This window comes from Phaethon aethereus, assembly GCF_964289735.1.
Source record: "Phaethon aethereus genome assembly, chromosome: 2".
Taxonomy (NCBI): domain Eukaryota; kingdom Metazoa; phylum Chordata; class Aves; order Phaethontiformes; family Phaethontidae; genus Phaethon; species Phaethon aethereus.
The window spans coordinates 38,059,394-38,347,751 of record NC_138582.1 but is presented as its reverse complement, the minus strand read 5'-3'; the positions used below and the strand labels follow the sequence as shown (position 1 = coordinate 38,347,751).

General features: G+C 41.2%; 2 protein-coding genes across 7 annotated transcripts; one reads left to right on the top strand and one right to left on the bottom strand.

Annotated features, from left to right (window-relative positions):
• Positions 1-83,997: 83,997 nt before the first annotated feature.
• Positions 83,998-147,843, top strand: SULF1 (sulfatase 1; the record flags this gene model as incomplete). 6 transcript variants are annotated; one of them, XM_082014647.1, is made up of 19 exons in its annotated part: positions 83,998-84,169; positions 89,721-89,960; positions 101,727-101,878; positions 103,898-104,067; positions 114,747-114,897; positions 115,901-116,076; positions 116,631-116,759; positions 117,023-117,079; positions 118,068-118,197; positions 131,527-131,743; positions 134,757-135,003; positions 136,802-136,898; positions 136,984-137,078; positions 137,474-137,539; positions 137,992-138,164; positions 140,431-140,573; positions 140,665-140,788; positions 141,676-141,709; positions 147,020-147,050. In XM_082014647.1, the coding sequence occupies 19 exons, from the start codon at positions 83,998-84,000 to the stop codon at positions 147,048-147,050; spliced, it is 2,604 nt and encodes an 867-aa protein (XP_081870773.1). The 6 variants fall into 6 exon arrangements, with proteins under 6 accessions (XP_081870773.1, XP_081870771.1, XP_081870775.1 ...); XM_082014645.1 differs by lacking the exon at positions 141,676-141,709 and having other exon boundaries at positions 147,020-147,843; XM_082014649.1 differs by lacking the exon at positions 116,631-116,759.
• A 14,014-nt stretch (positions 147,844-161,857) lies between these two features.
• Positions 161,858-234,607, bottom strand: SLCO5A1 (solute carrier organic anion transporter family member 5A1; the record flags this gene model as incomplete). Its single annotated transcript, XM_081996760.1, has 9 exons — positions 161,858-162,303; positions 163,585-163,649; positions 165,306-165,547; positions 169,150-169,309; positions 182,165-182,363; positions 187,167-187,331; positions 195,401-195,627; positions 200,001-200,133; positions 233,653-234,607. The coding sequence occupies 9 exons, from the start codon at positions 234,605-234,607 to the stop codon at positions 161,858-161,860; spliced, it is 2,592 nt and encodes an 863-aa protein (XP_081852886.1).
• Positions 234,608-288,358: the final 53,751 nt, after the last annotated feature.

Here is a 288,358-nt window from a genome sequence, read left to right as displayed (position 1 = left end):
GTAAGAGCTCGGTCGGCCTGTCCCCAAAGTGCATGGTGATGGTGACACCACACATAGTGCAGTCATTTCTCAGGTGGTCATTGCTCTTGGTTTCCCTCTTACACAGGAGGCTAAATGCAAAGGGAAAAATTGGGCGACTGGCAGAGCATCCCAGATGGCATCTTGATGTGTCCAAAAGAGAAGGCAGGCTGGTCATCCTCTGTTATTCTGTATTTCATCACCAGAGTATCGGGAGATTAATTGTGTTTTCAGCTGACACTTTCCTTTGAATTACAGAAGTCTTGGTTAAAAAACTCCTCCTGTTTATTGTGTAACACACACAGATGGCTGTAGTACAGTGTTTTGTTTTCTTATAGCATAGCGATCTTCTATAGTCAGCTTGACGCTTGATGTGTCCAGCAGTAGAAAAAAGAAAAAAAAAAAAACTTAACAGGAGCTGATTAAAGCCCCAGATATACAAGTGTTTGTGAAACACGGATTTTAATTTAGATCTTCAGATATTTAAGGAGTACAGAGTGTTTGTTTCTTCTAGTAAGATTATAAGAATTATTTCAAACTATTCCTATTAATATTCGTCTGTACCAGTTGTATTTATAGAAGGCACACTTTTCAAATCTACATGTGGCCAAGAAATAAAAATTTCCTTGGTTGACATTAGAACAAACAAATGATCTCCTGGAATTGTTTTCATGGAAATGTGAGAAAAGCTTGCTGGTTACATCATTTACATGAAATCTAGAACACTCTAGATTAAAAATTGCTATGCAGTCCAGTTTGAAACAGGGATATGAACAATGTACAGAGAAATGTGATAACCATTGGGGCTATAAAACCAGTCTTGTTTTTGGCTTGGATGTTTAATTATTTATACAAAATAGAATATTCCCAATAAGAGACTAAAAACTTGGCAGCAGAGAATAAAAATGTATTATTCCTTGACAACCTTTTGAAAATCTATCTACAACTGGCTGTAGTATATATATTTGAAAATTGCAGAGTTGCAAAAAATTCCAGTGCACTGAACATGCTCCATCCTCATACAGCTCTGATATGTCAGCTGGGTCAATCATGTACCTTCCCAGAGCTGCAAGAAAGGTACAGCTCTCCCTTGACATTATTTGATATTTACTAGACTGGAAAAAAGATTGTGTATGAATTTAACATATTGCTTGCCATAAAAAAGGAGAAGGAGGAAGAAACAACCTAACTAATGTAGAAAACTGCAGATTTTGAAAGAGGCAGGAATAAACATGCAAAACAGGTGTCTAGATGAATGAGATTTATAGGAGTCAAAGGACACTGTGGCAGCTTAGAAATAGAAGAGTGATTTTAAAAATGCCATAACTATGAACCTCACACCCCTGACTAGGAAATAAATAACCATCAAAGTATATTTTTCTTCTCCATATCTTAGTAGCTGGTCTACAAAGGGCATGATATTCTACTCCATTTCATTCAAGAAACTGGGAACTCAAATCTGCTGTAGGCTTCTGCTGGGGAACATCAATGTGTTGTCAGTTTTTCCATTTTCCTTTTTTCAAAGAATGGGCAAAGAAACAGGTAGATGTTACCAAAACAGTTGAAACCACATAAAATCTCAGGCCAATGGCTCCAGCCAGCATGATTTTAATCTGAGAAACTTCAGGATTCTCTTGTATATCCCCAACTATAGTCTTGTATGTGACCCATGCCTTATTAAATGACACCTTAATTTCAGAACTTCTAAGTGCTTTGAATACTTGATCATTGAATCTAAATGTTCTTTTAACTTCTTTTAACTTCCTTCTTAAAAAAAACATCAAAGTACAAAACATATTTCAAAGACCCAGTCCTTTATCAGCAGTTAATAGCTCAGTTCTGCTGTGCATACGCAGGCAAAATCCTCATTGAAGTCAGTGTCTAAGTTCAGAGAGTTCCTTTTCACTGTATTGCTTTAAAGAAGTATGGAATTGTTGTCCCAGAAAGTGTATGGCTCAAATTAATTTGCTACAGCAGTTAGGTTCAGGGGCTACAGCCTGGAGACTGGTGGGATTTATGATTGGGTGGGTCCATCAAAGCCATATGGTCTGGGAAGCTTAGGAAAGCCAGGGTAGATCTGGAAGAAAACTGGAGGCAAGGAAGGAAACTTGGGTGCTGTTGTGGTGACTTAGAAGCAATGCAAAGATGGCCCTGAACTTCAACTTCCAGAAAACTTCACATTGTGCAGAAGCAACTACATATATATATATGTATATATTCTGTGTTGGGGTGAAGCTGCATGGAAATGCTCACTGAAAGGTTACGGCAATTCCAGCAAGGCACGTGTTGCCATTTGCTTAGCAAAGAACAATAAGGGACCTCACCCTCCGGCCAGCTTTTGGCCCTGAAGACTGGCAGGTTGTCATCCCTTTAACTAAGGGTAGGGAGGGGTGCTTGGAAAGGGGAGATGTGCACTGTGTTCTCCCCAGCTGCAGTCCACCATCATGAATATCGTGCAGGGAAGCAGGGTATAGCTAGAGTCTGCAGTGCCTTCAGCAGGGAGGATTTAGCTGCAGCCTGCTGAGATGCTACCCTGTGACCGCCTGTAGCTACCTGCTCTCCATGTCTGCTGGAAATAGCCTCTTCCCGCATTTGCTATTTGGATCGAAGGTCGTTGGAATAATGAATGCTGAATTAGTCTTAATTCAGACACATTATGCCAAGCACATGGTGAAAGTGATTCAACATGTTAGCCCAAGACCACAGTGGAAGTGAGCTTTGCCCGTCGAGCTGGGCAGACGAGGCGTGGACCCGCTGCAGTTTCTCCCGCAGGCTGCTGCCCAAGGCAGCTGCCTGTGCTGTCAGTTCTCTGCCTTCGCCCTGGAAATTCCCGAACGGAGGAGGCAATTTCATCTCTCCTTCAGGGCAGTAACTCCAGGATAGATTCCCCTGCAAGTGTTTGCTTAGACAGTAACTCTGGGTTTCAACTGTGTTTCACTCAGCAAATTATATTTAACACCATAATATGAAAGCCATGTTTACAACATGACGACAGATATTCACCTCCATGGCAAGCACTGGCTCGTTGCTGTTTTACACCACGGAGAGCAATTTTTAAAGGGAGTCAATTCAATTGACAGATAAATAAAACCAATGATACATATAATCTTCTTAACATTATAATTGTTATTAACCTCATCTTCTTTCTGTAAATTACAAAATTTTTCTGAAAATAAATTTTCATGCAATCTTTTATATCTACTAGAATGTGAGACTAATGCAATTATGCACGTTATTTTTCATATATCATACATAATACATGTCTTCATTTTTCAAAACTTGTGCTTATTTTATAACTTTTCCCAAGTGACTCTAATTGGAAGCACTGCTTTCATAATGACCACATCTCAGTTTAGGTCCTTCTTCAACACTCAAGTTAAAGGACTGCTTGTGGAAGACATTATAGGGTAAACACTTGCAGTCAGGTGGATTAACCTGGGTCTTAACTGTAAATCACCTTTGGAGTTGGCAACATCTTGTGCTCTACACCAGAAAACTCCGAGGAACCTTTTCTACAGTAGCAATAATATACCTGTGAAATTAGTACAACAGGTACTAATTGGACCTGTTGGAGTGGGTCCAGACGAGGGCCACAAAGTGATGAGAGGGCTGGAACACCTCTCCTATGAGGACAGGCTGTGAGAGAGTTGGGGTTGTTCAGCCTGGAGAAGAGAAGGTTCTGGGGAGACCTTATTGCAGCCTTCCAGTACTTAAAGGGGGCTTATAAGAAAGATAAGAGCAGACTTTTGAGCAGGGCCTGTAGCAATAGGACAAGGGGTAATGGTTTTAAACTAAAAGAGGGTAGATTTAGACTAGATATAGGGAAGAAATTTTTCCCAATGAGGGTGGTGAAACACCGGCACAGGTTGCCCAGAGAGGTGGTAGATGCCTCATCCCTGGAAACATTCAAGGTCAGGTTGGACAGGGCTCTGAGCAACCTGATCTAGTTGAAGATGTGTCCCTGCTTATTGCAGGGGGGATGGATGAATGAACTTTAAAGGCCCCTTCCAACCCAAACTATTCTATGATTCTATGATTATACTTCCAAAGTCATATAATTATTTTGTGATATGTTTGTCTTTTTGGTTAATGTTTTTTTGTGTGTTTGCTTGAACTGATCATGGCGATGCTTTTGTTAAAGTTAACTGTGGACTGAGGCTTGTGCTGTGCAGTATAGAACTTACCTGCCTTTTCCCTCTGAGAAAACATTCAACTCCTGTCCCACTTCATGCACCATTTCCTGAGTTTGAGCATGTGTTTTCAGGCATGTAAATGGCTGTCCTTGCCTTACTGAGACATTGACATGAATATCCCTGGAGGAGCAAGGAAAAGCTTGAACATTGAAATGAGCCTTGGAACTGAAAGTTATTGTCTCATTCATTTATTTGCTGGTGGTGTGTGTGTGTGGTACAAAGTTTTAATGAATTCTGCAAGTCACACAGACTGTATATGAAGCTAGGTATTCACATACAGAGAAATGTTTATATACTTTTAGTATGAGCTTAGTATTGAACGAGAGGTTAGAGATGAATGTTATTCATTGGTGGCAAAAGATATCTACTTCTACTTAAGAAAACACATGTATCTACAATCTTGCTTGTAAGCTCAAAGAATTAATTCTCTGTGTAGATCCCAAGTCACTTGTATGCATGCTGTAATGCTTCTGGATGTCGTCTCATACCCTACCACAGGCTCTGTTCTGTCCTCAACCCTCACTGCTCACATTGCCATAAATAGGAAAACTCTTCATTTTTACATTCCAATGGCCTCTGGAAGAAAAGGGAAAAAAAAAAAAAAGAGGAGAGGAGAGGAGAGGAGAGGAGAGGAGAGGAGAGGAGAGGAGAGGAGAGGAGAGGAGAGCAGAGCAGAGCAGAGCAGAGCAGAGCAGAGCAGAGCAGAGCAGAGAAGAGAAGAGAAGAGAAGAGAAGAGAAGAGAAGAGAAGAGAAGAGAAGAGAAGAGAAGAGAAGAGAAGAGAAGAGAAGAGAAGAGAAGAGAAGAGAGGAGAGAAGAGGAGAGAAGAGGAGAGAAGATTCCCAAGGCCTTTCTAGATTTCTTCAAAGTGAACTAACAATCCTGTGTATCACATTCTTCCCAGCTTCCTCTGATCTGAATGCAGTAACATGCACAGAATAAAGCAGAATCTGAGACGTGACTAAAGCAAGTCTCCTAAAAGGGGCCACTCGTGTTCTTCGTGACAGGAGGAGATGGTATTTTCTTGGTCATGAGTTCCTGTGGTGAATTACTTTGGCTCAGAAAACACGTATGTAGCATCTTGCCAATTCACCTCCAGCGTCACCCTCCAGCACTGCTCCCGATTCTGCTAGGGGACTGAGGAACTCTTCTTGGTGGATTCCTGATGAAAAATCGGCCAGTCCCCTTAGTCTTCTTTGTAATGAACTAAGCAGATAGAGTTCCTTAAGTTTCTCCCTGCAAGCTCTCTTCTCTGACGCTTGATTTACTTGTTCAACTTTTTCTGTATGTAAATGTCCTTTCTAAAAAGGTCACCTTCCAGACACTTACTTGAATTTTACTATAATTAGTAATAATCGTGGGTAAATGTTTTAAACTCAGTGGTTTTGGGTGTTTCGTGCTCTGGGTGCTCAACGTAAGAGGACATAAAGGGGCCTGGAGCTTATGGAACACATGCTTCTCCTTTTGAAAGGTCTAAAACTTATTTGCATACCAAACAGTTACCTCTAGTACTGACAACAGTGATCAAAAAGTCACATAAACAATGACAGACTGGGGAAGAAGCCTAAGTTTTGGATATATATATATGAGGGCAATTAACAGTTCCTATTAAAGATCCCATGGTACTTCTCTTATTCACTGAGACAAGACCTTATTTTTTTAAGCCTGCATCTGAATGACCCAAACACAGTAATCATGGATGCGTGTAATTTTTTCCCCTCCTCCTGCTTGATCCCAAATTTAAATCATAATGCTGAACTCATGACGTCACTCTCAATCATTTCCACATGGCTTCACTTGTAGGATCAAAAAGAAGGTGAAGCTCTCTTGTGTCAGCAGAAAGCTGATTTGGGGGATGGCAAGATAATTCAATGAAATTTCCAGTAGTGACAAGAAGACTTCAAAGAAGCCTGCAGGTAAAGTACTATTCTTTATTCAGTAAATATTTGTTCTGCCTCAAATTTACCATGTTGGTAGAGGTTCAGTTTTAAAGGGGACTGTGCTGGTAAGGAGATCCCAAATCTTCAGACGCTCCGGTTCCTTTAGAAAATCTTTCCTGAATTTAAAATCCACAGGTGAATTCTAGAAAATAAACCTTAGTAACAAGCACGGTAAGGTAACGGCACGTTGGGTTGCCCAGCTTCATACTGCCATTTTCTCTGGTACGATAGTTTTCTAAAGGTGGCATTTTGGCTCCGATCGAATGGAAGGGCAAAGGTTACCAAATGTGAGGCTGAGGCTGCTGGAAAAGAGAAAAACCGCTACAATGGTGGGGAAAGGCAGGCCACCAGCGCTAAGCACGGAGAGATGTGGGAAACCGGCAAGTAGGAAGAGGATGTCATTTTCTGAGAAACCAGGAAATGAGCTCTGTGTTCAAGCATTTCTATTTATGGTATAAAAATTGCAAATATCGCAGGAGATATTTGATACTGAGATGAGGAAATATGTGTCAGGCTTTTTAGTTTTAAGCCTTTGTCTTTGCACGGGCTGCTTTTGTTCAAGGAAACAACAATGGAAAAGTAGGGATTTGGAAAAAAAAAAAAAAAAGCTTCTGCCGCAGCATTTCCCAAACTGTTTTTCCTGTGCTCCTCTCCCAAGTGAACTCTACTGTTTGTGACCCTTCTCTCCCCCTTTACTCTCCAACTCATCCAGCATCCAGCATTCAGGATTACAAGCCGCTCATCTCTGCTTGCAGCCCTGCCAATACCTCTTGTACCCCCCCTTCTTTCCCAGAGGGTGAGTCCTAGTTTGGGAACTGCTGTTTCCACTGGATTTCAGTTCCTGGCAACCTATCTGTAAAATACTTTGACCAAAAGGGAACTGTTCCCCAGAGACTGCGATGCTAATTTTGCTGTGTGGCACTGGTGTGAATTCAGAGTAAATCTCCTGGCTGCACACCAGCGTTGTCCTGCTGGGCTTGTCCCTAAACGTGTAAAATGAGAAAACCTCTACAACGCAGTTTCTGAAGTGTAGCACCTCACTCTTCTGCCCCTAAGGTTAGCTTCACTGGTTAGCAAAATGTCTCTGGGTTCATTTCTGTTCTGCTGCAGCCCAAAAACCTTCTCCCTCTTCTGCCAACAGCCTTTATTAATTCAGATACTTTTCCTTCAAGTTTCATTAGTCCTATGTTTTAAAGAAGAATTCAAGCATTACTTGCGGAGGGGAAACACAGCTTTCACTGCTCTTTCTGGAAACGTGCAGGCATAAACTGTGCAAACCTTCTATGCCAGGACCTGTCCCAGAGCTAGTTCTTGTCCCATGCTTTGCATTTACACAGGTGGCTCACGAGAGCCACGGGCACGCTTGCCTGAGTGAGTGGCTGCACGGCTCCTGGGAGCCATTTGCTCGTCCCTTATGAGGCAGAGGCAACAGCAATGCTTGGCACTATTTGTTTATCTATCCAAATATAGATTTTAAAGGCTCACTATAGTAACTTGACTTCAAAACATCGTGGCCCCAGAATACCAGGTAATTAAAACAAATAGACGATTTCACAGATTTTCTGCTCTTTTGTTCAAAGGTTTCTGAGTTACTCAATCATCTCCTCTCTAAACCAATGTATCCTTCTGCCGGTGTCTGTTTATTATTTCAAGGCTAAAGCATATGTATCGAAAACAACAGTGAGATGCTTTGGGGGGAGCATGAAAGTGAAGGGAAACAATTAGAAGTTGTGACCTCGGTGGTAACGCTAGACATAAGGCACTTGCCTGGCCCACGCTCGTTGACCCTGCAGGGGGGACACCAGCGTGACAGGCACCCCATTCCTTACACCACCCTACGTCCAAGACCCATTCAGCTTCCGTGCCACGCAGCGAGGTTAGGAGGAATTGTTAGGTGTCATCATGGCCGTTGTCATCTAGGGCACCTCGCGTGCTTCCTCTTTCTGTCAGTAGGTGAATTAGGATTATAGAGGGAGATTTTTTTTTGGCAGAAACCCGAGAGCTGCTTCTGGTCACCGGGGATAAGGCTATCATGAACAAAACATGTCGCGGTTCCAAGCCTATGCAGGCAAGAGGTTTTTGCCACCGGCTCTGCCCGTGGCAGAGGATGCGAAGTGGCTCCGCAGGGGCCGTGGAGAAGACGTCCGTCACAGTTCCTGTCAGGCCAGCACTTGAACTTGCACGACATGTAGGTGATTGCTAAATTTGTTTCCGAGACTGCTTGCAGTATACAAAAAGACAGTGACAGAACTGCACAGAAATGCGATCTGATGGAAAACCACGGTGGTTTTCTACTTTTTAGAAAGCTTTTGCAATGTGTTTAGATTGTCCGCCCGGCTAACATAGCTGTGATTGCTAATCCTTCACTGTCCTTAGCCGGTGTCCTTGATACTCTAAGTTAGCTGATATTTTTAGAAGATTTTAATTTTTGTTTTCGATTATGCAATTGATAGCTCACCAGATATTTTTCATGTCAGTATGATTAAAACGCTTAATCCCCTCAGAGAAATTTGCAATGATTTAAACCACCGTTAGAATCTGGCTTTAAGATTTCAGAGAGTAAAAAGCCAAGTAAATTTAGGAGACAGCAATTTTTCCAAAAGTTTTTTTTTACTCTCCTAAAACACTGGGACAGATTCTTTGCAGAGGCAAACTCGATGCAAGTGCTGTACCCATACGGGGGGTGTCTTCTGCATTCGTACAACTGGGGTGCCCCAGGAGCGGGGTCCCAGGCTAGCAGAGAGTTTCTAAGCAGCTGAAAGGACTAGGACAGCAAAGCGGCGGCGTGCCCCGTCCTGGCGCTGGGGGCGACTGAGGTGGCACGCGTGGGTTTAGGAAGAGCCAAAGTGGTCCGGTTCTCACCCTGGGAACAAGACCTGAGGCTTAAGTCGGGATGGGAAGCACCCTCAGCAGCGGCTGCTGCTTTGGAAACGTGAGCAGAATTAAACTCAAGTTAAACAGTCTTCAGAAAACTCGGCAAATGAAGGGCCTTTCCTGGAAGGACTGTAATGTAGTTCTGCTTGTGGAAATAAAGCGCAGAAAACACAATCTTTGTGTTCATATCAAAATATGAAATTATCTAATCAATACATTATGTCCATAAAGGCATTCTTTCTGTCATCATTACAGCAACTTTCTCCACATTTTTCAATATATTCCTGACTTTTCACGGATCAATATATAGTGGAACTTATGTTTGTTCATATCTTGATTTAATAACTATTGAGACGCATTAATTAACCATTTTTGATTTGCCTAGGTGAGATTCAATTTTAGGCCTGTTTCTCAAAAGTGTTATTGCTATCACTTCTTTTTAATATGTACTGTATTGTACAATGTGTATCAGAACGCTTTCCAGGGAGTTTCTGTGGTCTAAAAAAAGGTATTTGTGATTATTATTATTCAGAATATAAAAAGATGCTCTGTTCTTTTTGCCTTTTTTTTTTTATTCTCTTGAGATATTGAAATTTCAGAGTCAGAAAGGGCTTTCAAGTATATGGGAGTCAGATTCCTCTTTGAAAATTAATAGATAGTGATTTTCAAATCCGAGGGGCCTGCAAAGAGTGTCTGGGCTGTTAGAATGAATAGCTAAGTTATATGTACAGGTGTTAAGTGTTATTACGTCAAAGGGTGAGTGCAGGAAATGAGATCACCCAAAGGTACGACAGGCACTGCAATATTAAGACCTGGGTACTGCAACTGTATTTATCTCCTGGTTTGAAATCTTCCCCTGTTAAAACCACTCATTAATTATTCTGTTCAATGCTGTGAAGGAGACCAGGCTGGGGTGGAGGGATACAATGAATTCGGACGGAGTTTTCAATTAAAATCCACAGTCTGTTCTGTTTCTGATAATCTCTAAATTCTTTTGAAGAAATTATCTTTATAACTGTGTTTAATCTGTTTTCAAAACAGGCTGTGAAATAGCCATTGTGTATGCACCTTCTGTTTTTATAACTTCTGTGCTTTGATATTGTAATTGATGCAAGTGGGTGCAATTAAATCTTTATTTGGAAACTTGCACCAAAGCAAGTCATTCAGAAAAAAGCCACCAATGTGCTTTGACTCTGGATTCTCACACATATTTGCACTTACAATCAAAGCTTTTGTTCTGTTAAACTAACAAGGGCTGTTTAGCATAAGAAAGAGTTAACACAAGCTGCCTTAGGTTGTGCTAATTTCAGGAATAACACTTGAATGGGAAAAAATCTGCAGGAAACTATGCTGTCCCAATAAAAATGACCAATTTTTATTTTAATAAGTAACTCATCACAAGTAGAAGGATTTATTGTTAAATATGACCAATGATATGCCAACGATTACTGTCATTCAGTGGTCAAATACCTCTCTCCTGATTTTCTTAAGTTAAAGAAAGATCACAGGCAAGCAGATGAGATCTTTAGCTCAAACTACTTCTAAAATAGTCAACAAACTCCACTACTTTCATTTGTTGGGCTTTTAAGTCAGCACATGAGACAGGCAGTGATCAAGATCTGCAACTAGCTTTACCGCATGGTTTGTTAGCATGTCTTTATTATCAGTGCTGTGACACAATTATTGATCAGCTATCACATTACTACGTATGATTCAGGTACTGCTGTCTTAAAACTTAGCTGTGGATTCATCTGCGTGAAAGGATATTTTGTAGAAGGGTAAGTTCGATTTGTTCCAGTGAAACGTTCTGTCTGCTTGGTCCCACGGCAGGGCCAGGCTGTAAAAGCACAGAGCTTAGTTCAGGCTGTCAGTTGCTTCATGAAAGACTACAGGTCAAAAACTTTTTTCTTTTGCTCAGAGACTCTCAACTAAGAGGAAAAATCTTAAATGCAGTAAAAGATAGTGTGTATATGTGTATATATATAAAAACTGTAATTTCTTTTTCTTCTCAAAAAGTTCAGGTAGACCATTTTACCACCTATGAAGCAAAGTCATGATAGCACATAGTGAGTGCAGTCAGGTTTAAAAACCCTTACAAGCAGATTTTAAAAAGTCTATATTAATTTATCTGGAAAATACCATCTTGGCCTTCTTGAGACCCAAAGAAGATGACTTCAAGAGGACACTTTTTGGCAGAATACATCTCCAGCATCTCCATACAGATCTCCATCATCCAGCATACAACTCCAAGGCTATTTATGGTGTTCCCATGTCAGGCTACCTTCCTGACAGGAAAGGTAAGCCTCCTCATGTCTCTCAAACAAATATGGCAGAGACACTAACCTCAGTCTAAGTCTATCACTATGAGGAAATCAAACTCAATTCCACTGAAAACTTGTTGATGAGACTGGTTTAAATAGCAGCTGGGCTAGGGCCTAAAAAGAGTCCCTGTTTGCTGATGATTGCCTCTTGAGGTAATTCAGCATCTCAGGGACAGGTTTCATCTCCTGTAGTAGGACAATTGCCCATTAGCAGAGCGCTTTCAGTCTCTAGTGCCGTCCTGCAGGAGATGACGGTTGTAAAGCTTCTATAGTCTGACTCGCCTGAAGTTTGTGTGAGTTCCAAAATTTGATTTTAAGATCAACTTCAGGCCACGTAAGATGAAACTGTCTCTGAAAGGAGACGTATTTTCTTCCTTCTCTCCCTTGGCTGTACGTTCCTGTGCCTTTTCTTGTGTCAGCACTAGCATTTTCATAGCTTTATGGTCTGATTAAGCCTGACTGAAATGTAGCCATTTTAAAAAAAAAGAAAGTGGTCAGCTAATGTTTATGTACAGGAGTCAGCAGGAACAAGAACTGGGAGGAGCAGAGCAAGGGAAAAGGATGGATTGTCACTTCCAGTGGTTTTTCTGGATGTGAACCTGCCCTCTGAAGCTGCATCATCTGCAGTTGGAGTGCAGCTCATAGCTGCCTCTCTGGAGCCAGGTGTTGGACTGCATGTCAGACCACAGCCCTTACTACAATTCCTTTGCAAATTCTGATTTTTCAGTGTAAAAGGGACTCTCTGACAGCATTCAGTTTGAAGAAAATGTTAGAAAGGCCTTAGATTTATTAAAGTGTGGAATGAAAACAAATTTTGAAACTAGTTGCAAAATGGCATTTCTGTCCTTTTTTTAGAACCATGTGTACAGCCTTGGGAGGATAATGAGCTAACTATAAAAAATATTCTGAATTCCCTACAACTGTAGAGAAGTAAGAATGGCTCTGCCTTTTATACTAGTCTAACTAACCAGGTTCCAGCTTCCCACTGATCAGATACCAGAATGAAGGAAGAGGAAAAATATTTTTTCCTCCCTTCAACCAAATGTGGAATTCGAATAAAAACAAAATAAACCAGCCAGGCAAATATTACAACTTCCTGCTCCAGTCCTTTTAAAATTCAGCTTCACTGACACAAGCTTGGAAAAGATTCAGTGCCCTAAATTACCACTGAGAGTAAATAATAATTATATTTGCCATAAGAGGAGGTTTTGGGTAAGTGTCAGCCTAAGGACAGCAGATGGGACTAGCTGTTGGGAGTTTCCCTTTGCTGCTGCAGGAGCTTTTGCTTGGATGGAGAGAGGAGAGGAGAGGAGAGGAGAGGAGAGGAGAGGAGAGGAGAGGAGAGGAGAGGAGAGGAGAGGAGAGGAGAGGAGAGGAGAGGAGAGGAGAGGAGAGGAGAGGAGAGGAGAGGAGAGGAGAGGAGAGGAGAGGAGAGGAGAGGAGAGGAGAGGAGAGGAGAGGAGAGGAGAGGAGAGGAGAGGAGAGGAGAGGAGAGGAGAGGAGAGGAGAGGAGAGGAGAGGAGAGGAGAGGAGAGGAGAGGAGAGGAGAGGAGAGGAGAGGAGAGGAGAGGAGAGGAGAGGAGAGGAGAGGAGAGGAGAGGAGAGGAGAGGAGAGGAGAGGAGAGGAGAGGAGAGGAGAGGAGAGGAGAGGAGAGGAGAGGAGAGGAGAGGAGAGGAGAGGAGAGGAGAGGAGAGGTGCTACTCAGGCCCATGGCAGCATCAGGAGGAGCAAATGCTTTTCCAGACAGACTTCCATTTTTCCCCTTTCAGTCCTGTCCCTTTCCTCTCTCCTGTGTCTCTTTGCCTTTAGTGGTCACAGTCTGGGAATTGCCAAGGGACTGCCTAAGCAGAGACAGGGAGCATAACTGCTGTGTTAAAGGGCAATGGGAGAGAGTTGTGGGTACCGAGAAGGAAAGGGGGAACCCATGAGGATGAATAACAAGATCCTCCTGTGCCACAAGAGTTTGAGAGAAAGTGCAGAGAGGGCAGACTGCCAGAAGGGTCAGGAATCTCTTTTCTCACCCACAGCTTTTCAGAAATGTCACAGCCAGCAGGCTCTGCAGCCCAATATCTTTTTTCAGACTGTCTTTTGTGAAAACCTCTCTGAAATGCATCAAACCATCTTAGCACCCCTTTCCTGCAACTATTCCCCTAAAACCTTTTGCTAATGCCTCCAAAAACTTTCCCCTTCTTTGAAGACCCTCCAACTCCTTGTTGCCCAGCTTGAATGCTCTCAACCTCTTTTGCTTCCCTGAAATTTGACTAATACCTTCTTGTTCTCCAAAGTACCATGACCTTTTCCATCCTTTCTCCTGAAGATCTTTCTGCTACTACTACAACACTGAATTTTGCCTATCCTTTCTTCATCCTTGGGACAACACAATTACATCTAGTCAATACAGCCAAACAATCTGCTGCTCAGTAGGCCTCTCAGACGGCATCACTCATACCTGTCTGAACTATCTCTGCTTGGAAAGAAATGACATCTCTCTTCTCTTTATCACCCAAGACCCCCATGAAAATCAATACAAGACCCACACCTGTTCTTGGGACTTTTGTACATCCAGAGGGGTTGTTCTGACCTGCAAAGTAATCATGATGCCTTCCAACTCTCCATCCCACATTAACAATTCACTCTTGGCCTTTTTCAATATTACAGTTCAGTTTTAACTCTGTCCTCACTTTTTCAGTTTTCTCTACAATGAATTTTTTTTTACTGACACAAGATGTGAGCCATAGATGCTTTCAGGACGTGAACTAGAGGTTTTGGCAGTAGAGTAAGGATATTCTGGGCTTTTGCTACCTAGAAGGGGAATGACAAATGGTTTGGGTCAGTGGGATAAGCATATTAGCTTTCTTTTTTCCTTTTTTTTTCCTTAAACTAACTGGCTACATTTGAATAGTTATCTGAAGGTCATGTTTATAAACATACTGTTTTATGATGTTTGTATTTGTTTTTCAATCTATGATGTCTTTAATTTCGGCACAGCAATGAGAATTTAGATGTTGAATTATATACATATAATCCTATACATACATCTATTTTATATTTGCACATATATTTAATTCTACATACCAATATTATCTATACAAGTCTACACATACTTTTTTAGGGATGGATATTAGCATTTAAGTCATTCCCATGTGTAGGAGGAGGTACTAGTGGCACCCAAGACAACACTAGGAAAACTTGGCTCCAGCAAATGCATTCTCTCATGCAATGAATACTGCCTTATCATTCTTTGGTGACTTGGGGCTGTATTATGACCCTAGTATGTGCTTACCTTAGGTGTTATGACTATGTCAAGGTTTATGGTCAAGAGGGCCTTGAGTAAGTCTGCCATCTATTACAGCTGTATTAGCCTACCTGTTTACTTGTAGGTGCTTACGTTAGGTGCCAATTTCCTTGAGGTTTAATTGTCTTAGCAGGTGCAACTCTGAAGTTAATTATATGTGAGGCAACCTAAGCATATTGGCCTGTTTTCTCAGTGAGAACAGAAGTGAGACTGAAAGGTCCCTGCTACCATATAAAAATTGCTGTACAGAAGTATAGCTGGTCTTGCAATGTGTCTGGTTCTTTCTGCTCCCAAATATTCTCATCGGTATGTCTGAGAGAAGATCACAAAGGGGTTAAATGAAATATTTTCCTAAAGTGTTATGGGATTTGCTGATGCTTTGTTGTTATAAAAATAAAAGGGCTACAGGGGCTGTTGCTTCCTTGACTCGCTAGGAAAAAATGAATCTGTATGTTAAACTACGTGTATTCCCACGCTCTGTCTAGAACAACATCATGAACATAGGTTTTTTTAGGCAAGTGGCACCTTGACTATGTGCAACATTAGAGGCATACTCAAAGAGGGAAATGGTAAGACTGAATCTTCATAATGAAAGTTTTACTGATTTTGGCGAGTTTAACCTAGGAGTCATTCAAGTCCTTCATTCTTTGTCATTGCAATTTTTTCAGGCTGGAAGTTTTGAGTAAGGGTGAAGATGAAAATTGTATAAGAGGGAGGGATTTAAAGATGACCATTGGTCATCAGTTTACTAATAATTAACATTAAAACCTATGAGACATTCTGGCTTCTAAATTGTTGGCATTTTTTCAATTTTTTTTAAGTATTGGATGGTTTACCTCAATTTTTTTCAGTAATGAAATTGAACTCTGTCCAAATATGTGAAGTCAGCACAAGTTCTGAGAGCACATTGCTCGCTGAGTTCTCACACTTTAAAGCCTTATCGAGTCCATATATACTCTCCCCTTAGTGCTTTCCCTACTGCTGAACAAGGGATCACCTACCTTGTGCTGACTCGTTAAGTCTGTTGATTTTCCTGCCTGTATTTGCCTCTATTTTCCAACTGTCTGGTGTGTTGAGCATTTCCCAGACTCACTGATCACTTGTTTACTGTGCTGGAGTTGGAACTCTTGGCCAACTGGCAGCTGAGAAGGGAAGAACCACAGTTTCTCAGTGCGTTAAATCGTCATATTAGGCTCTAGCTTGGAAAAACTTTTGCCGACTTTTTTTATTTCTTCCCTAAGCATGACATGACAAACACGTGGGGTTTTCATTTGTTGGGTTTTTTTTCTTTTTTATTTTGGGATGTTTAAAAAAAGTTTAGCAATTGACAAATCTAACCAGCTCTCCTGCTAGGGTAAGAAACATGTCTTTTTTTCATTATTGCATTGGCCTTGCTTGGTACTGAATTACTACACAACCACTAATAAGGGAGCTACCTTAGAATAAACAGTAACTGAGGAGAACAAGTATTTTGGGAGGGCATGTAAGTGAAGCAACACAAATTTGGGACTGGTGATCATTGCAACCATTAATCTTCTTCTGGGGCAAGTGATAGCGATGACAACAATCTGACAAATTGTAAAGCCCTGTGATGAATTGAGTCAATTTTGAACTTTTGTCTGTCTCACCTGCACTCTATCCTCTGTTCTAGTTACCCCTCAGGGGAACTATTTTTAGCATTGCAGACCTGAGAAAAATTGTAGTTGGGTATAACTTCCATACCATACTATTGCATTTCAGGGAAGATGGAGGAGGGCAGGAAAGCTTCCTTTAAAAATTGAAGAAGGCTAGACTCTTCCATCACACAACAGCTATGCTCAGGCAGCTAATCCTGAACTGCACTCAATGCGTTTCTAAAGCAGTCCTTTTTACCTAGCATATGCATGGTTTCATACTGAGCGAGTACATGTATATGCCTATATACTTTACCCCAGAAAACATGGAAATTGTTCTGGGACACCTGAACTAGCATCCACACTTCTAGGATAAAGAATTCTGAATTTTCCTGTACTTGCACTGTATGTAACTCACTGAATCTTTCAGTATTATTTGCACATTAACCTTATTGTATTTTTACACAGAATACTCATTGTTGGAATATCATGTTCAAATGAATAGGTTTGAACAGGCACAGGGAGAAAGCTACTCCAGTGGGTATTTGGTGGTATGTCCTACAAGTTATCTATTTCTTCTTCCTCAGGCCAGGGTTTAGAAGGAAGAGTTGATCTTTAACTGTGACAGTCAAGTGTCTCCAAGTTTGGTAGGTGTGCTCCAAGAGTCCAATGAAGCAATTCAGAGGACTGAAGGGAAGGAATGTCTGACTCCTGAATCTTGCTTGGCCTTGGGCATGAGCTTTCAGCATGGGGAAATGCACAGAGGTGCCAGGGGAATGCTTTTAAAAGACGATGTGTCTGTGGAATTTAGGTAACTCCAGGTTATGAAACAGCTGAGCAGAGTTTTGCACAGGGTATAGTTTGGGTATCCAAATTTTACATGAGCCTATGTCTGACTTTGGAATGCCTAGATATGGAGAAAACCAAAATTAACTGCTGACTTCAGTAGCAGCTGCTGTATGCTCAATACTTTTGATGAGACCATTTTTACTTAGGTTCCCGAATAGAGATTTATGAGCCAACCTTTAAAAATCTTAAAAGGAATTAATCTCTCTTATACTACCCATGATAAGGCCCAAAACCTACCAATGTCTAAATTCTTAAAGAAAGAACAGCTGTACCACACTGAATCAGGGGTATACTAGGCTTGGCACCTTCCAATAGTGGAAAATAGTAAATGCTTGGGGTAAAGTGTAAGAATAGGACAAGCACAGAATGATACTTGTCCACGATCCCCTCCAGACGGTTCAGGGATTCCCTGTACCACAAGTCTGTATTTGTATTTAATTGCTGTGAGTAGACTTTTTTCCATGAACTTGCCCAAACACTTGAATACATGTAAATTTTTTTTTTCTCCACTGCATCCTGCAGCAAGCAGTTCCAAGTCTTCACTGTGCTCCATATGAAGAAGTGTATCTTTCTGCGCTTCTTTGAACCTGCCATTTGCTGGCATCTCTAGAGAGCAATATTTGTTGGTAATTCCTTATTTTCCTTCTCTTTGCCACTTGGGATTTTAGAGGCCTTTTTATTACATCTCATCAATATATCACCCAAGCTCAACATAAGCTTCTGCATGTGTACGTTTTAGGATAGAATTTGACCACAGATTTATCTGTGGATTTATAGTCACATTCTAGAACCTCTCTTGTTCCTGTATAAACTCTTCAAAACTAATTGAATCCAGGGTAGACTTATAATGATTCCAGGAAATAAAAAAACAGATTCTATTCATATTGGCAGCAGAGGTAGGCTGAGGTTGCTGCAGGAACCATGAAAAATCCACTTTAATTACTTTTGAGAGCTAAAAATGCCAAAGCTGAGAATTATTTGAGGTTCTTGAGCAGAAGTACACATGTGTGAATGTGTACATATGTCTGCACAGACACACAAAGCTGCCAAGGCCCTCAGTGCTGGAGGAAAGGTGGTGAGTTTCCTCTAGGCAACGCCAAGCGAAGCTCAGTGTCCTGGCTTAAAGATGCTGTTGGCTATCATGGAAACTAATTTGGAGATGATAGGTAAGGGACATGTTAGCTGTGGAACAAAACAAGTGTGACTATTTCTCGATATCACAATTACCTATAATTAATCTTGCGTATTAGGATTGTCTTCAGTTACTTGCGTAAAGCATTATTCTCTTTGTTACAACTCTTATCAGAGTGGGGTCAGTCTGACCCTCACAGGAGTTCATGGGTTTGAGAATCAACTTGAGAACCTGTTTTATGATGCATTATTTTAACAGTATTTCAGGTACAGCTTTTGCAGTGCAGCTTTCATTTCAGCCTTTAAAACCTAAACTCTTTGCAGATGGCAGTCTGGGTAGAGGAGAAGCAGCAGAAAAGCCTGTTATAAACTGTCACAGCAAACTGAATCTGGCTGCAGTCATAAGAGTAGCGGTTAAATTATCCCGCAACATCAGGAGGAGCTTTTATGTGAAAACATGATCATGTGCAATGTTTAAGGGCTATTGCTAACATTGGTTTTGGAGATGAAAGTTTGTATTTCAAGTTGTCGAAGAGTCTTTGAAGATAAGTGCGTGCGCTCATGTGTCTCTGTGTGCAAAACACACAATTAGGGGTCCTTTTAACCATGTCGATTTTACACTATTGTGCCTTGACAGGCATCAGCAGAGGCATCCCTGACTTACGCAGGCATAAAAAATAACAGGACTGGGCCTATACATCATATGAATGCCCAGTATCTTGTTTAGGTATATTTATACATGGATATAACACACAATATTGTGTAAGCATACACACAGCACAACAAAAAAAAATTGTACTGCACATAACTGTCGTTCATGTTGGTAAGAAGTATCTGGAGGTTAAACCCTGTTGAGTTTGCATCTCATCTCACCAATATGAAATAGAGCAGCCATGAGCTGAGATGCGTTTTAGACAATGAGTCAGTACACAGGATGATATAGCACAACTTTGGGGGCTTTTTGATATTCCTGATCCACCTCTGATCACTATACATGTTTAATGCAGGGTTGCTAATACAATACTGGTAAGAAGTACAGCTAAAAAGAATGCACATGAGTTTAATAATGTCCCCAGGGCTTTCCGAGTGTGTAAGGTTATCCAGCCTGTTTACAGACCACAGTCTGCTAGAATAAAACAAAATCAAACCAAACCCTTGCCCTGAAGACATAATTGGCAATGTTAAGAATCTCACAATACCCCAGGGAGGGTAGTTGCATCCCTACTTCACCACATATTATTGTCAAAAATATTGTTTAGTTGTTTATTTATCTGGAATTAGCAGATTAGGGAGTAGTGGTGTAGTGAATACCCAGCATCTGTGAAAGCAGTTTCAGTTTAATAGGCTGAAACAGACACTATATAATCACTTTTGGGAAGAATTTGAGCAAAGAGAGTTGTGACTACAGTTTCTTCTTCTTTTTCCTTTCCTCTCCAGGTCAGCTCTGATAGCAGCTAACTGGGCACAAACCACAGCTCTTTAATCTCACTTTTTATTAGGTAATCACTTTGCCACTAGTGATTCAGAAACAGCCTTGTGTAAGGTATTAAAGAACAAGTAAGCCAAATCTGCATTTCAAGACTCTCATATGGCTTTCATATAGCTGGGTAGAGTGTCTTTTCACAATTGCAAACCTTTCTTCAAGTTGGATGTTAACACTTTCAGAGTAACTTTTAATGCCAAAACGACGTTCCTCCCTTTCAGTTCAAAGAAAACACAACATCTGTCATAATGTGAAATGTAGATTTAATGCAAGTGTCAAGTCAGGCACTTGGTAATGAGGTAAAAACCCTTGAGATTTTAAGTCTCTCTTCCACGCTATCCTGTTACAGGGAGGGGAAAGGAAAGAACTGTTTCTTTGGCACTTTGCAGCTTTTCTGTGTCCCTTATCTATCCTTCCCGGACATCTTCTGTAAATTATTGTATTTTTCCTGGCAGTGACCCTGAGAGGGAGGAAGGCGTCATAACGCTTGCTCTGTGGCCGCGGGAAACTGAGGTACGCACTAGCCACAGTCCAGACCTGCCGAGGCGCTGCCCCAGAGCCCCCAGCCCGGGCTGGGGGGGGCGGCGGGTGCCGGGTCCCGAGGGGAAGGGGAGAGGCAGCGAGCCTTAAACTCTCGGGCTGCATCCCTCTAGGAAGTCCGAGGAGACGCGGCAGCGGCGGAAGCGGTGGGGAAGCGGGGGAAGCAACAGGCTGGTGGCACCGTTTCCCGGAGGAGGGCGCGGGAAGCCGGCGCCAGGACCGGGGGCCGGGGCCGGTGTCGGGGCGCGGCGCGGCGGCGGGAGCTGTCACGGCCACGCCGCGGGCGCGGAGGGGCTGCAGCAGCCGCGGCGCTGGGCGCGCCGGGAGGCCCAGGCGTTGACACCGAGTCCGGGGAAGCGCGGGCTCGCGGGAAGGACTTGCAGATATCTGCGCTGCAGAAATAGAAATATTTGCCCTTTGGATCTCCCCTCTTCTCCCCGCCTCACCCCTCCCGGTTTTCCTCCTGCCTCCCTCCGCCATTCCCCCAGGAAGGCTGGAGGCAGCCACGGGGTGATCACGGCACGGTAAGGAGTTTGGGATTGCGGGATGCAGATGTCACAGCGCCGTGCAAACGACTCCCGCATTAACATTTGATCAGGATCTCAAACTGCATCTTTTATCCCTTTTAGAAAAGCGTCTCTCAGAGGAGATTGCCCTCAATAGACCCGCCATAAAAAGATTTTAGTGTTGCTCTTGTGCTTCTGTCCGTCCCACTGTGAGGGGGTCCCAGTGGTCCCTTGGGAATACAAGGAGTTGTGAGAAGTAACACAACTGGCCACCAGACTAATCCACTCCCTCTACCTTCCCGCTAGTACCTCCCCCTTCTGCTCTTTTTTTCAATAGCAGCCCTTTCTCAAAATCTCAGGTTACTTTGCTAAAGAGTTCTCAGCCCTATCGTTTCTGCCCTTGTCTCTGCCTCCAGCTCCTTAAGAGCCACCCAGCCCCAGCGATTGGATTGGGCAGCCCGTCCTGACACACCACTGTGCTGAGTGCTTGAGGACGTGTTTCAACAGATGGTTGGGGTTAGTGTGTGTCATCACACTCGAGTGGGGATTAGGGGAGAGAGGCAGCCTTTGCTGGAGCTGTGTGGTCTTCCCCAAGTGTGAGCTGCAAGCAAAAGAAGAACTACCTAGCTTTGGGGGAGAAGGGGGAGGAAGCGTTTCCAGCAGCTCAGAGGGAAAAATAAAACCCCACGCTCTGTTCAGGTAAAGTAAAAGGCACCTCATGCCTCTCTCTCTCTCTCTCTCTCTCTTTTTCTTTTTCTCTTTCTTTTTCCTTCACGGTTTTCAGAGGAATGCTAGCACAGCACACTTGTCAAAAGCCAGTTGCTGCTGCTTTATCAATGCTGCCATTGTACGGCTGACAGATAACAGCGAGCATAACCTGATGCTTGGCTGTCTTCATGGAGCTAACGCTCTTAACGCAGCTAAGGTCACGCTTTTGGAGGTGTAGATGAGAAAATCTCTTCTGGAGCCGCGTATCTTACCACGGCGGGTGCTCCGCTCCCCCTCTCTGGCAGGCATCGCTCTCCTCTCCCGCACACACGTGCTGTGCCCGCACCTCCCGTGAAGGGCAGGAGGCAGCCGGATCACGGCTGTTGCCGTTTCTTGCGGGTATAAATGCCCCTGTGTTTCAACAGAGTCGTGGAAACTGCGTGGTCGGGCGTGGGGGGAGGAATCGCGGCAGAGTATTTCCTAGGTTTTGAGGAGGATGCTTGAGCAGTGTGCAGCCTGTCCGGGGCTCAGCTGGGAGGCAAAGCAGAGTGTTTTGAAAGTGCATTTGAGATGTCTGTAAAGTTTGAAGACTCCTTTATAGAGACCTGGCTGGGCTTCTGATGATCGGTAGAGAGATGGTTTGGCTTACACATGGGCTTGAAGTTAAAGCGAAAATCAGGAAAGTCGGGAAAGGCAGCGTACAACGTAGAGCTGCTGCAGCTGCAGCAGAGCAGATGGATGTAATTCATTTGCAGATCTGTTTGTGAAAGTTTTACAAGTCATTGAAAACTAAGTAGCATCACTATAATGGATCATTAAAGTCTCGCTATATTTATAGATTCTAAACTAGCGTTCTGAAGTGTTAATTAAAAGTAAGCAAAAAATTTATGTTTAGGAAGGAAGAAGGGCAGAAATGTAATTAGAAATTAGTTATGGAAGTACTCTGCTATCATTTTCATTTAATTTGACTATTAAGTTCATTGATGTCTGGAGCGGGGGAAGCCCGGCAAATTAACTAAGAAGTCAGAAATGTCATCACTAATTCAGCTTATCAGAGAATTAAGATGTTCTCATTGTTTTACTCTAAATGATCTGCATGGAGAAACTAGAGGATGGGTTATTTTCCTTTTTTAAAAAAATAAAAGATTTACTGTGTGTATATATACTGTCTTCCTGTGCAGAGTAACAAAATGATTTGTTTCTTTCTCCCTGTAACAGATCTTCACACTAACTCTCACATACCTGTGGTGCTTATGAATTATTGGCCTCTTACTTGTGAAAGAAATCTAACACTGTCCTCACCATTTACAGGTGAGATATTCTATAAATAATACTCTATATAATATGTTCTGAAATAAGATCTGTTTAGTATGCTGAGCAAGGGGATTTATAGCTGGTGCTTTGTGATTTTGTCATTCAACTGTGTAACAATGCCCATAAAACCATGTTTCAGGTTGCACATATATTTTTGCCTCAAACCAACTTTTTTGTTAACTTTTTTTTTTTTTTTTTGAGCAGGCTATTTGGTCTCTTTACAGGTTGTTTTCATCCTGTATTTTAAAACGCACCCTTCAGTAAGAATGTGTCCTCAGAAGGGACCCACAGCCATTTCAAACAGAGAATTAGCTAAATCCCTAATATGACTGCATGACCAGACCAGGACGTATGTGAATAAATTTGACCATTTTGATTTTTCTCTCAGTCCACTTTTTCTAATTGTAAAAAGTGATGGAAACTTTTGAAAGCTTAAAAATTAAAAACAAAACCAAGGAAAACCCTCAATGTGACCCTGTGTTAAAAGCTTGCATGCCTTGTATATTGGATTTCTCCTCTTCACTTCTTCCATTCTGTCCTGTGAGAAGCCCAGTAAGCCAGTTTCGGTACACAGAGGCTTAGCCTTCCAGCAAAGCTAAGGTGCAGCACTGTGAGCTGGGCAGCCTGCTGCTCTCACAGCCTAACTGAAACGCAGCCCTCTCTGTGGGTATCATCAAATCACAGATTGGATGATCTATAAGAAAACATATTTTTCAAGAAACTACATAGCTAACTACACATGCCCAGCTTGTTATTGTTTTACTAGGGAAAAAAACGTGTTTCTCTAGCACTGCCAGAAAATCTTGCTCAGAAACTAGGAACAGCAAATCATGTTTTTCCTTCCTTTATAATGATGGGGCTGTTTAAAAGACAATGCCCACGGGGCAGTCCAGCTTCTTGTCAAAATGTAATCTACTGTTCCAGATGGTAAACATTCAAAGACATATTTATGGTGACTTCTACATACCTTCCTTTGACATTGGCTTTTTTTTCCCTGAGAGCACTTGTACTGGGTACACACATGAAGTTCCCATTAGCATCCTAGCAGCTGTAAAAGTGTTCAGAACTCACAAAGATGTTCCTCACAGTGAGGTAAAAATAATCTGAGGAAAAGATCTGAGACCAGTACAGACCTCAGTAGATCCACGATATGCTCAAGGTGAAAAATTCCAGAGGTACAAAAAGATCCATAAACTACTGCATGAAACCTGTAATACATTTTTGTTGCGGTTAATTCATCTTTGCTTGATATGGAATGCTGAACATACCAGGCATGTCTGTACTATCAACTGTGTTTGTGATGTGAGGGAATCTGCACTGCGCAAAAGCCAGTGGGTTTCTCTTTCCTGCAGCTAGTGAAGACTAGGTGGTATACAGATTGTCTTCAGAGAGTTGTTTTCAAAGTGTCACCTTTTTTTTTTTTTCCCCTCACTGCTCCAAGCAGTGAGACAGAGCCCAGGAAAATGTTTTCCAGCCAGAATGTGTTCTGCCCTGAATTGTCTTAATTATGTGTCAGTTTATTGCTTGTCAGGGGCTTCCTCTTCTTAGCACTTTATAATCGAGGTGGGTGAGCTTGTTCCATCATAATATGCAACTTCAATTTCTGCTGCTTGGCATGTCTCCTTGGCCTTTCATTGATTTTTGTCTCCATTTCAGAGGAAAAAAAAATTAATTATGATTGGTGTAATTTCACATTGAAAAAAAACACCCCTTAGTGAATTTCCAAATACATCTTCAAAAAGTAGGCTAAATGAGAGGTCATTAGGGGAAAAAATGCATGTAGAAATCCAGAAGTATCCTAGAGATGGCAAGCATCAGTGTGAAAATTACTGTAACAGCTCTCATTCCAGTCAGGAACTGATAAAAACAGTTTATTAAAAATGTTGTGATGCTGGGGACAGTGTTTCCAAATGTGGAAGCCATTATAAAACCCACACTCAATGGAAGTTAGACAACTATGGAAAAAAATATTTTGAAAGATTTGCAAATTCTCTTCTGACCAGATCACTTTATTGCAGACTATTTTGACAGTTTGCAGTTTATTATCTAGCTTTGTTTAACTCACTGCACTCGATGTTATATGTTTGCGCATGCAGGATCAGGAGTTTGAGCCTCGTGTAATGGCAGGACTCATTCTTACCCAGGCGAGACTGGACACTTGTCGCAGATGTCATGGGAGTCGTGGGCTCCATGATTTCCTTAGCTTTAGAAAGGGCTTTGGGGGATTTGTCTTTGAGTGGGAAGGCAGACTGATGCGATAACAATTGAGAAAGCTCCTTTCTGAGTGCCTTGAGAGTGGCAGTGTTCAACAGAGAACGAGGGTCCCGTGACAACTCTGCGGTGACACAGAAAGAATCCAATTAGTGGCCACTCCTGCTGTTGATACTAGAGCTCTCCTAAAAAATATCTGCCGTTACCACCCTCATTGTAATCCCATCCACGACACTGATAATGGGATCAAGAGTGTGTTTTCAGAATGCCTGTTTAAATTTTAACTGCTGTCTTAGGACGTTTTGGGGATATTCCATTAGAAGGCACTGAATAGCACAGCTCACGAGAGAGCTACGTGACACACGTGTCACCCACTAGTTGTCTTTCTCATACTAGATTTTTCTAACACCTCCATCACAGGTAGAGCTGCTGTGAGGGGGCTACAGATGGAGTAGGGGGGCTGGGGGTATATGTACATAGTGAATACTCCACTGAGTTGCGGCTGTCCCTGCACTGCAGTTACCTGTAAACCTTGTCCCCATGCAGTTACGTGTCTGAAAAGCAGCAGGAGAAGGGAGTGGGAGGTCATACAATCCCCTTTGCGGTGCCCCGGCAAGTCAGCCCGCTTCTCCCATTAACAAGTCTGAAATCATCACTCTGCCTTCCCAGCTGGACCAGTGACATAATATTCCCCACTGCCCCCCTCTTTTTTTTTGTCTTTCACTTGTCTTGCTCCGACACTAATTCGCCATTTCCATATGATGGAACGCGGTAACTCTACTGCTGTTCTTACCAAGTAGGGCACGTTCAACACTGTCATGTGCTTGTGGAGGACACTCTAAAGTGGAAAGACTCAAGGCCTTAACCAGCGTCACCTCAGAATGAGACACAGTAATATATGAATTGCGAGACCAGACACTTTTTAGCTGAACTGTCTTAGCAGATTTCAGTTATGTCAGTAGAATCCTTTTGAGAGCCCCTGCAAGATTTTTGCTTTAGTATTGCTTGTTCACGCTCAAAAGTTATTGTTACCAAGTGAGAGTAATTCCTTTTTAATTTTCTGTGTCTTAAGACTTTTATTTGCTGAGAAAACTAGTACTTGTTTCATCTTCTGGTTTATGCACTGCAAACAGCAGATTTGGTATCAGTGATTTCCCAGAACTTTAATTCCCACTTTCAGAATCTGCTTAAAAGGTTTGGTAAGCCTTTGTTACTCTGTGTGCTCTATTACTCCTGGAGCTCTGAGCCTTCCCAGCCTTAACCATCCCTGTTGATTTGGTTACAGTGAAGTATTTTTTTAACACTTGACCTTTTCACCTAGGATTTTATCATGACTTTCTTAAAATTTTGTTTTGATTTATTTTATAGCAAAAATTAACGTACAAGTGACTATAATTCTACACTGTAATTTTTATAGTCCCCTGCAAAGCTGATAATATTTATGCAACTCCAAACAAAAAATACTCCTTTTCACCAATTTTATCACAGGCTAGTGTGATGATACCACCATTATATTCTGGAACATTTCTAGATGTGGTACCGTGCTATGGAAATCCAGACCCTTTTGTAGATCAATGCTAGATTATCCACAGAATATTTAATGGAGTTTCTAAATGAAAGCAAAACACTGAAAGTCAATAATTTTATGTTCTAAAAAAAAGTCTCTCCTGATGCTGACTGAGTGTAATTATGGCACTGCATGTTGCCTTTTCTCTGTGATGTGACTCTAACCCATTTTAGCAAGGAGAGGAGCTGCTCCACAGCAGCTGTATTTTTGTGGTGCTTCACAGGAGGTGAACTCTCTTTGGAAAGCTCACAGAGAAGATGGGGAAGCCTTTGGCACTAGAGTTCTGGAGAATAAATGTAACAGGGAGCTGAACATAGGGATTGTTTTTCTCAAAAGCATCCATAAAAACAGAATAGTGGTCTGTTCCAGTATTGTAATTGCAATGTGCCAAGATGTTCATTATTCTAGCATGTGCGCTGTTTTGTCTGTTTTCACTTAAGACCAGAAGAATGTGTTACCAAGCCCATAAATGTCTGCAGAACTGCCAACTCTCCCGACTTTTATCAGTAGTCTCATGATATTTAGCCTTCTTTGCAAAGCTTCAAGTGTTAGGGGCAAGATATAACGTGAGAAGTTCAGATCCCTCCTTTCTGTTTTTTGGAACCTAATCCTCCTGGTTGCTGAGGAAGCTGACTTGCATGCAGCTCCAGAAACATGAAGGCAACTAACGGAAATCCCAAATCTCACTATGTAAATGCATGCAGACTTTGTGAATAAGGTGGGTTTGTGTACGTTACACCTCACAATTAAAAAAACCCAACTTTTTTTCCCTAAGGTTTACCATAATCAGCTCCCCCCAGAAATTTCTGATCATTTGTCTGATAAGTCCCATTTTGTTAAAGAGGTTTTGTTGCAACAGGGTGAGGCTCCTTGACTCCACTCAGCCAGTGGAATAGCTTGCTGCCCTGGAGAAACCTATCCTTGATCCTCCCAACCTCTGCCTCCAGCTGTGTGTTCCCATCTCCTCCCTCATGCCAGGTTTGGCTCTTGGCTCACCTCCTGGTATGCCAAGCGAGCTCACCGGAGCAGCGGGAAGCTGCGTTGGCTGCCTGCCTGGTGAGTTGTTTCAGCTCAGCAAGTGGACTGAAGCTCCACATGGTGCAAGTGAAGTGGTTGGAGCCGGTGGGTCTGGGTGAGGGGGAAAAAGGTTGGCCACCCCTTTAGGGGGATGTGAGCTGTAAGATCACTCAGCTACCTGGTGACACCTCACCCTGAGAACCAGGGCACTGTGTGTGTCTACAGGGGAAGGTGTGGTAATAGACACATGCGACTGTGCCCGCGTTGCCATGAGCAGAAGGCTAAATGCGTGCTCTTTTAAGAAAAGCATATCCATTTTTATGGAGAGGATTGCTGCAGTGTCACTCAGAATACAGAAGGGCCCTGCTTACTGTTTCTGACTTTTTAAATCAACAAATAGGCTTTGGAGAGAAGCTAGTAAGAAGTGCGGATAGAAAAGAGGAAAGAAACACAGGTGCCTGCTGAGCTGCTGCTTTAAAAAGGTGAATGAGATTCTGAGGGTGAGATCCAGTCTGCACAGCCAAGGCACTTGAGGTGCCCCTGAGTCTTAAATACTTATACAGCAGCTACCTAAAGGCATGTTCCCTCTCTAATCAATGGAAAGAGTCCCTCTGAAGGCCTCCAGGCATTGCGGTTAGGCAGGCAGGATTTCCTCCTGGAAACCTTCAAAAGCACCTGCCTCTTTCAGTTGCACATGTAGGGATGGAGCTTACCCACTTGCTTTGCACGGATTTCTAAGGAGCTTAAGCTGGAGGGCCTTGATATCGTCTTGAGTTTCTCGGTTGGCCCACAGATGAGCAATGCTATGGATAAACACCGTCTGTATTTGAACAGCTGTGATGCAATTCCTACGCAGCTCTTTAAGGTGTCTCCTCTACTTTCCACAGAAGAAAGCATGAAGCAGGTCTTTCATTTTAACAGCAGGAGCTGCGATTCACTTGAAGAGACTTGGATGCTCATTTTAGATTAGATGTAATTGAGGTACTGACTGTAGAAATGGAACACTGTACTCATCCAAAGTGTCATCTGTTTCAGTGCTGGGTTATGCTGACAAGAAAAATGCATAGCCTTTTCTTTCTAAATTATATAAGTTACAGGAAAATGTTTTTAAAATCACTCACTGTTGTTACTTGAAGGAATGTCTCAAAGGTCTGTGGGGCAGCTAAAGGTTAGGGACATCAGAGATGTTGGTGCATGCAAGCACTAAAGGTGTAGCAAGGAATAATGGATGATCTTAAAGGGGTATGATGTTGGGCAAAGAAAAGAGAAAGGAAGACAGAACTGTAAAAGGTTCAGTACCCATGTCTCTGGATTTAGCTATGCTAAACCTGTTGAGGATTATCTCCTACTGACTTGTCTGCCTCGGGGCATGCCAGTCACAAATTAGAGAAGAGTAGTGCAATAATAAACTGAACGTGCTGTAAATAACCAGCACAGGGTACCTCCTACCTATTCCTTTTTCCAAGGATAAACAGTAGTAGATTTTAGAATAATATTCGGGTTTTGGTAACCTGGTAGCAATAAAGAAGTATGCACTAAGCCAACCTTTGTAGTAATTTTTAGCAAAGATTCCTTTGGTGTAATTTCCCACTATTTTATTGAAGAGAATAGCTGTAATACCTGAATTTCCGAACATGTAAAAGTACATGTGTATTTACCTTGTTGTGATGTCTTTTAAATCTAGAGCCAATTTATGAACTGGGAATGTAACACTATCTGCTTGGCCACCGTTGTGTAAGATTTAGGGAGATCATTACCGTAGTTAGACCAATAAAAATGTTCTGAAGTTAACCCAAGTTTATCTGCCAGGCATTCCAGTAGTTTCTTTTATCTCTGTATCAGTAGAGGGTTGGCATTTCTTATCTCACTGGAAACTTCAGTCCATTGTTGGTATATAGGCTCACAGAGGAAGACTTCCTGTGCTCTACTGCTCTGCAATTCAAATCCTAAGCACAGTAGGAAGCTGAGTTAGTTTTTTGGTTTCTTTCTGCTTGGTATGGAGAATTCCTCCAAAGCATGGATCCTCTGAAGTGAGGAATAGTAAAATGAAGAGACTTTGAGGGATGCATGGTCAGGGATCATCAGACTTCTCAAAAAAATAACAAATAGTTCAGCATAGAAAGATGAGCAGCCACAAAGATGTGTTGAAACAGGTACGTCCCTTTTTCAGGTCTTTTCCATCTACGTATCTCACATCCAATTTTCCTTTCACTAAATTGCTGTGAAAACTTTTCTTCTCCTCAAGTTTTGTACCTTTTTGCACCTCAGCAACTAGTGAAAGGTTTGAGATGCAGTATAACCATATCTCAAGAAATAGGCCTGTTTTACAGATACTTATTTTGGACTTGGCTACCGTGGGTACCTTTAACATAAAAAAGAAGTCTATCAAATCCTGTGCATCCTTTAGAGTGGAGAATAGTTGCCAGCATGGGCTAGAAAAGCCAAGTAAAAGAAAGGTATAGTTAGCTAGAGCTGACGTTCATGCTGTCTTGGACAAGTGACATTGTGCAACCATATCCTGACCTTGTCAATTTTGAGGAACACTGTCTACCTTGTATGTAAGCCTGGAGAATTCACTGCTCTTTCTGGCAGCGGGACAGCACGAGCAATGTGAGAAGACCATGTGTGCTTTGTTTATTGCTCCTTCTGTGTGCCGTGTAAGAACCCTTGATTGTTGTCAGAAACTCATGGGGTTATTGGAGAGAATCATGTGTGAGAAATCAACCTTGAATGCACCCTGTGTGGTGAGCGAGCTCTGCGGTCATACTCAGGAATATACCTACCATACTGCTGACTTTCTGTTGGTTCTCCCTTTGGATACTAGTTCAAGGTTGCTTTCAATGAAGCTATTTTCTACATATTCTCCACTGTTTACTGAGGTCATTGACATGAGCATCAGCAGCTCCAGTTGGGATCAGTGATGCTACTGCTGTGACCTGTCTGCTTCACTCCTCTGCTGGAGATTACTAACAGAGTGCATGCACACACCTCAGAAGCTCCAGTGCAAAATCCAATGCAGAGCAACTTTTTAATTTGGCACAAAAATATTTGGCCTTCAGTCAGAGACAGTTCAGATAACAAGCAACAGCAATTCAGCCATTCTACATTTGCTGCACTGATACAGCTGTATACTGAACTGTGACACCAGTGCTACCATGACAGCGGAAAGGAGACACAGACATGGGGAGCATGAGTGTGTTGAATCTGGTAGCTATTTGAATTATTCACTGTTTTTTTAGTATCCAACTACCTGCAGCTGCCAGAACTTCCACTTTTCCCCTGCCTGAAATAGAAGAGTATGCTGGGTTTTTCAGTTTGGAATTGATCTCTGTAATGCATGTATTTATAGGTCTGGGCTTTTTTGAAGTCATACCTTACTGTCAAAGAACTCATCTTTAGAAAAAATGTTGCAGATAGTTTGGATGAGAGCCTAACACAGGGAAGAGCAGGTCTCCAAGAATGCCTCACCCCTCTCTTCCAGACACCTTGCTGTGTCACATCTGGTATGAAATGAGGAGTCCATGTGTCAGCCCTTATCTTCAAAGCTCTGCGTGGGCCACTCATTGTTTGAAGAAGTTCTCTGCCCTGCTTTGTCATGAATCATCGACATCTACGCTTAATAGGAACAATGTTACTGAACAATGGAGGATGAAAATTCAGGTGGGCAACGAACTACTATTCTGACACTATAGATACAGGCATCACAAATTAGTCTGAGTGAACAGGCAACTTCTAAAACAGGTAGTGGGAGTCTGAATCATGACTGACAGATCTCCTGAAGGAATGTAGACCAGATTTGGCAAGCGGAGGATGGAAAGAAAATGCATTCTCTCCCTCTCTTAGTGGTGTTTCAGTGTGCTTCTCGCACATATCTATTGATCCATCCACATATCAGTCTGCTCAAAGGTATACTTATCTCGTCTTCCAGGAGAAATCCTGAGCGTGGTATTGCTCAAACATTTCTAGGGCATTTACCATGTATCATATTCTATTGTTCAATACCTATAGTTGCTGTAATGGACTTGGGAAGGTGGTAACATCAAAGAGGACCTAATCTGTTTTTTCAGCAGTTTGGAAATAACATACCTGGAGACGTTAATTTTGGTCTTACTTTTTTGTAGTGCTGGAAGAAAATTCTTTCTTCCTTAGAAGCCTCATGTAAAAAAAAATCTTCTACTTTGGTAAAGCCACATATGCCCTGGGAACCGTCCAGCTTAAAGTACATGCACATGGAAGTACAGAGTATGGAAAATTACCTTGGGCACCGTGTATTACATAATTTGCAAAGGCTAAAGGTATTATTTCTCTTGTGCTGTTTCTTACGTGTCCTTCATATTTTTACCCAGTTTGTATACAGTACACGAACTGTGTTCCATTTACACTTTTATCTTTTGATGTTCCTACTTCAAGATATTGCGTTCAATGCTGTCAGGAAACTGATTTAAATGAAAGTGTGGAGTGATGTGAAATAGTTGTAATGAAAGCCAAAAGAATGTGAACTTAATCTTTTTCATAGGAAGTTTTGTTCTGTTCTGTCCTGTGCCCTGCTTAAACACACTGGCCTTTTTTGACCTTTTCCTTGATGAAGGTTAAGTGGGAAATATCTTGGCTGCAGCCTTTCCAGCTTAACCAGAAAGATTTTCCATAGTTCATGTTTACTTTCCCTGCTATGGGCATTCATCTTTTCTGAAGCAAAATTGTTAAACTGTATTTTCAGAGAGAAATTAATAGCTTGTGGCTATGATGATGAAGTGTCAAGCCTTCCTCTCTCACGTCCCTAGCTCTGTTTTGCTGGTGAAGATTTTGCCAGTCCTCTTGCTAGAGATTAACAAATCTCAGGAGCAAATCTCAGTTTGCTTAATGACTTCCTCCCAAGCATCTTCTTTATTTGCATTAAGAACAAATGTAAAGAATTCCTATACTTGCAATTTATGAACATCGATTGCATTGCCTCTGCAAAAACCTAGAAACATTGCCATGTTTTCTAGCTCTGTCTGGGCATCTTTTGTGCCCACTGTAGCATACACAGAGTGAGACAGAATGCTCTCAGCTAGTGAGGGGGCTGCTGCCCGTCCTTGGAGTGCTGGCTTCACAATGCTTTGGCAGCCTCCCTGTAAAAGAGTTTCAGAGAGAGCAGGATCTATGCCCCCAGGACACTGCTGCTTTTAATGGAAAGGCTGTTGTGTTCTTCAGTTGTCATACTCTTGAGAGGAGAAGAACTAGATCTGAACCTGTCTCTTGCCTTCAGTCCCAGTGGTACTCATCGCAGAATTTTGCAGTTTGGGATGTCTCCATTTGTTATTCCACAGTAAATTGTGCTCCATGGAGCTTTGTTATGAGGGACACCACAACGTGCAGTGACAGTGCAAGAGCTGATTGTGTAGTGCAGGGAAAGAACCAGCCATTCTTAACCTCAAATTTCATTTCGGTTTAGTTCTCAATTTAGTCAAGCCACTTCTTCCCCCCCACAAAACACAATCACATGATTAGCACTATGTTCTTTCATAAATAATCTGTATGGGGATGTTCAAGTCAATTCTTTATCCCTCTGTCAAGAATACGGGAAGTTACCCTTTCCTATGAGGAGAAGACACTCAACCAGGCTCCTCACAAACAGATTAAACATTTCATATACTCACAGAATGGGCACTGTAAAATTCAGGCTGGAAGGGACTCAGGAGTTCTTAGGTCCTGCTGAAACTAGGCTCAGCTATGAGATCAGATCCAGGGCTTTATCCAGTTGGATCTTGAAAATCCCAGAAGATGGAGAGTGCACAATGTCTCGGTCAACTTGTTCTGCTACTTGACTTTGTCACAGGGAAGCAACTTGCTTTTATTTATATCCAGTTTGACTCCCTTTTGTTTCAGTTTATCCCCATTATCTCTGGCACTCCTGCCATGCTCTGCAGTCTCCTGACAGAGCCTGGCTCTATCTCCTTTATAACCTCATTACAGGTACTGGACAGTTGCTGTGCGATCCCCCCAAAACCAACTCATTTCGAGGCTGAACAAGCCCAGTTACCACAGGTTCTTGCTGCAGGGCAAGTGCTCCATCCTCAACTATCTTGATGGCCTTCTGTTGGACTTGTTCCAGTTTATGATTGCTGTTCTTGTACCATGGGTCCCAAAAGTGGGCACAGTACTCTAGGTGCCATCTAACGAGTTCTGAGGAAAAGGAGGTGATCATTTCTCTCAATCTACTTGCTATACGGCTCAGTTCAGCCCAGGATGCTGTTTGCCTCCTGTACTTCCTGAGCACATTGCAGGCTCAGGTTCAGTTTGCTGTCTAACATGACCCCCAGGTCTTTCTCAGCAGAGCTGCTGCCCAGCCAGTCCATCCCCAGCCTATATCACTACAAGGAGCTCTTCTTTCCCAGATACAGGACTTAGTATCTGCCTTCACTGAATTCCATAAGGTTCCTGCTGACCCATTGCTCCAGCCCACCTAGGTCCCTCTGAATGGCAGCCCTCCGTCAAAGGGATCGACTGCTCCCTTCAGTTTGATGTCATCCTCAAACTTGATGACAGTTGCTTATTTTGCTTGCAACATTTGTCCTCAAGCTGTCATTTTCATTATTTACTTTGATTTAAGTTTTATTCTTGATTTTTGTCCTGGGTTCTCAGTGGCTCTGAGTAGACTGGATATTTATAAAAACCAGTATATTAAAGTAGCCCTCCATTCCAGCTTGTAATCTGTTCCTGATATATGCAGTTGTTCTTAATTCACCTTTAAATAGCTCTTCCAGTCACAAAAAGCTGCAGGACAAATATTTCTCCAAAATATATTCACACGGGATGGTCCTCTTCCTGTTTTTGGCTAGGTCACAGCAGACATCTTTAAGAAGGTGTCTTTCCAAATATCTCTTTCAAATTCAATGGGTTTCTGTGCAGCCCAACTAAACATAGTGTTGAAGACTATTATTTAAAACATATAAGCTAAAACCATGCAAAATTTTTGTTTTGAGTTTAAGTTTTATATTCAGGTATGGGTTTTTATTGCCTTTTTCAGAAGTTTGAGAGGACTTCAACGATTTTTTTGAGTCCTGAAATAGGTAGGTTTCAAACAACTGCAGCCCACAGTCTGGAGCCCTGAAAACCGCCTCTAAAATTTTACATCTCTTTTCGTCAGTGGTATTGTTTCCTCTGAGTTCCTTGCTGCTCTAGCAATGCTGCCTTCCCTCATCTTCGTGTTACTTAAAGTTCCTCCCATAACTTCATTGTTGATTCGCAGTAATGGTGGTTCTTATACGTCTCTGTAACTTTAGAACTGCTAATTAAAACAATCCAATTTTAGTCCAACATGTGTTATCTTATTGATGCATGTGTTGTCCTTATAAAGTTATTTTAAAATTTTATTTGTTGACGGATAAGGAGTTAACCAACAGAGCTGAAATTCATGAATTCAAAATGTACAAAGTCTGAAGCCATCCTAGTTTAGTGATTATTCTGGGTAATTTCATTTCCCAGTCAGCCTGTCTGATTTCTAACCTGAGTTTGCTCATACCTGCCCTCTTATAAAGCTCCGTGCTGTCTGAGCTCAAGAGCTTTGTGAATGGCACTGAACATTCAATTCATTCAACACCAAGCGTATAATTAGGAACACATAAATTCTACCAACCGCTGGTAGTATTCTAGGAAACATAATTTTAATTCCTCCTGTCATAGTTTTGGGGCAAAATACCTGAATCACTTTTTTAGTGAGAAGGTTGATGGGCATGTGAGAGGAGATCAACAGCTGACTTGTACATTATGCAAGTGACGTGACCACCTGCACCGTTCAGCCAATTCTTGAACATTTCGAGTGGAATACATATTTCCTGAAGCTTGGTCCACTTCTGAGCTATCTTTTGTCACTGTGAGGAAATAAAGAGAAAGGAACTTCCATGGATTTTTATAGGGTTGCAATAAAGGGGAAAACTTGTTTCGGATACTTGTTTATAAGGTTTAGCATTGAAAATACTCAACCTAAACTTTAGTAACATTTACTTCTTAAAACCTGGTTACTCTCCTGCTATTTTTGACCTTTTCACTGAATTGAGTTGCTAGCAAGCATGGTCTGATTCAGTTTTTATGCACCCTTCTTCATTATCCATCATCTTGTAACTTCTCATAGGTAACCAACATGTGATAGCAGTCATCACCACCTCTGAAATGAATGGCTTATCTACAATGGCATTTATTGACTTTTTAAATCAGTGCAAACTCAGTTGTATAGATGCATTGAAATGGGCTCAGCATTCCTCAAATAAATGTAACATTGGACCCACGCCAACTTTGCAGCTGTGTGGTAAAGGTACTCCAATAGAACAGATGTGTGTGTGACCATTCTCATCTGGAGAATGTTTCTAGTTTCTTTGGCAGTGCGCTTTCAACCGTAAGAGCTTTGACCATATAAAGGTTGAACACCTCCTAGAACCTCCTCAGGAGAATGAGTTCTCTATTTCTGAGCAAGATAATTTAGAAACCCAAGATCTGAGATAGAAGAGGTTTCCTTTTTGCTAGCTAGTTAGGTCTACTCTTTGCTTAGCAGGTCAATGGGTCTGAAATGCAGTCTTAGACTCCTCACTTGCAGCTTGGAGCCTCAACACGGATCTTTATTCTTCACTGATCCGTGATCTCTGATGAAAGAGAGAAAATTATTCTGATCAGAGAGATTTTAGAATCACTTCTCCCAGCTGTTGCCCTGTTTATCTCCTGGAGATTAGAGGTCCCACTGCAAATAAAGCTGAATGTGCTCCATAGCATCTCCTCAACGATTCCAATCCATAGCTCTGCATCTTGATGTAAATTGAAGTAACCATTTTTAAATGTTAGTTAATATGCTGAGTTATAAACAAGAAGCACGGGGGATCTCTCCCATCAGGACAGTCCTCCCATTCTACTGTCTCCATTACTGGATCAGTTACCTTGGTCAGAGATGGAGGTATAGAAAATGGAACAGCTGGAAGAACTAAATTCTTAATTTAACAAGATACGAGTTTCCAAAATCATGCATCAGGGCCTTGAGTTTTACTGATGTCTTGATATTGTACTATCCTGTATACCATGATATTAAGGGAAGACTGCTGATACCAATTTTCCATCTTTTACACTTCAGGAAAAGTTAACATGTACAATACAAAAGCTGAATGAAAGAAAGTAGACCCAATTTTTTTAAGATCTGAAATAGCTTTTCTAACTAAGAGCTTTCACAGTTCTTCATATTGCTGGAGAAACTCAAAATATATGTTTTTAAAAAATCTCCTTGGAAGAGGAGACTTAATGTAGCTAAAGCTTGGCCCTAATCTAATTTAGATTTTGTAAGTAGGATGTGGAAATAAAATTGTGTTAATAAAAACTAGTTCCACCATCATGTTTTAATAAGGGAAGTGAATGTTTGTTCTTCGTGTGTGTGTGCGTGGGAGGCACAACAACAGAAGTAAATCCCTGTATCCCTAGTGTTAGAATATATAACATAGTTTTCACTCTTTTGGACATATTTTACTTCTGGATTTGCCCATTTTTCAGTTTGTGATAAGGACATCCGTTAGTATAACAAGTTACACAGATATGAGAGAAGAGGCGCAAACTATAGCTCCCAGCCAATCCACAAGTTCTTTTGCCTCCATCTGTAACCTAGCTATGCCAATATGGTAATACAAGATTTCAACAAAAGAGGATTTTTTTCCTGAGAAACAAAATTTACTAGCATTCTGTATTTTATTGAGGATGCAAAATATCTCTGGTTAGACTGACAAGTCACCTTTTTAACAGTTAAAAAGATATTCTAACTGATTACTAAAGCAGTGTTGCTTAAAGATAATGGTGTAATAGATACAAACTCATCCCATAATTCCTTTAACCTCAGTAAATATATTGCAAATGTTTGGTGTCTGTTGTGGTAACATAAAGCAGAAGTCTTAATTAGTCTAAACAAAACAATTACATAGGAGAGCTTTTAAGTGTGTTTCCAATTTCAGAAAAATTTCTCATAGATTTGCCTTATTTTTTTTTCCACATCTTGAATCAGACATGAGCGAATGTGTTTGTATGTGTGTGTTTTCCCCAAAGCACTGAGAAGAATGTCGTGTGAGAATTATCTTTTCCATTCACAGTCATGCTGCTATTTGGTCACATTTCAATCCACTGGAAGGAAAAAGAAGGTAGGGGGAATTGAAAGCACAGCAGAACTGCTTAAATGAGTTCAAACTTCAATGGTACTGCAACCCTTAACAGAAGGCAGAGCTCAGTTGTGTCTATGGAATGGTTCCACATTTCTCAAAAAAAAAAAATTTAAAAAGCAATGACATTAACAAGATAACACAAAGATTTATTACTTATAATTATTTTTATTTCTTTTTCAAGTGAACTTGTGCATTCTTAAAATCAGAGAGGCAAAGTTTCCAGCAAGTACTCTTCCTAGTCTCATTCCTTGCCTTCAGATGTTTCCCTTTCTTAAATTGCTCCTTAAATATTTAAATTAAGGTCATCTCGCTTTTTGTTTCATTGATTGTAGTGACACTCTTCTTTATGTTCAGAAGGCGATAAGGAGTAGTCAGGTTTCAAGTCACAGTGACTTTGTTATTTTAAGTGCTGAGATATAGGAAAAGCCTGCTTTATTAAGCCCCTGAGTTATTTTTCTGTCTGAAACAACCTTGTCTGTAGTTTGTGTTTCTTGCTAAACAAAAGGCTGTATTTGTCTGCCGAAAAAACCGGCCAGAACAGTAAGGCAAAAGGAGATGCTGATATTTTACCAACTAAGAAATCGCACACATAACTGGGGGCTCATTAACCCCCACCAAGTCACATCTAAGAAATTTCCTCCTCCACCTCCCTCTTCATGTGTTTTGAGTATCGGTTAACATTTTAAGTCTATTTTGACGCTGATAGAGTCTCCCAAATACCTACACTGAGATAGATAGCCTTTTAAATGCAAATTATTTGTTTTCTTCTCCCACAGTTGCATAGCAGAAACACAGGAATACCTTACAACCTGAAAGGAGTTATAACAGTTTGTTTAAAAGTTGTTTTTGAGGAATAAGTGTCTGTCAGGTTCAGTCTATTTCAAGAAGATTCTGCCAAGTTTTTGCTGTTTCTAAGATCAGTCATGTTTGCTTCTGCTTTCTTCAGTGATTAATTCCACTGGAATAATGATAATAGGAATATCCCGCAAGCCTATACATCTGTTCAGTATTGGTACACTTACCAAATCAAACCTTTTGGCTAAATCAAAGTAGGAAAATTGCAAGTTAAATGTAAAGTGGCTTGCTATATCAGAGCTGAATTGAGGCTTTTCTCTTCTTTTAGAATATTTTTTGTATTTTTATTGCTTACTACTTTGGATTCATGTGTCAGGCTGACACTTTTTTCCAAATGGAGGATCAAATACTATGGCAATTTTTTAGTCATTGTACACCAAAATCATGATGAAAAATTAAATGAGCAGAGTCTGTTGTCTCAGGAAAAACAATATATAGAGATTAGTTTTATTTAATTTAAGGGGTTTGCTCACAACTGTTAAGAGCAGTATTTCACACTTCAAAAAGGTGACACCAAAAAGTTTTCTTCTCCCCTGGTGCTGAATTGCCCCTTGCATGTCCAGTATACTGATGATGGAAGTGCTTTTAGCAGGGAATCTTTAGCAGTAAATGATGGAAGCCCTTTAGAAATTAGTCTGCTGAGATAATCCCATTGAGTTACAAATATCTAAAAGCATATGATACCAGTTTTAACCGTCGTCGTTTTGCAAATAGAGATGTATTGATCTGCATAGGCTGATCAATTGCTTTTTTAAACAATAGATGTTTCCATTGTTATGACAATACTGCTGCATGAGTGGTGAAGTCAGTAATGTTCATAAGTTGCTGGCATTTGGTGCCTTTTTGCCACTCTGTCTTCCGAATCTATTATGAGCAAGGCTAGACGGCATGGTAACAGTGCTGGGCAGTGGGAGAGCTCTGTGTGTGCTGGAGATCCCTTATGTGTCAATAATGGAGCTGCAGTTCTGAGAAATATTTGGATACATCCTTATTCAGAAATAGTTCTTACAGTGCCTACTGGAGGCAATGAGAAATACTAGGCCAGAGCAGAATCGAACGCTTACATAAATTGAGGTTGCTCAGGCTGCTCTGCGATCATTCCTATAGATGTTCCAGCAAAAAGTATTGGATAGCTGGAATTGGATGCTCTTGTCTGTTTATTGGCATTTGTGATGTCAGTCACCAAAATGTTTTTCAGGTCATTCTGTTTTCAGTGATTTACAACCTCAATCACCTTGCTCTTGCAACTTGTGTGTAGAATATTTAAACCCTGGAAATGCAAAAGCGCTTCATGCACACAGAAATCACTGCATTCTCCACTGGAATAAAGTTGTTTCTGGATGAAATGGGAAGCTGCTGCATAAGTATATTCTTATGTCTGAGGAAGTAATGAACATGCCTTTGCTGAGTCTGTAGAAAGATGTGAGTCTACTATTTTCCTGTTTTCTGAAAGATCTTCTTTCTGGCATGAAACTGAGTACGTAAATTCAGGACTGACTCAGAGATGGAGTGAATCACACACAACGCTCCCTGTAGTCCCTTGGGTCTTCCTTGGAGGCTTTGTGACTGTTTCTTTTGTGAGCTTAAATAAGATCACTGCAGCCCCAGGACGTGGTAACAGTCATATACTACCACTTCTGGAATGATTCGGAAAACTCTTTATCATCAGTATGTCCCAGGAACGGAAAAAAGTCCTGCACATAGTAAACCCTCCTATGATTTATTGGTTATCTGTGTTACACAGGAAGGATTTCTCTCACTGTTACACATAAACATACACTCCCCCAAATCCCCAAACAATATGGCATCCAGCAGTATCTAAACGCCTGCTGTTCAAAGGCAGAACAGTAAATACTAATCTTGCATTACAGCATGCTGTAAGCCTTTCTTTTCATGGGAGGCTGTTAAGTCTCCATCTGTACCACAGGTTGAAAAGTGTTGTGGCAAGGTTCCTGACAAAGGCAGTATTCAGAATTTAGGTAGTAAATGGTGCACAGAAACCTGAAGAAGAAAAATGAAAGAAAGAAGAAAAATGAAAGTGTTCCTCCAATTTCTTTAAGCACAGCAGCATTTAAAGAAAGTAATGGGTCCTTTTTCCATAGAATAAAACTATGGCATAACATTCTCTCTAATGTTATGTCATAATGAACTCATTTGTGCACCTACTGGAAAGTATTGTATTTTCATATGCTCATGAATGTGGAAAACAGGGATCTGGAAACTTTGACAATGGTAGCTACCATCTCCATGTGTCTTTTTCTGCTCTGTAATGGACTAGTTCAATGCCCACTAAAGTAAATGGAAAGGTTCCTGTTGCTTCAAGTGGTTGTTGGATTCATTCTTCTGTATATCATTCAATGGCTTATTTCATCGTCACTCTGCTTCATCATCCAATATTTTTACCCTTTCATATGTGTAAGAGAGAAATCCCTAAAGCCAAGTTTCACTCCAGCTGGTGCTATTAGGTGATTCTTGATTTCACCTTATCACATGTACTTGAAATTAGCATCCTAAGTGCAGTGGTGAGCAAGAAAGAAGAGGTAAAAAAATCATGGATCTCTTGCAATGAAAGAAGGAGATATTTTAAACAGGGGAAAAAAAAGCTTTTGTTCTACCATGCAGTCAGTTTATTGATTGTGAACAGCGATGATTTGAGGATTCTTTTTTAAACATCTTTCCTCTGATTGAATTCTTCTAACCATTGTTCTCTTCATTAGCTTATTTTCATCTTGATAATTTGTTTTCTTTATTTTCTTTGCTATTACATTCTTGGCCATTAGAAAACACTTCCCTTCCAAAAGTTCTTTGCCCAATTTGTTTCCCATAACAACAACAATAATAAGAAAAAAAATTACTCTTTTTTATAGCAAGTTAAGGGCCAAAATCCATCCTTTGGTACCTAAACACAGTTACCCTTTCAGTGGGATTTGCACTCACATAAGTGAGCCTAAAAAGCTGTCCCATCCCTCCATGTAACTACAAGTAACTGTAACAAAACTTAGTAAGACTTCATTTATGTTTCAAAATTGCAGGAATAATTTGATTTATCATCTTCTTGTGTTTACATACCTATCCCTTCACATTCTCTCATACTGTGACTAATAGCTAATCTTTCATTGCATCCTGTGCTTGAGACTTGGTCTAGTTAATACAGGAAGTGGAAAACCGTCAGTTGTGACTTCTTGGCCTTTCATTATATCACAGATTTTGCTGGGGGAAAAATTGCTGTAACACTACCGTGCATTCAGCCAGGTCCCGTGGGAAGGGGCCTGGTGCACCCACCCATCCCTAGCGCTGGGCACCCAGGAGTTACTGCACTTGGAGGGTTGGCAGGGCGTTGCTGGCTCCTATGGTATGGTCAAAGGAGAGCTTATGTGGCCACTGGGACAGATAAGTTGTGTTGAATGTGATTGACTGTGAGAGTGCTTTTTTTAATTCCAGGCCTTTTGGCCCAAGCAATATACATGCCCAAGAGTGCTGAGGGTATCCAGAGAGAAAGGCAGGTCTTCATTAGTTGCCCATAACTTTATGTGACATTAATGGTGAGCAAAAAGGTTCAATGGTAGCTAGTGAGAATCACAAAGAAACCATTCAGTCTGATTATCCTAGCTATTACAGAATTGCTAAAAAATTGGAATCTGATCAACAAAAAATACATTATTAAAAGCTGGAGAGACCAATCTCTCAAAGAAAGAGAGCAAAAGATGTGTATTAGGTAATACAATAATAAAACTATTTTTCACGTCTCAAATTATTCCATACTTATGTAGTTTTGTTGTACATTAAGAGTGTTCAACCTAGATTCTGGGCTTAAATTTTCAAGGTGAAATCCCAGAAGACCGATTGGTTTTCACAGCCACTACCAACTTGAAAACCTAACAGCACACTGGTTTGTTCTTTGATTTATTAGGAAGCAGGCTTAAGTGAACTTACTGTCTGGAATCTAAATAAGTCTTGCTGGATTTCTGCTCTGCACCTGCAGAAGCAGCTTTAGAGAGCTACTGCCCTCTGTAGAGACTGTACACTATTGGAATAACCTTCTCAAGAAAAGAATCAAAGAAAGACAATTGTTGGTAAATGAAGAAAACTGCAGTAGCAATGTACTTTGCTGTAACCCTTCCCTGCTGAAATTAGAGGCAATGGTCCCAATGAGGCTTATGGGACAAAAAAACAGTAGTCTATGCAATGTCTTTCTTATTGAGCTGGAATATATTCCTAGAAATAATGTATAGATACATGCAAGCGGTTTGTTTTTTTTTTCTTTTAAAATATTATTAAATTTATTGCTTAGAAATTGTTATAACTTTCTATTGGTTTATTTATTACAGAAAAAAAAAGACTGAACTGAGGAAGACGGGAAAAATAATGACTATATTTCTTTCTTGCATAAGAAAAAGGTAAGATTTAGAGGACAGTAATATTGCAAATACTTATTTATAGCATAATAATAACTATGAGGTATTCTTTTAAGTTCCCAAATACTGGCAGCCTTTTGTTTAAACTTATCCAGACCTTCATAGTCTTGGCTTCCTAAAAGCCTGTGATTTAAAATTCACAATACTTTCTGATTAACTGAGACAATGAGTCCACTGCCAGGCACTGTATATGCCACTGTATTGACCGGTTCTGCATTTGAGAAACAAAGGTTACATTTAATTCTGTAGCAGCATATTAGGGGTGTATATATTTCAGGTTCCTTGATTTACACTGTCTCCATTTTGTATTTGCTGAAGGGATGGTTCATTCTTTCTTTTTTTTCCCTCCCACTCCATTCTCTGGAAGCTATAACTGTCCCAATTTTTCCTGGGATTTTTTTTTTTTTTTTTTTTCAGTCCCAGGTACCCAGCTGTGCATGAAATAATGCTCCCCATATGTGCTCATTGTTCCCATTGCTGGTGTCTGTGCAAGTCACCAGAGTTTTCCTAATAAGGTTGGGTTTGACCTTTCAGAAGTTCTCAAATGAAGACTCTAACTGCGTTCATTATCCTCAAAACAGATAGACTTCCTTGCCACTGCCCTTATAAAACAGCTGTAAGAAACAGTAAAGCTTGCTTGTTCCAAAACCAAAGTCAAACCCCAGAGCTGCTCAAGAGTGCGTAAGCATTAGGCAGCCAGGCTTTGGCTGGCCCTTCCAGAAGGGCGGTGTGCCAGATGGAGAGAGATGCTGAAGAAGGGGAGTAGACAGGCTGACAAAGAGACTACACAGCAGAGAAAACTAAATCCCAGAGAGATGCCTTGTCAACTGATGGCCTGGCTTAGGCAGGAAAACCCTGTCTGGTGGTTTTAGTGCCCCCGTGTCCGAGGTGAGGGTTTCATGATGTACCTGCTGACTGCTGGGGTGGTGGTTCTGCTCCTTTCTTGTGACAGCACTGGCAGTGCTGTGACAGCACAGGGAGCCAGATGACAGAGCTGACACATCTGAAAACTAACCTGTTTGCTGGTATGCTTCTGGCTGGCAGGATTAATACTTGGTCAGATTAGTTCTTTCACCTGGCTCCCCTCACCCCAGGTGTGCTGGCACGTGCTGGAGACACGATGTTAGGATGGGATGGAAGGTGATGTCTCTTCTGTCAGAAGCTTGTGACTAGTTGAGGCTAAGGGAATGTAAAATTACAGCTCACATCAACAATATATGTCCTGTGTTTATGAAAATAAATGAAACAGAGCTATTTTTCTGTCAGTGAAACTTTCTCCTGGCTGGTGTCACCTGTGAGAACTTGCATCTTCATAGTAGCTCAGGTCAGAAGAAGACAAAGTAGATATGAACTGATTGGTTCTTGTCAAAAGAAGAAGATGAGTGAACAATTTAGATGAATATAGTAGATTTGTTATTTACATTTCAGTTGCCTAAACCCAAAATGGACTCATTTGTGCTAATTTCTAATAATAATTTCATTATTATTAATACAATAATTTCCTTATTTAAATTTTATATCATTTTAGAAAAGAACAAATAAATAAACTAAGAATTATAAAAGCCAAAACAAGTATCTCCAAAACTGAAAATTCTATTAAAATATTACAAATATTCTCAGAAAATATCCCGACAAGTTACAGAACTTAGTGATGGACATCTAGATATTTGAACCATCCATTAGAATCTGAGGCTGGAGATGTAAAAAATTTGTTAGCCAAACAGTAAGACTATGCTGAACGTGAAGATATACATTTCTGTTAAATTTGATAGAGCTTTCCCATAGGGAATATAAAAGGAAAGCACTTTCATTTGATTTTGACAGCTAAATAAAATATAGGTTATCATTTCTGTACAGTTATTTTACAATAGTAGAAATTATTCCTTTTTTTTTTTTTTTTCATATAGCCATAAGTTTTCTCAGCTGTATTAAAGCACTGAAAAAGCAGGTACACATTGATAGGTACTTTAATAAAGAACAAAACACAAGGAAGTCAGGTTCTTTAAAAATTAATGTATGCTCTCTAATGTTTCAACTATGGCAGCTTGCTGACTTGTAAGCAAGGTAATTAGACATGGATAAACTTGGATCTGCAGGGTGATTCAGCAAAGTAAATAGGAATGAATAAGTTTCGTTTTGCAAACAAATTCTAAATCCAGTATGAACAGAGCTTGTGTTACAACCAAATTGTGTGATTCCTAGAAGCTATAAGTATTAATGTGTTTTCCCCTTTTTCCAGGTTTTGCCTATAATAAATTCACTGAGCAAGACATACAAACTTCTGTCCAATGCTATGAAAATTAACCAAGGCACATTAACGGCAGGAAATCTTCAAAGGTACAAAAATAAAATGCTTATTCAGTAATTAATTAAACCAATCAAGCCATCAGCATGTGCTACATAGCCTAAGTATTATGTTGGGTCAATAATTAAGCTGTAGTAAATCTTCTGGAGGTTCTATCCTGCCAAACTTTAAAGACTCAAGACTAACCCAAGGACCCTTAACATTTTAGTGAGCCAGTAAATGATTACACACATAGCTTCTCAATCTAAAGTTTGCTACTATTAACTTTCTATTTTTTAAGATGCCCAGAAATTGTATGTTTTGTGGTTGTTGAATAATATCCTGTGAACAAAATGTATGCCTTTCTTGAGCCTAGGAAAAGGAATATTTGTTAGGCTTAAGTTATGTCAAGATAAAAGTGCACTTTTCCTGCAGGGAAAGATATATATTAAGCAAAAAGTAATGGTTTGGAATTTTCCCTTGTTTATGTGAACATGACAATTATGAAAACTTGAAGCTAATCTCACTGTATGCAGCTGGTCATGGTAAAGAAAAGCACTACGCAAGGTGTCTTATGCAACTCTGACAAAGCAATTCCAAAAGATCTGCACTAGTTATGTGCTTTCAAGACCTGGCTATCTTTTAGGTGGAATTAGGAGGTCACAGCAAGTTGTGTGGGGACCTTGTGATGGGGGAATTATGGCACTAGGCTGAGTATCAAATCATATGTCTCAACAAATAAAAATATAAAGCCACATGACAGAGCAGAGAGCAAGAAGCTTGAAATGCTCTGAGATGATTTTTTTCCCTCACCTATATTCTATTCTGTCATTTTATTTTACATAAAATATTTCTGGTTAAACAATTTGCAAATGCATGTGATTTAATAGCAGGTATATAAGTGGCAGAGGCAAATTTGAGTTTAGAATTAAGACATTACTAGGAATGAAAGACAGCTGGTATACATCAATTTTATTTCACGTGCGAGTCTTTGTATGGAATTTTGTTTGGAACCAGTTGCTATTTGACATGTTAGCTCATAGTTTATTCTAATTACAGAATATTTACCAGATCTTCAGATAATGTTTTGTAACAATTAGAATGAATACAAGATTATTCAATCTGTTTTATCATCCCTCCAGATGTGTGGCTGTGTATTGGTCCCATATAAAGCACGTAAAGTTTACTTGCATACAGCATATCAGGATATCCAGGCTGTCCTATAGCATCAATCTAGTCATTACCTCCAGTTCCAGCTTGATGTTCGCTCCCCACTTTATCTATATTTTTCTGGATTTATCTATAGGTTTATCTCTATTTTTCCTAGGTTGCTCTTAAAGAGGTTAACTAGAGTAAGGCCAAGAAAATGCATGCCTTAGATTCCCACAGAAGTGGAAATTATGAAATAACATGATTTAGATGAGTGATCTTGCTTTTGTTGAAGAGAATTAATTGGATTATTATTTGCAGTGCCTTCCAGTTCTATTCAATGAAATGACAAGTGATCATTTTGGTGATGTTCCCAGTCTACCAAAGGCAGGAAACACAAATAATTTTATGAAGGACTTTATATTTGAAGACTTCCAAGCAATTTTTGCAGATCCAAAGGTCAATATTTTTTTTAGAAAAAGCTTAGACATTGTTCATTTAACCTGAAACTTTAGAGGTTCACTCTTCATTGACAACTTCATGTGCTGTTATAGAGACATTTCTCAAGAAAAATTTATAAACATACTTTTTCTCTATAAATTTAGGGTCATGGTATCTCCAACAATGAAGCTATAACTGTGAAGTATGCATAAATGTAATTCGTATTTGTCAGTATTAGGAATGCCTTCAGAATATTTATTATGAAATAAAGTATTATCACTTGCACCATGGATAAAATAGTTGGAAAGTTCCAAGAAAAATGAAAAGGCAGCGTTTTGACCTAAAGCTTAACATTCATGTCTCTTATGTATATAATCTATTAATGACACTCTCCGTGCAAAGACTTTCCTGGCACATTATCCGCTGACATTCCAAAAGCCAACTTCAGTTAATTAAGTTGAATACAACTTAACCCTTGGGGTCAGGTTTTTTAGAAATGTAGTTTCATTACTGCACATACATGTATCCCAGTCCAAGCTCGAAACAGGCTAAACAGATCCCAGTTTATTTTTGGGAATGGTAAGAGCTTGAAAAACCCATTTCGCTTCATCTGAAATGAGCATGATCTTGAAACAAGAACCGGACGGGCTTGCATTACGGCATTTCACTCCAGGTTACAGGGCTTAGGAGAGTGAATCTGCGTGAGGGATCTATAGGTCAAGAGTAGCATGCTGACCAGTGGTGTCCCCAAGCAAGAAACCTGGGTAGATGATCAGGTGGGTCCCCCCCCAGAATAACTCAGGAAAACCCCAACGGGCAGTAGGTTGTTAGGAGAGGCTGGGAAGCTAAGGAACTGAGACATACAGCAAGTGCAAGTGACATTTTTTTACAGTTCACTACATCACCTTTCATTTTCCTGTATGCAGACTGAGGGCACAGTCACTGGTCTGTCAGCAGAAGGTATAGCTGAGCGACCTGCTAGAAGGCATACAGCAGAACTATGATCGTTTTGTAGGGTCTCTCTGTGCTGTGGTATTTCATTGTTACTAGCTGTCTACACAGATTGCAGCCAAGTCATGCTGAATCTGTAACCAGGCAGCCTTTCTCTAGCCAGGATCTTGTCAAGCATTTTCATCTCCTTGTCTAGAGGCTTTTTTCTTTCTCTCCTGTTAAAAGGTCACAAGGAAATACCTACCAGAAATAAGGAAGTCCCATGGGAAAAATCCTCTAACACAGGGGTACATCTCCGTGTGGCATACACATGCATGTTTAGACATGCACCCACACACAGATTATCTGCTGAGAAGCACGTGCTAAACTATGTGCTTCTGCATCCCTCCCAAGTGATCTCTGCCATCAGTGACCTTAGTTCTATTTCGTTAGTATATTCCACTTTTGGAAACAAAACTGATTCATTCTCAACTCTTTTTTACTCTCATGCTGTCAAGTTTCTCAGTGTGGAAAGAGGATTACATAGAAGGGGATTATTAGCTGAAAGATAAGGGGTTTACCCCATAAATGCATTAGCATAAATGGCTTTTAACTACAATAGATACAGCTGATAAAATGAGATATTCCAAGGAGACACAACTTTTCCCTTTCATTTCCTCTCTATTTTGTGACTTTCTTGCCCACAGCACTTTTCTGATCTAAGCTGGTAAATGGGTGCCCTTTCCATTGTTTTTTTCTTCCATTACCCTCTCACACATAAACCTTTTCTATGTTTTTCTATATACACTGTTGATTAAGATCCACAGGGAGTTTTTTACAGCCTGTCAATACAGTAGCATGTCTGCAATCTTGGAATATTCCCTTCAGAATCTGTGAAAGTGAAGATTCTGGGATTCGCTTTTAGTGTATCCATAACCTACCACATGTCACTCATATGAAGCAAGAGGCACTTGTTTGCCTTTGTGGCTGCTCATCCCTATTAAATTAGTTCACACCAGTAGAGCTCCAAAGAGGAAATATGAGGGTTTTCTCCTTTGTTTCCTCCTGCTACTTAGTGGAAGGGGTTCTCAGCTGCTCATTAGGTTGATTCGTTGGTTTTCTTACAGGCGTATTTCTCTCTGCTGCATGCCTTAATGAGGAACAGGCAGTCAACAGTTTGGTGGGCAGGATGATGAGAGTGTGCTCAGGAAAAGTGAGATGGGCAAGAGAAAAATAGATCCAAAAAGCTTCCTTCCCGAAGGAAGGAAGGTTCCTGCACCAAACTGAAGGCAGGCACTCAGTACACGAAAGCATACTCTTAAGCTTTCAAGATCAACCTTTCAAAATACCACTCTCTGGAAGTATTTATGAATCTTTTCCCACATTTAGATGGTGGTTTTTTCCTGTAAGAGCCAAGTCACTTCCTTCCTATCCAGTATCAGTTGTATTACCATGCCTTAGTGGAGAACTGGCGCTATGCAAAGGCGTCAAAATAAGACATGCATGGTCTGATAAAAATACTTCTAATATTTCATGTAAGGCATGTCTTTAAAGTGGATTTTGTAAAAGAATTGTATGTGTCATTATTTCCTCTACCCCTTCCAAATATTGCCATTCAGATGGATGCTTAGGAAGAATGGAGATGTTTTTCAGCCACACACTTCTAGTGCCAGTAACTTGATCTAGAAGTATCTCACTGTTTTTCTTGCAAAAATGCAGAATGTCTTTATTAGGAAGTAGAACTATAGCATCATTAAGATTGTAATGATATAGTCAGAGAGTGGGAAAAAAGAATACTAGAAAGAAAACTCTTTTCTGGCTTTGTGTCTTAAGACCAGAATGACAAAAGAAAACAGCTAAAACAAAACCATACAAACAAATAGAACTGCCTAACGTGACATCAGTGGTGAGATACAGTAATATTAAATCTGTAAATGGCTTTTGAGTGAAGTATATGGATAAGATTAACACTTCTTCACAGAGGATGTTTTTGGTCATCTAGAAAAAAATGACATATCTGCAACTGCTTAAATCTACTTGCAGTGAGAAAATCACTTGGACATGTGTTTATATATGTATATGTGCTATTGACATAGCAATGAAGCAGCCTACTGACTCAGGGCCAAGAAATACTAATGGGAAGACTTTCCAGCATTTATTGTTGCCTTGTAGATTTACAGATCTAAGACATTTCTTTGCGCATTGTTGCCTCAATTTGTAATTGTTTTCCCTACTGCCTCCTCAATCTCTTCCCAGAAGGAAGAAGAAAATGGTCTATTCTCTGTGGCACATGAAGGCCTGATAGGTTTTGGTCTTGACAAGCAACCAGATTATGTACTGGTGAAGTGCACGCTCTCATCTAAAGAAATACTGAGAGCGAGGATACTACTTCTAGGGAAGAATTCAACCATGTTTTACCCTTTATTCCTCATGTGGAAGAAAAATATGTGGGTTTCCAGACAATTTGGCGGTTCTTAATATATAGGAGTGTGTACAGACGAGAGATGAGTTGGACATGAGAGATTCTGTAAGTCAGCCATCGCTCCCTTCTCAGCTGCTTTGGTGCTACACTGCAGTGAGAAAGCTGGTGCACTAGTTAGTTGATTAACCTAGGTATGTAGAGAAATTTAAGATTACGGAGTGCTTGGATAATGCAGTAATGGGGTGCTCATAAATGCCATAGAGAAATCCCAGGCTTCACGGCTCAGCAGCTGTGTGTCACACAGTGGGCATGTTTGTCTCTAGGAACTGGTCCTGGAAGCTGCAGGCTGGTTCCCACTGAAGGAGTTCTCAGACCCTTCAGTGATCAGGTCCAAAGCTTCTATGGGATTTTGAAATCCTGTGAGATGTAAATTAAGATCACTAAGGCAATAAAATATAACCACTGATTAACAAAGCAGGTCTTTATAGCCATTAATTCTATATTTATAAATAGCTGGAGACATGACTGAGTGACGGTGTTCAACCATGCAACTAATTGAAAGCAAATAAATATATGATGACACAGTAATTGTAACTGAAACAAAAACATTCTTCACCAGCATTTTGAGATTCTTATACACACATTAACTTTTTCTTTTAGGTAGGAGGCCTTACCCACAACTTTTCACAGTTTAAATAGTACCAAGTTAAACCATCATGTACTCTGTGTGTTCCTGAATATTTAAAACTGGGTAACTATTGAAATCATACAGAATACCATAAGACAACAAAATAATACAGTTTTTCTACGGAAACTTGGACTTTGAATTTAGGTTGTGATTTTGATAAATTTGAAAATATCCCGACTAGTGGTCATGATGCCATGGAAGTGGTGAACTGTGTTTGCAGGGTGTCGTGGTTTAGCCCCAGCCGGCAACTAAGCACCACGCAGCCGCTCGCTCACTCTCCCTCCCACAGTGGGACGGGGGAGAGAATTAGGAAAAACCTCGTGGGTTGAGATAAACACGGTTTAATAGGACAGAAAGAAAGAAGGGAACAATAATGATAATACCAACAAAGGAATGTACAAGAACAAGTGAGGCCCAATACAGCAATTGCTCACCACCCCGTGATCGACAGCCCGTCCCCGAGCAGCGATTTCCGCCCCCCGGCCAACTCCAGTTTATGTACTGGGCATGACGTCGGATGGTAGGGAATATCTCTTTGGCCAGTCTGGGTCAGCTGTCCCGGCTGTGTCCCCTCCCAGCTCCCCGTGCACCCCCAGCCTCCTTGCTGGCAGGCCAGCACGAGAAGCTGGACTGTCCTTGACTGCTCAGCAACAACCCAAAACATCACATTATCAACAGTTCCTCATCCCAAATCCAAAACACAGTCTCACACTGGCTTCTGTGAAGAAAACCAGCTCTATCCTGGCTGAAACCAGGACAGTATCCACCCCTTATTCCATACCATTTACGTCATGCCCAGGTCCTATACTTTTCAATACATTCCAATTATTCATTATTACTCTTCCTGTCTTTTAATATATACACACAGATATCACTTTCTTAGTCTATGGGCCATCACTTTAAAATGTCTATGGAGTTCAGTCAGTCCATGACTCTGGGCTTCATCCATCATAGCAGTCTCTCAGGGCAGGGGAGATGGTATGTGGTGTTGGATTGTCATCTGGCACGGTCCATGTCCCTGATCTGCAGGTCGAAGATGTCGATCTCGAGGGATTTGTTGGGCGCAAGCTGCTGAAGCCAGTTCTGGTTTCGTCACTGCTGCACGTTGCTTGGTTTCAGTGAAGCTCATTCTTCATCAGTCTGGGTGATTCTTACTATAATACCATTGATATGGTAGATAGCAGCCATAGTAGTAATGTCATACTGAACAATTAACATAATACAATTCAAATCATTAACTGTTTTCACCCAAAATCAAGTCTCCTTGAGGTACACATCGGACTTCCCCATCCTTCCGCATTACCCACCAAGTGCACCCAGGTCCCTGGGCAAAGGCAATCCCACGAACGGGTTTGCCTTTTCCTAATGCAGGAGTAACCCAGACTGTCTTCCCCAGCATGTTTCTCACATGCACCACAGGGACTTTATCCCCTTCTACAGTACGTAGAAGTTTTGATTGGGCAGGGCCGGCTCTATTAGTAGATCCCCTAGTGTTGACTAACCAGGTGGCTTTGGCTAAATGTTTATCCCAATGTTTGAATGTCCCATCACCCATTGCTCTCAGGGTAGTCTTTAACAGTCCGTTGTATCGTTCAATTTTTCCGGAAGCTGGTGCATGATAGGGGATATGATACACCCACTCAATGCCGTGCTCTTTGGCCCAGGCGTCTATGAGGTTGTTTCGGAAATGAGTCCCATTGTCTGACTCAATTCTTTCGGGGGTGCCATGTCGCCATAAGACTTGCTTTTCAAGGCCCAGGATAGTGTTCTGGGCGGTGGCATGGGGCACAGGGTATGTTTCCAGCCATCCAGTGGTTGCTTCCACCATGGTAAGCACATAGCGCTTGCCTTGGCGAGTTTGTGGAAGTGTGATATAGTCAATCTGCCAGGCCTCCCCATATTTATATTTCAACCATCGTCCTTCATACCAGAGGGGCTTTAACCGCTTGGCTTGTTTGATCGCAGCACACATTTCACATTCATGGATAACCTGTACAATAGCATCCATGGTCAGGTCCACCCCTCGATCCCGAGCCCATCTATATGTTGCATCTCTTCCCTGATGGCCTGAGGTGTCATGGGCCCACCGAGCTATAAATAATTCACCCTTATATTCCTGTGGGTCTGATGTGCCAGGCCATCTAATCCACACAGTCCAATAAACTCGGTTGTCCCTCTCCTCCGCCTGGCTGGAGGCAGGGCCCCTCTAATCCTGCTCATAGTACTCGTTACCCACTTCTTGTAAATAGGAATCAGAAGTCCCTTCAAGAGGATCAGAGGTGAGATCAGCTCTTCTATTCTTTCTGGGAAGCTGCCCACTGGAAAGTGGAGCGACGATTTTCCTCGAGGAACCTGAACCCCCTTTTGTAATTGTTTTTCCTTGCAGCTCGCGTACTCGTGCCTCTAGGGTCGAGGTAGGTTTTCCATCCCACCTCCTCATGTCCTCTCCGTAGTCACGCAATTGAAACCACAGGGTGGCTCGTGGTGTGTATCCTCTGTATCTTCTCTCTTGAACAGAAGAGCGCTTACTCCTAATGGCTGAGACACTGGTCCGTATGGGTGGAGGGTAGGGCATATCCTCTTTGAATTGCCGGAACTCCCGGGACAGTTTCTCTACAGCAGAGACGCAGGTCCGTAGGGAGGAAGAGAGACTTTCTTCGTATTGCCGGAGTTGGCCAGCCAATTCATCCACCGTTGGTCTCTCTCCGTCCTTCCAGGCCATTACTGCTAATGAGTTGGCATATGATGATGGTGCATTCCGTACAAACTTCCGCCACATAGGTTGCGTGCAATTGACTTCATCTGGATCTTTGGATGATTGTCCATTGTCCAAGTCACCATAAATCACTTCCAGCACCGCTAGCTCCCTCAGGTACTGGATACCTTTCTCCATGGTGGTCCACTTGCCTGGGTGACATAGAACATCTTCCTTGAAGGGCTACCTTTCCTTCACACCCGACAGGAGTCGTCTCCAGAGGCTGAGGACTTGTGCACCTTTTCCAATTGCTTTGTCAATGCCCCCTTCCCTAGAAAGGGATCCCAGCTGCTTGGCTTCCCTACCCTCTAATTCCAGGCTACTGGCCCCATTATCCCAGCATCGGAGCAGCCAGGTGACAATGTGCTCACCTGGACGACGGCTGAAATCCTTTCGCATATCTCGCAGTTCACTCAGGGATAGAGATCGGGTAGTTACCGTCTCTTTTATAAGTTCTTCCTCTTCCTCCTCTTCAAGTGATGACTCGCTCTCTTCCCTCTTCCGTGCTTGTGATGGCCCTGCTTCAGAGCACTCTGCCTCCTCACTCTCTTCCTCTGGCTCCTTCTTAGCAGAATCTTCCTCCTCCCTTACTAAACGAGCTGACTTCCGCTTCCAAAATTTCTTCTTTTGTACAGGGGCAACTGATACCGGGATGGGCTGGTTCTCTGGTTCAGCTGCAACAGTCTGAGTAGCTACAGTGCCTGCCGTGGGGGTTGGAGTAGTGACAGCGCCTGCCACAGGGGTTGGAGTAGTCACAGTGCCTGCCACATTGCCATCAGACCCAGAGAGCCCCTCTCCCCTTTGCACAGTGTTAAATAGGGTTCTGTAGGCATGGGCCAGGCCCCAGCACATGGCAATGATTTGTGCCTCCTTGGAACTGCCAGGCTGACAGCATACTTCTTCCAAATATTCTGCTAGTTTATCAGGATTCTGCACTTGTTCGGGAGTGAAGCTCCAAAACACCGGAGGTGCCCACCACCCCAGGCATTTGCCCATGCTGTTCCACACGCCCTGCCATTCATAACTATCCAGCCTTGGGGCAGATCTCCGGGTGATATTCTTAAATCGCTTGCCAACCTTAGACAAAACCGAAACAATGTTCCCCAGAAGTAGCAATAGAGGTATTTTAACTACCCAAGGGTGTTCAAAATACGGAAAAATTACTGTGATGAAGGAGGAAACGTTATGATAGAGGGTATCAAAGGTACCATTCTGCATTTCCTGCATAAAAAACCTTTCAGAGGCAGAAGTATAATTGCTAATCGTCTCCACAAGACTGTAGCCAAAATACAGTAACGGCTTTAGTACAGAGCTCAGATGATACCACATTGAGCTCAAGGTCAGTGCTCTAAAAACAAAACTCGCAGGCGAGACATTACTAATCATTGCAGAGTACAGCAGCCCGCAGAAACCAACACCGATCCTTAACATGTACAGCAAAGACGAGAGCATGATGCAAATCAAATAAACTGATATTGTGACCTGCAACCGTTATTATCTCAAGCCTCGTGCCCCACGTTGGGCGCCAAAAAGGACTGTCGTGGTTTAGCCCCAGCCGGCAACTAAGCACCACGCAGCCGCTCGCTCACTCCCCCTCCCACAGCGGGACGGGGGAGAGAATTAGGAAAAACCTCGTGGGTTGAGATAAACACGGTTTAATAGGACAGAAAGAAAGAAGGGAACAATAATGATAATACCAACAAAGGAATGTACAAGAACAAGTGAGGCCCAATACAGCAATTGCTCACCACCCCGTGATCGACAGCCCGTCCCCGAGCAGCGATTTCCGCCCCCCGGCCAACTCCAGTTTATGTACTGGGCATGACGTCGGATGGTAGGGAATATCTCTTTGGCCAGTCTGGGTCAGCTGTCCCGGCTGTGTCCCCTCCCAGCTCCCCGTGCACCCCCAGCCTGCTCGCTGGCAGGCCAGCACAAGAAGCTGGACTGTCCTTGACTGCTCAGCAACAACCCAAAACATCAGCACATTATCAACAGTTCCTCATCCCAAATCCAAAACACAGTCTCACACTGGCTTCTGTGAAGAAAACCGGCTCTATCCTGGCTAAAACCAGGACACAGGGTCTCATGCTTCTAATGTTCTAGAAGGATTATATTCTGTGATGCTCAGAACAAACATAGTGGTTGGCCTTTACACCTCAAGGTGCTCAGCTGGATCATGATGAATTTTTAACCTTATGAAAGAAGAGAAATACTTTGAGAATATTTTGGGGGGATCATGGTGATTTTTGTCTTTTTCCCATGATTTCCTTTCCAGTCGCTACCAATGGGTGTACTGAAATCTTCTGCTGGATCCTTGCTGAGAGACTTTTCTCCTAGTCTGAATATCGTATCACACACATGGCACAGGTTGGGATAAAAATAAAAGGAGGTGATGCAGAGGTGAAGGTGAAGCATAATGCTGAAATACAAAAGCAAAAAAGGTCTAACTATTACGTTGAAGGATATTAACTGGAATAGGTGGCACATGGGTGCTTATAGGTGTTTGTTGGAAGAAATGGTGACTACAGAGAGCCGAGTGGATCTGTCTCATTCCAGGAACAGTTCAAACGTAGAGCTGTTCTCATCGAGCTTTCAAACTTCTGAAAAATTTCTGAAAATTTTTATTAAAGTGCAGCTCTGTCATAAGACCAATATCATGAGATTCCCATGTCTTCTGTTTTTCATGATGATTATAGTGAATGTATTAAAGTTACACAGTTTGTGCTGTCCAGCAAGCAATTTTACAAACATAACTTCTATCTTATAAATCACTAATACTAAAGGTATACAGGCTACATTAGACATTTTCCTTTAGCAAAGATTTGCTGGCTACAAACTTTAGATGCCCTATATACAGGTACTCATTAGATTATCAGCATTATAACATCTGACCGAGCTATTTACCTCTGGAGGATTTACTCCACTGTGTCTGACAGGAATGTAATTAACTATTGAGTTAATACACAAGATAACATAAAATCTTGCTTAACTTTTTAATATTATTGGCCAGAAGGAGATAAAGGGGAAAAAAAGAAAAAAAAAAAACCAAACCTAAAATTGTCTTTTTTTCACTGTTAAAGTTTTGTTAAAGTTTTTCTGAAGTTTGTTATTCATTAAGCAAAGATTGCTGAACAGGAAGAGGTCACTTTGCAAGCTGACATTTCTATGTCCATTCTTGATGAGTATATCAAATAGCAGCAATATTTGATTAGAAATTAGATCTTTACAATACAAACTTGAAATGTGTATCCCTTCTATCTAAATAACAATATAAGAGACTTCTGGCTTTTATGTTTCACTGATTTTTTTTTTTTCTTTTTGCAGATTTATGTCTTATCTATAAGGTATAATAATAAAAAAATAGATTTTCAAGTAACACTGTTACTTCACTATATGAAGAAAATAAGAGGGATCATTTCACCCACCATTGAAATGCAGCCATTTCAGGGATGTGGAATTTTATTGGTGCTAGCAAACTAAGCAAGAGTTTATTGAGGAATAGAATAATATGTGCTGCTAAAACTGCACAGAAAAAATAAGCAGGATAGAATGCAGCTACTTAATTAAAATATTTTGTATATGTCTTAGAGATGTTTATTTTAAATAATGGGTATTTTCTTTAGATATGTGAACTCAAATGTTGTTTCTATAAAGGGAGATGTTTGACCTTCTTCAAGCTATAAAAGAAAATTTGTGATTCTCCTAAGTCCATATGCCCTAGATTAATGTTAGTGTCAAACTGATTCTACATTAAGCTCATTTAATGTACCTCTGGGCTATAAGATGTTACTTTGCCAGCAGCAAAGGTCACATCTTTTCAGGTATTGACAGTGCAAGTAATGACGAGTTGTTTCTGTGTTTGAGTGGACCAGGGTCTTTTTAGCAATGAATTCAATGAATCTGGCAAACTGTAGCCTCTGCCCAAGAGGGCTCTGTGCCTTTCAGCATACAGCAGAGGGAATTATTAAACCTCCAGCTCTGAAATCTATAGCTTCATTTAGTTCAGACCTCCCAAAGGAATTTTTATGCCTTTAGCTAAATAGCAAACAATTTTGAATCTGACTTTACCTAGGTAGCAAATTTCTTCTTGCTCATATAAAGGAACAGAAAGAATCATTTATATATTTCTTGGGTTTTTAAGCACATTTTTTGTTTTAGTATATTTAGGTACAGTAGGTCAAACTAGCCTTACAACTGCAGTTATAAAAAACAAAGGTCTCTGTGAAACTTTGCAAGCACTGGTCTTAAGGAAGGAAGCCTGATCAAATAGCTGAAACTCAGGAGCAGAGCTAAAGTTCCTGGCTCCTTCCCAGGCTGTTGAGTGACATAAGCAAGTCATGTGACAATACCAAGATTTACACAATATTGTGAGTCATCTTGAACAGGTAATCAGAAAATGCATTAAGAGTCTTAGATAGAAGCTTGACATATCCCAAACATCCATGGACTATACATGGCTTCTCCTGTACATTCTAGTGGCAAAAAATGCTTGGAAAAAAGTTTTGTCCTCTAAGGCGAAAAGCAACAAAAGGTGTTAATATTATGACACTCTGGGAATAGAATTTGCAAAGTATTATCAGACACCTACTAACTGTGTGGTAGATTTTTTTTCTCCTAGACTGGGATCTGAGCAAGGGGAAATGGAAACAGCTTATAGGGGACAGCAAAGGGATGGATAACCTAGATATCTGTCTCTCTCACAAACACAGAAACCTTCGTCAGGGCTACAGTCAGGGTTCTCTGGGCAGCAGATACTTGGAGCATGGACTCATGTCCTCAGTCTCAGTGCTTGCTCCTAGACCGTTTATACATTATCCCAAAATTGGCATTTGATAAAGAGCAGAAAGGTCTCAAGAATGCCAGCACTCTGTTCCCCCATCAAGTAACCTGCAGAACGGATCCCTCCTCCTTCCCAGCATATGGATCTTGCCTGGAACAGCTTTCCCAGGAGGGGTAGACTGAACCTTTTGTCACCATTGCCTGGAGACTGAGGAACTCTCCTGGGACTGGAGCTGGACGTCCAAACATAATGAGGAGGAGGAGGGCTTGAATCTTAGACTTACAGTTTCCTGGTGGATCCCCAACCTCCTGTGAATTTTCCATGGCCAATGTGTGCCTCACAAATTGGGCTCCTCCGGAGACTTATGCCTGCTTTGTTTCTCCCAAACAGCTTTAGCTAAAAGGCAGGATCTTAGGCAATTAGTGCAACAAAGACAGGGTGACAACTGAGCAGACCCAGAAGCCTAGCATTAGGTTTCCAAAGAACTTTAGGTATCTTAAGCTGTGCAGCACGATAGGTATGGATTATTTTAATTGTTCTTCTGAAGTTAAGCTCCTAAGTTTCTCTGAAAGGGCACTGATGTGATTTGTTGCATGCTTGCTGAAAAGCGCATTGTTTCATGCTATAGTGACCCAAGTATTGTTAGAGATTGTTCATTTGTTCACATGTGTGTCACAGTTCCCAGAGGTGTCCATACAGGGGTTTAACTGAACCTGATTAGCTTAATCAGCACAGACTTGTGCATGGACATGCCTTTCTCACATCTGTGCCATTTGTTTCACTGCCTCTCTTCTCTCTTTCCTCTCGTCACATTTTCCTTACCACAGTTTTCCTAACTTTAAACAGTTCCCTGAACCCTTTGCTTTTTGTTCTTTTTGTCCCAGTTGCATTTTTATCTTTGTAGAAAACTGTGGAAGATGAAAAAAATGGCAGATGGAAGATGAGAGTAAATATGACCTGAAAATGCAATATAGTTTGCCCCCAAGCTCTTCACAGCAAAATTTGGGATCTGGGCATCTTCCTTAGCTTGCTTAGCAGAGCTGAGCAGAGGAAGGAGAATAAGGCACTGATGACTATGATGGTATATTAGGCTTCAGGAGAAAGTAAAAGAGCATTAGAGGGCAAAATTGTGCCAGGCTTCCCATCAGAGTAGCACTGGGTACTCAGGCACAGCTTCCCTAAAGCATAAGGAAAACCAGTAAGTGAATATTTTTATTGTTGCAAGTGAAGTCTTATGTTAGTGTCACTCTTTCAAAGGCAACAGTATTATATTTGCTTATATTGTTAAAATTCAGGATTACAATTGATGGTTCCGAACACAAAGAAGCATCCATTTTTTTCCTCTCAACAACAGATTACAGGACAGTAATATGCTTTTTCTACCCTTATGAGGAAATAAGTGGACTGAGTTTTAAATGCGTGTATAAGAAAGGAAAATAATGCACATATATGTGTGCGTATCTGCAGGTAGATATAAAGACATATAATCTCTAGCCTTGTTTTGTCGTGTTGATCGTTGAGTCCCCAGACACAAGCTGGGAAATCATGAAAACTTAAGAAACCCTCCCCAGTGTGACTCATCTTCTTCCTCTAGATGTAGATGTTAGCGTGTGAATATCTCATCTCCCATTATAGGCAATAGCATTTGAATCAATACAGCCAGTGGGGCTTGGAGAGCTGCACCTGGGCAGCCAAATAGTTTCCAGGTTCCCCTAACTGTACAGACTAGATTCCCCTCTGGCTGTCGTGGGAGCTTAGACACCTACCTCACATAGTGACATGACATTTTGAGAATTAAATCTAGGTTTCTACAACATGGAGGTGAATCACACCCAGTGTAATTATTTAAGTAGATGCAGATGTACATGTGAAGTAAAGACAGTGATTGGATTAAAACTGCTGTGATTTTAACATGAATAAATTCCAGCCTATTCTGTTATGTGGCCCTCAGGGATAATTAAAATCCAGTGTATGGCTAACTTACTTTTATGTGCACCTATCAGAAAAGGGATATAGATGCCTGTATTCATGAGGCAAGTAACTCTAGAGTATCTTTCTCATGATTAAGATATTCAGGGTGCTCAGTAAGCATTTAGTAATGCTAACTCCTGTTAAGCATTACATAAGTCAATTACACTTATTCATTTCCAATGAAAATATTAAAACCAGAAGTTAGAGAGCTGGTCCTGTAGAGTCCAAACAATTCCAAATAATGATTAGTACCATAAAGTAAGAGCACTCATCGCCTTCAGAAGTTGTTTAGCACTAAGCAGGCTGGAGTCCTCAGGGGCACATTCATACCTTGAGAGAGGATCAGCCTACGACCTAAGAAGCACTGACAAGTTGTCAAAATAGACCAGAAATGATTCATAGATTTTTGTGCTTGATCCTGTGCATAAAGGTGAATCTGACTATAAGTAATAAAATTCCTTCCTTTAAATAATAAGATTCAGTCTTGTTTTTCTGTGCAAAACAAGTTGCTGACAGCCTAGAAATAAAGAAGGGTTTGAATTTCTTTTAGGCTCAGAGCTCTTGAATTTTTCTGTCTCAGTACTGCCTCACCAGATATGTTGGTTATGCACCCATTCAGCAGCAGGATACAGTCAGCACTTGATTATCCATGTGTTGCAGATTATTCATGCCACAGATATTAGCTGAAGCTCAGAGCCGCATGAATGTGGCTACACTGCTTCCAGGAGCATCTCAGCTCCATAACCAGTACAGCTCTTTTGCATTACACAGAGCTGGAGTTAACAAACCCATATAAATCTTATCTGGCTCCATGGTAAGACAGTTCCTGGGAAACATAGAGGCTCTTGATGGTGTCAACCTGTATCCAGCTGGCTTTATTACTTTGGGCTCAGTGCTGCTCTGCCAAGCCCATAGTGTAGCAGGCATTGGTGGCAATCCTGAGGCTGGCAAGTGACGAAGGTTGGGGGAGTGAAACAGTTGTTTCTGCACCATGGTCTATTTTTCTAGAGGAGGAGTTTGAGGTTTATTAGTGGCAGCACAGTGCCGCAAGATTCCAGACACCTTGTTCAGTTGTTTGTTTTTTTAATTTTAACTAACATCTCTTTCTGAAAGGTGCCAGGAGGAGTTGCATAGACCTTTGTTCAGTCAGAGAGGTCCATGCGTTCCAAAATCCGCTCTGGATATCTATAGATTGAGGGGGTTTTGGTACTTACTTAAGTTTAGTAGGACAGATGTTTTTAAGTTGTCGGTAAGAGATTTATTTTAAGGATGTGTATTCATTCCTAAACTGTACTTCACATCGGGACACTCTAATGCATCAACCCTGGACTGACACTCACACTGTGACCTGGGTAACTCTTGAAAGCTTATGCGATGAAATAGTGCTCCAGCACTGATTCTTTCAGTTTCTCCAAAATTTTAACATTCATACACATGTATACTTTCTTCATATGACAGTGAGACACACATGTTCTAGAGTAATTTTGAAAGCCTAGCCTCAGATTTATTAAAGTCTTAGTGGTTTATGATGGCTGTGAAAGTTGCTGCAGTTGAAGCACGCTGTTTCCAAACCTGATGGAAGCACTTACAAATTAAGTTGTTCTTATCTGCCCTTGATTTTGCCTTGCCAAAAAGCAGAGAACTCTGGACAATAAAATTGTAGGATATTCCCTCAGCTTCTTTATGATTGTGTATTCATTTCTTTATTTTTACTTTTCTTTTCAAAAGTCCTATTTCAAGTAGTGGAGTTTCTGAAACTATAATGTTAGCTTGTGTGTAAATGAAATCCAGAAACCTCAAACATGCTGTTAGACAATGGAAAACTGAGATCCATGGACAAGACTGAAACGTAATTGGAGAAAACGTAACAAGAAAAATATCTTAATGGTGTGGAAGCAAAGGTTTCTATGGGCTGCAAATATTTTTAATTTCTATAGCAACTTGTCATCAAGACCTTTCTAAAAATATTAATTAACTGAGCCTCATAATTTGAAAGGTGAATAAGAATTATATTGGGATGGTTCTGTTTATCACTGGAATACAGTCTGACCAATTTGTGATTAATATTTGACAGCATATAGCCCTCGACCCAGATGGTAACAATCGCATGCAGCAAATATTTCTAGATTATAACTGTAGACAACACTCTGACCCAAACTTCCTAGACATTTAATGTAAACAGTGGCAAAATTAAGACACTGCCTAAACTGCGAAGGAAACTACTGTCCGTATTGTCTGTTAAATGCATTGAGAATTTCCATAAATACAGATAGTTCCAACCACGTCTTGCTATTTGCCTGGGCAAGTCCCTTAATCTTTTCTTATCAAAACAAGGACCAAAGATGTGCTATGTGGAACAGATTCTGAAAGCTCTGTAGAGCCAGGAAAATCTGTTGCCTGTGACTCCAGAGAAAGCTTCATTAAGGACATTTGGTAAGACTTCAGTTTGCTTGTATTTCTTTGAGCCTTTCTGCTAGAATTATTTGAACTGTAACAATAATTGCCTAAGTTTGTCTACATGAGCTAAGTCATTTAAGAAATTACTTATGAAAGTAGTGAATTTGATGAAGGTATAAATTAAGCTAATTAATCATCAGTTAATCACAGCCTTGTATCTAGACAAGCAACAGTCTTGCAATATGTGGTGCCTGGGGGCAATAAGTAATGCTGTACCTTGCATTAAGCTTTGGGGGCATTGCTTTTTTTTATTTCGCTGTGATCTTGCTAACCTATAGACGTACTATAAATTCATTAAAATGCAAAACCCAATGTATTTTGTACAACCTCTGCCCTTCCAGTAGTGTAATCCAGATACTGTATTCTTCAACAGAATTTCCTCAGCCTATTGGAAAAAGAATGTCCAGACTGTAGGAGTCCCTGTCCCACAAACACACCGCCTATTCTCTGTTTCATAAACATGCATCCTCCCCTAAAGCTTCAAAAACTTTAAGTTTATCCAGCAGGTAAACTAATCTATCTCTAAGGTGTCCCCATTGCCGAACTGTAATTCAGGAAAAGAGGTGATCTGTTGGGTACAATGCTCAGAACCATTTCTTTGCAGATGAAAATCAGTGCTTATCACACAGTCCAGACAAAGCTAACCAGAGCAGCTTTTGTTAGGGCGTCATTTCTGCCCTGTAACTTTTTGAATCTGCTGTTCTGCAGCAGCTTGACAACCTTAGTGTGTTGCTAACTCATAGCCCCGCGTGCTATAGTACTGTAGCTGAGTGTTGATGGCACAAAGGTTTTGATATTGATAGTGGGGTTTTATCCAAGAGGAATGGTGTCACTGGTTTTGTAATAGAAAGCTTTAAAAAAGCCCTTGTGGTCTCTGCTGTTATTTTCACCTGGGATCTAATTTAAGAGCAGCTCAGCGTACTTGGCTTTCACATGGCAGTGATGTCCTTTTTCTGCTGCCTATGCTTCCCTGCCCGGGGAGCTCCTTTCAGCTCACCTGCATGGACTTTCAGTGCACCTGAGTGAAACTCTTTCAGCTGCCTCTGTGGCTGCTTTCTGCTGTGCTTGTCAAATCTAATTGAAATGTAATAAAATTAACAGGGCTAAAAACAGAGCAGCAACTAGGAATTAAGAAGCTGATAACATCAGTGTGGTCAAATGTAATAATCGAAACAAACCAGTAACATTTCACTTCTCGAATGGTGGCTTGTTTGCTACACTATACCAGTTCCTGTGTTTTACCTGGTCAGTTGAAGATCGAAGAAATGTCTCTTTTTCAGGGGATGTTTCAGTTAATTCATACCATAGCCATAGGCAAAATTCCTCAATGCGCTGTATTTTACTGTGAGAATATTCATGTTCTGAAGTCAAGTTCAAATGTTCAGTCACTTCAGCTGTTTGAACAAACCAATTGTTTTAACATTTCAAGTCACTTTTTAACAAAGTCTATTTCTATACAAAAATGCTCATAGTTAATTCTTGAGTTTCCTTTTCTAGGCCAACCACACTGAATTGTTGAGCACCCAATGAGTAGGTGCAGTAATATGAATGTACAGTAAAAACACATTACTATATTTACCTTAAGCAAATTAACTGTATAGGAGGCAGGATGTCTAAGAAACTTAAGGCTCTTATGTCATGTAAAGCTGTAGTAGCGATACCAATGTTCCCAACCTTGCCAGCACACAGTAAGAAGACAAGTCTTTCTGTTGTCTGGGAGAAGAAACAACTCGTCTGCCTGTCTCCCTCGTACTCGTTTTGACAGGGCAGAAGGGGAGTAAAGAATAGGATCCTCACCAAAACGGTTACATGTGTAGTGCATGGTGAGGGAAGTCTCTCTCATGCAGGCGGGACATACCAGCTCCTGTCTTGGTAAAGGTGACTGCAGAGCTGGGGAGAAAGGCTGAGATTTCAGCTTCGTATGGTTCTGTGGCTTCTTAGATTGGTCCCCCCTTTCCAGAAGTGAGAGTAGTATATTGTAAAGAAGAGAAACATAGAATTACAAACTTGTAATTCTATCAAAATGAAAAGCATGCTTCAGAAACATATAGCTGGCGTGGCTATATAGGAGTGTTCCCTCCTGCTCTCTATCTTGAAAGCAGGCACTGGGGAGCATGGATTAAATGATTAAATCAAATCAGCTAACTAATTACATTAAAGTAGTAAGTTGGATAAAATTATTTGGTTTTGCTTTACAATGTTGTGAAGGCAAATTCCCTGCACAGCTTCACACATAAAGTAGGAAAGACTCTTATTTAACGGGACTTGGCCACAGGAGTTGTGCAAGGGATCAGAGCCAGAAATAGCAGTCAGAAAGAAATGATACTTCAGACAAAGTGGAGCAGTATGCCCTGACAGTTTTGCCAAATTTGTTAATTTATTTTAATGATTTTTTAAGCACTGAATGATACTTTGTTTTAGTGGAGGTAACCTGCCCAGGCTAGCAGGCTACATGACACTGAAGTCATGTTTTGATTAGCATCAAGATTCCTACATGCCTAAATCAACTCATTGTGCAAAGGTACAAGAGCCAAAAAAACTAATACTCAGAGTTAATGCTGTTTGGTCATCCATTCTCCAGTGAGGCTGGAAACAAAGATGAGTGTGGTGCCCTTCCCATTGCATGTCACCAGAACTCTTGTCTTCCTCAGCCCTGAAGAAAACACATTTTTAGCATTACCAACTCTTTCTGCTTTATCAGACATGTCATTTTTGGCATCATATGATTCTAGGAAAACTTATCTCTCATTTGGAAGAAAAAGTAAATGTTCTTTAGGATTTAAGATTGCCAAAAAAACCTTTCAAAATGCACAGCCATAAAGGCTATGATGCCAAAAGATAAGTAACATGAACACAGCATTTATTGTTTTTTAAAATATCGTTATTTTGAAAACAGTTTCTGGATATATCTTGGGGGCTTGATTCATACCTTTTTTATTTAATGCTTGCTGTTGGCAGGAGTAGAGTTTCTTAATTTTCCAGTGGTTCTCCTGTCTTCTGCTGTTCAGTAACTTGAACATGTCTGTCATTTCCATCTGCACAGATCACCTTCTCTCTTTAATGCTACTGCTACTGTTGAAGTAAGTGAGAGTGTTGCCAGTAACTTCAGAATGGAGCTCAACAAAAATATCTTTGGGGAAATTTGAGTCCTTTGGACTGTTTCAGACTGGACCTATTGTGCAGCATGGTTAAATCATTGTTATTCTTTTATTCCCTCTGTATAAATATAACAGCATTATAAAAAACTTTTTGAAGTCTAGTATAGTGTATGGCATCACAGGAAGACTAAGGATGGTCTTCTAAGCTGATTAAATAAAACCAACAAGAGTTGCAGGAGGGAAGGGAGGAGGGAACACACTTGCTCGCCTGATCTGAGATGTTTGCAAAAGCTGCAGCAATTCTCCAACAGTTAAGGATTGAAGTTTCCCTGGTGGACTGATGACCTTTGATGTGATAATTGCTGGTTTTCCTGAGACTCTGAAAGAGAGCATGTATAGTAGGGTTAGAAGAAAAAGGGATAAATATTAATGAAGCATTGGATTTTCATTCAAGAACAGCGGGAGCCAAGCAGTTAAACGCTCCTTTTCATCCCATGAAGCATGATAGAAACTGAGATCCCTATAATATTTGCCACATAACTTACATACCTTAATCTCTGAGCAGTATTGCAGTGTTGTGTATCTCTATGGGTAAGAGCTTATTCTGTTGTTGAATAGAGTATTCATTCTGTTATGTTTTCATTCTTTTGAAATTGTCATATAAAATTTAATTTTAAATGTTATTTTAAGTATTATTAAGTTTTTACCTCCAATGTAACACATATGTGTAAGGGTATTAACTTTCCATTATGGTGGCCTTAGAACTTTTATTCTTCAGGTCAGGCTGGGTAAGGTGCCACTGGGCAGGAAAAAGGTGAAATTGTTATCCTCCTTTTGTTGGGATCCACATGAAAGTTTCTACCCTTTACCTGAATCCAGATGGATCCTAAGTTACTACTTTTCAGCATCCTCTTGCACACAGTTCACCACCATCTGCTTGATCATAGAAAATAACAGGTAAACGTGCTATAGTTAGTATGCAGTTTGCTTCCTATCTCAGAAGCTGGGTGAAAAGAAAAATATTTGCAGAGCAAAACAGGGACAACAGAGTCCATTGCTTACTGTGAAGACATTTTATTTTTTTTTTTTGTAACAGAGATTCAAGTGTTTTATTTACCTGGTGAAGTTACTTTCTTCTGAAGTTAGTTGTTGCTTTAGTTAGTAGGTGAAAAGATACTTAGAGTTTGCCAAAAGGCTTACCATCTCCAGTCAGATGTTAATTTGCATGTCTGTCATGGCTTGGAAAAGATTAAGTATTAGCCTTTCTTCTAGCATGTCGTTCGTATTGTGCTGTTATCTTGAAGTATTTTAAAGCCAAATAAAATTGAGATTTTCAGACTGATTAGCGGGTGTGACTGCAGAGGCATTTTTCTATTCAAGAAATGTCTTTGTTATAGCAGCCATCATATCTGACCTGCTCCCTAGGTCAATAAAGATGAAGGGCTCTCGGTCTGTTGCAGAAGGAACTCATTGTGGCCCACAACTGGGCCTGCTTTCATATGCATACACTTACTGCCAACCTAGCAACATACATGTTCTCTTCAAATGATTAATATAGCATCAAATGAGACATACTGTTTCTCTGGAAAACATCCTTGTAAAGCTGACTGAGATGGGAGGTTAAATATCAAAGGGCTAACACAAAGGAAGGGAATGATCAAACAACTAGACTATTTTGTGATTTACATGGGTTATTTTGCTGACGATTAAGTAAAGAAAAACCTGCTGAGATGAAGAGTAAGCAATTACACATTGAGAAAACTCTCATACTTATTGCCTTATTAGTAGTATTCATAGACTCAGAGACCCTCCACAGGGTGATCACTTGCTAATTCCTTACAGCCAACAGCTTTGATGTGCTTACATCATGTGATATTCTTGGAGGAAGGGAAAAGGCAGGGAATATTGACTGAACGCATAACCACTGAGCATCAGAGAAAAATTGTGGAATCTAGGAAACATTTGTAAATAAAGAAGTCTGCATGCTTATTAATGGCTGTATCCCATCTTCAGCTGTCAACATCCTTTCCTAGAAGGCTAGTTAATAAGAATAATATGTTACTCATAACCACTGGTTATTGCAAGGTACAGAATAATTCACAAAAATGATAGGGAGATCCTTGATTGTCGGCACAGACAACAGCAATAATAGTTGGCTGTGGAAGTAGAGAAACCTTTGATTACTAGACCATAAAAGTTTCCTTTTACTGAAGTTTGTATAGAAAAGACGTGGGAAAATGATACTTAGCAAACATTTTCACCACAATAGTAATTCCTTGTTCCTCCCATCTGCAATATGGCTTCTCTTCTGGTAAGCAACCTTGCCTCTATGCTGACGGTCATTTTAAGGTCCTTTCCTGCTGCTAGGGCACAGGAAAGGTGCTTGAGCAAAAATTAGGTTCAGATGTCAGTTGATATTGTTAGATAGATTCAGAAACAAGTCTAGTAATGCTGGATAAAAGAGAACATCTTACCTGTGTCTGCGCCAATAATGAACCAAAACACCAACAGATGGTGACTACTATTCAAATGTCAGCAAGTGCTCTTCCTTGGCACAAGCATGTTGTGAGGGCTTTTTTCCATGACAGCAAGTAGTCTTGGGACCCATGAACAAAGTATCAGGATAATAACAACAGCCTGACCATGGGATCAGCAAGTTCATCTGCTGGCACAACCGTACTAACTTACAGTTGTTCAAGATGTGCTACACTTGCTGCAATGGATGACATGACCAGTTAACAGATGATGCATTTGCCAGAACAGAGCAGCAAGCAATATGTCATATTTTAGTCCCCACTGTATGGTCATTACCAAAGTCTGAATGCCCTGTAGATTATGCAATTTAAATGCTCTCTGTCTTTAAAGAGTGAAAAAACATGGTGTTGAGGAGCATTTACATGTAGAATGTCTGATGGTTGCATATTTATATATGACAGAGAACCATAACACAGATGAAGACTGTAACATGAACCTATCTGAAAATTTTCCATCAGTAAATAAGCAAGTATCAGTAATTTTTTTCCAGTTCCCTTACTTAGCTCCTAAGGTAACAGACACTATACATTACTGAAGTAATACAGTCTGTCTTATATTCCTATAGTATAGAGCAGTAAGTGAAACCATGGTTTTACTTTGAATATTCACACAAATATGTCATTGTCAGTTTAGCATTTCTCTTAATAATTTCTGAATAGTGTGTGATCAGTTTACAAGTAAAGAGATGAATTAAGTGTAAGACAGTCTTAGCTCAAATGCAAGGCTGATGAACGGAAACAAGTCAAGAATACATCTTCAAGGAGGCTTACCTGGATGATCATTAAGCATCCAAGCTCGTGGTCCAGTCTAGCTTGACATGTCATCATCCATAAATAAAAGTGCTTCTGGCATAACACCCTCAGTAGTAATATCATCAGGTTTTAAGGGAGGCCTTGGACTTACAACTGTTGTCATTTAACATCATAGGGATGTATGATCTGCACTATGTGTTTCTTTTAAGGTAGAGCTGGCCAGAAGATGACAGTTTCACTTTCAGGGATTCAGATTTTTTCATTTCACGCTGCAATGAAAACAAAAGCCTTCCAGTGTTTTTTGTTTTTCTTTCCACAACATGAAATTGTATTGAAATTTATTTTCAGATGAAAAGTTAAGGTTTTCCATCTGGGAGTAAACAGAAAGCTTAGCCTGAACTCCAAATAGTTAAGCTGATCATTCTCTGTTTTAGTTTCAGTGATAATTCATTGATACCAGTGCTAATCAATGCGCTAATTATTTGACAGTGAATCAAAGAACTTAGGTGAAAGATGTTACGTAAGAAAACATGCAAAAAGACTGAAAGTGTTATATGCAACATAAAGTTTACAAACAGAGAATGACACGTTAAAAATGTGTCCCAAAGTCCTATTTAACAGGATATTTCCATAACATATGGCATATGGAGTAGCTCTTCAGCCATGAGCCTTAGGCAGATATTAGATGCTAATTTGTGACATTCATCGCAGTATCGAGGCGATACATATGATTCACGCTAGTCAATCAGCTGCCTTGGTTTTAAGCAATTTCACGCTAAAAAGAAAATGTAATAGCAAAAGCTCTTTGCTATTTGGTTACGGTTATTTGCTTCCTAAAATTGCCTTCCCACTGTGTCCCCACCTGTAAGCTAAAACCTGTATCATTTCACTGTTAACAATTAATGTATATTTTGTATAGAATGCTGAACTGAATATTAAACCGTAGAAGATGGAATAATTTATAATAAACAGACCGCTTTTTATCATACTGGTAAAGATGATGATTTGTGACATGCTCCATTCTACTGTACTGGAATTTTTTTTGTTTGGTTGTTGTTGTTTATACCCTTCCAATAGGGTGCAAGTGATTACACCCTTCTAATAGCCAGTGCTCTGGATTTATCCATAACAATTTCCTGATGAAATGTATTTGTCCATTGCAACTTTTAGAGCACTTTTCTGCAGTTATAGATGATGCGTTTGGGTTCTCATTCAGCTGGTTAGATACTTTTTCAGTCATTTACAACTGATGCTGTCGCTGCCCGTGCGTGTCATGCCCACGAGGCACGGCAGGCCCTGCCTGCCCTTGCCCACCCCCTGGGGCCTTCCCCTCCCTGCCCGCAGCCCAGGACACCATTCCAGCCCCCCAGCCCACCCATGGGCCCATGTCCTAGCCCGGCCTGGGCTTGTCCTGTCCCCAGGGAGGTGCCCAGTGCCCAGGGCTGGGGCTGCCCCGGTGCCCCCCAGCCAGTGCCCTGCTCCTGGCTGGGCTGGGACAGAACAGGCTGCCAGGCCCTGCCCAGCTGCTCCTGGCCATGGCCCACAGGGCCCACGCTGTGCCCTAAAAATGTGGTTAGAAGTGTTACCTCAAACACAGGAGGATTTCATTCGCAGGCACATAAAAATTACATTAGCGAACGTAGGAAACGCATGCCAACGCTCAGGCCTTTCGCTGTATGTCTTTGCCAGCTCTATTCCATGAAAAGCTGAATACGTAACTCAATATTGTAATAAAGGCCTAGTTTTGGGAGAGAAAATCATGCAAAGAAAGAAATGTGTAAGAGTTTTGCAAACACTTCCAATGTTGTGATAAATGCCACTGACCAGGGGACAACGGAGCCTTAAATATAGGAGATAATGGAAAGGAAATCCGGTGCCGTATGATACTTTAGCATAATACATCTTTCATTCCTGATCCTTTCTCTCTCTTTATACCCTGAAACGTTTGGTATATTTTTGTCCGGATTTTAACATGTCTATAACCTAAAGATACTTTACCAGCTAGGGAAGAGGTAAGTTTCTAGGGGTTCTCAGTAAAATGGAAAAACAAGAAGGTGGGGTAACCTGAGGAGATGACCAAGCAGTGGATTATGCTATGTGCCGTATGGGTGCTGTGATCCCCGTCCTGCAGGTCCGGGGAGGGGATTTAGGGCATGTCATCTGCTTAAAACCACTCTGCTTTTAAAGGAGATGCTAAGGACCGTTAGTTAGGAAATTTTATAAAAGCCCATTATAAAATTGAATAAAAGAACAGAGGTAGGAGAATGTCGTATTTTCAGGGTATCCTCCTTTCTGTAGCTTGGAAGTCTTTTGCACTGCCTCTCTGCTTAACACCACCACCACAGCTAGTGGTTTTTCTGATCAGCGTTCATGCTTTTCTTTAGGCGCAAGTTACAGTTTCCAGGTATGCATCAGGACACTACACAGGAATAACAGAGCATTTCCAGCCTGGAAGTTTTTCTATGTTACCGTTTAGTGTGGAGTTCTTTTGCCATAAAGGAAAATGCCTGGGCCGAAATCAGGGGGACATTATGCCACGAACCTCCTTGTAGAGTTTTTCAGAATCTTCTGTCCAAGAGGCATTTGCTCATCATTGTAAGGCATGGAAAGCACCTCTAATTTTGGAGGGCAGTTATCTGGAGGCTGTGTTAGTCTAAGAAACCTGTGACCCTCTGTCTCAAAGAGTATCTGTTACTAGGAGCTTATGATCAGAGCTGCCTACATGAGTAACCCTTACTATGGGGAAGATTCTGCAGGAACAAATGCAAGTTAATAACTTCATTCCTACTACAGAAAAACTCCGGGAAATACATTAATCAATGTGATGTTAGTAGATCATAATGATATCTTCAAGTATAATCTGGGTTTTAATAGATTTTAAGGTACTAAGAAATAAAAAAGATTTTTCAAATCTAAAACATGCAGAGCTGGTTATGATTAGCCTTTTTTTCCAGGAGATTTTTCCTATAAAAATGCTTTTTTGTTGTTATAAACCTTCTGTCAAAATTCCTAAATTAAATCTTGAAATAAACACATTTTGCAAATTCAATGCCATTGTAAATAGAGGCTTTGGAAAATTATCATTATTCACCATCTGCAGGTCTGTGTTTAGAGTTTTGTAGTCTTCTAAGAAACTAATAAGCAGCCTGAATGATATTTTCAGGAACAATTGGAACTTGTTGACAGCACTAAAAATTTGAAATTCCATATTTTAAAGCAATAACTCTTTCACATAGTAAGACAGAGGATGTAGCATTTAAACTACCTGCATTTAGACTTCAAAATCAGCCATACGGGACAGAAGGAGTCCCTCTGGAAAAATATTCATTTAACTCCTGATAAATTACTCATTTTTGCTTGTTTATTCTAAAGGACAACATACACAGAAATGTATTCATGGCAGATGAATTAGCTCTTATATTATGAGTGTGCAGTGTGGTCAGTGTGAAACATTTACACCACCCAGCTCATCAGAAACCAGCCAGATCATTTGTTTCATTCCAGCTGTGCTCTTTACATGTACATGGGGCCTGGGACAGAGGAGATTTCAAATCTCTCTTTTCTCATATATAAAGTTGCACTTCTTTTCCAAATCCTGACTGTTTTAATCACTCTGTTTTCTTAACAACAAAAACAACAGCAAAAAACCTCAAATGATGTCTAAATCTGTTTTCATTTCTGCTGAAGCAATGACCACTGAAATAATTGGAAGACTTCTCCCCAGTTCAAAGAACTTTGGCCAGCCTGTAACTGTAGCAAAACCAGCATTTTTAATAGCACTATACATTTCTGGTCCTGAGAATAACAGAAGAAGTTCAGAAATAATAAAAAATGGAAAAACCATGTTTTCAGTCCATCCAACTATTAGAAAATCTTTACTGATTCATTCACTTTACAAGTGAAATGCTCTGTGAAATTTTTTTTTCACTTCGTTCAGCTCACTTCTCCCTCTTTAAACAATAGCAATACCTCTTTAAATAAATATTAAAATGTATTTGACTCAGCACTTGTTAGCATCTAACAGTTCTGTGTCCCAAAAATGGGAAAGACATCAATAAAGTGGGATGAGTTCAGCAGATGGCCGTCAAGATGGTTGGGGGTTGGAGCCCTTGCCCTGTGTGAAAAGGCTGTGGGAGCTGGATTTTTCAGCATGGAGCAGAGACAGCTTCGATCTAACAGCAGCCCCCCAGTGCTTACAGGAAAGTCACTAAGGGACTTTGGGGGACAATGAGTCCCATTCTTGACAGCCATGTGTGGCAGGAGGACAAGAGCCAACGGACATAAACTGAAAAAAAAGAGGTTCAGACTGGATATAAGGAAAAACAAATTTCACCCTCAGGACAGCCAAGCAGTGGACCAGGGCTGCAGAGCATTTGCAGACCTTGGGGGTTTTCAAGTCCTGACTTGGTAAAGCCCTGAGCAGCCTGGTCTGACCTCACAGCGGAGCCTGCTAAGGACAAAGAAGTGGATTCTCTATATGTTGGTCTAAGCATTCCTGAATTGGGTCATTGACGCAGTTTATGAGACACCTTTCATATAAGCACATCTCATCTACATTTAGGAAAAAACCATCCAGTAAAGCAAGCATTGGTGGTTTCCCCACAATAATCACTGTAAACTGGGATACCTTTCAAATTCCTTCCTACACAAAATGAAGAAAAGCACTACAGTTCTGTCCTTTGCCTTTCTATCTCTTCTCTGTTGTCTGGGAGTGATTTCTGATACATCCCGGTCTTTCCCATTCCTGATCCATGCTGCATTATTCAGAAGCTTCTACCTAATGATTACCAATTTCCATTCCTGCTTTCCTTCTCTGTGCATTATGGACAGTCAGATGCTGGGACATAAGGTGGACTGCCTGCTCCACCACTACTAGAGAAAATAATTCAGTATGATGTGCTGTGTCAGGCTTCTTAGTACAATCTTGGGTCATAAGCAGGCTTACAATTAACTATGTATAAAGATATAAGATATATATATCATTTATAAAGATGGTATAAAAACATGTCTCCTCATTGCTTCATTTCTTCCCATAAATAGGAACCTTGCCTAATAAGAAGTGCATTGGAAATAAAAATATGTGTGCTTGAATATATTCAGCTTCATCTTCCATGCTTTAAAACTGCTCTCTCATCTACAGAAGCCAGGCTGTGAATTTGAAAGTACCTGTGTGTGCTCTTGAAAGATGAAGAAAGTCTTTCCGCAGGCATTTTCACTTGGAAAATGAAGGCAGATTTATATGCGCTACCCCTTCAAAATGTTTTCTGAGATAAAGTTATTCACAGAGTAATTTCAACAAGTCATTCTTGAGTCTCTTAGATCTCAGACTGAAGATTACTTTCAAAAAGCTCTTTGAGAACAGATTTCCAGAATTCAGGCTGAGAGAGTTGGTATTCCTTGGACAGATAAGCTGTATATGGTATATTCTGTCCTTGAACAGGCAAGTGTCACTCTAGTTTCAGGCTTTTTTGATAGGAATACTAATTTTCAGATGAAATTCAGAATCCAGGTGCTTTGTACAATTTTGGCCTTTTCTCATGTGCCACTGATGGTTAGCTTTTTTTTTTAAATATTCAGCAAAGATCTTAAAGCATCCCTGCACCAGGGTCATATTGAAGAGCTTGCAGGAGGTTGTTTTAAGGAGCTGAGCAGTCCCGTTGAACCCAGCAGACACATTCACATTGCACACCCGAACACATATACCAGGGTCTAAGTAAGGACTTGGATGCCTGATTTGGCAGTAAAAACCATCAGTTGTAGTCCTTGCTCATATTCGCTGCCATTCCCGTGCAAAACCTTTTTCACCTGGTAGGACATGGCCATGTGGAGATGACTTTCTGAGTCACCGCATGATGGGTCAGCTGCAGGTCACTCTGGGAATCCCCCCCAAGCCTACGCAGCTGTGTGCTTGAGTGGGGACTGTGGGACGGCAAGGTGACGGGAGGCGAGGGGACTGGAAAGATTACTGAGATAGTAGACGCGAGTCCCCCGTGTTCCTGGGCTGGGGCTGTACCTTGTGCCACCCCCCCCTGCCGCCCAGGTAACGCAGCTTGGGGAGCACCGGGGGCCTCCTGATTACAAAGACGATTAAAAATAAGATTGACATCAGAGGTGATGTGCTTCTCGGCATTGCCTCAAGTCAGTGCAACCTCTTCGCTGACTAGTCTTCATGGAAAAGCATATGAAGCATCTGGTCTTTGTAACAGATTGTTTTGCTTGGTCTCACTGTCTGTTTACTATTATTAGTAGGCTGGTTTCTCTATAGTACAGGTTTGTCAGGGAGGAATGTATTCAAAATCACATCTCTTGGTCTGCAAGGAGCTTTTACATATATATCACCGAAGGTAAAATTTATACTGTGCCAGGACTGGAAAAGCTGCTTGACAAAGAGAAGCAACCTAGTAAGGAAGATCTTGCTTAAAAAATGGTACTCAGGACCCGATCCATTGAATCTGTTTTAGTAGTCCTATTAAATTCAGTTTGAATGTATTGAGAGTAAAACTCATTTGACTATAATGGGACTTCTCAAAAAAAAAAAAAAAAAAAAAAGAAAGAAATTATTAGTCTTGAACTCCAGACCTGGAAGTGAAAGAGAAAGTCAACAGACACTATATGCAGTTGGTGGTGGGTCTATGTGCACATAAGTACACCCACTGTGCATGTAAGCACACAAAGTACTGATGCTACGAATAAATTCATTTTCTGCTCTGTAGTATAATAGACTTAAGTTTTTCAAAAGCACTCACAGGAACTGCCCGACTCTCCTGGTTAGCCAGGGGATGGCACCTATCTAAATTCCTGTGATGTTTCTGAGTAGTTGATCCCTGTATGTTCTAGCTAAAAGTACATCTGAGATCCTCTCCTAGGAGTACAGGTGCTCTATCTATTTAAATATATACACTTATATAGATTCATACTGCCAGTTCCTCATGCTTCAGCCCTTACCTAGACTCCTCTGGTCCCCGTTAGCTCAAGCCGCTTCCCTTGTGCACTCAGCAAGGAGAGTGGCCAGAGCAGCTGTGCATTAGGCTCAGTTTCCACCCAAGACCACCCACCCACATGACGACACAACCTACCTTAACCTCTCCCTGTGATAATGGAGGTGTGTACATTACCGTGAGGAAATGAGCATGTCGTCTGTCTTCTCCTATGTATGTAGATCCATAGATATGTTGTGCTAAAGGTGCTGTATTCATACTCAAGATAACCATGTCCATTTAGCTAGGAAAACAAACTGGTTTCCAAATAAAAAATCAGAATTCCCTCATTCAAACAGAGTTGCATATCTTTGAGGGGAAATAAACGTACCTAAGAAGGAAGCTTTTTAAATTGAAAGAGTTCTCTATCTAAAGGAGACGTGAAAAGCTATGCTCTTGCAGAATTTCTAAAGCCAGTGGACTTAAATGGGAACTTAAAGAAACGTGCAAACTGTGTTGCTGTTGTTCACCTCTGTGATGTGATATGATATCCCAGCTCAAGACTGCTTACTGGATCGTTGAATGGTCAGTGTGTTATTGTACAGTATGTTTTCATAATGCCCCACACTGCTCACGTGAGCAGGGATATAGAAAAGATAGGTGGTTTTAAAATGGAAATTTAAAATTACCTTAAATTCCTTCATACACAGAGGTTACTCTTTATATTTGAAAAATACTTGGAGGCTTTTAGCAATTATATTACCTCGTAGCTGGAAAGCCACTTTCTCTAAAGATAAAAAAAATCTGATATCAGAAGCCTGTTTGGGGGCTAGTACACATCTAATTATCTTTCTCGGTCTTAATTATTCAGCAAGAGCTAATAAACTGCACGTATCATGACACTCATGTTTAATAAGCATATAAATTTAATTGATTTTTTTTCCTCTCTTTGAAGACTAACAGACTTGGAATTCAATCACAAGGCAATGGCATTATAACTTCCAATATAACATCAGGTTTTAATAAGCCTCCTGTTTGCTGCACACATGTGCTTAAGACTGCCTGGAAACCAAATCAGTAGAGAAAAGGGATTACTTTAGATTACTTTGAAATGTGCATTGTTTGAAATGGCCTCTGGTGACCAGCTTTCATGAATGGCTGATTTTACTTGTGGGGCACGTCATCTGGCTCAATTATACCAGGCTCTTTTGTATGACAAGTGCACTTCTTGGCTGTGTTGAAATATGAAATTCTAAAACAAAGTAAATCAGATGGTGAGAAACAAATTTAAGTAACTGTATATTACTAGAAGTTTGTAACTTAGCAGCAGGCACTCTTCTTACTGAAAAATATGCGGGAAATTTCTTTTAAAACTTTCACAGATTTGAAGTTAATATAAAAATATTATTTTTAATTTTCTTTAATGTTTTGTTCAACTATATTAACAGCACTAAAATCAAAGACATATTTTCCTTTTCTCAAAGACACGTAATTTCTCCTACAGTTATGTATTTTTAAAATGTTATTGGAGTTTGTTGTTTTACTCATACGAAAATATGAAAAGTTGGAAACTTGTACCTACTAAGAATATCCCTTAACCTGTACAAAGTTATAAAAGTGGGTTAGCAAGTGTGCATTATACTTTCAAGTCACTGCAGGCTTTTTCCTTTCCTGTCTGTAACTGTTTGCAAAATTACAATGTAAAAGCGTAATATAAGGTTATGATTCTCCCTGCCTGCAATTACTTTAAATTATAGTTACTTTAAATTAATCTAGCCTGAGGCACTGATGATGCATCATTATAATACACAAATTACATTTGGAAGGTGAGCAGATAACTAACTGATTAGTAAAGTGTGTTGGAAATCCAATAGATAATTATTAGATTAGACCCAGATAGGAACTACATTCTTTGTGCTCACTGCAAATCCTATACTTTACAACTAAGATTAGGGGATTAACCTTTAAGAAGAGATGGTAGGTCTTGCTTTCTCCTGATTCCTGCTGTACTGTAAATGTGTTTCCCATGGCTGCGGGCTCGATATTCCCACAGGAAACTGACCTGCAGATTTACACGGTCGTGCCTGGTAGTCTGAGATTGCAGTGTTTGCCTTTTAAATACAAGATAGAAGTGTAAGATGTGAGAAGAGCATTAACATTACTAAACTTAAATCAGTCATCTGTCAACAGCTTTTTCCACTTAAGTGCTTCACTGTATTAGTGAAATTGAGAGTTGTTATTGTTGTTGTAGGGTGTCACAACCCTCTAGTCGTCAAAGCAATAAGATTTGAGAGATTTAAGACCTCTGAACCACTAGGTCGCTTTGGTGCAGATGAACATGTCACCTCCCTGACCTTTTATTATGTAATTTCAATCTGTCTGCAAAATTTTCATGCAATTACTAATCTCATAAAATTACTAATTTTGTTGGGTGTCTAACTGCACACCTGCTATGATTCAGACTATGTGAGACTTTGAGAGGTCCATCACCCTTTGACATAAACATCAAAGATTCACAGAAGCTGTATGTGTGTGGCTGAGAAAACCCCTTTCACTCTCTTCCACCTTGGAGTTTCCATGTATGCAAAATGCTCATGAGTACAGCAGCATTGCTAGGTGGACATATTTCACTTTAAAAAAAGACTGAAAATGGTAGATGTGAACCACTGAATCTGACCTTTGTTGGGGCACTGGTGTGTAGAGCCGCCTCCACATGATGCCAACGGCAGTGATTTCTGGCACTACAGGCAGACTGTCAGATTTTGGAAATTATACTGACTGGGTGCCCACCAATGTGACCAATATCCAACGTCCTATTGGAAATTAAAAAGCGCTGTCAATAGCAGATACCCTGCTCTGCTTTTTATGACTGATGAGAATTCTTCTTGTTGTCCTTTACCTTTCTACTTTTCTTATGGAGAGTCTGATTTTAAGGAAACAGAAAACACTGGGGTCATAGTCCTGTAAAAAACGTTCATCAAAGCTAAAACTTTCAAGTCAGCACATCATAGGTAAAATACATAAGAAGATAGAGCTCCTCTGCTTGGGGTGAGGAAGGAAAGCTCGTTTTCCTGTGGTGATTGATATCTGAGGTTATGTTTGTTTTATCCATTTTTTGGTTTTATCCATTTATTTATCAGAGAAACCTGTAAGAAGGAATTATCCAAGATGATCTTTTGCATAAAGGAAATGAGGCAACTTATCACTTGCAATGACAAGGCCTTCTGCTTCTTTTCTCTACTTTTGATATATTTTTGTGCAAGTTCCTAGCACTTGTCAGCAAATCTCAAAAATGTCCTAAGTAGCAAAATGTTCGTTTGTGGACTATATCTTAATTATATACCACTATGTCAATTTTTGGAGCAGGGAAATCTAAGTACAGAGAAATAATCAGTAGGATACTGGATAGTAATGAGAAACAAAACAGTTAACCACAAAATTGTTACTGCATTAGGAGTTTCTTGATTTAGGATCCTTGTGCTACCTTACATTCTCAATTCATTGGGCACATTTATTGCTAAAATCAGGGGAACAGAGACTGGAATTCTGGTTCTCAAGCTCTACGATCACAGTCCACATTATTACTAGTGGTATTATTATTACTGCTGTTTCTTTTATTGGCCAGAGTTGATCCATTTTTGTTTCTAAGGAAAGGCCACTAAAGCAGCGGGCCTTAACCTATGACTTTGGATGATATGCTGTCCTCACTGCTCATGCTCAAAAGAAAACACCACCACTATGGTGCAGAGAAGACAAAGTTGTCTGCCCTTTGTTGACACTTGGTCGTGAATTACTGATGTGAGTCATTGCATAGCCCATGGTATTGGGGGACGGACATGTGTCGAGTATCCTCACTCATTATCCCCACGTTTGATTTCAGGTTTACCAACAAGAAAGAAAGATGTTCATGTAAGCCAGAGGCCCTATGCAAGGATATGTGGAAGCTACATTTGTTAGAATATTAAATATAAAGAAGTCATACACCTTTAAAGCTTATAATGGAGTATACTTGTGGATACTCAGTGCCCTGTTTCATAAACAAACTGTATGATCATGGACAGATTTTTATTGGCCAAACACAAAATGGCACTTCAAGTGAACATAGTAAAAAATGTGGACATGAAAACAAAGTGGATTTTCAAAGGAAAAACGCTCTTTTTTTGAAAACTGGCTAGGTTTTTTTTGTGCTCCAAATTAAGCCCTTTCAGCCAATGTACTGAAAAATCCTAAACACTTCTTGGACAAAATTAATATAAAATCTATGCATAGTTTCAAAAGATACTCTTCTGCCTTTTGCTTTTCTTCCTAGTCACTGAAAGGTATTCTCTTAAGAGACATAGAAATAAAATCTTCCTAGTTTTCGTGCCACATCACATGAAGTGGCACTGTAGCCCTTCTTTGCAGTGCCCTGCCAATGTAATTCAAGTTTCACAAGTAATTAATTCTCCATGCCAACGAGTTCTTGAACTGCCTGTTATAATACTAGCAGCACAGAACTGACTGAAGAACCAAGTTTTCAAATTTTATCCCATGAAAAGTGAGTACAAACCATGAATTTGTGCTCCACTGAAAAAAAAAAGAATGACAAGAAAAAATTTCATCCAGATGAGGAAAAATAGTTTCTTTGGATTTCTCTGGTTTCATTTACTACTGACTATGTTTCAGTTGTCATAGGTATGTTCTATAGGAAAAATACAATTTCAATTTTCCAAATAGCATATATAGATGTTATGATGAGCACTTGTTTACTTGACTAGGGAAAAACATTTTATAGTACTGTCTTGATTTCTGAACATTGCACAAAAAAAATTAAGTTTACTTCCCCATGTGAATTTGAAAAGGTCCCTTGTAGAATTTCGCCTATTTTCATCTATTTCTCAAGACAAATTACAGTGTCTGTAGGGGCACTTGTGGACTACCAGCCAGTATCCAACACAAACACTGCAGCCTTGTCTTCCCTATCAAGCCTACATTTTGACAGTTTTCTTCATTTCCTTCTAGATCTGGGAAACAGGCTGTAAGAGGGCAAGTTGTCAAAGATCACCTTATAATCAAGATATGTCACATGCAAAACTGAAATAGTTATGAGCAACAAAAGGTGGCATTACTGTGTTCTCGTGCAAGAACCATTCAGTGAAACTTGGATAATTAATTTTATACGTATAGATCAGTCCTGATATTTTCCTTTATCCATCATGGGGAAAAAATTAGAGTTGGAAAAGAAACCCTTCGTGCTCTTTTTCCTAGAAAAGACTTGCCTAAGGTGGCCCCAACTTGCTAGAGCAAAAGGATTTCTTAAAACCAGTATAGCTCAAAGAGGATGAAATGAAGAATACTTGTTAATGTTCATTTGGATGAGAGTAGATTTTATTAGCACTGAGGTGTAATTGTCAGGAACTTGCAGTTTCGTACTCTAGGGGATTATTCAAACACGCTGGTGCCAATGTTTGCTCAGTGCCGTCAGGATGACTGCGCTTTCTGGGTCAACATTGTCTGAAAAAGTTTGCTGTACGGTACAACTGAGGTAAGAAACTAAACATTGAGTCTCACTTCACGTAGCCTTTCATGCTTTGTGAGGTGAGTCAAAGTTTTGCTATTTAAAGATCAGACATTTAGAGAAATTGTATTTCTGCTTTTGCACCAAAAGCATGTGGTGTCTGTCGTCTGTCAGAAGGCTGACTTCTCCGGTAACCCTGGTCTTTGGGGCTTTTGTCAACTTTTCTGTGACTTAGAACAAATACATGGAAATAGAAGTTTTTTTAAAAGTCAGTCCAGGCTAATTACAGACTTCCAGTTTTCTTATCTGAATGTTGTATAATCACCGAAATGGCATTTAACGTTAAATGCCGATGCCCTGTATTGGCTTTGCAGTGCTCTAATGTTAGTCAGAGGCTGGACTCTGTTTGTTGGTGCAGAGACAATGAAAGACAGGATTTCTCTGCAACAGACACTTGGATTTTCCTTTTAAAGACGTTCACACTCTTCTGGTGTAATTACAGCCTGCCAGAGTGAGGAGCATGAAACTGTTTAGCTTGCGAAGCTTAAAATAAAAGGTGTATGCGAAAACAAGAACACGATCCTTTTTCTAGCAGTCCAGCACCAAGTCCCATCCCCTCCCTCTCCTGTGGCTTCTTTCCCTGAATTTTAGAACACCTTCCTATTAACGCATTTTTAGGTGAGTGATGGGGCTCTTTTTGTCTTCTATGTTGCTCCCATTAAACTATTTCTGCTTATTAATCTGTTTGTAGTTAATGTTGCATGTCTGAATATGAAGTCTCAGGTGTGGGTGCACAGATGTCCTCCAGCCTAATTACATAATGTGCACCCCAGTTCCCACGCAGGCTCCCCCTTGGGCAGACCTCTTGAAAGTTCTTGGGCTGGAGTGGTTTTGTGGGGGCTTTTTACTGTCCAGTGTCACCGTGTTTTATCCATAGTCCCAAAATAAAAACAGAAGGAATGTATGTGGCAGGTCAGTACCCTGGAGGGAGCAGGCATGACTCCGCGGTTTCTTTCCACACCTTCCTTTTTGCCCCTAGATATCCTCTCCCTTCCTTTGTGTAGCAGGATGGTTTTGTGGAGCTTCAGTCAGTATATGCCAAAAATGCTACGGTGTAAGTGGCTACCCATTGCTCCCCGGGCCAGTCAGTCATTTTCAGTCACAGGTTTAAATCTGCTGCAGCAAAGCCAAGCCTCTGTGCTTGCATCAGGTCTTACAAAAGCAAAGTTGTTGACTGACAGGCATGGAGAGGGGGTTCTGGTAACGTACTGAGCCGAGTCTGGAAGCGGAGTATCGAGGACAAGGCTGTGCCACAGGTACTGTGCATTATCGATGAGGCACTCGGGTCTGTCGTTGATTGATTGAGGGACAGTTACGCTCTTTCACAATGCTGGGTAAGATCATCTGGACTGTCACTTAATACGAGCTTTCTTGTCAGTGGGAAGATGACTTTTCACTTAGTGATCCAATGCAGATTGCAAATGACAGCCATGCTCTGCCCTCTGCTTTGTAAGGGTTTAGTCACTCGTGCAGGTGAGTTAACCTAAAATAGCTTTATTGCTTGCCAGGTGCCATACACTGGAATTAACCCTTATTCTCAGAATCTCAGGCTGACTGTAACTGTTGGAAAAGCACCTGCATTTGAGGACGTGATATTTATGTCCTTTAGCAGCCACGGTGCCATCTAACTGCTGCATAGGTATGGTATTAAATTAAGCAGGGGACCTGAGAGGAATGCAAATTTTTCCAACTCTTTTCTTTCAGGAGAGAAAGAAGCTGTAACAAACAGTTCTGGGGACTTCGAAGCACAGCCGCAGCACTGAGGTCTTTGACTGACAAGCTTCTGCTTTCTCCTTCTTACAGGGCTCCTCCTACAGATGTTCTGAACACGTCTGCATCCCAGCGATTTCTTACTGCACCCAGGTACTGAATGTAAGGAACAAGCTGCATAAAAAGAAGTGTGGGGTGTAGGAGAAGGAGCACTGTGCGGAGTATACCAGAAGTCATGCCTGTACAAAATGCAGGCAGTGGCATGGCTTCAAACAAAAATTATTTGAGAAAGCGTAGTTGCATAATGACCGATTTTATTCTTAGAAAATGACAGAATAAAGCTCTTATTCAACAGTATGGCTTATAATCATGTTAAATGGTATGTGTCAGGCTTGACTACCCTAAGTGTCATCCTTTCACTGTGTGACTGGGAGTTTATTTATTGCTTGAACAGAATTTCTTTTCCTCCCTACAGGTCTTGAAAACTAGAGCTCGGGCACTTCTGGATCTGTCTTTTCATTGAAATACTGGAACTACTATGAAGTCCTCTTGGTTTGCACTCATCTTGGCAGTGCTCAGTACTGAACTGCTAACAAGTCACTGTTCCACCGTCAAGTCCCCGAGGTTCAGAGGACGTGTGCAGCAGGAGCGAAAAAATATCAGACCAAATATCATCCTTGTACTCACAGATGATCAAGACGTGGAGCTAGGTGAGAAACTATTGTTATTTGCTACTTCATTTTGTCACATGTCTTTCAGTAATTTCTGCCGAGCAGAAAGTACTTTAAATTCAGAGAAGGTACCGGTCCTGGAACAATATCAGAATGTGGGACAAGTTTGGAAAATTAGTTAACAGATATTATTGAATAGCATTCATCACGTTTAATTACAGGAAAGAGATGCTTAGCAAAATCCACCATGGAAGGTTTTAATCACCACCATAAAAGGATTTAATAACACATGCAAGGACATACAGGTGAAAGACTTGCATGGAGAGCCCTTTTTCACTTTGTGACTTTCTGTAGCATTTAAAAACTTGAGCCTTATGAGGCTAACCTTTCCCTCAGTGCTGTACAGGTGAGTATCTATATTCTCCACGTATTTGTCACATGCATGTATGTCATCTGACGTGTTTATGCACGTAGACAAACTGGTCTGGTTTCAGGACATAAGCTTAATATTTCTACGAATTATTAGAATGTCTAAAATTCATCTGCTTTAAAACTATGTTGTGTGTAGAAAAATAGGATAGTTTTGCTTTCACAAGTATGCTGAATATTTGAGCACAACCTGGACATACCAGCCAAAAGTGATTTTCACATATTTTTCTTAAGGTGGAAAAAGTTAAAACACTTGGATGATGTTCCAGGAGGCCTTTGAATGTTTTCCATTAAGTAAGTTAGAAAGATATTAATGGTAGTTATGCATATAACTGATTTTTTGGTTCACTGCCCAAATTGAAAAATCAAGGAGAGAAAGAGGATCATTTTAAGTTACCCCCAAGCAAATATTTCAGTTTTGGGGGTGGCAGGTAAGATCAAAAAGGTGAAAAAATGGCAAATTGATTTGAAATGAAATCTTGCATTCTTAGTGGTTTTTAATGAAAGACATATTTTTAATAAAAGTAGAGTGAATTTCTAAACAAAATGCCACATGACAATGAAAAATCAAAATACTTGATTTCAGAAAACTTATAATAAAATAGTTCATTTGTTCTAAAATCACACACTTTCAGCCAGAAAGTTGTAGACAAAAAGTGGTCTAGATGTAAAAGCAATCCTTTAGTTGCTAGCATTTTTGTATTTGTCATGATGCAATAATAATTTTCACAGTCCTTCAGGGTTTTGAGAACATAATTAATAAACTATCTTTTGTGACCGAGAGTTAGTGCTTTTATGCAGCAGAGCTCCAAGACAAGGCCTTTAGATTTGAGCACATCTTATCTTTTTTCTTTCTCGCTCTTTCAGACATCTGCTCTGTTTAGCCATGCTGTGTAATGAACGGCTATTTCTGGCTCTATTTTTGGCCTAAAATACAGCTATTACATTAGGAATGCATTCCTTCTCGATAGAGTTGTTCTGAAAATTTCGTTAAAAGGGTCAAGACCATTTTGTGGTTAGAAAGAGCCTACTTTCTCCAGGGCACTGGGGAAGGTAGGTCAGCAGACACATGCCTCTCAACAACGTTACCGACCTGCTGTCTTCAGTCTTGTGAGGGGGTTTGCAAGTGGTGAAAGAGGAGGAAGGGTGTGGCAAGCCACTTCTTTATTGTGGAGCTCCTCTCTTTGAAAGCTGCTCTGGATGTTCACAGGACGCTCTGGCTCCTATTAGCAAGCTTTGAGCAATAGCCTGGATGTGTACGCATTCCCACTGCATCGGATGAAGACACAGGTTTCCCCTTTTCATAGATCATTTCACAGGAAACAGGATTCAGCCCCAAGACTTACTGTACTGTATTATTCACACGTCTGCTAATAAATCATTCTGCTTATTTGAAAAGTAAAACCATACTGTTTTCCATGTGTGGATTATCCCCTTGCCCTTCAGTGATTCCTGAGAAAAATCTGAAGTTTCAGAAAGGTCGGTGGGAAGTAACACTTTCTGCCACAAACAGAATAAATCTTAGGCATGGCTATCCAAAAATCACAAGACTGAAAGTCTCTCAATATGGATTATTTGCTATTGTATTCCCAGCATGAACATTTCTAAAAGCTTTTCTAAATGAATGCTTGAATATAAAAGCATATAAGGTACTTTATAGACTTCAATCAGGAAGGATTTGCCTCCAGAGCATGTATAAGCATTGAACCAAAATATTCAGCTGCCTGAGTGCAAATGATATACAGGGGAGTTATCCAAAGTAAAATTTGCAAGAAGCAGAGAGCTCACATTTAGTTAGTGCTCAAAGCATAGAAGTATGCCCATCTTCATATCGATCTGCACCATCCCCTTGAGTTTGGCATTCTGAATGCAAAGAAGTTCAGCAGAGATGCTGTTTCATACAACTTATCAGACAAAACCCAGAAATTGCGCCACAACCTCAGCCAATTCCTATCTATGCTGGGAGGAATGTGGCACAGAGGAAGCATCAGCTGGTGGATGGCAACTTAAGCAGCCTGGCCCACAACTCTTGAAGAAACTCAGCAAGTACTTGGGCTCAGAAGCTGGGAAATGACTGGTTAAATTGTGCCTCAGTGCACCTTCTTTTCCCAACCGAGATCCTGAGGGTAGAAAAATAGCTGCCCAACACTGAGGCAAATGGACATCTTGCTCAAGGCGAAGCACCAGAACCCAGAACTGCCCAGAACTGCTGCCCACCTGCAGACAACATACTGCTGCTCTTCAGGACAGTGGCCCCAGCTCCCACTGAGGTCAGGTCTTTAGTCCGTTCAGGCATGAACACAGGTATTTCCAATTTTTTGCTCACTCTTTAGTCTTTCCCCCTGTCCTCCAGCTTCTCTATCACTTGCACACATCAGTACCTCAAACCATGACCCTCAAATCATTCTTGTAATCCTTACCATGAATAATAGCTTGTATGATGTCAGAAAGGAGTCAAGACTAATGACTACGTTGGTAGTTCCAGTGTTTCTAACCCAGAGCCCTTTGAGATGTCAGAGAAGTGGGAAAAGGTTTAAAAAAAAAAAAAAGTGGGAGAAATCCATTTGAGACAATTACTTTTTTCTGTACCCTTGTTTACAGCCCGGTGCACCACCCAGTGAAGTCCATATAAACCATCCACTGAGTATTGCAGATCACAGGATCATCTAGACACATCATACCAGGCTTTTTTCCTGATTTGCTTTCCATCTTCACCAGAAATTTCAAAGCACTTAACAACACGAGCCGAAAAAATGGGGATATGTGCTGAGATCTGAGAAAGTCCATCACCTTCCTGGGGCCTTGCTTATAACCCAAATAAAGACAAGGTGGCTCTAGTCATCCCTTTGTAGAGATGTCCACCTGTGTTACACCTGGATGAAAATCCATAGCAACTTTAAGACTTGTGATAAAACCTTCATTACCAAAAGTATTTCTTGATACATGAGAATAGACTGAGAGGTGACACCGAATTTCTCGCCTGACAAAACTTGCTAGTGTCTGTGTCCAAAGTGTATCTGGTTCCCCTCAGGTGCTCCGCAACTGGTCACGTAGAGCGCGAGCATCCTGCTGTCAGACCGCGCCTGAGTACGTGTGCCCTGAAGACTGTGGGCCAGATGGTAAAGAGCACGAGCTGTGAAGAGAGCTACAGACAGCAAAAATTATAACTTATATCAGCAAGTTTTATCTCCCACTTATGTTTTGTTTTCCAAATGAGGAAGTCTCACCTGCTTTGAAGTGCCTATTCCAGAATTTCCAGAGGGGCTAAATCTATTACCAGTGTCAGTAAGTGCATACCTGGAGGAAAAACTTACTCATAAACAGCAGGTTTGCAAGAGCAGAGGGCTGACCAAGCAGAGGAATGAGGAAGCGCTCTAACAGCTGCTCATTTATAATGCATAGAGGCATGAAAGTGCACATCAGCTCTGCTGCTGTTACCGTGCATTAGCGTACCTGACCAGCGCCCTTTCCATCTGAGGACCTACAAGCACCTTACAGCTGAGCTCTCAGTAATAAACTGTGACATTTCAAAAATGGGAGATCTATGGCCAAAAAAAACACCCAGAACAAAAACTGATAAGAAAAAGCCAGCCTGGGGTCTGAGATAGAGACATGTAGAGTGAGGATGATCTCCCATTTGACTTTTACTCAACAGCTCAGTGAAATGCTCCCACTCATGCAAATGGAGACCTTTTGTGTTCAGCGACCTCTCAGTTACTCTCCTACTTCTCTATATCTCTAAACACATGGGTTTTGTCTGTTCAGGAAAGCATGAATGCAGACGCTCTGCATTTAGAAAAGAAGGACTGTGAAAGAGGAAGAGTCCAAAATGATGGTGACTTATATGCAGGGTGTTAAATGTATCCTTAAAGATACAGGCGTTGGCACTGCACCAGGAAATGCTGAGGAGCTAACTGCCTCTTCCTTTTTTTAATCAAACAATTTTGGTGCAAAATATTTCATAGTCAGCCCTGACTCCTTAGCCTCAAAACAAAACAGAGCATGCTTAACTTTAACTAGTAAAATCATCTGTAAGATTTTACTGCTTACACCTAGAGTTGAGCCTCCTTGGCAGTTTTCTGGTTTTACAGACATGTCTTTCATGATTAAAATATTTATTTTTTTTAATTTGGTTTTCAAGTGACCCAAACAAAACCACAAAGAAAAACTCTTATTGTATCAATGGAATCAATGCATTTAAATTTAAGCCCACTGCTGTCAACTCTGCAAAATGAATTGTAAAAACAAAGGAAAAAAAGAAAGTAGAATTCCAGAAACCCCTTTTACCATCAAAATTGTGCAAGTATTACAATCCGCAAACACGTTTCCTGGATGCATACTGCTATATCCACGGTTCACACTGACCCTTCAGTCTCTGCCCTTCTGGATAACAGAGAGAGCAAATTTTGAGCTGCTCAATCTTTCTGCAGTCTGAAATCTGCAAGCTCTGCCTGCCTCACCTTGTTGTTCATGAAGATGCTTTGAAGGATGCAAAAAATGTCTTTGTTCTTTAAACTGGATCAATACAGTTTCTTGAGAAAGGTGCTGAATTTTGCCAACATTTTTGCATACAGATTAATTGCTAAAAGCTGATTTTGAGCATAGTGCTTCAGTATTGGAGCCTGGCATGCTGATCCAGGGAAACTTTCCTCTAGAAAAATTATTACTGAAATGTCTCTCCTTCCCTATCTCTCACTCTCTCCCTTACCTTCATCCTCTCTCTCTCCTTCTCTCTTTCTGACAATCTGATAAAATAGAAAGAATTGTGACAGATTAGTAATCTCAGAAGTTTACATATTTTAATGGAACATTGTCTAATGTCTTTGTAACACGCTGTTTTCCTACAGCAGTGTTTGAAGAACTATTGATCTATAAATTTGATACAGCTCTAAAGCTTTAATATTGTATTTCTAGATTAGTCTGTATTTTAATTTTGTTTTGAAGCCTGAGAAAAATGTATTTCTGGAGTCCTGAAAAATATTTTTGGTGATATAATAAAAATCTTATGTTTTCTCCTAAAATTACCTAAGCTACGGAGTAGTACAGACTGATCTCCAAAGGCAAGCTAATCACCGATACTTTACTTTCAATGACATAGTTGCAGCCAATATATTCTAACTATTTTTTGCAGCACAGTGATGATCAGTACCTCTTGTTGCAGGGTCTTTACAAGTGATGAATAAAACCAGAAGGATTATGGAGAATGGAGGGGCATCTTTTATCAATGCATTTGTAACCACCCCGATGTGCTGCCCATCGCGGTCCTCCATGCTGACCGGGAAGTATGTGCACAACCACAACATATACACCAACAACGAAAACTGCTCTTCTCCCTCATGGCAGGCTACTCACGAGCCACGTACCTTCGCCGTGTATCTTAATAACACTGGGTATAGAACAGGTAAGAGACAAACCAGTAGCAGTTCTTTGTTTAAAGTGAAGATGACAGATATTCAGTGGGTCTCAAATCACTGCCTAAAATGAAGCGACTGTTGTCCCAAATTCGGTTTACAGAGCAGAGGTTTCGTGTTATAGAGAGGGAGGGTAGTACTGCCTGCTAACAGTAGACCCGCAGCTAACAGCCACGTCAAGAAACTCACTTGTAATGGAGCGGCGTATTTTCACGTTTGGATGTCCCAGGTGGGAAATAAGCTGTTGGGCAGTTACACCTAGTGCAAAAGAGGTGCATTTTAGTGGCATTGTGGGTCTGAACTGGCAGTTCCAGCCGTGATTATGGTCAGTATTATGGCCTGCTTGCGGACAGCTGCTAACAGTTATGGAAGAAGATGTCAGGGCCAGGCTAGGGACTGGTGCCAAGGACCTCACAGGAGCGAAGTGCCTGTCATGGGAGTGAAACAAGGTGAATGGTATAATTTAAACTTTGCCATGGGGCGATATTTCATTTGCATTTTCTGAAAAGGAATAAAAACATGCCTTTAAGAAGGATTGTTCTGCTGTGCACCAATAAGATTTGACAGTTTTCTTGTAAATTCCTGGTGGTTTTCCGTAGTCAGGAGATCCCTTTCCTGTCTACAAAGAACTCTTCTTATTCCTCTCGTCTGCGCTTCTGCTTGATGTAAAACCTGATTCATTTCTGCATCACCTATCCCCTAAGATTCAAGCTGTAGACACGTTAGGCTCCAGACTGACTTCCCCTTCGCAAGGTACAGGAGTTGTGCGAGGTCATCAGGGTGCAATTTGTCCAGAAACGTCGTTCGACTACAAAGACTCCCCTTTACAGGACCAACGAGGCACAGATCTCAGTGCCAACTGCGTTCCATACAATGTAATGTGCAGCAAAAAAATTTGTTTCTATCAGCGGCTTAAGCACAAGAACGAATTGCTTTCAAAACACATAGCAGGCGAATGTCTCCATGCTGTCTGCTTGTCCTAATTCTCTTAATGCTGCTATATCCAATGCCTTAAATTTATCTGCCTGTTTGCCATCTTTTCTTCACCACACAGCTTGCTCTTTTTTCTTCCGTCTCTCTGTATCTATAGTTCTGGAGAGCTTCTACATCCTGTTTAAAAAGCAAAAGCAGATAAATATTTAACTTCTTTGGACCTGGTGTTGGCTCTGACACATGCGCTGAATAGTAGTACTTCAGTCTCTATTAAGCTGGTTTCAGTGAAGTTGCCATCTGAGTACAGCGCTGCTAAACCTGAATAAGGGTCGGTGTCAAGGCTTTGGAGGAGAAAAAGAGGGGAGAGAGAATTGACAATAACTGCTAGAAAAGGTGCTGAATTTGCCCTAAAATATAAGCTTTGTCTTATGGCTTATGTCTCAGAAATCCTTTATGCTTGGTCGATGGCTGCTTCATGTGGGACCTGGCTTTCCTGTTCCTAAAAAATTTGGTATTTTATTGATTTATAATCTAATACTTGCACAAGTGAATGCCCCATGCATAAACTGGACAGCTCTGTCACTAGCCCTTTCTGCCCGTCTGAGGGTAAACACTCTGCTTTGGGTATATCTTCTGCACTGCCATGTATTATGAAGGCGTGTGGAGATGTCTACTAAATGCAGACTTGGCCCTATTAAATGGAAAGGAAAAAGGTGTCAAAAGAAAAGGAAAAGGAAAAAAAGCCCTCCAAAGGCAGGCAGAGAGAGCACCAGCCCTAAAACTCTTAGGGCAGTTGAGTTTTAACAAAGGTCAGGAAGGAGAAAAAGGAAATGGAAACAAGTGAAAATACTTGTACAAAACCCTGATTCTGACCAAGGTACATTGTTTGACCCTATAATAATATGACCTTAAAGAATTTATCCATTTACTCCTTGTAAGATGAGCCTACCTTCTAATTACCCCACAATTATTTTTGAAGTGGCAGCTTAATTAGCAGCAGAGCTTATAATACATTTTTCAAGGACAGTGTTGCCTCATTAAAAACTCATCAAAAGTCCACTAACCAACTAATAATCTACACTTCACAGCTAGAGAGTTTAGTAAAATTGTAATTACTCAAGAATACCTGGGAGTCAAGAGTAATTGGGAGTGGAAAAGAGGGAACTGGGGAGAGTGACTGCATATCACATAGGCTAGTCGTGACTCTGTGCTGATATTGCAGACACTGTGGGTATCTACCCTATGCATTTCTCTGTGTTTTGAGAGGAAATCAGTATCTTCCTCAGTGGGAAACTGAGGCAGAGAAAGAGAAGTGAGTGACCCAAGGCCACTCACAGTTTGGTGGCAGTCCTGATAAGGGACTAGTCCAGAGAGCCCCCGTCCAGATGAGACAATGTGCAATACCTCCAACATGGTTCTCCATTCAAAATGATGAGGATCTGACCCCCACTTTTGCACAAGGTTAAGTTATTATATAAGCCAGTGGGAATAAGGGGCTGGGGGAGTGATCATTGCCAACATCTATAAAGTATGTGCTGTCTAAACCTGCCACAGCCTTAACTAAAACCTCTATACTGCAGTTGATCACGTGTGGGCAGACTGCTTATGAGGGGAGTCCTACTGAAGCCATGAGGACACCACACAAGCACAGCAGGCCATTTAAAGAGAGCTCTGAAGTGTGCTTTAAAAAACTGTGGTCATAATTAGAGCCCACTGGGAAAACTTGGCAAAAAAAAAAACAAACACAGAATGTTTTTTTTCTCTTCTTTTTCTGATTTACTCTTCTACTCCTGTTCTACTCTGATGTGACCTAATGGAGATGTTACATTTCACAGAAACATCCCTTTATGAAGATTATATGTCAGGGCTAAATCATAGGCATGTGCTGAGGGCTAGCAGGGCAGACGGTATTCAGAAATAATACTGCCAAATCAAAATAACCTTTGCTTCTAGTTATCATTAAAAAAAATCCCCAAACAATTAAGGATGCTGCAATGTTTACGGTTTCCCTTACTCACAAGCTATATGTTAATGCAGCAAGGAGTCAGCTGCACAGCTTCCTGATTGTTGAAAGTCCACAAAATTGGTAACACTAAACTAGAATTTGTAGGAAATAGCAGGTAAGACACACTAAATAGGTAGAAAGAGAAAACAAAGCAACACTGGAGTTCTTCAGTGAGACGAGACATTTGTTTTAATTACATAGGCTCCGGCTGCTCATATTGGGGAAGAAGAAGGGTCGCTCTGTAATCACTTTGATTGTGATTACAAAAAAAAGCTTGAGAAATTTTCTTTCATCTTGTAGTTTTTAATGTCAGTAGACATCCCTTCAGCTATTTAGATTCAGAAATATTATTTATAAGATTATTAGATGCAGGAGTTAGAGGTTTTGCTTTGTGCTTTCCAAAGTATTGGCTGGTTATTTGCTGTTCTTTCAGTCCTCCCTGCAGTACTGTTGAGGTCTCTTATTTTCTTTACCTTCTCGTGTTCTGTCCCAGCCCTGCAGCACAGAGCCTTGCCTCTCAGATGTGCCCGTCGGTGTTGTCGGTTCACACTGCCATTCACCTACACCAACACGAAGGAAAACTCCAGGCGTGCACCACCTCAGCCTTGGCTTCCCCCAGTAGGAAAGGAGGATTGTGCTGCATCTTAATAACTAAGCAGTAGTTGAGCATTATCTTAGTATTTTAGAAGACAGTCGTGACAGCAGCACAGCCAATATCTGGGAGACATAAATATAGTAGTAATTTTATTGTTAAATAGTGTGTCACACTTTGTATGCTGCAGGATTTTACATTTTTACCAGCTGAAGTTTCATCCCTTTGCAAATATGAAGAGAAATGTACGTTTAAAATTCTCACCCTGACTTAAGATGCGTATGCTTTCAGAGCCCTCTCTGCTTAGTGATGCCTTGTAGAATTGCTACCTTCTAATCCTCGCTCCTCTTAGCCCTTCACAGCCAGCGTAACTGTGCAGGAGAGAACAGGAATCTGCCCTGGCTCAGCGACCGCTGACAGCCTCACAGCAACATGCCAAACTCAAGACCAGGCTCTCCCCTTATGGAATCCTACCTGAAAGAACAGAGAACACCAAATTAGTCAATTATTTGCTTACATTTTTTTAGAATTGTCTTTGGGAAGATGTATTTCCCAATATTTTATTTCTTGCCTAGAAGTATCAACTGGCCAGAGTAACATTCAGGTTTCATGCATGCAAATGCTTGCATCTGTAGAACTCAAAACTTAAGAAGTGACTGGACGTCAAGATGTCACTGTCATCTGGCATGTTTTCACATTGGTCACAGACTTATGTGTAGTGATGAACAGAAATGGTCACTTGCTTGACATCTAGTTAATATGCTTAACAGTTCACATCAGCTTCTGATGTGTGTCAGTTGATATCTGCCACTTATGGGCACATTTGTTAGTGTAGTGACCAAAGAATTACTAAAACGCCAAGATGACAGGAGACTGAAAGCTAAGGAGTATTTAAATCTGTGCACCATTCCCTTCTGACACACGGGGACAAGTTAATCTTTCATAAAGGGAGCAAAAGTTATGCCTCCTGAAGGTGTGGGCAGACAATACGTTTCCTCTGGAGGCAAAGCCAGTGTGTTTCCTGTTCACAGCCTTACAGTACAATTCACTGCCAGCACACGCTATTTTTAATCTGCATCGTTTCAGTGACCTAATTTGTATCCTGCCTCATGCACCCTTTCAAAACAGAGAGGGTGACAGAATATGACACAGGGGTGGGAATGAGTGAGCAGGGAATGAGTCCTGGTTTTCAGAATATTTCTGAAGTGAAAATAAAGAAAGAGAAAGGGAGAGCGCGTTAAGCTTTCAGGTTCGTTCTGCATTGGTATAAAAAAGGTCGGGGAGCATCAAACATAATTTCACTTGTAAATTTTGTAAATAATTAAAAATATGCCTCACTTTTCAGAATAAAATTGTACTTTCAGTCAAACTAGGAAATGTATAAATAAAAGTGAAATAAGCTGAATATATTAAAATAGTCCACAAAAAGTGACATGTAGAAGAGGGAAAAGGCCACAAAGGATAACATGCAGGATTTTCTATTCTATGGTATCATGTGAAGTGAAACTTTTTTTTTTTCTGTCCATGAAAAAACACAGTATGTCTGCCTACTTATGCTTAAAACAGAATTCTGTGCTATTAAATGTTGCACAGAAACCTGTACACTAAAAGATTTTTAGCAAAGTTATGCATTCAAGTGCTTCATTTAGGAAAATCTGGGTAGAATATTGTCTGTGCAACTATTTAATCTCTTGTTCATGTGGCTGAATGGTAGTCTTTAACTACTTAATAACATATCACTTTTTGTAGGGTTAAATTTCCTCGGTTTAAAAAAATACACCAGTTCTATAAAGAAGCATGATGCTGGCATCTGCATCAGCAAGGATGGAGGTTTCAGATCTGTAAAACTCTACTGCTTTCTTACCGAGTTACTGAGTGGCTTTTTCTCACATATATGGGGACTGGGGAGGGGCAGCTATAGGTTTTCAGGTGTCTGATGAAAGTAAGACACCACTGAGACTCAGGAGTCCTTTCCAGGTGGTGTTGTGTCCTCCTCGCTGTCCAAAAGTGTACATTCTTCTGCACTTCTGGCTCCCTTCATCCTACCGCATTAGGCAGAGCAATCTCCATTCTTCAGTTTTCTCATCCCAGTTTTCTGTCCCTGCCAGACCTCACCTCATCTTCTGCCCTGAGCCTTGTCCCTCAGCCTGTCTGTCCTCAAGTTGTTCCCACCCTCCCTCCCCTCCCGGCGTCCAGTCAGTCCTTGACAGACACGTCCTGTTCCCACCACTTAGCGTTAGTGATCTCCTTTCCAAGCCTGCTCAACAAATCTGCTTCTCCAACCCCCTTCGCCATGTCAGTCGGCTTCTCCCTCCTTTCTGCACTCACTGTCCAGTTTCTTGGTTGACATTGCCAGTCCCGCGCTCCCAAGCCCCCACTGCTTTCCCCTCTCTCTCAGCTCCTTTGCTGGATCGCCTGTTGTTCCCCAAACAACTTGTCCTCATCTGGTCACCTCCCGCCCTCTGCATTTCAATCAACTTTCTCCCACATGACACCAGTCCCCTTGGGAATAAAGTCCCAAGGTGCCCAGATCCCCAGCACAGGCAAACTTCAAGGCTCTTTTCAAAACTGAGCAGACTTTGGACAGATTTTCACCAGGTTAATCAAAGATGCCTCCTTGACAGAGAGAGTCCATCATGTCTTTGGCAGAGTGCGTGCTCTCAGCGCAGAGCATGGAAGTGCTATCAAATGAAAGCTCGCATAATTTTTTTCAGATGTTAAACATAATTCCTTTTCCATTACTGCAGTTCTCAAAGATGGCTACTGTTTGGGCTAAGAAGTTTCAAAAAATTCAGCCTGAGGCAGACATCCAGTGTGGAAAATTTCAGTCCAAGTATAAGAAAGTTATAAGCAACTGAAAACAGGGTCTTATAATGAGAAGTGTCAGACAACATCAATACTGGAAAGTGCTACCAGCTTGGCCCATAATACAGGCTTTGTTAAAGACATCACACAGGCTAACGATTGCTGTATCGAGTTATAGGCTAATGCCTTTTGCAATTGCTGAGTTATAAAATCTTTGATTTTCTTTTTGGTTACAATGGTAAACCTGGCAACAACTGGGAAAGACCCACAAATCTGGAGAAAAAGCAGAAAACCTGAGGTTTTCTACTGCGGTTAAGTTACAAAACTGGGAACTGCGAAATCTGAATAATATTCTTGGCAATGCCACAGGTTTCCTGCATGACTTAGGTCTAGCTAAAGCTTAACCTCTCCGTGCCTCAGTTTCCTCACCGCATTTTTGGGACAGTGCTTATTTCATTTCCTAGGCAGTGCTGGCATGCTAACCTGGCTTTCTGCACTTCAGTGACGTGATACACTAACCCTCTGTAATTTTTCAATAGAAGGAAAAAAATCAAACTTCTCGGGTTTGAATCGATCGCTTGCATAATGGGAAGAAAACAAGGAGGAATTTACTGGAATAATCCGGAAGTTGCAGTTTTGTTGGGCTCTGTCCCCAGAAGCACAGAATCACTGTGTGTCAGCCCTGAAATGTCATATAAACAGTGCTTCGCAACTCCTGTAAATGGTTTCCTGACTTTGTAAAAGGAAGTGGGCTGTCTACTTAAAACTCTTGTCTGGGTCACGGTGACTAAACCCTACTGCAGTATGCCTTTTTAAAGGTTTGCATTTGTCTTAAATCGGAAACATTCCCATAAACCTCAACAAATAACGAGGGCATAGAACATAATATACGTCCTTTGATCCGTGGAAGTGCAGAGGTGTCTCGCCAGTAGATGTAGCCCAGTTCACCTGTACGTTAATCCACTAATACTGACAGGAGTTAGGGGACTAATTCTATTGTGTAATACTGTAAACATTAGTCATAAATGCTTGTAGAAAATACTGGGGGAAAAAAGTACCGGGAATTACGAGAATTTGAATCGCCTTCAGCTATAAATATCCTGGCTTCAAACTCTATAGGTCTCCTGGGTCAAATTCTCGTTGTCTTGCACTCATTGCAATCCCCCTGGATCTCTTGGTCCACTTCAGGACTCATTAGCTAATTGCTAAAGGGAAAACAAAAACCTATATTAAGGCATCTATTCTTGTAAGGTAACATACGTGTATTTTCTGCACCCACTTGTGAGAAACATAGATGTCTGTATAGCTGTTCACCATGCCATGTGTTGTTGTTAGCATAAACTTAATTGAACATACTTGCACAGAATACAATTATTCTGATTAAAAAGTAACAATGTGTCCTGGGAACAGTTAGCAAAACTGCCAGAATGCAGATAAAACCTGTCTTATTAAAATGCAAAAATTGGCATTTATCTTTCCTGTTACCCCTTTGGGGGCCATTACATGCAATAATGAAAAGACGTCCCTTGAAATGGCATTACTTTTTAATGAGGCTTTTACCCATTGAGTCATAATCTCCATTTTATTAATTATAAGCAGAAATGGCTTCCTAAGCCCTGTAACTACTGAGTGCAAGTGGCTTCTAAAGCTGAGCATTCCCAGTCAGTACTCAGACTTGGGTGATTCAGCAAGTGTTGGGCTGCAGATAAGTTAAGGATGTGGGTTCACTCTACAAGCCAAGCATGTGAAGATCCAGCAAGGACATTTGCACATCACAGTGTCAGCTCCTGGGCAGTTCCGTGACATGTTCCATAGTGCTTTAATTGTTCACAATCCTCTGGTTAACAAAAAACAACTAGGACACCCATCGTGATTACTTGCTGATTATTATTTGGTCCCATGGAGACTACTTTGCTTTCTTTTCACTCTGGCACTTGTCTTCACTCAGAGTGTGAAGTGCCAGACCCTAACTGCTGGCGCTGGGCTCCAGCTCTGACTCACTTGCCCTAACCTATACTCAGGGGTACTCAGAAAACCCCACAGCAAAGGGACCACACTCTTGTGTTTCAGTAAAAGCCTGTCTTTTCCCTTCATCTGTCTAATTACTCATGTCCTCCTGAGCTTTTGACCAACAAACCACTCTTGGTTAAAGCAATTTGGCAAATATGATCCATTATCACGGCTACCGCTGCTTCTACTAGAATTCAGAGCTTTGCTATACATTTGACACGGGAACTGCTTTATTCTGCAACAGGGGGAAACATCTATTTCTGCAAACTGTCACTCAAGGAGCTGCTTAAAACTTGACAGGTCTGAGATTATTTTTATGATAAAATACTAAATCATTGCCAACACAAAGGTGAATGGTTCAGGCTGTCAATCTGAAATCTCATAACATGCACTGAAATATGGGGTTCAGGGGGCCAAAGGGGAGCTAACAAAACATTATTAAAGTTAGAAAATTAAGTAATCTAAAGCAAGGAAATTCCAAGATGAATTGGCCCCCACCAGCTCCAAGCCTCCCTTTCCTTTCCCAAATTCAGTTTATCTTTTCTTGTCCTTATGCCCCAGGTCATTTCATCTCTGCATTTTATGCTGGTGGCTTTCTCTCAGGTAATGCCTGAATATCAAAAGAGCAAAGAGAGAAGGAGAGAAAGAACCTGATTGTTCTTTGTTTTAGTGCCAAAACTGAAACTCTGGGGACTTTCTCAGGTCCATAAAGGAACACCCTATGGTAACATTAAACGGAGAAGTTCTAGTAAGCCTTTCCTGATCATCTGTGTGCTACAGTTTTTCAGAGTCTGTCCATTTTAAGACAGATTTTCATAGCCACCTCTGTTATTTACAAAGGCAATACATCAAAACCAAGAGACACTAGAGCTTCTTAGAGAAAAGCTTGCCAATTATTTTTAAATGGGCAAACTCATTTATTTTTCCCCAGCCTTTTTCTTGGAAATGCTGGACTGTTTGGCTAAAATGTTCCATAGAGCAAAATGCAGTCTGAGTCAGATAGCATGGAAACTATCATCACTAATGATTGAAGTTTGGCAGGACTGTAAATAACAGAGTTCAGGTCTCAGTATTAGTCAATCTTAATTATAGGTGGGGCTATCAAACCATCCTACATGATAAATTGCCGTAACTTCCATTTCACAGCTTGAAAGCCTCTGATCTTTGTGGGAGGCGTGTTGGCAGTAGAGTCCTTTGCAGATGAGCTCAGCACGCGGAGGTTCCCCAAGGTCACGCAGTAGCTGCTGGTGGATCTGGGATGGCATTCAGGAGGGCTGACTTCAGATCTCCCTTGTAACCACAGACTGTCCTTGGTTTTGCTTGACTCGGTAATGCTTCCTCTCTCTCAGTCACATCACTCTCACATACTTTTCTTCACTGTTGTCTCTCACTGACTTCTCTTTCCCTTATTCTCTTTCCTTGGCTTCCCTTCCCACAGTATTTCAGCCTTTACCCTTACACGTTCCCTGGACATCTGACTCCCTGAGAGTTTAACACTGTTTGGCTGCCTTAGAGGAGAGGTATGGTTTCCATTCTGGGAGGCAACAGTGCTGGGCACGTATTCCCTCCCCACAGTCACCCTCCTCACCTCAAACTTCTTGACTTCTGGTTGGCCTCAGGAGAAAAAAAGGAGAGAGGCTGCATTGCTTTCTTAGTGGCTGTGGGAGGAAGAGCTGGAAGCCTGGTCTAGTGTCTGTAGGAATTGTTTATATATCACATTCCATGTGGTATAGGAAAGGAACATCATATATGACTGTAACCTCTGCTTAGTGACATTTGGCAGTTATATGTTTCGATTGCACCATATTTATGTTGCCTCAGACAAGTCTTAATTACAAACGTTTTGATTCTTCCACCAGTTTTCCCAGGAAGTTCACCATGCCCACATCAGTCAGATCTGAATTGTTTAAGCCTTTCCACAAGTGTGTTTTTTTGGTTAGGTTGAATGTGTCTAGGTTGAATGTGAGGTTTTCCAAAGTGACTTCACTTCCTAGGAGGAAACAAGTACGGGGGTTTGACGTGTGTCCCGAAGCCCAGCTGAGGAAGCGACACTGGGCAGCAGCTCTCTGCGGGCAGGCCTGGCTGGCCAAGCCGGGGCTGGCAGCGAGGGCAGGGGCTGCGCACCACGAAGGGGTGCGGTGAGGTGGGCAGCTGTTGCCCAGAGGAGCCCTGTCCCTGCAAGGGGAGAGGTCTCTGCCATTCGCTCCTCTTCAGGGGTGTCTCGTTCTATGAGCGCCGGGAGTACCTTTGTGCTGACTGCTGGGAACATGGGCGGCAGAACTGCTGGCACAGGTGACCCTCCAGGGGCTTGTAAACCTCAAGAAAATTAAAAATGCAAACAATGAAGTTACTCAGTTACCCCAGTAACTTGCTGGGACTGAGCCGGAGCTAATAAATCCCTAAAAACCCAAGTCGCAGGCTCAGTCAAGTGTTTTGTCACCACACCACAAAATGGTGACTTTTTTATCCAGGCCAAAGACCATACACAAGCAGTAAAGAGCTTCCATACTCATCTGTCCCTAGAAGCAACATGGCTGCATTTGCCAGGGTGCCATGCCAGCAGCAATCCACCCTCCCCAAGCCAGCTGGCCAGCTTTTGGTGTCTGTGTACCTTTGGCACAAGTGATTCACAACTCCCAGATAGCTGGGAGCCCACTGCGTGGTGAGATTGTTTTCCTTTTTACTTTTTTTCCAGAGGAATTGGCAGGACCACCTGCAGACCCTCCTGGGCCCAACAGCAAAGGCTGAAAGTTTCAGTCTGAGTGGGTTCTGACTTGTCACCTGGAGCTAATGGAAAAAAATACACTTAGTTTGGCAGGCCAGGTAGAGGTAGCTGATCTTTGTCTCTTCATTAGTTTTGCCGTAGAGAAGCTGTGGTGGCAAAGCAGGGTGGGCATTCCCTCTTGCTCTACCCAAACATGGCCCAGCAGGACTAAGATCTGGACTTCCCAGACCTTTTATCAAACCAGCAAATGTAGCCAGGTTGCCAAGCCTAAACTTTCAAAAGTCAGAAGACGAGCTCTAAAACATCACAGGACTTGCTTAAAACCACAAGGTGTTTCTTAGATGTTTCCTCTGGGCACTGAGTTTTTATTACATTTTCAAGTGGAAACCAAAAGAAACATATTCATTCTAAAAAAAAAAACCTCAAAATATTTCACGTGAGATTCCAAAAGATTAAGAAGAAAACCTGAAGTCACAAAGGCTTTCTGCTCTCATAAAAAATCTGGAAATAACTTATTTTAATTTCAAAATCCTTTAAAGTATAAAAGGAACATTTTTGATAAAGCAACTCTGACTCATTCTAACACATTTTATCTTCATTCATGCATGCTTTTGACTCAGACTAAAAGACTTGGATTGCAAAGCCTCATGTGTGTGTGTGTGTTGTTTTTTTTTTTACCTTCACAGCTTTTTTTGGGAAATACCTCAATGAATACAATGGCAGCTACATCCCTCCTGGGTGGAGAGAGTGGGTTGGATTAGTGAAGAACTCTCGCTTCTATAATTACACCATTTCTCGCAATGGTAACAAAGAGAAGCATGGATTTGATTATGCAAAGGTATTTTCCAGACACATAAATGTTGCACCATTAATCCATATAAAAACCACTTTCAGATAACTAGTTAACCAGGTAATTAATTAATTAACCAACTACAACTAAGAAATTGAGATGTCATTTTCTCTCCAGAGCATTGCAGATGAATTTCCGCATGAGAATATTAATCACGCAATGGAAGAAAGTTTCCGAGTGCAGCCTGATTCCTCCCTCCCTCCCTCCCTCCTTCCCTCTCTCTGCTAGAAAGGGACGGTTCAGTGGCAGATGCCAATTGTAAACAAAGGCCATTCCCCCAAATAATTGTGGCCCTTCTGCTACTGATCTTTAAAGTTAGCTGAGTGTTGTCAGTTATTACCCACATAAGAAACATTAGTTAATGCTGTTTTCCATTAGACAGTGCACACCAAAAAAAAAGGCTGTGCATCTGCGGTATCAGGCTCCGGATATGGCTATGAGAATAGATAAGCGCGAGGACACGGCCATTGGAAAACTTCAGAGCTTGTTCTGTGCTCTTGACAAAGTTTGGAAAGTATGCCAAGGTGACCTGCCCACTGCCATGAAGTTTCTCGGAAAGGCTTAGGAGTGCAGATTGCAGACTTTCCAGCCTGCAAAAAGCAATCTGGAATTTCCTCAGACTGTAGCTCAAGGAAGATGATACAGATGTTGCAGCTGTGGTTTCTGACCCATGTAATGAGATTTTATTGGAAGCTCACAATGCCTGTTTCTGATTTCCCCACCCGTAGAAATTACATGATACTGATTATATATTTATATAGAGTAAAAAAGAAAGAAAATAAAGAATATTGGTTAGTTATACATTCCTTACACACCCTGGGTATGTAGCTAGAATAAACAGGCAAATAGGAGGGGAGTGGATGCTTTGGGAAAGCAGTCATACAGGCATTTCACTTGAACAGGCCACAAAACCAGAAGTTATCACAACATCGGTGCCTCGCGCTCACTCCCCGCTTCGCACACCAACAGGTCGCTCGCCAGGACTGTGGCAGCCAGGGCGACCGTGGGTGCTCCGAGCGCGCTGCGGGAGAGGGGAAGGGGCAGGGGGGACAGGGAGCGGCAAGCGAGGAGGTCACAGCTGGCTGGCTTGTCCTAGCACCGACATGCGACACAGACCTTGTCCCTCGGGCTCTGCTTTTGCAGCTGTTCGGGGCCTCGAATCCACAACATATGATTAGTCATGCCTGGAAGCGCTCGAAATTGCAAACATTGTCTCAGCACTTTCTCAATGAAGCTCGCGCTAGACCTCCAGGCCAACAGTGAATGCTCCAAGGTGGCAGGTGGTTTAATTTAAGTTTTCATCTTTTTTTCTTAGTTCCATTTCCTCTCTTCCCTTGTAGGCTTCCATTTGCCACCTTGGCTGTGGGTTAAGCCAGTTTATTAGCGAGTCACAACCTTAATCTCAGCAGCTGCACTGCTTAAAGTTGCACAATTAAACCAACAGAGCCTGCAGGAATTCAACTGCTCCCTGCATTCACATTTGCAATTTCTTTGATAAAGATTTTTGCAATCTGTTGCCCGTGGTAGCTTTCTCCGACTTTGTACATATGCAGAAGTATACTCTGAACAAAGAGCACACAAGAAAAGTTTATGTGAGCAGAAAACCAACCTAAGAGTCAATGCTTTCTTGCAGTTAGCAGCCATTACCTTGCAAAAGTGTTTTACCGGTGCAATTCAAGAAAAGTATCTTCGTCAGTATAGTCTGTCATTTTAAATGTTACTGAGCATTATATTACAAAATCTGGTAATCATATTTACTTCATGCCTTCTGTTGTATCTGATTTGCAAAATGCTGTCTCATTTTATGTGGCATCGCCTGCTTAAGAAAGTAATTACTGCTCAGTCTCCCCTATGCGCCCTCGAATCATACATCTCTTTGATGGTATGTTTTTACTTCCTGATCTGAGCTTTAATGAGGACTTGAAAATAACATAATAACATGATAGTATGTGATCTAATTAATCATGCACTTTGTAACTTTTGCTTTGTGTTAATCGTATGTTCCAGGACTACTTCACAGACCTAATCACTAATGAGAGCATTAATTACTTCAGAATGTCTAAGAGGATATATCCCCATAGGCCCATAATGATGGTCATCAGCCACGCTGCGCCCCATGGCCCCGAGGATTCGGCACCGCAGTTCTCAGAGCTCTACCCCAACGCTTCACAGCATATGTAAGTCAAAATCACACCCTGCCAGACCTGCTCCTTGTGTCTACTTCTTGTGAGGTATTTGTTTATGGAGAGGTTGTAGGGACAGAGAATTGAGATATAAAAACCCCTAGTAAGTGGTGAGTGTTTGCTTGTTTCTTTCACTGTGCTTGCTCCTTTCGGGGACGAGAGTGACGGCTCTGACCATTATTAAAACAGAGAGAAGCTCTTTTCCTCCTGGGAAGTTGTGGGAGATTAAAAGGTCAGTATTTGGCTTTGTAAGGGCAGCTTCTTACAATACCCTGAAAATATGTAGACACAGGTCAGGATCTGTTGGAAAGATATTACTTCCTTCGTCTTCCTCTAAGATATGTGCTTCCTGGGCTCTGACTAACTGAATGGACTGAGAGTAAAAACACTCTTTTGTAGCTTTTGAGTGCACCAGATTTGTTCATAGACTAGATACTGGCAGATTTCCAAAATAGCTTGTTACACTGCATTTTTAAATAACATGCTTAATCTTTTCTGGTCATTACACTATAATGAAAAAAGAACTCTTCATTTTGTTTCTAGAACTGAAGCCAACTCCAGGTAAAAATCTGAGGATAGTCCTGGATTCCACATCTTTCTTTATACCTTGAATATCCTTTTCCTCATAGTGAGGTGTTAGGGAAGCTTTCCATTGCCCTTCTGTCTACATGGGCATGAAGACCACTCTTCCCATTTGTGCTTAAACAACATCTTTGCACCTCTTTCCACACAGAAAAAAGCTTAATAAAATATTTTAGCTGGATTGTACATTGATTTGTGCTCTGAAAATGAGGAAGAATCAGCTTCATCACACAGTGGAAAAGCTTCTTGGTCTACAAATTGCATTTTGGACACACTGCGGTAGCTCACACGCAGGGATGTTTTTTGTAGTTACATTAACTACTTTAAAATTGCAAGGAGTAGCAGTTACTGCATAACCTGATCACTAGTTGGGCCAGAAAGAGATTTGCTATTCATGGCACATGGTTAAATATTTGTTAGTTTGTATTTTTTATCCTCTTATTGGCTGCTACTTTCTAGATATACCACTTTCCCTGACCTTACATTCTTAAGTGCATTTTTCTTATCCTATATTTTCAATGATTCCACATTCCTGAGACTAGACTTCGCAAGTAATGCAAGACAGTCAGCAATGTTTCATACTTATTTAGATTTTCAGTATAATTTCTACCTGTATACAGAAGTGATGAGATTGGTGTTTTAGTTTGTAAATATTCACTTGAAATTTGTTCTTAAGTAATCATCCTGAAGAATTGTTATCACCTTTTTATGTCCTAAAGGTAAAATAAGATAGACATAAACACTTAAAACCTGTCATATTGGGTTGTATGAAAGAATTTTCTAACTCAGAATCCTGAATTATATGTTCCACCAAAAAGCAGCAGGGAATGCTTTGGGAAAAGAAAAAACAAGAGAGGATCCCTTTTCCCTGTTTTTTCAGCTTCTGAAAATCACCAGTTTGGATGAAACATCCAGGCCACTGTGCCCTATTCTCTTTCCATGGGTCTGATCTCTTTTTGAACCATGGTGGCAACCCCACCATGCTGGGGCGACAAGTTCCACAGTGTCACCCTGTGCATTGGGGACAAAGGATCTCCTTTTCTTTCCTTCTAAACCTGGAGCTTCCTTGTGCCACCGGTGTCCCCTACTTCCCATCCTGTGAGGAATAATGAATAGTCACTATGTTAAATTTAATGGGCCTCTCTCATGTCTTCTTTCAATCACCCCTTTTCATAGCAAGAGCGTGGTATCTATTTGTTCCTGCCCTGTTCAACAGATTGCCTCCCGTTTAGTGGCACAGATTGCCTGGCCTCAGGCAAGCCATCCTGTTTGCTGGGGGACTATCCATCATACAGGAGGGTAGGATTCAAACTGTTTCCGCTTAGCTGTGGGGACCGTGTCTGGAAGAAGAGCACTGAATCACTGTATCTTGCCCTACCTCTCCCCAGGCCAAAGCAACTCATTTTAGGCTTCATGCTCACTGTCTTCTGATAAAAGAGTGCTTGTAGGAACTTGCATTGGTTTATTGTGCTCCTGACGCTTTCTACTGCTTGGTGTTTTCAGGCTAGTGTTTTCTAGCTTGTGCTGCTAGAACCAATGGCTTCAGTTAGTCACCAAAATTTTAACCGCCTCTCCTCCTTATACAGGTCGCATGTCACCTGCAAAGATCAAGCAAAGGCCCTAGTTATCTGTTTGCGGGCTCAGTTTCATTTGAGTACTTGTGTAAACTATTTTTATTTGCGTGGACTCCTGGGGTCCAAATACCTTGCTCTGCTAGGCTACTTGTGAAATAGCCCAGAATATGAGACTCAGCTCTGCTTCTTCTTGTTTTCTGGTGTTGTTGATTTCTTGGCAACCTTCTTGCAAAGTGTTTTTTCTCTGGCGACCTCAAGAGATCCTTGCTGGGTTGTTATGTGTTATTGCACTGTCTGACTGCATGTGTTAGAGTTCAGTCTGCAGACTAAGAAATGAGACACATTGAAGATAAACTGCCAGTTTGGGTGGCGGAAGCCTCCAAATAACTGATTTTTCTAGCAAAAATATTAGCAACATGCTCTAAAAGATATAAGAAGTTCAGTTCACACAGAAATATTTGGTGCTCCCTGTGAAAACAGCACAAGAACAATAAAATCCCTCTTGCCAAGGTTTGTGTAACTTGAACATTTAACCCTTAGGTTTTCTTCCTTGGTGGTCAAGCACCATTTGAATCTCTTTCTTTCTGACCTTGGGTGACAGCCATCTGACCTTGGATTTTGTTTTTAAAAACGTAGTTGCTATATCATGTTACTGTAACGCCTACCTCCAACAAAGAAGGGAAATCAGGTCAAAAGCTGCTTGCTGGCTTTACAAACTAAGATGGAAGGTTATACCTACAAACCAAGGATTAAGATAGCCTGTCAACCACATGTGAGGGGAAGTTTTTCTTAAAAGGACAGCAGCTGAAGCAGATCCTTAAGTTACATGATGTTTCTTTGCTGGTAAAGTACCTGTCATTTGATTGAAATACTGCCTTTATAAATTTAAAAAACACAGCAACCAAAAGTTTGCTTAGAAGAAGTTTTCCACTTGCACATTTGAAGAGGGGAGTGGCTACGGCAGGAAATACTCCAGTTCAGGGAGAGTTCTGCCCTCAAATGTGGATGTCTGTTGGTCTCATTTCCCCATTTAACAACATGGAAAGAAGAAAATGAAATAAATGCAGCAACAAAGTCCATAAGATTTATGAAAACCCCATCAAATCCAAAAAGAAAAAGAAGAATTACATACCGTCGTTACCTTACAGTCCTGTCCTCCTCAGCATAAACAACCTGTTGGAGGGGCATGAAAAGTCTTAGAAGGACAAGAAAGGTAACGGTGTGTACAGTGTTTAATCACTGATTTTAAGTGATACCTGTTAATTCTCATTAGCTCCAGTTTAACATGAAACACAGACTCTATCATACTGGAACCAGCAGACACTCTCTATTGTTTTTAAGCGTCCATTCTCCCTCCCACTCTCCCACCTCTCCTCTCCTTAAAATATGTCCTATTTCTGACACCTTAAAATATTTCTGAAAGTTTATGCTGGCTGCCATCACCATAATGAGTGATATATTTTCTGAAAATAAATCATACTAATGCATGTACTCTAGCTGTGCCCAGAACTTATTTCTGTGGAAGAAAATGGGACTGGAGAAGATGTACTAGATGAAAGCAATACATAGATCTTTGCTGTGGTAATGAACATCATCTGTTGGGGAACGAGGTTGCTAGACCTTTGGAAATGCTGTTATTAAATATGAAGTTATGACACAATAGATGGCTCTCTAGGTGTCCCTGGCAGCTGTTACAGGGGAATCTTGTTCCATCAGAGAGCTGAGCGGGAAAGCTCTGACTCAAAGGATGCTCTAATGAAAGTCTGAATTCTCAGTTATGCTCAGGGCCTCTGGCACTTTAACTTCTCTTTACCTTCCAGTGCGAACCAGTCTTAGGGGAACTGTGAATGAGACCTAAGCTGTTTATAAGCTGTGAAGTAAACAAACATTAGAAGCAAAAATCCGTGGGAGGCAGGTTTACTGAAGAATGTAAAAAATGGAAATCTGAAACACTGCTGGCTGGGCTCAGTTAAAGATCCTTGGGCTGGCAGGAGGACTGACAACCTGATTTTACCGTTGCCTGGAAGCAATCCCATTGCCAGGCTAAAATTCCTTGGGAGGAGCAGCTAGAAATGGTATCAGGGAAGAGATCGGAAAACTTCCCAAAGTAATGTCAGAAAAGGTACATGGTATGAAAGGCAGAGCTTTAAATTTCCATTTAAAGATAGTATGAAAGGTGCTGAATAACCAGGCAGTAGCGGTGTGTTTGCAGTAGTGAAGCATGAGGAGCAATGCTGTTGCACCTCCGGATCCCCAGAGCAGTCTTAGCTGGGAATTTGGGGTGCGAGATGGCTGCATTCAGGGTGCCTTCTAGTCACTGAGGCTGAGTCTCAAACATCTGCCAGGTGCAATGGTATTTCCTGTAACGGGGACACTTACCCATTAGAGAGGGATCATCCATTTGCATCGGTAATAAATCTTGACATGCCAGTGTGTCTTGTCACTGCTGGCCTGAGGCCTGCTTGGACTCCTGACTTAGAGATAAATGGTCACAATCATCACACGCATCATTGCGAGTGTGACTTTAAACAGGAGCAGGAAAACAGTGTGATATAGGAATGTGGTAAGACTCTAGTTACACAACTAACTTCTGCAGCAGCAACAAATAAATTTTCCAAAAATAAAAAGGTGTTATATTTAACGGGTAGCAACTTTTTTTCTCCTTTATTACAAAATATAGCAGTTGTTTTACACTTCAGGAGTGAAACTTTCATACCTCACATCCCCATATATGTAAATATCCCTGGGTTTAAAAGATTCCCCTTTTAAAAGGCAGTGAAAGTAGAGACAGAACAGTGAAAGTCAGCTTGACATTAATATTGACCATGCCACTGGTCATGTTTTTTGGACTTTTAATTTTGCCCGGAGCCTAGGCTTTCTGCTTTCCAAGAACAGTGTCTAAACCTAGAGGTCTACTTTACCTGGAAACAAAGGATTTGCTTCCTTTGTTTATTTACACTTTTTCTGAAGAAACATGACCACTTATGCAATGTTTGCTAATTATATTTCAAAGAATAATATAGGTGTTAACTTTGTACAGAAACTATTCATTTTTCACAATGAGTTTTACCATAGGTATTATTTTAATTATTTATTGACTTTCATTTTTATGAAACAAAAATGTTCCTGGGGCATATAAGTACTGTATTATTTTCACTAACTGGAGGACTCCCAACCCAAACAGAAGATTAGCCAAACACTTTTGGGATAAAAACCCCTGAGAACGCTATGGAATTATTCAAAACCAACATTTTAGGCAGTATTTTTGTGAACAAAATTTTTTTTGTTGAATAGAAACAGGAGGGAATTAGGAGGTTGTAAATAGAGGCAAATGCAGATTTTTAGTATGAGCAATTGAACAAATGTTTGTAAACGTGCTCGTTTCTTTCCAGGTTAACCCATCTGTAACAGACATGTATATATTTAGATCAATTCTTTAGAAAACAAACGTTAATTTAAAGTTGCACTGAATTCTGGGAACTCTTAAAACATGCTGTACTCCGCTTTATTTCTTTTCCACACAGATACCACAACTGTGTAAACAGCATTAGCCAAGCTGAATCTGCCGTTCTTTTCTTAACCTGTAAAATATCTTTCTGTAATAATGATTTGCAGGAGGGCTGCATTCCATTTGTTTCATTGAATATCACACAAAAAGGAGTTCAGTTGCTAGTAGAAGGCAGTAGAATTCATTTCTGAATGATTTGCTGTTTGAGGACCCCATTTCAATAGGTCCTCAAGTATAAGCATCCATTGTTTTGAGTTGTTGGGTTTTTTTATTTATGGTCTAACTTAAAGTTATTGTGGTACTTTAGAAACCAAATAAGATGCTTTCTCTATTTGGAAGTTCAAATTTAAATATACAAATATACTAAATATGTTATCAGTAAAAGTAATTAAAATGTGTGATATGAAACGCTGATTGTTCACGTAACTGAAGGTTATTGAGGCCTTTTGGATTCAGGCCACGAAGCCGAATGTTAATATAATTCCTTTCCTCTCAACATAACTTTAAGTATCTATTTGAACTGATGCTTACAGATAAATAAATGATAGATTTCATGGTGAGTTTTTCTTTAAAGATAAAAGTGCATTACTGCTTGTAGATACTTACTCCTTCCATAACCTATAGAACTCTTTATCACCACCACTATGGGTTTTCTTGTTGCAGTTTAACGGGTGGTAAATAGACAGTGAATTTCCATGATGTAGCATGAACACAGCAATGCACAGTGATGCAGAGACGTTAAGCGCTAACAGAGGTCGAACCACAAGTCATTCCTTTCCTGATGAGAGTGTAATCTAAGGCTAGAGAAGGCTAATACTAATTTACTTTTTTCATTTTTGCAAATGTGTACATAAAATGGGATGATTTCTCTGTAAATTTATTCAGATAGGTGAATGATTATGAAATCTCAGGGTCAATTATTGTTCTCATTCTGAGAATGTGTTTATGGGAGAGTGTCTGTCTGGGTTCAGCCTTTGCTATTGTTAAGTATTTGGGATTTTTTTGTTAGTTAAACTGGGGGTATCAACTTGAAATTTTATGAACCTGACATCTTTCAGTGTCCCACCCAGTGCCAGAACAGACCTGTCATGGAGTGCCAAGCAGTCTCTATGTAGTAAGTTCTGCACAGTATGTGTTGGACAAATGTAGGCAAGCAACCGAGCAATCTGGATTTGCCCAAGCTAGTAGAGCCTACAAGAATGACAAATGCTATACCTTTTTAGTAGAGTACTCATTTCTCTCTCAATCTGTACCCTCTCTACAGATTTAATATTCATGCAGTATGTTTCCGGTCATTTTAGAATAGCATGAATGGGAGAACTTTTTTATGTTATATATTTTTGTGACCTGTAAAATGAACTCTCAGTCAGTCTCTGGGCACACATTCAGAAGTCCAAGTGCTTTACTATTTGCTGATCTTTACTGCACTCTGGGGCAGCATCTGAGCTGTTCAGGGGCAGCCCCAGCAAAGACCAACAGGCAGGTGAGCAGTAGCTGCTTGCCAGACTTAGAGGCCATGGACAACCTGAAAATAATGGGGTACCTGGCACTGTCTGCTGATCATGGATCAACAAATGTGCCCAAGACAAGATAGCCTCCATGACTGACAAGAGGCAACAGAAGACATGGTACCTATCTTCTACCTTACATTCCCAGTGCTAAGAGGAATCAAGGAAATGTAGAAGTTGGTGTTACTTTACAGCAGTACTTGCCAATACAGAGCAAAGCTGTTCCCAAAAAATGGAAGAACAGAAACAGTGACAGACTGCCGTGATGACTTTCAAGGGCTTATAACAGCTGAACATTTAGTTGATATCTCCAACTGTTTCAAGAAAAAAATATTGTGATAAACAGTTATCACTGACAGGGAAGAGGCCTGTCTACTTGGAAAGGTTCTCAGAAATTAGCAATATCTCCCCAGAATTCCTCTCTCTTGTGTGTGTTTGTTTTACACAAAAAAGGTAGCAACGTCTGAGGGCAATGTCAAATCTTGTGCCTGGCAAGCAGTGCCGTTCTGATGGATTTCTGCAAGGCACAACAAACAAGGGTATGCAGGAAACATAGACGAGCTGTGGGGTTTTTGGATTCCTTTCTGTCTCTTCCCCAGTACTCCTTCTACTCCACTTTGGACCCATTTCACATTTCTCCATCAGTCACTGGCACTGGATATTTCACAGAAGGTCGTATGCCTTGAATTGTCTAGGAGGAAAATTCTGCTCACTCTCTGCCTGCTAGTAGCATTTCTCACCCAGAAAATTCAAAATGCATTTGGAAGGTGTCTGTGAAAGGTTTTAACCGCCCTGCTAAACCCTTGAGTGCTGCTTTTAAAGACTATCCATTATGTGGAGGAGGCTTCTCACAATGGCCTGGGAACATGAGACCTGAGTCTGCTTCGGCAGCTGGCTCTCCTTCCTGGCACAGCGGCAGGCTGTCACTGCGCTGCCGGCTGAGCGCGGCTCACAGCCACCTCATCCCTCCGTGGCCGGGGCGCTCAGGAGTCTGCTAGAAAAAAAGCAGTGTTTTGCTGAAAAATGCTTATTAATCAAAACTGAGCTCTTTCATGGGAAAAAGTCTCGTTTGACAAACTTCCAAAGAAACGGAGGAAAGTTTGCACTGGAAGTATCCTTCTTTTCTGTCGGTGTCCCTAACACCAGATAGGTGACCAAAACTCCTAAGACTTACTTCTATAAGGTCTAGGGCTCCATTGGTCCATCTGCTAGGGCTGTTGGCAAGCCAACAACCTAAAGGGCTGTGCTCTTGGGCTAAATTTCATTAAATTTGTGGTAGTATAAACACTCCTTTTAAAAATTAGACTTCAACCATGGGAAATGTCAAAAATTTTGACCTTTCAACCTGGAATAAAAGAATTTCCAGCAGAAAAGGGTTTCTAATTTATGTTTATCATTGCTTAGTAAGGAGCTAACCTTTCCATACTTAATCAAACGTTCACAAATCCTGTGATACCATTGTCTCACTTCTGTTTTCCCTTGAGGTTAATTGTTAAGTAGGTTAGACAAAACTAGCTGTACGTACTAGAGACATATGTACCTCTGAAATGCTACCTAAATTCTCAAAAATGGTCTCCAATTAACTGTGGACTTCACTTACTGTAGTTGACTATTAAACAAGTTTACTTAACAGCTATGTAGTTGTCCATTCAGCCAATTTTTATCCTCAGAATATATAGTTATAGGCTATACATACTATAGCTGATATAGTAAGATCAACTGCGCCAGTCAAATCAACTGCTTCCACCATTCTGTCATCACATGAAACCATGTCAAGAAAAATGAAACCTAAATGAAGGACTGGTCAAAGGTGTGACTTTAAGTTATCAGTATACCATGTTCTGATATTGTTCAGCGCTACCTCTTACAAAAGGACAACTACACATAAACACTTCTGTGCGGAAAACATACATTTTGCACATATTAAAATTATCAGTATCTAAAGAGTATATTAATATTAAATTGCATTTTTGTTATAAACCGAAAAGAGAACCGTAGGAATCAAATTAATTCAATCACACAAAAGCATTTTTTCATTTTCTATTTACATTTATATTTCAAAGGTAATGCTGCAATAAATCTATCATGTACTGCAGTGTATTAGAAATGGGGGAAAAAAAAACCCCAAAGAACTTCATCAAAATGGCAAAGCCTAGATTCTGCACGTGTCAGAGAAGGAAATTGCTCATACATTGGTGAAACCATTGCGGGACATGGATTTTGTCTGGTGTCTCTTCACCTTTTAGTTGTCATGTATGCTAGGTATAAAAACAGGATTGATGGAGAGCTTTTGCACCATGCGTATCTGTACAGCAAATATACTTGACATATTTTTTGCAGTACCTTTTCTTCAGAGGTGATGTATCTGTGAAGGTATTCTTGTTTCTTATATGATATACTTCAAAAATTCACCAGCTATGGATAGAACACCTCTCTTAAACCTTCCCTTTAATGTTTGTGTGAACTCCTAAAGCATCATTCTTTGCTTCAGTAGGACTCCGTGCTGTAGTTCTCATCTAGTATCGATAGCAGTATTAGTTCAATATTGTTGTCATAGTTTATGTTATGCTGGTAATGCACTGTGCTCTGTATTCACATTAAAAAAATAACACCTCAACAGTATTTAGTGTATAAATAAATGTTATTTTGGTATGGGCAGAATTTGCGTATCTACCACATCACTGGGTGTCACTGGGATGTAGCTCAGGTGAGGGCCAAGGGCAAGTGATGGAGACTGAACGTGGATCTGGACTCAAAGGCACTGGTTGCAGCACTTTCTCAGCTTTCTCCTTCAAGGCCACAGCATGGCTTCCTATCAGAGCTGACCCTGTGCCCAGGTAGCCAGCCCCAGGGGGATTGCACTCAGGATCCTGGCAGTGCCAGCACTCACCTTTGGTGATGGGGAAGGGAAAAAAGTCAGTGCTTTTGCTCTTTGGGGCATCTTGAAAGCTGGTAACACTAGTGTTACTGTTCTTATCTTAGTACTGACTACTAAATGTCTTTATCCCACGAGAAAATATCTTTCTTGTGAGTTTCATTTAACTTGTGCTAATATAAAGGTAATTTCCCCACTGGAAACATCGGGCAATTTACATTAATGCTAAGGGGAAGTACTCATCTTTGATCTCTGACTTTCTGCGTTTTTCTACTTACCTTTATGGGATGCATCATTCAGATAAGCATTTTTAATTATTAGATTCTTTTGAGAAATACGTTTTGGCATATCCCAAATATTAACATGGATCTGATAGTGGTCTCTGAGCCTGAAAGAAAGCTCAGAAAGCAAGTGGTTAAAAAACATTGAGGAAGTGATGTATGAACCAGTGAAGCTTGGAAGCCGCTGAAGTGATGTTTGTTGGTATTTGACATTAGAAATACCAGCTACGACACGAAATACGTGATTTAACTGTTTGTTGGTTATTCCTGTGTTAGAGGAGTTCCCACCTTCCTCCAATGCCTGTGACGCTGCACAATTTTTCAGATCTTTTCTTTTCCTCCCAGCACTCCCAGCTATAACTATGCACCAAACATGGATAAGCACTGGATCATGCAGTACACGGGGCCCATGCTGCCTATCCACATGGAGTTTACAAACGTTTTGCAGCGCAAAAGACTTCAGACCCTGATGTCAGTTGACGACTCTATGGAAAGAGTGAGTTCAAGAAACTACTGTGAATACAATCTTATTAGTTGGCAACAAAATTAAATTCATTCCTTCTTTACCTTCACCAACCACAGCCTGGGGAAAGGCCTTGGACTACAAAGAATTACCCAACATATCCCCAGTAGAAATGAATTCTGGTTTTCTGCAACATAGTTCCAAGCTCCTCACTTGCTTCTTTTAATTGCTACTTGAATAAATGGTGATTTTTTTTAAGGGAAAAGTCACTGGGCCTAATATAAGTCCTGGTATTAACAGAAGATGCATCACCTGCGTGTACACATGGGTAGACACAGGTGCACACATGACAACTTCTATTCATTTCACACACTCCCTTCACAGTTCATCCTTCAGCTGAAATCTGGGACCTGGCAAATCACAGCAACTCAGGTGTTAGTCTGCTAGTGTTTGCAGAAGTTAGGCAATGCAGTGTACAGCTAATTATAGGTAACGTGATACATGAACTATTAGGTGTACTTTGCATGACTTTTTGTTCAAAAACCAAGCACCATGACCAAAGTTCTTCCCCCAGAGAGATTTCTTTAAACTTTAATAAAAATTTACAACCTTTTCCCAAGCCCACAACTGTAAGGCATGAGAAAGTTGTAGACTAACACAGTAAATCAAATCTGAGTACCATTTGCCATAAAGCTGTAGCAGACTTTTTTCCCAAGCTGTGTTTGAGTACACAACAACTTTTGGACATATTTATGCAACTAAATTAGTAGTACCATATTTTGCTATTTAATTTTCTGAATCTGTTTAATTTTCCCCTCTGTCAAATGCAGAATTTAACTTTTAAGTTGAATTTTTGAGCACCGCAATAAAGACAAGATGTAAAAATGTCCATCCCCAGAATGTCTGTTTCAATAACCTCATCGATGTCTTGTTTGGTTCTGCGAATTTAAGGGAGTAAAATGATAGTTATACATGATTATGCACAAAACATGCTTTGCTACATTTAATTCAGAGTTTTTCCTATGCTGTGTTGCAGTTATACCAAATGCTTGCAGAGATGGGAGAACTGGAGAATACCTACATTATTTACACTGCTGACCATGGCTACCATATCGGGCAGTTTGGACTGGTCAAGGGGAAGTCAATGCCATATGACTTTGATATTCGTGTTCCTTTCTTTATTCGTGGTCCAAGTGTAGAGCCGGGATCAGTGTAAGTTCTCTTATGTCTCTAGCACAGCTGTTGAACCTAATGTAAAATGTTTCTAAGAGCATGTAATTATCACTCTGTCTAGCTTTATTTCATAAAGGATGCCCTATTATTGCAGAGCAATGAGTCTTATAAAGAGGCATGTTTTCATTTTGCATATTATTAATAAGTGATAATGCAGATGAGAAGATTGTATAATGTATAGTCCTGTAGGGTTAGGCTTTGGGTTTTGCTTTTAAAAAGTAGGTGCTCATCTTTACTGCTGGTTTAGCAGAATGGATGGCGTCATGCCTTCATTGTCAATGAGATAAGAGTAGTGTGGCTACTGCACCTCCTTGTTTTTTTGTGCTTAGCTTTTTCTTTGTGATGACAGCCTGCAGTACTGGCCTGTCATTCTGAGTTGTAGACTTCAAAGGAGATATTCTAAACTTAGCACACTGTAGAGGTTTACATCTTCAAAGCCCTGATAAGCATTTATTACTGTTCTATTTCCAAGAGAATGTGAAGACTTGCGTATCAAACACATGACAACTATGACCTTTTCTGCTGATTTGCAGAGTGCCTCAGATAGTTCTGAATATTGATCTTGCTCCAACAATTCTGGATATAGCTGGACTTGACACGCCTCCAGATATGGATGGCAAATCTGTCCTAAAGCTTCTGGACTTGGAGAGACCAGGAAACAGGTGGGTCCCAGCACTATTTTTTTTAGCCAGTTCAGAAGCAAACACCTAAGTAGATCAACAACTGAGTGGAAAAAGAGATTCTGTGAAAATGAACTGTGTCATGCCAATGACCACAGCTTTCACATTTGAAGAGTCTCTTAAATAGTACATATATAAAATTGCAGGTATATATAAGTGGAGAGGTGTTTTTTCAAAAATAAATTGTTAACACTAGCAGCGCTATACATAGGTGCCAGCAGTAAATATTATTATTTTGCTTTCAGGTTTCGAACAAACAAGAAGACTAAAATTTGGCGTGACACATTTCTGGTGGAAAGAGGGTAATTATTAGGGGTGAGAGAGTTTTGGGAGACCCTGCCTGCTGGGAACACTCTCTTATACATCCTTTCCTTTCTGCTCCCTCCTCTTCCTTTTTATGGTCAGTGAAGTAGTAAATTTTGCAAGCAAAGTTACAGGCCTGAATTGTTTCCTAGTTTCCCACCACTTTGCAGGCTGCTGTGCTCTCAAATTCCTACCTCAGAAGAAATTTGAAAGCATGCTTTTCCGGTGACTCTCCTAGCCTTTACCTCCTCTTTGTCTGACATTGTACTTGTGCCCACTTATGTCATCATCTAACTCATTTTCTTACCAAATCCCTGTTTCAAATCCAGCTGTGCAGAATCCTCTTATCAACTAATTTTGTATTTTCCATCACATATCAGAAGCATTCTTCATTTTTGTTCTGCTTAAGAAAATACTTATGTGTAAATGGGATTTATGACTATAACTGCTCCTCTTTTCACTGATTCGTCTTTACACCCTCTCACATCGCTTATTACTGCTGTGAAAATTTTCTCTGGGTAAAAATTTTATAGCAATTTCCTTGTGGCATTTTATGGCTTTACAGATTATGGAAAACTTTTGTGATGTAGTACAAAACAGTGCATATAAGACACATTGTAATATATAAGATAAAGCCAAGCTAGTGCTGAATGAGTATGGAAGCTCTGTAGTGTCTTCAGCTGGGCTTTTCAGCCAGGTGAATACTGCTTCAGCGTGTTTTGCTTTGTGAAAGAACATACGTTTATATATGAATGGTGCTGACCTGTATTTCAGCAGCCCTTATTTCTCTTTTGGTAATTTCCAGCAAATCACCTGAGCCTTTTTTTCAATCATGGCCTACACTGAAGGTCAGTAACAGAAATGTGGGGATTTTTTTTCCCTGAGAAGACATTAAATCTTCAAGTGGCTTTGCTTTTCCAGTTAAATTCATCATCTTCAGAGTTTAGAAGAATGTATTTTAAGTAGTCAACTTTATTTTTTTTAAAGCAAATTTCTACGCAAGAAGGAGGAACCCAACAAAAACAGTCAGCAGTCTAATCAGCTGCCAAAATATGAGAGAGTAAAAGAATTATGCCAACAAGCAAGATACCAGACAGCCTGTGAACAACCAGGACAGGTAAGCCACAAGCAGCTGCAGTCTTCTAGGTGCCACAAGGAAATACATATTTTTCACTATGGATCAAAAGAATTTGAAGAATATGGCATTTGGAAGATAGCTAAAAGACCATTGTTCTGAATATCTTCAGAGCAAAGAAAACCAGACGCAAATTGCTCTAAGCAACGGCCCAATTTAAGGCGTTGGAGGGCTGGTCTTTAGTTTGCTGTCTCAGTACAGGGCTTATGGTAAAAATCCCATGTTCAAATATAACATGAGATGACTACTTTTTCTTTGATTCAGTGTATTGCTAAATATGCAAGGCAATTCAATGATAATTATGAATAAGGGAGAGAACCTTCTTGAACAGTGAAAGCTTGTACTCACTGGGCTAATTCAGAATTACTGAAGCAAACCGGTTAGTCCTACGGTTACACATTTCATTTGCTGGGATGCACAACTGGACAACACACTTGGTAATCATCATGCTTTATCGTTTATTGAAACACCTTTCATAGAAGGGTCCCCTGGCTCAGAAATGCTTGCTGTTTAAGTAAGTTCACTGTAAGGATTTAGACGGTGATACCCATACCCAAGCGTTACTTTTTCTTTTCATAGCCTTAATGATTGCAGTATAATGCCTGACTGGTAGGAATGTCTCATTGCCTGCTCATAAAACCAGAAGCTGCCGCACGCCTGACTAATATGCTTACAGTTGCAGCCCTGCCGTGCCTGCACAGGGAGCTAAATTACGAAAAAGTGAGTCCGACTCCAAATTGTCTTCAATCCGTTCTGAATTAATGCTATACCTATGGCAACATATGAAGACCAGTTTACTGGGGAGACATGGCAGGGAGCTGTGTGCCTTCCCTCCGACACCACCTCCAGCCAGGCACATGCGGGGGCCCCAGGAAGCAGCTCGCGCCGGCCCTGCCGTCTCCCCCCAGCCCTGTCCCCGCACGCCTCCCCGCAGGAGTGTGAGGCGATTTCTCCCAGGCAGGCGCTTGCGCCTTTCCCTCAGATGTTTGTTCAGACCGCCGCAGCCGGCCGTAGGCCCGGCGCTGAAATATCCCTAAGCTGTTTTGAAGGCGAGCATAAAGCCTCGCTGTGTTCCCCTCCCATCGGCAGCCACCCATGGTGCTTCACCCAGGCCGGCAGAGCTCCGCGCCGCAAACCGGAGGGTGCTGGGGAGAGCTCGCGCATGTGGGGGAATGCTCCGTCCTGACCTTTCCCCTTCCCATTCATCAGAGCGCAGTGTTACGGCAAATCTCCGTTAATCCCGGATTGGACTGGAATATGTTTTGGCTGGCACATCCTCGGTCAGGTCCTCCGCCACAGCTCTCCCCTCACACCCGCTCCTTAAACGCAGCCACTTTTGAAGGGATATACACAATATCGCAGTATCACCCAAGGGCAAAGTTTTCAGAGTTCAAACACTGCCATTGTAAACACAGATTAAATTTGAAAAACTGAACATTTTTATAAAAACTAAAGGAGATCAATGGAGTCATTTAGACTATCAGACTTTAAAATGTTTAGTTTTAAAATACAAAAATATTTTCTTTGTAATTATTTGTTATATTTATTACCTCTTACACCAAAATCCGGGTTTGGAATAACTTTATTTTTCCACATGTGAATAGAAAAGGTTAAGTGTCCTGACCAGATATCACACCTGAAGCAGTAGCAAACATTGCTCACAGCCCTGTTCCCAGCCCACGGCGATAGACTCGTCTTTCCATCCCGTATTGGTGAATCCTGTTCGATCAAAGGGCAGCGGGAGAAGGCGCTGAGCCAGCAAGGAGCTTATGAGAGCAATGTTGTTTGATAGCAGCTCTCCCACCTACAAACTCCCATCAAGGTCCTTTAAAGGCTGAAGATACATCAGCTCCACAGAGCCCATCAGCCATCCTTCATGGCTGAATGAAGGACAGGGCTGAACTGACCTTTTTAAGACCAATTTTCAGACCTAGCCACCTGTGTATATAAATTATTTTCTGAAACAAAGAGACTAAAGTTGTCCCTGGTACTTCTAACATCCTGAAGGCTTCTTGCAAGGATGCAAAAGTTAAATGTGCCTATAGAAACCTCCTATGAGACAGAACAAGGGCAGTTTCTCTCTCGGGGACAGGCTATATGCAGTGCTTACAGGGAAGTCAATGGGAAAGGGTGTGAATTTAAAGAGCGACACTGGAAAGAACGTGAACATCAGCAAGGCATTGCGGTGTGAAATAACTGTCCACAGGATTTTTTTCATGTAGAAAAGTTCTTAAACAAAATTAAAAGCCAATAGGCCAAATAATTTACTTAGCCCAGATGGTTTCCAACGTGCAATATGAGGCATTGTAGTTTAATAAGAGGTTCCTCCAGCACATTTGCACCTCCTGGAAGAGAAAAAGAGGAAGTCTTGTTATGTAGGTCTTAACTTTGTTTTATCTTTTGAGATTAGTATCTTTAATTTAAATTACATAGGTGCATATATAGAAAAAATCTGCATTTTAATAATGGTGGTTTATAATACTTCCTACATTTACTCTAATCGGTTGCAGTTAACATCACTTAAATTAAAATCGCCTTCACAGAATAAGTGATTGCTGACAGTTTTTTAAATAATTAAATTACTGTTCTGTGGGAAGTTGTTGCTAAACTTCTGGAGCTCAGGATAAGCATTTGGTGAATTAATACACCAATGTACTGTCTAGTACATTTAGAGCTTGTTCTTCATTTTAGTTTACTTTAGTCGATACCTAGTTCATTTGAAACAGAGAACACAATTGGGAGTTGAAAAAGAAGAAAATTTGTTTTTTCTGTATTAAAATGAGGTGTGATCCTGAGACCTGCTAGTTCCAAAATCTCCAAGGATGAAGTACTCAGGAAAATAATTTCTTCAGCTTATTTTCTATTCAATAAGTAACACTAAATAAAAAAAAAAATAAAAAAGAAAAAAGAAAAAAAAAGAACTTGGCATAATAAAGACACTTTTTTGAATTAAAGGTTTCAAAATTCCAGTTTTTTTCTACGCCCAATCTCTACCCAGAAGCAGGTAAACATGAAAAAGGGGGAAAAAAGGAAAATATTAAAGAGCTGTATGATTGTTATAATTACTCCAGAATTTTTAAAGTTCTAAATGACTGCTAAAATGATAGGAAATTTAGATTATAGGTGACATTTAGCTGCATATCAGCAAGGTTACCAAAAAAAAAGTTTTGTTTCATTAAGAAAAAATAGTTATAAAATGCATATGCAAAATTAAGTTAGACTACTTTCACCATTATTTCTTTTTGTTTAAATTTTTTAGAACCGTTGACAGATTGCATCACTTCCATGGTAAAGCACCCTCCCCTTGCTAGTTTTTCATAATCTCCTTCATGGGAGGACAGTTTCTAAAAGTGCACTTGCCTCCTTGAGAACATATCAGAAATGAGACGTGCACAACTGTACGGGTATGTTCACTTTTGAGATATGTTCAGCCAGTCATTAACTTGGGTCAGCAGTGAGCCCTTGAGGAGGAGAGGACCGCGCCTGCTGAGCTGCGTTAGCAAGAGCACAGCTAACAGGTCATGGGAAGTGAATATGCGCCTCACCTTGGTGCTTGCAGGCTGCAGCTGGAGCGCTGCGTTTGGGTTGGGACCTCCGTTAGCAGAGGGACCTTGGTAAGCCAGAGCAAGTCCAGTGGAGGACCCCAGAGAAGGTCAGGAAGTGCTGAGGAGGGGCAGAGTTTTCTAGCCCGGAGAACAGAAGGCAAAGGGGGAAACTAATTGCTTTCTTCAACTAACTAATGGCTAATTAGAGAGAAGAGAGACCCAGGCACTTCTTGGAGGTGCACAGCAAAAGGGCTATCGGCAACAGACAAGTTGCAGCAAGGGAAAGCCTGACTAGGTGTGTGGGAAAACAAATGGTACTGTAAGAGTGATTAAGCACTCGAGTCGAAAGAAGCTGTGGAAGGTCCATCCAGAGTTACTTTCAAAACCTAATTATGTTGTTCCTACTTTGAGAAGTAGGTTGGACTAAATGACCTCCAGATGTTCTTTCTAGCAATTGCACATGCTCTTAATTTTTTGCTTCCTTAATACCTGGACTTGAGGATTTTGTGTTTTCTTCCTCCTCCTCAGCTTTCTCACTTGGGAAGTGCTGCTAATTTTGTCCAACCTTTTGAGTGAGTTATGGGTCACCTGCCCATATCATATTTGGTTAAGGACTAGATTTTGGCTCCCGCCCTGACCCAGCTCTTGACCTGCGCTTACCCACAGCACAGCTGGTCCCGTCACACTCAGGCCAGGTTCACTCCCCCTGCAAAGGGAGCAGCAGTGGGGTGGGCTCTCTGCTCGGCTTTGGGGCTTGGGGTGGGGTAAAAGTTTCCTTTGCGATCCCTCCTTCACATCCCAGAGAGTGCTGCAAGAAATTATGATGGGAACCGGAGGTTTCCTTCATAGTTTATATGCCAAATTTTTCACCAGTTTATGTGGTGTAACTTACTGAGGTCACCTGATGGAGCCCAGTTGGTTTAGTAGTGACTATTGATGGGTTTTAGCACTTAAATGGTTTGCAAGGGTTTTTTTATATTTCACTGATACATATTTCCCCTCTGAGCTTTACTGTAATAAGGTACACAGTACAGAAACACGTATTCATCTGCAACATTACTACCCCTGCTGTTGTTTTAAAATGGGAAACAGGGCAAACTTTTAACTAAAACTCTGTTAATTTTCCAGCAGAGGAGATATAATTGCATGGGAACAAATATTTCTCTGGATTAATACAACCTTATCATGACACAAATCTCCTCTCAGATTTCCACTGAAATAACCTGAGATGAGAATATATGTTAGTTCAGGAGTTTTAGAGGCAAACAGCTCTTAAATCCTCTGGCAGGTTGTTTTTTTTGAACTCACTCCATATTCTCACCCATGAAATTCTTCTGGATACTTAGCAAATATCAAATAAAAGCATGTTAACTGTGTTTTCATTTATACTTTTTCTTTCTTCCTTCTCTTACTTAAATGTGTAATTAATGAGTTGAGTTAATTCATAAGTATTTATTCTTTTTCTCTCCATCAGTCTGAGTCATATGTGCCTCTCCTGAGGCATAATTTTTACTTCTGGGACTTAACACTGTTTCCCAGATAGCAGTCACCTTTCGAGGTCTTGTGACTGATAGGCTGGGTGTTCAATCCATTATTTATAACCAGTATCAAATCCATAGCCAAACATGCATTTTTATCCTCTTACAAAAATTACATAAACCACAACCTTATTTTAAAATTTTCCCAACAGGGGAAAAAGAAAAACCACCCTCCCAAAATGAGGACGTGAAGTTTTGTGTTTAAAATTTCAGCTCTTGGGTTGGATGACTCAGCAAGCAAATCCAGATGCAGGTCTGTTGATTTTATGGGCATACATCTCCTACCATCTGCTCAGCACTACCTGCCAGTTTGTGAACAGCAAAGGCCTGAAACTTGTGAAGATCTGTGGCCTGCTGCCAGCTCCAATGAGCACTGGCAGTGGGCAAAATGGAAAAATGTGTCGTGCTGCCCATGTTCGTATGACATGCATGCCCATGAACTCAAACCGAGCTAGACAAGTACAAAGCCATAGCCGCAAACCTTCTTTGGGCTCTCTTTTCAAAGACTTCGTCTTTAGAAATGCAGGATATTGTGTTTCCTCCTGAGGAAGCGTATCCCAAAACTGCCCTAAAGAAATAATGTTCCATTTGGAGAATACGCCTGAAGACTGTACAATGAGATTTTAGTTAGATTAGGTCTCAATGTATTTTGCAGTGATTTAAGGCTTTACAGGTGGTCACTGGAGACATGTTGCTGAATCCAAGCATCAGCTCTGCAGTAAATGTGCAAGATTTTTCTGGCTTTGATCCAAAGAGCATGTTATGTAGTCTGTACATACCTCTTATTTCTCACATATCTTTCACCATTTAAAAATGTAGCATAAGAATTTACTTTTATTGTTCATATTCATATTTATCACATTATCATATCAGCATTCAGTCGAAAGCATGTCTATATGTAATGCTAAAAGAACACTTGCCATCAATCAGCTTACAGATAATATTGTAAAGGAAATTAGAGTGGGGCTTATTAGGTGTAGTCTGGTTTGGCTCAAGTATCTATGTTCTCATAAAATAAATATCACAGACCATACATTTGTAAAGGTCAGCTTTATGACCAGCTGCGGAGTATGAATAAAAACACATAAGCTGGTAAGAGCTGGCCAGAAGTGTCAGATGGCTGGCCAAAAACTGACAGCCAGACCCTGAGCACCCACTAAAACCGAACTAAAATTATGATATGGTATTTAAACATCACACATGGATCCTCCCAGTTTCAGAACAACCTCCTGATGCCTGCAGGAGTAGAAAAGCACTGGTGATTAACCTCTTTTACCAGAACATTGGTTTGAAGCTGGCTTTTCTTTGCCACCTGCTCATTGATGCCACCTTTTCTTAATCATAATTCAGCAGAGCATCTATACACAGGCTTAACTGGAAGCATATGTGTTTGGGACCAGTCATGTGATTAAAACTAAGTACATACTTCCGTGCTTTAACTAACAGCTCTTACAGCTACGGCTTTCTTTAGATGCTGTAGTCGTCCCTCATAGTTGGCAGAAACATGCCTGCAACATAGTTGCTCAAGAATTCATAGGAATTGCCAGAAATTATGTTATCCCTTGTTAAAATACCACTCTGTTTATGAGTTAAAATCAAATATGAAGATAAGTTCCTTTATCTCTAAAAATAATCCTTCGAAGCATGGTATTTCATATTTCAGCCTAAATATTTCACATTTCAGCCTAAATATTTAAGTTGCCTACTAAACAGAGGGAAGCTCTTTCCAGATTTGACAATTCTTCAAATCTAAGCAACTCTTAATTTGATGGACTAGCTCTATTCTGGATAAAATCCAGAGATATTCCAGTTCGGGAAGACCACTGGTTCCACCGGTTTCAATCTCTTTCAATGCACGACTGTGTTCAGCATTTTTACCACCATCTTATCAGTGTTCCCTAACAGAAAAACTTTTTGGTAGAATGACACTTAGGAAGCAATCTTGTGTACCAAAAATGTATAGACAGAAAACACAGATTATGCAAGAATCATTTTTAGCACTTTCTGTAGTATTCCTTTAAGGTCTTATTTTTGCAGAGTTTCCATTCTAAAGCATCCAGTGAAAATTAGTATAAATTAATTCCTCTGCAAACTAAATCTGTATGACCCAGTAGTAACAGATTATTACTGGTATTCCTATTTATAACTGAAAATCTGAATTTATCCTTTTCATTAGCCCTTATATGTTTCGACCTGAGAGTCGATGTTTATTGGATAATAACAGAAGTATGTTGATGTTGTGTTGTAACTACAGACAAGCTAATAGATTTGGTAGAAAATGCTATGGAGGTTAAATATTTGATGTCTCAACCTACATGCCTACACTTCTAAAGCTGACAATGCAGTCCATGCATTTTTTACTGCTATAACTGTGACAGTTAAAATTAACCTTGTCTAGATGTCAAGAATGCAAAATTGTATGCTCTGTAAACTTCATAGGCAATTTTCTCTTTCTTCCTTTTCTTAAACATTGTGAAGTAACTCAAAATTGGAAATTTTCATATAGTTATTTCTGTTATACAATGATTAATTTCTTCATTCTTTTTTTCCTGCAGTTCTGTCCCTGTGTATTTAACTGAATGTATTTCTAAAGTCTGTCATACCTTTCCCCCTATATTACATCAGTTCTTATAGGACAAATTGCTTCCCTATCTGTTGAATCACTAACCATTGCACTTTTGAGGAACAATTTCTCAGGGTGTTAGGCTGTATATAAATAACCATCTTTGAATATATTCACATTGGTAGACTCCGGAGCTGTGCATGTTTCAACAGAAGGTGATCCAGTTATGAGGGAGTGGTGCAAAAACTGGGACCTGTCCTTACGTGTGGCATCAACCCAGTTCTAAACCAAAGGAGGAGATTTTTCTTCCACGAAAATGCAGCAATTCCAAATTCCCTGAGCGAACCTGGCACACCATCCCTCTTACACAGCTGCGCTTGCGTGCAATGTTCAAGTACTGCTGAGATGTAACAACACAGATTAATATTTTCAGGAGCATTTAGGAGCCTCGTCAGGGTTCACGACTGCTCTGTGGGAGTGTGTTGAGGACATGGCCTTAGTCCGTAAACATTTCTCAGTATTCAGGTCTAGTTCAGCAGAAGTAAACTGCTGTTGCTCTGTACTATTTACCATGGCCAGCTAATTATGGGGCACTTTTCAGCATGCTGTGTGACATGGCCTTTTTTAATGGCACAAAGAAAGCTCAAACAGGACTCAGTTCTTATTGTGGTAGCACAGCCCAAAACCAGACTCCCTTACTGGTATTATCAGATCAGGTCCCCTGACACTCACCCATATCTGGTTACTGCTAATAGAGGAAAATGGTATGCACATACACAGCCCATGATGATATTTTCATCTAAACTGTTTTCAAATTTAGAACATACCTTTCAAAACAGGAAAAAAGGGAAATGAGATCTTGAGGACATGTTTAAATTCATGAAGTCTTCCTTTTCATGCCTTATCTTAACATTCCCTAGGCTGAGCAATAATACCCACAGCCAGTCATACATCAGCAAAATGAAAAAGCACCTGTAAAAATATTGTTGCCGTGTTATATTTCTGGTTGCATGTTTTTCAGGGTTTCATAGCTTTGTGATAAAATCTGACAAGATATTTAACACTGAAGTGTCTACGGCAAATACTGTGTAATTACGTTTCATAGAAACCCTTAGCTTGTCTACTCTTAAGACACCTTTCATGAATTGTCTAATTAATTTTCCTTGTATGTACGGGGGCAGGAACTCTCTCAAAGCTGTCACAGTATATTAACTAAACAAAGTTAATTTGAAATCCTGCTTAAGCGGATATTTACAGTGCAGCACATCGTAATGATTCATGTTGAATGTATATTTTTATGCCTTAATTATATTCAGTAACTAAATAGACTGACTTAATTTCTAGGCAGTGGCACAAACTGATTAATACCAGGAAATTGAGACCCAAGGTAGTTATCGAGTCATTTGCTGTTGTCTTGCTCATGTAGCTCTAAGTCACAGGTGGAGTTGTGCCAGTAGCAGCGCAAAGCAAAGCCACCAAGTACAAACAATACCCTTTTAACCACCCAACTTGCTCCCCTTTGCCTTTGAAATTACTTTATAAGGGCAAAATTCTATCCCCAGAAGAAAATGCATCATGCCAATGACATCATCCGTGGAAAAGCTCCTACTGCAGTCCTGCTGCAGTCTGGTGCTTGCCTCCCCGCTGAGGAGCAGGCACGTGTACTTATGTGTTTACACTTCAGGTTTGGCAGAGATTGAAGCAGCTTGAGCTCCCAAATGATATAGAACCGAACCGAACCGAACCGAACCGAACCGATCCGAATAGAATAGAATAGAATAGAATAGAATAGAATAGAATAGAATAGAATAGAATAGAATAGAATAGAATAGAATAGAATAGAATAGAATAGAATAGAATAGACCTACGACAATCATCCAATCCAACTGCCTGACCAAAAGTTAAAGCCTGTTATTAAGGGCATTGTCCAAATGCCTCTTAAACATGGACAGGCATGGGGCATCGACCGCTTCTGTAGGAAGCCTGCTCCAGTTTGACCACTCTCTTGGTAAAGAAAGCTTCCTAATGTCAAGTCTGAACCTCCCCTGGTGCAGCTATGATCCATTCCCATGTGTCCTATCACTGGATACCAGGGAGAAGAGATCTGCACCTCCTCTCCACTTCCTCTCCTCAGGAAGCTGCAGAGGACAATGAGGTTGCTTCTCAGCCTCCTTTTCTCCAAACTAGACAAGCCCAAAGACCTCAGCCGCTCCTCACAGGATGCTCAGTCCTTTTACACCTTCACCTCTCCCAAGCTGCCGCTGCAGTTTGCTGTCGGGGCAGGGAGGGCTCTGGGGAGACCTGGCAGCCAGAGCACGCGGAGCCAGCCAGCACCCCGAGTGCACATGCAGAGCACCCCTGCTCTGTTCGGGGTGCCTGTAAACCAGCAAAGCCCCTCGCAGCGGGGTGGTCCCACCAGCTTTCAGCTGCGGGGTTTCAGGGCTCCATTGGTGTGGGGCTGTTAAGGATCCTTTTCCACGTTTGTTTCCACCCTGAAGTTAAATCGAGGCTGAAGGAAAACTGGAAGTGGGGAGCTGAGGTGAGAGGGAAATAATTGCTGGAGGGTGGGTGATGAAATGAGATGAAAGAAAGAAAAGATGAGTCAATGACAGGGAAAAAGGCTGAGACAGGTTAAGTTTCACAACATGACTGACACAATATAACAGCTTGTTGCAGCCAAATGGCAGGGTCCTGCTTTTCCTCTCCCCTTAGTTTTGTGTTGTGGTTTGTTTTTTTTTTTTATAATTCTGAGTTAGTCCTCTTTTCTCCTGCTGAGGGAGAGAATAAATCAGCACAGGGATTCCTAAGTCAGCATGCGGACAGAAGCAGGGACTGTCCCATATTCCTATGGCAACAGTGAATTGACAGATCAGCTTAGGTGTCTTGTGAAACATCATCATGAGAAGAAGATAAAGATGGGGAAAATAAGAAAACATATACAAATTAAAATTTAATGAAGACATATCTTGTTTGTGTATGTGCCAATATTTTTTTATTGATGGAGAAATGAGGACCCAGAAACCAAACCTAATAGTCTGGGTTTCAAATAGTTTGGTATTCACAGCATGAAGGAAGGTAGAAAACAAGGGAGGGGAAGGAGCAGCACATCAGTCAGAATCTTCTTTTATGTGCATTAATGCATTTTATAGATCTAAAGACGAGCAGAAGGACCATTATGACTTACTGCATAATGCATGCTCAGAGGCCAATTACACTGGCATGGGCAGGGATTCAGGAAAGTTAGTCTAGAAATTCCATCTTAGAACTCTGAAGCATCTTTATAATGACACTTTTTAAAGTAAAATTTAAAAAAAAAAGAGGAACTGTGTCACATTAAATCCCTTTTTTAAATAGAGAACTATTATTGGCTTGTACTAGACAGGGAGTCTTGTTTCAATGTTAGTCATAATACTGTTAAAAGTCATCTAAATGGCCATTGAAGCCAGCCCTGGAACCTCTTGCTATAATTAATGTTAGACAAAGCAAATACTTATTTTACTTTAAAATGGTGCGTTTGGGACTCATTAAAAACTAGTGCCATATGTTTATAAAAGTAACATGTACCCAATAAACCCAGTAAATATAGTGGTGCAGTCAGTTCTTGCCCTGTAACAATCTTTTGCTGCAGTAGGAAGAGTGCAGAATAAAATCCTGCAAAGCTTTATAGCTCTCTGACACCTTTACTGATAGAAAGTCACCTTGCCACTTGTTGGTATAGGTTTACACTGAAATTCTGGGCACGAGTGTAATTTCTCAGGCAGCCATCAGAAGTGTGCAAGTCTATGGCCTTTTACACGTGGTTTACTGTTCTGGGATCAGAGTCATGCCAGTCCACGGGCAAGGTCTCTGAGCATGGGATCCGCCTTTTAGCTCAGCCCACGTGTTAAGCCAGAGAGTGCTCCCACGCTGCTGCAGTTCACAGCCACATCAGCTCACTCCTCAGGTCAGCAAATCAACCCCAGGCTTAGTTTTCTTTCTTCATTCTTCAGTCAGCTTGACAGCACCCCCAAAACAGTCCAGAGCAGCCATTAGTTAATGGAAGAGACTTACCGAAATGTGCATGCTCTGATATTAGTGTCCATTTCCAAAATTAATTTGGGGACTCCATTAAGACCAGCATCTAGCTGTCTTGCTATTATTAATGAGGCAAGAGAAAGCTATGCTATTCAGTCACGAAAACCAAAAAAGGACACATTATAGGGAAACTTAGCTGAAACTGCAACTAAAAGGCTTCAGTTATCAATAGCATTATTGGGTTTTGTTCTCTACACTACCCAGCTCAAATAAGTCATTGCTATGTATGCAAACTCTGGCCATTGTGCTTAAGATGCACATGTGAACAAAACTCACTGGGTAACAGTCATTTATAGTTGTATTAAAATTATAAATAAACAGCTATTTTTAGTTCTCCCTATTGTTATTCAGACTACAACTGACTTGAAATCTTCACAAGCTTCTTAGCTTGTGTAGGGTGTTGCGAGTGCCAGCTATACCCCAGCAGCCATATATGGCAGGCTTTGGACACGGGCAAAGGAGCTCTGATCTGTCAGCACCTATCCATGTTTTTTAAAAAAAATTACATTTAGCTTTTTTAAGACAGTTCAGTGTGGAAAGGAAATTCAAGTCCCAGTTGTTTTTTAATTTGAAACGTGAAGACAGTGGGATCCACTGGAAAAATCCTTCTGGAATCTTCCATCTGGCTCAGTGATGTTGATAATCAAGTCAGACAGATATTGTGCAGACAAACTGGAAAAAAATGTTTCCTCTCCTTCTCCTGCACTTGCTCTGATATTCAGCATGCGTACGATGCTTTTTACAGGTACTCCTTCCAGACTGCACCTTTTTCTCCCAAGTCTGATACAAATCTCAAGACTTAGGTATCCAAAGGAGTTTATCGAAGCTAATTTATTTGTTTACTGTCCCTAAGGTTCTTCCCCTGCTTGCACCTGCTGGGTATAGGGAGGGTGTCTGGGGGTATTACGCTTTCAGGCTTCTCCCTTCTCACATAAAATATAAAAAGCCAGCAATGTTTGCAGGTCTGAGCGACATGGCTTGCAGGGACATGTCTTAGGGTGCAGGTCCTAACTCTGGCCACCAGTAAGGAAATAAATTAGATGTTGTTAGTGGTTTATGTATTTTTCTATAAATCACATGCACAATTTGTCCTTCTCTTTCCAAAGAACCCTACAACTGAACCAGTTCTTCTTCATCTGTGGGGATTTTTTATTTTCCCCTGAATCATGTTAGAAATTCCAAGTCATAGAACAAAGAAATAAAGTTTGTTTTTTCAAAGAAAAAAAAGAGTTGGTGAAAACAGCCCTGACAGCTGTACTCCATGGCTCAGTAAATCAAGACTTTTTACTTGCCCCTTCCAGGGATGTGTTTAGTCTAGATACTCTTGATTTATATATCTTTTTTGGCTGGGTTATATTTTTTATGCAGATTTTCAGTGATTTCATTCAAGCTTGTGTTTGCCTAGCATGAGAGAGATGTTGAGAAGAATGTGAGTGAATTTAGTCCCTTAAAGTGTTTCCCTTCTCAGTTTGTTATTTAAGGGACTGCTTAATTTTTAAAGAAATTTGCCTGTCTTATTTTTCAATTCACATGGAAATAGCAGGGATGTAGAAGGCTGCTGGGAAATTGTCTTCATTTCTCTCTCTCACAGAAGTGGCAGTGCACGGAGGATGCTTCCGGCAAACTTCGAATTCACAAGTGTAAGGTATCTAGCGACATACTTGCCATCAGAAAAAGGACCCGCAGCATACACTCCCGGGGATACAGCAGTAAGGACAAAGACTGCAACTGTGGAGACACTGATTACCGAAACAGCAGGACCCAAAGAAAAAATCAAAGGCAGTTCTTGAGAAACCCTAATGCGCAAAGTAAGTGTTATCTGATCACTCGGACTCAGAGGCAAAGAGCAGTGGAAAATGGTTAGCAGAGTGCTGGTTTACCAGTATACTCTTGTTTTCACCTCCATGTCTAATCAATATAACCGTAATTGGCAGACAGGTTCTACATAATTGCATCTATAATAAAAATAATAGCAACAAAAATTCTCTTCTGCTTCACAGTGAGGAATGTGATGCTGCTGGTGGTGGTCGGTGGTGCTTGGTGGTGGTAGTTAGTGGTGGTGGTGGTGGTGATGGTGGTGGGCGGTGGCGGTGATGGTGGTGGTGCTCGGTGGTGCTCGGTGGCGGTGATGGTGGTGGTGCTCGGTGGTGCTCGGTGGTGGTGATGGTGGTGGTCGGTGCTCGGTGGTGCTCGGTGGTGGTGGTGCTCCGGTGCCACCTATCGCGCTTCTCAGACATGACAACCCCGTGGCATCTGCGGATCAATCGGTGCCGTTACTTGCTAAGATGGCTAGAGCGAGTTTTTTCTTGCATCGTTAACACCGAATTCACAGGCTGTTCGGTAATATCCCAAAGACACCCTTTACGCGATGCGCTGTGACGGCTGTCGGACTGAAATTCTGCTCGGCTGTGACTTTCCGGCAAGTCAGTACCGGGATCCCCGCAGGGACACGAGTGAGATTGCAGTGTCCTCTAGTGGAGTGCGGGCTGAAGGGCATGTACAAGCGGCTTTTAGGACAGCAGTACTTGGATTTGTTTCTGCTAATGATTTCCACAAAAAAAGCTTATTTAAAGAAGACATTATTTTAAATGGAACAAGTATTTTCATATATCTGCCCAGCTATGAAAGTGATGTTCTGTAATTATAGCAATACAAGCTGATCTGCATTCCAGACTTTATTCAAGAGCAGGCTGTATTCTCCTGCTCTCTGTCTAGAATACTAGACCAAGGAATGAAATAAAGATGGGCCTTCAAAACCAGAAGATAGTGAAGTCGTATGAGAAACGCAAAAGTTAGAAGATGCTGCACAGATGTCTATGAAATAAGAAAATAATGTCAGTATAATTCAAAATATTTCCGGATTTAAAGCCTCCCCCACTCTGGATGTGAACAAGAATCTCTGGTATTCTTTGTACATTCAACCACAATATTGTCTGTCTTAAGTTGTCTCATTGTTCAGACTAAATGCTGCCTTGATATAATTTCTTCCATTTGTTTAGGAGTTTGACAGTGTGTACAGGCTGACCTCTGCTGAAAAGTCTGCAAGTCACAGACTGCTAGGGCGATTCTCAAACTGGGGAATGTTCCCTAAGTGATATTTTCAAGGGGAGATACCTGTCCTGTACATTGGAAAGAGAAGGTGTCACCAGGGCACAAGCAAGGGCTGAATGAGGATTGCAACTGGGAGCGAAGTGGCTTGGGGAGAGAAAGAGGGGAAGTAGGGAAGACATCTGAAGGGGGCATCAGAAGTCCATTTGTCAGGATTTTCTTCTTTACAACATTCTTATTCATCATCCCTCCTCCTCCTCCAAATCTGCCTTAGCATTCATCCAAAGTAGAGCAGAGAAAGACTCATGATGATGAGACATAGTTAAGGGAATGAGTAGTTCAGGCCTCAGTTTTTAGATGACACTTGAATAAGATGTTTATGTGTTCCAGACTCCTTCAGTGACTTTAATTAATAAGTAGTACCATCAGAGACTGCTACAATGCCAGAAGTTGTCTCACCTGACCCTATGAATCTTTCTGCATTATTTTATGAAAGAGTAATATGGTTATAAATCAGAAAGCTGCTTTGAAGCTAGGGGTTTTTTCTCTTCAGGAAGATGAATGTCTTCACTGACTTGACTGGGAAGCCTTTTTTTTCATCTGACAGCAGGCAACCACTGAAATGGTTTAGAAGGGCAGGGTGGTTTGAATGAAGAGTTGAATGAGGCTCATTATCTGCACTTCTAAAAGGTTCTTGCAGGAGAGGTTCAGTAGGAGTCTCGGAAAGACACTGACATAAAAACTGCAGTAGAACCGACACTACCTTCCAAAGGCAGTACTTTCTTACAGTTCCCGTTTCGTTCTACTGCATGAATTATTCTTAACTGTTAGGTGACAAAGGTGTGCTCAGCATAGATGTAACTAACGGAAATGCCCTGCAACTGATTTTTACAAGCTGAATTATGTATATATAGTGCTCTGTGTGTGGGTTTGCTAGACAGAATACGCTCTGGCGTGTTATTGACTGTGGATTGTATCTACCTGATTTGAGACAACTGCATTTAGCAAAAGAATTAAAAAGTGTAAGGCCTTCCAGACTGAGCCCAAACATTAAAAAACCCTCAAAGAGTTAATCGTCTTAGTTAATCTGACTCATACACCGTAACTAAAAGAGCTGTAACCGTACAGAGCTTAGAGCTATCAATGGGTAAAAGTGACACAATAAATCTCCCTGTAGCTCTACAATGCAGCAAGTTTTTGGAGGTCTATGACTTGTATGCATAGATACATATGTGTGTGTAGAAGTATATATATATGTATAGATACATAGACACTGATACATGATGGATACTTGCCCTTCTAATGCCTACCTATAAAAAGGAAAAGGTGTTATCCTTTTAAAAAGTGTTTTTTGTTCTAAAGCGTAAGTCAAAATTATGTCACATGCCAATTTACAGGTGGTGACCTTGTTTCACAGTACTGAATGGTTTAATTTTCTAAAGTGATTTCTAACCCTCTGATTTTTTGAGTGTTTTTTCTAGATACCTGATTTCTAAGATATTGATTTTATTTATGAATATAGATGCTAACTGTGGCATAAGGTCAGACTAGCATGAAATACAAGCCTTGAAGCAATCAAAATTTCATGCTACATGTGAAAGCGTGGGCCCTGACATATCAAAAAATCATTAAATAAGTTTCTGTAAAGCTACAGAAAAAATAAGCTGTTTTTACTGAACAGCATTCTTGCTCTTTGGACTATCCTGTGTGTTCATGGCATGGGTCATGTAGATATGTATATGCAACCAGGAATGTTTCTTTCTTCTGCTTCAGAATACAAACCCCGATTTGTTCACACCCGCCAAACCCGGTCCTTGTCTGTCGAATTTGAAGGTGAAATATATGACATAAATCTGGAAGAGGAAGAACTGCAGGTGTTAAAGACCAAAAGTATCACCAAGCGTCACAATGCTGAAAATGAGGAAGAAACAGAGGAAACCGATGGTGCTCCTGGTGATGCAATGATTGCTGATGGCACTGATGTCATAGGTCAACCCAACTCTGTCAGAGTGACGCACAAGTACAATTGCTTTTTCTGTGTTTTTTTGTTCTTAAAATGAAATCTTTGTTTTCTGAGTGTATTCTTTCTCTTTACATTTTTTATGATTTTATGGTTACAATATTTAAGAACTGAACACTACCGTTGGAGATTTTAGGTGAACCTGAGTTGTATTTGTTAGTAGGTGGAATCATTTAACTTTAGTATATGTATTTTAAAGGGAGGCATCTAGTTTAGGTTTTGTTTCTGAGGAGGAGTAGGCATCTGCAAAGGGAGATTCATCCTCCATATCAAAACATGCATCTTATGATGGCTTAACCACCTGTGAAGCTGACACTCCTGCTGTTCTTTATAAAGCCTAGGCTACCAGCTTAGCACAGAGGCCTAAATTTGAGACAACTGAAATCCCACTCTGCATGAGGACAGATTAGACCAGTTCCATCATCTTTCTTAATGCTTAGTTGTTTGCAGCCACTAACATTAGCTAAGATACATTAGACCTGTTTATCCCTGAAGAGACCTGCAATCATTTTTCCATCCTGGAAGATGCCTAGATTGCAATTTTTAGTCCTACCCTAAATCTCAATGAAAAAGCAAAAATATCAAAATACTTTTTAGTTTAAAAAAGCAAATATGATTGATCTGAAAAGCCAGACAGATGCAGGAAACAAAAATCTTTTTATCATGTTTAAAGTATAAATAGCATTTCTCTCTTTTCTTTTGTTCTTTTTTTCTTTTCAAAGAACATCAAGGAAAACATAAAAATTAATTTTAAGTAAAAATTATAATTTTCTTACATTGATAATTTCCAACCATGGCATTAATAAAGTCTTCAATGGCTTTCTGGAAAAGTTATTATTTCTCCATAACATATTTTGACTTTGACTGTATTGCTTTCAGAATTCTTTGAGTGAGGAAAAAAACATAATAAGAGAACATTGAAAGAAATAAGCCTCTAAATCTTCTTTTCTGCTATTCTTCTCAAAAATTAAAAGAAGGGTTCTGATGAAGCAGGACCCAAGAAAGGTTGTGTCTATAAAATTGGAATATTTCCTTAATTAAGGAATTTCTCTTTGTCAGCGTGGAGCTTTTAAAAGGCCAGACTTGTAGTCTGCTTGATTTTCTAACTCAGTCCACCTCCTTGGCCTTCCAGGTGCTTGTTTTTTTTTCTTGGTAGAGCTGGTTTTTTACACACTGGTGTGCATGTTTTTGTCATTGCACCACCTTTTAACTTGAGTGTTCTGTTGGCTTTTTTATAACCACTTATTTGAAAACTCTGCTCTAACTTTGATTCTTATTGATCTTTATTGATTATTTTGATCTTTAGCCCATTGTATGTTCTGTTCTTGACTGCTTCGCATACTTGGAAGGTCGTGTTCTTTACTGTTTCACATCCTTGCCACTCACATTCATGTGGCAAGAGGAATATAGTTCTCAGCAGTTGGTTATTAAATAAGAAATGGCACATTTGGTTAACAAGAGGCTTTAAATTCTGAACAGATATCTATTTCAGTTTCAATTTCATTTCTGATTGGATTAAGAATCTCCAAGATGGCATTGCCATTGCATTTTTGCTTAGCAAGCCCAGAGCATCTGACATGGATTAGGATTTTTTTTTTTTTAATTTTGCAGAGAAAACAGATTGAAGCAATTATTAATATTATTAAGCCAACATGAGAAGACCTTGTAGACTTTCTTTATTTCTTAGCAGAGTATAACAAAGAATTTATTAGGAATGTTAGAAGAAAGAGAAGAAATTGATAGGCAATTGGGAAATCACTGACCTTCTTTTTCCTATTTGTTAAACTCATGTCTACAGATGTTTTATTCTTCCAAATGACACTATTCACTGTGAGAGGGAGCTGTACCAATCCGCCAGAGCCTGGAAGGACCACAAGGCTTACATTGATAAGGAGGTGAGAGGTATTTTAAAATCTGAGTGAAGTCTTTGCACTGCTACCTTTTCAAAGAATATCTCTGACTTGGAAATATTCTCTGCAGATTGAAGCTCTCCAAGACAAAATTAAGAATTTGAGGGAAGTTAGAGGACACCTAAAAAGAAGAAAACCAGATGAATGTGATTGTAGTAAACAGAGGTAAGAGAGATGCCATTCAACACTGAAAGCTACACCAATTGCTAAGACTTACACATTTTCCAAGTTTTTTGAGATGGAAAAGAAAGAACATAGGTACTGTAAGTACTCAGTTAGATCTTTTTTAAGAGTAGAAGCTACTGTGGATCAAAAGAGAAATGTTAAAATTTTAAGATTAAATATGTTTGTATTCTACTAACATATTTGAACCCAGCTGTAGTTTTGCTATGATCTAGCATAGGATCACTCACACAGATACAACGTCTTTAAATGAAGTGAAAATTGTAAATCATTCTGCGTAGTTCCTTAAGCAAATATCAAAGATGGTATGTTTCTGGCTTGTTTTTGTGTTGAAAATGGTTTCATGACCTGATAATTCCTAATAATTTTCCCTGTAGCTATTACAACAAAGAGAAAGGGGTAAAGGCCCAAGAGAAACTCAAGAGCCATCTTCACCCCTTCAAGTAAGATTGTTATTATCCTCTCACTCTCTTAGCTGGTGACTAGAGAAATATAATTTTGGGGGGGTGGGTTGGGGGTTTTTTTTGTGGAGAAGGGAAGGGAGGAGGTGAGGGAAAGAAAAGGTCACACATAGCCAGCTCTCACAAGAAACCTTCAGTAGTTTTGTACAGACTTGTGAAAGTTTATGGATAGTATATTTAAAACCTATTGATAGAAAATGGATGAAATTAATAATTTCATGACTGATTAAAAGATCCATTTAAACCTAAATGCAACGGTGCATCATTTCTCATGCTTACTGAAGAGAACACCTTGTCATAACAGCTGGGATGGAAGCTGAGCTAGAAGAAGGGCATATTCTCAAAAACCGGAAAGATGTAAAAACTGCAAGCGCTGTTGTTAACCAAATAGAGACTGTTCTCTGTCAGCTGTGCCCAACTTTCTCTCTGAACAGAGAAGCAGCACAGGAAGTGGATGGCAAACTGCAGCTGTTCAAAGAGAACCGGAGAAGGAAAAAAGAGAGGAAGGGGAAAAAGCGCCAGAAGAAAGGAGACGAGTGTAGCCTTCCTGGCCTGACGTGCTTTACCCATGACAACAACCACTGGCAAACAGCACCGTTCTGGAATTGTAAGTCTTACGTCCACGTGCAGACGTGATCTAGGTTATTCTGCTGTGTTACAGATTTTCCACTACACGCAATCAGGGCATTATTTTGAAGAACTGGCACTTAGTAATGCTGCTGCTGTTATTCTGAAGCATGAAGGGAGATTGTCACTTGACTATGCTTGTAATTGTTGCATTACTTATATGAAATTATCACAAGAGGCGTGATGCCGAACACTGCAGAAACAAAAAAGATAGCTGGTCTCTAAAACATAGACTTTCGTAACCAGCCACTGAGATTTCTGTCATTCCTTGGAGATTAAGATGACCAAATATTTCATAGGAATTTTAACTGGGTTTCCAGTTATTAATAATAACCTTGTTCTTCCAGTTCTCACAAATCTTTTTTGGGACTTGACCTTTAATGTTGTCACAAACTTCAGCAGATAAAAGGTCTACTTTAATTTTATTATTTTGATTTTAAAGTGTATCATGAACAACTTAACTTATTGTGAAAAAAATACAGATATCATCCCTTATGAATTCTTCCCATTATTCCCATTTTTTTTATATTCTAAAAGAATTTAAAACTTAGAACTGTAGAACACTCATTCAGTATATAAGAACAAAATATTAGAGCTAGAAAATATTTTAATTTCCTTTAAACTTCAGGATATATACATAACCATCCTACTGAGGTATGCTTCAACATTTCTTGGTCTTCAGCAGTAAAAAAAAATACCTTTCTCATCTTTGGTGATGGAGGAATAAAAGTTGTTGAAAACTTTACTTTCAAAAACTTCAAGATCAAATAATGATTAAGTTACAATGTATTTGCTAAGAACAAGTTTTCATTTGGAGAAAGTTGTCTCCTAGTGATAATCCGCTTTGATTGCACTAGGACTTCTGCTAATATGCTTTTTACGTTTTAAGATGTTCCTAAAACAGTCATATGCATGATTTTTGCTTTAAAGACAACAATTAAATTGGCTTATTACTTTTTAACTGTGGAGTAACAAATAGTTATGAAAAGCATTCTCATATTGCTGTGCATTCTGGCAATGTTCCAGCAACAGTAACGGGGTAAAAAAATGTTCCTTTGACGCAGTCCATAACTTAAAGAAGAGATAATGTGTTATAATACCATCACAATTTTTATGAAGTTTGTTCAAAACATTGATACTGTTTACAGCTAGTCACAGTACTAATAACAAATCTAAATAAACATCTAAGCCATATTAATATTTTATTACTGGAATTAAAGAGACATTCTTCTACAGCAAAACTTTGTTAGCAGTTTGTTTGAAAATTAAGAGAGAGAACTTTCTTACAGCTTTTTCTGCTAGCAAAACAAGATTGTAGACGAGATATACCCAGGTCTCCTCTATGGCTGCTCCCTTCAGTGTGACACCTGGATCCAGATATCTTCAGTCTGGAGCGGAAGCCTGCTCTAGGTTTCCCCAGGTTGAAAAGTGGAAACAGGATGAAATCCAGTTGCACTGCTTGGAATTGTCCTACAAAGACCTGACTGAACGATCCCATTTCCCTCTTATTTGTGTATCAAATAAATGAAATGAGGGATTGCAGTTCGAACCAATAGTTAAGTGGTTACCTTAGTCAGTAAGGGAAAGCTGCTTAAAACGAGGCATAGGATTATCCATCGGTCTTCCTTCCCACCTTGCTTCTTCCATCTTTCCTGCGTTCAAGGTGCCAGGCAAGTTCCCTGCTTGCAAACCCATCTTTTCATTGCCTGTTCTCTCTCACTTGCCTCATTCCTGTACACCGCCTCACGCTTTCTTGACTGCTGTGTCATTTCCATCTCACTTACGGTATCAGCTAGCAATTTGACCTTCCTATGTAGTGCTTACGCTTCTGTAATTTTCTCTGGTACTTGTATCTCACAGGCTCTGCTAGGTTAAGGTTACTTACTGTTGGGGGAAATGGTACCCTTGTACATAGTAAGCAATTCCAGTCAATCTTGTGTACAAATCTTAAGGATCAGGATTTGTCCTGTTTTGTAAAGTCTGAATTCTTCTCAATCCCAAGAAACCATGTAAAGCTCAGAACAGAATATGCATCATTAACCATAGCATTCACTATCTTCTGCATTCTCTAATTGTACATTTGTGAAAATTACGTTAGCAACATTTTTTCTGTTTTAGATGGGAATCTAACAGTATTCAAATAGAAGGTTTTTTTTAATTGAGCTAGAATTTAAGTACATGAAAAACTATAGACACTAGTTTCACGTCTTTCACTGAAGACTAATAACTTGATTCTTTAATTACAGTGGGCTCTTTCTGTGCTTGCACAAGCTCGAATAACAACACTTACTGGTGTTTGCGAACAGTTAATGACACCCACAATTTTCTCTTTTGTGAGTTTGCGACTGGCTTCTTGGAGTATTTTGATATGAACACTGATCCTTATCAGGTAAACCCCTTTCCCTGTTACCAGAGTCCTCTAGGTTTTTTTCTACTTCTGTTAACAAGTATTTTTTTCCCTCCATTCCTCTTTTTCTCAGTTGACGAATACAGTACACACAGTGGAAAGAGGCATTTTGAATCAATTACACATACAGCTGATGGAACTGCGAAGTTGTCAAGGTTATAAGCAGTGCAATCCAAGGCCGAAGGGACTTGAAACAGGTACAAGAAAAATAGAAGACTGTTTATTTCCATTTTATTCATTTATTTTTATCTGCCTAGGTACTAATTGTATCTACGAAGTGTTGCTCTCCTATGTGTTGCTCTGAATAGTTCGGAACGATCTACATACACCATCCCGCATGACCAGGAAGCTTCCTTGCAATTTTGCACAGGTTATTCTAGACAGATATTGATGGCAAACAAGATTTGGCAGAAATGCTGCAGAAAGGTTATCATGTTATTTGATCTAATCAATAACAAGCATATGCAGATCTTCATAGTCATAACTTTTTTCTTTGTTGCAGGGTTTATTTGGTTAGTTTTGCCTCCCAGTAGCAGGCAAGGTATTAAATTCTGTGTTTATTTCAATTGCTGTCTGCCTATATGAACAACCTCTGGCTCTACACCACAAGGCTTAACATTGCAAACTTCTAATCAGCAGTAGTCCCCTCTGTTTTTGAGGAAAGGAGTATTTCTTTACAAGGGTTTCTGAGTACAAAAATAGCTGGTATTTATACTGCATAAGCCTGGAATTCATTACATTTAAATTTGGTTGATTGAATATTGTGATTTTTTTTTTTACAGGAATATTCCGTTCTACATATTTTGTGTCGTTGCATCTTTGTATCTCTTTCTTCACCTAAAAATGTTTCTCTTTTTTACTATATCTAATTGTTTGGGGGTTTTATTATTTTTGAAAAACAGTGGTTTTTCAGTTCTTTGATATAAAACTTCCAGGAAATCTTTGTTGGACTGCAGCTCTGTCTTTATTTAACACAGTACATTTCTTTTTAGGAATTAGATGCTGTGCATGGAAAACTACATTGTGAATGGTTTTACAAGTTCTAAACACTAACAAAAGTTACTCTTGTATTTTCCTATATCAGGAAATAAAGATGGAGGAAGCTATGATCCACACAGGTATCCACACTTTTTTATTCTCCTCAGCAGCTTCTTTCCAAATAATTGCATGACTCCAGCCCATTTCAACTAATGTCTGTATCTTGCCATGTTGCACACAGCATAGCTTTTGATGCATGCATTTTCTAACTACTCTACACTGAACTTGGCCATTGTTTTTTAGCTCTACCATTCTGCATTTAACGTAGCTCATTGCCATAGCAAGAATTCATATACAGCTCATATTTCATGCCTATATTTCTTTGATGTTTACACAGGGAAAATGACACAAAAAGAATCACCTCTTTTGGGTTGTTTTCCTGTTGTTGGGTTAATTTTTATTGGGTTGGGGGTTTTGCTGGTTTTATTTAGGAAGTCTGTACAGCTGCTTTTTAAACTTAAACCAAACGTGCTTAAAAAGCTCTCTGAGGTATACATATCCAAAGAGCTTAATCAAACCTATAGAAGTAAAGTAAAAAGTTCTCACTGGCTTTAGGAAATGTTGGCAGATGTTACTTTAAGGAAAATCAATGGTCAATGTGAGGGGCATGTTCTCAGAAGCCAGCAGGAGACGGTTCAAATTAAGTGTGGTAGAAAGATGAGGCTTCTTTGGGCCAGAGGGGGTGATGCTTTCAGACAAGATCACATACACATGAAACGAAATTTCTTAAAAAGTTTGTAATATTTGAACTGAGGAAGGGCACCAGGTGAGGTTTTTTATACCGAATGCTTGAACCTGAGGAATACAGAAAGACTGCTGTTTGCAAGTGTATTTATCATACCTACATGTTTATCATGCAAAGTCCAGTTCCTCCTGGAGGAGGAACCTGCCAAGCATAAAGCAAAAGCCTGAAGAAACTGAAAAAACTCACGTCCTAATAGTACTGCACTTGCTGTTCAGTGAGTAATACTTGTACTCAGGGGAAAAAACAGATTAGAAGTCTGTCAAGTGTCATATTCAGGCTTGATATCGTCTCATGGAATATCAGTTTTATATGTTTTCATCTCCATGCATTTTGGTAGAGTAGGTCCTGATATACATTATTTGCCTGTGACATAAACTGGGTCCAAGGAGTATACAAGTCTACAAAAAACTTTTTTTCACAGGGTCTTCTGAAAAGAACTTTGTCATTAGCTCCCAGCAGCCAGGGAACAATTAGGAGAATGTATTTCAATATTTTATAGATCACAAATTTAAGCAGTTAATTTTTCCTTGCAGCCAATTTTGTATTTTCTCACTTGAGTCGTTCTGGGATCTAAGAAAATTATAAGCTTTCGTTTGGTTATATCCCAGTTGTTTGCATTGCTTTTTACAGGCTGGTGGGAACTGGTTACGACAATGGCAGAAAGTAATCCCTGTAATTATGCTTTTAAGTCTTTCATTAGAAGACATCCTTGTAAGCATTGCTCATTTTAACTGCAGATCTAACAGAAATGGCACTTTGGTATTGTAGGATTGCATGAAATAGTAGAACACACAGGATTAATCTTCAAATTATATCTTGCTGCACTGTTTAGCTATGAAAACATTTTAACTTCTGATACCAAGTCAGTAAACATTCTGCTGCTAGGATAAATAGCAGGTATAATATAACAGAAGTGATATCGCTCTGTGCCATTACATTCCGGTCACCCAGTTTCTCAGTATACACAGATGCCCGAATTCATCATTTTGGTTTAAGCCCCATCCTAGTGGAAATTGCTGGGGTTTTTTCTAAGACAAAACTTTTTAAAAAGTAACAGAAAACATTTCTCAGGAATCATTAAAAGAATCTCTTAGAGGATCCTTTTCTTGATGCCTGCAGAGGAATCAACAGAATGAGAAAGGAGAAGCCCCATGCTACTAAGTCATCTGAACTTAGGAAGCCCCTCAGGCTTCCGTCAGACCATGTAGTTTCTCCACTCAGACCTGTTTCCAGTTGAAAACATCCTGAGTTAGTACAGCACTATAGGTGTTCCACATACAATATCCGGACAACAGGCCTGTATGGAAACAGCCAGTATAGTGCTGTTTGCTTAACACATATGGAGAGAGCTTCAGCAGGGAAGGACTGGTGTCACCTGTGCCCTTTGACAGACAGAACATGATTCTGCAGCCACAGTTGATAACAAAATGTGGGAATTGCACTCTTCTCCCTCCTCTCCTGCTTGTCTGACATTTTTCAAAGCCACTAAGGAGATGATTGTACCTACTTTTCTTTAGTCGTAGTGGAGATATATCCAGATCCTTTATTAGTTTTGAGACAACGCAGCCACAGACAGCATTGTGGGACTCCAGGGTGTGGTAACTGGAGAATGAAGATTAGCTAATTCTTGATTTTAGAAAAATTGGAAGATTTACTGTGAAGAATTAGCAACATTTTTCTTTTGGGTCTGTGACATAGCTGAGAGTTTCCAAAATATTGATCAAGGAAACCACTGCCTTGCTGTTACTGAAATGCAACTCATCTGCACTTTCCTGTTTCATACCTGGTCGTAATGAGATTTCTTACAGGGCGAAACCTTTTCTTTCCTCTCTCCTTCCCCCTGTATACTTCAATTTCAGTGGGAAACTTTTCACACTTACTGCCAAGTTGTGGAATTAAGCTGTGAGGTGACTTGCTCAGTCAACCAACATACAACCAGCTCTAGGACCTTAAGACTTTGCTTTATTAATTGTTTAACATGTATGAATACATGAATACAAGTAATACAAGTAATACGTGAAGAATACATGAATACAAGTAACCTCTGTCCCATGTGTTTAAACAAGTTATTTTCTTCTGTTTGAAATGAAGATCACAGAACAATTCCCAGTGCCTTCCCAGCTGTGAAACTCCTCTGAGAACGCAGAAACAGTGACACATTTAGAGGGGAAATTATAGATCCAGCATGAAGGAACATGTAGCTCTGACATTCTTTGAGCTGTTTTGTAGGAATGCAGCAAACTCCTTGCTGATCTTACTTCTCAGTAAGAAGAAGTAACAGCCCCGTTGCCCTGCTGCTGAGGCTGATGAGAAACCCTGCTCCTCTTCACTGGTCCCCAGACCTCCCCGCTGCCCACCCTGGCACGCAGGCTTGCCCAGCTCAGCACCCTGTCCCACTGCCCGGGACAGGCAGCAGAGACTTCTCTGGGCCCCCAGGCACCTTTCTGACCCCTGCTTTGCCCCCCTTTGCCCCAGTCCCTCTCTAGACCTGTTACTGGTCAAACGGCAACACTCCAGTTTCTGCCATTACATACCAAACCACTTTGGCCACCGACTTATCTACAGCAGTTTGTTTTCCTATACAGGCTCTGATTTGGGAAAGAAAAAAAAATTATAAAACAATCAATACAAATACTAACAGAGCAAAATTTAAATATTGTCACATTTGCAGTGTGGATAATATCTTAGAGGGTTTGGTGACTAAATTCCTCAAAAATGCATACCTTTGTGTGATGTTTTCTAGGGCCCTCTATATCTCTAAGCTCTTGAAGAGTAAGACTTTTTTTCCTTGAAACTTCTGCAGTATTTAATTATTTTTTGTTTCAGGAAACAAATTATCTATAATTTGTCTTACGAAGATGGCTCTCGTGGTCATGCCATGATTTCATTTCTCTTGTCTGCTTCAGGAAAAGAAAGAAGGGAGGTGCTCTATCAATCATAGCTGTCCTATTGGATCCAAAAAGCTTGTGTTGCCTCCTGTAATAGGGAGTCTGCCAAGTGTTTGCAAAAAAAATATTTCTAGAACTTGCTTTAAAAAAATAAGATATTTAAATTTTATGTTGTAAAATATTTACAGCTGTTGCATTAAGTGAAGAAATATCAATTAAGATCAAAGATTCAGGTGTTTCCAAGTAAGGAAAGTGGTCTCCCTTTAGTGGGAGGCCCCACATCTTAAGAAAATCTCGATTTTTTTTCTGACCATAATGGTATTTTGCTGACTTTCCATATGGTGGACTAAATAGCGGAGAAACTCTTTCCACTATGTAACCCAAGCTGGCAATGAAGCAAAGAACATAAGTTATGATAGATACAAGTTGTATCTTCTGTTTTACTTGAACAATGAGAAAGGCCAAGTTAAAATGCAGACAAATTAATGGAGATGCCAAGAACCCACTGTAGGGATGAAGGGCTCACTATATAGATCAAAATTTGTGCTCAGTTCATGCTGTTGGACTATAGCCATTTGAACTTCCAAAGTAATTACTATTAGCCTACCTGCCTGTACAATTTTCAAAAAGAGAATAAGTCATCTCGGTGAACTAATTACTAAATACTGCTTACAACATCATTTGTAAGGACAAATTTGTCACTTTTCCTGACAGGCTTTTGCATTACCTGATTAGTTTTTCCTTGTAGTCCACTTTGTTGATAAAATCTTCAGACTGAATATAGTCTTGTGCAGTGAATTAAATAGTGGTGTTCAGTGCTACTTGTCAATATAAAATTTCACACTACATTTGATAATCTGGATCACTGTAGGGACTTTTTAAAATCTTTTGGAAATGAGTTTCCGTCATGTCTTTGCTTTTCCTGGCTGTGATCAATATAAAATGCAGCTCCATTGTTACTTATAGACTTATATGTATGCCCTTTATTCAAACTTATTATTTGATAAAGCTGTTAGACATTTTCTTTGAAAGCTTTTTTTTAAATTAAAAAAAAAACAAACTTTAGGAGGTTCTATATCTATGTATAATTTAACACTATTTTACAGAGTGGTGCAGTCCTATAGATTCATTCACACCAAGTTTTTACAGCTTTTATTTCTCCTAACTGGTCCATGTAAATTAAAATGGATGTTAATGTTTACGAAGTAAAATATTACCTTTGGCTACCATTTATGAAATAAAACGTGGCTGGTTGGTTTGTAGACCATATGTTTCAAGCTACCCAGACACCAAATTCCTGTGGGCATTGCTGAAGTCACTAACGGCTTTCAGAGTTAGTCCCATGTTTTATACTCAACCATTGTTTGTTTATTCTGTATTTTGGTGGAGTGTTCAGGAAAGACGAATGGATTATTCATGTATTGAAGCACCTTTCCTGCCTCGAAATATCAGAGGAAAGACTTATCTCTGACTCATCACAAAGCCCCATTAGACCAGATTTTGTTCTTTTTTATTCAGTCCAGGGATGCAGCAGAAGACAGGGAGTTTCTTGCTGTGTGTTCAGCAGGAGCTGTGAACACACCTGAGCCCAGAATCATTACTATGATGACAGAAGATGTGGAGCGTCTTACATTTTAAGCTACATACGTTATCAATAGTGGTGCTTTCAAGCAAATTGGAGTAGAAATACACGTGGAAGCTTCGCTTCCACTTTTAAGCTGGTGTTCACCATTAGGCTTTGTTCTTTCTTTCAACAGAGGACAGTTATGGGATGGATGGGAAGGTTAACCTGCCCAGTTTCAGTGGCGACATCGACTGGCAAGGACTGGAAGACTTGTACAGCATGAATGAAAGTGTATATGAATACAGATACAACTATAGACTTAGTCTGGCTGACTGGACTAATTACTTGAAGGATGTAGATAGAATGTTTGCACTGCTGAACAGTTACTACCAGCAAAATAAAACAGAGAAGGCTAACACTGCTCGAAGCAACGGGTTTGAGGACGAATCATCCACGCCATTTACCTCGGTGGAAATGACTTCTGCTGAAGAATCGAGCGGCCTACCTACAGAAGAGTTGCAGCTTATTGTGCCAACAGACTTTGCAGCCCTCGCTTTGAGCACGGTGAATTTAAGTCAGGAGAGGAAACTTGAATTAAACAATGATATTCCTGAGAAAAGTCGTTTGAATGACGCACACTGGAGAAATAATCATCAAGATGAAAAATGGATGGAGGATAAAGATTCGGACCATTTTGATATGGATTTCAGTGGAAATGGTTTGATTGAGTTGGAGTCCCGGCATAGTTTCATGCTACAACCCATCAGTATTCCTCAGAAAGACACTCAACAGGACAGTGTTGCTGTGGAAGATGTATTTGAAGATCAAATATATCTTCCTGTGAGGTCTGATGAACCCCTCGTTCATGAGGCTGTAAATGTATCCATTAGGGATTCATCTATTGGTACCCAGAAAACAGGAACTTTCTCGAAAAAAACAGAACAGAGTCTTGCAGGGGAAACTTCACAAATCCTACATGTAGAAGGCAGTGCCTCATCTCCACTCTCCTTGGATTAGATCAAGTTGTAAACCGTTAAATAAGTTCTCTTTCTTATTAGCAAGCTAATAAAGGTAATCATGACAACTGACATTCCATGTTTATTGTAGATACATTTTGCAGCTAAATTGAGCCCAGTTCAGTATTTGTCTGTGTGCATTTGTTTTATTCACACGCACATACTTTCACTGTAATTCTCGCCACTGGGAAGGAAGATTTCCAGTTTTTAATGAAAAGAAACACTGTTTACTTTCAACTGCAGTAGCACATTCTCCAAAAGCTAAAAAACATTTCTTTGAAGAGGATGTTCAGGTTACTTTCTCTATTTCCAAATGATCCCACCATGAATGAATGTTTCAGTCCACCCCATCTCTCTGCATAATGTCTTTTTCATAAATTATTTTAACCACTGGAAATTCCTAATGTCACACTTTTAAGTAAAATGCACTTTTTAAATCTGTATGCCATACCGTTTATGAATCTGATACCTTACATGTTCTTAGTTTGCTCGTTGTCTCATGTAATTGTGAAACCAATAAATAGATGGGCAGGAAAGAGGTAATCAGCATGGATTGTGGAAACAGACTCTTTGAATATTATTTTAGCAAAAATATTGCATGTTTTTGTTATTTTGATTTAATTAAATTTACTCTCAGAAAGGTATGGCTCATGATTGTTAACTGTAGGAGGATTTGTTTAAATTGGATTGTTCCCCTATACGTTGATATTGTCAGTATTAAAAATCCATGAGGTTTTTGGACCTTTTTTTTTTTTCTGATACTGGTAGAAAGGTTTACATCAATACATATATGCTTTTGTCACCACATCTGATTTTTGTCATCCTGAACAATATCTTGAAAACATGATTATCATTTTGAGATTTAAATTCTTTTTGTTTTGAACAGGCATTAAAGGGAATGATAAAATCATGTTAGATTTACATTATTTTAGATACAAAAGGCAAAAAGGTAAAAAGGTAAAAGTAGTAGTTTAGATAATTTTTCTTGTTGTATTCTAATTTTTTTCTTGAACTTTACCAAACATTAAATTTTATAAAGTATATACAAAAATTACTTTGAAAATCTGTATTACTGAAAAGTTAATATCTTCCCTTGCTTTTTTATACATTTCTAAATAATTAGCACAACAACAACAAAAGAGAATTACCTCAAACAGGTGTAATTCCATAGTGTTCAATTCACGGGTGTGTTTCCTATCTGTTACATGTTATTTAGTGTAGTGAGTATTTTTTGGCTATTGCAAGCACTGCAGGTTAAACTTACATTCATTGCATTGTATTTTAAGTTGAAATTTTTTTAAAAGGAGATTCTCTTAGTAGGATTTTAATAATTTTAAGAAGCAGTCTTTTTGATGGACTCTGTACATATGTTAAAATTACTAGCTCTTTATCTGATGTATGTGTCGGGCTGATTGATAGAAAAACGTATTTATGGTCATGAATGATGCTCTTTGTACATAGGTTTTAAGTTACTAGGATACAGACTGTGTTTTTAAATCTTGTATAATATTTCTGTGATACTTTTATAGAACAATTCTGGCTTCAGGAAAGTCTAGAAGCAATATTTCTTGAAATAAAAAGTGTTTTACTTTACCTGCTTCAGAAAAATCCAGGTGATCCAGTTTTCCTCCTAATTAAGAGTATTTTAAAAATAGATTAACAGCTTCAGTTTTAAGAATCCACCCACATTTAAAGCAATGGGTAACAAAACAACACACTACATTCTGTTAGTTATAAATTATTTCTGGAGATTGTGAATAATATATATTTTTTGTTTAAGACGTGCTGTGATTTTTTTTTTTTTTTTAATTCCCAATTCATCTGAGCCTTTCTTCCTTGAAGTCAATGCACCGAACTGCACAACTGCTGGTTCCCAGAAGTAAAGCAATGTTACATGGTGCCACCTCCTGCTTTGCTGCTTTCCCTCCTCCCTGCAGAGCTCTCCCTCTGACAGCAAAGTGCAGCAGACCGGACACGCAGGGCTTAACGAGAACGGATCACAGATCTCTAGTGTCTCCTCGCACAAGAATCTTCACAAAAGGGAATTTAGGTTTCAAGGCAAACTCTCTCTTACTTGCGCTGTGTGCTTCTTCGGTGGCCTGTGAATAAGATTAGCTTCATAAGCTAAAGTCATCCTCGGAACCTATGCTTCTTGAACTCTTCTTTCTTCTACGCAGTCCTTGGACACTGATGCTCCTGCAGACGTTAAGTTACAGGTGACATTTGTGGGAATCGGGAAGGGAGATCAGTGGTTGACCGAAGTGTTCAAAAGTCAGTTGTTGCAATGCTAGACCCCTGAGAGATGTCTACCCGTGGAAAGCACATCAGCAAACACAGGGTGTATTTCAAAACAAGGCGCCAAGCAGGCTGAGCCAGTGAGTTTGGGAGAATTTTAAGGACAAAAGTAAGGTCCCGTACAACTACCATACCTTTGTGCAGGGAATTATCCAGTACCAACCACATGCTCTCCATTGGCTCTTGCATTGAAAGCAAGATGCTTTCTTCTCTTTTAACACATCGGTAAAGATAGAGAAGGGAATGGTGCAATAGTGTGGTCCACCCATTCACCCCGCTTGCGCCTCCTTCTTTATGTGGGAGTTTAAAATACTCAGGAAATGGGAGAGATCGCATCTTTCCTCAGCTTGAAAGTGGTCAAGCTTTCTTCTTCCAGGACAGTGCCCTGTCTTCTAAACTATCAATCAGAAGCTTAGGTAGTGCCCTACCTTCTAAACTAGGTGGGAGCCTTTTCTATAGCTCTTTTATAGGAGTGTGGATGGAAAAAACATAAAAGACACTCCTTTTGTAGCTAAGGGGTACGGGGAGCAATAAGGTCTGATCCTTGCCCTCTGGAAACATGTAACAAATATAAAACCAGACCAAAAGAAAGAGGCCAAAACTGTCATATCCCTAAATAGGTGTCTGAAGCAGTGTGTTGCTATCTCAATCCATTTTGCATTTCTTTCTGTACAGTACTTCTTGTCCCGTAGCTGGGGCAGTTGAGTCCCTGGGCAGTGCATGCTGTGACTGTCAGGAAGCTCTTCAGGCAGTTGCAGGCTCAGGAGGAAAGCAAATGCCTAAATCTCACATCATGAGCTCCTCATAGCAGACAAGGGGAGAGCCGAGAGGAGGACCTTCTTGGCTGCTTCTGAGCTGCAAAATAATGGTAGGCATGTCTTTTTTGAAAGGCAGTACATACTTATCTACTTTCTGAAGAGGGCCTGGAGCTGGACAGGAATTACAGGCTTGCACATCTTTGGGAGGTGTCAAGGTTATGTGAAATGCTTCAATCTCATTGTCTGAAGGTCCCGAGTACAAAAATGGTCAGAGGGGTGGAACAGCTCTGCTGTGAGGACAGGCTGAGAGAGTTGAGGTTGTTCAGCCTGGAGAAGAGAAGGCTCAGGGGACACCTTCTTGCAGCCCTCCAGTACTTAAAGGGGGCTTATAAGAAAGATGGGGACAGACTTTTTAGCAGGGCCTGTTGCAATAGGACAGAGGTGATGGTTTTAAACTAAAAGAGGGTAGACTCAGATTAGATGTAAGGAAGAAATTTTTCACAGTGAGGATGGTGAAACCCTGGCCCAGGTTGCCCAGAGAGGTGGTAGATGCCCCATCCCTGGAAACATTCAAGGTCAGGTTGGACGGGGCTCTGAGCAGCCTGATCTAGTTGAAGATGTCCCTGCTCACTGCAAGGGGTTGGACTAGGTGATCTTCAAATGTCCCTTCCAACCCAAACTATTCTATGATTCCTGTGGGATTTAAAAGAAGGCAGCCAGTACTGCCCTCACGCCTTTGGACTGTGTGAGACACTTTCTGAGATCTCCTACCAACTTAAAGCCTTCAAGAAAAGCAAAGCTTTGTTTCCAGAACTTCAGGCACTTCTTAGTTGCTGTTCTGGGTAAGTAAATCTTGTTGTTCCTGACATATTATTGCATAAAGCTATAAAAAAAATGTTAAGGTTCTTGGATAACATTTATATCATAGCATCATTCTGGACTTCAGCCACCTCTAGGTTTATGTGACAGCTGAGTGAAGGGTTTTTCAGAGTGTAGGTCTGGGCATAGACAACCCCACTCTCCCCACCAAAATCCCTTTAGATGCCAGCAGCTGTCTACATTGGCAGTCACTGAAGTGCAATGGGAGAGGATCTGTGTAGTGAAACAGTTGGGTCCAAGATGCCAAAAGCTGCAGCATCAGCCCTGTTCAAGGAGGATCTGCTCAGGTCTGGTCTTGAGGCCTGAGGACCAGTGGGTGGCTGATGCCCACCAGGTGTGATGCTGTAATAAAATTTATTCCTTTAGTTTTGGCAAAAAAAAATCCAGTTTGTGTGCTCTGACACCATTTTTCAGTGAGAACCCACGCACGGTAAGTGGGGTGCAAACTGGAGAGTCATTTAAAAAAATGTATGTCCCATCTGAAGGGACGCAATCACAGCCTGAGCACCTCGGAGCTGCTGGGGTAACTCCACTCCTGCTGAGGCAGCAGATGTCAGTGCAGAGCCACACAGCAGTGCCTCTCCTTGGCCCCTGCACCACCCTGCTGGGCTTCCAGCCCCTGCCAAGGTAGCGCATCTATTCAGTTTTCAACTAGCAACAATACCCTTAATGTGCTAGAACCCTCCTGATGATAACTTCATCCACAGCACATTCCTTGATTTAACATGTCTACTCTTGGGCACTGGTGACTTTCAGGGGAATATGCAAGATGCCTTTTTGTGTGGTTATATGTTTTGGAAATGAAAACAGAAGTCTTACTTTGAACTTGGAAGTCAGACAGGATCTGGACCCCATAGATTTCTCTGCCATCCATGAAATGGTAGCTCCTCCCCGATTGCACACGTCGCCTGAAGCTGCGCTGCTGGCTGAGGACTTCAATCTGTTAGGTGCTGTGCACGGCACTGCAGTTTCTGACTGTGGTCTGAAACCAGATGCACTTAGATACCTCAGAAAGACAAGCTGTCTCCTGAATCAATGCAAATTCAGCTGCCTCATAGCAGCAAAGTTTTTTTGGTCCTTGCTGGGGTGTGGGGGCTTATAGTATTCACACTACACCAAGCAGTGAGGAAGTTTCATAAAAACAAGCCACAGTTCATCCAGCCATGAAAGATGCACTACAGGTCAAACCGCTTGGAGTATGAAGGCTCAATAATGAAGCATTTCTAGAAAAATATATTCAGTTTCAACCTGCTGTTATTTTGACCTTGAAAGACCAGGCTGCCTTGGGACAGAACTTCCATCCATGGATACATCTATACTTTTAAATAAAAGTGAGCGCAGAGAGTAGAAAACCTAGCTCCAAAATCAAATTGTATGAACAAGGTCACATCCACACTGCTAGACCAGGCTGGCCCCATCCATATTATGCAGTCCTTAGCCCCGGGTCTCCCTTTGGTTCTGTGCTGATGTTCCTGTGGACTCAAAATACAATTCCCATTTGTTTCCATTTTTCAGTGTCTGTGGTAATACACGGCCTGTGTTGCAACCAGTAGAGCTGCGGTGGGTGCTGCAGCCCCTGCGGCGTTGCATGAGGACACGGGGTCCCTGACGCACACAGCCTGTGGTATTGGGTGGCTGCAGGACCGGGGGGAACCAAACCTGGCTCAGCCACTTCTGACATGTGGAAGCCCTTCCCCACAAACCACATGGAGGTAGCTTGTTGGCGTGGTCCAAATCAGAGCCAAGGAGTGAACTAAGCCCTAAGCAGTGATGACCTCAGGAGTCCAGTCCTTGGGTTTGTGCCCTGGCTCTCTTTTACTGAGCAGTGTAGATGCACATAGACTCATACCATAGGTATTTTTTCCAACTGCCAATATCTATTTCAAACAAATTTGTATTTCTTAGCATATAACTAATACCAATCAAATTTAATCCTAGAGGAAATTGTGGAATTTTACAGTTTACTTCTCTGTGATCAATACTTAGTTGTGATTTCGTGGTCGCTGAGTTCGGTAGAAATACCGAGTTTTGTCTGACTACACACTAAAAGACCAAATACTTCGTCACCTAATCCAGAATGTTTGCACAGCAACCCACGTACCTTTTTTGTCAGTGTCTTTTTTTGTCAGAAATAAATGACACTTGATATGCTATTTTTTATTTCCAAATATCAAGTATTCAAGAGTTTGTTTTGTAAACACGTTTACAACAGATGCTGACAATAGATTTAATTAAATGATGTGTTACACAGCTTTAAAATTATTCTAAGCTCTGCTGAGAAATAAATATCAATTTAAAAACCCCATACAGAAGCCTAAAGTATGCAAAACAAACCGCATAAACCAATTAGCCTCTTTTTACCACAGCACAGCACCCACACACTCATACGGTCAGACATACTCTACAATTTTCCTTAATACTCTACATATTTGCTTAATAATGAGTTTTATTAAAAACTAAACAGTTACAGGCAGTGTGCCCACGCCATGCTCCTAACATACTACCCAGACTATTCGTTGCTGTTCTGCTTAAATCATTTGGTAGAGGTATGCACTGCAGCCAAGAGCAAAGCTCCCATTTGCTCAACTATGGAGAAGAGAAGGTTTTCTCTGAGGAAAGCCTTCACTCAAACATGCATCACACTGACTCCAATTTTATTTTTTTTTTTTCTACAGAAACTCAGTTCAGGATGATTTTGTACCATTTTTTGTTTTGAAATTTCCCTCCATGTTTTCAAATATACCTTTGTTAAAGAGGTAAAATTTCTGACCTATCAGTCAGAGGTGTACCTCTTAGTGCTACTTAGGATATAGATGCCTTCTCTGCATGAGCAGTCCAGGCACAATAATACAAAATAATTACTTTTCAGAATTCAAAATGGAAAGGAAAAATTTTGTCTTCAAGACTTTAAAACAAAAACCCTCTTTTTTAAATCACAGATCACTTTAAAGTTGACCAGATTTGGCCTTTTTCCATTGCTAGAGCTAGAACGTGCTCTTATTCTACCCTTCTCTTTCTGGTATACCATGGAAGAACAGTAATATTTCAGATCCGAGTCCTCATTTTAATTAAAACGCCTACTAATGTTGCTTAGTTAAGGGGTCCCAGAATTTAGCCCAGTGTTTCTTGTTATGACTATAGAATTTCTTGTCAGCCTCTGCTTAAGCAAAGCAACTAACTGAAGTAACATGTTACAGCAGGATGAATACATCCTCCATGAGATTTCTGTAGTCTGTATAGCTTTTACCTTAGCTGTTAGCGCTGGGCCAAATCCTATACTGCCTCCTGAAATTACTTTCCCACAGAAGAGCTAGGTGGGAATTGGCTCACCAGGAATTACAAACACTGTCTTTGCTGGAGCAGTCCAGACTTTAAGAACAAAAACACATGCAGTTGCATCACTGACATGCCTTGAGTATGTCATTTGAGTCATAGTGAATACATCATCAAATACTTCAGTACCTATTAGCACCACAGTGTTGTTTAGTCATTTGTCCAAAGATTATCAAGCTGGCTCACCCTCTCTCGAGGTGAACAATGTTTTGGATGCTTTTTGTAGCCCTTCATGAATTCCACAGCTTTTCACCTATTCTATGTCATGAACAAAATGTTATTACAGGTTTACATTGTGACAACTGGTTTGAGATAGAAAAAATAAGAAAATACAGTACACACAAGAGATAATGTAACAATTAGAAGAGTAGAATGGAATCTGATTAAATAAGCATCTATTTCATAACACTTGAAACCAAGAAAAGTTTGGAACTACTTTGAATTTTCAGTGCTAGGTCTGTACTTCAAAGGTTGGATTAAGCCAAAAGAAAATAGCTTATCTGAAGGACTGGAGAGTGTCTATGGTGGGTTTATGCTAAAAACTACAGTTACTAACTGTAGTTAATGTAATGTATATAGCTATGGGATATGGATAGTGTTAGCTGTCCTCCTTAATTTATGTAATATATTCCGTGGAAAGGATAGGGAAAATTTCCTTCCTGAGGATCAGGTAGTCTTTCAAACCTCTGGCCACATAGTATGTATTTAGTGATACTCAGTGTAAAGGAGAAGAATCATGTGAACCCTGGCCATACCCAGTCCGCACGCTGAAGGCTCCACGTCTCTACTCGGCAACAACGTTTGAATTGTTGTTTGTAAAACAAGATGTTATAAAAAAAATTAGAAAGCCCTAATTCTATACCAAAGAATGAATCTACCACCATGATGTCGACTGTTCATCTTCTAAGCACTCTGAAGGATAAACATGTCTATAAAAACAAGTCCAACATGTGACAAACCTGAAATGTGTTGATACAGGTTTAATCTCCAAGGGGCAAACACTCTGTCCAAAGCAATGCTGATTCAGATTGTAGTCCAGATAAAACTCCATTACCAGGTGTTTTAAGCCCCTGGAAGGCAACCACAGCTGGATGGCTTCAGCTGGGGAACCCAGACACTGCAGAACACAGCATGGCATCTCCTATGCCATTATAAAAGACACATTATTGAAAAAAACAGAAAAAGATAAACTTGTTTAGGAAGTATTTTTTCTTTGATATCTGAAAATGGTAGTAATAACCAGTGAACAGTATAAAAGCTAAACGAGCACTTGATATCACTTAGTTCACACACACTTGCTAAAGCACCAGCTTGTTAACATCCAACCCAAGGTATTGGCCCAGTTCTTCAGCCTTATCATGGGACTGATGAGGCTGAGAATCTGGCTCCAAAATAGCAGTAAGACACTTTGGACCTATTTATCACCAGTTTTATGTCAATACAACATCAAGAAGAGCTGTGGTATTACACACACAGAAAGTGTAGTAAGGCAGCAATAATTGAGGCATTTGGGGGAAAAACCCGCAAGAACAGTGCAGGAGGTGCTGACCCCAGTGCAGGAGGTGCTGACCCCTCTCCCAGCCACGCTGTCTGCAGTTACACAGAGCAGGCAGTGCTCTGCTCCGTTTGTGCGGGATACTGAAAATTTGTCATCTGAACCTCGAGGTCCAAATTCTGTGAAGAGGCACAGTCTGAACCTACAGCATTACTTGCACAATTTTGTTGGCTTTAAGGTCAGAAAGATGCCCTTATTTAATCTATCTTCCCACATAACACACAGATTTTCTGCCAGAAATTCATAAAGTGAATGGCAGGAAGACCTAGAATGTATCTTTGAGCATGTCCACAAAATATTTTGTATTTTAATTATATTTGAAAATGAAAACTTTCCTCCATTGCCAGATATATAAGTAGCCACACGCAAATGCCACAGGGGAGTACGCGAGTGCTACTTTGTGCTATTCTGGTTACAATGGTCACTGAATTCATGCGGAAAAAAACTCAGCATGGAAATTACTCTTTGGGTAAAGGAACTCCTTTCTGAATGCAGATGGAATTCAGTACAATACTTAAATACATGCATTATTTTCAAGTGCATTACTTAAGCATACAAACTTACACACATATTTAAGTGTTCTGCTGGATCAGAGCCATAATGAATGGTTAATGCTATTAATTAATAAACTATTTTTAAAAAAAGAAATATTTTTGAGAACACTACACTTGAGTGTTTGTGACTAATTTAGGGGCTTTCAAACTTACATTTCTAATACCTAGGAGTAGATTTGTGCCCTCACTTCACTTACAGAACTGTAAGTTCTGAGGAACTGCATGTTACTACATGCCCTTTTAAAGATACAATGGCTGGTCAAATAATTAAATATAAATTGCACTATAATATTCAACATGTTTCTTGCAGCTGCTCAGACTGTACTTGAAAGGACATAAAATGCCACCAGTTCCAAATTCTATCATACTATATCCAGTATGCTTATGGGGAAAAAGTGAGACCAAAACCACAGGGCTTTTGCCTAGAAATACAGAGTTCCACTCTCCAGATACTCCAGCCAACACTGCAGCCCCCAGCTCTACAAACCACCTCCAGAGGGTGGTGCACTCACAGGCACTCAAGGTCACGGCTACGCCCTTTCTGAAGTTTTCCCCTTTTTGAGGAAACAGGGATGAATGGGAGGCCAAACAGGGATGACTACCTGTTCAGTCAAGTCCCTATATTAGGGCTACTTCTCCTCTCATGTCCCTCACTCTAAATCAGGAATAAGTGGTGCAAGCAAAATAATTTCTGTCTGTCCTTGTGACAGCATGATGGCACTTTGTGGACTTGGAGTTCATCACTGGGTGTCATTGCTCCATGATATCCCTGGCTGGTTAATTGCAGCTAGATGACTTGGGTTTGCTACCGCTAGCAGCCTGTGGGTGAGCAGGACCCCTGCTTTACGTTTTCATGTGCTCACTGCTAACCAAACTTCAGTGTTTGGGGAGGAAGGTGGCAGAAATTACAAGTTAATGGAATTCTGTATTCTATGGTCAGAGGACTTCACAGCAGGAAGACAGCATGGCCACTTTCACTGGGTGATAGATAAAGCTCCTTTTTATTTCTTGTGAGTTGCCTTAGCACCACACATCAATCACGACTACTGCTAGGGGTGCACACAATTTCTCTGGTAATTCTGCTTCCTTCAGCAATGACAACCTCCGAAAATAGCGTTTGTTCAGCAGGTCTCAGTCCATATTTCAGTTAATGTTGACAATGTTGGAATTGGCTTCTCTAGAAAGTTAATGTGTTTCCCTTGCATGCTTTTATTGGCTTAGTTTAGACTGTTACAACTTACTCACTTCCTCCTTCAGGAATCGATCAAAAACTGGCCAAAGTTTGGGTTTTCTTTCTTTCAGAGGATGCTGATTTAATTAAGTGATTTTGTAGAAATATATTCATATTGTCAAAATTATCTATATCCAAAAATACTAACAAATTTGTTTGAAAAGTAATGAATTACTTTCTGTTTTGCATATAATCTTGGAAGGAAAATTAAAAGGCTATTGAAAAGTATGTAAACAAGGCTTTTTCAGTATTTCCAAAATGAACACCTTTCCCTCTACATTCCAGCTTCTCAAACATTTCAGAAAATGAATGTTTTTAGAAATCGAAGTGTCAGGATTTCCTAAAAAACAGGTGGTCTCCATTCCAACAAGCTCTGAATTCCCTTGAAATCATCTCAGAAGCTGCAGCAGTTGCAGATGTGTCATTTCTCTCACTCATTCTCTGCCATCAGTGTCAGACAATCCTACAAGCCTAATCTGCTCTCCCTTGTTATTCGCATGTAACAGAAGTGCACAAGGCACAGTAGATCAGCATAGATGATTCATCTCCAGCCTTTTACAATTCCCTAAATGCCCCGTTTCTGAGGTATTTGAAAAGATTGTCACTCTTCACCTCATCCCATGCTGATTAAAATGGGTGAGTGATTAAAATGGATGGGTGATGGGCTGCAATTACTTTGTCTTACTACTTTGCATCAATTTTTGCCATGGCACAAAATTCCTGGTGCAAGAAGACTTTGAGATTGGAGCAAAAGGAGACATTTTTATCATCTATTCTGACCTCCTATAGTAAAAAAATATACCTGATACTTTTGAGCCAAGAAAATTTATTCCTCAGGATGAGAAGTGTAGAAGCTAGCATCTCAGGTGCTGCATGCTGACAGAGAATGTATTGTGCCTGGTGGCTGCACAAGAGAAAAAAATTCTCAGGCTTGACCCCAAAAAGCTATTAATATGTACAGAATAGTAGGAGGTGATGAAAACAATATTCCTCTACATTGTAGTTTGGGGTAGAAGCATCAGAATTTGCAGTCAGAGAGAGCAAGTGTCATTACAAACTTCATAAATCACGGAATCATAGAATCATAGAATCCTTGGGTTGGAAGGGACCTTTTAAGGTCATCTAGTGCAATCCCCCTGCAGTGAGCAGGGACATCTTCAACTAGATCAAGTTACTCAGAGCCCCGTCCAACCTGATCTTGAATGTTTCCAGGGATGGGGCATCTACCACCTCTCTAGGCAACCTGTTCCAGTGTGGACTGAGACATTCTGAAATAAGCAGCCACCATTTCAAGCAGGGGAACCAGCCCCTTGAGTAGTCCCACGTGTGGGTCAAGGAGAGCCAGGGGATGAAGGAAGGCAGCCATCAAAGGAGGAGAGGGAAATCTACTCTTCCCAGGACAACTCAATGGATGCCTTTTTTAATTTCAAGGACTTAGTTTAATTTCTTTAATTTCAAGGACTTGGTTCCATATAATGTTTGATCAACTTACATATTATAAATTAAAAACTAGACCAGGACTCTTCTGAACTCTGTTCAGAAATATGTAGAAGTTTTGCTTTTTCCTATTTATTTTCATGCAAGTTATCCACATGGCAAAATCCAAACCTGACTATCACTGAGTCCTCTTAAAAGAGTGCTTTTAACTTCCTAAACTTCTAAGACTTCCCCTGCAGGGCAAAATACAGCTTTGACTTCCTAGTGTCCACCTGAAATCATTCTCTGCCCTTTGAGACATCATTAGTACATCATAAGCATGGCACTACCAATCCTCCAGAGCAAGAAATGAAATGCCAAGTACATTTGATTAGAAAGTCTTAGCATGTCCTGGGGAGAAAACGAACTACTGTAATTTGGAATTACAGTAAAAACGAACTACTGTAATTTGGAATACGCAAAGACCACATCATAACCTGTGGCTCTACGGTTGCAGATAATTTCTATTCTTAGCAATTCCCCTGGAAGGGCAAAGGAGAAACAACTCACCCTTTACCTTCACAGAAGCTTTCAATAAGGCTGAGAAAAGGAAAAGTGGCCACATGTGGGACAAACCATACAACTAGGACCTCCAGACCTGTCCCACCAGCCTGCCCACCACCAGGCAACGGGAGAGGCAGAAGTGGGGCAGAAAGGAGAGGGACCCGGGGTCTGAGCTGGCACCCCCTCCCCAGCTGTCCTCGGTGGCAGGGAGCACAGGACCCCGGTGGTGCCAGGAGTGACGGGGAAAGCCTCGTGCCGGGCACTGCGGCAGGCAGGCTGCGTGCCGCCCACTTGAAGGGTCTCTCTGCTCACTCCTGCAGCAGGCAGTGAGCGGTGCCAGCCCAAGTCCTGTGCCGTCGCTGGCTGTGAGGTGTCCACCGGGTCCCAGGCGGCCACTCAGACACGAAACGGGGCCATCAGCTCTCCCTCAAGATTTTTTCACCAAAGCTGAACTAGACTGGCATGTGTTTCTGAAGGACAGCCAAGCTCTTCCTATCAAGCTATAACTGGCTATTTTCTTCTTCAGGAGAAGTATGGATCTGGTGCTAGTAACAGCCATCCTAATAACTGCCTGCATCGTTACAGAAATGAGCACATACCTGCTCTGGTATGTGTGTTTGATTCCTACATCTTAATATTATTACAAATTAATACTGAGGTTTTTTACTCCAAGCATTATACTTTCCTTGCCTGTGTACTTTTGTGAAGAATTACTACATCCCATCAAATGAAAATTAATGCACATTTTGACAGGATAAAGATATTACGACTCCACATTTGCAAACGTTACCTGATGCATAACTTTTGTATGGCTTAACATGTTATTAACAGTACTTTAAACCTTATGTCCTTTTTTAATTTAATGCTTATGTCTGAAAATAGCCCCTTTCAAATTCAGTTGCAGTAATGTCTTTAAAAGCAAACTTCAAACTTAATTTGCTGCACATACAATTATCCAAATAAGTTGCATAGTTTAAATAAGTTCAGTTGTGCTTTGTAGCAGAACTCACAGTAATTACTTATCTCTTAAAAATATAATTTGTGGATGTGAAGTTGACGACACATTTAAGCATCTTTGTGATGTCTAGACATCAACGATATGAGGTTCTGTCACTCTTCCACTGACTTCTGCTGTTCATAATACCTCACCCTTACACTGATATTAGAGCAGAGCATGGACATTTAATGGACACATCTGAAATAATTACAAACACAATTTGTAAAACTCCATTGTTGGGAGGGGAGAAATGAGAACTTGGGTTGGTTTGAGGTATCCAGCCCTCAGAAACATACTATGGTTGTTTGCATTAAGCTTTGTTGGTTTTATCACGTGTTACATTTAGATTAAAAATAGAAGGCACAGGTGTTTTACAAGGCGCCGTAATTAAGTCAACCAACAAAACTAAATCTTACATTACCAAGCCACGGGTCTATATCTCAGCAGTGACTTCTTCCAATGCATTTTCATTTGAGGAATTTATTGCTTCTAAAAAAGGGCTGGGGTATGCCTGTGCTACACAGTTCATTCCTTGTGCCACACTGATGTCTCCTCGGGAACTGAAGGTAGGGCAGGATCTAGTCCGTACATAGTTTTGTTGGGGTCCAGCTTGGCCAACCATCTCACTCACAGTGTTCACCGGCGAAGCCCTCCATCTCTGTCTCTGCAGTTGCTCTTCTTTACACTTAATGGAATACCAGGCCAGGAAAATAAAAAAGAATCCCACAAACTTGAGAGCAGCTGCCAACCCAAAGTAGACAAAACGAAACGAGGTGACGTCGTATTCCCAACAAGATCCTTGTACGCCACAATCCTGTTGCCAAAGCATGCACGTGGTGTCAATAACAGCCCCAAAGTAAATTGGAGTGGGAATGTAAGCTGAAATAAAAATAGCAACAGAAATGGTATGTGTTAGCATATAGTGGAAAAATTCAAAGAGACTATATGCCTTAGACAAACAGGTAGAGGTCAACAAGTTTTGAGATTTCTACACCACTGTTCTCACACGTAATGCAAAATAATGGGAAACCGGTCAGCCTACCTTCCCACCAACACTACTTATCCCACACATGTAACATGCCACAAATGGGAAAGAATTCAAGCAAAGAAGACAGTGCAGCAACACCTTACAACAGGTCCTGCTTCAATCTGCCATCCTCAGACAGCTCTTCTTGAGTCACATGTCCCCCAAGAGAAAATTCAATGTTGCTCTCAGGAAATAAAATATGAGAGAGGAACAAAATATGACATTATCTCCCGAGCCCGACTTGCTGCATATCCGTTTCCCATGAGCTGGGAAAGAGTCGGGGTTGCTGCTTTAAATTACAGAGAAAAAGCACCAAGGACCCCAAAATGTTTCTGTTACTGAAGATGGATAGAAGCGATGAGACAAATAACATTTTAAATTTTGTTTTGAAGACATCTTCCTCAGAAACAGATTTTAACTTCTAAGGCTGCTACAAATGCAGCCAGCCCACTGAAGGCTCCTTCTTTCCCTGGAAATATGACACCTTTAGGACGTCAGAAACTTCCTTTGTCAAAGAAAACTTCCTCACTGACCAGATGCAGCTGTAGGGGCTTCTCCTCTTGTTCTCACTTAGAATAGTCCTTGCTTGCTCTATTCACATGTTTCATAGTAGCTGAATACCTGGAGTGCTCTTTATAGGCAGGATTTTAGAAGGTCAAGAGCTTGAAAGAAACTATTTTGTGGAATAAAGACTTAACATGCACCTTTTTTGCTTTGAAACATTTGAAATTAGACATTAAATAACAATTGCTTCTTATTTTAAAAAAAGCAAAGTGTTATTTTTATTGCTGAAAGCAACAAAAATATCTGCTTCTAAAAAAGAAAAAATCCTTATAAAACAATCTTTAGTAACTGTATTAATTTTTAAATAGAATATTTAAAAAACTAAAAATATCTCTTTCTGGGACAAAGAAGTTGTTCTAGAAAGTCAGTAACAAAAAAACCCAATTAAATGCATGCTCAGCTACAATGTTTTCAGAAGCTATTAATTTTAGGTTCCTAATACAATTAGTCAGGCAATTAGTGGCAGATTTATGGAATTTTACTGGTTTTATGGTACATTTAAACTGAACATGGCAAGCCTTTTGGAAACACTGTGGTTTATGGGAATGCTGAATAACTGTAAGACTTACCAAGAGTTCGCAATAAAACAAACTGCATTCCTAGCGCAAAGGGTCGTTCTCCATCTTCCACAGACCTAGCAGGTGAGAATAAAACTCCTTTCAAGAAACAGTCATAATTGATAATCATTGTGGTATGTTCTGGCTTTACCTTCTGGCTATTTTTTCTGAACTATAATAATCTTCATCTAAATTTCTTCCATTTAGCTTCTAATACTGTTAACTCTTATTGTTAGGAAAAAATATAGTTAGTCCCTCCTGTCCCTGTTTAATCAAAATCTCAGTCCTATCTTTGAATCTTTCTTCACCTATGTTAAGCCTGAAGAATTTGATCCAAACCCATTAAGGAAATTAGAGAATCCACCCAAAGTTTTCATGGCTCCTCATGATAGTTTCCTATTATTTCATACAATCTCTTGCTTTATTTTCTCAATCTTTTTAAGACAAATTAGAATTAATGGAGAATTAAATTGCTGAAAGTCTTTTGAATTTAACAGATCTCTGTGTAGCATATGCACTTTGGAGCTACTTTAGGAAAAATGTCAGTAGAAACATCCAAACAGTCCTTTTAAACACTGTTCCTTTTCAACACAAATAATACAAGATTTTCCCCATTAGTTTCAAAGGAAAAATGACAAGCTTTCAGAAGACTAAACACAAAATAATGATATTCCACAATGTAACTACAATTTTAGTAAATCACAAATTTTCTTCTGATTTAAAAAATATTTTTAAATCTTAACCTAGAGGTCTGATATTAAGATAGGCAGCTTTTAATGACACTGAAATATAAGATAAAAACACACAAAAAATACTGCAGCCAAAGAAGTACAGCTGTAAAATCAAGGTTTTGAAGCCAAACACTCAGAAACTGAGAAATCGGGGAACGAACTTGGGCCACAACCGATACCTATGGGTGTGCTTTGTAAATCCTGGTAAATAGTGGAGTTACCTCATTTTCCTCTAATTCTTCCTCCTCCTCTTTTAACAACAGCAACATGTATTATAAAAATACAAATTTATTTTAGCAGTAGACCATATTCTCTTTTCTCAGCTCACTTTTCTTTAAAAATCAGACTGAAGTTCACTAACAAAGGTTGTATTTTAAATGGACAAAGACGTTGTAGGGAGTGATAATGCTTGTCAGACCAGATGGCAGAGATGGGAAAAGCCAATCCAAAAACCTGAACACTTTATTTTTGAATGGACAAATAAATGACACTACCTTTCCCTACAAAGACTGTGTTGTCCTCTACCCCTAAATGACCACGGTGACAACACAACTACAGTACAGTGCTTAAAAGTTCAAAATTCTTGTGAAGTAAAAAAGGGACAATTCAAAAATGGGCACGTGGCAGGAATGAACAATTTTAAGAAAGACACAAGGATCGTTTTAAAATGTCCTCTCTTTTTTGAACTAGGAATTAGTCAAATATTAATTTTTTTATTTGCATTTGCAAATCCAAACCATTGCTTTCAGAAGGTTGAAAATTTCTTCAGGAGTAATCATTTTCTTACATGATGCTTTTACTTGTTCTCCCCTTGTATCACCTGGAAATCACCAGGCACTTCATGTTTCCTAAAGTGCATTATCATGTTACATATTCTAAACACAAGTAAGTTTCACCCAATTCATGCCAGCCCTATTCTATTCACTTTTTAAGGATGAATAAGCTTAATGTTTGACTTAATAGCAGGCACAGCAAAAATACTTAAAAAACCTAAGTTCTCACCTGAGTGTCACTATGATCGCTGATGGTTGGGCACACGCTGTTATAAGGGTAACGATGAAGAGAAATATCAGGAACGGGATAAGCGTGTTGCAGGTTCGATCGCACTTCCCAGAAACAGCGTAGCCGTTCTCATTCAGGTAGGTTTTGACGATAACCAGCCGGAGCTGACTGCGCTGGCCCACCGTCGGTGGAGTGATCACCTGGCGACTCTGGACACAGGCACATTCTGTGTAATTTCTTACCTGGGAAGAATGAAAAAGAACATTTCCATGTGAAATATTCGTGCGAGGAAGACATTGCACAGATGCATGGTACTACAGTCCCATGGTACTTCCAAATCCGGAATCTTCTGCCTCTAGCATCATTATCCCAAGTACAAGAGAGTTTATCACTCCAAGTATTTTTTTAAAGCTGGCCAGGACTCTCCACGATGAGATTGCCTTTCCATTGCTTTGTTTAGGCTGAGTTTAAAAAAAATTCTGGAATGTTTTTGGAAAATTCTGCCAAAACAATTCAATCACTTCTGATAGGGAGGCTAGAGAAAAGAATTGTTTCTATTGTACTACAAAAACTGTGAGGAAATGCTCTTTAAGCAGCACTGATAATGCCATATTCTGCAATTTGGCAGGCTGTTCATATTCAGGAGGTGTCTTCTGCCATCCCAATGGAAGTCTACCCAGATTCGATTAAAGAGCAACAAGCTGCACTTCTCACTTGGAGCCCAGGACGTTCCAGCTGGATGTAGATGGCATGTGGAAAGGAGCAAAACCACAGAATAAGGGGAAAGCAGAGACTTAAACAGTGAGACTGGAGGACACAAGGGATTCCTGAATGAACAAAGAGGCTGAAATTAGGATAAAGAGACTGAATAAAGAAGTGGCATTTCATAGGCAAAGGGGGACCATGATTTGAGCAAGGTGAGGGAGAGCTAGATCAGAAACAGCCTCCTGCCACATTTATTCTACTACTGTTTTCAACTAATGTAATGGCAAAGGGGTGTGCAGCAGCTCAGAATACTCCGGCACTAGAGAAGAAACAGGTCAGGACCCATGTGATGTTTATTACAGGAAGGAGCTTTTAGTTTCAGTGTTTGCACTCATAAAACCTAGGACCACACATGCACAGAAGCTACAAGACCATCCTAAGGTTGCAAATTTAAGCACTTGGACATCAGGAAATACCCAAATTATAGCTCCTTGTCAACTTTAATGTATACTTTTGCATGTGTTCGTGTTATGACGTAGCCTCACATTTCTTTCCCATGGGATTTAGCTGACCATCTTAATAATAAATCAATTTATCCAGTATTTTATCTCCCATTTTCAAAATGTGGCTCCAGGTATTTTTTTCCTCACACTAAACATATACCGCTACAAATACAGAATGACTCATATTTCATATGGATTTTTCTATCACACTCATATAACTTAACTCTTCCAAAAAGGAGTAATTTATCTTCAAAACAATTATGAGATGAGGCACTGATGTTGTTAGTTCTATTTTGTAGCTAAGTAACTGAAACAGATCAAAAGTTTCACGAATGTGGGTGGCTAATTTGAGACAATTAGAGTCCTTTTTTTCAGAACATTTTCCATTATATACCACTTTATATATACAAAACATAACTTTTCTTGCCTTCAGATACAGATTTAGGCAATCAGCACTTCTACAAACAGCACTTCTGGTTAATGCTCACGTCCATCATCCAGAATATGAAGACTACGAGATTAATGACTAACTGGGAGAAGTTTTAAGTGACTTGCCCAGCATCACTTAGGAATGGAGGCAATGACAGAATCCAGTTTCTCAAAGCAGCACTCCACTCTAATATCACATGAGTATCTGCTTTCTTCCTACAGTCCCTCACCTTATCTCCTTACTGCTTCCAAATGCAAATGCCAAGTAGGCATCCTATGGAAAATAATCTTCTTTATTACACAATCTTGGTTCATCACTAGAGAAACCAAGTCTGTGTACTAAATGAGACAGACATGACACAACAGAAATGCTAGAGTATAAGAATAGATATAGATGAAACAGGTATGAACTGCACACTGGCATTCTTTTCTCCTACTTCCAACTTTTAAGTGGTTAATTTTGAAAACACTATATGTTATAAACTTAAATCCAAACGTCATAGGTTAGGAACATTTTGTGTTATACAGTGGCACATGTTCACATTTGTTGTTTTTGAAAGTATCCTACATAAAGTATTATTTAATGAAGAAATGCATTTTCTTACCAATGTCAGTCCTATTCTATTCACCATTAGCTACCAAGTTAAAACTTCAGGCCATGAAGGATCTTTTCTTAAATCATAAGAGGAAATAGTATGTTTCAAATCTATAGTGAAGAACACATAATTCCAAAGTACCTCCCTACTAAACGAATTAATAGTGCCAGTTTGACAACAGGTGAAGTGGAGCAAAGATCAAACCTATCTCTCAATCCGGCAAAGCACAAATAAGATTTATACAGACACTGAAAGTTAACTACAGGCTTACATCACAGGCTTTTCCAATTGAGCCAAAGCAATTCTCTACTAAAAAACAGCAACATACTCCCAAAACAAAAACTATAAAGGAAATTAATCTGTTCTCAGTGGCATCTATGTACGAACCTGCATTTTCAGACCATTATCCAGTCAAACTGAGAAAGCGCAGTGCTGGACCTAACATCGTCCTGCAGCACAGGCTGGCTCAGGACTGCAAATCAGGAGACTGATACATTATGAATAAGATTTCTGGAAAGCACAATCAAGTCCTGAGAAAATCAATGTTTACATTGCTTCCTGTCTTTCTTAATTACTCTTTTTTAAAAAGACAGTTCTATAACAGAAGAATTTGAGAGTTTGTTTTTTGTACGAAACAAGCACAACCATGATGCTTTGTTGGTATTTAGGTCATATTCTACTTTTCAACTGTTTTCTTCAGGCTAGTCCTTGAAACTGCCAAATTTCCATACTGTAATCCAGCAGGATACCCCTCCCCAGTCCAGCATAACTGGAAGACTGGGTTGCAACAGTCTTGTATTTTCAAGGCAGAAAACATTCCAAGAGGCAATGTATTTCCATTAAAGTGGATTATTAACATCCCTTAAGTTCTGGTTACTTGAGTTCAATGACAATCACTTCATTTAGCCTGGAACAGGTTTACAGAAGGGCTATGAGAATGGCCAAACTATTTTACAAGAGCAGAATAAACAGGCAGTCTTTTATCTTTATAACACAAACAAAAGACCTATCAATACACTGGTGCAGGTCCAACAGCTACTTATGCAAAATGATGAGGCTGATATAAACACCAATGGCTTTAAACAGGCCATAGCTAAATTTAAACAGGAGTTTAAAATACTTCCAACTACCTGAAGAGTTAAGGTCTTCCATTCAGAGAGGGAGTCAAAAAAAAAGAGTAACACTGCTCTTAAGAGTAACATTGATGAGCTTGTGGAAAGACAATATGACATGGCTGCCTATGTTAGCAGAAAGCTGAATTAGATGACACTGACTCAAGGTCCCCTCTCTGAGCCCTGCAGGAGCAGCAGACAGGCCACTACCATCAGGGTCTTCAGAGTCTACTGGAAACACCAGCCCTCCCCATGGTGTGGCACTTCGCTTGGTACAAGTGAGCTTGTGCCTCAAATTTGTACATAACTGAAAGGAAGGGGAGTGGAACTGTGCAACACCAGCCTTTCAAAACATGAGAAGACTCATGCATGAGTCAGCAGCAGAGCAACTTCTCCAGACCTTAAGAAGGGGGATGCTCGCACTAGAAACAGAGCAGTCCTGGATCTGCATCAGTCCCGAGGGGCTATGTGTAGGTGGGTGGGTGGGTGAAGCACTTACCCCTGTGCTATGGTTTCCACCATTGATGCAGCCAGCTAGGCAAGGATTAAAATATGTTATTCCATCTGATCCACAGACAGGCTCGTACTCATGAATCTTACATCCACAGTTAACATTACAGCTCCCAGTCAGATTCCTGTGGGCCATGGCAAGAGTGGGACTGAAGGAAGGAAAAAGAACACGCTAGTAGAGCAAGCACACATATCCTGCTGTTCAGAGGGAGAAAACATCCTACTCATTAACTCTGGAATGGAGAGTTGATTATCAGAGAAAGACTGCATTAACTCTAGGTTATGTACATGATTTAAACAATATAGAAAAACATCCAAGGCATGCCTGCCATCAACTAAAAATATAATACAAAAATAATACTGGAGTTTAAAACTTGTATCTTATTTGCCCAGGTAATAGTTGTATTTTTCTCCTGTTTTCTTCCTTTAGGAGTTAAGACACCACTATTTTATATGTCTATCCTAAGCTGTAGCAATTTGTTGTTGATTACTAGTGAAGGGCTCAGTGACAAGATGAAAGCATTATGTGAACTAACAGGCATCTCTTCTTACATACCAACAACTTTTCAGAAAACTTAATACTTGTATTATTTAAATGCATATGTGAAACCTACAGGAATCTCTCTAGATCTGGAAGAGTGCTGTGCTGTTACTAAATGTCTGTAAAAGAGCCACTACTCCGCTTCCCTGGACCATTCCCCAAAATCTTGCTAAAGCCCAACTCTCTAGGTCCTCCCCAGAAGAGTTTAATGGTATGCTCAGAAGGAACTAAAGGGAATTTCAAAGCTGAAGGACACACACCCCACAAAAAGCAGGCTCTTCACTATCTATCGCTGCTGCTCCAAACAAGTGGTTGAACAGATCTGAACTGCCACAGCAGGGAAGTGCATCAACTCTTCACCTCTTCACTGGCAAGAGCCAGGCCAGCCTGGGCACGTCTTCACAATGGGATGGATGTGCAAAGGGACCCCAACCAAGGGAGTAGCTCACAGCACTCATCTGAGCTCCATGGCTCCTGTAACTGAAGCACTGCACTGAGGCAGCTACAGGTCTCTCCTGATGCAGTCTCTCCTCTAGCTAGCACCTCTGGGCCCTGTCTGGAGAGAGCAGGTCATTTGGAAGTAGTTTTGGTCTCCCCAGATGGCAGTGCCCCAGGTGCTGGGGGTCCCAAAGCAAGAAAAACTCCTAAGACAGAACCAATATCTGATATCCCGAGCTGCCAAGGGGCAGCCAGCATGAACTGCTGAGTGTCAGTGTTCATGCTGAGTGTCCATGGCTGGAATTGAGATTTTATAAACACACAACCCTACTGTGGATCTACTTTACCATATCAGTACCATTGCAGTTCAATCCAGAAGTGACAAAGGCCTTAGTAATAACAAAGTCCATATCTGTAAGATCACAGACTTTTCATCAGAAGGTGATGACCTACTGATTAAATGGTGCTTTTTGCTATCAGTAGAAGGAAACCAACTTTGGTTACAACTGACTGCTGGCTGTCACCATCACAGGTTTTGACTCAGGTTGACGAAGTCACACAGTCACCAGCCCTACTTCACTTCAGCCCTGCCCAAAACAACTCTCAGGTCACTTAAAAATGCTCAGCTTTGGGCACAAACCCTGGAGGAGACACCCAACTACTCCCTGCATGGAAGGAAAGCCCAAGGTGACACTGTACTTTTAACATTCCTGGGTAGGGTAAGGGCTTGGAGTACAAAACAAAGGAGGAAAAGCATTAGCAGGCAAAAAGGCAACATCACTGAAAGAAAAGAATAGTAAACACCCCTACATAACTGTATATACAAATTCTGATTACAGAGAAATGGAGAGAGTTAAAATGAAAGAGTTAAGGAAAGATAAAATGGATACGAGCGTGTTCCCAAATTAAAAACAGACTGGCATAACTGGAGCCAGTGTATATAGAGCTAATATCAGAGGACATAAGGTGTCAATCTCTATTATTATCAATAGATAATAATCTAGAAGCTCCTCATTAATGAGGAATTAGTTGATTTTTCCTATTTTTCTGACAAATAACTGGTTTGAAAAGTCATTTACTTTTAATTGACATATTTCTTGAAAACCTCAGGCTAGTTTACCAAGAGCTATTATACTACCTTTGACCCCTTCAGTTACTAGGATTGCTCAGATGAATTTTGTAGCATTGCTTTTTTTCCTTGGCTGGCTAAAGACTAATTGAAAACTTTTTTTTGTATATGTACATTTTCTGTGAAAACCTTTAGAAACACATGAAAATGGCTGTTGAGACCACGGTTGTCTCTTCACCAGTATCCTGTCTCTAACAGTAGCCATAAGATCCAAAAATCTTCTAAGCCTGATGTGTTTTTTTAGTTAATAAACCCCATTTTTTTCCCTGTACTTCTCCCATTGAGATTAAATTTTTTGCATCTACAACATCCAACAGCAAGGATTTTTCAACAGTCCACGGCCTGTTACACAAGCTGTTGTTTCCCTTGAATCTGTGTGTTACTAGCTTTATCTGACAGCCCCCACTTCTACTATTTTGCTTGTAAATTCTGAACACATGAAGGCTCCTGAAAAAATAAATTCAAGAGGTTCCTATGGCCAACATGAAAATACTTGCAAATTCTGGTGAAATCTTGTCGTTGCAATTAAATAAATCATATCTAATGTTAATTAATCTAATCTAATCTAATCTAATCACATTTAGTATTGCCTGAAGGCATTATGCCAGAAGTACCTGAAGGTATAGACATAAAGTATTACCTTTTATCCATGCTATTACTGAACATTCTAGCTCAGCTACCAAAAAGAAAATAACTGTTCTGCTTAGATATATATGCAGACACACCTTGAAATGCAAGTTATTTTCTGTTGTCATTATACAGCCAAATTATAAAAAGCATGAACTTTTAAATGTCCCATATTATATTTACACCTATTTTTACTACACTTGCCATGCTCTCTGTCTTGTTTCAGGTTGCTAAATTAATTTAATAAGTGGAAAAGCAAGAGTCTGCAGTGTGGTTCATTGCTGATTCAATTTTCTGCATCTCATTTGGAATTTCATCTGGGTTTCAAACACTGTCAGCAACATGAATGCATTAAGCCAATGGAACAGTTACCTGAATGACCTTATTCATACCAATGTATTTCCAAGTGGTAGGGCTGGCTGAGGCTAAGGACCCTAGCTCTTACTTCCTAAATACCTTTCTGTCTAAAGAAATCATGGCTCCTGAACTCTGCACTCCCACTACCTCTTCACTGTGTAAGGCAATTCGAAGCCACTGAAAACTGAAAAGCAGCTGATATCAACGTTTTCACCTGAAGCTTCTCCTGTTACTTAGGAAAACCCGCATTTTATTATGTTACTTTCTGTCATAGCTGCACTCTGGGCCTGTAAGTGCTATTTTGTGTCTCAAAGTACCCAAATGTTAGGGACCACAATAGTCAATGTTGCAACGCACAAGTTTTTCAGAAGATAGAGGGCCAGTTTCAAACCACTTATTTTAAGGGTTGTAATTTGCAATACTTAAACATGAAAGTTTTTAGTCCTTCCAGGTGCCAAGGTCAGAAAGGCAGGTTCTGTAAGAAATCAGGACAGCTGGCCCTTCTGAAGATCTCAAAAAACTCAGACCATGGAAGTGAGGGCCTGACCTCCCTCCAATGACTTTCTGACTAGCACCCTGGCCAAGGGAAGGTGAGATGGGAGCCGAGAGTGATGGCAAGACCAGATCAGAATTGGGTCTAGAGACAACGATCACAGCCAGACTCAGTCCAATGATCATGCAGCAAGTCCAAGAGGAAGGAAGGGTAGGCCCTTGCCGCCAGCTTTCACAACAGCTCTTAGAAGTGACAGAGCTGACCATGGACTCAGACAGCTGAACTCTGCAACTCAAGTGATCAAGGTCCTAGAAGTGTGGGGAGCTGCACTCTGCACCCCGACACCGTACAGGAATACCAGTGCCCGCTACAGACAGCTCAGTGAGTTCCTAGACACGGAGCAAAAAGCTGCCCCTTTGTGCTGATAACCTTCTCCAGACATACCACACTTCATGGACTTATAACAGATCTCTTCTGAAGTGGAGGAGGAAGCTTCTTCTTCTTCATCAGCTCTGCATTGCCTGAGGTGGAAACACTGGGGTTCCTCCTCAACCTGAAAGGGTTCAAACCTACATCTCCTTTATGATGTTCTTATCAGCAAGCTGCAGAATGGCGTCTCTTTCCATCGTTCTTTTCCATCATTCCCAATCCCGTTCGTCTCATCAATAACTAATGCCATATCTACAAGCAACACCTGGAGCAGGGACCAGGACTGAAGTTGTTTCTTCCAAGGGAAATCTCCTTTCAGAAGGTTTTAAAGTTAGGTTCCTCTCTTGCTTTTTTTTCCTTCTTTAGCATCTCTATACATTCCTCACTTTTTCTCCTTGCTCGTCCCTTGTATCCACCATCCATTTGTGCAGTGATTGTGGTGCTCTTGGGGACATCAGGAGTTCAGAGTCAGATTCTCTCTGACTAATACCTGGATAGAGGCTACCACAGAAGGTGAGCAGCTTTTGTAGCAACCAATTTCCTGAACTCCTAGCAAAAACACAGTATCAGGCAGCTCTTTCCTCCTCCACAATAACTGTTAAACATAGTGGCCAATGCTACTAAAGTGCGTATCAGTGGGAAACACACATACATCCCTTATGGATTTGGACATATTTCAAATGCTCCCTTTCCATCTTTGAGTCACAGCAGCTTAAATACCTGCACTTACCTGGCTCCCTAAAACCACACAAGAGTCTATGCTTGGTCACTTGGAGGACTCTGGCCAAAATACAAATAGCTTATTTCACTTCAGTAGTCCTTGATAATAGGTAACTATACTAATCTCTGAGACTGAAGAGTCCAAAATATGCTTAATCTGCATTTTGGAAAGAATTCACATACTTCAACCATGTCCCGAAGTCCTTCTTCAGTCAATGCACTCTTCTGCCTTCTCCACAGCAGTCACAATGGCAGAGACCTAGTTTAGCTCTGAAGACAGGGCCATGCAAGTCTCTCATCTGCATGGTTTTGTGACTCTTCATAGCTAGAGTGCATGGTAGCTGAACAGTGAAGAAAGGTGGTGCTTTAAGAATGTATTTTTGGGTTTTTTTTTTCTTGTGGGTTTTATTACAGTGGTACCAGAACCTTTTGGTGTGTCATTAGCTTACTTCGAAAAATTACTTTGAATACTCCATGTGCCACCTTTCACCAGTGTTTCACAGACTGCAAGATGCTGCAACTCATGGCTACAGTCACACTGGCCTCAATCCACAGAGGGTCACAGCTTCTGGATACTCTCCCAAGAGGTTGGATCTGCCTAGCTCCGTGACACAAGGCTGTCCCTCCTTCCTCTTCCTGCCTGATACTTTTAAACTAGCTGACATTTTTTTCACAAATGGAAGCAAAAAGTGTCCTTCATTGCATCATTTATCCAGTATTCCACTAATTAGATACAAAAACCCAGTTCCAAAGAATACTGAAGCAATGCATGCATGGTTGAATGGGATAAAGAGGAATGTTTGCAGGAGTGAAATTTAAAGGCCTTTTCCAGAGACTAGAATATATGTCTGAAAATCCCCGAGTCCAGGAGATTACTGTGCCCTTTGCCTTCTCACACCTGAGTGGTAAGTGGGGCTGCAGGCACCATCCTATTTCTGCCTGTGGTCTGTGTGCAGTCCAGTCCAGAAGACCTGAATTTCTGAGAAAAAATGCCAGTATGAACCCTGCAGAATCTGCAAGACCAGACAGAGACAAGTACTGAGCTCTCTTGGGGCATGAGTATTTGCACATGCGCCGTAAGCAAAAATCTTGCCTTGGGAATTATGTTGGTATGCACAACCTCTCCACACCGGGCACCACAGCATAATATTGAATTAACTGTGCTGCCTTGTTTGCCCTGCTCTCAGTATTGCTCAATGGTGCCACAGAGAGGCCACTGCTGTGAAAAACTAGCTCAAGTATCTCTGCCCTAAGCAGAGCAGGAGATATCCAAGGAATTTTAGCACCTCCTCAGCCAGGCAGGAGCTAAACAGGAATCTGGATTGGGTTTGTGGCTGCATCCTCGAGATCCTGTCATGGTTGCAGAGCCCCACGAGGGCTGCTGTTGGCTTGTCTTCACATCTGTAATGCAGGGGCAGGACCATTGTGAAGGTAAACAGCTAACATCAGACTTACTGCATCCCAGCTACCCCGCAGACCACAAGGGATGTTCTTCTGCTCCTGTCTTCCACACCCAGCTACATCCAGAGTTGGCTCAGGAGCCACTCTACACACAGCGACTGTCACCCGTGCTGTCCGTCACCGCACCGCCTGTCGTTAGTGACACTAAGCAGTACGACTGCTGCTTAGTGGCTTCCACTTGACTCATTTTTAATGTATTTATGCACCACTATTTGCTTTTGGTGAATATGCTTGTCTTTCCAGCTGGGCACTTTTGCAGCTGATCAAATGTTACTAAGTAGCTCTTAAATATTTATTGACTATCTAATGATCACACAAATCAGGTTCACAAATTTAGCTCTTGGCGCTACTTTACACTTTATGGTCTGGTTGGATGTTAACCAAAGCCTTTCTGAGTGTTTTCTTTCTTGCGCCATAAACAAGCAAGGCACAGTTTTAGAAACAAGTTGCAGCATGAGTAGGAAATTAAATATCCAGGACTGATATTGGTTCTGTCGCCTTCTTAGCTATCAGCTGAAACTTGATTATATCACACTGGATTCCAGAAAGCAATATGCAGCAACACGTCATATACCAACAGGCAGACTTTTCCAGTAATCTCTCAACAGAACCTTTTCTCCGATGGAAAACACCAAATCATCAAAACATTCCTCAGGAACGTACTGATTTCAGCAGCACAGTGACAGAAGTTTTTCACACCAACAGGAGAGGCAGCATTTTTGGAGTTTCACAAGCTCCTCGGCAGCCTGCTGAGCTGGATGTCCCAGATGCCGGAATGCTTGGGGTAAGCAGTGGCTCCCCAGCCTGCCCGGGAGACGCTCATGCCCACGTCCCGGCTGCCAGCAGGGCTCTGCCACCCTGCCCCAGGACAGGTCCGGGGACAGCCCAGGCTGCAGGGAAAGGCACAGCTCGGCTTCCCCTCCACAACCCCTCCCGCCCTGGGAAATGCATTCTTCTGACCTCTTATCCCTCCACCACGTAAAACCCTTCCGGGCAGCAGATGGGTCGTGTTGCTCAGCAGGCAGGAGAGCCCGCTCCTGGCCCGCTCCCGGCTCGCTCCGCTTACGCAGCTAACTCGCTTCAGCTGCATCGCTGAATGTTACCATGGGACAGAGGTTAGGAAAGCAGCTTAAAAATAAAAGTGAATGAAATCAGGCATGCCAGAAATGCGAAGCATGAAACTGGAAACTGAACTGAGACCACTGTGAAAATTTAATCTCAGGAGCATTTTTTTGTTTTCCCCGGAAGAAGCCTTAAGTTTACAGATATGCAAAGAGGCTCAAATTAATAACAAGCTACTGCAAGCTATGTATCTCCAGCTTTCATCACCTTTTGTACCTCAGCAAATCTCTGTACGGTTTACTGGGGGGGAGGGTTGTTGTTGTTTACAACAATGCCTTGCATGCAAAGAGATTTTTTTTCATCCTTTCAAGAACATGTAATACACAAAATCATCTATTACCTCTGTTCCCAAAAGCTCATTATCAGACAGTTATAAGAGGTTCAAGCTTTCATCTTTATTACCTTCACTGTTCACCCATAGTTTGTTCCTCCTTCAGTGGTGGGAAACTAATGAAGGATGAAGGAATTCAGATGCTGGGTTGATGGTTGGACTTGATGATCTTAAAGGTCTTTTCCAACCTTAATGATTCTGTGATTCTGTGATTCTGGAGACATGAAATCTCTACTGACACATACCTATGTAACCCCATTTTCATCACATGTGATCTACCATATAGCATATATCATAACACATTTCTATGAACACTCCTCTCAGTAGGAGATCATTTTTTCTTGAAGGTACCTGTTTTTCCAGCAATAAATTGAACCAAAGTACTCTACTAACCCTAATCAGACTCTGGGAAGCTGCCTGCTCCCCACAAAGGAAAACAGAGCATTGATCCCTGAATAGTTGCACAGCACATGGCAGATTTACCTGCATTGGTCAGAAAGAGCAGGCTCTTATGGAAACCGCACCGAAGCTAGTGAGTCCTGCTCGTGAGCTGGCCTGTGGGAAAAGCGGCTTAGTTTCAATGCATGCACTGCTGTAGACGCACAGGATGTCTGAGAAACAGCTGCCCCGCTTGCTGCTACCCCTGAGCTGCCAAGGACGCCCGTCAGGCACGGGAACACTAACAGAAACCAGCCCCAAGCAACAGCGTTTCCTGAACTATTCTTTTGATTACAAACAACGCCGTCGCTCCTTTCATTAACGAGGTTCAACTGCAGGCTTGCTAAAGACGTATGCTGGGACAAAACCCTGACTCTCATCTGACAAATTGCATTTGTTCACTTCTCAGGGAGACTGTTCTGTGTCTCCATGACACGATGCTGGTAAAGCTAACAAAGAGAAGACCTTTATTAGATGTCACTAACTATAAAAGAGACTCTAGTTCCTAACATTTTTTTTTTTTTCCAAAATCCTGTTCTCCTCTCCAACTATTACTCTGTGGAAGGCTTGTGATATAGTAGTGAAGTAAGAAAAGGGAAAGTATAAGGCAAGATTTATTGCCTGGAATTTTTAGAGCTGTGACCTGTTATTTCAGATACCCAGGTTTGGACTGAAACCTCATTGTGCTGGCAGTCAATGCACACATATTGGAAAAAAAAGGTGCACCCTCTTCCCATGAGGTTACAATATAAATGAAATGCAATTTAAAAAAAAAAACAACAAACAGAACAAAGCAGTGCCTGACTACATTTTGGTAGAATGTAGAGAATCGGTTTGCACATGGTTTTATTCGTATTTATTTAGATCGCTGTAGTAACCTAAAGGATGAAGGAATTGCAAAGGAAAGGAGATAATCCCTCATCATACAGTTTCTATAATCTTAATACTGGGCTATATAATAAAAAGGATTATCTTAGTTTGATAGCAATATTTTTGGTTTGGTATTGAAGGCCATTCTGGATGGTAGAGATCTGCAGCGTCGTTGTTGGCAAGCAGCTGGAATCGCAGCAATGACGCAATTTATGTGTAGCTGTCAAACAAGGGACCCTCTCACTGTGTTAGTTGGATTCCTTCTTTGTTTTTATTGTTCTGATCCAATTAGTCACTGCTTTCAAGTTAAGAGATCCAACTGCCTAACTGGACTTAAAGAGAGACAAGAATAACAGAAACCAAAACCAGTGGTACAAGAGGAAGAATAGGAGATTTTTTTAAATGTCAAGTGCCTCAGTAAGTCAAATGCATGTTTTAACTAAACCTTAATTGCACCAAAACAACAGAAAGCAAGCAGAAAGGGCCTGTTTTGATTCATTACATACCAGAAAAATGAGAGATGGAACTGTTCTAATCCAGGAATCTGTCACTATGAGTAAGCTCCCAGGGAGCCTGTTTTACTTGCCTTGTATCACAAAACATGGAAGAGACAGGTCTACAACCAAACCAACCCAGCTGCTATCTGCTATTTCCCCTTTATTCAGCACTGGTGAGGCCACACCTGGAGTGCTGGGTCCAGGTCTGGGCTCCCCAGTACAAGAGAGACATGGGCGTACCAGAGAGAGTCCAGCGAAGGGCCACTACGGTGATGAAGGGACTGGAGCATCTCTCCTGTAAGGAAAGGCTGAGAGAGCTGGGACTGTTCAGCCTGGAGAAGAGCAGGCTCAGGGGATCTCATCAATATACATAAATAACAGAAGGGAGGGTGCAAACAGGACAGAACCAGGCTCTTTCCAGTGGTGCCCAGTGCCAGGACCAGAGGCAATGGGCAAAAACTGAAACATGGGAGGTTCCCTCTGAGCATCAGGAAACACTTTTTCACTATGAGGGTGACCGAGCACTGGCAAGGTTGCCCAGAGAGGCTGTGGAGTCTCTCTCCTTGGAGATCTTCAAAAGTTGCCTGAACAAGGAGACAATTCACTGATTCAGGACATCCCATTCAGATGCTGGTTATGGTGCAAGAGAAGGGATGCCGTATTGTGGTTTGATATAAGGCTCCTTACACTATGTCTAAATATCAAACATGCCTTCAGAGACAAGGCTGGGGTGCAGAACAACAGGTCCTAAAAAGCTGAGATGCAGAGATGCCCTTGACCTTCCTGATAGCGAACTGCTGGTGACACAATAACAATGGCAAAACTGCTTGTGCCCAACATAAAACAGCAGAAAATCTTGCGGATGTATTCTAATCTGTGTATGCCTCCAGGTGCCATCCACTTCCTCACAGCTGGTAAAGTTAGAAAAATACTGAGTTATGAAACACACTGAATTATGAAATATCATTGCCTACTTTGCTAAGTACTGGTATGTGCATACTTCTATGTTAACTAACACGCAGCTTACCCTTCTCTGTACTGGTTTATGGCTCAGTTTATCACAGAAAAAACCCTACTTTTTAAATGTAGAAGAAAAGAACAGCAGAACTGAACATGTTTGTCCAGAGAAGATTCTCCTGCAGGTTATGTCTACACCGCCCAATGCAGCTGAGATCTCTGAGCTGCTGCCAGCACAGGTAGCTCAGACATCAGACCCAGCATAGCCATGGTAAGGTAGAGCATCATGCAAGACATTCACTCTGAACCAAGTAGCCGTACTGCTTCTCCTATCAGATCTAGCCTGTTGAAGTGGCTTTGATGGTCACAATGCTGCACTGCCTTGGAACTAGAGAATGAAGTATGTGTTTTACTAAACCTCAAAATGAAAGCATGCTTTTTTGTTACATGAACAATAACATTCTTAGATGTCTGAGTTGAAGAGTTGCCCACCAAGTAAATGATTTGAAGCTATCAAATGATTGACCATGAGGATTAGGAGAATGTTTATCATGTAGATATTCAAGCTGCATTTATGGGTAGTGCTGCTTCTTTATTACCATTTTGATAATAAATTTGTATTTTATCTCTGCATTAAAACAAACACATAGGGCTCGGGCTGCAAACTCCTGAACCATGCTTTATAACATGCTGGTGTTTCTCAATTTCTGACAACATTACAGTTTAAGCATACTGATTTTTATACTGATTTCAAATAGTTGATGTACCCCAACGCTTTTGAGAATTTTGCCATTACCATCTCTCACCTCTTTTCTCAATAAGAACAATTAGGTAATGGTGTAAAGAAGTAATGCTACTGCTGTTACTTTCAGAACAGCTGTGTGAATAGATGCCTATTTCGACTCATGCTATGTATTTACTGCAAATGCTATTGCTTCCTGCAAAAAAAAATCAGATACTCTTACAATTCCAGTGTGAAGGTTATGTGTAACATAGCAATAGTTTGCCTTGCCTTCAATTTAGAAATTGAAACAGAAAACTACAACCTTCTCATTAGCCAGTCAGAGACATTCTGACTTGCCATTCAGTTCAATTAACTGCTATCTGAAATTTATGTTTTAATTCGTAATGATTTTCATTTCTTCATCTATGCCCACAGGCTGTCACAAACATCAATAGAAGGTAGACAATCAAAGCATTCCACCCCCTTCCCATCCCTGTTCTCTCCTTCTTCAGCCCACTATGCTCAGACGAGGATGTATCACCATGCTCCCCCCTCTACAGTCAGGCCCTCTGCACTAAGCTTTAACTGTAGGTATTAAGAACACAAAGGAGTAAACCAGCTTTCCATCAGCTCGTGACTTTTAGTTGCTGTTTTTCCTTGCTCTAGGATCAGGGTTTGACAGCAATGTAGTAACACCCAGCAACATGCAATGCAAAATATCCTCCGTGTAAACAGAGCCTGTTTTCTTCCTCCCTTGCTTCCCATTTTTCCTCTTTGTTTTTCACTTGTCTTGTTCACTGCCCCACTGTAGTTCTGTTTTTCCCCATTTGATCATCTCATTTCCTGCTCCACACTTCTTCTACACTGTCTTCCAAACCTCAAAATGTTAAGAGTCCAAAGCTGAGCCTTAAAAGCAAGATACTCAAATGGATCCGATACCCATCAACCTAGCCATAAATAAAAGGCAGACACTGTCTCAGATGTAAAAGCAAAGGGAAAAACATCACTTCAGACAAGTTCACATGCTTCAAATGCTTATTCTGTTCTTCTGTTTAAGCTGTATGAAGAAGGCAATTTTGGGGAAAAGCTGATGTACAAAATAAGAAAGAAAATAAAAGCTCATGATCAGGCTTCTGAGGAATTACCTTCCAGTGAAACACCTTCTCACAACTTTTACCACACTGTCTTCCTTCCAAATATCCCTCACCTTTTTTCAAATGCCCTTCCGTGCATTTCTTAATGTGACAGCCTAAATCCCTCACTCCCAATACCTTCCTACATCCACCATCTTTCATGACAGCCTGCTTCATTCTCAATATATCTTTAAGGGTTATGATCTAGTTGCTGTCTTGATGATGACCCAGCAAGCGCTGGAGGACATTCATACAACTAGTAAGGGGTTCAGAAGCAGCACACACCACTAATGTCAACAGCACATGCCCAAGTGATTCCTCTCAAATAGAGACTGTAGACCTAAAACACTACTATGATGATAATAAACGAACCTATTCAGAAATAATGTCTATAATCCCTTCAGTATTTTCATAATTTTCATGAGCAGAAAAGAAAACATTTTGAAGCACCAACTAAACTCTGAGCAACCTACAGAGGATACTGTTCCTATTTTCATGTAAAAATCACTGAAGCCTGTTCTAATGCATTTTTCCATCCCTTGAAAAGGTGGGGTACTACATAAGCTAGATGTAAAACCAAAGGGCCATACAGTAACAGCATGTGTTTACAAAACTCACCGAATTCTCATCTGAACGTGTGGCTTCTCCAGTACATCAGTCATCAGCATTTTTTACGTTTCTTTATCAGGCTTATTAGAAAAAACTGTTTTTGCCACAGATGATTCCAAGATACTTACCCAGTCGTGTAAGGTATATTTATTCCCCCTAGATTAATGCTTTCACATCCAACAATGAAAAGAGTTGAAAAGCACAGCAGAGAGACACCACTGCAGATCATAGCCAACTTTGCAGACTCTCTCGCACCAAGTTTCAGTTTTTTTATAATGTAGCCGCCTAGGACAATACCAACACCAGCACTAGGGACAATAATCACACCTGTGGGGAAGAAATTCGAGCAACGTTAAAACAGAACCTACAAAAATGGAATAAAACATAAATATCGATTTAATTCCCTGATTAGATGGCTGCAAATGCTGTACTAAGATCTCTACTGTCTGCTAGCAAAGTGAGTCAGACTTTTCAAACCTCTGGAGTGTTGTCAAAGAACTAATAAAAGCCTCCTTATGATATTACCAGCAGCCAAAGCTCTATAAGAGAACTATTGTACTAACAGGCAGAAACGTTGCTTTGTATTTATTTTAGAATGGGGAGAAGGAATACACATTACTCCAGTTCAATTACTGAAAATTTGAAGAAATCCAGATATGGACACGAATCTTCCTCTTCCTACTCTCATGATTAATTCCAGGGAAGCACAAGTGTGCCCACCTGGGAGTGCGTGCGTGAGCCTGGCTGCAAATTCTGCCTTCTGGATACTTTAGGCAAGTTGAACAGCACTTTCCTACATCAGCAGCCCCATTCATCTCAGCACAGCCACGTGAAGCGTAAACTGATCAAACATGATGTAAGAAATTAAGATACTAGAATTAATATTTAGGATAAGTTTAAGGCACAAAAGACATGCCTACGAAATTTCTGTCACTCTGCTGCTGCGGTTATAAGGTGGCGATTCAGCAACCCGTCACCGGGCAGCCCTCACTTCCCAGGGCCTGAGGTGGTTTCGTCAGTGAATGTCTTGCACTTGTTGCTTCCCTTGGCTTTTGCTTCTCACTGGTAGGTGAGAAGGTGTTTAAATAAGGTCTTTGCTAATACAGATGCATTCCACATAAATATGGAATTTGAACAACTTTTGGCAGCTGCCTCTAGGGAGAAAAAGCTAAACTTTATAATCCAAATTCCTAAAGATGTTGGTCTTCTTTTTAAAGAAGCCAGTAAGATTATCGCTTGCAAACATCTTTAAATTATTGCAAAGCACTCTCATTCACTGATAACTTGTCTAAAGGTGAAGGGGACATCATATTTATCAAAATGTTGAGATCGTGAAAGTAAAAGTAAGAGGTAAAAATAGTTGCCACCTTAATTATACTGCCATCACAAATGGCATTATAAAATAAAATGTCATTTCATGAGGAAGATTCTTAATAATAACCCTTCATAGACACAAAATCAGTCTTTCTCATAAGAGCAGAATTTAAATGTGTAAGTCCTTCTAGGAGAATTAAATGATTTTCACAAAGTTCAAAGCTGTTACCTCTCTGAAGCTGTTGTATCTCTCACTTTCAATGACTGAATATGAATGAGGGAAAGAAATAATGCAAATCCTCTCAGTTGCACTGAAAATGTTCTCTCTGGGTGAAAATGGTAACTCAGCCATCTGAGTCTACCAGGCATGTCCTGCTCTACGAAATCTGTGTCAGAAATCTGGCAGACTGGGATCACTTGCAATGCCTTCTAAACCATCCCTGTCAGGCAAACCATGGACCAAATCTGTGGCTACAGCAGTTATAAGAACTAAGGATCTAGCCCAGGTTAAGGGCTTAGTGATGATAAATTAACCTCAGCATTCTTCTTACTTCCACCTTAGCTTTGAGTTCTTAACCTCTTTTGGACCTGAATTTACCTTTTCTTTCTTATTCTCCAGAGGACACATATATTGGAAAAGCCTTTCACTAGAACTGAGACTGTGTGTGTCTACATCTAGTACATTGTCAAAACTGAGCATGTAAATATTTTGTGAGGCATCCGGTTAGTGGTTCTTCCATTAGTGAGTTATACTGCACTGCTGTTTTCATCCATCCTCTGCCACACCATGAAGATCAGGACATAAAAAATTAGGAGACAAACATGAGCAAATTGCCTCGCGCTCATTCTGGAGGATGGAAAGGTAAAGGAAAGCCTACACAGAAGAAGTATAAAGACCAATTCCTCCATGCAAACTGAAAATGGAGATGGAAAAATTCTCTCTCTGGGAGGAACTGGAAGGGCAGGAGCAGATTCCACTCTTTGTGGTGAAGGCAGCAGGGAGAAGCGCTCATTCCCTCCTGTGTGTCAGGAAGCCTGACAGGTTCCTTTGCTCCGAGTACAAACTCTTCATCCTTCTGCTGCGCTCTTTCCACAGGGGATGTGAAATCAGAAGTGATGCACTGTCAAAGCAGCACAGCGACTACAGTGCGCTTCCAGGTGAGCTTCCAGGGCAAAGCAAAGCGTGTACGTCTGATCAGGACATTCATTCTTCTTTTTCAAAGTCATTGAGAGGAATAAAGCTTAAGACCTGATACTAAGCTGTTGTACTGAACTCTCCTTCATTTTACAATGACAGTTTGGCTTACAGTGATTGTGCGTGTGCCAAATACACTCCTGGGTACAGTGCTCCGAGGCAGTATCGGCTTTCAGTCAGCAATTTTCAAGCTTTGTCCTTTTTGCCGTTGTCAGGATGCTGCAGCACTTGAGGCTTTTCACAGCGGCAAAAGATGATCTTAACAGGTACTAATAGTCTGGGAACAGAAAACTGCAATATCTGCTAAGCGGGTTACGCTAAGGGAAGACCGTGGAGATTTTCAAACCAATTCTGCCTGACATATTACACCTTTTCTAAAACTAAATGTAGATCCAATCTGTTTGTAACCATTTTAGCAGAAGTCACCAGAGTGGTGTTTTATAATATACAGTGTGCAGTTCTTCAAATTTCAAATTATTTCCATTGTAACTCTTTCTTACAGGTAAAACTGCTAGCAAAGAACCTGAAAGTTTACCCTGGATTTGTCTAAGATCTATCTGTAACTTAGAGTCAAAGACCAACCTTTTTGGACTTGAGAAAGCCTGAAGGCTGAATGCCAACTGCTCTGCACACAAAAAAAAATTCCAAACAAGACAAGACTGCAGCACAAGCTGCACAAGTTCAAGACATGAAGTTTGGCACATGGCATTTTTGCTGATGATTAATGCCAGGTTTGTTTAAAAATAGAAACAAACTGAGACTGCTTATGAACTGAGATGGAAATGATGAATAGAAAATTTACATCAGTCACATGGAGAGATTCGTCAAGCACATGTACTCAGCTGGCAATGTACATATGAAGTATAAATGTAGTAATATGAGTAACATGCAAGTCCTCCTTTTGCTAACCAGAAGTTTGTAAACTGGACATGTCTTTTACTAGATTAGCCAGAGCAATCTAACACAGAATATCCAAGTCTCCTTTTCCCATTTTTCCTACAAAAAGAATTTATAAAATTATTAACAACTGTTGACTTTAATGCTAAGTTTAGGAGCTGGGGTTGTGGAAGCAGTGACCACTTGTCCGTGTTGCACATCCCTCCTGAGTTATTTCATCTTCTTTTTCTCATTCGTTATAATAGTCTTTATCAAGCTATTTATAACAGGCAAAACAATACATTTTAATAGCTTCACACCCTGGACAGGATCACATCATTTTTTCCTCTTTTAATGTACTGGCTGTTGAATATTTTGTCTGGCAAGAACGTTTCTGGTTTATCCTGAAAACGAAGCAAGTTATGGAGCAGCAGTCCCATCAAGACTCATTACAGCAAAACTCCTATGCATGTGTAGCTGCCTTAAGCTTCAGACAGAATCACAGTCCCATCAATCAATGTTTCCTCCTTATATACAGAATGCAGGGATTTCATGCCCTGAAGAAAATCTCAACCCAGCAAGCTCTCAAACAGAAGTCACCACGTGGTGCTTCTGATGTTTCCCCTCAGCGCCTCTAGAAAGACTCCTCACATTTCTTCCAGCCACTGCAAGCGACAAATGATTCCCGTGTGAGGCCTCTGGGCCTTTGTCTCTCTTTCTTCTACCACTTTTTGTCTTTTCCTTGACTGATGCCCCTGGGCAGCTTCAGCCCATACTTAACCCCTGTTCCCACAATCCACTATCCACTCCATCACTGCTTCTCAGGTACAGTATCTGGAAGTATGGGGGAGCAAAGAACTAATCTACCAGTTAGCAGCTATTCTATATGGGAAGCACTATAGAGAAGGCAGAAAAGATGCTTAAAAGCACAAAAGAAGAAAGAGGTATTGAGACAAGTGTCTTTGATGCAGCTAGGAGAGAAGGGAGATGATCTGCATGACATGGGCCCCAATTCTGCACAACGTTTTGGCCCCTTTCTCTGGGGAAGTTCCCATCCCTCCCTCCTAAAAAGCAGTACAAAGCTTAAAATTTTATAGTTTGTAGCTCTGTTAGAATTTGGACTTGGCCGCACATTGCCACAGCAGCAGGGGAAGCGCCACACCTGCAAAAGAGGGGCCTCAGACCTGCAATGGCAGGTGGGAGAAGATTCGGGGAGCTCTCTGGCTAGACTAGATCATTGCGCACTCAATGTTCATAAGTAGATAGGCAGAAGACCACCAGCCTGGAGGGGAGAGATAACTGAAGGATGGGACAGATAAACAATACGTCACTGGGGAAAAAAGAAAGATTAGGATATTTTAAAGATCAAAGAGGAACTAAAATTCACAGAAAATAAGAACAGCTTTAAAATATCTTTTAAGGCACACAAATCACAGTAATGCCTATGGGTTTTCTAGCTTTGTTTTGTTGCCTTTTTGCCCCTTGAAGACCATTCACGTATTAGAAAATATCTGTTTAGGCTTATATAAAGGACCCCAGCCTTTTAACAATATAAACGGGTTCACATTTTACTAAACACATGTAGCAAACATCAAAAAACAGCCTGAACATCTAGCCAAATGCACAAAGCTGGATCCAATCACCTGTTCTAAAAAGCATGGGTTTGGTTCATTCCTGTATTGATTCATTTCTTTAGTCAAAGAACGCCAACCATTTCAACGTTGTACTACGTGGCAATGCCTTACCAGTGTAGATGCTGGCATTGGAAGCTGGGATGCCAAACTGTGACTCGATGAACTTGGGAATGAAGGTAATAAAAGCTGTGACAATGGCACTCTCAGCTGTGTATGACAAACTCACAAAAAGGAATGTCATGTTGCTTAAGATCCTGACAGCTGCTCTTGGAAGCTCTATAAAATGACAAAAATTACAAACAAATGTTATAAATAATGAGTGAGAAACAAAAGCAAACTGAAACAAAGCAAATTGATTTTCTTTGAGATGGGCTGGCAATAATGGCTTGCTAGCATCTGGCTACATTTGCTAAGCGGAAGGGAGAGTGCATATTTGGGATTGCGGTCTTCGCTGTCTGCTCTTACCCTGTCTCACTGCATTGCCCTGGGTCTGCAGTCCCACTTTTCACAAACACAACTGAGGTCTATTTTAACAAAACCATCTGAAGAAACAGGGTCTACATAGTAACACTATAGAGGAAAGGAAAACAGCAATAAAATGTAGTTGTTTTGGAATTATTCTGATGTCTTATTTTGAAATTTTCTATGAGATAACACATATCACACTGCTGAGCCAACAGTACTGAGTTTTGCATTCCACAGGAGGAAAATGGATCACATATTCCCCCTGTAACGCTCTGCTTCAAGGACCATGTTTGGAAAGCTGGGTTAATAATACTGTAATTTGAAAAGGGAACCAAAAGATTTTTAATTAAACATTTTTCTTCATGGTTTAAAAGTATTTACAATAGATGCAGACAAAGCGTACTGAAAAAATTATGTCAATGGTACCAATGAATCTCAATATATCTTACATACAAGTCATTTAATATTCTCAGAAGGGATAAAACAATCAATTAAAAATGAGAGCACATCATTAACTTAAATTGAAAAAGTATTCATAGATGTTGCAATTATCCTCAAATCAAATATCAAAACCCCATGAAATTCAGCACTGTAATTAAAAGAAACATTTAAATACATTTAATTCCATCCTGTAGTGATATAAAATTATCATCACAAGATGATAACTCTATTCAAGACTTAAATTTTTTCAGATTAGATGACGTGATTTTAAACTTTTTTTTTCCTTGAGCTTTTACCAAGATCAGATTTTCTGTTCAAGTATTATATCTCACCTACTATGGTTTGGGTTTTTTCATTTGCTTTTCACTTCGTACAGAAATTGAACACTGCTTGAATCAAAGCCCATTGAATTCAATGACAAGAGCGTCCATTAGAAAAACAACATGTTCAGTAAGAACTCCTATTTTATTGATATTAAAAGTTGTCAAGTCAAAAATCTGTCTCACTTTCTCCATTGACTCCAGTAGGTTATCTGTATAAAAGGAAACATAATTTAGACTCTTGTCATGTCAAAACTTGTCAGGCTACACATTAGCACCTAAGTTGTCTGACTGCATCCAGTCTTAGCGTATGCCAGTCGTCAAAATTTATACTGAATTCATTATGAGTACAGGGTTTATAATTTTCATGTAGTCAAATACTCTCTTGCTGCCTCTATAAAGAAACATAGTAAATGCTAAATACAAAATCTGGTGGAAGTAAGTAATGAATAAATCATATGAAGAAGCTCTCATACATTTAAATCTTAATGTTTTTTACAGCCTACAGTTTTTTTGTTAAAAAATGTGGCACAGAAAGAAACCAGATAACAGGAGCATGAGACAATATAGTATCAACATGAATCTATGGAAACTAACGCAACTGTACACCTTCAGAAGCTACATTACAGGAGCAAGTACAAAGATAAAATAGTGTAAGTATTTATTGGCAAATATGCTGCACGTTCAAAATACTGCTGATCAAAATTTGTCTCATTGTTCAAAAGGAAATGAAAGAGAGAAAAAAATGCAAGATCTACAATACCATCAGATGTCAGCCCTCAAACCCCATCAGCTTTGGCTTTGTGTCTATTTTGGGGTTGGCTTGGGTTAGCTGATGGGAGCTTAGGTGCGGAAAGAAACCAAAGGGCAAAGAGCCAAGATGCTCTAACCCAGCTTTTGCAAAGCCTCTCATGGGCTAGAGGATGCAGTTTAAGAAAAGGGCTGCCCACAGGGCTGCAGCAGGGCAGCTATAGCAGGATTTCCCCAGGGACAAGGTGCAAGATTGAGTGCTTCGCCCCTGCAACAGCAGCAAGTGCTTATGACCGTGCTGCTGTGGTGAGAGGGGAGTCAGGAAACAGAACAAGGGGCTGCCAGGATCCGTCCTGCTAGAAATGGAGCTATTCGGTGGGAGCTGCTCACCTGTGCTGAAAACACGTGGAATGAAATGAGACAGTAACTTTCAGAAGACTGGACATCACAGAGCAAAATATCATTTTATGAGGATGATGAACTAAGTGCTCTTCGTAGAAATGAACTGGAAGTCCTTGGCCAAGGGCTGAGTCCAAGATCTTTGCTAAATCCATTATTTTAAAGTGCCTGGTCCAAATATCATAATACCTGGTAAGGTTTGGCTCTTCCTGGTAAAACTGAACTTCAGGAAAAAGTATGATTTAGAATTTTCAATCTAAAGATAGTGAAGAACTAATTAGGTAAAGAACTGCAGAGCTAACATTTTGCTCTGGTGTTCACATGTAGAGCTGTACTTTCTGTTGACTCCTACTTGCATCTCATCTGAGCACTCACTCTAAAGGTCATTATTAATTTCAAAACTAATTAGTATTTTCAAATTGGGTTTCTACTGATAACTAGATAAAATGCTTGGAATAAGCGTAAGTTCTTTTACATCCACGTGAAGGATTCTTCAGGGAACAGCTCTGCTGATTACTGTAATTTTTGGCATGAAATAAAACAGCGATTATTCCTGCGTGCTGCCCTAATACATACCACCTGGAGCAGTTGAGATTGAAGCTCTTTATGACTTATAAAGAGCAACTGTCTGGCATACAAGGAAAAGTTGCTATATAATAAGAAATTTGCAAATAAAAATACATATTCAGAATTAGGCTTTCCCTGATTTCCTCCCATGGTTATAGACAAATCCCGTGTGACAGAATCTGTATTACACTTATCAATTTAAAAACCTATAATAAAAAGGTGCTGTAAGTATCCCGTGTCTTTCAACCACACTAATTCTAGTAAAAAGCAAGAATGCTAAAAACTTTAAGGATCCTTTGTACTACATAATCAATCGTGCATTTAAAACATTTCAATGTCACATTATTTTTGTGTGACTAGTCATAGGCCAAGGCTTTGGTTTCAAGGCCATTATTAAACCTGTCAGGTTCTGATTTTTAGGAGGTTTTCAAAAAACATCTCTTGTTTTTTCAAGCGTGCCTCAGAAACAAATCTATGAGAACTTGCAGTTCTCCTCATGCTGTCATTTGAACAAATAAAGCTCTATCGATTACATTCCTAAAACTGAAATTATCTTTAATTAGTATGGCTGCAAACACATTTACTCTTCTGTGCAGTAATACAAATCTCAGTCATCCTCATCTTCTTTCTTTTTTTCCTTTAAAAAAAAAAAAACTGATATGTAACTAAGCATAAATTGAAACCTGCCTTGCTGGACTGGTTTGCTAGTCTACTGGCAATTTTCTCCCCTTTATGGTCTTTGACAATATTTTTTCTCTAGTCGTTATTCATTTTCTTTCACTCATGCGCTAGACCACTGCTTGATTCATGGTAAGGGAAAAGCATAAGAAAAATCTGCAAGCAATACAAATATTTGTAAATACTGCTCTAAGCAAAACTCTTAAAGCACTGTAAACAGAATTTCAATAAAAGCTCAAATAATTCTGACTTCATCTCCTTTTCATAATTTAATGTATTTTCTTTTATCCCTGCTCCTGTGCATCTAGCCCAAAGTGGTGCAACGAATACAATCAGGGGAATAAACCATTCCCATCTACAGCACTGTCCTCTTGTAGTCTACAAGCGACGCCCCTTGTAAGGGTGACACAGGTGTTGGCCAAAGGACCTCCTTTCTGCTGGTGCTCCAAGCCTGGACAGCACTATCCAAGTCCGCAGCTTTGACGGAGGCTGCCTCCACACCGAGGTCTCAGGGGCTGCTTCTGCTCTCGGGCCAGTACAAAGCAGAGCCCAGATCTGAGAGACAGAATTTCTGACTTGTTTATCAGAAAGGAGATGAACCTTTTCAGTCACACACGACTACTTCAAATATATTCTGCATGGAGCTAATCACTAAATTCTAGAATAATATTTTGCCATGTATTTCATTTCATTATCTACTCACATACCATTTAAACAACCTCATTCAACTCAATTCCTCAAGCATTTTCAGGACATGCCTTAAGTACCTGGGCATCGTAGAATCGTAGAACAGCCCGTAATAGCCCATCAAGAGTAAGGAGGTTCAGAGTGAGTTTGATGTGATTATTACTTTTGCTAACTTGATTTAGAGCAGCTCCTGGAGGATCCAGCTCACACTGCTCATCGCTGCATGGGGCCATGCCAACCTTTTCTATTTTGAGCTCTTCAAGATGGCCTAAGAAAGGGCGAGGGGGGAGCAGCTCGCTCAAGGTCAGTGGCACAGCAGGATCTCCAGCCCACGGTCTGCTGAACTCTCTGGCGTTTACGGTGCCCACCAAGCACCCACGCACACAGACCACTGTCTCCTCCTCCTCTTCTGATCCCTGCCAACTAATCTTTGGGAACTGCAGAAACTCCAGTCCGGATCCTCCATGGAGCACTTCAGTGGACTTGTGCTACAACCACGAGCCCCTCAGGACTTTCTTTTACCTTTGCTGATGCCCTGACAAGCGTTGTTATACTGTCTCAGTCCCCAGCAGGGTCTGACTGGGAAGGGCACACGACAGCTGGCAGACATGAAAAGGCAGACAGGACCGTTACAGATTTAAGAAAGGGCTGGGTTCAGAGATAATACTGGTTTACTTATATGTATGCAGCGACAAAACTCAAAATGTTAAAAAAACCCCAAAGACTATAAAATACGTGTAATTAATTAACACCCTTTGGATTAGATCAGCACATTTTAGGTAAGACATACATTTGCTTTCTTTACACTGCTCCATTATCCAATTACACAGTCTATTTCATTATAGTTGTAAGTAAAGGGGACTGCAGATACAATTTCCATGGTACAAAACCTTAAGGGTATCCATGTAATAAATGCAAACAGTAGTTTTTTCTGCTCACGTTCATGATTTATCTGCATGTATGGGATTGAACCGCCGCTGCTTCATTATAAATCTCCTCTAGTTCATGTTAATTACACTACCTCTACTTCTCCCAGTAAACTACATCCAATTTCCTTCCTCCTGTGACCTCTTTAACGTTTTATTTAATACTTTTGAAACATGCCTCAGAAATAGTCTTCCTCTCATGTTGTTTACTTGCAACATAAATAGGAAAAGACTGAATTCCAAGCCCTTGCACCTCGAAATATGAGAAAAAGCAAAGCTATATCTGTATTTTCATCTGTTCCTGGCTCTACCATAGGCCGAAATAAAGCTCAGGTCACTGAAGTTGGAAGCTACTTGAGGCTGGAGCCAGTTTTATTTTATTTCTTCAGCCTATACTGCCCACCATGGCAGGAAAAAGGATCTCGGCACTCTCCCGTCATGCCTTTTTGATTCCTTTTCATTCATCTAGAGAACTAACTTACATGAAATTAGGACAAGTTACAGCACAACAAGAATCATTTTGCTGAGTTCCCAGGTAAGACAACGTCATACCAGAAGATCAAAAAAACCATTTTTTTTGCTGATACTTTCCTTACCAAAGCTGCACGGATTTTACAGATTTAACAGCACTGACCTCTGTCGTGGCAGACTATGACATCACTAATATTTATTAGTACAGAACAGAAGATGTGACCTACTAAATCATCAGTCGCCCGGCTACTGCCTAAGTGGAGTTTCTGCCTATCATTCCATAAAAAGATGAAGCCCTGACATTCAGTGGTTAGTATAAAATGTACATTGCATCTCAGAAGAAGGAACGCTAAATGACTTTTAGACACATGCGATCCTTTTTTCCTCCGCATTGTAAACGAAATTACCACAATCAAGAAGCTTGAGGCATGATCTCATTCCATAAAGCCCACTTAAACTTGAAAAATAATTAAATGATAGTGCATTCCTGCTGCAGGACCTCTTTGCGGGTAAATGACACCTAATGGGAAAGCTATTACCAGCTTATAGCAAAACGCTTTTCTCTGTGCTATCTGAACTCGCTTGGTATCTTTCTGACATGTGGAATACAATGCTGCTTTTCACTGTTCCATGTGGTGAAGTTTCTCCCCTAGAGAAAATAAAAAGCTTTGTATATGAGAAGGTATAATTTGGTGGCTCCACCAATATATTAATATAGAAGTTTGTAGAAGCTATGGAACACATTTAGGCAGATATATATATGAAAAAAAATCATGCTAAAATGAGATACAGTAGTTTTTATTTCCGTGAAAAAAAACTACTAGGAAATATTCTCCTAAGACTATACTTGTTTCTGTGTATCATCTGCTGTGCCTGTAGTGACAAAACATGACCTAGAAAGTGAAATTATGTACAGAAATGGAATTTCTGTACATAAATTTCCAGCCATCAGGAAACTCATCCAGATGCAGAGTTTGTCTGAATCCCTGTATCTTTTCCAGACACACCTACGGAATGACATTGCTTGCAATGATTAGGAAGGAGCCCAGCAGGGACTGAACTCCCCTTTCCCAGTTCCCTAAATTAGTGAGAAAATCTTGACAGGAGTAGCCCTGAACTACTTTTGCAACCAGAGACCAGTAGATTTGAAAGCCAAAAAACCACAATAGGCTTTATGGATTTAGGAGAAAACATTAGGTACAGGGACTGACAAATGCAGTGAACAAGAGTTTTCAAAGAAGGAAATACATAACATGCTTGTCTTGCTTCTCCAACACTTTTTCAGCTACTTTGCATGGATGACTAGACCATATCTCAGACTGAGAAACAAAGGCAGAATACAGTTCTGAAAGATCTGATATTGCAGGTTTACCTTGTTTGCTCTGCGCTTCGATTAAGGTGCTCTTTTGTAAGCTAATAAAATCACCACAAGCAAATTATGGTTATGGTCTCCTTTTTTTTCTTCACTTTCACAGAAACTACCAGTAACTTTAGTAACCCTGACAGTACAAATGTAAATGCAACACAGAGTAAACCGCTATGCATGTGGGCAAACATTACTTAGAATTACTCTGTCTTTAGTCTAAAACCAGTACACTGGTTTTGCTGAGCCTTGCCTATCCACTATAAGGCGTGATCATAAAATGTATCATTAAAAAATCTTTCAATCATTATATCCTGGACTGATATCCAATGAAAAAGTAACACTAACGTTCATGTCAATAAACTAACGCTTACAGTTCTGACTTCAAATTACTTCTAATGGTACAAATGACATTTCATGATTTCTCTTAGTCCCATTGCATTCTTCAGGCTATCATAAAATGGCAGAACCAGCATTCATATCATGGAATCCAAGGAGGACACAACAGCATTGACAACACAAAGGCATTAAGGTGCATTCATTCTTGTTCTGTACTATTCAATATCATGACACTGTTAAGCCTATATTGTCAAGTCCAACTGTATATGTTTCACATTAATTAATTGTTAACAACACTGCCCTTCTTCCCAAGGCATTTTATCAATGATTACTACTTATTGTTAGATTTCACATTAATGGTTTAGTTCTTGAATAAAATAAAAATCTCTATTACTTGTTAATCATTTAATCTCTTCTTGTTTCAAAATTAGCACAGGTTTCATTTGTCCTAGCTTTTTGAAAATAAATAGCTTGCAATAGCTTGCAATGAAAAGCCAGGAAAAGCATATGAAACAAAATCATCTTTCTCAACTTAGTCAAATGCATGAATGTAATTTAACTCACATAGTAGATTTCTTATATTTGTTTCACTTATATTTTAGAAGAGTACTTTATTCTATGAAGGACAGCTTAAAGCAAGTATGACAATTACAAACTGTAAGGTGCACAAATATGTCTGCTAATAGAGGTCATACAACTACGTGAAATAGGCTACCTGTTTGTTACAGGTGCACACTAAACACTTCAATAATTTAAGTGAACGAATGTCTTACACTCATCATTGCACTCTGTAAAGGAGGACCATCTGTTAAAATCTCAATAGCAAAACATAATATGAAATACAAGATGTCAAAACTCTGCCTTCAATTACACCTATACAACCCTAGATGACCCTGCATACAAAATTTAAAGCATTTAAAAATTAAAACCAAACTTCACCTTTAACATTCTTTCCAAATCCCATAGAGGCAGGAACCGTACTCTCTGCTTGTAGTTTGCTATTTGTTTTCTCTTTCATGACTTCATCATCGCTGGAAACATCATCAGAGTTCATCTTCTTTTTCTTTTTCTTTTTTTTATGTCGAGGAGGGAGCTTTTTCGGAAAGGTAAACATTGGAAATATCACAAGGAGCATTGCAATGGCACAAAGGAGAAATCCACTCCACCTAATGCCAGGAGACAGAAGCAGAAATGAAAGCCAATGCATTACATGAAATAAACTGATTATTACAGGCTGTAATAGCTAGAAAGACATATTGGCAAAATATGGAACACTGACATTAAGAGTAAAGGATTGGAGTGGGGGAGAGACTTCACTGCACTAAAACCTTTAATTAGAAGATGTTTCTGTTGGCTTGTCTACTGAAAAAGGTATTTATCCAGAACCCATCAAATATGAAATAGTGTCAGCTTTGAGTTCCCATAAATTTCCCATAAATTGCATTTTTAAATGAAGACAAATTCACATGTGTGTGTAATCGTTTCTGTGGTAAATGGTTATGCAAAGGCAAACACCAAACAAACAGTTATGTGTAACACCATTTTTGTCAGAAAAATTGTGTAGGAAGCTTTTGTGGGGCAAATCTAAGTGACTGAAAGTTTTGACTAGTTTTGATATTATGTAAACAGAAAATCCTCCATTCATTTTAGCTGATGACATACACGGATTAGAAACCAGACTTTTAGGAGGATTAGTCAGCACTATCAGACACGGAATAAATCAGCAGACTGTATAAAAATGTAGTAACATCCCTTTCAGGATCTCAAAGGCAGAAGCTGAAAAGACACTGATCAAAGAAACAATCTGTGGCAGTAATACGCAGAAATCTGAAACACCCACTCAGTGGGAAACAGCAAAGGAAACGGGGCCTGTGATGCAGCCCGAGATGCAAATCAAATCCAAAGGGACCATTATGGCAGCATACCGAGTGCTGGAGATGTCACAAATGCATCAGTGGATGCAATTATCTCCACCATTTACACTTCACATCTTCCTGGAGAAATACCAAAGAATTGGAAAACAGGCAAAAAAACGGTATCAAAAATAATAAGGACACCTACAGTGGGAAATTAGAGGTCAGAACAGGATCTGTATTAATTAAAAAGCCCTTGATTTTCTGTCTGCTGAAGTCAAAGAAAATATGCAGGAGAATACCTCAAAGGCATCTGCACAAGCCCTAGGACCTCAAATAAAAGCAATTAAAGCTAAGGAACGACCAGACAGTGCTGGAGGAATTCCTTTAAACTTCTCGTGTGGAATGCCGATGAAAGACTATATGGGAAGATTCAAGTATTAAACAGATTCAGAACCAGGCAAACACTTAGAAAAGTGTCAGCAAAAGAAAATTTGATTAAAAGCACCTGACAGATCGCCAAGGGCTACTCCACAACTAATGAGATCCCTACATAGCACGTTAACAGTTCTCAAAGACAAGAACATGATGGATGATTTCTAACAGATATCCCTACAGTTACCACATTTGAATAAAAAGCAGTTTTAAACATTTGATGGGCTGGCATAGACAGTTGGCCTGTAATTTAGCCCAGAGCACCTAGAGAAAGCCCAGATATGCAAAACCCAGGAGCGCAACCCCAAGTTCTGTGAAACTCAAGGAAGAATCGGATCAGAAATAACCCTGAGAAATAACCACATACTTTATCAGGTTTCGCAAGGGATAAACCGAGTTACCTGTCCTGAATATATGCCATATACCTCTTACAAAGGAATAGCTTAAGTAAAAGATAAGCTTTACTGCAATTTTTGTTGCCATATATCATAGATGCTGTACTCATGATTTTGTCTGTAATCATTACCTCCTTTAATAATGGAATTTTTTCACAGGGTCCCTGCAATAAGTTAGAAGTCTTACAGCTATAATAAAGGAAAGATGGGAATTAGACATCAATTCACTTCAAAGGAGACAAGGCTGAGAAATCTCAAAAATGACTGTCCATTAACTTACCTCAACTGCACCCTACTTTTAAAAAGCATGTCAGCTGAAGTAAGTGCTAGACTAGTCTTATATTTCAAATTGTTAGATTACATAAATAAAAATAAACTTGGCTACGTGGCACTTCCTTGCAAGGAGAAACTGTCACAGTCCCAGAAGACAGATTTCATTGGAATGAAAGTCAAAGTCTACACTTCCAGAGCTCTCTGCAACCGGGCAGTCAGTGCGTAACAAGGGACAAAGGACCAATCCTCACACCGTGAGAGTCTTCATTTTAATGGGTAGATAAAGCTTCAGAAAGAGAAAAGAAAGTGAGGCACAGATGCTATGAACACCACCAAACTTTTATGAGAGGCCACCACAGATTGTGAAACAAATTACCAGGGATCAGATAGCAGGCTATATTTCTCTTTACAAATTAAAGAGAGAAAAAATTGAGAGCACCAAAAATGAAGAGAGTAATACAAGGACCTGGAAGACCCTTCAGGGAAAGCCAGTCTCTACAGGTTTAATCAACATGATGGAAAAAGGAACCTTTGAATGACTTTTCCTTTTCTACGCTGGCTAGAATACAGCTCGCCTGCTGAGATCCTGCGACAGCTGATTTCCTGCCCTTGCTTCAGTCATATATGCATCACTTCTGTTGGCATCCCTTCATGAGCAAGGACAGGACAGGCATTTTTTCACCTGATCTCTCTTACATGTTTGGCTATGACAACATGGCACGTATATCAAGCCAGCTTGAAATGAGCAGTCATGGCTGTCCGTCTGCTGCAGCACAGAGCCTGGCGCATACGGCCTGAGAAGCAGCAAGCTGATCTGTCCCATGCTGCTTTGGTTATTTCACCTTCACATGAGCTGTTTAAGTTAAAACTCACACGGATATGCCCACGCTACAAGGCAGCTACATCAGTGGTTGCATTATAGATAAAGTCAAAAGAAAAGTTACCCCACGTTCGTATAGCCCCACTGATTCCAATTAAGAAATATGTTTATTGGCCTGTTCATGACTTCTGTTAAAAAGTACTGAGTGGGTGCTGACTACCCATTCTGACATCCTTAAAAACACATGCAACACGAGTTTTATGAAGAATGTACAATATTTTGCTTTGATTTCAAATCTTTTATTCAAGAATAGTCAAAGCACGTTTTTAAGACTGCAGCACATAAGTCCTTTCTGTGAGATAAGTCAGTGTATAAATGAGAGCACAGAGCTGTTAACCCCAAGGTTAACTGAGCACTCAGGTTTGCCTTTCACTGAAAATTTAGCTAGATATTCTGTGTAGCAATGCTTTTGGACTAAGTAAGACAAATAAAGCAGTGATAATCTCCAAAGGTTTAAGAAGACTCCAAAGAGAATTTTTTACATCAAGCTGTCAGGAGAGATCACTGCAGGATAAATGGAAATGGATACAGTCTGACTGCGATGGCGCAGCGACAAACACTAATCCAGCGCACAAGAAATGACACTGCACCCTACACATACAAAGGTCTCCTGCTGGGATAATGAACTTAAATCTTTTCTGGGCTTGCATGAAAAGTTCAAGGCAGATCTATGAATTATCTGAGAAAAGCCAGTTAAAGCCTCCTCAAGACCTCAAAGAGGTATTTTCCAAGGAGGCTACATATCAAAGGCTGCCCAAAGACATCAGCTAATGCTTATGGCCACTGCATCTCAGCGCTGCTAGAAGCTGACTATTTACTAGAGAATAATGTGACCCTTTACATCATCTACTGACAAAACATGAGCCATCATCCTGAGAAACAAGCCTGGAAAGGCCATGTTCTGACCCCACTCTATCTTCTTCTCCTAGACCAGGATAAATGAAGTCTACCATTGCTCATCTGGGCAGCAGAGCTCAGCGTTTCATGCTGCCTGTTTTAGAGAACCAAAGAAAGGATTAATCCACCTTCCAGCAGGAACATCTCGTCCCTGGGAAGCTGTGATCCTTGATGGCCTCCTGCAACATGGCTATTCTGTCCTGCCATCCCTGTGCTAAGCACTGTTAGTCAGCACCCACAGTGGTCAGAGCCAGTCCCAGCACAGCCAAATGCAGGAGGTTTTCCATGCAACGTGCCCATGCACTTCTGCAGAAGCATTCCCTCCCTGTCAGAGGCTAGTGTGTAGCAAACGACAGAAACCTCCTCTTCCTTGGCCTCCTTCTACAACCTCATACTATCCCTCAAGGGATATGATAAAGGGTGCTTATAAGAAAAATGGGGACAGACTTTTTAGCAGGGCCTGTAGTGATAGGACAAGGGGTAATGGTTTTAAACTAAAAGGGGGTAGATTTAGACTAGATACAAGGAAGAGATTTTTCACAATGAGGGTGGTGAAACACTGGCACAGGTTGCCCAGAGAGGCGGTAGATGCCCCATCCCTGGAAACATTCAAGGTCAGGTTGGACGGGGCTCTGAGCGACCTGATCTAGTTGATGATGTCCCTGACCACTGCAGGGGGGTTGGACTAGATGACCTTTAAAGGTCCCTTCCAAGCCAAACTATTCTACAATTCTATCATTGCCCAACCTGTCTCAATTCCCTACCAACAATTTAGTGGGTAGTTTCGAAAAATGGTTGAGCCTTACCAGTTTCCAATGAATCGGGGATCACTCTGGTCAATATAAACAGTTGTCCTAGGATCAACATAGAAACCAATAAGAAGTCCTCCTAGTAAGTATCCAGCTGCAGGACCAAGCGCTCCCATTACGTACATGATGGCTGAGGAAATAGAAGATCAGAGTCATACATCAATAAAATAATGTTTCATTAGCTATTTACAAATAAAAAACAAAAGTAAAAGATGCCACTTAAATCAGGGAGTTTTATAACCCAAAACCTTCAGAGTCCTTTTTTGCATCCTTCAGAGGCAGCAACTTCTGCATAAATAACATATTGATAAGAAAATTACTGCTTTCTGTACATTTTCAGTCAAATCATGGATGGAAGTATATACTACTTTTGTATTTTGGATGGAAACCATACTTGACTTTGACAACATTTTTCATATTTGGTAACATTTCCTTTAAATCAAAACAAAATTTAACACATAAATAGAAAAAATATAATTAATGGTAAGCAAACAGAAAAGCAAAGGATAAAAATTGTCTAAGACACCAAAGAACAAAGTGCAACATAACAGCTTAGTTTCCATCAGACTAACACTGGATTTAAAAGAACCATCGAAGTTAAGAAATCAAATATTCCTACTCCAGAGATTGACAGAATTATGTTTTTATCTGTGTTGCCATGAACTTGCCCGTTTTACATACTGACACCAACAGACCATATATACTGTATTTCCTATAAGACTCCTGCCTTGTTCAGAACATTTGATCTTTTAAATTTAAAATTTTAATGCTATTTTAAAAGAAATTTCCTAATTTAAAAAGTGATTAAAATGAAAATAAGTTTCTTGTGTGCAACAACACAGACACACGTTTTACAACATTATCACTGCCTGAACATTGGATTATCACTTGGAATAACAAAGTAGGAGATAATAGAAGGTTCCTATCTGCTGTGTCTTCTACAAGATACTCTTCAGACTGCAGTCTCCAGTCCTGGTACTTCAGCCATCCACACCAGGGTATGTGTGAGAAAACATCGCAGGTCCCCTTTGGCTTGCATGCCAGCACTTTCAGGAGCAAGGGAGAGACAGATGGAAGACTATATCTCAGCATGGGGCTAAGATGCAACTGGACCTGGGACCCAGGAAAGTTTTCTGCATCTCCCAATAGAGCTATAGATGTGAGACACCAGCAGGAGCAGACTAAAACATCTGGTCTGTTTGCTGACAAGAACTGAGTGTTGAGATTTAGGAATCCTGTTCTCATTTCCAGGTTTTGAAAGGTGGATAATTTAAAGGCTGTCATTTGTCTTGTCCTTAAGTTCTTGCCACACCTTTCCTTTTCTACTTCTGCAAATCCCAAAACAATTTTTGAACTAAGCCAAGGACAGTTATCCAAACCTTGAATTCAGACACCTTTTACAAGAACCATATGATCTTGACTACACCATCAAGACCATAGACATCTTCCAAAGATTTTTCTCTTATTCTCCTACTCCACCTCTTTCCTTCCTTAATGCATCCTGCAGTACTCATCCCTTCTAGGATCTTCTGCCCTGCTTCCCGTACTGTCTGGCTGTAAGCACAAAAGGCAAGAGGGGTGGTACGGGATGGTCTCTGCTCATATCTCGTACCACCAAAACCCAGCTTCCAGCAGCACACCACCACCTGCTCAGGTGCTGCAGACCCACTATGCAGCACATGAAAAAACAACTGATTATCTAAGCCTCTGAAAACATCACCTTCACTGCAAAACTCTCTCTCCACATGGTTTCTGTGGACCTGTCACTCTCCGTGGCAGTAGGCAGACTCCATCCTTTTTGGCCCCATCCTCAATCAGACATGCTGCGTCCTAGACTGCAGCAGCTGAGGAAGCATAACTGAGTTATTAGGGCTTGGGTTTCTGCGTTACCAGTTATAGTAAATTATACCTCACAGATAAAATAAGCAAAAAGAAATCACAAAATCTGCCTGATTAAACCAAAATAACTTGTCCATTTTCATCTTATGCTTTGAAAGAAGAAAAAGAAGACAGAGAACGTTCTCATGAGTAAAAAGAGGCTGCTATCTGAGAGCTATCTTGCAGGGAATAAAAAAAATTCACAGAAGCTACCACAAAAGGTAAACTGCCTACAGTAAAAAATGCTTCCAGGCTATAAATTGATTAAACAAATTTATCACTTTCAAATTACTCTTTCTTAAACACATTTTCAGTTTTTATGAAACTGGAATTTCAAATAATTAGATTTTGCTGAAGTCCCTTTTGCATAATGGTTTCCAGAACCATGTTCACTATATAATTTATTCTAGACATGTTCCCTTCTGGATTGATTGTAAACAATTCTCTGTATGCCTAAAATGTTCCATCAGACATTGTAACATTGCTCCCTAGCAGTAAGCGGTTCAATAAACCCCACAGAAACTGTTACTTGCAAAATCCACATCATGAGGAGGGAGGGAAAAAAACCCAAACTCCATCCACTATAATAAATTTTGTTCAATAGATGTTTGCCTGGAAAATTGATTCACACAACTACAGCAAACTCAAGTCTCTAGAAAGTTTACAGAGGAAACACAAAGGGACTAAAAGAGTGACCTAATCCATTCATTTCGGTACTCAGAAAAAATACTTATGCCGTATTTATTCAGCTTCAAATCCACCACTGACACAGGCAAAATGCAGCAACTGCTTAGGCTTAGAAGCACTACCCAGATGGTGTATTTTGTACACCTGGTAACTTCAGAGGTTTTTCTTCATCAGCAGAAATACTGTACAGTAAAGATAAAAATAACAGTGTATGCTGTTCTCTGTTAGAGGAGGGAACGCTGTTAACCATTTCAGAAGTATTTTAAAAATACTGCATGCTGTTCAGGCTTCAATTTTTTTTTTTAATGTAACTTACAGGCAACATGCAGCTTTCTGGATCTTTCAGAAAACGGAAACCACCCACATGGCTGGTCCAGGGCAGAAGGAAACCTGTGAGTACCTGAATGACTGTCATTTTAAGACACCTTGCAACATCTTCCTCAGCATCTAGTAATGGCCACTATCAGAAAAGGGACAGCAAGTACAATAAACTGATTTGGACTTCTAAAACAGGACTAAAGATAGAACATGGCAAGTAAAAGATTTTGATATTTCAAAATGAGGTACTTGAAAAAATCTGCCCCAAACCTCCAAACTTTCCTGTGGAAGTGAAGCCATCTCCAAAGAGTCACCTTGACAGGATGCTCGAGGGTCCTGGACCACTGAAATTCTGGTCACAACCCTCACAGCTATACACCTCAATGTCCGTGAATAAAGAGGTTCCCAATTCCCTAAAAGGCCACTAAGATTACTGGATGATATGGAAAGGAAACTAAACTGGAAAGAGATTCAGTCAGGACATCATCAAAACTGAACCCACTTCACAAATAAAAAATTCTATGGAGAACTGTTCCGTAATTTTTTCCATTCAGGTCACTAGAAGGTCTCCAGCTTCTGCATGAAAAAGATTCCGAAACATGTAGATGATGTAGAAGCACCTTCCTTTCAACCTCCTACCTGGCATTTCAGCTAGGTCTTTTTGGTCCTCCCTCTTAGGGCCATGATCTGGGATCTTGATCTAGGGAGTTGCACTGATTCAACAGCTGATAAGTTTCAGCAACAGAATTAACAAACATTTTTATCAGGGGACTTCCTGGAGTACTGTGATGCAGAGGCAGGCCACATGGTATCCAGACGATTTTCTGAATTGCACTTAAGGAAATCCAGGATCTGTCTTTTAACCTCCCAGCCATAACCTTGACTGGTGCTTACATTTGCAAGTTGCCTTCAAATTTTTTTGTCATAAAAAGCTGTGTTATAAAATAGCAGTAATATCTCCTTTCCCATGATAAAATAGATATTATGTACATTCTACAATTTATAGCTCTACTCTAAATAATAAATAATCTTCAAAAAATATGGAAACTATTGTTAATATAGACATATGGGCTACAACATTCACCTGATTCTCTTCTGATTGGTTTTCATTGAAATGAAAAATTGTACTTCTCAGAGTTACTGCATTAGCCATGCCTGTTCAATGCTAGCAAGTCTCTGAGTACACTTCTCTGGAAACGTGGGTCTTCTGGGAAGGAGCATCTGCAGGTCACCCACTCCTAGCTGAATTAGAGCCATCTGAGAACGACTCATTACATGCAACACAACCAGCTTAGACTGGACCTTGCAAGAGTTTTTGCCCAGAAGCCTGTCACAGCTTGCTGCTGCTGTGATGTAGGATCTTAAGTCTTCAAACCAAAGCACAGGGTAGTCTACTAAAATTACATGGCATTTAAACAAGACAATTCCAAAGACCAAAGACCTTGCAGATTCTTTAAAGTTTCCTTTTCTCCGAAGAACTCAGTGTTGTGGGAAGGAGTTGGCATTAGCAAGCATACTTCTTCCTCTGGGTGCATCTTCTCTTTGGTGGCGAGGGATAGCCTTTCTCAGCCCTCCCAAACCTGGTCTTTCAGGCCATAGTTCGACCTCTGACATAGACTGGTTCAGAAACAGTTAGTTAAGTGCCTATTTGCCCCCATGATATCCAGCCATGGTTATTTTAATTCCTTTGAAGTTGTGTACCTGAGGAGCTTCCCTGCCTCACTGAGTATGCCCTCAGCATGACCTATTATCTTGGGCACAACACCATACTAGCAAGGCTGTCTAGTTTCGAAACTGCAGCTGGCTATGGCTAGCCAGGCTTAGCCACAAACATCCATCACAGTGAAGATGTTGGATGAGAGAGTCAAAAGGAGTCAAAGCAACAGTAATTGAATTACACATGGAATTTACCTACCAAAGTAAAATAAGATTAAGCAATGTCATTCTTCTCCACTGAAAAGTTTATCCTGGGACATGTTGCAATGAATGTTGCCATTTTGGCAAAATGATAATATTGTCTATTGCTTCTATTCATAGGAGATTCTTCTTCAACAGAAGAAACAGAAGAAAGTTTTACATACAGCCTATTCCAGCAAAGTCTCTGTGACGACAATAAGATGGACTAAAACCTCTATGGGTCCCAAAACCCCTGTGTTCAGATCACATGCATGAAATAAATAACTTTGTTGCCAAATATTTTTTTTAATCTACCCACACTCTAAAAAACCACTGAGACAGAGGTCAAAAAAATACTTTGAATGCCCTTTTTCTCCTCTAATCACACCAAATGACAACTTCAATAAGTTTTGCATGTGGGAATATGTAACATGTGTCCCTGTGGCATCCTCAAATGCATACAATGTTAGCTTGTGCCTTTTTATATTAGTAATGCTAGTTCCAATTAAAGTTGCAAGCATCTTATTGTGCCTAGATGAACAGAAAGTATACAACATTAGTGGGCTACAACAGGCTGTCTGGCTTCTGGGGTCTAAAAAATCCACTTTGGTTTAAAAAGTAAAAACAAAGGCATATATTGCTCAGTCCCTCTCATCTCCTCTGTGTGCACACACATGTCACCATGCAGAGTTTATCACTGGATGAGGAGGAACATTTCTGAAAAGACTCCATTGTTCAAATCTTGGCAGCACGTCACCGTAGTACAACTGTTCATTTCATACATGTGTAAGGCAAGCAGAATTTGACCTTTATTCTATTTTCAATGAAAGTTTAGAATTTTCAAAATCTGCAAAAGCTACAGTGTGCATTCTGGAGAGGCTTATATATATATACACACACACACACATATATAAAAAAATAAAATATATGTATGTTCTTTCCTGTCAGAATAGTATGGCAATTTTAGTAGATTTTGCGTGATACTTTTTAGTGATATAGAACTATAATCCTTTTATAGCTGTAGATTTCAAATTTTTACTCCAAAAACTTAACTGCCATTAGCATGAGGGTATTAATTTGGAAACAGAGATACAAAAGATAAAATGAATCCCCCATAGTCATGGAGTGGAGTGGGAAGTCGGGAAGTCCAGAAGTATAATTTACTTCATCAAAGCAAGAACTCAGTGTCCTATCTGCTGAACAGCACTCATCTTGAAAGAACAGCACAAGGGAGCGTAAAAACAACAAAAAAAGAAAACATTCATGTGAATTTCCAAGAAAAGCCCTGTGTTTATAGGTTACCTGTCTACAACCTGAGGAGTGAGATTTAACAGAAATGGCAAGAGAAACCTTATATAATCCTGACTGCATCTCTACATGTCAGGAAATTTAGGGAGCCACACAAAAAAAAAAGGCAATTATGGGGTTACCACCTGGAATTTTGCAAGCAAAAGAAGCATCACCATGCTATGGTACCACAGCATCCTCTCTAATCCATATTTCTTTGGAAAGCTGAGCTACGCTGTCACTGGAGAACAAGCAGCGGGGGTATTTCTTTAGGGCATAGAGCAGGTTTTAATCTCCCCCACAGAACAAAGCTGCCAGGCACAGGTTTCAATGGGGAACATGTCTTCGCTCTCCCCCATTCCTCTCATGTCCCATCCCCATGATGGCGTAGCAAGGAACAAGCATAAAGCAGCCTTCAAAGAAACATTGCTCCCATTCATAAAAGCGTATTTACCTCATCCTGTTGAAATTCACTCACACAGAAGCTACCCCAAAAAACAGAAGGTTTAACCACTTTTTTGAGCCTGAGGACACAAAACTGAAAGGATTTGTGAGCAGAAGCCAGGCAGGCTTCTCAAAAGCTTTTAAGTCAGGAAATCAGTTCACTTCCTTCTTTTCTTCATGCACACACAACCAAGTCTATCTATACGTGCTTTAGGATTTTTTCTTTAATGTGGTTGTTTGCTCAGGAAAAAACAATGCTTTGAGCATTACTGCAGTTCAGATAATAATGTACAGTTCAAATCTTTAAATCATTTCCTTTCAAAATGTATTAGTGTTACCATGACTTCAAAAGTCTCTCAGATCCAGTGCTCCACTCAAAACAATAAACAGAGCCACAAAACTACTCCAGTAGCCTCCCTTGATGTTTGTATAGAATATATTTGTCACTATTTTCAAAAGCAGATTTTAGTGACCTAGGAGATAAACCTTTAGAGAAGCATAACCAAAGCATAATCTTATATGCCTGGCATGCAAACTAAAATGAATGGTCCAGTTTACCACTCCATTAAAAAATGCTGAAAGTTAAATTAAATACAAATATGTCCAGTGACTTGCCAATGCCAGATGAAAAGCACTACACTTCTCTTTTACAGATTTATTACTAAGATATCACTTGTATCAAAACAGGTATCATTCCCTGGCTTAAACACGCAAGCTGCTTTATGTTTTGTATTCTCCGTTTGTGGACATATTCTAAAACATTACAATCATTATCACAGGATCCAATTCTAACACCACAGAAAAAAATAGGAAAATAAGCCCCAAAAAACCAAGCTGAAATAGGCTGCCTGCCTCAAAGTGTACCTCTCATATACACTGTCACTGCAGTGCTGCTCCCAGCCACTTGCTATGCTGTGGAGCTTTAGTGACTACAAAGCAATTCGACTTAAATCAAAATTTCACAGGATTCAGCACTTGCCCTTAGGTTACGCTATGAACAAGTGTGTGCATCCAATCCAAAATCTGAAAACACTGAAAATATCAAAGAAGAAAGGCTTGCACTTGTATCATGTTATTTCAGCCTTAGAGATACTCGGCTTAAGAAAAGATTGCGCCAGGAAAAACTACTCCAATGTTTAAAATGCAGTCTTTACTCCTTTATTCTAAAACCTGAGAACTGTGTAGGAACCCAAGGGGCTGTCCCATTCTTTAGAGACAACTGTTTTGCTTGGAAACACAAATATTATTTGGTGTTTTTTTCTCCAAAATCTGTCTTTTCTCTCTTTATATTCACCTATAAATGAACATTTGCTGATAATATTACCAAGGATGATTTGTGGTTAGTAAATAAATATGAAAAAGACACATCTACTGTAAGAGTTTAGTGAAAATAGCTGCAATTTCCTAATGCAGTTTCCATATCAGTGTGGTTAACTGAATTTAGACACCATGCATGAGGAAATTCTTAGGTCGGATAATTAAGTAAATCAGGCTTTATCAGTTTTATCAGTCCTTAAACCAATTCTAAGACAACAACCTGCTGGTGATGGTATTCCAAAAGCACATACAGCTCACTCTGAGCATATGAAAAGTCCTCACTGATGTGAATCATTCGCGTGACCAAAGATAAGCTTGTCTACACTTGCATGATCAGAACCTAAACTGAAAACAAAGACGCTCTGACGTTCTTTCCACGCACTAAGAGGCACTGGCCCCCTAAATAGATGTTTTTTTTAAAAAATAGAAGTGTCAAGAACTACTTAATTGCATGAATAAGAGAGCAATCAAAACTGTCTGTCTTAAAGCTCCAAGGTGTTTTTCCACACATAGAGAATTTTGATTTGGAAATGTGCTGTTACTGAAATTTAGCTCTCAGGCCGATGCGCACCCTACTTGTGCTGAATGCAGTGAGAATGCCCAAAGATGCACCAAAAGGCAAAACTTTGCTCTTGGCTATTATTTTCTGGAAACCAGTTCTCAAAAATACCTCCACCTCTTACCTTCAAGTTTTTCAAATTTCTATTAGTATGTTGCATTATAAACATAAGACAACTTAAGGTATCCCAAGAAGGTCACTAGCTGTGAGTTCCAAAACCCTGTTCAAAAGAGCATGTTTCTTAAAGATGTTTTCTTTTGTGAATACCTTTAACTAAGGGAACTAGGCAGAGACATTGACCACTCATGTAAACACCTACTGAGTGATGACTCAGTCCCTTCTGAATTCCTGATCTGTCAGCATCCCAACGTTACCTTCAATTAAACATCACAAAAAGTAATGTTCACTTCCATGCAGAAGATGATCTACTGTATATGACCACTAACCTAAATCCTAAGCAAAGTACTACTCCAAATTATTTTAAAAGCCTTTAACATCCCAAATCCAAGTAGTAACTAGTTAGGTAATTTCATTGTTTTATTTCCCATTCATTCAAACACTGAAAGCTAAATCCACAGTGGTGACTTTATCATTTGCATTAGTAGGACCTTTTAAATTAGCAGGGTTATTCTCATGAGGCAGACAGGAGTTGGCACTTCTGTCCTATTACTCAGTAATATTCCTAACAGAGGACACTGAAGCTGTCGGCTGTCTTTAAGAGATACTGGAGCAGCCTCTTGACTCACAGTCATTCTTTCCATTAAGTCATGTCAAATAGGAATATCTCATCTCTGCCTTCTAATTGCTTGGCTTTGTTTTTTTTAATGGTTTGTCAGTTGAGGCTACATATACACATTTAATTTTCATTAGGGACTATCCCCAGGCACGTGCTTACAGACTCTGTTGATCTCAACTTCTTAAAACTAATTTTCATTTCTTTAGTATTACTTCTAACTAAATTGGATTAAGTCTGGGTTGCTCCTTTGCATCTCTCATCCCCTTTTCTTTAGGTTATCATAACTGAAAAATGTCAGACTGTGAAAGCTGAAATTTGGCCTGCAAGCAGAACTCACCAGGTAGATCACTAATAATCAAATATAAGAAAGACACTGAAATATTTTTAAATTCTGTGATTTTAAAATTGCAGTGAGAAAGCCCAGGTCCATAGCTACAAGATCAGCAGAACCTATCCCAGAAGAATATTTCAGAATACTTGTATCTGTCGCAGATTCATATCATGTTCAGGCAGTGTAACAGCATAAGCAGACAGGATTATATCGTTCAGGTCCTCTCGTTTCTTTTTGCTGGGATAATGCACCCACTCCCACAGGAAAAGCAGGGAAGAGCCTGGTGAGATTTTTCAGGCACAGGATCAGATTTTAGAGTATGCCATCACGCACCATGGGAAGAACCAGGAATAAGTACCAGTTCTTTAGCAAAGTCTATGTACATTAAATACCTAATGTTTATGGATCTGGGCTTTACTGGTTATTGTGCACAAACCGGGTAATGGCACACATAATATCAGATTTTCACAGGCAGGCTTGACACACATTGTGTATACTTCATCATTATCCAAAACTAGACCTTTGTGCCTAGGAAAGAAACTGTGAGAAAGAAAGAGATAGACCAAATATCCACTGAAAGAGAAGTTTAGGTGTTGACATTCAAAGAATTTCTATATATATATTCACTTTTCCTTTCTCCCACCAGCAAGACAATGGAACAAAGAAGTAAAGAGGGAAATTACTTCAATCGTGTTCTCTCAAAATTAATTTCCTTTCAGAAATTGGTTTCTGCCTAGGAGGCACAGGTTAATTATTGAAAAAGTTGGTGATCGTTTTTCCCTTGACTACCTTTTGCTAATAGATTGCAAAGAAGGGCAAGCCAAATAGCATTTCTTCTTGTTTTCTTTGTAAATTGCACTTACATTTTCATCTTTCAACCAAAACAACAGGAATTACAGTTCATTACTCATATCTGACTGAAAATCTGCCTGTAAGCAAATGCACATTATTCAAGTAATTTTCAATGACCCTGTTAGTTTTATTAACATTTACTGTGTTGCTAAAGAAGTTATTTTTCTACATTCAAAAAGGATAAAAGCTGCAATAGCCTGAATAAATAAATAAATAAATAAATAAAGTATTAAATAACAATTTAAGTTAAGTAAAATGCAGAGCCATATACCCATATTTGAAACCATACTGAAAATATTATTACAGGTCAAAGAGTCTGAAAAATATTTCCATCCATGTGTAACAGTTATATATAGCAGAGGCTGTTTATTTTGGCTACGGGGCAACAACATCATTTTATGAAAACCTCCAAAGTTTCAAAATTTGCTCTTTATTCTCATAAGAACAAACATTGTTTGGGCATTTTCACAGAATTGGAATTATACTGGAATATTTGGGTTTGGAAAAAAAAAACCTTGAGCCTTGGGTGCTCTCTTTCTCTGTGTCTCCATGGAGGGATCATAAGATAGACATGAGAGTTCATTCAACTCCATGTTCTGCTTGGAGACAGCAGAGTTTTTCACTGTAACATCAAAATTATTTTCTTCACCATCCAAGTACAGCCTCCTCCAACAACAAATGGATGATGAAAACAACAGGCTTCCCCTGTCTTCTCCACCACTGCCCACAACAAAAAGCTTTTGGTTTTGACACAACAGCAGAATGTTCTTAATGGTTCTAGTCACAACTTCTAATAGAATTAGGGCAGGCGAAGTAAAATGACCTAGAAGGAAATGGTGCTTAGTCAGACAGCCAGATCTAGATAGCCAAGTCTTAGATCTTGGACTGATTTTATCTAAATGCAAGGAACCCACGCTATGGCAAGCCTAACCATGGACCATATGGCCTTAGTAAGAGCAAAGCAGAAGAAACTTCTGTATATCCCTGACCTTCTCGGGCCCTGACTTGGATTCACTGAGTAGAACTAAAAGAGTCCTGGGATTCAAAATTTTAAATTAAAGAAGAATCGCCATAACTGGACTTGCAACACAAACATGAGCAGTTCTGTCCAAATCAACTACTGATATCAAAGACTTATGTCAAAAGCCTGAGAAGGAGCTTTGGCCAGTGAGAAAACACCATTCTAACATCTCTACTTACTGAACAACCTCAGGAAATAACTCTGAGTTAGGCAAAAGGTTATCTTCACCCTTGTGTAGACCCCCCAGGCAACAGAGAAATGTCACCAAGAAATGCCCCAGCATCTCCTTCCTCCCCATAGTAAGGGTGCCTATGGAGAAACAAGTTGTTCCCACACTGCCCTGGCACTCCTAAAACAGTCCCATGAAACAGGATACAGAAGCACAGAGCTGCTGCTGTTCACCCCTGAAAAGGCCCTGCCTAAACCCAACAGATCACGGGATGTGAATCGTCACGATATACAAGACATTTAGAGAAAAAGGGAGTCTCAGAGAGTCATAGAGAAAAGAGGGGAATGCAGTTTTGAAAGAAAGCAAAAGGAAGGAAATTCTGTCATATTTTCACTCTGGACAGAAAACTACCACAAACACTATTTTTTAGTAACAGGCTGGTTCTATAAATACATACAATTGCTTAGCCAGTTTTAGTTAGGGTCCTGAAAGAAATGAATACCTGTCTCACAGGAAGAAGTAGATATGGACATGCAAAGTCAATAATAAAATGAAAAAATAGGAAAATATTTTAGTTTGACATTATTACATAATGTGGTTTATATGTGTTGGTTTGGTTTGGTTTTGTCTGTCAAGTAAAAATAACCTGATTTTTTGAAATGCTAACCTGTATTCCTACGTAAAGGTCAAAATAATGCAATAGAAGTTAAACATTTCAACCTTATCAAAAGTAAATCATTTTTATACATGAAAAAAAAATTAAATCAATATATTCTAAAAATCAGATTTAATTGAGTCATAATTTGCCAAAGCAAAACCATCAGAACATCTTTATCGGTACTACTAAACGGCATAGTTTAAAGACAAAATGTAGCATCGAAAAAGTAATTACTCTTACAAAAGGTTCTTATTAAAAGTAGTATTATAATTAAGAGATAAATTGTCACCATGATTTAGGGCTCCATTTGCAGCTTACTCCCAATCACAGTAAGGCATGTTAATATATTAATAAAATATAGAAGCATTACTAACTTGCAATGTTAGTATTTCCAACAGAAAATCATTTACATTACAGGGATCCTTCCAAGATATTTCAGAACATGATACATGGTTGATTTACAAAAACTGAAAAATTTAAAATCAGCTATAGTTACTTTCACTAGTTAGGTAATTTGATTATTCAGCTGACATGTTTTGGGGAAAACTGGCCAATATTCTTTTGTTTAGGCTGCAGGTTTTTTTAAATAAAGCCTGTTCATTCTGTTTCTTTCTCTCTTGTGTGAGTAGAATTAGACATGACAGCTTTGTTTCCTCAACTACTTAGATTAGCAGATTATTAAACATACTGTTATTCCCCAATAGTAAAGATGCTCTCACATTTAGCAGACAGACGCGAAAAATGTGATTGGCCAGAGGCTACGAACAAATGAGTTTCAGTCAACTAGGCACACTTTTGTAACAGTAACTTTTGTAACAGGGGTAATTAACTGTTGGATTATTGCTAGGGATGCGGCAGACTCTCTTTAACTGCGAGTGGTTCATTTTAAGCTAAAAATTTTTCTATAAATAGAGCTTTGCATAGGAACAACACTGTAATGAAATCTGATTCAACACAGATGTCAGAGTAAATGAACATAACGGTCCTTTCTGGCCCGATAAAGCACGAAATTATACAAATTCTCTTTTCAACTGTAACACAGCAGACCTTACAGACACTGTCAGCATCCTTCATAAAAAAGGATACCAAGAGACAAGAAACATCTTCACCTTTCCTTCCTGGCCATGCTGCCTCAAGACATCTCCAAAGTTCTTACCCAGGGAAGGGAAGGACCAGAGCTGGCTCCGTGCCCTTTACACTTTCCTCCGCCATTTGAGTTGAGCATTTAGCAGAGGTAGCCCCGGAATGGACAGCAGCCCTCCAGGCTGTCCTGAGCCACCCTGGGGCATCCCTCTCTGCCAGGCTGGCTCTGAGAACACCGAAGAGCAAGAATGCCCTGGGAAAACGGGAGCTGGTGCTGATGCCTAAACACATAGAAACTGCTCAGCCAGGCTGAGGAAATGAGATATTAAGTACCGGTAACAATAAAATATATTTAATGGCTTAGACTTTGCTTACTCAAGTGACTCAGTGGCTCTTCTTTCTAGTATCTTTGTCAGTTTGTATCCCTTTTCATAGAGAGCGTCGTTTTGGTTACTTACATTAGGAAGATTCAGCTGGAAGATGACACTTATATACACAGTCTGCAAACTATCACAACCAGTTTACCGCAAGTAAGTTATTTGTTGAAACTTAAGGCCTAAATTTTCAAGGAAAATTAAATTTGAACCCTAAATCCCACGGAAATTCGTTGAAAGTCAGATCCCTGACTTGCTTAGGCTCCTTGGAAATCTTAATCTCAGTTATTAAATTACTCTGACACAGAGAGAGAGATTGACATGAATGATACTGGAGTTGCATGGAACAACCATGATTGCAAGTGTTACCAGTGGTCTCTGCTGCTGCCAGAGCTTATCCAAGTCTAACAAAAATTGATCTGGCATTTTTCCACTCTATGGGAGGTTTTTACAGCACGTGACAGAAGAGAGATGCCTTCACACACTGCTGGACTCTTTAACTGCATTTTCAGATTCATACTGATAAGTTTGCCAACAAAACAGGTGGAAGTACACAGGTCATAGGCAGACAAAAAGAGTAAAATCACCAAAAATCGTAAACACCTAGTACTCCTTGAAAGAGCAAATATAAAGCATGCAATACATTTCTGGATTGCATGTTATACTTAACTGTAATTGTAATTCATTGTACTGAAAATTTTAACAAACTATATTGTCATGAGATTAATTTATGACAGTATATATTATAAACTCAATACAGCACTCACAAATATTATTAAACACATATACTTGAAGATACAGTGTAAGCCTTAGTTTTGCCTCTTGTGAAACAATTAAAGGTATAATGTCAAAGTTAAAATAACCAAATATGAGAACACTAGCAAAAACTCCTAAATTTTCAATCACTGTTTAAATAATACTTGCTTCTAATAAACTCAATAAATAAAAATACAGTCTACAATAAAACATTTGCCTTAAGAACAAAAATCTCTTTGGTTATCAAATTCTCTTGAACTAAAAATGTTACATAAATTAGTTGTAAGTTAATATAACATGCTTAGATACACATTTTTATACCATTACACAGGTAATTATATTTCACAGAATCATAGAATCATTAAGGTTGGAAAAGACCTTTAAGATCATCAAGTCCAACCACCAACCCACCACCACCGTGCCTGCTAAACCATATCCTGAAGTGCCATGTCTACATTTTTTTTTAATACTTCCAGGGATAGTGACTCCACCACCTCCCTCGGCAGCCTGTTCCAATGCTTGGCCACTCTCTCAGTAAAGAAATTTTTCCTGATGTCTAATCTAAACCTCCCCTGGCACAACTTGAGGCCACTTCCTCTCGTCCTATCGCTGGTTACTTGGGAGAAGAGACCAACACCCACCTCACCACAACCCCCTTCAGGTAGTTGTAGAGAGCGATAAGGTCTCCCCTCAGCCTCCTCTTCTCCAGACTGAACAACCCCAGTTCCCTCAGCCACTCCTCATAAGACTTGTGCTCCAGACCCCTCACCAGCTTCATTGCCCTTCTCTGGACACACTCCAGCAACTCAACGTCCTTCTTGTAGTGAGGGGCCCAAAACTGAACACAGGATTCAAGGTGCGGCCTCACCAGCGCCGAGTACAGGGGCACAATCACTTCCCTACTCCTGCTGGTCACACTATTTCTGATAGAGGCCAGGACGCTGTTGGCCTTCTTGGCCACCTGGGCACACTGCTGGCTCATGTTCAGCCAGCTGTCAACCAGCACCCCCAGGTCCCTTTCCGCCGGGCAGCTCTCCAGCCACTCCTCCCCAAGCCTGTAGCGTTGCATGGGGTTGTTGTGGCCGAAGTGCAGGACCCTGCACTTGGCCTTATTAAACCTCATACAGTTGACCTCAGCCCATCGATCCAGCCTGTCCAGATCCCTCTGCAGAGCCCTCCTGCCCTCCAGCAGATCAATGCTCCCATCCAACCTGGTGTCATCTGCAAACTTACTGAGGGAGCACCCAATCCCCTGCAGCCCCTGGGGAAGCCCATGGTGAGGCCGGCTGTGCCCCTGCAGCCATGGAGCTCCACGCTGGAGCAGATTTCCACCTGCAGCCTGTGGAGGACCCCACGCTGGAGCAGGTGGATGCCCAAAGGAGGCTGTGACGCCCTGGGAGGCCCACGCTGGAGCAGGCTCCTGGCAGGACCTGTGGCCCTGTGGAGAGAGGAGCCCAGGCTGGAGCAGGGTTACTGGCAGGACTTGTGACCCCGTGGGGGGACCCAGGCTGGAGCAGCTCATGAAGAACTGCAGCCCGTGGGAAGGACTCGTGTTGGAGAAGTTGGTGGAGGACTGTCTCCCATGGGAGGGACCCCACGCTGGAGCAGGGCAGGGTGTGAGGAGCCTCCCCCTGAGGAGGAAGGAGCAGCAGAGACAGCGTGTGATGAACTGACCACAACCCCCATTCCCCGTCCCCCTGAGCTGGGGAGGAGGGAGAGAAAATCAGGAGTGAAGTTGAGCCTGGGACGAAGGGAGGGGTGTGGGGAAGGTGTTTTAAGATTTAGGTTTTATTTCTCATTATCCTACTCTGATTTTGATTGGCAATAACTTAAACTAATTTCCCCAAGTCGAGTCTGTTTTGCCTATGATGGTAACTGGTGACTGATCTCTCCCTGCCCTTATCTCAACCCATGAGCTTCTCGTTATATTTTGTCTCCCCTGCCCAGCTGAGGAGGGGACTGACAGAGCGGCTTTGGTGGGCACCTGGCATCCAGCCAGGGTCAACCCACCACACTTGTCATAACTTCCTCCTCTCCTCAATCAAGCAGCTCACCCATTGCATTACTGAGGTCACCATATGTTATATTGGAATGACACATCCTTGTCTAGAGGCCAATTCTAACTACCAAAACTGTGTAAACCCTTGTCAAACATGTCACGGCTGCTCCATTTGCGCTCCTGAACAACACAGCTACTACAACTTTGCTCATCGCTTTGTAAGTGCTTTGCGGAGATTTTCTGAGCTGGAGACATACTTACAGAACCAAGACAAGATCTTGTTGGATCAGGTGCAGTTAAATCACCATCTGCTAACTCGTATAATAAACTACTCAGGCAAAATGTTTCTTTCAAAACAGACAAATGATAGTAACACAGCATTATGCTTTTCAAACACTAAAACTGTTGCGAAAAACTTAGCAACTAAAATATCAAAACACTGCAGTGACAACTCCAGCAGAGATATGGCAGCAGACTCAGGCGCTTGTTCTTAGCAAATATCGGCAAGAACCAAACTAAAATGTTACTTCTCAGTTTCGCATGTGTGAAACTCTGTAGAAACTCTAACAGCATGCATCTCCTTTTCCTGAGGAGGACCAATTCAGAGATACCACCCCAGGATCTTATCTTTGGGGTATTCAGCACATGGCTGACGGGCACTGCCTTCCCTAGCCATTTTTATGAATCCATTCCTTCATTTCAGCTGTGCCTCTGTAAGTGTCCAGAAAGAAATCTTTTGTTCAACAGAGTATTTTATTATTTTTTTAGTTTCCATATAATCACAGAAATTATGTAATGTTTCAATCATAGAAGAACTGGCTCAGGAGATGAAATAAAAAATAAACTATTTGCATAAGCCTAAAAAAGAAAACAAAAAGTAAAAAGCTTTGATCACATTATGTTCTCCTTTACATTGATGTGATACAGAGAAAAAAATCCATGGAAGTCAATGAAATGTCTTCAGATTGTCACACAAAGAAACAAAATTAGAAAATAGCTTTCTCTCCTTATTGCCCAGTTTCAGAAATATCCCGAAGACTCTCGGGTGGAAAACAGGAGCACTGATTTGGGGAACAGTTATTTACTAACTAGTTATTCAGTAAGCTCACCTGAGTCATACATTTTATAAGCCATCTTTACTGTTCATACTTTATTTCACTCAAAACAAATGAAAAATAGAAAAATCGATTTCTGCAGAGATTTTGTTCTAGGAAGCAAACATTCCCAACAATTCTAATAGTTCTTACTATTAGAATTAGTTCTTACTAGATTCTTACTATTATTATAATTACTTAATAGTTACTTAATTCTTACTATTAGAATAGTTCTTACTAAATTCTAATAGTTACTACTATTGATTGGTTTAACTTCCTCTCCAAAGTCCTCTGCTACTATGGAACCATTGCACAGCCTTCCTAGAGGTTCTTCTGCCAGTCACCCCTACCATGGTTCTCTCATGCCTCAGGCTGAGGCTGTCATCACATGATTAATACTACTTCAGATATCTGTGTTAGGAAAGACGTAAAGGAAGACCAATCAATCAAGTTGGAATTTTAAATGGAAGTTACACCCCTTCTGCGATTCAGCTTAAAAAAAAAAACAAACGAAAAGCACATGCATAAATCTTCATTTCTAGCCCTGTGACACTGGAGATACTAATCTCTGCAGAGGTGCATCGACTTTGTTTGTAAGAGGAAAGAGAAAAGCCAGGCTTGAAAAAGAGACGCTTCCACCGCAAACACTTCTGCAGGACCACCTACTTCCACTTACTGCCGTTTCTAAAAAATACAATACATATTGAATTGTCTCTATCTTACTAATTCATTAATTTTTAAATGGAAATTCTTTGACCTTCCATTGTAAGAAGAATATATTTGGAATCAAAAGAAATACCTTACTGTGCTATAACATCCATCTCCCTATGTGCTGCTCAGTGGAAGGACAGCACTTAATCTCAAAGGTTACTCTACACTAATTTTTTTTTTTTTTTTAGATCAGATTCGTCATCACAGTATCTGAAAGCATATTACAGTCCAGACACTTCAGCATGAATTTAATTTCTCCTGGTTCTCAGAAATGAAAATGAAATGTTTGAGGTAAGGCAGAACAAGGTGGGCTTGGCAGTGTCCTGGAGAGATGTATGCTTGCCTGTGCAAATGCCAGGGACAGGCTTTTTAGTAGAGCCTGTTGCAACAGGACAAACTAAAAGAGGGTAGGCTCAGACTAGATATAAGGAAGAAATTTTTTATGATGAGGGTGGTGACACACTGGCACAAGTTGCCCCAAGAGGTGGTAGATGCCCCATCACTGGAAACATTCAAGGTCAGGCTGGACGGGGCTCTGAGCAACCTGATCTAGTTGAAGATGTCCCTGCTCATTGCAGGGGGGTTGGACTAGATGACCTTTAAAGGTCCCTTCCAACCCAAACTATTCGGTGATTCCATGAGAAAAACTCCTACTGCAGAGCATGTCCGTTATGGGGGGTGATCAAGCCCATATCATCTTTTTTTCATTTATCATTTTATCATTTATTTTCAATATCCAATATAGCATAAAACCAAACAGGTTTTATACTTAGCTGCTATTCTATACAAGCACCACATTAATGAATGGTATATTAATATTAATTGCAATATTACCTTGCAAATTTGTATTTGTAAGTGTGCAAGAAGCGTATCCATGGATAATGTACTGTTACCCATAGAGTGTGAGCTTCAAACATTCACAATAATAGAGGGGAAAAAAGTGCAGAGAAAATATTCCACTGAAAGATGTGCAATGAGGAAGACATCATTTCAAATACAAAATTAAAGAAAAATCCTCTCTTCCAAAATACTAAAAACACATGAGCTACTCAGCTAAACACCCCTCATTTCAAGAAACTCTATGACTAAAGGAGTGAAAGTTGCAAGCAGTTGTTAAAAATTCAGATGTTTGCTACAGCTGCTTCTCTTCAGGGCGCCAGAGAAAACATCGCTGGCAGCCTGTGGTTCAGCTGCCGCGTGTGGTTCCACCCGACGTGCCGGGGAGCGAGTCTGCAGGCTGCTGCCCTGGCTGTCCCGCTGTCCCCCTTCTTCCCACGAGGGCCAGCGGCCACGGGCAAGCTACAGGAGGAAGCCAATGCAGGATGAACCTGGCCCTGCCTGTGGGGGAGAGTCTTCTGTCAGAGCAGGCAGGAGGTCTGATCCACGCTGTAGTCACAAAATCCTTGAACCCAGCGCCAGGGAAGCGGCAGCAGCACGCACCCGCAGCGACGGGAAAGGAGCGGCGCGGTAGAAGACTTCCCTCAAGGAGGACGCCATGCTGACGTGAAAACACATCTATCTGCTGGCTGACAAAGGCTAAGGGACAGCCGTCAGGGAAAATGGCCTCCGGGTCCGATTCACGTTAACACTAACCCTGTTTTTGGCATGATATCAACAGCATATCGATGCTATTAAAGCCCGTAATTCAGAGTTCAACTCCTTATGCTCATTTACCAGACCTGTAAGCTATTACCATGGTACTAACAACGTTCAAATGGAGAGTCCCAGATGACTAAGGAAATGAAGTGCTATACACTTAAAAATCCATCAAAATAGGAAAATCCAAATGCTTTTGTTCAGGTTTGTTTTTTTTTTTTTTTGTGACATAAATAACCATTAAACATTGTGACTCTAATCCAGTACTTCTGATTTATTCTTTGGAGAAAGTAGAGACTAATTACCTTGATATGTAACTCTTAGATCATACAGTAATGTGTAATAAGAATATTTTAATCACGCAATATCTGCAAAATCTGAACATATGTAGTAACAATCAGCGCAATACAACAATATGTTAAATGCAATGTGATGAGGAAGCCTGCTCTCAAAATGGAACAATAAAGCTGTTTGTACAGATAACCATCAGTAGAAGAGGTGGCATAGGGTTACCTAAACACAGGCAATCTCTAAACAAAACTGAAAAGTCTGTGGACGGCCCCTTACAGTTATCCAAATTGTCTGTGATTACAAGCACGCCTCAAACTGGATTATATTAGTGCTCCTGCACAAAGAGTACATCATCACAGAGATCATCTTTTTATTAATGCTCACTGCTGAAACCCATCAGGAGAACATTTATAAAATGTCAAAACAGTTAAGTCTGAATCCACAGAGCTGGTATTCTCAGTGGGAGCAAATGGAAAAAATTCGTACTCTCCAGCCTACTAGAATCTAAATATGTCTTGAACAGTGTACTGAATGAGAACAGTTACACAGAGAGTGGTCTGCAAACCAAATGGGACATTACTTGTATTTTCTACCCAAGAATGAATGGAAGTTGAAATGAATAATAAGAATTTAGAATTAAAGAGCAAAAATGCATCTCAAAATGTCAAGCTATGCAAATAAATATACACTGATGGCTAAATGTTTTTCCATCAAAAGTACTTTTGCCATCAAACTCAGATATAAAAATGATACCTGTTCCCAAACTGGTTTCACAGTGGAAAAAAACCCCTGTTTTATTTTTCCCTAATTGGTTTGGTGACTTGAGAAATGTTCAGTAGAAGACATGCATTTTCATTATTTCAAATTACTTGGATAAATTTGGTACAAAATCCCAAGGGGATTTGTTACCTGTTTAAAAATGAAAAAGCTTCACAGATCTCATCATATCATTCCCATTCAATATCAGGTGTGCCTCTTTATCTTCAGGGGGAATACGAACGTGCCATAGTTAGTTGTAATTTATTAACTTTTCTGGAAAGCTTTTCTGAATCTAATGTTCATTAGATGCCAGACTTGAGAACCACAAGACCAAGGCAGCAGTAACCTATCATGACTCTGGCCTCCATAAGCACAAAAGCATTAGTATTAATTAAACGCCTCCAGACCTTCCTTTCTGCTCTGACTGTGCTTGCTGTAGAGCTAATTGCTTCTCTCCTCCAGCAGACACTTATCGTGCCTGCCCTGCTGTGTAGCAGCCAACTTCATGTTTTCTAAATGGGATGAACAGCCTGCAGATCGTAACTCTGATTGCTTCAGATCTTTTCAGGGTGCCTCATAAGACAGTTGAAATGTTTTATGCAGACTAAGTGATCTTACCGTTTTTCTTCATCTGAATTTTTCACATTAGGAAATGAGATGAATTATACAACTCAAAATCTCTGTGGCCTTTTTAAAGCAAGTACATCAATTAGAAAGATGAATAGAAAGGTCTTGATTGCAGCTGACATTACAATTGTGAAACATTAACATTTCCAGCTGGAGAGAAGGACTTAGTTAATATAAAGATTAAGAAGTACTAAAGAATCTAGGAGATACAAATGACAAATATGTTTATCAAAAAACCAGCTCTGAACTGATGACACTGACTTGTGCTCTATTATTACTTGCTTCACAATCCCACGTAAGAGGATTACTGTCTATTTTGGCACTATGTATAACAACAGTATACAGCACATCACCAAGGGGCTGTACAAAGAGGCTGCCTCATATCATCACACCCACACATATATTCCTCAAGTCAAATCTCCTACATCAGAAAACCACCAGCTGTCAGTTCCCTGAGCTCCACACCATTTTGTTACTCAGGAAAATGAGGGGGGAAAAAAGCAAAAAAGTCAAGAAGTCTTTTGTTTTCAATTTAACAGGAGTGCAATACGTCCTAAATTAAGGGCAGAACTGTATTATTTTCCAGTCCTCTGCAAATAAAAATAACCACGCTGCTCCTCACACTCTGTATCCTGATTCCGTAGAAAAGCAGCAGACAGCAGTCCTAAGAGCATCCAGAGACTCTCTGACATAGTCACAAGAGTGATGCTACTAATGCCATGCTACTAATTCTCCTAATATCTCCAGACAGGACATGCAAACTGGGATTAATAATCCAGCACTAGAAGACTTGCTGAGCCCAGCAGTTGTACTTTGGAGAAATCCTAATGCTCAGGCCACAAAATAACTGATCTGAGCATCTTATTAAACTAGACAAGGAAAATTCACTACACTTCTAATACACTACACCATTTTTTTCCTGTCGGGCATAATTCAAACAAAAAGCAGCTGGCTTGTAGTGTAGGATGCCTACCTGCTAATATAAACCTCATGGCTATCACACTTCTCTAGCACGACCATTCAGCAGTCCTCTCGCTGTCTGGACATCTTCTTCTCCTACAGGGAAGCGGTCAACCTTACCCAACAGATAGTAAAAAATTTCAGTATGCCAGCTTGGGCAAACAATAAGATGTTGTTTCTCACATACCCTGAAACTGTGACATACGATAGATCCCTTTTTCAGTCTTTGTAATACTCAAGATAGGTATGAATACACACTACATCTCTGAGAATTAAAACATGGGGTTTTCTTGAAAGCATTGCATTGTATCAGACCCACGGTACACTCTTCTTTTTGTAGGATTTAAACTTGGAATGTGGGGATGCAAGGGAGGATGAAGAGGGAAATAAGGATGAAGGGATGTTAATTACAGATCTATCTCATCATAAATAGCTCACTTTTGCCTTATCCAAATACTTAAAATATTACTACTTACCCAAAGGAATAATAGCTGCTTTAACAACATCAGTGTAGGAGCTCTTAAAATTATATTAGTTCATATATTCCTCTGTTTTTCTCTGGTAAATTGAATCTTTTAAGCTTATTGTAGGCTGATAAGGCACATATGTACCCAAGGCTTCTCACTCACTAGGTTTAAAAGCTTTTTTAAACGCCTTTCCCATTAACTCCCCTGGAAAATACTAGTCAATGAGTTTTACCTCACTTCTCATAGAAGGCTGATCTTCTTTCAATTATCACAAATTCACGGGTGCACTAGCCTTACCCACTCCTTTTGTTTTACCTTTCAAGGCGAAATGCCTCCCTACTTGCTGTCTGTGTCCTACTTGCTTCTGAGTGTATCCAAAGCTAGTGCAAATACCCATAAACTCAATAAGCACAATAAATGTCCACATCTAAGCAAAAATCAACTGCTAACAAATATCAAGTATGGCAAGGAGCAAAAGTTAATGAGGAAAGGGGTTTTTTTTATACTGCTGCATAGGCTCAGTCACAGAGGTACTCCTAAATATACTCTTTTAGAAAAGTGCTCATCTTCCTTCTCCCAGGGCTTCTGGAGAAGCCATGGGAGTAAACATATGGATCCTATTGCCTACTTTGCTTCTGCAGCCAAAGGAATTCATACCAGCCAGCTATGTCTTCGCCATTATAATCACTGGGCCATTAAAATATGCAGTCACTGAGGTCAATGAATATACACAGCTTCCACATACCAAAAGAGTGCAATTGCTACATAGGAACTATAATTTAGAGTACAGCTCTTCCTCCAAGAATCAATTTAGTCCTCAGCTATGCTTTTGAAAAATTATTTACAGTATGGCATTACATTCCAGTGATGTACTACCTAGTTCAGAGACCTTTCACTCTCCTTGTGTAACAGGACTAATATTCCTCCAATAATAGAATGCAGGTGTGGTAACAAACTAACGCCTACTTGTTTCAGACAACCCCAGAATCCCACTTCCTTTCCTCAGTCATGCTATTAGCAGAAGAAACATAGTTTCCTGAAATTCCTATTTTAGGTCAATTATATAACTTAGCAGATAAATGCCTGAATTGGTGTGCATCAGCACTACCATACTGCAGACTCAAAAGCTCATCTGTTATCTATATTCCCCCATGACTATAAAATTTCCCTACGGATACCCTCACTATTTCTGTCACTAGACAGCTATACTAAATCAAGTTGATATAAATTGCCCATCATGTTTACAGAAATTAAAGACTCCAATATTACGTAGTGGTCTTCTGCAAATTTTTTACTTTTTTAAATGGGAGGGTTATTACTGAAGCTATTTGCACTCTGAAGCTTACACTCTCTATTAAACCTCTTTTTCATTCACTGGGTTGAAGTAACAAATGGAAATGTAAATTCAGATTAAAAATCACAAAGTGGCAAACTATTTTGTTATTATTTTTCAAACTCCAGCTACTGAAATGGCAGGGATCGATGAACAGCGTGGAGAGGCATGTTGGGCAAAAGGGGGAAATGCTGGGATGGAGGGGGAAGAAAAGCATGAGCAGAAGCAAAGCTCCTCTGTTCTCTCCATCTCCAAAACCCCCTGGCCTTGCCAGGGGCTTTCCTGGACTCCACAGATACTTACAGCAGCATCTTCTGCCCTTCCCATGGGCTCCACCTGGAACGGGCCCCAGCAGATGTCCCCTGCCCAGAGCCCCTCTGGCTCTGCACCCACCGCCCTGGACCGCACCGAAGAGGCACTGCCGGTCCCACGCCGCTGGCACTAAACCTCTGCTTCTCCTTCGCCTTTCCTGGTTTTTCTTCAGCTGAAAAGTCCCACCTAACCAGCATTCTCAGGGTATTCTGCTCATGAATTTCACGTGGTTTTGACCTCTGAGCCTATGAGCTTATTCTTTGGGACCTTTGATGGAAATGGTAGTGTTTTCAGTTGTCTTGCACATAGCAAAATCTACCGAGTCAACAGCTCAGCTGAATACAGCAATTTCTCTTTAAGTACAGGGAAAGCTTCACACACAGCAACATCAGAGAATATCTACAGAATATTTCCTTTAGATATTTTAGATGCAAATGAGGCTTGCTTGACACATTCTGTTTGAGTAATCACAGGTTAGCAGCCACCACAACGTGCTCACAACTATTTCCCTGTCAACACTGGTTTACCTACAAAAATGCATTACTTAAAATGACTTCTGGGGAGGTCAAGTATTCAGATTTTAATCTAACCAAGGACTGAAAAAAAGGAGAAGTGGGAACCAAGGTGTGATTGAGAGCACTGGACTTCAGGAGCACACTGGCACCTTTGAGTGCCTACATGACACCTGAATCAACAACTGTGAACAAATCTGTGACAAACGCTGAGGTAAACTACAACTTGAGTATGGAGCAGCAAATCAGAAGATACCAGAAGATACATTCAGCTAATATATGGATTATCTGAAATACTGTGACTCTACAGGATAGCTTAATTAATCCAGAAAGGAAAGGATACAGTCACAGGACAATCCATCCAAGATCTACTTTTTATCACTTAGAAGCAGCTGATTGAAAACAGACAGACAAATATGGAAAGTAATTTCTAATTTACAAAAGCTTACTAAATTCAAACAACCGAAAAGCTAGTAGTTGGTTTCAGAGCAGCATTGGATTTTAAGAAAATCAATGCTGAGGCACTCTTGAGGCCTTAATTCCAATCCTCTAAGCACCAAAGATAAAAGGCACAGAGGGTAACCATCCCACTGAGGTCCTAGTGTGAATGGTGCAATGCAAAGAAAGTGCTAACATCAATATATGCAAGGAAAAAAATGGGAGCACTCAAAAAATATCCCAGCAAGCTAGCGAAAAGAAAGCAAGCTGCTGAAAAGGAACCTGTATTGAAAATGGAGAAGAGAATCAAAGAGGAACAGCACAGGAGCATAGTGGACATGCAGTAATGCTTTGCAAATACTTCACGTGATACAGTTCATGTTTATTTGCTTTGAATAATTTTCTTATCCACTATAAAAATATACTTTTTTTTCCAACTGCATCTCCTCCAAACTCACCATAAAAGTAATTCATACCGGAGTACAATGTCTTTCACTGGTGTAATCTGTCTTTGCTGCCAAATAAGCTGTTTACCTACATGAGAATTAGTGCTTTCAGATTGGACTATCAAGTCTAATGGCAGCATAAAAGAGCACTCGAGTTTCTGCGTTCACACTTCCCAATTTCTCAGGTAAGAACAAACTCCCTGTGGCAGAAGAGAAGGGAAGAGGAAAGACCCAGGTTCGTTAGCTCACCCGTTAAACGCCGTGCAGTGTGCCTGAATTTCTGGCCTTGTGACAGCACAAGAGATGCCCAAACTCCCAACTGTTCAGTGGCAAAGCAGGACACAGCCCATACTCCTCCACGCTGCCGGCCACTGACATATTCTTTCCCATTGTAGGAAATGTCCTATTTTTTTGGAAGGAGTTAGGGAACTGATCTGGCTGACTCAAGTGAAATTAGCTTGCATGCACACTGCAGAGCTGTCTGCTGTCATAACTTTGCTAGCTCCAGCCCGTGTGCCCAGAGAGTCCAACTGAGCTGTGGGAAAAGCATGGACACCAGGCCTCAGAAGGCCAACAGAGTTGCTTGCTCCCTGTGAAGTGCCCTCACTTCTAGAGGTTCCTCAGTGAAAACATTTCCCTCTTCTGCCTGTGCCACTTCAGCACCTTCAGATTAGAGCCCTAAGGACTTCCCGCGTCCCCTGTAGCTGCTGGGGTTGCAGAGGCACCCTTGGACTTGGAGCTGAAATTTCGACAGCTCTGGAGACGATTCACAGGAAGGCAGGCGTGTCCTCAGAGTCCATGTGGCACCGTCGCATCCATTAGCGGCACGAGGCAGAGCTAGCACTTACTTCGATCCCTACAGTCAACAAAGGCAACAACTGCCAGAGGGGACCAGGTGAAGTATGTGCCATTTTTGCATGGTAACTGCTCAACTGTTTTCAAAAGAAATGAAAAAGACATGTAAAAACAACAAAAAAGGAAAACTGAGCTCAGGCTTCTCAAGTAACAAGCATTTTAAAACAGCTATCAGAGTGAAAAAGACTTAAAATAGGATTAAAAAGAGAGCGTGGGACTAAAGAGCCTAGTATGTTTGAGTTACTTTTCCACTCTCTTAAAATCCATGGATGAAATCTATTCACCTACTTTAAAAATCAGAATTTTTAGATGTTGGCCTTCAGTAGGAAACAGCAGGTCAAGCCTCATTTATATAATTGCCTGTGTTCCCTGCACAGCCAAGACCGAAAGCTGTATGTCTCTGAATGACAGTAGAGAGAAATCCGTTTGTTGACCGCATAAGCACTTTCACAGCAATTAAGTTCTCCCAGGTGAGGCAGCCACTGAATGAAAGTTAAGGGAAAATGCATGAAACACTAAGCATCTCTAATCCGCTTGCAACAGGAGTAGTTACGGTGACCCTTTACAAAAGTCAGGGTATCCAGCAGACAGCTAAAGTTTCCAGCCCCGGGGTAATCAGACACTAGATCCCAAGCTTTCAGTTCCTGGGAGAAGGTACAAACAAGCTGTTACTTAAAGGCCACTTTCACGTCTAAGTTTCCAAGCTTCTCCGGGGACCACGGCAGGTTCAGACACTTCGTCTGCCCAAACCAGCCCTGCAGCAGAGCTCGCCAGAGAAGAAAGGAGCTGCTCTCCAAGAAAACACCATTCCCAAGATCGAGCAAGCGAAAAGGGCACTGTCGGCCTCAGAAGCAAAATGCTAAGCATTTTGACAAATGCTAAGCAAGGGAAACAACTGAGCCTGGGACTCAGGATCCAACCCAGTTTTTCTCCTTTAATATAAAAGGAAAGAGACAATCAGGGAAGTATGTGCATAAGGTCTCTTCTTTCTCCTAAGAAGGGCAATGCACATTTTGCCAGTTATTTCAAGCGATATGTCAGTACAGCTGCTTGTGAACAATGACATAGCTCATGGCAAGGACACAACGGGAGAGATGCAGAAAGCATCCCCAAGGCAGGGCAAGTGAAGGTATATCACCCATGACATTAAATCCCGCAGGCAGAAAACTTCAGAGGAAAGGCTGCCCCCACCTTTCATTGAACTCAGTGTATGCACACATTGCTTACACAGACACAGAACCCCACCTTCTTTAAATGCCTGAGAAAATTATATCTAGGATTATAATATGAAAAAAAAAAAAACCTATCAGCCCACCTACGGAGCCAGAGACTAAAGTGGAGAAGAAAAGCAAAATTTATCTTTCTGTTTTGTCAGCTATAGGAAAGGGCAGTAAGACTGCATAGTCCTACTTTAAATAATTATCTGGAACTGTGCCTGCTGCCTGGTCAGCTTTTTGACAAAAAAGAGGTTACAGAAATGCTAGAGAAGTACAACACTGACGCCTCTGAGTGCTAAATCATCTGTGTGGCAAAACAGTATAATCCATATGCACAAACAGACCCGCAGTCACTTCACCTGGACCTCAAGATGCTCTCTATGCCCAGCGCTCAGCCAGCAGCGAGCTCTGCCCAGCTGAGTGTGCAAATGAAGCAAGTGTTTGTACAAAAAATTGCTGATGGGCCAGGTCTTGGTGTTAGCCTATGGATAAACAAAGATGTGGCTTTTACTCAGATAAACTAAAATCCTGTATTTGAAGAATAAGCTCAGCACGCTGCTCTTTTACAAAGGAAATACAGCAAGCAATAAAAAATGCTGGTGAACTTTTTTGCCAATTTCAGCTTCAATGTCGTTTTGCTTCAATTTTTGATTCATAGAATCCTGCCTCCTCACAGGCATGTTGTAAAAATAAATGTACTATGTCTGTAGGGTTTACCAACTATAGGGATCAATGATGAGAAAACCCTGTAGGAAACTAGCCTTTTCGGATATCGTGTAGCAGGAAGCATATTCAATGTAAACCACAAGTGGTCATAGGCTGAATGATGACAATAAAATAAAAATGCTGGTCAACCATTTCACGGCTTCCAGACGGTCCCTCCTGTTAAGCTAGAAAGTTGATCCTGCCTTGGAAAACCTCAGTGATCTTGCAGCATCCATACAGAAGACCCAATGCCCTCAGCAGGCTCCAGCTCCTGTCCTCCAGTGGCATCCGTAACCCCAGAAGAATCCAGCCCAAAACGAATGAATCAAAGCGGAACTAAAATCCAGTGCTTCCCATGCCAACACCCAGGCAACAGCATGTCACGGAGGCTCAGTTCGTTCGGCAGCTAGACTCTGCCCCAGGACCCAGCCGGCAGAAGTCGTGGGTTTCTGATGGGGTACATAAAGCTACTTCTCCTGCCCTCTCCTTCCAGGTGAGACTTGGGTATAGGAGTAGATTTGACTAGAAATACAACAAATACAATCAACGTATATACATATATATACACACACATATATACATATACACATATATACAGGCTTTGGGGATGTCTGTAAAAAGACAGGAGGGGTACACAGAGCACCCAGCTGTAAAACACTGGCAAGAAGGTGATTTCCAAGCAGAAGTGAAATAGTTTACCTAATGCTAGAAATGGCAACACACAACATGATCCTCGTGAAAACAAAGCCAGAGTCCAAAATATTTTTGAAACTAGGCTAAATATTTATTCTTTTTCCAGGTTAGGAAAGGATTTTACTTCCCTGGCTCTCAAGCCATTATCTATACCAACCCCATTCACACAATGCATGAGCATTTTTCAGCTCTTATCTCATAAAAGCTTTACCTTTGCATTTTGTAATTGCAGTTTGTTCCTAGAACTAGGGAAAGTCTGCATGAAATTAAACTGACTTAGACCCTTTTCTCGTATCATATTATAACATACCATATCCTAACCAGCCTATAGCATTCTGGAAACTGAAATAAAACATCCTTAGCACAATGACTAATTAATCCACTAGTCATTTTTGGGGGTACAGGTGAAAGCCATTCCTGACTGCTAAAATATTTGCATTAACACATACTTCTGTGAAATCTAATATTGCCTTTCTATGCGTGAATTTTCGAAGTACATTCCTTTTTTATTACAATACCCACTTGCAAAAGAAGCAAAATATTTTAAAATTATTCAGGCACTGCAATGCCACTAATAAAACTTTCTTTTCCAAGTGCCACAGTTAATTTTAAGGAAGTGATTCATGATACAATCACAAGGTAAAATCACATTCAAGATAAACTACTGGATCCCTACAAAAAAACGCAGTGTTTAGAAAAAACACACTGTGTTTTAAGTGCTAGAATTTGACAAGTAGTAGAAACACCATCAAGAGTACAAAACAAGACTCATTAAGTTCAATGCAACTCCAAATGAAATTGCAATTAATTTATTTAATTAATGAATTAAAAGGAGAAGCTGCACACATCAGGCAACTGATGACAGACATGCTTCGGTACAGCTGAGCACAGAAGGGAGAGACTTTAGGAGATGACAACGACAGCTTATTGACTGCCCAGTTTTTGCAGAAAGTGTGGAACTTCCATTTTGGATTAAATGTGATTAAGGGAGCCGGTTCTTATATTTCCCAGGCACCTGTTACAATCATGACTTGCTTCCAAGCCTGATGTCATACATTTTCTCAAAGTTAGCGTCAAGGCATCAAAGCATCGCCAGGTTTAAGGGGCAGGAGGACCCGGAGGTGGCACTGCCTTCACAAGGAAGAAACAACCCGCAGAAGAGTGAGCCGGCACATTGCTATGCAGGCAGCCCAAATACACATCCCTGCTTGGCACCTTTGTCCTACTAAAAACGACATACCACCTTGTAAACTGGCGTCATGCCACCCTGACAGATGGACTTAAGTGTGGGCAGCCAAGAGACTATGTATAAGCATCAAATATGTTTTTTGAGAGCAGGACTTCCAGCCAGGAATGTTAAAACAGCTGTCCACATTGAGCTTGCATGCCTACACTTAAGAGGATATGCTATTGCCACTCGAGCTCTGAGCTGGATTAACTTGGAAAATAAGCCACAGCCACATAACGTGAGTTTTTGCAGAATCAGGATTAGTGATATTCAGGGGGACTTTACTGACCTCCTATTAGTGGACACACAGGGTTGAAGAGCTCTTCAGTTCTGCAGCTTGGTGGAACTTTTATCATGTGCATGCGTGTAAACAAATGTTTCTCGTCTGAACACACCTTTATGTGTTACTTTTCTTTGGAAAAAACAAACATAGAATGCAATACCAGTCATGGTTACAAACAAACATGTTAGTGAGCTTCCACTTTGTGTTAGAGGATTCTTCTTTTTTAAATTAACATATATCTGTGCGACTGGGATTTGTTTCACTGGGCTTTCTTTTCAACACTCCAAGACTTTTTGTTTGCTCATGCCTACAAAATACATACATTCTACATTTTGACATCATTTGCATAGCTTGCCCCAGTAATAAAATCACACTGCCTTGAGAAATAGGCATTGCATAACACAAGGTGTGCAGTGCCTGGCCTGCAAAGCCATGCCCTGGCCACCTCTATCCCGTTCCTGCTCCTGCTGGGCTGCCTGCCCGCCACAAATCCCTCTCCTCGAGGACATGAAACATTCCAAACCACTGAGAAGCTCAAGAAAAACATGTTTGCTCACATCAACATGCCAAACAATGCTCTTTTTCTTTTTTACCATAGAACTCAAGATTTTACTCCTGCCCCTCAAAAACTCATTGGCCTAAGTTCAAAGTGAGGTAAATATTCAAACCTGAACAACTTCAAAGTTTCCTCAGAATTTCACACTACTTAAAAAATATAATACCAAGTCTTCCACTAGCAAGCAACACTGCTTCTAGCCCTGAGTAGCTTAAAGACTGAAAAGAGGCGACGGTACATTTTACTTGATGTTTAATGCTTTGCATTCATTTTAGTTCTTCTCCCTGTGGACACAATCAGACCGCGGGCACAAATTTTTCATGTACACAGTAGCTGGGTACCTCATCTTTACTCTTCTGTATCACTACATATGAACTTCAACTCTACGAGGGTAGTCCCAGCATAGACCAAGGCTGCCTTCAGTGCCTGGTGTGTACAGGGTCACATACAGTCTTCCAACAGCTGCTGGTGTCTTTTACCTTTGTTAACTTTAAGGCTGATCTTTGCCGCAATTAAAAGCTACTTGAGTCATTTTATTACGATTTCCTGTGCTAGAAGCACTTCAGTGGTAGGCATCGTTTCTCCTGCACAGTGAGGATTTCCAACCACTGACCTTGCTTCCCTCTTCGGCAAAGACTTCTTCCTCTTCTCACACCGTTCATCTCTTTTTACTCTTCACTCCTCACCTACAGCATTTCCTTTTTTTCCATGTTTTTGAGGACTGCTTGAAATCATCTATTTGCAAAAGTTTCAGCCCCCTCCCTTGCTGCTCCAAACTACAATTACTAACCTCAGCAACAAGATGCTTTGCTTTTTCATACTGCCAATAAAGTTGATTCTAGGTTAACCTAAATTTCCATACCACTTAACCTTTCTCAGAGGGGAGGAAGGGAGGAAAAACACTTTGTCAGATATTTCATCAGGCAGATTAGCAATGCTGTGAAAAGAATAGAAAAAACACAGATAATACCTCTCCCTCCTTCCGGAAAACCACAGTGCCTCAGATTTCCTCAAGACACCGCACATAGACTGTGCATGGCTTTAAAACAGTTCAGGGAACAGTCAAATTGCTGAAGAACAGATCAAAAGGAATATCAACACTGATCCAGATCACTGATTTTGCTTAATGAAGTAATGACACACACCCCACACGTGTATTCCTTTCATGCACGTCTACTTCACATAGAAATTATTATCTCCACGGTTATCATAAAGCTGAAGTAAAATGAACTGCAAATGGTAATGCTGAGCATCCCAAGCCCCTTGGCAGCTCTCTCAGCCCCGTAAGTGCTTCTCCTTATTTGAAAAGAATTTGAAGGAGTACACGAGGTTCATTTCTTACAGAATCATGTAAGATACGAATACAAATTCAGGTAACAGTCAATCTTAACGCATTAGACAAACTATCAAAAATGTATGGTGTTCGTTATCGCGTTCAAACTCCCAAAAAGTTTAGGACCCAGTTATCTGAGAAACCCCTTTCTCCCATCATAGTAACGACTGTCAGGAAGACCTGTCTGTACCTGCAAAAGCCAGGTGCCAGATCGGACTCTCATTTTGTTGTGTCCCTGGAGCTCGGGTAACCAAGCTCTTAACCCTGAAGGTGTTTTTATAGTCAATGGTTTTTTAACTCATTCCAAGTTCCCAGACGATTTACCGAGGCTGGGCAAAATTCATGGCTAGTTAAAAATAAATGAATGCTGGAAAAGTAAAATGAACGTGCCAAAATTTCCCAAAGTGCTTATAAAACGCTAGCATTATAGATAGAGGCTCTCGGCTAAAGGCACACTGATCAAAATTTAGAAATATGTAGCTTCTGTATTAGTAAAAAGAAACTTGAAGGGGCAACAGCTAAATTCAACATTACTTTCTGAAAAAGTCACCTCACACCAAGTGCTGAAAAGCGTGAGAGAAGCCGACCTTCTCTGCCATCCCGTTCCCCGCATGGAGGGTGCAAGTACAGCCGCTTTTACATGCTCTGCATTAGGTTCACCTGTTCCTGCTGTTCACCACACCACAAAAAAAGGGGGAAAGAAGCATTTTAAAATAGGAAAGCCTGGTAATTCTTCTTCAAAAGTTCGCTTCAGAAAGGAAGTTTAGCACAGATGTTCAGAAGGAACAGGGCAGAAGTACCTGTAACTGGTCCCTCAGAGAGATCTGGGGTTCAGCCTTGAGAGCACCCTAGTACTTAGATGCCTTACCTAGGTAAAGCGAGGCGTTTTCTTTCTTGACATTGTCATCTAAGTAGGTTGGTCCCAAGGTATAGATGGGTGTCGAGCCCATGCCAATGAGGATTTGGGCACAAATGAATAAAGCTACATAGAGAGAGTGGTCGTTTCCACCAGAGTCCTTGACACAGGCCGGCGAGTCCCACTGCTCTTTGGCAGTGCCATTGCCAGTCACGCACAAGCCCTCGTTACTGACGGAGGAGTTCAGTTCCTGGATCTGGTACGGCGGAGAGATGAAATGAGGTAACGAGAAGAGCGCAGCCCCCAGGGCAATGAAAAAACCCCCTACAGCCAGCCAGAGAGGCCTCCGGCCGCGGCCCCCGAAGTAGCTGATGAAGACCACCACCACTAGGCTCCCGATGTCGAAGCAGCTGACCAGCAGCCCCGACTCCGAGCTCTTCAGGCTGTATCTCCGCTCGATGGTGGTGATGACGCTGCTCAGGTAGCCGGAGACCATGAGGGACTGGATGAAGGTCAGAAAGCACATGCACACCAAGAAGAACCGCGAGTCCTCCAGCACGGCCCGCAGGCACGCTCTGCCCGGGGGGCCCGCCAGCAGCAGCGGTGGCGGCGGCAGCGTGGGGCCCGGGGACACCCCTGGGCCCGGCGCCGCCGGCTGGCCGCGCTCCGTCCTCCTTGGGAAGCTCCCGCCGTCGCCACCGCCGGCGGGGGGCCGGGCAGTCCCCGCGGCGGCGGCGCCCCCGCCCCGCCCGGCCTCGGCGGCCGCTCCCGCGGCGAGGCTCGGCGGGGCGCCGCCGCCGCCGCCCCCGGCCGCCAGGGGGGAGCCGCGCGCGGCCCCGCGGCCGCGCGGCACCGCCCCGCCGAGCGCGGGCAGGCTGCGGCCCCGCGGCGCCTCCGCCCGGCCCCCCGCCGCCGCCGGCCGCTCCGCCCCGGGCCGCCGCTGCGCCGCGGTCCCCGCCGAGGCCATGCTGGGTCCGGCCGCGGCCTCAGAGGCGCCCGGCCGGCTCCATCGCCGCCGTGCGTCGAGCGCGCCGAGGGGCCCGGCGGGAGCGCAGCATAGCGGGGAGGGGAGGTGGGAGGGGAGGAGGGTGGCCCTAGCCGCGGCCGCCGGCCGCCCCGCCGCACGTGTCAGCCGAAGTCCTTTGTGACTCCATCCTCCCTCAGTCTCGCTGAAGGGGCCGCCCGCCCGCCGGGGCGGCCCCGCTGCTGGCGGCTCCTGCTCCCCGCCGCCGCATGCCCGCGGCGTCGCGCTCAGCAGCCGCCCGCCGGCGCCCCGCCGCCCGCCCGGCCGCCGCGGGGGAGCGCCGCCCGCCGCGGCTGCTGCTGCTCCGCCGCCCGCATCCTCCTCTCTCCGCGCCGCCGACGCCGGTGACAGAGCTTCGCGGGGGTGCTGCCGACCTGCGGGGCGGAGAGCAAGCACGGGAGGTCAGCGGCGCTGGCCCCAGGGCCCCCGCCGCCCCGGCGTCTGCCTGCCCGATCCCGGGGTGTGCGTTGAGCCCCTGTGAGCGCCCGTCGCCCCGGGGACTGCGTCCTTGGGGACAGCACACGGATTTACATAATAGCAGGGGCGGACATACCCGTCCGTAGGCCTCGGCTAGAGCGCGACCCTTTTATTTGGCGCCGGATGCGACAGCCAAAGGTCGCCATGCCAAGCCTTTTATTTTCCAGCCTAAAAATAAACACGCTGAAGTAAATACTCCGCTACAACTCGGCGGCCTGGGAAGAGGCAGAAGGCGGAGGAGAGGGGAACAAAGCCCATGCCGGGGCAGCGGCGGCGGTCCCCCGGGATCCGGCACCCCGGGGCCGACCTCGCTGCCCCGGCTAGCCCAGGTGCCCCTCGTGCCCGCGGACACGCGGGACCGCCGAGCCATGAGCGATGCCCAGCCCTGCCCACCCCGGCTGCGAAACACGCGTTTTGTCTCCTTTGTCCGCTTTTGTCTCCCCGCTGCCTCCTGCTCGGTGCGGAGGGGCGGGCGGGCGGGGGAGGTAGCGGCAGCCCGGGCAACCGCGCCCCGGCGGCGACTCTCTCCCCACCCCCGGAGTGCAGCGGGCAGGGCGGGGGAGCCGGCGGGGTGCACCACGCTCCCTCCTCCCGGCCGCCGCGGAGAAGAAAGACTGGGCTACTCACCGCGGCTGCGGCGCGGGGGGGGAGGGGGGCGGCCGAGCCGGGCTGCCAACCGGGCCCTGCGCCCCCGCCCCGCCTGTCACCCGACGCTGGGTCCCCCTCGGCCGCCGCCGCCTCCCCGGGCGGCGCCGCGGAGCGCAGGCGCGCCCGCCGCTGCCGCCGGGCCGGGCCGAGGCGGGCGATGCCGCCCGGCGCTCGTGTCCCCCCGCGACCACTCCAGGGAGCGGCTCTCGGGGCCCCCCGGCACCATGCACCGACAGGGCAGAGCGACAGCCCGCGGTAAACCAAGTTACATACCCCTCGCAAGAGTTTAGGGAGGCCCCGCGGGAGGGTGGACCCGGCGGCGGGACAGGCTTGGCCAGAGACCGGCCGGTGCCTTTGCTCCCCTCGGGAGCTGCCCGGTGCCGCAGCGTCGCGCCCGTCGCTGGGAATGTCGGCGGAGCGCCCCGCGAAATGTAGGCACGCTTGTCAGCCCCAGGCGGCATTTAGGATGCTCCGTGGTGTTGCACCGTGTTTTGTAAAAAGTAATGAAATATTCGGAAGGCGATACCTCAGTTACAGCGTCTGCTGGAAAGTGAGAAGAAAGAACAAAAGGATTTTTTTTTATTATGTATTTTAGGAAAATAGGAAGCCAGGCCACCTGATGACATTTTATCCAGGCTCTTGTCTCCAACGTGAGCCACCTCCAGAACTGGGAAACATGAACAAAACCTGGGAAAAGAAGTTTGGAGTTTACTCCTCACAGTTTCCTCTTAAACCCCTTTTGCGGATCCTCCAGTTTGTGTAGTGTCCTGAATTGGACTGGTTTGTTTTCATCTCAAGTCTCTGTTTTTAAAGCCCTATTACTAAGATAGTCCTGCAACTTTTAACATTTGTTCTACTTTTGCAGAAGATGAAATGATGAGATAGTCCTCTTTTTGCTCTAAGTTTTACCATAAAATAATCACGAAGAATACACCAATGCAGGATAATATCCTATGCATTTCTAAATAGCTAGTATGCAGTGCTTTTCTGGCAGGATAGAGGATTTACCTGTGATTTGTTTCCCCTCCTTTAAAAAAAAAAAAGTTTGACTGACTCACCACATTTCTTTACTTATTTGTAATCTTGATCAATAAGATAGTTTCATAGGATACCATTTTCAATTTTTATCAAGCATGTGCTTGATACCTCTTTGTCCTTGCTTTAAAACTCAAACAGCTCAGACTCAACACAGCCAAAACAATATTTTTTTTCTCCTAGGTTTTCACCACATTTCTCCTGTTGATAATGTACCCCAAGTTCAGCAGTTGTCTAGGTCTGTAGATTTAGTATTCTCTTCAATTCAGATAGGTTTTCAAGGGTTCTTGAAAAACTCATCTCAATGATTCTTTCTTTCTACATAAGGTCCCTAACATGGTTTCTTCTATTTCATCATCCCATAGCGTGTTTTTACTGCAGCTCCTCCTCTCTTCTTGTTCCTCTCCCACTGTCAGCCCCTCATGGCCACAGCTCCCTCTGTGCTCACTCTGGCACTCAGCTCAGCCCTCGGTAACCTGACTGAGCTCTCGGAGGCAAGGAGGAAACCAATCCAAGGGAAAGAAACTTTTTTTTTTGCTGGTTTTGTGAGCTGGATCACTTCACCAAGGACTGGAGCAGAAGAACTTGCAAAAAAAAAGGGAAGGAAAAGGGGAGGTCTGTGAGGAAAGAGAAAGAGAGGTTAGCCCATTTCAACAGGGACGAGCTCTTAATTCAACTTGGTCATCTCATTAAGCCATCCCTGAGAACATATTCAGCTGGTAGGCAAGAACCCGTTAAACTACAGTAAATCCATTGCACTTGAACTAGTATATGCACCAATAACTGCAATTTGTATGCCTTATGGGTCATATATTTATACATCAGTTTCGGGATCTTGTTCTATGACCAGATTTCCTAGCCTTTATTGTATAAAACCAACAATAATTTTCATGAGATTGCAGAATAACAGCAGATATTACACAAACACCAATCCGATGGGAAAATATGAGGATGTACCATTCTCAGCCTTCACAACAGTTGCAAAGAGCACAGCCTGCAAGCAGGTACAATTTCAGTTCTTTCCGCAGCGGCAAACCTATCCAGAGATAAAATCTTCACCTTAGGACTAGGTGAAGATGTTTTTTTTAAGAAGTTACTCCAGCTGACTGCAAGCTGCCAAAATGCCTGACTTCCCCACTTACTTTTGGCTCTGAATACTTAAATATTAGCTGAGCAAAGAAGAGTATTTGTAGTCTGCAGTGGGCATAAGCATCCAGTGCCAAGTGATGAATGGGAAATCAATACTACTGTCTTCACTTGACAGGTTGATTACAGAAGGTGCAACGACGGTACCCAAATCCACAATAAAATACAAGTGTGTAAGACTTAATATGCAAACTTTCTGCTTTTAAAGTTTCACCGTAGTGAATTTAAAATCTATGGCATCCCTCAAGCACAAAGCAATCAATTGGTGTTGCAGAACAGTCTGTTTATGGCTACAACTGCAAAAGAACATAGGTGCCATTTCGCTAGATTAAGGACATGGGCTGACATCCTGCTTTTGATTTATCTGTGTTAGTGGAAGACATTAAGTCAGGACTAGTGGGAGACAGGCCCTTCATCTTAACAGTTCCTCAGTTCCCAGCTGACAGCCTGCTTCCTGGGCAGGCTGCCCCTGCCACAGTGCTGAGCGCTCGCTCAGCGTTCTCAGCTGCTCATCTTTGAGGGACACGACCTCTTCGCAGAGAGATGGTACCTATCAGCAGAGGGGAAGAGCACTACCTTAACTCGGGCTGGCTTGGTCTCGTGAGCTGTATCAGTTTCAGAATAGAAGGTGAAAGAGCTACAAAGGCACCATCTTTTTAAGGTCACACTTTAGTTGTGATGGATTTGGGGCTTTACATGTACTTGCTAGTCCAAGGAGCTGCTGACACCCAACTAGGTGCCTCAGCCCAGTCTATTCCAGGCCACGAAGAGAGGGTAGAACTCAGCTGAAGTGTGGCGTGAGTTGATGGCTCTGCATTTCCTTCAGTATTTCACATTTCCAGCCAGGTTTTCCACTCGATGTTGTGCCACAAACCCAATAAATCAAACCGCTTGTCTTCCTTCCCCTTTTCCCTAACACGGCTGCCATTTTTGGGCAACATCTGCTCCTCATTCCCAGCCTAATATTAATAAAGCAATAAGCAAAACAGGATGTGCATTAGGAGGCTAATGGGCTTTAGGTCCTCCTGGAGCATGAGCATTAGGAAGCATAAAGCGAAAGGACAAGTAACTTCACTCCTCAGGGACCCTCACCAAGTTAGTGTCCTAATGAACTCCCGAGGGCAGCTCCCTGCTGGAAGAGATCAGCTTATTATTTTTATTTGGGGTGTCAGAGACAGTGCTTATAACAGCAGATCCTAAACTAAAGAGCTCATTTCGTACAAGAAATTAGTTTAACCATGATCAGACACTGTTCAAATAAATCTACCTTAACAATTGTCGGTTTCCAGAGAAGAGCTAGCTACACTTTCATGAATGAAATAAAGAAACCATGAATGGGAGGAAGGTGCAAAGCAATAAAGGAAAGGGAGAAAAGAGAAGGACAGTCTCAGAAATAACAGTTTCAAGGTGACAGCTATCAGCATTAAAACAGTACATATCTGAGAAGGGCTACCTTTTCTCACTGAGATCATTCTTCTACATTATAGTCTGCCCCATGCCATGCCCTCCCATCCAGGGAGCAGCCCCATGGTCCGCAGCGGGGCTGGGGCAGTGGGAGCGATGGGTTCTTGTTGGCCATCCAGCGATCATCGGGCACGGAGGGGCAGTAAGCCGGGCTTGCATCAGTGCGCGGGGCCCCGTCAGAAGCAGCGGGTGATAAGGCTGCAAAGGGTAGCGCAGGGAAGGCTCTGACATGCCTTGCCCATCGCAGGGCTGAATCTGGCACCATGACTATAAACATGGGCTCGCCTTGGAGTACCTAGTAGCAGGATAAAGCCCACGTCACCTATATGAGTCAGAGTAATGGTTATGTAGGGCTTACTGTTTTATTTTAGAAGATGGCAAGTCTCCGGAGGTAAACTGTAGTAAATTTACTTGGGAGAGTTTTAACAGTTGTGTTCAAAATTAGACCTTCCTTCTCAAGCAAAAGCACAATGTTTAAGTGTGTTTGTCCAAAAAACTGACTCTCAATTATTCATGTCTCTCTCCTATGCAAATACACACAGAAAAACTCTTATTTTGAAATATAAATTCAAGTGTAAAAAGTAAAAAGTCTCAGTTGCTTTCAGACATAAGGAGTATAAAGAATAAAATAAAATTTAAAAAGAAACTAGAAGGGAAAACATCAAAGAAACAAAGAGAAACTAAACCGCATTTTCTTTTTCTACATACCATTGACCTCTGGAGATCATATTGGTAAATTCTAAGTGACAAACTAGGAGGCAGGGGCTCTAACTCCCAGCCCTGCAACACGTCAGACTGTGCTAGGAATTTGTCTAGTGGGGCAGGGGGAGGATGCAGGGAGCTTTCAGAGTCAGCCAAGGACCTCTGTATCCACAGACTCTCAGGTCTGAGGAGAGCCATGAGGACTTCCTCCACCCCTGTGCTGGGGAGAGGAGCGGGCCCTTTCCTGTGCTCTGGAGCTGGGCTGGAGCCCCTCACTCAAGCACCGCAGGGTGCCAAGGCTCTCAGCTTTGAGCCACAGCTCATCCTGCAGTGCAGTGCTGTAGGTGCTGCACTCTAGCCCCAAGCAAGGACTATCTAAAGGCAGATAATCCACCAACTAATCATCAAAGATACCTTTTTTCCAAGTTATTTACAAGAGAGATATACCAGATTATTAAACACCAAGATACTTTGTTAGGAATGTATACAGGGCTGTGGTAGCCTAGCAGCAATAAGATGAGTATGGTATATGCCTTGAATGCATTTAGTGCTTATAATTGTTTCCTAAGGTCTATACCTCTGGTTTTAAGCCTTTTTTTTTCCCTACCGCCACAGCAGTATCAGCCATTAAGGAAACATGAGGTACTCACTCAGTCTACATGGGAGGGGAAGAAGAGAGTTGTACTGTGCCTTTCTATGCCATTTCATTCTTTATGTTCACGTTTTCCCCGAAAGTCCTAGTTCCTCTACTACATCCTGCTTTTAACATGGTATAAGCATTCATCTGAAACTGTGGAAGCACCGTTTGAACCCAGGATCAGAGCCATGAACAAAGACTAAACCAGATTTCCCTCTCACTCCCATGCACAGAGATCTCATTTCTCAGCATCTGCCGCTTTATTTCAACGTCACTTTTCAGCAGCCTTTTGGCAAGACTTCTGTATTCATGTATAAGCTAATGCATTTATATTTGGTTAATATATGCATTATGACCTTAACCATCCTTAAACATTATGCTCCTCTCTACACTTATGTGCCTTTATGTATGCTAGTTTTAGATGTTAAGTGACAAAGTCAAAATGCTTTGAAATAACACTTTGAATCTGTTTGAATTCTTTGCCCATATCCAAATTCAAAATTCCGTATTAAAATAGAACGTTTGCTCATTGTTTTTTTCCCCCCACCTGATCATTAATTTCTCTCAGGGGAAACGCACTGGCAAAATCACAACATATCAGTGCCACAATAGAAGAAACATGGAAGAATGCCACCGAGTAAAAATATCCTCTCTGAAAGTCAGTACACAGAAACATAAAAATGTCTGGGAACTCCTGGGTCATCATCCCCTGATGCCAGTTACCATGACATGAAAGGCTTTTAGTCTACCGTGGGCCACAGTGTGGCCTGACCACAAACATCACTAACCACAAAACGTAGGGATTTTAGTACAAAACACCAAAAAACCCACAAAATCTATAATGCACCATTAAACAGAGAGCAAGGAAAAAAATCTATTTCATTGCCAGCTTCTAAATAAATCTACTGTGTGTCTAGAGGTAGACAAATCAAATATATCTTTCTGGACCATGCCAGTGTCTGAATTGGTGCTCCAAGGTGTCACCCCAGCCAGTCACCTCCCAGATGGGAGTCAGCAATGTGCCACCTGGAATCAGCATTTGTGCCTTCACACAAAGGGAAAGTGCATGTCATTCAGAACCAATACCTTGAAATAAAATAATGAGCAAGTCTAATTAGTAAGTAGCAATAAAGTAATTGAACATGGATGAATATAGTAAAATGCAGCGCAAAATACGAGTAACCCAAGAAGGAGGCACAAAAATAGACTCACGAAATACATTGCCATCTAACGTGATTTAACATAATTGGTTCCCTAAATCTAAGCATATTAAAAATGTTCTTCAATTGCCAGTACAGAAGCTCCTCTTGTTTCAGTAGACCTGAAAAAGGAGAAAACTGGTGAAATGAGGAAAATTATAGTCTGGGTAAATCCATAAGATCTATGGCACTACCTCTGGAGTGGTAAAGCCATTTCAAAGCCCTGGGACTACTGTACATCTCCAGCACTGAAACCAAATTCTCTACCTCGGATATGAAAACCAGAAAAGAATGTAGTGAGCTATTTACAGTTATCTGGTCTGGAACAATACGGTGTAAAAAGCAGAGATACAAAAAAGTAGCCAGGAAAGCAGCTGGTAAATATACACCAATGTTCAAAACAGATTTAGACTAGATATGAAAGCAGGGTTTTGTTCTGTTTAGGAAGAATATTTTGCCCAGCAGGGCATATTTTACAGCCTTAGGGTCCCTATGCAAATAAAACTCGCAGATCCCTTAGAGGAATGCATGCAAAATTATCCTAAAGTTACGTATTTATTATTATAAAGCTGAAAAAAGAACCAAGGGAAATGCTCTAAGGGGAACCATATGCTGAAACATTATCCACCTTTTATCCTTGAAAACATGTTTTTAATATGGGCACTCTGAAGGCTTATTTCAGCAAGTAGTAGCCTCCGCAGCTGCTGACCCAAGAAAGCTTTCAGGCATGGCAGTCGTAGAGGCTTATATATGAAATCCAGTGGTAAATTTAAACTATTGCAGCCTCCCACTCCATGTTAAAGACCACCCTAACTATTGCCCTGAGATCTGTCACCCAAGTTCTCATCTGAGTTACAGGACAAAGCGATTCCCCTGGGTTCAGGAAAATACCATTGGGTTTGTTCTACCCATAGGACTGAGATCAGCTGTCCAGCTGCCACCCAGGATGAACACTGAGTTTAATCCAATATTCATGGCTGGGCAGGGACCGGGGAGACTCGCTGCACTGGAGCTGAGGTGAGAGGCAGCAGAGCAGAGGTGCGGTGACCGTTGTGCTGGTGGGTCCTGCACACAGCAGGGCTGGTGATTCCAGTGTTTCCTGGGTGTCACCGGAGACAGGTGGAGATACGTCGAGCCGGGAGGACACCTTCTCAAAGGGGGGGAAAAAAAAAGCCAGACACATTTTCTCTCCGGTGATTTTCCTGCCCTCAGTCTCCTACTGCGGGCTCTACTGCTTCCTCCAGACATGTTCCAGCTACCCTGGTGCTGTCAAGAAGAGGAAGGTGACTGTGGCAGTGCTCCTTTAAATGATAATATTCTGTATCAGCTAAGCCACCGGCCTGTGCAGCTCTTCGGCTTAGGGTCCCAGATACTTGTAAGATACTTATTGTCATGCCATTTTGGGGAAGGCCTATTCTCAGTTTAGCTTTAGTTAGCAGATTAAATCATTGGAGGAAGATGGGAGATTTTAATTAGAAATACTGGCTAGAACAGAGCAAGGCATTGCCAGAAGTGGAATTGCAAGAGGGACTGAGGGACTGCAGTTCCCTCTTCTGCAAATACAGTTTCCACTCTACTCTGGAGGGAGGAGGCTCCATCTGCTCTCTTCCTCCACTCACCACACCTGGAAACCGGGCCCTGGCTTGGATACTAAGTAAGGAAGCATTTCTTTACCAAGAGGGTGGTCAAACACTGGAACAGGCTTCCTAGAGAGGTGGTTGATGCCCTAAGCCTGTCAGTGTTTCAGAGGCATTCAGACAATACCCTTAATAATATGCTTTAACTTTTGGTCAGCCCTGAAGTGGTCAGGCAAGTGGACTAGATGATCGTTGTAGGTCCCTTCCAACTAAACTGTTCTGTTCTGTTCTGTTCTGTTCTGTTCTATTCTATTCTATTCTATTCTATTCTATTCTATATGTTATTTTGTCTGTTATATCTGTGATACAACTTGCAAAAAAGTTAGGGGTGGAGCAGTGCGTTTAAGCTGTTGACCTAAGTGTGCCCCAGAGCATGAGCCAAAGCCAGGCACTACAGCCCTCATTTCACCCAGATGGTAATCTTTTCTTATTTAAAAGAATGTTTTGTATTAATTGTTAACTTATTATTAGGTGTATGTGGCACCATTAAGACCTGGGTGTTGTGTAATCTTCAAGGACACAGTCTGGAGCGTGACCTCAAGGCTCTCATGGTAGGCTTGAAGTCATATACAGCATCGCTGAGACTGCTGCTCCCATTGGCAGCAGCAGAAAAACTTGAATTTCTTATTGTCTTTACTATTCCTCAGAAACTCTTCTGGTCCACAAGGACAGAGATTGCTTGTATAAGAAATGCTGTGGTGCATTCACTTTCAACATGCAACATTACCTGTGGTGAATGGAATTAAATGATTTTACATATAAAATGGCTATGTAAAATCAGTTCTAAATAGTTTTAAAAGGAAATCCTTCCTAGAATGAAGCTCATAAAGCAGATTTTCACTCAGATGTTTTTAGTCTGTCATTGTTGTCCCTGCAGCTATTATTTTGCCTTTCATGCCATGACACTGCTGGATCTGGAATGTCAGAAAATGGGCTTCCTATCTGTCACCTAAAGGAAGAGTTGCTCCCAGCATGAGGACAAGAGAAAGTAAGTAAAGCTTCAAGGGCAGTGTTAGCAGGCTTCTTTAAGTATTAAAATCCTGTTTAGAAATACAAATATCAGTCAACAAAGTGAAAGAGAAGACTGAGAAAAACTATTATTTATGTGCACACATATGTGCACACAGGCACACGCACACACAGACTACGCTCACACGAGTAATAAATAAAGGGAAAGAGTTGAACTTAAGACTGAAAGAAAGGGTGTGAATTCAATCGAGCTGTATAAAACCACTGGAGAAGGCAATCCAAGCTGCAGTAGGCATTTCAACTCTCTCCTTTTATGGTGCCCAGTGCTAGCTTTTTTACTGCTCATAGTGCAAGCAGAAATTCCCACTAGCATGTGTTGGTTTGTGTTCTTGTAAATTAGTAGATAGGGGCAGTGATGAATTCAACAAAGGTGGTTTTTAAGTGTTAGCTGCACCCAAGAGATGAAATGCTGTCCAAAGTCAAAGGGTAAAATCCTGGCCCCACAAAAGTCAATGGTAAAATTTCCATCGCCAGGTTCTTATTCTCCAGGTTATTGCCACCTTCAACCCATTTATTGTCTTCTGAGAAACAAAGGACCTACATGCATCTGAAGCCTCTTTAGGAGTGTCTTTGACTCTGTATCTGTGGGATCCTGAATACCTGGAGAAAAAACATATGGTCCATTCTTCTCAAAGGAGAAATGGGAGTGCCAGCCCTGTCCTCCCAAACACGACATCCAGTTAGCACCTCTAAAGAAGTTAGTGCCAGCAAAGAACGTAACCCGACAGTCTCAAACCGTCAATGCCATTTCAACACGGCATTGCCTCCATCTCCCTGCCTGGCAAGGGCCAGGGCACAGGGTGCTGATGCCAGAGCGTGTGTGCTAACCACCACTCGAGGTGTCTGTCCCTGGCAGCAGGTCCTACAAGAGGGACCAGCAGTGGTGGACAGCCCACCTCAGAAGATGTGTTTTCCATTAGGACCCTGTTAAGAGGGGCCCTGTGCTGAGAAGTTTGACAGCCCCATTCCCCCGCCAGCCTTGGGTCAGCAATTTTAGCTTGTTAGCTTAATTTTACACTTGTTTTAGCAACAAGTGTATCATTTGAACAGGAAGAGAAATATGGCTTCCAGAAGGATGGCTTGACAGCAAAAAAATGAAATATCTTCGCAATTTTCAGCTATTTAAAGATGGTAGAAGTTAGATTTTATGCAGGGGTTGTAGACTCAGAAATCACATTGCCCAGCAATTGCCCAGAAAAGATTAAATATTTAAATTCAGCAGTATTTTGAAATGTTTAGTATTGTTCAGACATGTAAGGTTGAAAAATTCTGTCTCTCTGCACGTAGACAGCAAAAGCCATTCGCACTCAGCTACCTGAGGGGAGAAGTTTTGCATGTTGGGTCTTCAGACAGAAATCAAACTGCAGTCTTCAGGTACAAACAAATTCCTCCGAGCGCCGCTCTCTCAAGCTCCACTGCCATCATTTACAATTTGTCATGTCTTCCTGCATATTTCCTGCTTTCATACCTTACATCCATAAAAAGGGAGGATAAGAGAAGTCCCCAGCTTTCAAATATTCCTTCCTGTAAGACCAAGAACAATTTTGGAACAGAGGACATGATAATATGCTCATCATTCACAATCTAAATGACAATGTGCAGCATCAGTTTTTAAATGTCAAGGTCATTTGTGGTATTTCTATTTTGAGTAAAATGGCTCCTGCTGTTTCCATGGTTTCACCTGAAATATGTACTGAGTCGCATTGTTAAGAACCTTGAAACTTGATCATTCTAATAAAAAATAGGCACCCTCTTCTGTAGGTAGTTAATTTAAATTTAAATACAATGCAGTCTGTATTTACCCTGGAAGGGTTTATGGATCTCTACGTTGCATTTGTGAACAAAAACAAATGTTTGGATTATCCAATTAACCCTTCTTTTTGGCATATTACACACTTCTATCTGTAATTATTTCTACAGCATAGATTGTTTCTTCAATAGAAAGATCAGCTTTATTGTTTACTACACATGAGGAAATATCAGCTTTATTAAAACAAACCATTGAGAAAACACAGTAGCTTGCAGTCATAATGAAAATGCAAAAAAACCACAATATTCTTTAGAGAGAAATTTTGAAAGGTTAGCATTGCTTCAGATTGTATTCTATATGTTCACATTCAACTATGGAAATACCAGCAGTTACTAGAACTGCTAAATTTTGCAGGACAAAAGAGTCATTTTCCCATGATTGCTGTTACTACTTAATAACTGCTAATCAGAAACAGAATGCTGGAAGGAGATTGAAGAATGACTCAGATGAATAAGGCAAGGAATAGTTTAATAAATTTTAAAACCTCAAAATGCAAAATTAAAACTGTGGATACAGAAAGAAGATTTCCATATTAAGGCCTTTAGCACTGTTCGTGTTGAGTTGCCAGTTTCAATATACTCATCTTCGCGATATTACTGGCATAAACACTGTGTTTTGTCACCAAAATGAGGTTACAGAGATGTGGCTCCACTAATTCAGATAGGAACGGAGCAGACACTGCATAGCAAGGAAGATCTCATTAACTGGACACCTTACAGCCCAGTTTTAAGCAGAACATAAGCAAGTGTTGAGCCAGGTCATTTTTTAAATTTGTCTTCCTTCCTTCCTTCCTTCCTTCCTTCCTTCCTTCCTTCCTTCTTTTGAAACATATCTATTAGTAGACTGTCATCAGCTGAAGCTGCCATCGTTCACATGACATCAGTTTGTGGTATTTTTCTCATTTGCTAGTTACTCTTTTTGCAGCTGCGGAAGACACAGAAAATGCAAGCACATAGAGGAAAATTGCCATTTTATCTCTGATAAATTATAGTTTCATGTTGTGGAAAGTCTGTTCATTGCCCCCTTATGAGGCCAAGAGATTTTAAAAGCAGTGAATGGGATCCAACTCACCTAACTGTAGTTGTCTAATATGTGGCCATCCATGCTGGGTTCGTGGACTGGGCTCCATATTCAACAAATACAGAGAGAAGTCAGTCATTGTCCTCTAGACATATTTTGCTCTTTATACACATACAGTGAGTAGTTAGTTATTCCAATGTGAAAATGCTTAGAACATCTGTACAATAAGGTAGCTCTGAAGAGTTTTGCTTAGTGTCAGCAAGATTTTATACAAAACTAAAATGGGTGAAGACTTAAGACTTTGGTTACCTGTTTTGTATTACCTAGCCATGTCATGTCTACCTCTATACCCTTCAGACTTAGTGCTTGGTTGGTACATGTTATCTTACATATGGGATTTTAAAGTCCTTAGGTTTTTTGTTATTAGGAAAAAAAACCCAAAACTTTGTAGACCTTCTATATTTTCCTACTCTTATTTAGCCAGAAATCCTAAAGAAATTTGTAAAAAAGTGCAATGATTAGTGTCAGGCTTGCTTGCATTCTCCATTCCTCCCATCCATCCTGTCCCCTTCCTCATTCAGCCTTCCAAAAAGGTCTATCCCACTGCTGTGCGAGCTATGCTAGAAGTCACCTAGTAGGTGTGCAGGAGGACGTTTAGCTCCTAGAGCACGTCGTCTCTGCATTACAAGGGAGAGGGTGCAGACCCCAGAAGGATGAGTTGTTCCTACCAACCTCACTTTGGCATGATGGCACAGCTTTGTATTCTCCTCATCTTGTTCAGCCAAAGCAGCTGGCCTGAATTTAGCTTTCGGAGCAAAACTACGTTACATAAGCAGAGCTTGTGTCAGACCATCAAAGAGGCATCATGATGTAACAAAGTAGTGCATCTGATACAGCAATACTTTGATATTGCTAGCTACACTGATACTGTGTTAGTAAGCTCTTAATCTTTTTATTTTTTTAAAGTTCTGTTATACTTTTTACACTTTTATACTTATTCCTTAAGTTTAATAGCTTTAATAGCTGAGAGGTTAATGGCTGCAAAACACTATCTACAGTGCTCTAAAATAACAGAAATGACTGAAGGCTGCCATATCCTAGCACATCCAAATAAAAGCATAAAAAGTTACAACAAGTTAAGACTACGGGAATAGCATGAATGTTTCACAGACTGGCGTACCTTAGACAAGCTTACATTTGGGGCAAGGTGCTTAAAAACATTTTCGGTTTTCCTTCTCCTCCCTGCCCCACACTTCAGCTGCAAAAAGCTCTTTCAGCTCTTTCTTAAAGCTCAGGATATGGATGGCACATCAGTATTGAAACGTCGTATCTTTTGCTAGCTTTGCAAAAGGCCGTATGTTGGGTTCTTTTGATCAGAATCGCTGGCCCTGGGAGAAAGAGATTTTCTGCAGTCACTTATCCTATCTTGCCTGCAAAATAAAATATGTGCAGTCAAGAGTTTCAGTCAAGAGTTTATAGGGAGAGCTTCAAAGCGCTGTAGACAGAGCAGAACTTCAGATACGTTCTAGCTATACAGAGCCCTTGCTCTTCCCTAAAAGAACACCGTACGGTCAGTGCTCTGCTGCCAATTCAGTGAGTGGTAAGGAAGCACAGATTTTTAATCAGCTGTGTTAAAACTCGGGCAAGATTCTGTTGTTGCTTTTAGCATTAAAGAATATAAATATTTTTGAATGGATTTTGTATGGTAACATGAGAATTCTTTAAAAAAATGTTGATCCTTTCCATCCTGTAGGACATTTTAGTGTCTAAATGTAGGTGTCTACATATAATCTAAGTGTAGAAGTTCCTTTTCTAGTCACTGAAGATAAAATACTTGGCTCATTTTCCAAGTATAGATGTCAAGTGCCATCAGAGCTGGCACGGGACACCTGGGAGCGCTGCCCAAAGGTGGCAGATGTGACACAAGTTACAGAGGAGACCCGTGCCTTTCCAAACTTCAGCAGGAGATCAGCCAGGACACACAAAGGGCATTAGATTCCTTCATTAGACAAACTCAGCAGGGTTTGGAGCTCTTCATGTAGACTGCTGTTTAAGGATGACTTGAAGAGCTCACAGTAGGAAGCAGCCTGTCAGCTGTACAGGTGTACCAAAGTTTAGACACCTGGTTCCCGTGGTGTTACCTACATCTAGTAAGTGTCTGTGATCTGGTGCTGAATCTTACCATGGGTGTGCAGATAAGAACATAAAGTTATTGGGAATTGCAGATACAGAAGTAAAATGTGTTGTGCAGCAGGTGACACCGATGTGTCAGGGAACAGCAATTTCCAGAATTAGATGCTGTTTGGAATAGGTTGATGGGTAAGATCCCACGCCAGCAAAGTATTTAGCATTAAGCATGCAACATTAAGTACTTACCATTAAGCACGCAACAAGTTTTGTCTTTATTCAATAAAGCATTGTAGCATATTCTGGGAATTTAGGATGTGCTTAACAGGCCTGCTGATTCCGGACTCAAGCTCATTCTACATACACATGATGTCCTATATTAAATCTCATGCTCGTGCACAAGGCTTTGCAACTCCTGCTTACTGCGCACAAACTCAGTGGAAATGTGAAAAAAATTAAATTCAGCTAAGTGGATTTCTGAGCACAATCATAAGATAAATCACATCATCATCATGCTCGAGTGCTCACAAGTAGCTGCCAGTTTTCTGACATACGTCAGCTGGTGAAATTGCCTTTGCTTAAGCAACACAGGTTTTGTCTTCAGGTGCATGGCCTTAGTTCTGCAGCGCACATGCAATTCAGGCACACATCTTTGAGTAAGAAGCATTTGAAGTTGAATTTAAATTGGGCTGAATAAAGCTTGCAGCCCATAACTGATTGGCAAAAGAGGTAGGAAACATGTCTTCTCAAGAGTTTTTTGTGGGTTTTGGAGGCTATGAAATAGGTTTTTACTAACAAATTTATGGGCATAAATAAGCATTTGACTGTTGGATGCTTCTATAGCCAATGGGAACTTTGTAATAAAAATGTTAATTTTTTCTCAGTTCACCCAGAATTTCACTACTGTGAACTTAGATAAAACTCAGATCTCTTCACTCCCAGGACTGAACTGAAAGATTACAAAAAATAAGTGTTCATGTTCTCATGGAAGAACCAATTTCTAGTACAAAATATATGACAAAGAAGAAATATTAGTATTTTAACCCCTTTAAAAAAAATACATAAGCTGGTCTTGTTATCTAACCTAAATATGGCTCCTTACCAGAGCTGGAAGGATCCTTTTCTTTAATAGGTTCTGTAGACCTGTCTGAGGTCTTAGGCCTGATTTACTCTTTCAGGATCTGTGTAATTAGCTTAGAATTTGGGGTGGGGAAAACTGGCAAAATTCAAGTAGAGATATTTTATTTCGTGTTAAAAAAAAAATTCCGTAGTAAAATAACAAGAAAAATGTCAGTCTTCCCAAATCAAAGGTGTGGTTATTTCAGTTGCTTTTTAAACTAAAGCCAAGCTTAGCTTAATTTGGTCTCGTTTCTTCAGCCACCATCATTTTTCTACATTCAGCTGAACAATGTGTGCCAAATGCATTTTCAATTAATAAATTATTTGTCCAGAAAGTGTGCTGATTTTTCTACTGAAATGATAAGAGGATGCTGATCTGCCTACCTTGTCGGTATGTTCTCCACCCTGTTTTTGTCCAGACCCTCCTGCTCAGACTTGGAAGCAGACTCGCAGTTCTGTAGCATAAATGGGTTATGTATCTCCACGAGACACTCCACCATCCTGTCGCCTCCTTTCGCCCTGCAGAACCGATGCAGACTGGCCGCAGGAAAAGTGCCTCATCCTCATCAAGGGTGAAAAAGAAGAGCTGTAAGTCAGAACTTTCCATGCATCTGCATTGTCATTAAGTGTTGCACCTCTGACTATTTTCCAGGTTGAAGTAGGCAGCTCTGTTCCAGCTCTTTGGACTTTGCCTTTCCTCCTGCGTAATGAGGACACCAGCCATCCTTTTTCGACTGCCTTTAGTGTTACACCTATGTACCCCTGTACTAAAAGCACACATCAATCTAAAGACCATTTTTGTCACCCTGCTCCTCTAACCTACACCTTTCAACAGTTCCTCCCTTCTCTGCTGACCTCCTGGTTGTGGGGTCAACTCTAAATATCTGCCCTCCCCTCCTTTGCCCTTCTCAATCCCTTCTCCTTTCCAATCTCCTTTCCCAGTATGGCTTTTGCTTTCCAGCTCACTGCCACTGTGGTACAGGGACCTGACCCACAACTCACCTTCTCCCCACAGCTCCTGATGCCTCCTGACCTGAGGTGCATCCTGGCCCTCTTCCCTACTGCCTTCCTCCCGCTTGGGACCACCACAACCACTGCCCCACCAGCAACAGGGTCTCGACCCAAAAGCACAGCTCTCACCTTGCAGCAGCAGGGCGGTCCCCCCGGCGCTCCCCAGCCATTTTGTACCCATTTGGTAGAGGGCCGGAGCCTGAGCCAGGCAGGACCCAGGCAGCTGCGTGCACTCTGGATCCCGTCCTGAAATCTGCCGCTAAATAAAAGGAGTGAATTCTTTCAATGTTTTCTTGTCATGGAATCTTCCTTCCCGGGGGCATCCTGGTTGTCTGGCTGGGGTTTTTTTCTCCATTAAGAAATCATTTCTTTAATTTATCTGTTTCAGTGAAACATCAGGTTGTTTCTCAGATCTTATTATCCAAAGCCATGAACTCCATAGGCATGAGAACAACTATCAATACAATTTTGCACTACATTGCTATGTTAAATCAATCAAACACTGTTAAAAAAACTCAGAAAAACACTATCAATTTAAATGCAAAAGTACCAAAGCACCTGGTAAAGGTTGGAGCTAGCAGGACCCAAGCATCGGTATTATCCAGTAAGGTTCAAATACCTAATGGGAGCTTGTTACTTGTGCTGTGCTGTCTACTGTGATTAAATCCTGGTCCTGTAGCTGTGGCTCTGGTAATTTCAAGCCACATCCTCCACCAGTGTTAAAAATTTGGGGTCCCATGTAAAATGGCTGACAGTCTGATCCAAACTGATCCTACAAAAATGTTAACAAGTCCCAAAAGCAGTAGGAGATGCTGTTACTATTAGTATGTGATGTATTTGAGGAAAGATGGGCCAAGTATGATGAAGAGGTTAAAAATAAGTTTAAAGATTTGTGTGCTTAGCCACTCTGCTTTCTGTCCCTGTTATCTAACGTGCTCACCTCGGATGAAACCTCTGAGTTAATTAGAAGAACCAATCTGGGATTCGTGCATTTACATAACAAAGCACCTTGGGAAAGAATTAAAAAAAGGAGATATATATATATTTTTATATATATATAAAAGAATTATACCAAGGGTACTCTCCCCAAATATTAATTATTTATGTTTGTAATAATTACAGCATGGGATTGCACAGCTAGCCAGCTCATAGTTCTGCATATGTTGAATTACAATTGTTGCAGGAAATTAAGGCCAAAACCTGTGTGATGCTGATCATACTGCAGAAATACTATGGGTTTCCTCTAGCTTTCATTTATCACTGATATAATGAAACTTTTTCTGTTTTCTAAAATATATTCTTGTCATAGTTTTTTAATTTGTTTTTATAGCCAGTCAATCTGCCATCTAGCCAGAAAGTTGAAATTGTTTTAGCTTCTATTTTTAAATCTTTGTGTTTGAATGAGGTTTTGTTTGTGGGTTTTTTTAACTCACATCTGCCACTTTTTAAAAAAGGCAAACACCATGGCTTACTTCATTTCAATGGATTTATCTTAAATCCTGGCAGGTTGGCTTGACGTGTTTTTGCAGAACACATAGGACATTTTGGATTAAAGTTACTCCTTGTAATCTTGTCATTAACATCATAGCAGTGTGCAGGCACTGATTATGTTCTCTCTGCCTCACTCCCACACCTCTAATCTCAGAGATGACCTGATTTATATCACTGGCTTTACATGGGCGGGTGTATATTGAAAAGCAGGAGAGGGGAAGGGGCTGAGATTCCCTGAAAATCTCTTCCCTTGGGGCAAAGAGATTACTCCGTTTATAAATGCATTTTGCCTGTTGCTGAGTGTGCAGAGTTTCATCCATTTAAGGATCATAGGCCTAAATCCAGACACTGACACTGCTTGGGAAGGAAGAAGAAAGAAGCAGATGAAGTAGTAGTCCAAATGGACTGGTTGCCAGCACAGCAATTTCAGTGATTCGGGGCCTTTCAGGAGGGAGGGAAGGAGAGAGGGAGAAGAGTGAATTAGGAGGTAACAGCTCAGAGCGATCATTTGCAGTAGGTGATGTGAGAAAATATTCTTTTCCTTTCCAAGTATCACTCATTATAGGTAACTTTGGAAAACCTGAGGGTACCCTTAAAAACATTTCCAAGGTAGGTGCAATCGGTCATCAATGGCAGAGGTTTATGTAATCTCACATTTACAGTGAGAGGAGGAAAACAATTATGGAGGAGCAAAACAATTTACAGAGGAAAACAATTTATGGAGGAGCAGCATAAAGACAACGAGATAAACACAATGAGACACAACGGCCCTCAGGCCTTTGTCAAAGGATTCCCAGCAAACAACTCCACTGACACGGAGATTAACCACTTCATAAGTGTACTCGTACGCCGCTGAGCATGAGGAGTTTTACTCATGTGATGATCCCAGGTCTAAATCCAGATTCTTCTAAGCTTGAAAATACAGAACACTGTTTATTCCCATCAAGACCGTTTTCTGCACTTCTACAGAAGGCTTCTGCTGAAGCGTCAAATACACAGCACTAGGTTTAAAAACAGTGCGTGTGGGAATTACATTCACACATAATACTGGAAACAGCAAGATGTGTGTAGGGCATTCCCCGGGCTGCGTATGCCAGGCGTGGGTGGATGAGATGTGTGGATGACAGATGCGTGGATGAGCCCTCTTTGCACATGGGGACCTCAGTAAGTGGAGGACCATGGCCCAGCAGGCAGAGCATTCATGGAGCTCAGCTGGGCTGCCAGGGGCTCAGCTCACTCCCACGTCTGGCCCTGCTTTCCTTTCTCTGAATGAAGGCATGTCCAGAACATTTATAGCTCTAAACTGTATTTTAGGCACTGTGATGTCAGCCCCAGGACCACACCTGGCTGTAGACCTTGAAGGCTCTCCTTGGTCAGCCAAGGTGCATCTTCCAAGCTTGTGGAGGAGAGGAGGGAAATGTCCTTTCCTGGGGCCCCAGGAGTCAGGCAGTAGCTGTGCCTGGAGCAAGCACACTGTGTTTATATGGTGATTTCTTACCATAGGTAAATGACAGGGCAGTCCAGGTCATGGGACCAAAAATGCTAGGGTTAGCCTAATTTTTTACCTATAAATATCTAGCAGCAAAATTTTCTTAAATTCCTGATAGTCTAAAGCAGGAGAATGACTTCTCTAAGAGATGACTCAGAGACACCCCTTACATAGGTACTTAGAGCATTTCCAGTACCCCTAAAATAGATCAAAACCATATCAAAATTAATATAGGGTTAGGAAAAATTCAGTGTGAACATAAATCTATCAAAATCAACTAAATCATCCAGCCTGAGTCTGTGGGAGGAATCATCCTGCCCTTATCAGCCAGGAAAATGTGATGACGGTATTGTTATCAAATCTCTAAATAAAAAGTGTCAAGTTTATTTTTGTACCCGTTACTATTGCGTGTCTTGTGTGTCATATTAAATATGTGCAAAATTCCTTCTTAAGAGAAACTTCAATTAAAAAAGGAAGAAAAAAAGCAAGACAAGTTTAGATGTGATATAATGAATAAGCAAAAAGAAGAAATGGAGGAAGAGACCGGGTAACAATCCCATTCAGATACTCCGTCATGTGTCCATAGCCAAGGGGTTTTCCAGACACTTCTTTGGTATATAAATGTAAATATACACATATTATATAGTCTCTGAAGGGTAATAGAAGAGACAAACAAGACAGTATAATGCTCACTTCAGAAATCTACATTTAAGTGGATTTAAGGTTGAAAGCACTTGTCAATAACTCCAGGGTAAAATACATTAAGGGACTACTGTAAATACCCAAAGCTCAGGCAATATAAACTGGGAAACTGAGAACTGAGGAACTGATTATAAAAAATCCAACCATGCAGTCATCAGGATTTTGTGGTTACTCTATAGTGTTATGACAGGGCAGAGTTAAGGCTAGCTGACTGCCTCTGTTGTGCCTGCTTTGCCTACATGTATGTTATCATTTTAAATGTAAAATAACTATATACTTAAATGTAGTTATTTGCTGACCCTGGTGCCTCTCCACTAAGAGACAATCAGCCCCTCCAGAAAAGCAGCACAGTGATTGTCAGAACACAAATAAGGTTATTCCCCCATCCATGCAAACATAAACAACATACTTCAGTGAACTAGAGCAAGAAAGATTAAATTAAAAGACAACCCCTTGCCCCTGACAGCTGTGTCTCCCTTCCCGCACACAGCTGAGAACAGGACATTTTCTGCGTTTGAAAATAACCTAGAATAAACTGATCTGTGTGTAAAATCGTGGAAAACAGGCTGAAAGGGATCTCAGGGGTCCTGCCTAACAAATTGCTACACCCTAACTGCATGCAATGACTCTTTAGTAGGTCTCTATCAAAGACAGCAACAAAAGAGATTCGGTATTGAAAGGAATTACTGTCTCTGTTTGCTCTTCTTGTTAATACTTTGCTTTTTTAGCTATGACTAGATCTGTGAAGTATTAAATGTTCATCTAGGCAAAAATGCCCTGTAAGTATAAAGAAGTGAAGAAGTCCCCTAGAGAAAGTGCTGAAACTACAGGTGACATAATTGAATGAAGTAAAACCTGTGCTATGGGCATTAGTCACCCATTCTGCATGTGCCCAGGCTGTTGAAAATGACAGAGGATGCCTCTGACACACTTTGGCATCAGAAAAGAATTGTGGTTCCACTTTTGACTCATTTTCTTAGTAGTGCTGCTGATGGTGAGAGTGAATCAGATGGTCTCCCTACCCTCAAACAAATCTGAACAGCTGAAAAAATAAAGGGAGAAATAACAGACAGCTTTTTGCTCTGTCCACCACCCTCACTCACTGCACATCCCAAATCAAGGCCGATTAATTCTCACCATTCATGTTTTCTTCCTAGAGAACGTACTGCCAGATCAGATCAAAGCACAGAAACAAAAAACTCCACCTGAAATGCAGCCTCATTCAACCAACACTGACAAAGATTGCCCCTGCAAAGTGCAATGGCAGCTGCGTGCCCCATGCAGAGCACCCAGCTGATGGCAAAACAGAAACAGGAGGGACAAAAATTGAAAACCATCTATTCTGTTTATTCTGTGGCTGGATGGTTATCAGGGTTAAAAAAACGTTCTGGATGCTTCTTTACCTGCTATAGGGAACCCAACCTGCCTGGGATCTTTTAATGATTGCTCTGCAGCAGGTTGCCACAATAATGGATGCTTTCAGTGCCATGTGCCTTCCAACTGCTTGCCGCTCACACAAGAGCTGGTGCCTGATGCCTGCCAAGGAGAGCTTCCCTCTCAGCAGTGGACACCTGGCCTCACCGGTCCCCCAGCCACCCTAGCAGCCTTACAAAGGGTGTTTTCACTGTGTGCCTCTCTCTGCCCCAGGCTCGGTGGTAGGAAGTTTAGCATAGGCCAGCTTGGCTATAGATTTGCTCCTTCTATCACGTTTGCTACATTACTTTGAGAACATCTTTATTGCTAGATGCTCTTCTAGGAACAGACTAAACCAAACCTATTCTATTAAAGCTTATGGGCTAAGGGCTGGGCTGCAAAACTGGATGCTGAGTTATAAAGATGTCAAGCAATCAAGTGGATTACGAATTGCTAATTAATACATTGGCTTTATCCCTGGCCCTTGTCAAGTCACAGTCATGGTAGTGGACAGATCCCTGGTCAGCAAGTTCCTTGGTTTTGGTTCCTTTATTTTGTATTCCTCCTAACTTAGGAACACAATGAGTACAAAAAATCATGAAGATAAATCTCAGAACCCTCCTGGTCCTTGGGGGATGGAACTGCAGTCTAGCTTCATTTGCGTCTTCTTCCTTCCCTGCTCTTCTGCTTGGGGAGTTTGTCGTGTGTGTTAATATGAATGGAAATGGAGCAAAGTTTTCCTCCTAGATGAGGCAGTCTGAGTAGTGCTTATCCTCTAATATAAGTGCTGGGGAAGGATTCTTGATACTTCATTAGTTCATTAACCAGAGGTCTTTATTTTGTTATAGAACATCAACAAATGTATAAGGTTTGCCTGAGCTTCACCCACTGGGCTTTCCCATTACAGTGGCACTCAAGTTTGAGTCTCAGAGAAATGATGATCAGGACAGTGGAAGCTGTGTTCTTTGTGAGACCTCTTGAACAAAAAGGAAAATGGTGGACCTGGAGCCAAATATGGAACACCATATGTGAAATCATTGCCTCCGAAAGTTCTGCTTACCAGGTAATTATATCACACCGGTGGACTTTTAGTTCCACTGAACTTAAAATCATTTGTATGAGGAATTAGGCTGGAGAGGTGGTGTAGTTGCAGCCCCTTCTATTACTTAGTATGTAGCATGGTGTAGGCAAAGTTCTGGGCAAACTACCACAGCTGAGCATCTCCACAGTCACTGCTGGCACAGAGTCCTTGTCCTATGTACATTACACACTCGTATTGACAGCATTAGCAACAAACCCTTCCAGCTAAGGCTGGCTAACACTTTCTGTTACAAACCCAGAAAATGCGCAAGCCCTTATAAATTTAGATAAAGGGCATGCATAAACCTATCTGTACAGGATTTTCCATTTCATTTAGAACAAGAATTAAACAAATTTAAAAAGTCAGTGTCATCGGCAATAAAACATTCCGATGCAGGAAATTGTTTAAATAGCAACTGAGAGTATGGAATTAAGACTAGACGTATGTTACCTGAAGGATGAACTTGGGTGGTTGGCTTCAAAGATTGATTCATTCGATTCAAAGAACAGTATTGGTGCTTTTGAAAATATGCAGTACAACATGCCTACAAGTTTAACCTTCCAAAGGAGATGGCTTGATTATGTTATAGGCAGAAAGTCAAGAGAGTGTAGTAAGGCTTTGCTCCTGAGCACCTATCACAGCTACAGTCACAGTGCAGGGTAGCCTGAGGCTGCTCCTCCCCTGCAAAACTGGAGTACGGGGACTGAGCGGGAATAGCAGAAGTTGGGCTGAGTCTGACTGTGCTGCCCCTTGGGTACCTGTGCGCAGGGTGGGGGGACCAGGGAAGCCAATGTGATTGAGAGATAGAGCAGAATTTACTCTGTGCTCACATCAGTGACAACTTCCCCATTAAGTCTGGTGATTAAAAACAGCATTTCTATGGATCGCAGGCAATGATCAAAATTAGGCTTCAAAAATATTCCTTAGCGCTTGACTGTCAGGTGGTGCAGACTTGGCTGCGTTTATAGGAGCTGTATTAATCAATTAAGCTATAAATCTGGCCATTAGACTATCAGTAGCCCAAATATTGAGTAAGCACAGAAACTATATTAATACACAGTAATAGCATTCAGAAATGCAGAGAAAGGCCTGGGTGAGTCCAGCTGTTTTCTCCTCTCTGTAACATCTCTAACATGCTCTGCTTTGCAGCTGTGCCACACACCATTTTGAAGGTTGACCCCATGCCTTTGGCTTTTGCTGCAGTTTAATCCCACCGCCTTGCCTCCAAGAACCAAGGAAAAATAGTTAAAATGAAGCCCCCTCTAATGTAGCCATTAAGCGTGTTAGTCACACATTGTTTAATGGGCAATGCGTTTTGCCAATGCTGCAGAGATGCTGCTACAAAAGCAACAGGGCTGATGCTATAAGCCGCTCTCATTTCCAAGAATGGCATTTGAGATAAGCTCTTCCTTCAGTGGCCAGAAAATATTTAGTAGCTGTGAATCCTCTTTGCGGTTGGCTGCAGGTACGTTACAAGAGCTCACAAGGCTGACTCAGCGAGCGGTATCCTCAGGGATGATGTCTTCCAGAAGGCATCCACTTGAACTGTGGTAATAAAGGACACAAATAAGCCAGTGACTACGTTACCCTGAACCTCCTCTAAAGACACAGAGCAACCGAATAGAAAAGAATTCATATCCGAAAATAACACAAACAGATACAACCGGCAAGTTTCAAATTGGGAATTTTGTCTGTAACTGTATGTCCTGATAGTAAATCCAAAGTCCGTGGGCCAGAAGCTACACAGGTAGCGTTGAACCACCTGCAGCTCTGAGATAGGTTTGTCTGATCAGGTTTGATTGATTAATTGTTCCCTCTTTTCTGTATGTGATTAAACTCTAAGAAATGGGATTTGTGTGGTATAGCCATGAGACCTCATGCCCTGCAAGGCTTGTGTCTGCCTCCCTTGCTTACTCTTTCCCGTCCCTGCTCTGCCAGTTGCTCCTTTAGCTTTTCCCCATGCAGACTCCAGTTTCACACCTGCAGAGTGCCTCTCTAACCAACCCTGGGCCCAGGGGCTCACAGATGCATTGTGGGGGGACACGGGAGCTTTTTCTGCAGTTTGCCCAGCTTTAACCCCTTTTCTCTGTGGTCAGATAACACAAGCCTCCATGATGAGAACACAACTCTTTTGCATTTTTAACTCATTGCTAGTATAGGATTATATAAAAGTGGTACCACTTTTATACCAGTGAAAGTTGTTCCTCAGACCTCTGAGCAGAGTTAGTCCCAACTTTTCTTCCAGGTTATGTAGCAGCCCTTTGTGGTGCTCTGTCATGTTTCATCAACCACCTAACGTTGGGTTGTCTAACTGTAATGGATAAAGCAGGCTGCAGTGTGGCATGTTAATAGATCTGCTACAATGCCAGAATTCATAGGTCTGCCCTGCATGATGTGATGCTGCCAAGGGATGCTCAAACCACATCCGGCATCAAATATCATCTAGAACCATAGCAGGACTTTCTACCTATGCTTATCTATTCTAGTCCTCGGAGGAATAACAACACGCGAATTCCCTCCCAAGTAATACATGAGGAGGAAAGAGATTCAGAAGGTATTCGTTCAGGTTTGAGGAGGCCAGCATGTTACAGCAGTAACACAGTGAGTGCTCCTAGCACAGGATCCTTAAGAGTGACCTGTAAGAAGAAGACAATGAAGGATCTGGGCCTTTGGGCCAGATCCAGCATCACCAGCGCCCACAGAAAGCTCCTGCTCACCTCAATGGACTCTAAATTAAGCCCTCAGGCCCTGAGAGGCAGCTGCTCAGAGAATTATGCTAGGTCATGGCTAGAGACCAGGCACTGCAGTCCCAGGGGTTACTGAATATTTTATAATTCAGTTATTAAAAAACATGTGTATCAGACATCTATCAGTTTGGGTATCCATAACCCTGGCTGCTCCTGGGGAATTGAGGCAGGATATTAGCAAAAAAGATATTTCAGGACTGCGGGATTTTGCCTCCAATAAGCCAATACTTTAGTGCAGCGAGGGACTTTGCTGGATGCTCTTGTTGCTGGCGGTTAGGTATGGGGCTGCCTCACTCTCGGCTGCAGTCAATAGCCATAACAGATTATTCAGGGGGAGCTGCCCTGTGGATGTCCCAGGCCTCCTGGGGGCAGATCAGGCCAGGACCAGGGCAGGCACCTCAGAACAACCACCTCCTCCCACGCTCGTATGCCTACGGGGTCTGGGACTTCTGGGTGCGAAGCAGAAGGAAAAAGCTTCTGGAAAGAGACTGGTTGCAGGGAGCTGGGCACAGTGAGGACAGCTTTTAAGAGGCAGCTCAGGGTACAGCTGTGATTTCAGCAAGTCCGTTCATCCAAATTGAATCAAGCTATTCCCAACACAACCTTGGAGGTATTACCATTAAACACCTGCTGGATAACAATCCACTTTAAAATTAGCATCAACAATAGCACAGTTTCATAACATTTCTTCAAAACAATAGGCAAACAAGCCAAGTCACTGTTAATTATTTTTTAATGATTGTTAAATCTTGCTGTGATACAAAATGCCAATCAGTTCATTTTTCCTCAGACTGTTGGTGAGAATAGCAATGCCTACTTGATTAATTCTAGTCCTAAACTAGCTGATCCTAGACGAATAGCACAGATGATGTGGGAACTGAAGTCTGTATTTGCAAAAAAAAAAAAAAAGTTGTACAACCTTTAATTACAACAGCTGGTGAATTTTTATTGGTTTAGTCTTTGTACCTCTTATATCAATGTTCTGTAAGACAATGAAAGATTTCACATGTGGATATAGATGGTTGTAGTCAAAGACCTTATCTAGAGACAAGAGCTGAAAGTACGCAAGAGCAGTAGAGTGCCTCTGATTTCTTTCCCAAGCTGACTCACTGAAAATAGAAATCCTTGTGATAAATATCACAAGAACAACTATGAACTCCACCTTGAGATGGTCTGTACAAAAACCGCATGTTCCAGAGAAACGTAGTTTAGATTGTAATACAGCAGTCTGCAATGTCCACTAAACCGGTGTTAAAAAGACTTTTTTTATCTGGTAACATTCGTCTGGCCTCTGATTTCCACTTCTGTTCAGCAAGCACTGATGCTTTGGAAATTGTAGCTAGAAGGAGTGAATCAGACTGAGGAGCACCTACTAACAGAAGTGGACATAATTTTCTTCAAGCAAAAGAAAGGAATCTGATACAGTACCTTTATTATAAAACAAATAGTAGCAATGCTGTGTAGTCTGTTTGATTCAAATGTATCACCACAGCATTGCAGTCATCCTTGTAACTGCATTGTACTACCTGCCTGAAAGGCAAAAGGCAGAGAAAGAAAATGGGATCGGTTTCTGCTCCCGACTGCCCTACTTTGGAACCAGTTTTGGTTTGTTACATTTATCAAATTCCAGCCCTGTGAGGACCGAGTGCTTTTAACTACAAAAGAAAGTGTTCAGACGAGGCACGCGGTGCCATTGCAGCTGGCTGTCCTGTCCGCCTCCCATGCCACAAGAAAAAATAACCTGAACAGAAACAATGGCAGCCTTAGCCCTCTCTGTGCACCAGTGTGTAGGCGGAAGGGAAAATGGAATGTGCTTCCTGTGCACGTATCGAACAAGCCAGTCCCACACTGCCATCAGACCCCATGCTGCCTTCAGACAAGGGGCACCCCTGCGAGTGCTGCCCAGTGTGGCTAGGGGCCACCTGTGGCAGGCTGCTGGCCGTCCCCTGCCACCCCAGCACAGAGGGAGCCGAAAGCCTCCCTACACCACCCAACGCGTGGGAAAATGGCCTGTCCCACCTCAGCAAGAGCAGGCAAATGGAATCATAGAACCATAGAATGGTTTGGGTTGGAAGTGACCTTAAAGATCATCTAATTCCAACCCCCCTGCCATGGGCGGGGACACCTTCCACTAGACCAGGTTACCCAAAGCCCCATCCAAACCTGTCAGTGAACACTTTCAGGGATGGGGCATCCATATCTTTGTGCAACCTGTTCCAGTGCCTCACCACCCTCGTAGTGAAGACTTACTTCCCTATATCTGACCTAAATCTATCCTCTTTCTGTTTAAAGCCATTACACCTTGTTCTATCACTACATGCCCTTGTAAAAAGTCCCTCTCCAGCTTTCTTGTACCGAAAGGCTGCTATGAGGTCTTCCTGGGAGCCTTCTCTTCTTCAGGCTGAACAACCCCAACAGCCTGTTTTCATAGGAGACATTTCATAATAAAGAAAAAGTCTTGGGAAAAGCACAAAGTATTTCAACCAGATTATTTTACCACCGTCTTCTATTTTATGTATACAGCTTGCAGCATTCATTGCCTCCTACTACTTTGTTCCTGACCTAAGTCAGCACCCTGTTACCTCCAGATGTGGGAGCGCTCTGGGGGCCCAAGGGCTGGTTTCACACCCACCAGGCCAAGGTGAGAAGCAGTCCAGCCATGGTTGTGTGGTGGTGTGCCTCAGTAACTAAACCTGTGGATACAAATATACTGAGTGTCCATCTCAATTAAACTGTGTTTTAAAGGTCAGACACTACAGTCCCTATGTGCAAGTCCTGGATGTCAAAGCTCAGCCTCTAGAAAGTAATCCCTTAATGACCTCTCTCAGTACTGGTTACTGCCTTCATACAAGTTCCCCAGCTGTTCTGGCTGGCTGAGATGAGGCAGATAGCTCATCCATCTGGACACCATCTGCCTCACAGGAGTACCGAATCATGCTAGTGAGGGCTGAAGGGACCCTATACAAGCTGTGATGTGAAGAACCCACACAGGCAAAGGAAATCCCTCTGCAATCCCTGTAAAGACACCACTGACCTTGTCCTAAATCCCTACTGCTACTGATGGAGTTACACTGACTCAGGGTACACGTGGGGTATCGCCCCATCTTTGCAGTGATACAAGGAACCCTGTATTTATTGTGTGGTTCACCGTGTGCATCTCTGCCAGACGGCAGGCTGGTCACTTTGAAGAAGGTCCTTGTCTGCCTCACAGCTGACAGGCAGAAAGGAGATTTGTTCCTGTGCCAGATGGAAAACGCAACAGTGAGCCTCTCTCGTGGTCTCTAAGGAGGTAAAGAGATAGCGTGTGCTCTTAATTATAGCCTCCAGTCTGGTTCATTACCTGGGAAGCAGAGACCAGGAGCATACATATACATCTACTTGTAAGTCACCCTTGAAGTCACTCTGTGTGGGCCTTTGTGGAGACTAAAAAAAAAAACCAAACCCCAAAAATAATAAACTAACATGGAGACACTGTACATTATACTCACGGTAGCCTGCATTTCATTGCGCATCGGATGTGCAGGAGCCACCTGGAAAGCGTTGCCAGCAAAATGTCTCTCTTTCAACTGGCATTTGACATCTCATTGCTGCGATGCCTCTCGCCGTATCATTCAGGAGGAAGACAGCCCTGGCCACCCTGCACAACACAAGTACTGGCAAGACAAGCAAAGTCTCAAGCAGACCCAACAAGGAGAGGAGAGAGAAATCAGAAATTAATGCGTTTGGAAAGTCTGGGTATTTTCTGCTGACTGCATCAGGGAAAATGAAATGTTCTCAAAGGATATTTTTAAAGCTCGTTTTCATTAAAAATAAAAACCGCTGTGATCTTTTAAAGGGCAGTGGTAGTGTGGTAGACATAACTGGTCAATAACTGCAATGACAAAACAGAGTCTTTGCAAATGTTATGAATCATTTAAATCAAAATGAAAAAATAGCATTATAGAAACACTTCCTAATTCTGGAAATATTAATGAGGAATGAACTTAAAGTACAGTTAGCTGTCTGCTGAATTGCAATCAGGGACAGGGTTCAGGCACAGGAATTGATCAAACTTTTGCCAGCACTTTCTGCAAGCTTTGCAATGCCTGCAAAAAGGGTCTGCGCACCACAATGTTGGCTTTGTCAGACAACCTGGAGAGGATCCAACTCACCTAATTCAACCCATCTATAAGTTAGGGTTGCATCCTGAGCTGGTTTTGTGAACTTTTTCGGTCAGTGGAAAGAAATAGGCACTTGAGGAAGGCAGTTCATCTTACTTTAGGCACTCAGTTTAAGGTAGGATGATACATTCTGTGGAGATGCTTGCCTGCTTCTGACTGTAGGACCTAGATGCTCCAATGGACTTTTAAGGGGAGAGATGAGCTAGGTAAGATGAGACCATTCCCTTGATAACCTTGCAAAGTGAAAGGAATCACGGGTACAAATGGACAGCAACAGTGCCCAGCTGAACGAGTTGTCCTTCAGCACTTCAGTACCTTCTGCCTTGCACTGGTCTCTCCTGCCAGCCCCAGGTTAAGCCCAAAAACTGACCCGCCAACTGTATGGTTGCCACCATGGGGTCATCAGCCACCATGATGCCTACAGCATCTTCTCTCCTATGGTTTCTGTCTCCTTGGCTGGCCTCCAACCTTTGTATCAGGGCAATGGTTCTGAAAGTCCTTCACTGAAATATAGTACCTTGCAGAAGGAGCACTGAGCAGCTCGCTGATTTACTGGTTCCTTTGCCTAAGCCAAAAGCTAAATGATTGTTTTGGTGTTTAAAAAGTGCTGGTATCTTTTTCTTAACAAACTGATTTTCATTGAATTTGGATCTTACATGTGAATAACTTTCAAATATGAGTGCTGACTGAAGCGTCTTCTCATCTTCGACCACCCAGAAGTTCTTTCCACTTATGGGTTCCCTGTGCGAGTACATAGGGTAGCTTTTTCATATTCAAGCTTCCCTAGGCAACACCTCTCTTCACAACCTCTGAGATCACTACCTGAACAAAATCAGGATGGGATTCAAAAGCTGCTAGGGAGAACATGAGGGGAAGTATACCTCATTGTTTAAGCCTTGTTTGATCTGTTTTAAAAGAGGGTCAAAGTTAATTTCAGGAAATTCTCTCTCAACAGAAAAAATCTGAAATGCTGCTCTGTAAACATGCAGATGAAAAAAAATTACTGAGTTTTTTTTTATGAGACCATGGCTTGATGGTCTCAAAAATGTAAATAATCTGACATGATTTTGTGAGTTCAAATATGCATTTTTCAGAATGAAAGAAAAGAGAAATATCTGAGCAGTCTTCTTCCAGTTCTAGTTTCTATCCTACTGTTTTGTCTGAATTTCTTTTTCAGATTGAATGCTATGTTCCTGCACAAGCCACCCAACACACTCCAAGCAAAAAGATCATGTCCCACAGAACCATCTCTACAATTATACTATAGCTGGTCTCGGTCAAATGCCAACATGGCCCAGCAGGGACACAGCAACATGTTCCACCTAGAACTTAATGTCCAGATTTACAGCAGAGCAGACTTACATTCATGAGCAAAGACAGCAAGTCAGAAAAAAGACCCTGAATATGACCCAAGGAGTCATGTCTCTTTACAGTGTATTGGTTGCATATATAGTCTATCAGATCTCAGAAAAAAATGTATACATCTGCCTCACAATTGTCATCCTTTGCCTGCTCATATATATGTCCAGAACCCATGTCAATGTTTTCATTATGCATACATTACATATGAATGGGCAAATTATTCAACGCCATTGTTGTTTATAACTAAAGTTTATAGCTAGATTGGAAAAAATGTATTTTTCCTCATAAAGCTTTCCCCTTTCTGTGCTTAGATGGTGGGTGACTTTCCTTATTGTGGTCTATAACCTAGTGTTAATTATTTTGACAGCTCTTTCCTAACAACATATTACATTTTTGTGCTATTATTTCATTTGCTCTAAATCTATACCTTGCTGGGTTCCAGAAATATGAGCACTTACGCATGTTTGAGTGTGCACTGTGGAGCAGGGCAGAATAGCACAAGAACAACCCCAATTTTCTGCTCTACTTCGGAAAGTGCTGGTGTCCTTTCATCTCCTCTTCCTGCTGACTGGTAAGAAACAATGATAACCCTCTTTAAATAGATTGGAAAGTTGATTGCACTGCATTAAATATACCCTTCCTACCCCAGCTGCAGTTGTACCTGCAGCTAAATACTTGAACCATCTGTCCTACATTGACTAAGAAAACGAAGACATGAAAAGACATGTTGACAAAATCAGCAGCTGCTCTTAGTGGGGCCATTTGTTTGCAATTGCTGACTGACTGTTCCTCAAAAATGTGCAAATCCTGGCATTTTCACTAGTACAAACACTATTCAGGAATATGTACCAGACACATCTTTAGTTATTATTATATTTTGCCATTTATTAGATATAGAGTGTTGGGCATCTGGTCCAAAATTCTGGTTTCAGAAGTCTGAAATATGTGGGTGAGAGCTGCTAGATTTTACCTTCACAGCCTGTGATACAGTGGTAACAGTGCTCTCAGCAAAGCATTTGGACGTCAAATTGCTGCTCCATTATCTGGAATAGATATATTTATTATATACAACTCACCTACAAGTAATGCCCTCAGAAGTTGGTATTTGCAGGAAGGATGTCATAAAAAACAGCAAATAGAAACAATTACTGGAGAAATTGCTTCCAAGCTTATACCTCTGACTTAAAAAAGAAAAATTGTTTAGGAGAGAAGCTGAAAATACTTCATCAAGGGAGATTTTTGAGTAACAACTCAGAATCATAATAGCTACATGTTGTTCTGGTGTTTGAAGAATATGAACATTTTTCTGTAGATCTGCTATCTTACCTAGATCTGCTATCCATACCAGTGTGTCAACGCAAGTTTCTGCTGAAGTCATGCACCAAAGTTGTCTTTGGAGCCACACCACACTGATCAGCTGGAGTGAAAAAAAATCTTCAACTGGTGCTGGGAAGAGAGAGGATTCTTCGCCCAAAAAAAAAAAAAGAATATATAGAGATGTGCAGTGACCCTATTTCACCTGCATGGAGAGGAGACCATCTGCGATAAATGAATGCCACAGTCAGCAATAGTTACTTTGAAACTCTCCATTTTTGAGACTTTAATGAAACAGATACTGCAAATAAAACATTTTACATTATACCAAACAGGTCAGCTAAGGCTGAAATATTTTTTAAAGGTGAACACTCCAATAGTGTCATACAGTAAGTTCCTGCCTTAGAGACCGTAGACCCTTAACAACAAATTTTCACATAACCAATTCAAACAGTGTTGCAGGCTCACAGCCATCTTCAAAATCATATGGCTACTACAAGGTGCGCCATGGTTTCAGGATAAATTGAAACTTCTGAAGAATCAGGGTATTACATATCCTAGGCCTTATGACTGTGCTCAGAGAAAGTTCACAGAATCACAGAAAGGCTGGGGTGGGAAGGGACCTCTGGAGGTCATCTGGTCCAACCCCCCTGCTCAAGCAGGGCCATCTAGAGCCAGTTGCCCAGGATTGTGTCCAGACAGTTTTTGAGTATCTCCAAGGATGGAGGCTCCACAGCCTCCCTGGGCAACCTGTGCCAGTGCTCGGTCACCCTCACAGTGAAAAAGTGTTTCCTGATATTCCGAGGGAACCTCCTGTGTTTCATTTTGTGCCCATTGCTTCTGATCCTGGCACTGGCACCACTGGAAAAAGCCTGGCTCCGTCCTTTTTGAACCCTCCCTTCAGGTATTTATATACATTGATGAGTTCTCCTGAGCTTTCTGTTCTCCAGGCTGAACAGTCCCAGCTTTCTCAGCCTTTCCTCACGGGACAGAGTCCCCAGTCCCTTCATCACCTTAGTGGCCCTTCGCTGGACTCTTTCCAGTATGTCCATGCCTCTCTTGTGCTGGAGAGTCCACACGTCTGGGTTTGTCCTCACCAGTGCTGAGTAGAGGAGGAGGATCACCGCCCTCCACAACTGGTAACACTCCTCCTAATGCAGCCCAGGACACCTTTATCCTGCTTTGCTGCTAGGGCACATTGCTGGCTCATGTTTCTGCAAAGCTGCTTTCCACCTGGGTGGCCCCCAACCTGTACTGGTGCATGGGGTTGAGCAGGACTTTGCAGTTCTCCTTGTTAAACTTCATGAGTTTCCTGTCAGCCTATTCTCTAGCCTTTCTCTGTCAAGGTTCCTCTGGATGGCAGCATGACCCTCTGGTGTTACTGGTTTTCCTTCCCTCATAAAGAGGGAGAACACCATCTCTGTCACCATGTCACTGCACGGAGCAGACATCTCTAGAGTGCACATACAAGTGTGTGGCGGGATGCCTGTGTTCACATGGAGCCTCACAACTGCTGCCAGACTTGGTGCAAAGGTCTTTCCAGGAAGAGGCCTTTAAGATAGGATTCTGCAGGACTTCACCAGCCCAAAAAGCCTGTGAACATCAGTGGGAATTCTACATGCTGTATGCTTGAAGGTCAAGATTCATATAAATAAATACGAGCAAAACCAATGACCTACATACAGGCTAAGTGTTTGCCTTCAGTACTCTGGTTGGGCGGGGGATTGGCTGGGTGAGTCCTGGCTCTGTGCTGTGCTTTGATCCCATGGAAATCAGAATTTGAGAGGAAAGTTGCCCAAGTCTTGTCCTAGCTCCGTAACAGGAGTGGACAGCTGGGCTCAAAGTAGACGTTCTCTTCGGTCTTGCTCTTTAGATGTACCGGTAGCAACCTCCATATGAACACTGTGATTTAAACCACCAAATAACTTACTAATTCTGCATTTGGTTTATATACTTCACTCTAGTGATGAGAGCTTTATATCTTCTGCCAGATAATAAATAAACTCCACTATATTTAACACATTGAGTGGCTCTGAACAAGTAGTTCAGATTCCCAAAGTATTTGAAAGCTGGCTGGAAGAATGTCCTGCCCTGCACAAAACAACCCAGCTCCTGAATGGATGTAATTGTATGTTAAATGTCTACAAGACACTGGAGCTGCTTGGGGAAAAAATTATGAGGAAAATTACAAAGGATGAAATCAGGATACCTCCAAATCTCCGTTTTTGCTCCTGTATTTTTCTGTCTCCAGAGGCAACTCTCCCAAACTATTTCTGTGTTGACATGGAGACCCTACACATGCCTAGGTCACAGCAGCTTCCTCTGGATGAGGGTCTTTTCAGGGCACAGCCCAGAAGCCCCACAGCTCTGTCTGCAGGCAGCCCCCAATGCTCCTTCCACTGGGTGAGTTTGCAGAGAGGTGCAGGACTGCAGCCTGTCCAGCAGCAGCCACCACTGGTGGAAGATTGGCCACGCTGGTACACCATGGGGAGTGACCCAGAGACCTCCTTCTGCTGGCTGTGGAAATCTCTGTCTGCAAAGCCTCTGCCATTTCTGAGACAATTGCAAGTTTCCTTTTAAAATTATTATCAGCTTTATGTTTTCCCTGATGTTCTTTTTCCTTTCTTAAGCAACATGTTGCACTGTTGACTTCATGAAAAATCAGATGTAATATCTCATTGACAGACTGCCTGACAAAATGGCTTCAGATTCATTTTCTGTTTAACAGGGCCTCTCAGACATTCAAAATTCATTAATAAGGCTACCCCAACCTGTTGTGTTTTCCCAGACTTGAGTTCTTTTCATTAGCTGCAGATAGTGTGAGTATATGAGTACATGAGACTTCTTGACTTCATCCAGGATTTTGAGGGGTGGGTGAAACGGCAAGCCAGTAATACCCAGTAGCACACAAACAGGCACAGATCAAGAAATCCAAGCATATGCAACAGCATTATTTGCCAGAACAGCCATCCCAGCACTTCCAAGAAAAATGACTTTCAGAATGTAGACAGACCTTAGCAGAAGGCAAAGGGATGAGCTATTTGGTTGACACAGCAGTGGCAGGAGACCAGGTAAATCACCAAAGCACTGGCTTCATTGCACATGCCCGTAGGCCTCCTGCTTGCTCGGTGCACTGAGCCCTGCACAACATCATTTGTTGAACATATTTTTGTCTAGTTGAAAAAAAAAAGGACAGCTCTACTCCTCAAGAGCTAAAACTTGGATGAACAATGCAAGAAAACCTTTCTGAAACCAGAACCAGAGGAATCCTGGTAGCTAGGAGAGTTGTAATAGCCATGAGCTTTGAAGACTTGCGATATGTGTATTAATATGTATTTCCACAAAGCAATCGCCCCTTCCAGATGCCACTCCTCCGGTGTTTCTGATTAACTGGGCAGGTACAGTTGCAGCATGATCAGTGAGGAAATGCAAAAAGGACTGGATTTAAACCCAGTGGGATTTTAACTGCAACTCAGTGGAAGTCATTATTCGTGCAGGACCTACAGCCCACCTCACCTGGATGGTGAAACTTTTGGCCGCTCCCCCCCCTCAGCCAAGGAGCTCATGAAAGGCCTTGGCCACAGCAGGTCACCAGTCCTCTGTGAGAGGCAGGAGCCTCAACATCTCCTGGCAGCATCTTGGTGGCACTGGCTGTCTGACTGCAACAGTGGAAGAAATCCTAGATTTGGTCCCTTGCTAGGAGAGGACTTCCTTCTTCAGCTACTTGCAGAACAGCTCCAGTCCAAAGCAAATGACTCTGTTGCACCAGAGTTCTGTTTCCAAGCTTTCCCCTGCTGCTGCAGTAATAAAAATGGCCTTTTTGTTACCAAAGATTTAAATTATGCTATATACTCCAAAAGTGAGACAGAAATCAGAAATCATCTTCATTCATCCAGACTGGCATGATTTACAGTATGCAAAGGCAAGTATTTTCCAGAGGATGTTTTCACATAAACTTTAAAAAAAAAAAAAGGGCGGGGGGTGGATTTGGTTATGAGCTATAATGGGCTCAGCTTCATTTTGAGAATAGCCTCTGTATGGGTTGTGCGTATTAAATGTAATCATAGTCTTGAAAAAGGAGAATACATTTAGCATTCTGCAGTCCAGGGCTAGAGGATAGAAAAGGGAATGATCGAGCACAAACTGACCTCAAGTGTAAACGAATAGCTTAGGCTTTTTAATAATGTAGATGATGCCGTCAATTTTCCCAATTTTAATGCAAGTCTCAAGATTTTATTTTATTCATAAAGACCCATCTCATGAAAACAAGGAAATACAGACCATTCTGCCTTTTTTTCTTCTTATGGAAGTACAAGATCTTTTCCATGAAAAGTTGAGGAATTTTTTTATAGAATAGTACCTGAGAAAATTCGCTTAAAAAGCAGAAGACAGACGAAGAAGAAAAAAACAACTCAGTTTATAACTGTCATTGTCCTGATTTTGTGGTGCTTAACTTAGTCTTTCCAGACTTTCCTTTTCTAGGTCTAGCAACATTAGTTTGCGGCTATTTGCAACATGTGCTTGCGTTTATGCATAGGAGAAGCATTGTGCTGTCCAGTCTTGAAATCTGGATTTGCAAGGTTGAGGAAAATCAGTGCCTGGGCTGAGGAAGCACCAGTGCTTGATACTTCCAGCCGCGGCAAGATGCGGTGACCCACGCTGGTGCATCCCCGCAGTGCTGCGACACGCGGGCATGCAGACCTGTGGTTGCCGCTTCCTGCACTCTGCAGTTATCACACAGGCCCCTTAAGCCGAACTTAACATGACTTGCGTTTTGTAGTTGCTGTCAGCCAAGCCATCCCGTTTTCTCGCGGGAGCAAGACATGACTGTACTCTTTAACCGCAGCCAAAAAAGTAGTTTCCCTATTTGGCCAGAAGAGGGCAATATTACGTCACCTAAAACATCCAAAGGTCATGCTAACTTGCTCACAGGCCAGAATTCATGCTATGAAATAAAGGGGGGGGATAACGTTTTATACCATATAAATATGGTATCAATATATACAAGTATATTACACACCTGATCAACACGTGGCTCAGGGGCTGGTGCCGTCGTCAGAATTTGGGGTTTTTTGACCACGGGGCGGTTTACAAGGCACCGGGCGGGCTCGCAGCTGATGGAGTGCAACTGACTCCAAGGGGCAAAAGGATTCTTGCTCATGAGCTGGCAGGCCTCATGGAGAGGGCTTTAAACTAGATTTGGAGGGGGGAGGGGATAAAACCGGGCTCACTAGAGTTGAACCTAGGGGTAAGTTCAACGTGCCAGAGTTGAAATCGATAGCCCAGCTCAGGTGCATCTACACCAATGCACACAGCATGGGCACCAAACAGGAGGAGCTGGAAGCCGTTGTGCAGCAGGACAGCTATGATGTAGTTGCCATCACAGAAACATGGTGGGATGCTTCTCATGACTGGAGTGCTGCAATGGATGGCTATAAGATCCTCCGAAGGGATAGGCAGGGAAGGAGAGGCGGTGGGGTGGCTCTGTATGTTAGGGAGTGTTTTGATTGCATAGAAATCAAAGATTGTGAAGACCAAGTCGAGTGCTTGTGGGTAAGGATGAGGGGGAAGGCCAATGAGGCAGATATCCTGCTGGGAGTCTGTTACAGACCACCCAACCAGGATGAAGACACAGATGAGACATTCTATAAGCGACTGGCAGAAGTCTCGCATTCGCTGGCCCTTGTTCTTGTGGGCGACTTCAACCTACCAGACATCTGCTGGAAGATGGGAGATTCTGGGAGATTCCTGGAGCGTGTGGAGGATAACTTCCTGACGCAGCTCGTGAGTGAGCCCACCAGGGGAGGTGCCTTACTGGACCTGCTGTTTACAAACAGAGAAGGACTGGTGAGAGATGTGGTGGTCGGAGGCCGTCTTGGGCTTAGCGACCACGACATGATAGAATTCTCAGTTGTGAGCAAAGTAAGGAGAGGGGTCAGCAAAACTGCTATCATGGACTTCCGGAGGGCAGACTTTGGCCTGTTCAGGTCACTGGTTGAGAGAGTCCCTTGGGAAACAGTCCTGAAGGACAAAGGGGTCCAGGAAGGTTGGACAGTCTTCAAGAAGGAAATCTTAAAGGCGCAGGAGCAGGCGGTCCCCATGTGCCGTAAGAAGAGCTGGCGGGGAAGGCAACCGGCCTGGCTGAACAGGGAGATTTTGCTGGGAGTCAGGGAAAAGAGGAGAGTTTATCACCTCTGGAAGAAGGGGCAGGCAACTCACGAAGAGTACAAGGATCTCGTTAGGGCAAGCAGGGACAAAATTAGAAAGGCAAGAGCCCAGCTAGAGCTCAGTCTGGCCACGGTCGCAAAGGATAATAAAAAGTGTTTTTACAAATATATTAACAACAAAAAGAGAGGCAAGGAGAATCACCATCCCCTACTGGATATGGCGGGGAACATTGTCTCCAAGGACGAGGGCAAGGCTGAGGTACTTAATGCCTTCTGTGCCTCAGTCTTTAATAGCCAGTCCAGGCATCCACAGGGTATTCAACCCCCTGAGCTGGAAGATGGGGATGGAGAGCACAATGTACTCCTCATAATCCAGGAGGAAGCAGTCAAGGACATGCTAAACCACCTGGACACCCACAAGTCTATGGGGCCTGATGGGATCCACCCAAGAGTACTGAGGGAGCTGGCGGAGGAGCTTGCCAAGACACTCTCCATCATTTATCAGCAGTCCTGGTTAACAGGGGAGGTCCCAGAAGACTGGAGGCTTGCCAATGTGATGCCCGTCTACAAGAAAGGCCGGAAGGAGGATCCGGGGAACTACAGGCCTGTCAGCCTGACCTCTGTACCGGGGAAGATTATGGAACGGTTGGTCTTGAGAGTGCTCACAGGGCACCTGCAGGACAACCAAGGGATCAGGCCCAGCCAGCACGGGTTCATGAAAGGCAGGTCCTGCTTGACCAACCTGACCTCCTTCTATGACCAGGTGACCCACCTAGTGGATGAAGGAAAGGCTGTGGATGTTGTCTACCTGGACTTTAGTAAAGCCTTTGACAGCGTCTCCCACGGCATTCTCCTGAGAAACTGGCGGCTCGTGGCTTAGACAGGTTTACTCTTCGCTGGGTGAGGAACTGGCTGGATGGCCGAGCCCAGAGAGTTGTGGTGAACGGCGTTAAATCCGGCTGGCGGCCAGTCACAAGCGGTGTTCCCCAGGGCTCGGTTCTGGGGCTGGTCTTGTTCAATGTCTTTATAGATGATCTAGATGAGGGAATCGAGTGCTCCCTCAGTAAGTTTGCAGACGACACCAAGTTGGGTGGGAGTGTTGATCTGCTGGAGGGTAGGAGGGCTCTGCAGAGGGATCTGGACAGGCTGGATCGATGGGCAGAGGTCAACTGTATGAGGTTTAATAAGGCCAAGTGCAGGGTCCTGCACTTTGGCCACAGCAACCCCATGCAACGCTACAGGCTTGGGGAGGAATGGCTGGAAAGCAGCCTGGTGGAAAGGGACGTGGGGGTGCTGGTTGACAGCCGGCTGAACATGAGCCGGCAGTGTGCCCAGGTGGCCAAGAAGGCCAACAGCATCCTGGCCTGTATCAGAAATAGTGTGGCCAGCAGGAGTAGGGAAGTGATTGTGCCCCTGTACTCGGCACTGGTGAGGCCACACCTTGACTACTGTGTTCAGTTTTGGGCCCCTCACTACACGAAGGATGTTGAGGTGCTGGAGTGTGTCCAGAGAAGGGCAACGAAGCTGGTGAGGGGGCTGGAGCACAAGTCCTCATAAGGAGCGGCTGAGGGAACTGGGGTTGTTTAGTCTGGAGAAGAGGAGGCTGAGAGGAGACCTTATCGCTCTCTACAACTACCTGAAAGGGGGTTGTGGCAACAAGGGTGTTGGCCTCTTCTCCCAAGTAACTAGTGATCGGACAAGAGGAAATGCCCTCAAGTTGCGCCAGGGGAGGTTTAGATTGGATATTAGGAAAAATTTCTTCACCAAGAGGGTGGTCAGGCATTGGAACAGGCTGCCCAGGGAGGTGGTGGAGTCACCATCTCTGGAAGTGTTTAAAAAACATGTGGATGTGGCACTTCAGGACATGGTTTAGGGGTCATGGTGGCGCTGGATTAATGGTTGGACTTGATGATCTTGAAGGTCCTTTCCAACCTAGTGATTCTGTGATTCTGTGATTCTGTGATTCTGTGATTCTGTGAAATTATAACTATATGTTATATATAGTCATAATATAACATGCCATTTCTGCTCCCTTTTATAACCATATTGTATTTTGCTGCTTTATATAGTTTGCGAGCATGTCCTGTTAGAGCCTTGCTCACCAGAAGATGTCTTAGCCTCCTGATTGCAAGCCTGCTGCAGCTTCCATCTGAATGTCTGAAGTGCAGTGATTTATCCTCAGAGAGCAGGGGTTAATTCAAAACACATGTGCAAATATACTTGAAGAAAGGCAGAAACAAGCAAATAAATTTATTTTAGTTTTTTGAAAGTTCAGAGAAGGAAGAACAGCTGTGTAGAGGAGTTCGGCTCTCACATTTCTGCACTGGGACTGCAGACCTACGTGTGTGTGAGAGGCAGTGGCCATGTGCATGTAGCCAGCACAGCATCCCTTCCATCATTCCCACCTCTGCTTTCTGCCTCTTCCTCTTTCTACCCTCCATTTCCAACCGGTGTGTCCCTCTGGTCTCCCTGTCACAGACTTGTGCACACCCCGGGCGCATCTGCCTCTATGTTCCCCACTGCATCCAGTTTAAGCACTTTTAGCTGTGCCACTTGCTGCTTCTCCACTTTCCCTGTGAAATTTAAACCTGTGGACATAGTGGGAGCTTATTGCTCCACACCTCTCCCTGCCCCTTCTTCCGGCTCCCCGCTTCAAAGTTTTGGGGGAAATCTCTCCCACACCCACCCTGAGGAACAGGCTCCGAGCCACAAAGCCACTGTGGGGTGTCCTCTTAAAGGTTTTTCTCAAGCCCTCTGAGTGGTATCAGTGCACCATTTTATGAGAAATTTTCACAGCTCAGAAAATCTCCATTCACTGAACCAGGCAAGTGAGTAAAGTAATTTCTATTCCTGTTCTCAGTGCTTTTCCCCTGCGATGAGGGCCAAGGGAAGGTTCCCACAGTGGAGCCAGGGGTCAGGAAGGCAGCCGAATGGCACAGTCAACCACAGACGTCTCGCACCCAAGTGTTACTTTGGAAGCACCTCAGATTCAGAGAACTTTTGCCAAATCTGGGGCAAGTTTCCTGGCAGACTGTGACAGGGTTTCAGTCTAATATTCATCCACCTCAGATGATCTTTATCAAGAAGATCCCCCCAGGGCAGTGCAGACAGACAGCATCCTCCAAACAATTTACTGGTTTCAGTCTGTCTATTTTTTTTCATATCAAAAAGTCAAATCTTGCACAATTTGACATTTCCTGCAGAAATGTTGCTTGCTGACTAACTATAAGCAAAATACCATGGCTAGATTCTTCTAAAAAATATTTCATATGACCTTTAGTTGTCCTGAATAGCAAGAGACCAAGTAGCCCACTCCTGAAAAAAACACTGTACACCATAACAGCCATGACTTGAGCAATTAGCAGCTCGTGTGCTTCAAAGAGCTGAAAAGAGCTTTACAAACACTAAATAATGAAGCACATCAGCTCTACTGGCTAATATAGCCAAGGAAAAACTCACTTCTGGAGAGCACAGCATGCACCAACTGCACATTGGTTCAAGACAAAGACAAAAAAATACTATCAGGCCTGAAAAATTAAGAGGGGCTTTAATTAGTCCAAACACGTGTAGTTTGACCTAGATGCTCTTGTGAATTGCTCCTTGGTTTTTTAACTACTGTAAACCCAAGAACCTACTCTCTTGCATTTTATCAGAATGGCCAAAGGAGTCATTGTGGGATAGTGGCTTACACAGAGGAGAGCTGCCTATTGTGTCACCAGCTGCCACAGCATCTTGGCAAACATAAAACTAAGATCAGCTCTCCTAATCCATGAGCTCTCACGGGGTCTCAGCACAGGCAATAAGGCTGCTGCCCAGATCTTGGGAAAGCAGTGGCAGCCAACATTTCCTTGACCATAGTACTCATCATGGAATAATGCTACAGAATTTAAACTGTCAGTGAAGTCAGATCACACTGTCATCAGTTGTCCCATTGTCCCTCCAGTACTCACAGGAATGCCTTCATAGGCAACAATGATGCTGCTGTATTTATGCATTTGCACCGGCATAAAAAAAGACTCAGGCAGCATGGGCTAGCTTTAAACCACACTAATAGAAATCATGGCATATCCCTGGCAAGTTTTGCACTACTGGAAAACTCAATCCCAACAAAGCCTTGTCCTACCACCTACACCTAAGGAGGGGATGAAAGCTCTCAACACAGAGCTCTTCTATTGTCAAGCATTGGTACACGCTGCCCAGGGAAGTGGTTGAGTCATCATCCCTGGAGGTATTTAAAAGACATGTAGATGTGGTGCTTAGGGACATGGTGGACTTGGCAGTTCTAGGTTAATGGTTGGACTTGATAATCTTAAAGGTCTTTTCCAACCTAAACGATTCTATGATTCTAACAGGAACTTGACAGCATTCTCATGACAACTCATCTGGAGTAGACAGCCTGAGAGGAGAGCTTTCCTGGAAATGGTGCTGTCAGCAGCAGCACAGAGGTGTCAAGTGCTGGAGATGGCTATGGAAGGTCAAAGTCTGATGGTCATTCTGGCAGACAAGTCCACACAGCTTATATAGCTTTCATCATTTTCTCTGTACCACGAATTGCAGTTTCCTGGATTCATGCTGTTGTTACACAGCCTTATAAAAATGTTCAGTCTGTTGGTGGAAAAAAAAATTGTGATCACTAAGCAGAGCTAGCAAGTTGTTCTCTTTTTTTTTTATTTCCTTTTTCTTAGGAGCAGGAGGCATAATAGAACTGCAGTGTCTGCCCAGCTGTCAGTCCTCTCACTTCTAGTGGTGTCTGAATTTCTTGGTCTATTGTACTTATAACTGAGAGAGGTAAAGGCCTCAATGGTTTTATCTTGCTGCAGTTTGCACAAGAACTGCAGTGTGGCTAGAGGGAAAAGACCACAGACAAAGGTCCCACAGAAGGAAAGGCAGCATCTGGCAGCTGCCAACCAGGCAGAGGCACTGCTTGTGCCCAGTGAGCACGGACTCAGTGCAGCAGCAACATGGAGAGGGACAGTAGTGGATGTGGAAGGTTGGAAGACCCGGGTCACACCTCCATTGGAAAGCAAGCTTAGCATAATTTCTAAACTTCACTGTCCTTAAAGAGGCTGTCCTTTTTGCCTTTGACTAATACAGTTTACACATTTTTATTGGTTTCTTGCATTTTGCTTTCCTTATCCTGACATCCAGCACCTCAAATCTACTTTACTGGGTTTTACCTCCTAGTGCAATAAACCTCAATTAAATTTACTGGAATCATGAAAGCTAAGTTTGCCTAAAATATCTCAACTCCGTCTTTCTCACTATTTTGAGGTTGGTTTGTGCCTTTATATGTATAATAATCTAGCCAGCCACATTAACACAGCCATGTGTGACTCAGTGTACACTGAGTATTCCCAGGGCTTTGAAAGACAAAGATAACATTTTGTATACAGTGCAAACAAATTCTTACCACTGCTAATTGCTGTTCTTCTGGTTGGAGACACCTACATTTTCCTATCTATATATTTAGGTCTGGAAAATTATTAGTTTTTCCCAAACAGTTCAACGATTCTGCATCAGCCAAAGCAAACCTCATAAAACCCCAGTATCCTGAGCACAGCTCACTGGACAGTGTAGGGCCTTGGTTGCAGTTTATTGCCGTGAAATGTGCAGCAATAGGGAGCTCCAGTGACTCCCTCTTCTGTACATCATGATTGCTCCTTAAGGCTGTGCAGTGTCCTCTTGAGGGACCTGTCAAATCTTAAATGAGAAATTCTTTGCACCTGAGACAGGGAAGCGATGGTCAGAATCTCCATACAGGCTGTATGGTTAACTGATAATAGATGGACTATAAAATATTCAAGACAAAAAAAAAAAAAAAAAGGAAGAAAAAATTCATTAAAATTAAGTAGTTTTCTGAAAAGCTGAGATAATATTGCAACTTTAGCAATAATAGGATAAAAACTTCAAAGCAAATTGGCCAAAATCAATGAAAGTCAGGTCCTTGGTTTTCCTTTTTTTTAACATTTTCTGCACATGGCTCAATAAAGATGTAAAATTGCTGGTTTGTCATGACATAATAGCCATGACAGCTAATATATTATTTCACAGTTGAAAAAAATGTATTTATGAGTCCTGATGTAGTGGTTTGTGGGAGCCAGGAAAGTGCTAATTCCAATCACACAGAGCCATTGACCAATGTCTGTGGTCAGATCACTTGACCCTCTTGTTCTTCAGTCATCCTAGCTCTAAAGTGTATTAAATGCATCGCCCCTGGAAAATGACAGTGTGCGTTCATGCATTAATGTGTTTTACTGCATATAGCCTATAGTACTTCTCCTCCTGCTTCAGTTTGTAGTTTCTAGTTTCCTAAAGTGTTATGCAGAATCCTGTGCAAGTGATGTTTTACATTTCCTAAACCTTTTACATCCTTGAAGTTTGAGAAATTAGAGAGTATTAGCTTTCCTCTCTTGGATTTCTAAAGATATTTCAGGCTTGTCTTTTATCTAAATCATTTTGTGACCCATTAATTGAATAGATAATGTTTCTCTGCAAAGTCTGAAGGGTCACTTACAATTTTCAGCATGACTACAATGTGAACACAGTGTATTTTCAGCCAGAAGGTTGAAATTATTCTTTTACAGTTTTAACAACCAACAAGCAAGACAGTCTTTGATACCCACTGTTCTTCACAAATTTCACAGAATCACAGAATCACTAAGGTTGGAAAAGACCTTCAAGACCATCAAATCCAACCATTAATCCAGCGCAACCATGTCCCCTAAACCGTGTCTTGAAGCACCACATCCACACGTTTTTTGAACACTTCCAGAGATGGCGACTCCACCACCTCCCTGGGCAGTCTGTTCCAATGTCTGACCGCCCTCTTGGTGAAGAACTTTTTCCTAATGTCCAATCTAAACCTCCCCTGGTGCAACTTGAGGCCGTTTCCTCTCGTCCTATCACTAGTTACTTGGGAGAAGAGACCAACACCCACCTCACCACAGCCCCCTTTCAGGTAGTTGTAGAGAGCGATAAGGTCTCCCCTCAGCCTTCTCTTCTCCAGACTAAACAACCCCAGTTCCCTCAGCCACTCCCCATAAGACTTGTGCTCCAGACCCCTCACCAGCTTCGTTGCCCTTCTTTGGACACACTCAAGCACCTCAGCATCCTTCTTGTAGTGAGGGGAAAGGAAATCTTTTAAATCTTTCAGCTGAAATTTAAGCAGAAGAAATAAGGTTTTGGTTAAAATGGCATGGCCTCTATTGCCATGCTTTAAAATTCTGAAAGGGTAAGGGAGACATGAACTACTGGTTTTGATAAGACAGAATAAAATCCCCAAAAGGGCTAGCCACTAGCTCCCATGAAACTCATAGCAAGTCAAACAGATGAGTCAAACTTCTTGTAAGTGTTGGTAGTATTCTAAACACTGGGCAGTATTCAAACTGGTCAACCTAAGCTACATTGAATCTACTGACCCATCATTTTGTACCACGTGCCAAGAAAAAGGGTATGTGCATCCTCCTTGGGATTTTTCTGTCATTACAAACTGGGACCCGGTCCTGTAAGGTCTTGTAAATGCACTGAGCTGTACACACCTCTTCTAGACATGGACAGGAGGATAAAATTCTCCTGTTTGTAAGATGTCTTGACTTTTGGGGAAATAAAAGGAAAACTAGGCCTCAGGGTTCAAAAAGGTCTGCAGGTCTAGCATTAGACCTTTGGCTAATAATCAACCTTTCTAAAGTTAATGAGACTATTCACATTCCACTGTATTGCTTCTGTGGGCAATCTTTGCACCTGAGTTGATGCAATTTGCGGTGCATCTTTAACTTCTCAATTTTTTAGTAGCTACTTGTGTGGATGGTATTTTTTAATGAGATTGCACTGGGGAGGGAAAAGGGGAGTTGGTCATTCATATATAAATATCTGTAAACAATAGATAACAGGTACTTATCTATCTTCAGTGACCACATTCAACAACTGCAGCCTAAGTGTATGGCAAATTATAGTCCATTTTATGACTTTAACTTGTGAAAACTTTGGGATGTGTTTAGAAAGACTGTATACTCTCTTGGTGAATAACAACACTCCATTTCTAGAATTAGTCCCTATCGTTGCAATTTAGGTTAGAAGAGATCATAATTGTGTACTCACATGTTACTCCTCCTTATGATACAATTGCTCCAGTGACTACTTCTGAATTCACATTAAGCTGTTTATGTTTATGATCTGTTTAAGATCTCTCAAGGCACACAAATTTTATTTCAGTTCCTGCCTTATCACAAAAACAAAAGGGCAAAACAGGGTTTCATAAGACATCTAATCTTATTTTCTCATTCATCGACTGCAGGGACTATCACAGGGTTTGGATCCTCTGTGAAATGAGAACAGTAAATCACTGAGTTACGCCAACAGGTGTCTGACCTGCCAAAAGAAAATTCCATAGACTTATGATCTTGTAGAGAGAACGAGGGAACTCAAAAGAACTAGTCAGCTTTTAAAGTAATCTCTGATCATCTTCAAACTACTGCAGACCCAGAAAGGAATTAAAGAAAGGTATCTCCTGAACATTTATCTTTGAGGAGCACTGACACAAAAGGAGAATCTCAAAGAAGAATTTGCCCCACACTGTCAGAAATCTGACAGTATATAAAAAGGCTTTGAAAAGTAAGGTATATTGTGTACTTTGCAAAGTATAAAACTGCTATATATAACTGGTACAAAATACCAAGAAGACTACATGTGAATTAGGGCCTGATGTAGTACTTTCTACTCTGAAAATATAACTTACCTCCCAAGGGACAGGAAAGTCTCATATTTTTTAAATATTAGTTACATGACTGCACGCTCAAATTCGAAGCTGTGCAGTCCGTCCTCGAACCATGAGCCCACCAAGAGGACTGTCTCCCACCTTGATTATCACTCCAACTGTAAGAGACCTTAAGTAACAAGATATAGAAGGGCAGTTTGGGTTATTGTAGCCAACAACTGCCTGAGCATGATATGGGACAGAGTCTTTGTGAATGAATGCGCAGTAGCCACCTGATTTCATGTAGGATTTAATGCCCAGGTGATGAAGGAGCTCAGCGTTCAGCACAATGTAAGTTAGTGCCTATGATAGTCCCTTCAGAAATGGGATTTCAACAGTATAATGATTGAGAGAACTGAAAGCCTGGCTATGTCTTAGCTTTTTAAAACTATCAAATGGTACAATGTTATTTCTAAGAATCTCCTGAGCATCTAAACAACCACTGGGCAAAACATAACAAACACGTCATGTGTAATGTTATGTAACGTAACGTAATGTAGTAGTAGTAGAAGAAGAAGTAACAAAGTCATCACAGAGACTACATGAGGTGTTGCCTGTGTGAGAAGGCATGGCTTTCGGAACTTGGGCTGTGGCCAAACGCCAAGCAGATAGATACTTCGCAGGGGGTAACATGAAAAGTCAAAGGAAGGACTATTACAGCAGTAGGAGAAGGGTAAAAAAGAGCATTCATGGACTCCTACACCCATTATACAAGCCATAGAAAATGTGATGCATCTTCCATTAATTATATTGCGTGATTTCAGGTAAAACTAGGATTCAGGCAGTAGAAGCAGTCACAAAAGCAACCAAAGGAGGAGTCACTGAACATCCAGAGACATCTTTAAGTTGTGTGCATATTTTCACCTCTTTCTGCTCATTGGCTGTCTATTCTAATCCTCTTTCTTTCACTCCCTAATTTCCTTTCCCTCTGCTTTGCTCCCCCTCAAAGCCACTGTCAGTAACAATGTTTGCTGCCATCCCACAACTCACTGTGCTCTCATGATTTCCTTCTTCTCCTCTTGTGCACTTATCTCATCATTTGCATTGAAAGGTCTCTGGGACAAGGGACACTTAAATATTGTGTTTTCCCAGCACCTTTAAACCAGCTCTAGTTCCTGAACTGATTTATAAGGTGCTAATCTGCTCACTATCAGAGTATCTTAACCGATAGCGATTTTAGAATAGATTATAGCCACTCACTGATGAGTCTGAGACCAAAATAACACAATATGTCTATTTCTTGTGACATTCATAAGAATACTTGCAACATACCTTTTAAATGCCAAAATGAAACAAACTTGTTCTCATAATATCTTGATGGTATCCAAATTTTTTTGCAGTGAGCATAGAGGACTGAAGACCTTTTGGGGAAATATTATTTATACTGTGAAATGAAACATCTCCCTGTTTTTCATCAAGCATGTTAGTAATGTGTCCATGTGAACTTTCTCAAAAATTCAACAGATAGATGATTTGTTGTTAAAGAGGTAAAGGCTTGCAACTGATCTTTAAAGCTTTTGGTGGGAGAAAAGCTTTGAGGCAAGTCAGAATCAATCTACTGAGAACATGGAGGGTGCTTGTGGTTTCCTGATCAACACCCAGTGAGCTCCTGGTCTGGATGGAAGCAGGAAGATCCTACTGTAAGGATGTAGAATCAAATTAGAGATGAGCAGCAGATAAAATAGATGAGAAAGACACAGCCTAAGGTAAGTGATTTTAATGAAGTAAACCCCTCCTGTTAAGACTGTGAAAAAAAAAAAATGGACTCAAGTACACCTTCCTTTCTAAGGATAACTCTGTGCTTCAATCAGAATTGTGGTTACAGCATGCATAGACCTTTACCTTTAAAGTAGCCAATGCAGATGTTGATATCCATGGAGTCCAGCAGGAGACACCAAATACCCAGGACAATACTATGATCACCATTCATTCACTACACTAGAGGTCTAAGCTAACGCAACCTGAGTTCTCCATTTGTTACATCAGCAGTCTAAGCTAACGCAGTTATCTATAGCTAAGAGATTTGACAAACTATGGTGACTTCCTAGAGACTCTGCAGGTTCTTCCACACTGCAATTTCTGCCCCTAAAGGCAGAAGATGGCAGCAGAGAAGGAATTGCACAATTTATATGAAACTGTGAATGCAGTTATACTGCCATTTTCTCTGGGGGCAAAAAGGTCTTGAGAACTTCTGGTTCTCATTTTTTCATCCCTCTTGACTTCACACAGTTCCCTTCCATGCTGCAGGTTAGAGCCCACTATGCTGTGCTCATGCAATTCTGTTGGGCAATGCTGCAAACAAAATCACCATGAAGAAGAATTCCAAAATCGCACACAATCTCTTTGCCAGCAGAGAAAGCAGAGTACTCATACCATATGTCTAATTTCTCCTACCAGTATTGTTTCATTCATACGAGTGGGACTTAAAATAGATCAGCTTTTTTATTACTGTGGGAGCCAGGGTAGGAAATCTTGATCCTCAAATTAGACCACTGCTGTAGATGAACTTAACTTCTATAGTCTTATTTGTGCTTATCTTAACCAAGCTAGCAAGCTCAGGCTTGCCTGGCTTATTTTTCCCAACCTGTGAAACCTTGAAACACAAACATTTACCAGGGAATAGTGTGTTAGGAGAAATCAATGAAGACTTTGTGAAGCAGAGTATATCAGTACCTATGGATGCAAAATTCTATACCAGCATTTTGCACCTTTTGATTCATTGGAAAGATGTTAAGTAAACAAGATCTGTATACACCCCCGCTTAATATTTAAAATACATTCTTGTTATTTATAATTGTATTTCTGTATTATTGTTTGGCCATATCTTCTAACTCCTAGAGGCTAGACTTGAATAAGCCTGTGTGACCAAAAAATTTGTCTCACTGATATTTATATAGCTTTGACAACAAAAAGATTTTTTTTAAGGCATGTAAATAAGTATATTGTGTAAAGCTGGACCATACACAAGCTTTATGATGAAATCATTTGTGTTGTGTCCTTATTTGAATTTCCATATTTACTTAACAAAAGGTTTCGCTGGGGCTTTTCAGTCCATATTTACATAGATCCATCAAAGATGGCATAGTTAGACGCAGGATGTAGTTGAAACTAGACAATAGCACAGCGGGGTTAAGGTATTGGGCTGCAGCTAGAGTGTTTTGTTAGGAAGATCTGATAAGTGCTTAGACTTTTTGCTAAAATAAAGACCCTAACAACAGTGGGAATTCAACAGGGTAATCACACTTAATGCAGACTGTTTAGAGCAATTAGAGGTGATTGGCAGTGTCTTAAAGCCCTTAAACAGAAACAACATATAAAAAGAACTGACCTCAACTGGATTTCAGCTTCATTGCCAGTTTCAGTGTAATGCATTATATCAACTGGTTTAATGCACAGAAGAGCAAAGAATTTTTTATTGGTCCTGTGGCTGTATTGTTACTGAGATTTCCTCTGCCATGGAAGTATTAAAACGCTTCATGTGATACACAGCCATATCGGTAGGCAGTGTAAATAAAGAGTTTGTATTTGCCAAGGGATAAATCTCTCTTCTGTGATGTCCATGAAGTATTTATCAATGAATGGATCAGGAATGCCACGGGGAAGGCAGAGAGACAGTGACAGATGATCCAATAGCAGAATGGACTGCAGAGTGTGTTTTTAATGCAGAACGAAAGTTTGTGAAGGCTCATTTTCAAAAAACTGTATATTTGTGCCTATAAATAACACACAGAAGAGATATTTAAACTACAGTGGATGCAATACTCTGATTTAAATCTATGCAGACATACTGAACTCACTAAGTAAGGCTGACTTTTCATTTCCCAAGGATTTAGCTCCTAGCTCTAAGTGGAACTAGATAATGTAATGAATCACCAGGGCAGTTACACACACCTTAGGAGTCTTGGCAGGGTATATTTCTGTGATAGGGTTTTTGGACGCAAATTTGTTCAGGCATGACACCCACTGAAATTACCAAATGTTGAGTAGTAGTTTGTCCTGGGTAGTCGAACTCTTTGAAACGACAAACTCATGTTTATCCAAGTAAAGACAGGGTATGGCCAGAAGCACAAACCATCTACCTGGAACAGTTTAAATTATGGTGGTCCAGGTCAAAATTACTATACTCTCAACTGAAATGCAGGGCTAGAGTAGTTGTGTGGTCATAAGTTGTTGCAGTGCAGAGCTTGGGTGGTTTAAAAGTTAAAACCTTCATTTAGGAGGCAGTAACTTCTTAAACCATGCTGTCCTGGTCATTTTTGAATCACTGATGCTACATACATTTTCTATGTATTTTATATATTTATATTTATGCAATGCTTTTGGGTTTGTATAAAGATGACTTGTTTTGGTCTGACTTAATCTGTTCTCAAAAATAATGATCTGTATTAGCATACTATTACCATTGTAAGAATATATGTGTAACTGCAGATATTTTGGGGTGGTTGTGAAGAGATGTAGGGAGGGAACACAGCCACAACCAGTTTGCCATGACAGTCATCCCAGCCAGTGCTTTTTGGGCGCCAGGGACAGGGGGCAATGCTGAAATTCACAGATGGATACACTGTTTTGGCAGCACAATTCATGCAATATAACTCATGTATTTCCACAAGTTCAAAGTAACGACCAAAGGGAACAATCCTCTACCAGTTTGAATGCACAGTGGTGTGGGTGTACATAAAGAGACTTCTGGATAAAATCTGTCTAAAATGCTTTGCCCATGGGCTTTGCATTATGGCAGAGAGCTGCTAGTTTAAGCTGCTGGTTTAGCTTTCTTAATCAGAGCCCTAGGTTAATCAGTGGTCACAATAATCCTATCTACACAAGGGTGGGAACTGCCATGGTTCAGCCACCCAACAGATAATCTTCTGGTCTGAGCCACTCACCCAAGACTCCCTCCACCACCAGTGGAGACAGAATAGGCACCTTCACAGAGACACTCCTCCCACCCCAAGAAGGTATGTAAACCAGGTGGGACAAGACGTTGTCCACGGTGACTATCTACCAGAAGGACATACACGATTAACTCATCCCAGGCACTTAACTTTAAGTGATTAAAATTTAGATGAATATTTGCACAAGGTGTCTAGCACCGTTCAGAGGTCAGTAGAATTGTGCCAGTCTTCAGTGAAAGGATCTGCCTTTCAGGGCTAGTGAACATCCCACCCACAGATTCCTAGTCCTTCCACTTCCAGCTACAGATGCTGAAAACCCTTTCCTCTGCTTTCAGATCCAGTAGCAGTGGAGTTTTCTTTTGCAATTATAGACAAAGCTCCCTGCACACATGGGTCCTGAGCCATTTGCTTGTTCCACTTGTTCTTTACTGGTCATAAACCAGATGTCTCAAATCTCTGCTTATGCATGCATTTCACCAGTAAGAGAATAGGCAAATGACATTTTCTATGGTTACTCTGTTAGGATAAATATTCCACTACTTTACTACATGAGAGACCAGAAAAAGTCAAATTAAAATAATCTCCCAAAGGCAAGCGCTCAAAAATGAAGAAAAATTATCATTTTGGTTTCTTGGTTAGTACTATAATTTTGAGGCTTTTTGCTACATGAGCAGCTTCACTCTAAGTTTTGTTTTCATTTTTTAAACATTAGCTGGAGGCAGAGGCTAATGGCTACTTAGAATGTTAATTAAAAAAACGTTAAATTAACATCCTTTCCCTTGCCATGGGGAGCACACAGCCAGAAGATAATGAGTTTTATTAACTCTCATAATGTCAGTGTTGATTGCATCCAAACATTGGATCCATTATTTGTCAGTCCCCAAAGAACCACCTAGAGAAGCAAATGGGTCAAGGATTAATTGATCGTTGCATGGTGCTCTCCTTCCGGTCATGGTTTTGCTACTGTGCCATTTATATGTGCAGAATAGGAGAGACAAGGTGTTTTGAGACAGCGCTATTTCTGCACGGTGCCTACCAACCTATCACCCTCCTTTTGCTTGGC